General features: G+C 43.2%; 26 protein-coding genes, 1 long non-coding RNA gene and 7 pseudogenes across 39 annotated transcripts; 15 read left to right on the top strand and 19 right to left on the bottom strand.

The window, feature by feature from the left end:
- Positions 1-26,619: 26,619 nt before the first annotated feature.
- On the bottom strand, positions 26,620-28,828 carry LOC117186408 (G2/mitotic-specific cyclin-B-like). The gene has a single exon (XM_033387165.1). It carries the CDS (start codon positions 27,825-27,827, stop codon positions 26,796-26,798), a length of 1,032 nt encoding a protein of 343 aa, XP_033243056.1. The 5' UTR covers positions 27,828-28,828; the 3' UTR covers positions 26,620-26,795.
- A 3,608-nt stretch (positions 28,829-32,436) lies between these two features.
- On the top strand, positions 32,437-35,951 carry LOC108153376 (flightin). Its single transcript, XM_017283346.2, has 4 exons — positions 32,437-32,525; positions 34,711-34,986; positions 35,084-35,239; positions 35,700-35,951. Exons 2-4 carry the CDS (start codon positions 34,715-34,717, stop codon positions 35,833-35,835), a joined length of 564 nt encoding a protein of 187 aa, XP_017138835.1. The 5' UTR covers positions 32,437-32,525; positions 34,711-34,714; the 3' UTR covers positions 35,836-35,951.
- A 1,691-nt stretch (positions 35,952-37,642) lies between these two features.
- Positions 37,643-38,646, bottom strand: LOC108165270 (annotated as a pseudogene).
- A 1,455-nt stretch (positions 38,647-40,101) lies between these two features.
- On the top strand, positions 40,102-43,118 carry LOC108157023 (annotated as a pseudogene).
- Positions 43,119-114,255: 71,137 nt separating this feature from the next.
- Positions 114,256-120,676, top strand: LOC108153247 (protein commissureless 1). The gene is made up of 2 exons (XM_017283092.2): positions 114,256-115,133; positions 119,548-120,676. The coding sequence occupies exons 1-2, from the start codon at positions 114,614-114,616 to the stop codon at positions 120,207-120,209; spliced, it is 1,182 nt and encodes a 393-aa protein (XP_017138581.1). The 5' UTR covers positions 114,256-114,613; the 3' UTR covers positions 120,210-120,676.
- Positions 120,677-122,387: 1,711 nt separating this feature from the next.
- On the bottom strand, positions 122,388-124,761 carry LOC108153597. Its single transcript, XM_017283678.2, has 6 exons — positions 124,474-124,761; positions 124,272-124,416; positions 124,082-124,213; positions 123,868-124,023; positions 123,532-123,787; positions 122,388-123,463 (listed from the first exon to the last, which is right to left on the bottom strand). The coding sequence occupies exons 1-6, from the start codon at positions 124,596-124,598 to the stop codon at positions 122,844-122,846; spliced, it is 1,434 nt and encodes a 477-aa protein (XP_017139167.1). The 5' UTR covers positions 124,599-124,761; the 3' UTR covers positions 122,388-122,843.
- A 64-nt stretch (positions 124,762-124,825) lies between these two features.
- LOC108153598 lies at positions 124,826-126,570 on the bottom strand. Of its 3 annotated transcripts, XM_017283681.2 has the most exons (7): positions 126,324-126,570; positions 126,127-126,275; positions 125,917-126,061; positions 125,700-125,831; positions 125,490-125,645; positions 125,193-125,412; positions 124,826-125,139 (listed from the first exon to the last, which is right to left on the bottom strand). In XM_017283681.2, exons 2-7 carry the CDS (start codon positions 126,231-126,233, stop codon positions 125,024-125,026), a joined length of 876 nt encoding a protein of 291 aa, XP_017139170.1. In that variant the 5' UTR covers positions 126,234-126,275; positions 126,324-126,570; the 3' UTR covers positions 124,826-125,023. The 3 variants fall into 3 exon arrangements, with proteins under 3 accessions (XP_017139170.1, XP_017139169.1, XP_033243567.1); XM_017283680.2 differs by having other exon boundaries at positions 126,127-126,570; XM_033387676.1 differs by having other exon boundaries at positions 124,827-125,139; positions 126,138-126,564.
- A 12,588-nt stretch (positions 126,571-139,158) lies between these two features.
- On the top strand, positions 139,159-141,465 carry LOC108153336 (protein commissureless 2). The gene is made up of 2 exons (XM_017283272.2): positions 139,159-139,800; positions 140,557-141,465. The coding sequence occupies exons 1-2, from the start codon at positions 139,335-139,337 to the stop codon at positions 141,141-141,143; spliced, it is 1,053 nt and encodes a 350-aa protein (XP_017138761.1). The 5' UTR covers positions 139,159-139,334; the 3' UTR covers positions 141,144-141,465.
- Positions 141,466-145,957: 4,492 nt separating this feature from the next.
- On the top strand, positions 145,958-148,405 carry LOC108150819 (glycoprotein-N-acetylgalactosamine 3-beta-galactosyltransferase 1). The gene is made up of 4 exons (XM_033387525.1): positions 145,958-146,366; positions 147,732-147,837; positions 147,897-148,181; positions 148,243-148,405. Exons 1-4 carry the CDS (start codon positions 146,077-146,079, stop codon positions 148,381-148,383), a joined length of 822 nt encoding a protein of 273 aa, XP_033243416.1. The 5' UTR covers positions 145,958-146,076; the 3' UTR covers positions 148,384-148,405.
- Positions 148,406-149,654: 1,249 nt separating this feature from the next.
- On the top strand, positions 149,655-150,816 carry LOC108150758 (glycoprotein-N-acetylgalactosamine 3-beta-galactosyltransferase 1). Its single transcript, XM_017279052.2, has 4 exons — positions 149,655-150,070; positions 150,134-150,233; positions 150,285-150,581; positions 150,640-150,816. The coding sequence occupies exons 1-4, from the start codon at positions 149,655-149,657 to the stop codon at positions 150,793-150,795; spliced, it is 969 nt and encodes a 322-aa protein (XP_017134541.1). The 3' UTR covers positions 150,796-150,816.
- A 16,541-nt stretch (positions 150,817-167,357) lies between these two features.
- On the bottom strand, positions 167,358-167,904 carry LOC108150883. Its single transcript, XM_017279192.2, has 3 exons — positions 167,843-167,904; positions 167,572-167,778; positions 167,358-167,513 (listed from the first exon to the last, which is right to left on the bottom strand). The coding sequence occupies exons 1-3, from the start codon at positions 167,865-167,867 to the stop codon at positions 167,458-167,460; spliced, it is 288 nt and encodes a 95-aa protein (XP_017134681.1). The 5' UTR covers positions 167,868-167,904; the 3' UTR covers positions 167,358-167,457.
- Positions 167,905-168,080: 176 nt separating this feature from the next.
- Positions 168,081-168,743, top strand: LOC108150897. Its single transcript, XM_017279207.2, has 2 exons — positions 168,081-168,482; positions 168,549-168,743. Exons 1-2 carry the CDS (start codon positions 168,251-168,253, stop codon positions 168,611-168,613), a joined length of 297 nt encoding a protein of 98 aa, XP_017134696.1. The 5' UTR covers positions 168,081-168,250; the 3' UTR covers positions 168,614-168,743.
- A 2,528-nt stretch (positions 168,744-171,271) lies between these two features.
- On the bottom strand, positions 171,272-171,793 carry LOC108165271. The gene is made up of 3 exons (XM_017301306.2): positions 171,717-171,793; positions 171,447-171,653; positions 171,272-171,383 (listed from the first exon to the last, which is right to left on the bottom strand). Exons 1-3 carry the CDS (start codon positions 171,748-171,750, stop codon positions 171,316-171,318), a joined length of 309 nt encoding a protein of 102 aa, XP_017156795.1. The 5' UTR covers positions 171,751-171,793; the 3' UTR covers positions 171,272-171,315.
- Positions 171,794-172,123: 330 nt separating this feature from the next.
- On the top strand, positions 172,124-172,996 carry LOC108165272 (gamete and mating-type specific protein A). The gene is made up of 3 exons (XM_017301307.2): positions 172,124-172,168; positions 172,226-172,438; positions 172,523-172,996. Exons 1-3 carry the CDS (start codon positions 172,144-172,146, stop codon positions 172,894-172,896), a joined length of 612 nt encoding a protein of 203 aa, XP_017156796.1. The 5' UTR covers positions 172,124-172,143; the 3' UTR covers positions 172,897-172,996.
- A 2,025-nt stretch (positions 172,997-175,021) lies between these two features.
- Positions 175,022-186,226, top strand: LOC117186215. The gene is made up of 2 exons (XM_033386557.1): positions 175,022-175,689; positions 186,099-186,226. The coding sequence occupies exons 1-2, from the start codon at positions 175,224-175,226 to the stop codon at positions 186,209-186,211; spliced, it is 579 nt and encodes a 192-aa protein (XP_033242448.1). The 5' UTR covers positions 175,022-175,223; the 3' UTR covers positions 186,212-186,226.
- Positions 186,227-187,891: 1,665 nt separating this feature from the next.
- LOC108152183 lies at positions 187,892-205,317 on the top strand. Of its 3 annotated transcripts, none has more exons than XM_017281323.2 (3): positions 187,892-188,209; positions 189,174-190,113; positions 204,440-205,317. In XM_017281323.2, the coding sequence occupies exons 2-3, from the start codon at positions 189,570-189,572 to the stop codon at positions 205,159-205,161; spliced, it is 1,266 nt and encodes a 421-aa protein (XP_017136812.1). In that variant the 5' UTR covers positions 187,892-188,209; positions 189,174-189,569; the 3' UTR covers positions 205,162-205,317. The 3 variants fall into 3 exon arrangements, with proteins under 3 accessions (XP_017136812.1, XP_017136811.1, XP_017136814.1); XM_017281322.2 differs by having other exon boundaries at positions 189,112-190,113; XM_017281325.2 differs by lacking the exons at positions 187,892-188,209; positions 189,174-190,113 and adding an exon at positions 193,183-193,389.
- Positions 196,195-200,391, bottom strand: LOC108152182 (zinc finger and BTB domain-containing protein 49). The gene is made up of 3 exons (XM_017281321.2): positions 198,844-200,391; positions 197,986-198,775; positions 196,195-197,932 (listed from the first exon to the last, which is right to left on the bottom strand). The coding sequence occupies exons 1-3, from the start codon at positions 200,101-200,103 to the stop codon at positions 197,334-197,336; spliced, it is 2,649 nt and encodes an 882-aa protein (XP_017136810.1). The 5' UTR covers positions 200,104-200,391; the 3' UTR covers positions 196,195-197,333.
- Positions 205,318-205,519: 202 nt separating the features above from the next.
- LOC108150953 lies at positions 205,520-207,501 on the top strand. Its single transcript, XM_017279287.1, has 5 exons — positions 205,520-205,585; positions 205,648-206,398; positions 206,461-206,705; positions 206,774-206,942; positions 206,999-207,501. The coding sequence occupies exons 1-5, from the start codon at positions 205,520-205,522 to the stop codon at positions 207,499-207,501; spliced, it is 1,734 nt and encodes a 577-aa protein (XP_017134776.1).
- A 390-nt stretch (positions 207,502-207,891) lies between these two features.
- Positions 207,892-209,348, top strand: LOC108150879 (phosducin-like protein). Its single transcript, XM_017279189.2, has one exon. It carries the CDS (start codon positions 208,015-208,017, stop codon positions 208,843-208,845), a length of 831 nt encoding a protein of 276 aa, XP_017134678.1. The 5' UTR covers positions 207,892-208,014; the 3' UTR covers positions 208,846-209,348.
- A 489-nt stretch (positions 209,349-209,837) lies between these two features.
- On the bottom strand, positions 209,838-225,950 carry LOC108150872 (rho GTPase-activating protein 20). Of its 6 annotated transcripts, none has more exons than XM_017279175.2 (7): positions 224,766-225,947; positions 217,746-217,947; positions 217,489-217,672; positions 217,319-217,381; positions 215,980-216,854; positions 212,921-213,362; positions 209,838-211,386 (listed from the first exon to the last, which is right to left on the bottom strand). In XM_017279175.2, exons 1-7 carry the CDS (start codon positions 225,212-225,214, stop codon positions 210,929-210,931), a joined length of 2,673 nt encoding a protein of 890 aa, XP_017134664.1. In that variant the 5' UTR covers positions 225,215-225,947; the 3' UTR covers positions 209,838-210,928. The 6 variants fall into 6 exon arrangements, with proteins under 6 accessions (XP_017134664.1, XP_017134666.1, XP_017134665.1 ...); XM_033386439.1 differs by lacking the exon at positions 209,838-211,386 and having other exon boundaries at positions 211,827-213,362; positions 224,766-225,376; positions 225,797-225,950; XM_017279176.2 differs by lacking the exon at positions 212,921-213,362 and having other exon boundaries at positions 211,268-211,386; positions 224,766-225,943.
- Positions 225,951-227,008: 1,058 nt separating this feature from the next.
- LOC108150877 (ubiquitin-conjugating enzyme E2 R2) lies at positions 227,009-229,240 on the top strand. Its single transcript, XM_017279187.2, has 3 exons — positions 227,009-227,305; positions 227,733-228,297; positions 228,350-229,240. Exons 2-3 carry the CDS (start codon positions 227,761-227,763, stop codon positions 228,734-228,736), a joined length of 924 nt encoding a protein of 307 aa, XP_017134676.1. The 5' UTR covers positions 227,009-227,305; positions 227,733-227,760; the 3' UTR covers positions 228,737-229,240.
- On the bottom strand, positions 227,367-227,691 carry LOC117186180. Its single transcript, XR_004471302.1, has 2 exons — positions 227,557-227,691; positions 227,367-227,486 (listed from the first exon to the last, which is right to left on the bottom strand). It is a non-coding gene; the product is annotated as an uncharacterized LOC117186180 (long non-coding RNA).
- Positions 229,241-229,660: 420 nt separating the features above from the next.
- LOC108150876 (probable aminoacyl tRNA synthase complex-interacting multifunctional protein 2) lies at positions 229,661-231,275 on the bottom strand. 4 transcript variants are annotated; one of them, XM_017279183.2, is made up of 5 exons: positions 231,070-231,275; positions 230,832-230,954; positions 230,452-230,607; positions 230,158-230,386; positions 229,661-230,096 (listed from the first exon to the last, which is right to left on the bottom strand). In XM_017279183.2, the coding sequence occupies exons 1-5, from the start codon at positions 231,187-231,189 to the stop codon at positions 229,720-229,722; spliced, it is 1,005 nt and encodes a 334-aa protein (XP_017134672.2). In that variant the 5' UTR covers positions 231,190-231,275; the 3' UTR covers positions 229,661-229,719. The 4 variants fall into 4 exon arrangements, with proteins under 4 accessions (XP_017134672.2, XP_017134673.2, XP_017134675.1 ...); XM_017279184.2 differs by having other exon boundaries at positions 230,452-230,604; XM_017279186.2 differs by lacking the exon at positions 230,832-230,954 and having other exon boundaries at positions 230,452-230,604; positions 231,070-231,274.
- A 3-nt stretch (positions 231,276-231,278) lies between these two features.
- LOC108150873 (U3 small nucleolar RNA-associated protein 14 homolog C) lies at positions 231,279-233,802 on the bottom strand. The gene is made up of 2 exons (XM_017279180.2): positions 233,320-233,802; positions 231,279-233,267 (listed from the first exon to the last, which is right to left on the bottom strand). The coding sequence occupies exons 1-2, from the start codon at positions 233,722-233,724 to the stop codon at positions 231,375-231,377; spliced, it is 2,298 nt and encodes a 765-aa protein (XP_017134669.1). The 5' UTR covers positions 233,725-233,802; the 3' UTR covers positions 231,279-231,374.
- A 60-nt stretch (positions 233,803-233,862) lies between these two features.
- Positions 233,863-235,671, top strand: LOC108150875 (general transcription factor IIH subunit 4). The gene is made up of 2 exons (XM_017279182.2): positions 233,863-234,201; positions 234,268-235,671. The coding sequence occupies exons 1-2, from the start codon at positions 233,909-233,911 to the stop codon at positions 235,463-235,465; spliced, it is 1,491 nt and encodes a 496-aa protein (XP_017134671.1). The 5' UTR covers positions 233,863-233,908; the 3' UTR covers positions 235,466-235,671.
- Positions 235,497-237,710, bottom strand: LOC108150874 (probable Ufm1-specific protease 2). The gene is made up of 2 exons (XM_017279181.2): positions 237,572-237,710; positions 235,497-237,513 (listed from the first exon to the last, which is right to left on the bottom strand). Exons 1-2 carry the CDS (start codon positions 237,608-237,610, stop codon positions 235,726-235,728), a joined length of 1,827 nt encoding a protein of 608 aa, XP_017134670.1. The 5' UTR covers positions 237,611-237,710; the 3' UTR covers positions 235,497-235,725.
- Positions 237,711-237,849: 139 nt separating this feature from the next.
- Positions 237,850-247,291, bottom strand: LOC108150870 (microtubule-associated serine/threonine-protein kinase 3). Its single transcript, XM_017279173.2, has 10 exons — positions 247,155-247,291; positions 245,566-246,321; positions 244,947-245,494; positions 243,085-244,878; positions 242,625-243,021; positions 242,178-242,545; positions 240,912-242,105; positions 240,482-240,830; positions 239,428-240,390; positions 237,850-239,364 (listed from the first exon to the last, which is right to left on the bottom strand). The coding sequence occupies exons 2-10, from the start codon at positions 246,215-246,217 to the stop codon at positions 239,177-239,179; spliced, it is 6,453 nt and encodes a 2,150-aa protein (XP_017134662.1). The 5' UTR covers positions 246,218-246,321; positions 247,155-247,291; the 3' UTR covers positions 237,850-239,176.
- A 179-nt stretch (positions 247,292-247,470) lies between these two features.
- On the bottom strand, positions 247,471-248,730 carry LOC108151038 (DCN1-like protein). The gene is made up of 2 exons (XM_017279406.2): positions 248,625-248,730; positions 247,471-248,380 (listed from the first exon to the last, which is right to left on the bottom strand). Exons 1-2 carry the CDS (start codon positions 248,625-248,627, stop codon positions 247,535-247,537), a joined length of 849 nt encoding a protein of 282 aa, XP_017134895.1. The 5' UTR covers positions 248,628-248,730; the 3' UTR covers positions 247,471-247,534.
- A 339-nt stretch (positions 248,731-249,069) lies between these two features.
- LOC108151033 (T-cell immunomodulatory protein) lies at positions 249,070-251,326 on the top strand. Its single transcript, XM_017279393.2, has 2 exons — positions 249,070-249,357; positions 249,417-251,326. The coding sequence occupies exons 1-2, from the start codon at positions 249,135-249,137 to the stop codon at positions 251,015-251,017; spliced, it is 1,824 nt and encodes a 607-aa protein (XP_017134882.1). The 5' UTR covers positions 249,070-249,134; the 3' UTR covers positions 251,018-251,326.
- A 4-nt stretch (positions 251,327-251,330) lies between these two features.
- LOC117186241 lies at positions 251,331-255,068 on the bottom strand (annotated as a pseudogene).
- Positions 255,069-261,398: 6,330 nt separating this feature from the next.
- Positions 261,399-264,550, bottom strand: LOC117186393 (annotated as a pseudogene).
- Positions 264,551-267,715: 3,165 nt separating this feature from the next.
- Positions 267,716-269,925, bottom strand: LOC117186392 (annotated as a pseudogene).
- A 3,165-nt stretch (positions 269,926-273,090) lies between these two features.
- LOC117186385 lies at positions 273,091-275,299 on the bottom strand (annotated as a pseudogene).
- A 3,166-nt stretch (positions 275,300-278,465) lies between these two features.
- Positions 278,466-280,676, bottom strand: LOC117186391 (annotated as a pseudogene).
- Positions 280,677-282,503: the final 1,827 nt, after the last annotated feature.

The following is a 282,503-nucleotide window of genomic DNA, read 5'->3' as shown; positions in this document are numbered from 1 at the left end:
CGTACCCAAGATTCCAGTGGATTGCAGTGCAGTGTTTTAAATTTTACAACCCATATGTTCCGACATTCCCCCGAGGCCCAAGTACTCAATGGCCTGCATCCAAGATTTCGTTTCGCTATGGGCCAAAACTTCCATTAGCATCTGTTATGGATCCCATGGAGGGTTCTATTCATCCCTTTGACACCGAGCGGCCGGCCCATTGGATATGCCCTTTGAGCTTGTCCCGCAAATTCCATGAATATTGAACAATTAAGTGGAATTTGCTTTACTTTTTCCGCTGTTAATGCGGTTAAGCCGTACAACAAAAAATGATAAATGGCAAACGCAAAATGCAAAATGAAAAGCGGAAAATGAAAAATGAAAAATGCAATGCAGGCGCAGTCACATTGCGGTTTCGTGTGTCTAGACAATACAATAAATACAGTTAGCCATATATTTGTATTATGAAATGCGAAGAAGAGTGGGTGCCCACAGATACGGATGAACTCTCGTTTGATATTGTATTATGACTGTTGGAGTGGCCATGGATGAGTGGCCCCAATGGCTGGGTGAGTGGGTGAGTGGGGCCATGGTGGTGTGCTCATGTGACGGCGTGGCATTCCACGTGCTAATTTGCCCGGCACCCAGTCGATGGGCAAGCAGTACAGGACCCAAATAGGCTTTTGGGGGACATCGCCCGAGGCCCCTTGGCATGCAAATGAAGTAAGACGAGTCAAATTATGCAAGAGCTCACGGTGGGCCCTCCACCCCAACACCCAACACCCAACACCCAAAACCCAACCCCAACCTCATCCACTTGCCTGCGCCACTGGCCTTGCCGCAGTGCAATCCTATGCAGCTCCCTGCTTGCAACTTGCAGCTCCGTTAATGTTGTTGGCGTTGCGGTCGCGGTGGCGGCCGCGGCCGCGGCCACGGCGATGGCACTGGCAATGAGTATGACTATGACTGCTGCTGCTGCTGCTGCTGCTATGAGGATGGCTTCCAGTGAGTCGCGGCTCTCTTGCCTCATTGGCATTGCACAAAGCGAGCGGCGTTGGCTAAATTTGCATAAATTAACAATGTTTCCGAATGGCAGCCATTGGTGCAGCGCATTCTTGGCACCAGGGGATGGCATAAGGGGGAGGCCCGCACAATCCACACATGGCCAGTATACACTGTATCCACCGTGTCCACCGTGTGTGTGCGCGCTTGTGTGTCCCAGCCGTGGGCACTGTGCGCGTTTTATTGATTTGATGCTCCAATGCACTTATTATCTCCGAGGCAGCCACTGCCAGTTAATCCCCGGACGATGCCACGCCATTTTCCACACTGTCCCACAGAGTCGCAGACACATGAGCATTAGGGTGTGCCACATATCGTCGAAGTTGATCGATTGCGGCTCATTAGGGCTCCATTCACTCGGAGGATATTTGAGTGCGGTCTGCTCTGCACAATGGAGGATTACGAGTCTGTAAATCTGGGGCACAGAGCCATTAGAATGCTGTTGCTCTTTAAATTAAATTTTTCATTTTCATATAGTGTGGAATGCTTTTTCGAAAATGTTTTTCTTCATATTCCTCTTCATATTCTTCATATTCCTCGTGAGGGACGATCTAGTGAGCCACCTGAATGTGGGTGGTATTTTGCATTGTAAATTGCTCCAATGTGGGTCCGTGGCCATCTATGCATGCGGGTCCACAAAACGAAATCATCATAGAGTCAATTAATCGAATGGCCCTACCCAGCATTATTGATAAACAGTGAGATGATCGCTGTTATTGCTCAGAAAAAGTGAGCAATTTAAACTATTTACTATACGTAATAAGTCAACCCCTTACGACCTCCAAATATAAATACATGTGTACCGCAAATAGTTTTGGTCTTCAGTCCGTAAGCGTTCGTTCCTGGCGTTCTTTCTCGGAGAGGACGGCAGATCCTTTCCATCCCAGCAGAAGCATCTTGTATAATTCCATTGAATCTCCGGCTGAAATAATAAGCAAATTGTAGTAAGAACCCGTTAAAAAGAGACTTTGCTTGTCGTTAGTAATGCGTTTGATTGTTGATGGCATCTTTGTATTACACTTAGGAATTAGGAAAAACATCATCATTGGGCCATCATTAGGCTTCATCATGACCGCATGGACCACTTATAACAGCGGACACGGACATTAAGGGCAGTCAGTGATGGCCATCCATTGATGTATAAAAATTCTATTTGAGATATGGGAATCTGAGACCCCATTTTGTTGGTTGGATACTGTATTTATTTTCGTCTAAAGTGCAAATGGGATTTTTATATGTATACATACATATATATATATATGTACGAAGTTCCACTGCAAGACAGGCACATTTAGGCAGTATATGATATTGTTAGGGATTTCCTTTGCCCCCTACATGACCTACAATTAAATTCCCAGTGCTCTACGCACATATTTTTTTATGATTTTCACTTTATTTGTACTCGTTTCTGATGTAGTTGTGGTGGTGACTCTCGTTTCATTGTTGCTGCTGTTGTTTTAAATCCATTAGGACATGACAACCCCCTGGTTGAATTCAATTAAATTGTTTTCTCTTCGGGTTTACATTTCTTGGCAACTTTATAATTGTTTCATGTGTTTAAACCACTGCCAGGAACAACAACGGCAGAGCCTGGTCCACAGAAACGAGATGGGGAAGTTGGGCACCGAGGGACCAAGACTCGCAGGCGCAAAGCCAAGAAACAATGGCAGGAGGAGCACTGGAAGAGGCAGCGGCAGAGGCAGTGGCAGCGGCAGCGTCAGCATAAGAAATAACTGGCCAAGGTAAGAACATGGCAAACGAATGGAAGCGGCTAAAAGAGGGGGCGCAGAGCCAGAGCAGTGCAGAGAAGCAGAAAGAAACGAAGTTTGTAGTAGCCTCGAGAGATTCCGTCCCATTTCCACCCACGAACCGGTCCCTGGTTCTGGCATTCGTTTTGGTTTTGGTTTGCTGTTGTGTTTTTTGTCTTTTCTCTAAAATAATCAAAGAAAATGAGGGAAAGAACCAAATAAATAATAAGCCAAAAATAACAAAGGCAGGAGTTGTTAGTTTTTTTCGTCTACCTTTTTCCGAACATAATCATATGTATGTGGGAACATATGTTACACATACATAGGCACAGATCAAGATAGACAGAACGAGAGAGCCTGATCGAAAATAAGACGAAAATATATCAAAAGGGAATATTTATCGATGATGGCATACAGAATATTTTTTATTAATTATTTACATGTAAGTTTGTTCAAATTTTTGTGATAAAGATAATACGAGTAGATAAATATGTTAATCTATAGATAAAAGCACAAAACCTATACAAATAACTGGAACAAAGGCAATATCACATTCCCATATTTTTGTATTCAGGAACTTGGAAAAATGGTGCGGATCTTAAATGTATGTAAGACACAAAATAATATCTGGATATGTACATATTTAGGACATGATAAGAATTCGGCTCGGTTTACTGATACGTTAGCTTTTGTCACTTGTCGTTATTAGCTATAGTATGTTCATTTACATGGGGATCAAGAGAAGATCGGAATGTCTCCCTGAAATCCTAGAATCTCAGTTTTCCATTTACGAAGCCCTAGACGGGTAACAATTCGTCGAATCGACGAACACACATTTTTTCTCTCTCTATTTTTTTGTTCACACATTCGTATGGATCTAGATCGCTCTGCAGCTCCAGTCTCAAGGGAGTATTCTCTTGCTGTCTGCAGATGCATTTTTGGAGGCGATAGACGTAGGCAAGATGTGAAGAATCTTACCATCTGTGTAATTTGTAGGTTCGCTTCGATTGTTATACTTCAAGAGTTCAAAAAATCTTCTTCGCTACGAAACATTGTTTCACTGAAATAAGGATTCTAAAGTCACAAATTTATCGCTAAGTGATGGTGAAAATATGAAGTATACCATGAAGACATTTCTCCAGAAAATTATTCCAAAGCTAAGTATTGTTGTGCCCATGAAACAGACATTCGTTTTAGCACTGTCAAAAACAGCAGATCCGAGAGGAGGCAAAAAATGTCAAGTTTTGTGAAAAATCAAAAAATGTATGGATAGCACAAAACTAACGCTTACACAGGATATTCAAGGATTATTCAGAGTCAAAATGGTTAATTTTTTCTAACAGTTTAATATATCAGTTTAAAATATCATTCGAATATTTTGAAAATTTGACTTCAAAAAGAAGTTTTAAGTTATTTTTGTGAAGACGAACAACATTTCTGGCCACATTTTTGTTAATAAGAATAAAAGATTAACACTAGCGAGATATCTCTTTATTTTTAGTTTGTAATATTAAAAAACATCAACAATTATATAAAATGTTTTCGTCGCAGAAAATCTGCGTATAGTTTTCAAATTACGAGTATATAAGCTAAAAGTTTTTCTTTGTGTGTTCAGCGAATGTTCCCCTTGAGGGTTCCCTGCTAAGGCTAGTAATTGATAAGAACAAAACGGTATGTAACTCCCAAGCGAGTGGATACTTTGCAGAAACGATGTTACATTAATGAATAAGCCATTCACTCTGTGGAATTCGCTTTCCCAAACTTTCGAACGTTTTGTCTTGAAAATGAGTTTGTGGTATTCAACAGCCCCTCTTCACCCCCAACAATCATCTGGCCCCACTAATATTTATTTATTTTCGCATTTCCTTTCTTCTACTTTGGACAATCACAGTTTCTCCGCAGGTTCGCGAAATCACAGCAGCCAAAAAAATGGAAACAAGAAACGAAACCCTCAACAAAAAGGGGGAGACGTGCACACATACAGATGTATGTACATTTTTACATGTGGTGACGGTGACGGTGACGGTGACGTCGACATCACCGGCGGCTGACGGACCAGAAAATAAGCATTCACCTCAACCTACCCGAACCGAGCAGAGTATACCTCAGCAAACCTCACGCCCACGTCCACGCCCACGTCCACGCCCCCTGTGCGCCCGGTTCTGGCCTGTCCTGGGCTTCTCCGTGCTGTTCCGTTGATGCTGATGTTTCTGGCGTGCGGTAAATTGGTGGGGGGTGGGGGTTGGGGGTTGGGGGTGGCGGCAGGTAGTGCGCAAATGTTACAAATATTTGAAATATTTAAAATGGCTTGCACACATGTGAGAATGGAGAGGGTGAGTGGCCCTAAAAGTTTCTCACCGAGACCTTTTTGCATTATTAATGGCAATTTTCAATTAGCCTTTTGCTCTAAACGCAGCGCCCAACGAGTCTCAGTCAAAAGGAGCGAGGGCAGCTCAACAAGTTTGCCGATTGCGATGTGGCTAAAATGAGCCATGCCTAACCATTGCTAAATCCCAATCAATCTACTTTTGATTTCCGTCCTTGCAAGGTGCACACTTTCTGAGACTGTACTTCGAATCATCAGTTCAGTCCTCACTCTATTTCGAACTGATGAAATGTGCTGCACGGGTCGCAATATGCTATGGCAACCCACGTGACCGGCAATTTCGTGTTTTTGTTTCCCTTGGCGTACAAGTCAAAAGCTGAAAGTCAATTCCAGCCGCTCCCTCTACGCCTCGCCTGCACCTGTGGACATATTTTAAAGCTGAGTTTGCAATGTGAGGGATCCATGCCCACAACCAATTCTGCTCGTATTGCCAACTGCACGTCGAGCCGCTGCCGCTGCCTCTGCCTACGCCTACGCCTACCCTGAGCTTGGGGAGCACTTCAAGGAGCAGCTGGAATTCTGTATGACCCTTCTCGGGGCTCATACGAGTAAGAGCTCATGTGTGTAGCTGTGTGGACTACCTGTGTGTGTATGTATGTGTGTGTGTGGGTGGGAAAAGGTAAGCACTTCCGTTTCCGCTTTCATGTTGGGTGCGTATGCCCGAAAAATGAAATGAAAGATAAGCAAAATGCCGCTTCCCCAAAATCAGCTTCAGCTCTGCCGGGGTGCCGCTTCAAAGGGAAACTTTGTCCTTCCCCGCCAACGAACCGCCCCCGCCCACCGCCACACAGATATAAATTATTTAAAGATAACTTGACTGTGCAACATTCCTGTTCCGAGTACTGTTGCATTCATATTTACATACACAGAGAAGTACGAGTGTGAGCCGAAAGAATGATAACCGAAATTTGGACTCTAACAAAGCAAAAATCCAAGCAGACGAAAAGATATGATGAGGCGTGCGTGTGTCGGTCTGTCTGTCGGTCGGTCTGTCGGTCGGTCGGTCGGTCGGTCGGTGTCGTGGCGATGCAGTAGTAAAAAGAGACAAACACAAAAATGTCTTTGTTAGCTGTTTTGTGGTTTGTCTTTTATATACCCTTGCAATGGCCATTACTCTTTTGAACATCTAGTTCGCAGCCCATAGAAGGAGGCATTTCCGATCCGATATAGTATACATATTCTTAAACAGCCAATCAACAGCCGACTCTTTTACTACACAAACAACTCTCTCGATTGGATCTGACAGCAACAAGACTTTTAAAAGAAAAACTAAACATTTTTAGCTTATAAATGTCTATATCACATGGCTGATATATAGGAACGATCGACCTGCTAGGGTGAACAGATCTTCGCCAACAGCAATCAGCCTTCCCTTCTATTTTTTTGGGTGTGTATGCGAATGTGCTCTTCCTTTATACATATGTGGGACCCCCATTCTTCTGCCAGTCTGTCTGCTGTCCTGGCCCCCTGCTCCTGAGCCCGCTACCTTTTCCCAGCTGGTGGCCCTTGGACATTGACTGGGCCACGTTGTCGTCGTCATCATCTTGTCGTGGGTCTGTGGCTCCTGCGGCAAATTAAAATGAGTTGTTTACTTTGTGGAACATAAACAAATAAGCGCGACGTCCTGCACTGGAAGATGATGATGATGCTGATGGGGAAATAGATGTGGACAAAGACGGAGATGAGGACGAGACTGGTCCGGTTTAGTAGGACTCCCTTAAGTTGAGTCTATCGAAGCATTAAAAAGAAATCATTCATCAGAGCAGACAGAGATACAGACAGGGCAAGGAGCTGGCCTGGGAGCTGTGGCAAATTCAAATTTAAATGTCCAACAAAAGCCGGAAGAGGGCAGAGAGCTCTCCAAGACAGCTGAAGCAATCTCAAATGGAATCTGTCATATTTCCTCGGGACATCACTTAAACCGAAACAGAAGGTTCCTATAAGTCCTCTCCCCCCAATCAGTGGAATATTTTTATTAGAAAAACTTGTCTGCGCCGTCGGTACCGCTGATGATTAGCTATGATGTGATGTGATACAACGTAATCATATTATCCCGAAGAGGGATTCTTTTACAAGAGCAAGCAAGATTTGTGGCAACATCTGGACTGCATTTTTCATAACCTTCTGCATTCCACTGACACTCAAGTCGATGACTGGGTTCTAAGCAGTCGTAATTCGCAAGGACATCACCTCTACTCACCCCAAAAGTAGCTATTCTTTTCTTAAAGCGAAGCATAAAGAATATATTATACATTGACTTAATGCATATCGGAGGTGAATGATTCCAAGAAGATTAATCCAGGCAAGACCAATGAGGAAGGCAGCGATGGCAGAGCTTGTATGCTTAGGAGTTGTTTATCATAGACTTTATAGCTATACAATTTATTGTCCAAAACGCTATCGTTTTCTGTCTATTCCTTAAGCTGATTGAGATCCACCTCAGAAACATCTATACTGTCATATTCATTTCCCCAACCTGACCCAATAGTGCCACTAATTCAAGAGTTATTATTTCTATAAAAAAAAATATTATAAGGTGTGGCTAAACAATATTGATGAAACTAACCATATCACGGATATGCATTTTGTTGGTTCTATCTATGCTATTATGCATATAAAAGTAATCTTTTCAGATGTCTCTTGAAGACTGTACTTCTTTCATTTCTACACCAGAAACAATGTCGATGAGGAAATATTAAGTTTGTTCCAGACTCCACCAGGAGACTCAATCGTTTCCGCATCAAAAACATAACTTTGATTGCGATTAGGATTTAATTTTGTAGCTCATGACTTGCTCGTAAAAAGTTCACCTTCCGCACATTACCGTGGCTCCACTCCTTCTCCATTTCCATTTTGTCATTTTGCTCTCGCACCCAATCCATTGTGCGACGTTCCGCCTACCAAATAGCATGCCGCCACTTTGATTCGGCATTGAAATTGAAATCCGCTTATTTGATTCTCAAAAAAAAAATAATATAAAGCGTGCGACGGAGAGAGTTTGAGGGAGAAATGCGCTCGACAAGCAAGCAAAACAATATTTTCCTAATTTTCGCGCGCGCACGCGACCAAAGAAAAGACAAAACTAGGAGGAAAAAAAGCTGGGCAAAGCAGAGGAGAGCCAAAGAAAACTGTCAGCAACAGCAACAGCAGCAGACTCCCCGTGGTGTGGACACGAAATGGAAATGGGACATTCGCGGGATGCATTCAAGCACGGCTCTGATCTACCCTGCCACTACCACTGCCTTTGCCTTTGCCACTGCCACAGCCCCCGCTTCAGACTCCGATTTCGATTCCAACGACTGTATTTGGCCTTTGTTTGCCGTTGATTTCCGCTGCTTCCGATTTCTTTGTTGTATTTCCTTTGCGTTTATCCCTATTTCTTTTATTGCCCCAAAACGAAGAGGCAAAAGGTGATTTGATAAGACGGCGAAAGTGTGGGCTGAGATTGTGGGCTGGCGATTGAGCCACTCAGACTGAGTCACAAGTCACACCTCTCCATAAATTCCGCACTTTTCATACATTATTGCCAACTGCAAATTGAAAATAATTACGAATATTAAAAGAACGTTCTGGCTCTTTGATAACCGAAAGAATGTGGCTTTTATGGCAACAAATTAGAGTCAATATGAACTGAACAATACCCAATCACCCACAATCGATTGTTGGGCGCCGACAGGTGGTTCGGTTGGGGAAATATTTGAATCTATTTTTTTGTCCTAAAAATTTGTAAAATTGATTTATTTATTTAGTCCCATGCCATTGTGTTTGCGTTTATTTAATTGAATAAATTATTTCGACCAAATTAATGCTCAATCAACCAATCTCAAATCAAACAAAACCAAACCCAAAGCCAAAGCTAAAACTGAAACTGAAACCAAGCCGAAAATGGTCAAGAATTATTGGCCTCAGGCCTCAATACAGAACGCGCGATGGCGAGTGGAATTCTGGCCAGACTCCATTCCATGCATTGATTTTTATTTTATTTTTAATCAAAATTTATACCAAAGCGATAAAAATTCCAATTCGAGCCAAGAAGCACCGAAACAAATAATACTCTGAACAGTTCAATTGGAAGTTGGGTATCCAGCTTTCCGTCTTCCGATAGTTTTAATCAACCTGACATCAATGTGGATTATATCAGAACATCTACTCTCAGAGCTCTTCAGTCCTTGAGCTCTTTTGAAACACATTCGAAAGCATTTGAAGCGTATTTTGGGAAGCCTTTCAAAGTCATTCACGAATACAAGCAGGATGGATAGACGAATCTAATATTTGGTTAGGCCATTAAAATGGGATAGAAAACAATCCAACAAAAGAACTTAATCAAACGCATGCATATTCGATCAGAGTCCGAAGGGTGTGTACAGGTGCCAGGGAGTGGATAATGAATTTCAAACAGACAAGCGTATAGTATATATTTATCTTCTGGACATGTACAAAAAGTCTATGAAATTCAAAATTGGGTACAGAAAATGGAAGAATGGCTGGGATTCTGATTTGGTCGTGATTTAAAAAATAGAATAGCCCAAATACAATAGGCAATCTTAACAAACACAGTATATTTAAGAAAAGCTTATAATAACGTGAAAACTTTTACCTGATAAATTATGAGAAATTGGAGACAGAAGTAGATATATTTTATAAATGCTTTTTGAAAACGGATGGTTTTACTTTCGAGTTAAAAAAAAAACACGGCTACTTCTGACATATTTCTATCTCTTTTCCAGCTGCAAGCTGACTAAATTGGATTTGAGAATATTTATCGACCCACTGGAAATTTGAAAAATTTGAGTGAAATTGAAAACTGAAATGGAACCTTCTAACATTTTTTGAGGATTTTCACGCAGACCAAAAAAAGGAATGTAGAAAAGATTTGGTTTTAATCGCATGACACGGCCATGAACAGACGCCGGCTCCGAGTTTGGGTTTGGGTTTGGGTTTGAGGTCGGGTTTGGGTCCTGGTCCTGGTCTATGTCCGGCCCTGACACCATCAATATGTACAAATGGCCGTCTCTTTCTCTCTCTGTTGCCCTCCCTCACCATCAGTTGCTCTCGCACCGTCTCACTCTATTGGACTGTACAAACAATTGGCATGTTTTGGACTTTTTGCTGCTTGGCGACATGTTTGTTGTTAATTTGTCGGCATCGCCGTTGTCGTTGTTGCTGTTGCTGTTGCTCTCGCTACGAAAACCAGTATTATTGGAATCCAGTGCTTTAGGGATTTAAAACACACAAAAACTCGCACTCGTACAAGTAGAGAGCGTGCACATAAAAAGCATTTATTTATGCAAATTTTATTTTATTTGTTTTCAATATTTTGGTAACTTTGTCGCTGATATTTCCGCCATGCCAAATCAACAACAGAGGCAACAAAAGAAACAAAAGCCAGCATTTTGGCCAGGCTGACAGACCAGGTGCAAATGATTTTCGTTAAATCATATATGGGGGCAGTGCGTTTCATGTGTATATGCCTGAGTATCGGGAAACTGTAGCTGGCCGCCACTACTCCTACACATCTGTTACGTGGTTCCATGCAAATCAAAATATGGTTTACTTTTCTGAAAACTCAATCTCAATATAATTTTGAATAAAGAATTATTGAAAATAGCAAAAAGTGAAAAGAACTTCTTAAATTATTATATACTTTCTTAACTGTGTTAATCTAATGTTGCCTATACTTTTTATACCCACTGTAAATGGATCGGCATAATCACATACATATGCACATAGATTCGCCAATACATATGCGGGAATGTGTGTGAAAGTTCATGGCGTCGCATTATTTCGTATTTTAATAATTCAAATATCAATTTGTTGTTACATTAAATATTTAATTTGAACTAAAATGTGTTAAATTCTTTGGGGTATTATGAACATATAGCTGAACATTTCCATTGTCTGTATGCGTTTGTGTGTGTGTCAGACAGACAGACAGACAGAAAACGAGAGAGGGAGACCCAGTACGCACATGAACACATATGTCATACAATTTCTGGTTTGCTTAATTACAGCTTAAAAACTTTGATTAAAAAACAACATCAGCATCAACCCAAACTGAAAGCTGAAAGCAAAACCAAACCAAAACTAATTGCCATATAAGTGCAAGAAAATTTGTTGCAGAACAGAATTTTGGCAAAATGTAACCATCCTAATTGATACAAAGCAAGGACTTAATAATACCTTCATTTGCCAATCTACATCGATGTTGGCAAATATTTTCGCCCCAACAGCGTGTTTTAAATCAGTTTTGAAGGAAAATGTAAGCCTAATACTGTTCTTGTCGAGGAACTTAAGCTTATCTCCCGACGATGCGATGTGCACCTCTTTGCCTAATTGACCACTTGAAGGCAGCTCCTCTGGCCATTGAGCATGATTGTCAATGCTGGATGAGCTCCAAGAACGCAGAGTCCCTGACGTGCAGCAGGGTACTGGTCCACTCCAGTCCACTCCGCTCCGTCAGTTGCCTGGACTACCTAGTGCCTACCCAAAACGAAGGCAATCAAGTGTAAAATCATAGAATTTTTAATTGATTCCACCGAGCAACGCAGTCCAGTCCAGCCCCGGGACTAGGTTCAGGCCCAGGTTCAGCCGCAGGTTCAGGCTGGTGCTCCGGCTCACTTCTGTTCCCAGTTTTATTTTCTCCGTTTTTGCTGTGTCTATTTGCACCAGGGGACTTTTCTAATGCCTCGGCCGACGTCGCCATTGGAGCTGCGGGATTTTTTTTTTTTCATTTGCACTTTTTTCCGTTCTTTTGTTTAGATCCTGGGCAGCTTGTACTCTGGCGTCGGAGAAGCCGCTACCAGCATTCCTGACGCCACTTCCACTCCCATTTTCACCTCCATTTTCATTTCCATCCCCACCTGAAACCTCAATCGACTGAGCCTGCTGCTTGACGTGTCCTCGACATTGGCCATTGGCCATTGGCCGTTGCCCGAATTCGGAAGCGAGTCTTGTCATATGCGAGCCCAAGCTTCTTGGCCTCCTTCTCCTGCCGATTGAATTGTATGGCCTGCTGACTGATAGCAACTCCCTTGCTTTTGTTTTTTCAAATTTTTGTTGGTTTTGATTTACATCTTTCCTGCCAGGTCTGAGGAGTACACGCTCTGTGCCTCTCCCTGCCTGTCGATAGATGAGAGGCGCTTTGAACCAGTAAGGGAGAATAGCGAAATGGAAGAAAACTATCAGCTGCTTGCAATCCACGATAATATCACTATATAAATTTGTATTGCTTTAACAAAAATTAGATGTCTGTCTGGCAAAGTTGAGAGAACATCCACATAGCATGCAACGTTGATGCAGCGGCTTGGTTCACTTAAGGATCACTTAAAGCCCACTGAAAGGACGAAAGGAAAGCATGAAGGAGGAATGGAAGAAAGGAAGAAAGAGACAAAAATCACGAGAAATAAAGATGCCAGAGAGGCAATTGTGGAATTTAAATGGCCAAAGTAATAGACGTCTCTGACTTCTCGTGGCTGCTGACTCCATCTTCCGCTCTGTCCGGTCCGGCTCCGACTGGGACTACAGCAATAATTTGCAAATTTGCTCAAATAAATTCCATGCCGAGAGCCTAAAATATGTTGTTTCGCCAGAGTCAGGGAAATGTATGCAAAGCCTCCAGAACGAGTCCCACCTCCAGTCCGGACTCACTCTGCAGTCGGGGCTCAGTCTTGTCAATGATATGCAAAACATTTATTTTTCAGGACAGGACTAGGGCAGAACGACGCCCATGTAGTCATCCATCCACCGTCATTCACGCTGGAGATAAGCGCCAATTGTAGGCAATTGAAGGCACCACGCGGCATAAATAAATAATCGATTGGACACCGCCTTCGGATTCTTGGACTCCTGCTGGGGCTCTGGCTCTGGTTCGGGCTGGGGCTCTCGCTTTCTCTCTGATCAACGACGGGCGAGCTATTATTTTGCCATTTATTTGTCTGTGCGTCTGTCGGGTTTTCATGGTGACATCACTTGAAAGCAGTGCTGCCAGAATTACAGTTTAAAATAATCGCTATTCTAAAAAAATGTCTATAATCTATAAATAATGTCTGACTATGCCCAAATGAACCCAAGAAATTCAAATTTCTGGTGAAAAATATTCTGGGAAAAAATAAATGATATCAAATTAAAGTCATCTTAAAAACATCTTTAAAATAGTGTCAATTAAAGAATCGCATTGGATCCAGCGGTACTCGTATCCGCTCAGTAGCCAGCGATACTATAGTTCAAATGAGTTCGAATCGTTCTAAAAACATCTCTAAAATGAAGTCACATATTTAAGAATCGCTTTGAAACGGATTCCATTTCTGTTCCTTAATACAATTGGTTCAGTATTCAGCGGATACGATTTATGGTTGGTTGAATTAACTTTGAATTATATCTCTGAACAAAAAGTAAAAATTAAATAAATTGTTAAAATCGAATTAAAATCTTCTTATAAACGTTTGGAATAATATAAACTTGGAATAAGTGTGTGAGTTATGGGCTTATATATTTGACATACACTGATTACAGTATACTCTCGATATGTGCGCACACGACAATACTTATACAGCTTCTGAGAATCGAACGGAAGGGGGATGCACCTAGTATGCTCCCCCTACAATCAGTTGCGGAAAGCATCCGATCTAGACTAAGTATTTTGTTAAAAATGTTTCTTTTGGAAACGAATAAGGAATTTTGGACGTCAATAAAATATTCAGCCGGGCTCCGTTTTTATACATTCACAAAAGTTTTCCGATTTACTTTTGAATACACATAAATTGGTGCTCCCTTTTTCACATTCCGCAAGTTTTATTCGTTTTCAAAACGAAAACATTTTCGTTGACGAAATGAAAAGTAAACGGCTTTTTATACAACGAAACGAACCTTACTTGCAAAAGGAAAAAATATATGACTTATTGATGCATTAACATCAGGGCAACAACAATTTTCTTTTTGGTGCAAACAGCAATAATATGTGAAAACTGGAGAACCTTAAAACGAAAACGAAACGTTTTGGCTGAAAACGTAATCCGCAAAAGTAAATGAAAAACGGAGCCTGCCTAATTATTCCTTATTTCCTATACATGTTATATGTATGGATGTAACTATGTATAGTTCAAATGAGTTAATATAATTTTAATCAATAATTTAAGACAAACTATTCCAAGAAAGCAATACAAAAACGAGGGGGAACGTTGTGAGTTGCTGCGGACACCGCAACTCTACATTTATACCCGATACTTAGTCAGTATGGCTCTCCTCCGGCAGACGCCGCTAATATTGAACGACACAACAAAGAGTGCGTGCGAGAGAGACAGAAAATCAGTCCGAGCGTGACGTCGGCCACACAAATTGATTTCTTGCTTTTGGCTACAAAAATGATCCGATCTGATCCAGATTCCTCAACCGGATAGATATGGTCAGTTTCTATGATTGTGCGTCTTTAGTTTTCTCGAATCTGCAATATTGTGGATGCAACAGATTTTCGTTCTTTGTGGGGGCGAAAGAGGGTGGGGCGAAATTCTGAGATATACGTTTTATAGTGAGATCTAACAGAAGTGCCGATACCAAATTTGGCTACTCTAGCCTTAATAGTCTCTGAGATTTGTGGATGCCCCAGATTTTCGTCCTTTGCGGGGGCGGAAGGGGGTGTGGCGAAATTTTGACACGAAACGGTCAACGTCCGATATCACAGGAGTGTGGACACCAAATTTGGTTGCTCCGGCTCTTATAGGTTCTGAGATCCTTGAACTCATATTTTGCAATTTTCAAAACCGACCATGAAACCTGTGTGTTAGAGAGAGACAGAGCGAGAAAGAATGAAATTGTTTTCTTGATTCTGGCTATAATAATTATACGATCTGGTTCAGATTTTACACTCTATAACATATAGTCATCCTCTACGATTCTCTGTTTTCTCGTATCTTTGAAATTGTGGATGCCACAGATTTTCATCCTTTGTGGAGGCGGAAATCGGCGGGGCAAAGTTTTGAAATATACTTGTAACAGTGACATATCACAGAAGTCCGGATGTAAAATGTCGTTGCTCTAGCTCTTATAGTCTTTGAGCACTAGGCGCTGATAGGGACGGACAGACGGACAGACGGACGGACGGACAGACGGACAGACGGACAGACAGACAGGGCTCAATCGACTCGGCTATTGATGCTGATCCAGAATATATATACTTTATGGGGTCGGAAACGATTCCTTCTGGACGTTACACACATCCACTTTTACCACAAATCTAATATACCCCAATACTCATTTTGAGTATCGGGTATAAAAATTAATTAAATAATGCGTTTTTGTATATGCATACAAAATATACCTTGAGATTCCAGGATATTGCCAACAAACATCAAGATCTGGTGCCTCAACGAAAAAAAATCGATTAAAATCTATAAGCGATTGATTGAAATTATATCACATTTTTAAGAATAAACTTTTTATGTAAATTGCTGTATCTTTGACTGTTGCCGTTTGCATCAACGGTTGGCTGCCATTAAAGGGTTCTCGCCATACTGGGGACTTCGACAAGACTTTACGGATCTTTTCTGCTGGAAGCTCGGCGTGAAATAATGCTTATGGTGTTGCTTGGAAGATCTTCTCCACTTTGTGATGCCAAAGGAACTAGTTGTCATTGCTAGGGCATTATACCCCTATAAGAAAACCCGCGACGGGAGTCCTATTGGGATAACTAAGGGCTATATTGGCCTATGAGTGGCCCTGCTGAGGGCCGTCCGGGTTAACACAACCTAACCTATGGTATTGGTTCTGATTTTTTGCCTTTTTAGCATTGCGAACCTTTCCGGTCTCAGATAACTCTTCAAAAAGAAGCGTTTCGATGATACCTAATTCTGAGCTGATTAGATCTGTTCAAAAAAAAAATCTTTTTATGATTTCTTATGAATTCCTTTTATGAAATCGTTGCTATTGGTTAAGATCCTTAGCAATTAATAATTATTGGAGTAGCCTTGACACAGTCTCAAGAGCAGTTTCGAGAAATTGGAGGACAATCTTTAAAGCAGATCGTCTTTTCTTGCCATAGGATGTGTCGATATGAGTAGTTCTATCCGCCGGAAAAGCTTTTGTTGTGGGGCCTGGACAGCTTTGCCCGGGGTAAAATCTTCCGCCGATCCCACATCCGCTGCCAAGACTGCAGCCTGACGCTTCCCCCAAAAACTTTTGGCAAACTCAAATCCAGTGACAAAAAAGTGCAATGCAGTGGCTTGGAGACAGTTTTCATTGCCAGAGAGGAAGTAATTAAAACACAACTCAAAGGACATTTTAATTTAATCGCTTTGAGCTCGTCTCGCTGGCTGTCTCGTCGCCATCACAAACATGCGATGTCGCCGCAACGGACGACCGGGCCCGGCTCTAACGACGGCTCCAGCTCCAGCTCCAGCTACAGCACAAGCTACGGCCAAGTCGAGGCAAGTCAAGTCAAGCCAAAAAATTGTTGCTAGTTTTGTACTCCAAAAGAATCCGGCCACTGAGAATCGATGGGGGGCTTTGGTGTGGGAGTGGGAATGCGCTCGGGGATGGCATGGGCCTGCGTCTTTGAGTGGGGGTGCGCTGTTCCCTGCTCTCTTTTGGGCCAGAGGCGCATAAATCATAACGCTTTGGCGACCTCCTCCTAGGCATCCGCCCAGACTCCTCTATTCTCTATTTCATTCTATTCTCATTTGCCAAGAGTTTCTTCCTCCATTTTGGTAGAATTTTATTTATTCCGACAGTTTATGAATGTCAGTCGTGGGGCATCGGGCATGGGCCATGATGTGGTGCAGGGGTGCATTCATCGGTTGCACATTGCAGCACAGGGTACGCGGGGAGAGCGCGGAGGCGCCTGTAATTGTATTTGTTTGTATCTATGTGTACGAGTGGGTCAGGGCCCTTTGATTGGCACCAAGGGACGGTGGGACGCATCGAGACTGCCGAAGCGGCAGGGGCAGCACCCACATATTGGTCGCCGCCCCCGCTGCAGAGTCTGGCTGCCTTTGGCAGGGTCCTGGTCTTGGTGTGGGCTTCATCTCCTCAACTCTGCAGCTGCGACTCCATCGCCTTCTCCATCTCCATCTCCGGCTCCGGTTCGGGGCTCGGGTTCGTCTGGGCTCCGGGCTTGCTTTGCTGCCGCTTGTTATGCTAATTAGTTTTCGACGCTGACGTTTGCCAGAAACGCCGACGAGGACAACGCCAGCGCCCAGCGCCAACGATGTCTTTAATTGGTTCTCATGTTGCCGTTGTGCCAGTCCACGAGGTTGCTGCTGTTGTAGTTGCAGTTTCGAGCAGCTGCTGCCATTTGGCCGCTTCTATTTCCATTCCCTTCTTTCGGCCTCTGTCACTGTTGTTCTCACACACCATTCGGCAACACTTTGGGGCAGGCAATTAGGCTCCCTGCACCCTGCTCGGCTGAAGGGATTGGTTGGAAGGGTTCCAGTTCTCCTTTGAGGTTGTGTGCAGTCATCGATTACTCGATATCCTGAGAAACAGCTCTGGAAATACTGTGCTCGAATAACCTTAGAAGCATTCTCAGTGCTTTAGTCGAAATCCAATTGTATTTTACCTAATTTTTAAAGGGGGAAATGTAGAATTTTTGTCTTGCAAACTTTTATTCAACCTAACGTTTATCAAATTACTTTTTTTTGCATTTATACGATACGACTTTTCATCGTTCTAGTTCCATCTACTATATTGAAATAAAGTACCCATATAATTATTGTGTATCTTCGGGTATCTCCTTGAAGATGCTTTATAGGGAAAGCGATAGGTACTAGCCTTTGAACAACAGCTGTTACAAATTTAGGCACACACTCTCTCCACGTCTTTCCCGTTAGCCTCGTGGTTTTAACTAATTTCCAGCTTCTCTGCGATGTCACCTTCAAACTCTATTGCACATACACATGTCCATCATTATCACCATCATCCAGAGCAGCCTTGTTGGTGGCCCTAAATTGTGTTTTGTTGCACTAACCAAAGCTGTCAACATTTTCCAGTCAGTTGATGGAGTAGCCGGGTTAGAACAAACGTTATGATAATCACCGACAACGACAACGACAACGTCAGCGACGCATCGGGATCAGGAGATATTGGAGCAGTACCCAATTTCAGGCAGAGACAGGAACCGACACAGGGACTGGGGTTGGGGTTGGTGTTGGGGTTGAAGCCAGGACACGGATAGTGACAGGGACAGTCGACAGGTAATAAACAATTCCATTTACCGACAGCTGTCAGCAAATAATGAAAAATTGAATAAAACCAGAGGATAAACCAAGGCGAATCATTGCCTACACTACCATTGCCATTTTTATAACAAATTTAGCTATCCGATTTCTGTTATATATTTTATCCGATCATTTACAGCTTACTATCATTTAACAAGTTTGTTTATAGCTCCTATAACTACGCTCTCCAATTCTATCTATTAATTGAGTGAAAATTTATGTACAGTTACAAATTCACAGAACTCTCTAGGCGAAAGGGTATCATTGTACGCATATGCATAGCACAGTGCAAATTGGCTGAGGGCTTCCGGAGTGGCTTGGGTGGGTGCTCGGTGCTCGGTGCTCGGTGCTCGGTGCCTGGTGCTTGGGCGGTTGATAGGGTTGGGTCCTCACGTGGCTGGACACATGGAAGGGACCACAGCTGGTCGGACGCTGTCCGGCCACGAACTGTCAAAATATGTTTGGTTTTTCGAACCTTTCGGAGGTGATGGAGGGATTCATGGCTTGGGCCATGGCTATGGCTGGACACAATTCCAATGTGGCGATGCAATGATGAGCGAAAAATTGACATGCGTGTAATTAGTGACATGAGGACAGTGGACACGGGACAGGGCCAGGCCACGGCTATTAGCGTTTGATGAGCTTTATCCACACACACACACACACACAGACGCTTAATCGTATGCATATTCGCATCCATGTATTGTATATACATACATATATGTTGTACATACATATATCAATTATGCCGTTTATATCCAAATTTCCGGCGATGGCATCCCGTGACTCGGCAGATATCAATTTTCGGTGCGTCCTACAGAAGCGGACAAACAACAACGACTGGCAAAGCACCTCTTTCTGGGAAACAGATCATATTTGGCCTTAATTTTGTATAATTTCTTAAAAATAGGTTCGTTCCATTCCAAACCCCAGAAAGACATTAAACAGGGGCGTACAGTAGAATAAGCTTTCTTCTCTCCAAATCCCAGAAGTTGTTCCACAATGACCACCATTGTAGGGCATCAAATGAGGTGCTAAGAGGCAAGCAGATAGAGGAGGAGGTCGTGGTCTGTCCGGCCGGGGTCCCTCTCGTCAGCGTCACTTGTCACATTCACGTTGACTCTTTTGACACGTCGACAAATTGTCAACAACGTTGCCACTGAAGAAACCGAGGCCCCAACAAAAACTAAGAAAAATGATCCACAAATTCTGCCCGCACTGGAATGCACTGATGGCGTCCACTGATGGTGGGGCTGGCCAAAAGCCGGCTGTGATATGGTGGGCGCTGAGATGGAGGGAGCTCCTCTATTAGCAGGCCGCTGGCATTTTCACGCTTTAATTTTGTGTATGTGCCTCAGTGGATTGCTACCACACTTAACGGCAGCAGTGGCAGTGACACTGTCCGTGTTCGTGCTGCTTCGTCCTGTATCTGGTCCTGGTTTTCGTCCTCATCCTCATTCTCGCCCGGCATTGCCAACATTTATCAACGCCTCGCACAGCCACGGAGGAAATCCTCTCACCCGCTATAGCCAGGGCCATGGTCGTCGCCGCTCGCCGCTCGACACTCTAAACACTCCACTCTCCACTCTTCAGGCATTTAGCTGAAAAATGCAATTCAGCACGATTTGAATTTTAGATGCCAGGGCCATAGCTAGGACCAGGACCAGGACCAGGACCAGTACCAGCACCAAGGCCATAGAAGGTCCTGGGTGTGCGCGTCGAAGTGGCTTCAAACCTCTAGAGTTGCCACCATATGTTGCTCATCGTATGGGGATCTGCATCTGCTCGAAGAGATCGAACAGGAGAAAGCTTACTTATCCCCTGGCCATAGCTCGTCGCCTTAATCTTAGTTGGAGTTTGAAGAAAACTTTAATTGAAATCTCAATCACTTTTATCCGCTACAAGGAAGAAGAAACCATTTCCATACTCCTCTATTCCGTCGACTTTTCGTGCCCTTAGCCTAGGGGAAAAAGCTAAGAGTTCAGAGTAAAGAGCCATTGCCATAACTTATCTGCGGCGATTTTTGCCGGCACATCAATCAAAGTAAATATGCGAGTGCAAGCGGCGGCAATTTCCATTCGAATGTGTTTCGAGTGCCTTTTTGCAGTTATAAATCCTCGCACACAAGAAGCCCCATCCCGGGGAAGCCGAGGAGCACGCTCACGGATACGGACACACAAAATGCATTCCACTCACGGCAATGGGGAAAGTGTCAAGTTAATGCCAACAGAAACAGAGGCAAAAGGAGTAGACGTTCTGGGTGGCCGGCTGGCTGGCTGGCTGGCTGGCTGGCTGGCTGGCAGCCGGCATGTCCCGTCCTGTTCCGCGCCGTGCACCTAATGAATGCGTTGACAGCGTCATTTGCTCGGCAAAAAGGTGAAAGGAATAAAAAAAGAGCTATCGCAGTCACGTGTCGCAACCAGGCGATACCTGGTACTCGGGGCAGAAGACAAAAGCTTAAGAGCACACTCTTAGAGTTTTTGTGATGCGAATTTCTGCAAAAGACCAACCTTCAATACATCATCAAAACGATCTATATCTTTCTTGGTATTCTCTTATTTTAAACCTTTTCAAAATAATCTGTTGCCGTACACCACGAGCATGTTTTATTTGTTATACCACATATACTACTATATGGAGTAACTATTCATTCTTCCAAGAAGTATGGAGCATGACAACTTGTAGGTCGAAGAGTTTTTCAGTTTTTTACGAATCGAATACACCCTTAATTTCCACCTGATAGAGGGCACACAGAAACACTTGAAGAAGTGTCTGAACGATTTGGGAAATAATGCGATACACTCATAGAAGGTGCACCCTTAGTCGTGGCATGCCCGTGTCCTTGCCACTTGAGCCGCATTACAGTTTATTTCGATTGCTTTCGAGGCGGGGATCTGCCCTTTTTTGGGAGCTTTCGCTCAGTGTAGACCGAGTTTATAATGATGCCACTTGGCTGAGTGGATTCCGGGATGCCTGGTTTCTGTCCCAACTTCTAGTGGTGGTGGTGCTGCTGCTGTTGTCGTTTAGATGCTAAGACGATGCCAACATTTTGGACTCTGACTCTTTAGACAAGTCAACAGAAGTCGAGCTGACAATGATATGTGCCCCACGCAGCACACACACGGGGATGGATCAGAGCGAAGCGGAAATATTGTTGACAGTTGTGGCACATTATCATACGACGGTGGTCCTTCTCCATGTCGCCTCCCATTAGCCGTTGCGTGCTCGGCAATTGCTCGACATTTGTCACATCTCATGACACTCCATGACGCTGTCCCACTCCAAGTGCGAGAGCATTTCCGTTGCATCTCCTTGGGAACCTGCGGGACTTGCGGCAGACTTGACTTGATCATCAGAAATGGCAAAACTCTCTTTGTACTCAGCAAACGTTTTTTTGTTTTCATTCCAGGAACGCATCAGAAGTCGTTAATCTACTAATCCTTGTTAACGTGAGATCTAAGAAACCATCGTGTTAAGGCGAGGCTTTCTCGCGTCATTAGAGTTTTAATTAGCTTGAGAGCTAACGAGCTTTCAAACGAGCTTATGAGTTATCCACAAATATGTCGACGTCAATCATAGCTGGGACTTTTAAACTGTCTGGAAAGCATCTACAATTCATCTCATGCCGAGCTCTCAATTCTGAACATCCCAGTATTAGCCAGTGTATTATTATGAAATCTAAAGATTAAAGGGGACCCTTTTAAAAACAGATAGACCGAGACCAGCATACATATGCCTAGTATATGCCATTAAATCGATGTTGTGATAACATATCTGCACCCAATTCTGCTTACCTACTTCTAAACTTTGTAAACTAATTTCGCATTTGATTCCGATATTATAGAATTTCATTCTTAATAAGTTTTGTGAAACGTATGCCAATTTTACAGCAAATGTCAAGCTATCTTCGCCAGTTTTACGTCAAATCAGTTTTCTAAAATGTCAATTTCCGTCACCTAGTGGTCGTTTTTCAGTATTGGAAGAACTTTATTGAGCTTTGGCTCAAACTTTCCGATGAGCTTTCGGTAGATAAGCTTTTGGGAGATTAGCTTGCAGTCGAAATTTGAATGGAAGGGAAATTTTGAAATAGCGGTAAATATGTATCAATGTGCTCCTCGTGTAAAATACATATACATATATTTTACTTTACTTGTCTCCCGATCCCTTATCAACAGCGACTTTTGGAGCGGAGACAAGCGCTCTCTCGCAGAGAAAATGGCATACAACGCCAACAAGTACCTCCGCCAAAAATTAAATTTCGGGCGGCAACGATAACGATGACCCAAAACTATTTTATAAAATAGTGGTATATACATATATAAATATATATGTAGGAGGACTACTATCCGAAGGAAACCAGTAAAGTCGCCAAATGGCAGTAGGACTTTGAGGAATGGCAGTGCAGTGCGAGTGCTGCTGCTGATTGAAAGTCAAAGGGATTGATCGTATTCTTGACTATTGCAGTTCAAAGCGGATATAAAACTAACCTTGTGTGCATGGGATATATGAATCCGGTAATGCCTTGAGCCTTGGAGGTTGTATGGCAGTTGCTTATAGATTTATATCCGATATTCGGTAAATTTTCAATCCAAAAGAGAATCCATGAAGATATTTCTCAAGAATTTACGAGCTGAAGTTAATTTTTAATTGAATTTCAAAGTTGCTCATTTCAGTTTTTCCCATACAAAATGTTGTCCTGATCTAGGATGCTTTTGAATAAAATAGCCAAATTTGCAACCCTTTGTATTAAGAGTTTTTCATTTGCGGCGTTAAAAAAATTACTGTCCTATTCCAAGAGATATAATAAGCGTACACCGAACATTAGCCCGATATTCCATCTATAACGCAGCCTTCACCAAGAACCAGGGACCGAAAATAATAGTTATGAGCTAAAAAAATGTAAGCACAAAAAACCCTCAAGAAGAGTGGGAAAAATATACATATGTTTTTGTTTTACGGCAAATTCGAAAACTTTTATTTGCAATTTTGAATTTTAGAATTAATTTTAACTATAACGAGGGGGAACGTTGTGAGTTGCTGCGGACACCGCAACTCTACGGTTATACCCGATACTAAGTCAGTATGGCTCTCCTCCGGCAGACGCCGCTAATATTAAACGACACGACAAAGAGTGCGTGCGAGAGAGACAGAAAATCAGTCTGAGCGTGACGTCGGGCGCTGCGTAGCCACTGCAAATTGATTTGTTCCTATTGGCTATAAAAATGATCTGATCTGATCCAGATTCAGCAATCTGATAGATATGGTCATTATTATTGTGTATTGCGCCTTTTGTCATGTATTAAATAGAGAACGACGCGTCTGTGCTCATAAGTGGTTTATTCAGAACTGAAGAGATGACATGTGTACATATGTACTTACATACGAATAGGAGAGACGAGAGATAACAGAGGCTCTCGCTGTTCATGTACATTATGTTAATTAGCGTTGCCAGACAGATCATATTATGGTTACACTTCAAATTTCAACACTTTTGCTTAAGCATAATATTCTGTGATTACAATGTATTAATCAATTAATCCAAGCGATTTTACAAATCTATAATGCTTTTGCTTGCATAAACTTTTGGTTAATACATCGGCAACGTTTTTCTGTGTGGATACATATTCAAGTTTTATCTCTTTACTTTCTACTTTGTCTCTAACAAAATGATATTTTAAATCTATATGCTTTGTGCGTTTATGGTGAATAGGATTTTTCGCAATATGATGCGCACTGAGGTTGTCACCATAGATAGTCATTGGCCCTTGATTTGAGTATCCAATCTCTTGCAACAGACCTTGTAGATATACTGCTTCTCTTGCGGCTGTTGATAGCGCCACATACTCTGCTTCGGTGCTGCTCATGGCGACGACGCTCTGCTTGGCTGATGTCCACGAAAACGCACTACCAGCTAGGAAGAAAACGTATCCGGAATATGATTTTCGGTCCAGCTTGTCATTTGCCCAATCAGCATCGGCGAACCCTTTTACTGGCTCTCCAGACTTTTGGTAGATGGTGCTCATATTCATTGTGCCTCGTAAATAGCGCAACACATGCTTAGCTGCAGTTTCGTGCTCCACATGAGGGTCTTGGTTTCGCTGTGATAGTTTGCTCACAGCATGAAGAATGTCGGGCCGGCTCAAAACTGCTAAGTACATGAGCGAACCAATAAGTGATTGATAATATGTCTTATTTACCTTTACACATTCTTCATCTTTACAACCAACGTGAAAACCGGGGTCAAGTGGTGTTGCGACTGGACGGCAATCCTGCATACCGAAAGTATTCAAAACGCTTTCAATATACCTCTTGTTGATTTTTTTTAAAGCCCATGTTAACCAGCACCTCGTTCAATGTGTCATTCCAGACACGTCCAGACTGCTTCAGCCCATAGATAGCCTTTTGAAGTTTGAGTACCTTGTGGGGGTTCTGCTCATCTATAAAGCCTACGGGTTGCTTCATATAGACGACTTCTTGGAGTTTACCGTTGAGATACGCGTTAGAGATATCCACCTGATGCATGTGTAACTGCTTTTCTGCAGCAATCGCAAATAACATTCGGATTGTCTCATAACGTATCACTGGAGAATATGTCTCCCAGTAGTTAACGCCAAACTGCTGGCCACATCCTTGTGCCACAAGTCTCGACTTAAACCTTTCAATGTCACCGTTTTGGTTGCGTTTGATTCTGAAAACCCATTTTGAACCTATAGCGTTTTTTCCGGGCGGAAGATTGACAGGAGTCCATGTATTATTTGACACGAGTGCATCGAATTCCTTTCGCATAGATTTTTTCCATTCTTCTGCATCGTGGCTTTGCAACGCCTCTGCAACGGTCCGTGGAGTCTCAATGTCATCGGAGCAGCTAAGATTGTTGAGGAAATTGTACTGCTTCTTTGGTCTGCCAGGTTGACCAGTACGAATGATTTTTGGCCTTCCTGGGTCACGTATTTGTGGGATGTCTTCTTCATCTGAGCTGCGGCTCTGTTCTGGATCGCTTGCACTTACGAAGTACTCCTCCTCATCATCATCGCTGTTGTCAATGTTGCTAATCGTTTCGTCTTCGGGCTCAACAACAGTTTGTACCTGCACAGGTTCTTCGTTTGACTCAAAGCGTATGATGATTTTTGCAAGATCCTCAGTCTGATCTCTATTTTCGTAAATATCATTTACTTCCTTGACGAACTCACCCTCCACAATTTTGACGTCTCGGCGTTCCACTATCATTCGCTTTTCTTGGTCATATAAACGATATGCTTTTGCTGCAACGAATTTGCCTTTTTTGGTTTTTTCCAGTGCAAATGCGCGTGAACCAAATATTTTCAGATGGTTTACCGACGGCTTGCGCTTGTTCCAAGCCTCGAAGGGGGTGCATCCATTTAACGCTCTGGTCGGACATCTATTTCTCAAATATACTGCAGTTTGAACGGCTTCAGCCCACAAAAATTCTTTTAAATTTGCATGAATTAACATACTCCTAGCCATTTCAACGATTGTACGATTTGCGCGCTCAGCAACGCCGTTTTGCTGAGGTGTGTAAGGCACCGTTAGTTCTCTTTTTATTCCGCACGCATTTAAAAAATTTGTAAATTCATTGTTTATGTACTCAGTACCGTTATCGCTTCGCAAGGCTTTGATTGTTTTTTCGGTTTGGCACTCAACATAACTTTTATACATTTTAAATTTCTCAAAAACTTCATTTTTGGCGCGCATAAAATATACGTGAATTTTTCGCGAGTAATCGTCTATAAATGTAACAAAATAACGGTTTCCAGCCAGAGATTTAACATTCATAGGTCCGCATACGTCGGTATGGATCAATTCGAGAACACTTTTCGTAACACGTTCTGCCTTTTGTGGGAACGGCAATGCACATATTTTAGCCTTATTGCATGTGTCGCAATTTGTGTTTACGGATACGTTTTTAATTTTCATCCCGATTACACGTTCTTTCTCACAAAGATTCTTTAAATTTTGAAAATTTAAATGTCCGTAGCGGCTATGCCATTTTTTTGCAAGAGATATATCGGATATCAAATGCACTGCATCAGTGGTTTTTTCCACTCCATACACGTATAAATTGTTTTCTTGTACCGCTCGCAACATTATATGTCCATGTTTATTTCGCACTAAAGCTTCTGAATTTCCGAATGTAGTGAGTGACATTCCCGAACTCGGCTGCTTTGCTTACCGACAAAAAATTCATTTTTAAATCCGGCACATACAACACGTTTCGCAATTCTATATTTTGATGTTATAATATATTTGATCTTAAAGCATTGAACGAATGAACCAGTTCCAAAAAAAACTTAAACTCGAATACAAAATATAAAACAAGTAACAATCAATAACGTCAAAAATTTGAAATTAAAACTAAGAAAAAATCAAAATTTAAACATTTGGGGAGTCACAAAATTAGTTGTTTTGGCCCACAATGGAGTTAATCAGGGGGCCGCTCAGCTCGGGCCTGTTTGCGATCTCAAAGAACTGCAAGCCTTGGTGTTTTTTGTGGAGGGCCTGCAGCTCCGCCTGCGGTGCCTCGCGCGCCAACTTGGCGATCTGCCGCGTGATGGGCCGCAGGTGGGCGGCCGTGTAGCGGGAGTAGTGAGCCAGAGTCGGTGTCCAGAGCTGGTCGTTGAAGCCAGTGCCGGCGAGGTGGTTGCCATTGAGCAAGTGCAGCGACAGGAACAGAGCAGCAGCAGCAATCTCTGATGGCTTGCGACTGGCCAAATCGTAGTCAAGTGAAGCCAATTCCACAAAATACTTGGACATGATGTGGTGCTCACGTTGGGCCCCAGCGGCCTTCGTGAAGCGCCGCAGGAAATTAATCGGCAGCGGACGCGACAAATTGTAATCGATGGCCCGGAGGATCTGCAGCTCCATCGCGCGGATCTCACTGGCCGAGTAGGTTTCATCGGTGATGGAGACAAAGTGGTTAATGTTTTTCTGGACCGTCTCCTCGTATTTGGCGGCAATGATGAGGGCCGTCACGCCCACCAGCTGCAGGTTGTCGCGCTCCGTGTTCTGGACCGCCTGCAGATAGCGATCGATGATGGCCACGGTCAGCTGGAAGGTTTCGGCCTTAAACTGGAACCCCCAATGCATCTGGTTGATCGAGTCGATCAGAATGGCACGCATCTTGTGGTCGATTTCGCTATGGCCGGCCAGGTGGTTGTTGCGGATCGGCTGCTCGGCCTCCAGCTTGTACAGATGGTCGTGGATTTCGTTGGCATACTCCGAGACGAGCACGAGGCGCCCCCCGTCCTTGGCGTCGATGTCTTTGATGGCGGGCCGAATGATTGTCGATGGCTTCACGATGTCCCCGCAGTTCTGTAGAGCGCCCAGAAAAGCACGTTTCGGGGCTGCCTCATTCGAGGGCACTGTCGGTCTATCCAGCTGGACCTCGTCCATATTATTCGAGGCGTGATCGTCAGCCCCGCAATACATTTCGAATAGATTTTCCAAAAAAATTTACAATTAACACACACGAAACGACGCTTTGTTTACATTTGTAGCATTTTCCTCGAAACTCGCGATGCTCGTTGGATTTCTGGCCGTCTCGTTTGCTGTCTTTTCGACTGGCGCCGTAATTCTTCGAACGCGCACCGTTTCTTTGAGTCTGTGTGTGTGCGTACACTGCCTGTACAGCAAGCTCACGATCGTCTCTTTCGTCTTTACGTGCTCCTTCTTCAAGTATTTTTACTTTTACCGTTTCGAACGGCGGCAGACTGTCGCGTGTTTCTATCGCCACGACGAAATTTTCCCAACCGCTGGGCAAGCTCGACAACAACATTATTACTTTTAGCTCGTCTTGAATGTCGATATTTAGCTCGGCTAACTTTTCAGTAATTTCCACGAAAGAATTTACATATTGTACCACGTTATCACCGTTTTGCATATTTTGCCGCAAAAGTTTTTGGTATAACTGTACCTTTCGCACTGGTCCCACTGACACATGTACATCGCGTAATTTTTGCCACGCCTGCTTCGACGTTGTGCACGACTTTATGTGCATCAACTGCGTTGCTTTTACATTTAATATAATACATGCCAACGCCTTTTGATCAGCCTTGTCCCACTGTGCCAAGTGTTCCTGTGTTCCTGCTGCTTCCTCCTGTGGCCTTTCGGTATTACCACTTACATATGTCCACAAATCCGTTGTGATCAATACACTACGCATGGACATAGACCACACATCGTAATTGTCTTCCCCCAATTTTTCAATTTGCAGAGACACACTCATTTTGTTTTAATTGCTACACGCCACTTTCTAACTGGTGCACGATTTATTTGCAATTGCATCAAACAAAATATTAACTTCCAGTTCTACCACGGTTTTTTAATTGTCTTTAATACACGCCCGATCTTTCGGTGATCTGGGCCCATAACCTATTGTGTATTGCGCCTTTTGTCATGTATTAAATAGAGAACGACGCGTCTGTGCTCATAAGTGGTTTATTCAGAACTGAAGAGATGACATGTGTACATATGTACTTACATACGAATAGGAGAGACGAGAGATAACAGAGGCTCTCGCTGTTCATGTACATTATGTTAATTAGCGTTGCCAGACAGATGATATTATGGTTACACTTCAAATTTCAACAATTATCTATGATTCTGCGTTTTAAGTTTTCTCGAATGTGCAATATTGTGGATGCAACAGATTTTCGTCCTTTGTGTGGGCGGAAGGGGGTGGGGCGAAACTTTGAGATACACGTTTTATAGTAAGATCTAACAGGAGTGCGGATACCAAATTTGGTTACTCTAGCCTTAATAGTCTCTGAGATATTTGAATATCCCCAGATTTTCGTCCTTTGCGGGGGCGGAAGGGGGTGTGGCGAAATTTTGAAAGAAACTCGTCTCGGTCCGATATATTAGGAGTGTGGATACCAAATTTGGTTGCTCTAGCTTTTGTAGTCTCTGAGATCTAGGCGCTAATGTTTTACTCTAAGCAAAGCCGCCTATGCTACGTGTGTGTTAGAGAGAGACAGGGCGAGAAAAAATGAAATTGTTTTCTTGATGCTGGCTATAATAATAATACGATCCAATTCAGATTCCGCAGTCTTAAAGATATGGTCATTATCTACAATTCTACGTTTTTGGTTTTCTCATATCTTTAAAATTGTGGATGCCACAGATTTTCGTCCTTTGTGGGGGCGGAAGTGGGCGGGGCGAAGTTTTGAAATATTTTTGTAGCTGTGACATATCACAGAAGTCTGGATCCAAAACATCGTTGCTCTAGATCTTATGGTCTTTGAGCACTAGGCGCTGAAGGGGACGGACGGACGGACGGACGGACGGACGGACGGACGGACGGACGGACGGACGGACGGACAGACGGATGGACAGACGGACAGACAGACAGGGCTCAATCGACTCGGCTATTGATGCTGATCAAGAATATATATACTTTATGGGGTCGGAAACGATTCCTTCTGGACGTTACACACATCCACTTTTACCACAAATCTAATATACCCCAATACTCATTTTGAGTATCGGGTATAAAAACGCAAAAGAAATTGCAAAAGGCTCGCAAACGATTCGATTTGAACGACAAAATATCATATTTCTATCATATGCGGGTCCGAGGGCGCGCGTTTTGTCGTGTTAAGTGAGGGTTTGGGTTGATGTTACGTTCAGCAGTATTGAGAGTGCTTTGACGCCATGTTTGATTAGAGAGAGAAGAACGAACTTTGCTGTTGTACTGAGCAAAATAAGACCTGAAAAGAGGGTGCGTTGCGGGAGCGGACCACCTTATATATATTCATCGTGGTCGGGCTGGCTCATGATGAATCTATAAAACTCGTTAGCGACATGATGGTGTATGAACTGGCACTTCTACATATATACTGTATGGTAAGTGGTATTATCGTATATAATCGAGCCAGATCGAAAAAGAATTTGACAGAATTGCGAGGATATTGCTTTGCCAAAAATACGAAAATCGTGAAAATGTGGATATTTCTTTTTGGCTGCCAATTGGCTGGTGGGACTGTCCCGATCACGAAAATACATTACACGCCTAAATCGGCTGCTGTATAGGCAAGATATAGCGTACAGAATAAACTCAGTATTTTAATGATTTGCATAGCGAAAGTTGGGTGCGCCAGGCTGGGTTGATGAACTCGCATGCAGTGACTTGGTCACAGCTTGGCTGTCGCTATAAATGTTTAATTCAGTTTTGAACTGTTTGAAGGCCGTTCAAAGCTTCCCTGCTTCCTACTAATTCCGCCTGGACGACGTGGTAATGACCTGGGAGCCTGAAGTAGGGCCTTATGTTTAGCTGTGCGTCCTCCTCCGACCTTCCTGTCCAGCTTCGATCCATTTGTGAAGATGCTTAGGGCCGCAGCTGGGCCAGTGATCCCTCGAGCCAGTCGTCTCTGTGAAGGCGGTAATCCGTTTTTGTAGCGAGGAAAATTTTGTTCATTGAAATGGATGAGTGACCGATGTGCTGTGATGCACATTGGTCTGAGTGTCGCAGACGTGTTGCTGCCATTTCCGCCGGCTACTTTTTGGATACGTCAAGGCTCTGAAGGCATAGAATGGCATTAGCCACTTAATTTTAGGTGGTGCGGAGCAACTTTGGCGGAACAGTTCTTTAGTGATAGTCCATTTTAATAGGGCTGGCCGTGGCCTTCTTCACTTTGTCTTTGATGTCAGGTTCGAATTAAGCTTATTGTCAGTCACCCTTCCTAAGTAGCTAGCACTGTCGGGGTGGCATCTGTACTTATTTTAAAATAGCGCAAGCTCCGTTTTCGAGGGATCAACTCCCAGTCCATGTGATTCTGTCCATTTTGACAGTCGCGCGAGCTTTGCAGTCATTGAGTCACATAGGGTATATTCCCGAGAAGATAATGGCAACGTCGCATAGTGAGGCCTTCACCGAAATCGGGAGTCAAAAGTCACAGAATTTGATGAGCCCTTTGGATAGAATGACGCAACCTCTCGAGAAAAACGGATACTCTGTTGTAGTTTATACTGATTTTAGTAAAGCTTTCGACTAAGTAAATCAATATTTTTGTGTTTACAAACTATATCTTCTTGACTTTCCGACTAAACTACTTTTCTGGTATTAAGTTTAAACATATTTTTACCGAATTCAAATTCCTCTTAAGATTGATAAATGTTGTGTCTTGACTTTCCACTGGAAAAAAGCCTTAACTTTTCGACTATCTAATTGATAATTGTATAAAGTTAATGAGCTAATACTCAAAGTTAATAATAATTATTTATTTAAATTTAATCTCAACATGTTAGGCTAGTGGCGCTATTGTGTCAATCAAAATGACCCACCGGGTCAGAGTTTTTGCCACAGTTTGTTTTTACTTTACTTGATAGTATATGTTTATACATGTTACATATATGGCCCCCATTTTATTTTGTACTCATAAGATGTGACCAAATTGATATTATACGAACATATTCGTATCTACTCAAAATATTCTAAAGAGTATATCGACTGTAAAAATTTTTTTAAATATTTAGTAAAGTGGCTGCATAAAGCCGAAAAATAAAGGTGGGTTGACAATTGTCAGATTTGATACATCTCCTTTCTGTGAAAATTTAAGCGGGGGTTTCCAAAACCGAACCACGGCCACGGCGAACCTTTTGCCCTATATAATCTATATTTATTTTATCCTTTACTATACGTAAACGCAGAGATTGACATTGGAGCCGATGAGTTTCACATGGTCTCTCTCTATCTTTGCTATTGCTGTGCGCAAAAGGGACAGATTGATTTGTTTGCAAGTTCATTCTGGCTTAAATACTGATCCGACCTGATCAATATTCAGCAATGTCATAAATACTATTATTCTCTATGATTCTGCGTTTGGTTAGGTTTTTGTATTTCTGTCTTTGCCCTTTGTGGGTTCTGTGAGAGCTAGGCGTTAAACAAGACGGACACACGGATTTATTTTGTCTTGTTTCAATTGAGCTAAGTTCCGACGAAAAGACGGAGACTGAATAATATAGGTGTTAATAGTTTTGGCACCAGCTACAATTTGTGTGTGAGCAAGTCTATTTTTTCGCTTTACTTCGTATATTTAGATATTGGGGTCTCTTGTTGTCTTTGAACCAAACAGCAAGAGAATAATTTAGTCTTTTTCCTTTTAAATTAGTATAAACACTATAGTAAAGGTATTTTTACTAACTTCTTTTAAACAAAAATATCCTCGCCATTGTAGCCTGGTATCACCATCCATAGGCCCGATACAAATTAGTTTAGCGTTGATTTTTAATTATTTTCCGTCCTCTACTTTATAAATAAACAAGAAAGAAAGACTCGTTTTGACGATACAGTTTATTTTGGTGAACATTCATAAAATGAAACTAAAAATGTGTTCGTGTGGTTAGATTATCTGAAAGAAAAATATTTTCTCGTCATATGAGTATTTCAAACTCCAATCCTTGTCATGTTTTCAAACTATCTGCATATGGAACAAATTGGTTATTATTGACCCGTTAGCTCAGATATGGGTCTATCCAAAAGCTCCTTTCGTACGTACATCGTTGACATCTTGCGCCCCAAAAAAAGATGGGCCAAGCCCACAATAAATAATCGCCCCTTCAGTCACACCTGCACTACTAACATAATTTTGGTAGTGCCTTCACAATTTGCAAAAAATGCAAATTTGTTCATTTTCGATAGATTTGATTTGTTTTTTCTGACGCAAGCTGTCTCTCTTTGACATACATATTTTGAGTATGGTACACTTAGTTTTAAGGAACCTTGCGATCACTCCTCATATTTTTCAGCTTTCAGTTTGGATCAGTTTTAATAGGCCTCAATTTAAATATCATTCATTAAAATCAAAGAATAAACCCCAGAGCAGAGCTATATAACATTTTATAGCTAGACTATGTAGACACAGAGATTCGATGATGATATCTGGCTAAGGCCACAGTCAGTCACAGTAATTGTCTGTGTTTTCAGTCCACAGAGAGTCCACAGATTTTATTTGTTTCTGTGATCTCTCTCCGTATAGTTTGCAGCATCTTTTTTAATTTCACACTCAATTTTCTAGTTTATAACTGGATATTATTTTTGCACGCCGACAGCGAGTGGCAACTCCACTTATGCTATCTTACACAGAACTCAAACTCAGTTTGGAATCGGTTGGAATGCACGAGTATACATAAAGTGCCCGACTTAAGTACTGGAACAGTTTCAGTATACTGCTGTTTTAAAAGCCGTTCCATCTCAATTTTTAAAAGAAAAATATTAATTTTGTTCGATAAATTCATCAATTTTTTATAAGATTGTCTAATTTGTATAAGCGCAATTTAATTGCAAATATTTTGAACAATTTTGTAAGCGAAAAGCATCGTTTAACGGTTCAAAAGAGCTTCAATATTATATAGATAGAAACACAGAGACCGAACTAGCGCTTTAACAAATTTTTGTGTGGGTTTTCTTCAAAATATGTATTAAATAATACCCATCATTAACACCAACTCGAATTCACCTGCAATAGACTTACATCCTTCCATCTTCACTCCCCCATCACGATGTTTTTATGATACTCTAGTTTATAAAGAAAAAACACTCAAAACGGTTTGGCAATTATTCGAATGAGAGATATTAAATTTTCTTTCGTCCGATAAGAGTAAATGGTGTCTAAAGTCGTTTGATTTTCTCAGATAGTCCCTGATGATAGATATTCCTTCCAAAACTCTTCATTTGATTATTTAAGAGACAAGGGGTAACATATAGTAACATGCGATGTGTAGTTTGGAAAATGCAGGGCCGTCATATGCACAGTGCCCAGGAAAGTGCTGCTCTGCTGCCGTTCGCGTACACGTGTACACGTGGTTTGCATCAATAGAAAAACACTTTTTGATACGTTTTGCTTGCCGCTTACGCAAACAAACGCCAAAAAAACATGTGAATATATGCGTGCCCGACCTCTGGTGTATATGAATGTCAACGACGGAAGCGAGCGATTTTCTAATTTATCGGAAAAGGTATTTTTAAAATGTATGCCAACAAAATTGGACTTCAGACCTAGTGCCCTGGTACAAAAGGAGGTGAGGTAGTGAGGAGGTGAAATTTGTGTTTCTCTTGAAAGTTGCATCACTAGTCAGTGCGTCTTTTAGACACTATGAGACAAGGCAGGCGTGAACAAAAAGCAAAGTTGAATAGTTTGAATATAAGTATTTCAATAAAATACTAAAGGTAAAGGTTCACTTCGAGACTGAAGGCGAATATAATCGACTAGCAAATGTCATTAATTACAGCTTTTTTATATTGTCAGCCCCCATAATACATATATATTAACAAACCTTTCACTTATAAACCGCGTTTGCAACTAATTTTTTCCAGCAATATGGCAGACGAAGAAGATCCATGGGGAGACGACGCCGGTGGTGATACTGAGGAAGTAGCAGCAGTACCTACTCCAGCCGCTGAAACTCCGAAAGCACCTTCGAAAGCAGGGAGTGTGGTTTCCGATCATAAATCAGAGAGTGTTGGTGTAGCAGGGACCCCAGCGAAAGAAGCAAGCATTGCCGAGGGTGAAATAGAGTTTAAAGCCCCCCCACTTCCGCCAGAAGATGATGGTTACAGGAAACCAGTTCAGTTGTATCGACATTGGGTGAGGTAGGTTTCCTTGCATTCGTTATATTGTGGTATTAAGAAAAATTTGTACAGTAATTTATGGTTGTACTTGTAATTTTCGACGATTTTCTTTTTGCAGGCCAAAATTTCTACAATACAAATATATGTATAACTACAGAACCAATTATTATGATGATGTAATTGACTATATTGATAAAAAACAAGTTGGAGTGGCACGTGACATACCAAGACCACAGACTTGGGCGGAACGTGTTCTTCGTACACGAAATGTCAGGTAAGATTCTTTTGAAAAGTTGTGAATGCTTCTCGTAGGCTACTCCGGATCAATACAATAGAACTATACAAAATAATGGAAGCATAGCTTCGGAAGATAAAGATTCTGAATGATCGATAACTACTAAGTACGTAGTAGACTCATACTATTATAAACGAGATTTAGCCTGACTTGTCCTGTGGGAGCGGTGGTGGGAGATACGCGTAACGAGGAAGAAAACTACAAGTTTTTTATATTGGGGGCAAGCTTCTTCAAAAAGTATCATAATCTCTAAAAAATCCTAAAGTAAATAACCAATACGAGCAGGCAGACCTTAAATGCATGAGAAGACACACGTGCACCAAGTGCACCGAGAGAAATCGGTGCATGGTCTACCTATGTAACATAACTAGCTGTTAAATTATTTTTTCAAACTGTCTTTATTGTATAACAGCTAACGTTTTCAAATTTTTTATTTCAGTGGCAGTGGTATTGATTCATTTGAACCATCAGCGAAGAGGGACAAACAATTAACTCAAACATTGGCGGCCTCGATAAGAACCTACAATTACCATACCAAAGCTTATATGAACCAGAAGTATGGTAGTGTTCTTTAGTATGCGTACGCGTCGCCACTTGAGTATACATATAGAAATGTTATAGAAGATTAGTTCACCTCACATCAGACACAAATATTAGCTTCTAAAAAGCTATAATAATAGCTACTAGGCGTTTGTATACCTGCGCATGTTTATTACGCCTTCCACCCATACTGACCGACAGCTAACACTTTGAAGAAGAAAATATAAAGTTTTATATACTATTTTTTTGTATAGTGTAATTTCTGTTAATATATATTAGAGTACATATGTATAAGTATATCAATTTATATATAAATGTATATACATATATTAACAAAACTTACCTTATATTACATACTTAATATTTTTAAGACTACTTACATTATTTATAGATCGGTAAAAGAATCAATTTATATTTTAAAGCTTAAATAGAATACTGTGCAATAAATATATACATACAAAAAGCGACACACTAATTGGATATCCCAATTCATTATTATATGTACGTGAAACAGGTAACAAGATAATTACTTAATAGCCCAATTTCAATTCACTTTTTAATGTATTGATTTGTCATTCTGTGAAATGCTCACTCAGACTTGTGTAACGACATGTAAGAGGTTGCTATTGTCCTTCATTCGCTAGACAAATGTGGCTATAACCACGAATGTACCATTTCAGTTGTGGATTTTTATAGTCCGAGCAATACTGTGCTCAGAGTTTCTGTGAAGTGTATGCCCATTGTGCACATTATAGGAGCGTGTAACTATCACATAAAATGCATAGGCTTAAATGCAATTTAGGTATGGAAGGTATGGCACCATATGTTTTTCGCCCAACCTTGCCCTGATAAAATAGCTCAAGTTTTGCTCTTTAAATTGTTACCAAGAAAAGAAACCAATGACAATCCCCTCGGTCAGGTTTTCGTCCGAAATTGGTCAAGCTTTGCTCCTTAAATTGTTAAAAAAAAGACTAGCATTAAAGAGTAACCTTCGTCGAGAAGACGACGAACTTTCAACTTATATAACTTGAAAAATGTTTCAACAAGGAACGTTTTCCTTATTAGGATCGAAAGCGAAGCTCAACAAGATCTTCGCACAGTACCAGAATCTGCTACCACAGGTCATCTGCGTCCAGTTCTTCATCTCTTCGCTGCAGCTGTGCATGCTCGGCTACCTCGACCGAATCCTCTTAAGACGCAGTGCTTATGGTGCCTCGTTCATTGGCACAATCCTCATCCAGGCATACATCTACTTCTATTACGTGTATAACTTGAAGACGGAGAGCGCCCTTTCCGAATGGGCTATCTACGAGTGTCCCTGGCCCGAGATCCTGGGCCCCGGTGCCGACTCCTCCTCCATCTGTCGTTCCCTACTGATCAGCATGATGCGGGCATTTTACGGATTCCGCTTCACAAGTTACAGATAACTTCAATGTGGAGGCGTTATCATCGGTTAGCTTTGGCCTTTCCTCTTCTACAGAGTTCCGTTTAATAATGATCTGTTTAATAATTATACCCTGCAGATTGTCCGCATCGCTATGCCATATATACTATGCTCATAGTCCTAGAGCTTGCGATTAAGAACCGAATTTACATTTCTTAAAAAACATTACGGATCTCACACAGGTCGTAAAACACTAAGTAGATTAGATTAGTAGATTGCAGATGGGGCTGGAAGTCTCATGAAATGCACGAATGAAGAACGAATGGAGGATGGTGTCTCCGCTGGAATGGAAGGGGAGGAGGAAAGGGATGCATGTACTTCTGATGAGCCCATAGATCCTTTATCTCTCATTCGGAACTTGAATAAAAATGCTGAGATTGGTACCGATGATCGGTTGATTATTTGAAGCATCTGCCAGGAGCGGTGGCAAGAACGGAAGGTGGTGTTGATTTGTGGGCGCCCTCGGCACGGTATCCGTTCTCATCAGCAATGTAGGTTATGGTGTAGACCACTCAATCGGGTGCGGTGAAGGTACACGAGCCCTGGCTCAGCTGTGGCCACACAAAGAGCTCGAATTGCCCCTCAAAGTATGTCCTACCCGAATGGGGCTTTCACCCAAAAGTAGACTGCACCTGGGTTCCCGGATTCTTCAGGTAACCCGCTCCATTGCTCGCTTCATAGCTGTTGAGAATCAGAAGAGTGTTAGCATTTACCGGATATCTCTGATCGAATCCTTTCACTTGTACTAATACGATCCCTCCATATTGAGGTCAATGTTCTGCTCAGTATCAAAGCCTTTGTATTTATAAAGTTGTGGTCAAAAAAATAGTAACGCTACTATGGGCTTTACATAAGCTGATTTCCTTACCACAGACTATTAAGGCTAGAGTAACCAAATTTGGTATCCGCACTCCTGTTAGATCTTACTATAAAACGTGTATCTCAAAGTTTCGCCCACACAAAGGACGAAAATCTGTTGCATCCACAATATTGCACATTCGAGAAAACTAAAAACGCAGAATCATAGATAATGACCATATCTATCAAATTGCTGAATCTGGATCAGATCAGATCATTTTTATAGCCAAAAGCAAGAAATCAATTTGCAGTGGCTACGCAGCGCCCGACGTCACGCTCAGACTGATTTTCTGTCTCTCTCGCACGCACTCTTTGTCGTGTCGTTTAAGACTAGCGGCGTCTGCCGGAGGAGAGCCATACTGACTTAGTATAGGGTATAACTGTAGAGTTGCGGTGTCCGCAGCAACTCACAACGTTCCACCTCGTTTGCCTTAAAACAGTCACTTTTTCCCAGAATTCAGAACTTTATGATATTTTTTACTACCAGTATTAAACAATTTGTTTAGTTTATATAAGTTTGTGCAGTTTGGCACAACTCGTACATTTATTTTTATACCCGATACTCAAAATGAGTATTGGGGTATATTAGATTTGTGGTAAAATTGGATGTGTGTAACGTCCAGAAGGAATCGTTTCCGACCCCATAAAGTATATATATTCTTGATCAGCATCAATAGCCGAGTCGATTGAGCCCTGTCTGTCTGTCCGTCTGTCCGTCCGTCCGTCCGTCCGTCCGTCCGTCCCCTTCAGCGCCTAGTGCTCAAAGACCATAAGATCTAGAGCAACGATGTTTTGGATCCAGACTTCTGTGATATGTCACAGCTACAAAAATATTTCAAAACTTCGCCCCGCCCACTTCCGCCCCCACAAAGGACGAAAATCTGTGGCATCCACAATTTTAAAGATATGAGAAAACCAAAAACGTAGAATTGTAGATAATGACCATATCTTTAAGACTGCGGAATCTGAATTGGATCGTATTATTATTATAGCCAGCATCAAGAAAACAATTTCATTTTTTCTCGCCCTGTCTCTCTCTAACACACACGTAGCATAGGCGGCTTTGCTTAGAGTAAAACATTAGCGCCTAGATCTCAGAGACTACAAAAGCTAGAGCAACCAAATTTGGTATCCACACTCCTAATATATCGGACCGAGACGAGTTTCTTTCAAAATTTCGCCACACCCCCTTCCGCCCCCGCAAAGGACGAAAATCTGGGGATATTCAAAAATCTCAGAGACTATTAAGGCTAGAGTAACCAAATTTGGTATCCGCACTCCTGTTAGATCTTACTATAAAACGTGTATCTCAAAGTTTCGCCCCACCCCCTTCCGCCCACACAAAGGACGAAAATCTGTTGCATCCACAATATTGCACATTCGAGAAAACTAAAAACGCAGAATCATAGATAATTGTTGAAATTTGAAGTGTAACCATAATATGATCTGTCAACGCAACGCTAATTAACATAATGTACATGAACAGCGAGAGCCTCTGTTATCTCTCGTCTCTCCTATTCGTATGTAAGTACATATGTACACATGTCATCTCTTCAGTTCTGAATAAACCACTTATGAGCACAGACGCGTCGTTCTCTATTTAATACATGACAAAAGGCGCAATACACAATAGGTTATGGGCCCAGATCACCGAAAGATCGGGCGTGTATTAAAGACAATTAAAAAACCGTGGTAGAACTGGAAGTTAATATTTTGTTTGATGCAATTGCAAATAAATCGTGCACCAGTTAGAAAGTGGCGTGTAGCAATTAAAACAAAATGAGTGTGTCTCTGCAAATTGAAAAATTGGGGGAAGACAATTACGATGTGTGGTCTATGTCCATGCGTAGTGTATTGATCACAACGGATTTGTGGACATATGTAAGTGGTAAAACCGAAAGGCCACAGGAGGAAGCAGCAGGAACACAGGAACACTTGGCACAGTGGGACAAGGCTGATCAAAAGGCGTTGGCATGTATTATATTAAATGTAAAAGCAACGCAGTTGATAAAGTCGTACACAACGTCGAAGCAGGCGTGGCAAAAATTACGCGATGTACATGTGTCAGTGGGACCAGTGCGAAAGGTACAGTTATACCAAAAACTTTTGCGGCAAAATATGCAAAACGGTGATAACGTGGTACAATATGTAAATTCTTTCGTGGAAATTACTGAAAAGTTAGCCGAGCCCAGCGGTTGGGAAAATTTCGTCGTGGCGATAGAAACACGCGACAGTCTGCCGCCGTTCGAAACGGTAAAAGTAAAAATACTTGAAGAAGGATCACGTAAAGACGAAAGAGACGATCGTGAGCTTGCTGTACAGGCAGTGTACGCACACACACAGACTCAAAGAAACGGTGCGCGTTCGAAGAATTACGGCGCCAGTCGAAAAGACAGCAAACGAGACGGCCAGAAATCCAACGAGCATCGCGAGTTTCGAGGAAAATGCTACAAATGTAAACAAAGCGTCGTTTCGTGTGTGTTAATTGTAAATTTTTTTGGAAAATCTATTCGAAATGTATTGCGGGGCTGACGATCACGCCTCGAATAATATGGACGAGGTCCAGCTGGATAGACCGACAGTGCCCTCGAATGAGGCAGCCCCGAAACGTGCTTTTCTGGGCGCTCTACAGAACTGCGGGGACATCGTGAAGCCATCGACAATCATTCGGCCCGCCATCAAAGACATCGACGCCAAGGACGGGGGGCGCCTCGTGCTCGTCTCGGAGTATGCCAACGAAATCCACGACCATCTGTACAAGCTGGAGGCCGAGCAGCCGATCCGCAACAACCACCTGGCCGGCCATAGCGAAATCGACCACAAGATGCGTGCCATTCTGATCGACTCGATCAACCAGATGCATTGGGGGTTCCAGTTTAAGGCCGAAACCTTCCAGCTGACCGTGGCCATCATCGATCGCTATCTGCAGGCGGTCCAGAACACGGAGCGCGACAACCTGCAGCTGGTGGGCGTGACGGCCCTCATCATTGCCGCCAAATACGAGGAGACGGTCCAGAAAAACATTAACCACTTTGTCTCCATCACCGATGAAACCTACTCGGCCAGTGAGATCCGCGCGATGGAGCTGCAGATCCTCCGGGCCATCGATTACAATTTGTCGCGTCCGCTGCCGATTAATTTCCTGCGGCGCTTCACGAAGGCCGCTGGGGCCCAACGTGAGCACCACATCATGTCCAAGTATTTTGTGGAATTGGCTTCACTTGACTACGATTTGGCCAGTCGCAAGCCATCAGAGATTGCTGCTGCTGCTCTGTTCCTGTCGCTGCACTTGCTCAATGGCAACCACCGACTCTGGCTCACTACTCCCGCTACACGGCCGCCCACCTGCGGCCCATCACGCGGCAGATCGCCAAGTTGGCGCGCGAGGCACCGCAGGCGGAGCTGCAGGCCCTCCACAAAAAACACCAAGGCTTGCAGTTCTTTGAGATCGCAAACAGGCCCGAGCTGAGCGGCCCCCTGATTAACTCCATTGTGGGCCAAAACAACTAATTTTGTGACTCTCCAAATGTTTAAATTTTGATTTTTTCTTAGTTTTAATTTCAAATTTTTGACGTTATTGATTGTTACTTGTTTTATATTTTGTATTCGAGTTTAAGTTTTTTTGGAACTGGTTCATTCGTTCAATGCTTTAAGATCAAATATATTATAACATCAAAATATAGAATTGCGAAACGTGTTGTATGTGCCGGATTTAAAAATGAATTTTTTGTCGGTAAGCAAAGCAGCCGAGTTCGGGAATGTCACTACATTCGGAAATTCAGAAGCTTTAGTGCGAAATAAACATGGACATATAATGTTGCGAGCGGTACAAGAAAACAATTTATACGTGTATGGAGTGGAAAAAACCACTGATGCAGTGCATTTGATATCCGATATATCTCTTGCAAAAAAATGGCATAGCCGCTACGGGCATTTAAATTTTCAAAATTTAAAGAATCTTTGTGAGAAAGAACGTGTAATCGGGATGAAAATTAAAAACGTATCCGTAAACACAAATTGCGACACATGCAATAAGGCTAAAATATGTGCATTGCCGTTCCCACAAAAGGCAGAACGTGTTACGAAAAGTGTTCTCGAATTGATCCATACCGACGTATGCGGACCTATGAATGTTTAATCTTTGGCTGGAAATCGTTATTTTGTTACATTTATAGACGATTACTCGCGAAAAATTCACGTATATTTTATGCGCGCCAAAAATGAAGTTTTTGAGAAATTTAAAATGTATAAAAGTTATGTTGAGTGCCAAACCGAAAAAACAAACAGAGCCTTGCGAAGCGATAACGGTACTGAGTACATAAACAATGAATTTACAAATTTTTTAAATGCGTGCGGAATAAAAAGAGAACTAACGGTGCCTTACACACCTCAGCAAAACGGCGTTGCTGAGCGCGCAAATCGTACAATCGTTGAAATGGCTAGGAGTATGTTAATTCATGCAAATTTAAAAGAATTTTTGTGGGCTGAAGCCGTTCAAACTGCAGTATATTTGAGAAATAGATGTCCGACCAGAGCGTTAAATGGATGCACCCCCTTCGAGGCTTGGAACAAGCGCAAGCCGTCGGTAAACCATCTGAAAATATTTGGTTCACGCGCATTTGCACTGGAAAAAACCAAAAAAGGCAAATTCGTTGCAAAAGGAAAGGAGTACATTTTTGTTGGCTACTCTTTTGCAGCAAAAGCATATCGTTTATATGACCAAGAAAAGCGAATGATAGTGGAACGCCGAGACGTCAAAATTGTGGAGGGTGAGTTCGTCAAGGAAGTAAATGATATTTACGAAAATAGAGATCAGACTGAGGATCTTGCAAAAATCATCATACGCTTTGAGTCAAACGAAGAACCTGTGCAGGTACAAACTGTTGTTGAGCCCGAAGACGAAACGATTAGCAACATTGACAACAGCGATGATGATGAGGAGGAGTACTTCGTAAGTGCAAGCGATCCAGAACAGAGCCGCAGCTCAGATGAAGAAGACATCCCACAAATACGTGGCCCAGGAAGGCCAAAAATCATTCGTACTGGTCAACCTGGCAGACCAAAGAAGCAGTACAATGTCCTCAACAATCTTAGCTGCTCCGATGACATTGAGACTCCACGGACCGTTGCAGAGGCGTTGCAAAGCCACGATGCAGAAGAATGGAAAAAATCTATGCGAAAGGAATTCGATGCACTCGTGTCAAATAATACATGGACTCCTGTCAATCTTCCGCCCGGAAAAAAGGCTATAGGTTCAAAATGGGTTTTCAGAATCAAACGCAACCAAAACGGTGACATTGAAAGGTTTAAGTCGAGACTTGTGGCACAAGGATGTGGCCAGCAGTTTGGCGTTAACTACTGGGAACTACCGAATGTTATTTGCGATTGCTGCAGAAAAGCAGTTACACATGCATCAGGTGGATATCTCTAACGCGTATCTCAACGGTAAACTCCAAGAAGTCGTCTATATGAAGCAACCCGTAGGCTTTATAGATGAGCAGAACCCCCACAAGGTACTCAAACTTCAAAAGGCTATCTATGGGCTGAAGCAGTCTGGACGTGTCTGGAATGACACATTGAACGAGGTGCTGGTTAACATGGGCTTTAAAAAAAGTCAACACGAGCCATGTCTATACGTCAAACAGCATCAACAAGGCTTCAGTTATATAGCAGTTTACGTCGACGACCTGATAATCATCTGTCCAAAAGAGATGGACGTCAGCGCGATCAAGCAAAATATCGCATCCGTATTTGAGATGAAAGATGGAGGTCAGCTCAACTTTTTCCTAGGCATGGAAATTCATCGAGAAGGCAAACAAGGCGCCCTCAAGTTATGCCAGAAGAGGTATATTGAAAGCGTTTTGAATACTTTCGGTATGCAGGATTGCCGTCCAGTCGCAACACCACTTGACCCCGGTTTTCACGTTGGTTGTAAAGATGAAGAATGTGTAAAGGTAAATAAGTCATATTATCAATCACTTATTGGTTCGCTCATGTACTTAGCAGTTTTGAGCCGGCCCGACATTCTTCATGCTGTGAGCAAACTATCACAGCGAAACCAAGACCCTCATGTGGAGCACGAAACTGCAGCTAAGCATGTGTTGCGCTATTTACGAGGCACAATGAATATGAGCATCATCTACCAAAAGTCTGGAGAGCCAGTAAAAGGGTTTGCCGATGCTGATTGGGCAAATGACAAGCTGGACCGAAAATCATATTCCGGATACGTTTTCTTCCTAGCTGGTAGTGCGTTTTCGTGGACATCAGCCAAGCAGAGCGTCGTCGCCATGAGCAGCACCGAAGCAGAGTATGTGGCGCTATCAACAGCCGCTAGAGAAGCAGTATATCTACAAGGTCTGTTGCAAGAGATTGGATACTCAAATCAAGGGCCAATGACTATCTATGGTGACAACCTCAGTGCGCATCATATTGCGAAAAATCCTATTCACCATAAACGCACAAAGCATATAGATTTAAAATATCATTTTGTTAGAGACAAAGTAGAAAGTAAAGAGATAAAACTTGAATATGTATCCACACAGAAAAACGTTGCCGATGTATTAACCAAAAGTTTATGCAAGCAAAAGCATTATAGATTTGTAAAATCGCTTGGATTAATTGATTAATACATTGTAATCACAAAATATTATGCTTAAGCAAAAGTGTTGAAATTTGAAGTGTAACCATAATATGATCTGTCTGGCAACGCTAATTAACATAATGTACATGAACAGCGAGAGCCTCTGTTATCTCTCGTCTCTCCTATTCGTATGTAAGTACATATGTACACATGTCATCTCTTCAGTTCTGAATAAACCACTTATGAGCACAGACGCGTCGTTCTCTATTTAATACATGACAAAAGGCGCAATACACAATAATAATGACCATATCTATCAGATTGCTGAATTTGGATCAGATCAGATCATTTTTATAGCCAATAGGAACAAATCAATTTGCAGTGGCTACGCAGCGCCCGACGTCACGCTCAGACTGATTTTCTGTCTCTCTCGCACGCACTCTTTGTCGTGTCGTTTAATATTAGCGGCGTCTGCCGGAGGAGAGCCATACTGACTTAGTATCGGGTATAACCGTAGAGTTGCGGTGTCCGCAGCAACTCACAACGTTCCCCCTCGTTTTTTTTAGAGTCGTTTTTTATTTAAAATAAAATCAAAATAATTACTTTCTTTTGAACCCTTAGCAATATCCTTAAAGACTCGGAAATGATATCGGAAAAGTCTCGCAAGAAATAGTTTTTGCGAGAGTTTTTCGTACCCGTTCCCCATTTTGTTCCCCAACAAAATATATTTTTATACCCGATACTCAAAATGAGTATTGGGGTATATTAGATTTGTGGTAAAAGTGGATGTGTGTAACGTCCAGAAGGAATCGTTTCCGACCCCATAAAGTATACATATATATTCTTGATCAGCATCAATAGCCGAGTCGATTGAGCCCTGTCTGTCTGTCCGTCCGTCCGTCTGTCCGTCCGTCCGTCTGTCCGTCTGTCCGTCCCCTTCAGCGCCTAGTGCTCAAAGACTATAAGATCTAGAGCAACGATGTTTTGGATCCAGACTTCTGTGATATGTCACTACTACAAAAATATTTCAAAACTTCGCCCCACCCACTTCCGCCCCCACAAAGGACGAAAATCTGTGGCATCCACATTTTTAAAGATACGATAAAACCAAAAACGCAGAATCGTAGAAGATGACTATATCTTCTAGAGTGCAAAATCTGAACCAGATCGTATAATGATTATAGCCAGAATCAAGAAAGCAATTTCATTCTTTCTCGCTCTGTCTCTCTCTAACACACAGGTTTCATGGTCGGTTTTGCCAATTGCAAAATATGAGTTCAAGGATCTCAGAACCTATAAGAGCCAGAGCAACCAAATTTGGTATCCACACTCCTGTGATATTGGACCTTGACCGTTTCGTGTCCAAATTTCGCCACACCCCCTTCCGCCCCCGCAAAGGACGAAAATCTGAGGCATCCACAAATCTCAGAGACTATTAAGGCTAGAGTAACCAAATTTGGTATCCGCACTTCTGTTAGATCTCACTATAAAACGTATATCTCAGAATTTCGCCCCACCCCCTTCCGCCCCCACAAAGGACGAAAATCTGTTGCATCCACAATATTGCAGATTCGAGAAAACTAAAAACGCAGAATCTTAGATAATGACCATATCTATCAGATTGCTGAATCTGGATCAGATCGGATCATTTTTGTAGCCAAAAGCAAGAAATCAATTTTCAGTGGCTACGCAGCGCCCGACGTCACGCTCAGACTGATTTTCTGTCTCTCTCGCACGCACTCTTTGTCGTGTCGTTTAACATTAGCGGCGTCTGCCGGAGGAGAGCCATACTGACTTAGTATCGGGTATAACTGTAGAGTTGCGGTCTCCGCAGCAACTCACAACGTTCCCCCTCGTTGTTTCTTAATATGAACTGAATTTAATATGAATATAAAATATATATATATATATTATATATATGTATATCTGAAAATATTTTAAATGAGTTTATTGAATATGGAAATGTTTCATTGAACTACCAGTATTATTGGACCATTGAGGTTGATAAAAATAGACCATGTTTCCATTCGAGAATTTTTGCATTGTGGAAGGCCGTCTACATTAATATTTCAATTTATATTAGAAGATAAATGAGTAAAATTCGTAAAGAAATCAGCTAAAGTGTCTTTAATAGCGTAACAAAAATACTCGCCTGGCTCTACAATTCGTTTCAGGCCAGGAATTTTTTCTCTCAAAATAAAAAGCATGGCATTGCCTGCTATATTGCTGACATTATTAGCAGACAGCCACTTATACAACCGATTATTAAAGTCAGTTTGACTGGAATTTTCAACAAATGGAACAACCAAATGGTAAGAAAGAGAATTCTGAGATCTGGGATACCAGGCGAACAGAAATCAGCAGCTAGCAACTTTAGCAAATTCAGAAAATCTTGTTGCATACTTTTGGGGTTTAAAAAACGAAAAAGATATACAACAATTTTAAAAAACCAGCGACCTTCTGCCGATCTCTTTTCGCCTGGTATTACAAAATCTAACGAGGGGGAACGTTGTGAGTTGCTGCGGAGACCGCAACTCTACAGTTATACCCGATACTAAGTCAGTATGGCTCTCCTCCGGCAGACGCCGCTAATATTAAACGACACGACAAGGAGTGCGTGCGAGAGAGACAGAAAATCAGTCTTAGCGTGACGTCGGGGGCTGCGTAGCCAGTGCAAATTGATTTGTTCCTTTTGGCTATAAAAATGATCTGATCTGATCCAGATTCAGCAATCTGATAGATATGGTCATTATCTATGATTCTGCGTTTTTAATTTTCTCGAATGTGCAATATTGTGGATGCAACAGATTTTCGTTCTTTGTGTTGGCGGAAGGGGGTGGGGCGAAATTCTGAGATATACGTTTTATAGTGAGATCTAACAGAAGTGCGGATACCAAATTTGGTTACTCTAGCCTTAATAGTCTCTGAGATTTGTGGATGCCCCAGATTTTCGTCCTTTGCGGGGGCGGAAGGGGGTGTGGCGAAATTTGGACACGAAACGGTCAAGGTCCGATATCACAGGAGTGTGGATACCAAATTTGGTTGCTCTGGCTCTTATAGGTTCTGAGATCCTTGAACTCATATTTTGCAATTGGCAAAGCCGACCATGAAACCTGTGTGTTAGAGAGAGACAGAGCGAGAAAGAATGAAATTGTTTTCTTGATTCTGGCTATAATAATTATACGATCTGGTTGAGATTTCACACTCTAGAACATATAGTCATCCTCTACGATTCTGCGTTTTTGGTTTTATCGTATCTTTAAAAATGTGGATGCAACAGATTTTCGTCCTTTGTGGGGGCGGAAGTGGGCGGGGCGAAGTTTTGAAATATTTTTGTAGCAGTGACATATCACAGAAGTCTGGATCCAAAACATCGTTGCTCTAGATCTTATAGTCTTTGAGCACTAGGCGCTGAAGGGGACGGACGGACGGACGGACGGACGGACAGACGGACAGACAGACAGATTTCAATCGACTCGGCTATTGATGCTGATCAAGAATATATATGTATACTTTATGGGGTCGGAAACGATTCCTTCTGAACGTTACACACATCCACTTTTACCACAAATCTAATATACCCCAATACACATTTTGAGTATCGGGTATAAAAATCGATCACGGTTTGGAGCGCCACGAAACCGAAAAAGTTTGTTGTTCCTGTGATCGGAAGAACAGCCTTGATCAGAGGAAGTCCTTATCAAGGACAAATGAGTCCTATATATCCTGTTTTCTACGTTATTTGTAGAAAGATCTGTTCGTTCCATAGGTTCCTGTAACTGGAACAATATACTTCATCCTATGGTAAGCACTCAAACAACCCTAGCCAAATTTTTCTGATTCTTTGCAAGGATGATTTTTCAATAGTTTTATTCATCAAAACTTAACTTAGCAAAAATACTGCTGGGATACTGCTTCGTTTCCGACATGTTCAGTGTATGAACTGGTACATCTATATACTGTATGGTTAGTGATTACACGTAAGCGCAAGAATTGGTATCGTAGCCCAGTCCCCCCTCTGTCTTTAAGTATCGTTGTTCGCAAAAGAGAAGGCGCGAAGAGAGGCGATTATTCTCAATTATGAAAGCACTTGTCTTGTGAGATGGGGAAAGCATTATCATTTTACTTATCCTCTTTCCGGAGTCACCTTAACGGTATATACATATGTATGTACATATCTCTGCATAACGTTCAAAAAATTACATATTTCTGCGCGAAGTTTAGCGTTATATGTATGTATGTATGTACATACATACATATATCCGCGCTGAATTATGTCGTTTCACACCGTCATATATTCCCGCAGAGATACATATGTACATACATATGTCAGTTTTGAGACGCCATAACTGTTAATTTATCTGTTTCCATTCTTCCGCTACTGTTTTGCATTCTGCTACATTTTCTCTCTCTCTCTCTCTCTCTCTACTCACACCAACACCAGCCAGAGTGTGTTAGAGAGAGGGGGAGCATGAGTAAGCGCGTGGAAGGGCTGGCGTAGCCACTGCAACTTGATTTGTTGCTCTATTCAGACTATAATAATGATCCGATCTGAACTTGAGTCAAAAATCTGATAGATATGGTCGCGGCTCTTGCCGCGAATCACAATGTTCCCGCGGGTGGCAATTTTTGTTGTTAAATAGTTTTTCCACTTCACTGCCGCTGCAAAGGATCTCAGCCTTCATTCGTTGCAAGACGCTGTTTTTTTTATAATAATAAAAATATTACCAGTTTAGCGGCCAAATGTGGGCGTGTCATGTCTGGTGGTAGTGGCACTGCCTGAATCTTTCCCCCGCTTGCAAATTTTTCTCGACACGGTGCTACCTATCAGTCTACATAATTTTATCTAAATAATGAACTTATTTTCTATTTGACTGGCCTATTTTAAATACAGGCTTTATTGGGTTTTGCCTAAAAAAAACGTCTTAGCGAAAAAGGTCAAACAAAAAAAAGTAAGAGAGTAATCGTTTCTATTCCTCAATTTTGATATTCCGTTGAATAATGCTGGCTTAATAAAACCCTCAGGCCAGCCCACATAGTTTTCTCCCATTAATGAATCAATTTTCTAAAAATTGCTAAAAAAGTTCAACAAAAATGTTGAAAACCGTCAATGTTGCTCGTAGTTGAAGACTTTTTGCGGGACATGCTGCTCATTTTCTCGGCAAAACTGTTTCCGTTAATGTGCGATATATTTAAAACTGTGAAAAAGGGCACCCAACCACATGAAAAACTAAGTTTCTATGGATATATTTTATGTGGTGTATATCAAATACATATTAAAAGTCTTAACACCTGTCCGTCCTGGGTCCGTTAACTGACATGCATTCATTAGCTGAATAGCATGAGGTAGAAACGGGCACGGACAGCATGTTCGGATATGTCGTGTTAATATTCCCCAATAATTGCGGCATATTCACACATAGCGACACGTTGTGTCCAATTTTCAGCTATTGAAATGGCTCATATTGAATACCATCCAATGTGCAGTTTTCGCCGAAAAACATTCTGAACCTGCTCCAGCTTCTGAATATGAACATCACGTACATTTAAGGTATATAATTTAAAAGTATGGAATGAGACTCATTATTGCTACCGATTCTTACCCGATTCAAAAAGAGCGAAAAGGAGAGCCTTGAAAGATTTGAAGAGAGCAAAAAGATCCGAGTGGACCAATACGCTTTTTACACATTCGTCCCGCAATAGTATCGTATTTCGTCAGGGATGATATTGGTACTTCCATTTCAGTGGCGTCGACTTAAACATTTTTTGGCAACAAAAATGCGCTATAAATGGCGCCATTTATCGGGACGCTGAACCAAGTTGGTGGACGCCAGTGTTAATAATTGCAGATGTAGACATGATGCATTCAGTCGAATATTACATTTTCTTAGATTTTACATTGCCACGCCTCCATCGGGCAGTAATAGAACACAAGGAATGGCTCACTGGCGCCACCAGCGTAAGAAAAGCGCACTTCATGTCTGACGAAAGCTCGCCGCCATGAAACTGGTGTCACCGATAACAACCGATTCTGATTAGTCATTGGTGGCGTCCAGAAAATCGAGTCTGAAACTCCTCGCCACATATTCAAATTTTCAAAAATTCTCGTAATTGGGAGAGTTCTGCTAACCGATTGGCAGCCGAAAAAAGGAAATAATTCAAATACTGGGCTTATTCTGTACGCTAGAGCTCGGCTATATAGCAGCCGATCTGGCGTGGAATGTCTTTTCGTATTCGGCAGAGTCCTGCCATTCGATTGGCACCCTGAATTTAGCTCATATCGGGTTATTGTTAAAGCCAGAATGAATAACAGTAAAAAGTGTAATATTACAGGAGTCCGCGCACAAAATTTGGTTGCTCTAGTCTTTTAGTCTCTGAGAACTAATCGTCAAACAAGACGGGCGGACAGACTAAGGGAAATATCGACTCGGCTATTGATGCTGATCAAGAATATATATAAACCACATAACTAATATCTTACTAAGCTCTTCGAGTACCGGGTATAAAAACGCAGAATCGTAAAGAATGGCCATATCTACAAGCCTGTATTATCTACAATCTTCAGCAATGAATTAAGTTTTGATTTGATAATTTTTCATTTTCTACGTTGTTTAACAACGAGTCGGATCCTGACCAAATTTCTCCTTCCCGAGAATGTTGGCATGCGGAGAACTCCATGAGATTGAAAAATAGATAAATATTTGTATATAATACTAGGAGCCAAGCTCTTTGCATACTCGCTTTGCTCGTGTGCCAAACCCCGTCGCTCTGCTTAAGCAACAACAAAATACCCTCGATGGACCGCAATTTTTCAAGAATTAACGTGTCGGTCTTGTATCAATGAGATACATTTTATGTGTGAAAATACAATTTCGGGCAAGAGATGTATACTAGGCGGCAAACCCCCTGCGCACTTGATTCGCTGGTGGGACAACCCCCGGGCGACGAAACAAAAATTTGTTATATAATAGAGAGATGGTTCCGTGGCGATTCTTGGCACTAATGGAATTTAATTGAAGCCGGGACCATTTATAAAATTTGACAACTATTTGTTTTTCTGCTAGAAGGTGCCGATGGAATATTTTAAGATCTTTGCATCTAGTGATGTCGAAACCCACCGAAACGTTTTCGATGACAGCTCAGTTTTTGGGAGTGGAAATACATATATTTCTGGACTCGCAGCAGGGTTCGCACTTCAACTATCCATGGTCCGTCTTTGGCAGCCTGCTGTTTAACATATTAGCACCGAGCGATTAAGGGACGTCACACGCTGAGGCCAGCTGAAAGTGTCAACAGATTTTTTGGATGCTGCGTTCCCGGCCCTGTCGTAAATTCAGTCGGCTCGCCACATGAAATTCGTACTAAACTTGGCATTGTGTGCATTTATTCCATTCGGCATGCTTTTGAAAAGTATTTCTACATTTTTCTGAGCATTCTTTTCCGCTAAATGGGATTAATTTTCCATTTTTTTAATTGTAGACCGAACCTACTTCCGCTCCGCTCTGCTCCCTCTTCCTTTCACCTTAGCCGATTGCCTCTAGACTGTTTTCCATTGTTGGCATTGTTTTTCGAATCTCCGAATGATCGGAATATCGGGCTCCTGCTCAGGCTTTCCTGGCTAATCTCTTTGGCTCACATCTCGGCCAGCTGCTGCTGCTGCTGCTGCCTCAACGTTTGCCTTTTGTGGGTTGAGTTGATCATTTTGCTTTGTTGACCATACGCTGCCTCCTGTTCTTTGTTGGGCTGCAACTTCAATGCCGGGCCGACTCCGGCTTCTGTTCCTGCTCCTCGTGTCTTTTGTCCGGGAATTTGCTTAAATGCATCTTATCCTGTTAAAGTGTGCGCCTCTGCTTTCCATTTCCCTGGAAAATTGATCTGTTTTGCAAATTTCTCGTCTTTTCGTGTTCTCTTTCCTCGTCGAAATAATGCAAAATAATAGCGATTTCCGCAGCTTATAGGTAAATTTGAAACGTGAGTTCTGCTTTCAAGTCGACGACTATTGTCCTGTGTTTTGCATTTCTTTTTTTATTGTGGGGGCTACTATTGCGCTGCAAGCCGGCATTGCATCTACATATGTATGTATATCCTGCAAATAGGCTGCTTTTTGTTCGGTTATTAAATGCTACTTCATACCTCTAAACAACACCAACATAGCTTTCAAGCATTAAAACCATCCTACAAGTTCTGGTAAAAATATAAAATGGTTTTTATTGGATATTTTCGGACAATTTACTATTCCATTTGGACGTCTATACGCATGCTTTAGTACATGCAAGGCATTCATAACAATATATTATAAAGCATTCAAAGCGAACACCGGAAAACATGATTATTAATTAAAATTTTCAAATAAAAATCAAATTACAAAGAACATGAATATATTTTCCCCCAATCTGTTGATTGGGTCGAGGCTTCCTGGCTCCCGTCGGCTGGAGTTCAGGGGTGCGGTGCGGTGCGTTGCGACGACTTCTAGGAATTTCTGTGGCTGGAAAATACGTTCGGAAAACGCATAAATTATAATCCAACTAAATTATGCATAGTTCCCCTGTTCTCTTGTTGTCTTCTGATTTTGCTGCTTTTATTTCAAACGAAAGATGCACAGGACTGTCGGAGACCTGCAAGGCGTTCCCAACGAAATCAAGAGGAAACCAATTTGTTTTTTGGGGACACATCCACGGAATAATTATTATAGGCGCCGCACTAGACTGCATCGGGGAAATCATGGGTAATGGGGATACCATGAGATCCGACAACCACAAATCAACAGGTAAAAACCAATTTAATATGCGGAAAATTATGTCTGGCGCAAGCGGCTACGGGGCATAGTTTTCCCCGCTTTTCATATTATCTCCGACCCGGTGCGCGTGGCGTTATTTAAATATGAGGACGCCAAGTTGTGGAGTCTTCATTCGCGATTCATCTCAGTTACGCTTATCATTTGAATATTTTTTGTCTGCCTTCCGAAGAACAGGAAAGGAAAACTCCTCTCCCTGCATGGCGCTTCCACGGAACTATATATGTATCTCTAAGCCATGATTACGCCATGAAAAATATTAATTGGACAGGAGCTGCAGCAGGAGGAGCAGTATCAGGAGCAGCTGCCGGCGAATCTTATCATCCAATTAGTAACCACGAAGGGAAGGATCGAAGAGGACAAAGTACGACAAACTAACAATGCTCAAAACAGGAGAATAGAATACTTTTCTACCTTCCTTTCGACAGACGCTACTAGGGAAGCTGGCTGGGAGTAAGACATCAGCAACGGCAGCAGCGGCAGCTGCAAAACGGGGACACTGACAATGATGTCAAGTCGAGTTCAAAAGATGCTCGCGCGTCGACCATAAAACTAGCCGAAAATGACAACAAGATAAAACGAACGGGACCGCCCCTGGCGGAGCCATCGATGACCTCCGGGCAAGGGCCTCTAATTTGTGCAACTTGCCTACCTTTCATAGCCCAACGGGCAGTCCAGAATTCAGAAACATGGGGAACAAAAGAGCATTCCATTCCATCTATTTGCCATGACATTTGAGATTTTGCAGTCGATGATTTTCAATGCTGGACATTGTCTCGAAAATTCTAAGGATGTCTCCCATTCTCTCAGTTTCTATCTCTGGAAAAGAGCAACAGAAAAGGCACAGAATGGATTCGAAAATTTGCCTTAATCATGACACTTTGTTCTCCTTCTTTGTCCATCCTGTGTATTGCCAGAGATCTTTTTCTTTGCATTTCGATATAATCGTAGTGTATAAATTGCATCGTTCCAGAAGATGATGACTCTGTTGTTGATATTCTTTAGGGGAGTTGTCTTTTGATGTCTATAAAAAATTCAGCTGAAAAGGCTGACAGACTCCTGCTATAGCTTCCTATTCTAAAGCAATTCTTACTATAATGATAGCTAATATTAAAATAAGTATTCTTCCTAATCTGCAAAAGCAATTAAAATTAATGTTATTTAATTTGAAATCAATTCCCAGCTGTGTCTTTTCAATTTTCAAGCATTTCTTGCGCTCACTCGCTTAAGGAGCGATTATTTCATTTAGAGCTATTAATGCCGGCCCAGAATACTCCCCAGTTACCAGCATCCTTGTGTGTGCTGTGCTCCATGCGAATCCAGTTAGTGGATGCTTATTGATGTTTTGTTGTTTTGCTGTTGTCGAGCTGCTATGGTATTATTTCACTAGCGTTTCCGCTTTTAGCTTTGTTTACTTTTACGCTTTGGTCCCAAACAAAAGCCCCAAAGCCCCCATACCCTACCCTACCCCACCTACCCACCCCAACCGCAGGCCACCTCATGCCTTCAATAGACTGAACAAGCCGCACTATGTTTGGGTATTTGTATTTCTTGTTTTCCCATTTCTGTTCCTTTTTCTCGGGTTTGCTTTTAGCCTGACTCCTGCAAATCCCTTGACAATGCAATAAATTGCGCAAAAATTGGAAAAATAGAATTTTAGCCGCACCATTCCCAGCAGCAGCAACGGGGAAAATATCCTCTGGCTTTCACGCAATATATCCAGCTCTCTTCAGCTCTACGCCCCCTCGTGGCCCCACCCCACTCCACCGAAATCAAGTGCTAAGCTTCCCACAACGCAATCAATTGATTTCTATTGTTTTGTTAAAATGTCGTGTCGCATCCCACTCCCCCCCTCCACCCACCCAACTTCTCCTGGTTCTGGTCCCCAACTGCGTGAATTCCCCCCAATATTTCAGATCTATTTGAGCTTTCATTTGTTGCCCTTTGGGTTCGTTCTGTCTCTCTCTTTTTGTTCGTCCTGTGGCATTTTTATAAATTGCTTTGTTGTGGTCTTTATTGAAATTTTTGAGGTTACTTTTGTGATTGTTGCTTTTATTCCGATACAGAGAAGAGAGAACAGCCAGCACAAAAAAAGTTCTAAATAAAACTGTCCATTATTTTTGTTTTGTTTATGTGTTTATTCTACTTTTGGCGTCTGCTCTGCCGCAAATTTTGCATTTTACGAGTTTTTTTTTTCGATTTCCAGCTCTGTTCTCCTTGGTGCTGTGTTTTTTTTCCTGAAATATTCATAGGTTTCGTTTCGGGTTGTAAATGAAAACGTTATTCTAGGGATTTATAGAGCCGACGTTTTTGCTTGACGGCACTTTCAATTGTTTTATAATTTATAGTCTATGATATTCCGCTAAAATGATTTTTCCGAACATACCAGGAGGTGCATGGAGATTAATACCTTTGCAGAACCTAATTGAGCAAAAACCAACCAGGCGTTGTTCAAAGATTACGTATAAACACTGCTCGTCAATAAGTTTCCTTTCATTCAAAGTTGAATCAAAACTTTTTGTTTTAAAAGAATTTAAAAAAAAACTGATATGCAAAAACCTTGGTTATTTAATGATTCTTCAAGTATACATATTATTCGAAAAAGTGGAGAATTTTAGCACAGTTTGAACAGTTTCTTCGTCACTAGAATAGACGCGCTAAAACTAATTAATTTTTCTAAGGAAAAGTAACTTATATTAAAATTTAAATTTTAGATATTTCGAATCTTAGATTTATTAGAAAAAGAAAAAAAATAATTTCAGTAATGAGTACTACCTTGTACCTCCCTTGTGCGTATAAGCACTATCTATATCTTGTATCTATAGATACAAGCCATCTGAGTGGAGATAAGAATGTATCCACCAAAACAGCCTGCGCCCCAGAATTCTATCTGTATGGAAGCTGTAAGGAAACAATGTCTGGCCAAGTGATTCGGCCGTTATCCGCCATCCTTAGCGAGTGGCAAGAGCGGGGGAGAGAGCTCGCCACATAATATTCAATAAAACGCATATTTGGCAGTCATTTGGTCCGAGTTTTGGGCGCCTGTCACAAAATTCGCCACAGCGGCAAAGGAAAATGACGCCAAAGTTGCAAAAGAAAACACACCAACAGACAGATAGAGGGTGAGAGGAGACAGCATGGGAAAGCGAACACTATGGATGAGTCATATATTGTACACGTTCGTAATATAAACCATCTACACATCTGTTTCTATATAAACTTGTTCCTCAGCTTTAAAGCAGTGTGGCTAATACGAGTAGGCGAGTTTGTGTATTATACTATAGGCACCCGTTTATGAACATAGCTTAGATGAAGCCTGAATCCAAATTAGATAATCATAGCCTCTAGAGAAGGGTTTGGTTCTGTGTTTTGGAGGACACTCCTCCAATCAATAACTGTGCGGACTCTCTAGGGTATCAACAGGCTATACTCCACAGCACAGCTGAAAGCCTCTGTGCCATTATCTTTGCAATGATTTGGGACATTTTCGGCTGATTTAGCCCTATGTATATCCCTGTATCTCTCCCTTCTCCTATCCTTGGCACGCACTTCCGTTTCCGCATTCTTCTGGGGGTTTCCTGCTGGCACTTTTTTATTGTTATGCCTATGGCCCAAGAACTTTAGTTGGTTTTGCTCTTTCACTTCATTTCGGTCTTGACGCTCGTGAACTTTTACTCTTGTTTGCGGCTCGTTTGCATATGCCAAGTAGGGGAGTGATGTAGGCCTTAGCGATGGTTGGGTGGGCCGGTGGGGAGAGGGTGTGGTAATAGGGTGTAGTGGGTGGGTGTGGGTGTGGGTGTGGGTGTGGGTGGGGCATGGGAGAGATTTGTTGCGGAGTCAAATGTGCAAATTTGTTTTGCTAATGTTTATGCAAATACGCGAAAACACATCATGCTCCAGAAGAGAGGGGGCGAGGGGAACTGATTTTTCTCCTACTGCTGCTCCTGGCGCTGGCGCTTCTGTTTATGAAACTGTCGGGTAAGTAGACGGTCTCCCCGCCTCTTCCCCACTCTCTACACGTGGGACTCCAATCTACCACGCCCCGCCGCTCATTGTCGCCTCTTATGTAAATTTAATGCTAAAATGTTTATTTCAGTAAGATTTGCTTAGCTCTTCAAATACTTCGCTCTAATGTCTTGCCAGAGGAAGTTGGGAGTTGGGAGCTGGGAGCTGGGTGGGTGGCAGTGGCAGTGGCAGGGGCAGTGGCAGTCAGGGAGAGCTCCCGCGTTGGGGGGACGTCTTGGGTAGAGGAATGTGTCGGTTGCTGGAACATCCATATAATACTAAACGACGTATAATTGAAACATTATGTCAGATTATTGTTAGCACTGGAAGAGATTTACTTAGTTTGCTGTTTTTCCCCTCGTTCTTTTCTCGGTCGGTGCTTGGGATCGGCCCGTTAGGGCGGGGATAATTGAAGGACATAAACAATATTCCATTGGGGCTACCAAAGTTTTACCGAAGATAAGACATTCTAAGCACACTAAACGGAGCCAGCAGATAAAAAATAAGTAAATTATGAATGAGATAGTAATATGTGAATTTTTGGAGCTAGCTGACTTTTGGAATGTTCGAAAATATTGATCTGCGGACTTAATATATAAAAAAAATAAAAATACTTCGAATAAGGTCGTGCTGTATAAGTAGATGTGCATCCTCTGTCAAACCAATTTTAAATTAAAACTAATCGGAATCTGACCATCACTATACCTTCTATTCTGGCTGTTACATTTATTGTACTTATGGAAGTTATGTACGTATGTATATGTTAGGATAGACCGACAAATTACAAATACTACTCCAGCAGACAGACGTCTCATTTTCGAAAAAACATCAGGAAATGGTAACACTATGCTCTTTTGATTTCCTCTTACCTCACACACCAGAAATATTTAATTGAATTGTACCAAAAAAAGGAGAGCAAAATTGGAGTTAAAATTGGACAAAGAAACACTTTATTCTTTTCATGGCCTCGGAAAAGGACCGACAGTAGGAACAGTCGGCCAGCCAGGAAACCGGCCATTGTTTGTGAAAAAATGGAAGTTATATTCACTTAAAATGAATCAAGGGATGTTAAGGGAAGAAATAAAATGAATTTTCTAGACCCGCTTGCGAGAAAATGTTGTTGCGCTTCCGGCGCCCAGAACAATAAGAGGTTGAGGAAGAAGCTACTGGAGACAAATTCGTGCTGCAGCATCCTTGGTTTCCCTTCGACCTGCTCTCCGCCGCCAGCGACTTCACAAAGGACAGGACAGGACAGGATGCTGGAAGAAAAAACATTAAACAACCTATAAAATGCAATCGATCTAAACAGTATAAACCGGAAAAGAGAAATGTGGCATTGTATAATGGAAATGGATTTTTATATCTTTCCTCCTACTGGCAACTCGTACAAAGAAAATTGGACAGGAGCGAAAGCATTTGCAGTTGCACTTGGTATGATGAAGATGGGGAAAATGAAACAACTGTGATATTGATAAATGCGATATTAATGGCAGCACGTTAGGGGAACTTCAAAGTTTACCCCGAGCCAGTTCCATCTTCTTCCACGCCTTCGTCCTTTGCCTTTTTGCAACTTCAAAACAATGTGTTTCGGTTTTATGCGCGGTTGCAGACTTCATTCATCACACTTTGCAATGAATGAGAGTTATGGCAATGTATCTACACTGGCGTGCAATATTGAGGGTCAAAATTAATCTCAAAAATGAGACACACAATCTAAGAGCCAAATCACGGTCACAGTAACCTAGGTGCTGCCACCCGACTGTATCTAATGATCAGGAAAACATCAAATAATGAAGCCCAAGCCAAATCCTTAACTGTGGTTAACACCTACCCAAGCAAATCGAATTCGCCCATTAACCAGAAAACCAGAAACTTTGAAGCGGAAAAAGAACCCCGCCGCACAAAAAATGTGATTGTATTTGGATGTGATTTTGTTGGAGAGTTAAAAATGATATTGCTGTTTGATACTGGATGTTTTTAGTAATGCCATATATATATGTGTGTACGGTTTTAATTTCGAATTTTAGTCAAACCCATATCTACTTTGGGCTCTTGCTTGGTTCATATTCTAGATATTCTGTGTTCTGGATTACATATACCGATTTCAGGTCTCTTTATACACATATGTAATTCCTTTTAAAGCAGAGTATCACGGAGAAGCAACACAGCTAAAGAGAGATTCAGCCACAGCTAGCGGAGCACATCATTTCATACAACTTCCACTTCATATAATCTATTTAACCCAAATTTAAACGTGCCGTGCGTTCAGCTCAATGTTTAATCAGCTGTAAAGCAATTTTCGCAATGTTTTTTCTATAAACGAGAACAGTGGTCTCCTGGTCTAGTTGGGGGATAGGGATAGGGATAGGGATAGGGAGAGGGATAGGGATAGGGAAGGGACTGTTATTGGTATTGGATATAGGACCTTCGTGTGACTCCTTGGCAGCGTTCATTTTTTTTTTGTTTTTTCGTTATGCTCTCCTTCCAACAACTTTTTGCTTCATTTCAGTGACTCCTGTGTGTAGCTGATAAAACTTGGAAGATCCTAAAAAGAGCAGAAACGGAGAGGAGATGCGGGAGAGTATGGAGATGCCAAGGGTGTCGTTATGCTTGTCCTTGTTGCTGGTGCTCTGCCTGGCTGTAGATAAACACGACGAGCCCAATCGTCTGCGTAATTGTCCTGCCGCTGTGCGCAGTGCGTGGGTTTGATCCTGATCCGGGGCTGTGCTGCATTTTAAAATCCCTCCAGCTGCACCCAGACCAGTCATCCGCTTCTTTGTTTCGTTCCCTTTTGAATCCTCCCCCTCATTCAGCGATAAACTGCGACCGCAACATTTGTATATAAATTGGTTAAAGGCTAACCTTTTATCCCATTTTCTCCGGTATTTCTCCTCCGCCAAATGGCCTTGTTTTAATTGATTAATTGGTGCGAAAATTGTTTCCGTGCGGAATTTTCTGCTAGAAATGTTGGGGGTAGAGCAAGAAATGTCCTGTTTGTTAGCTCTCTCTGTGATTGACAGTGAAATATGGGTTGGAAGTTTGGCATACGATATGAATGAATATCTGGATATTGATATTATTGGTTTATTTCGGTTCAGATTGTCGCACTCTAAAAATTCACTACCAATTCTCAAATTAAAGTCCACTCTGTCCGCAGCCATCCTCTGCCATCGGCTATCCCCAATAAACACCAAATCCATACAAATCCTTGGCCAGCAGATAAAATATGCTAAAGCGACGGATGTTTAACCGAAAACTTCGCAGACTTCCTTGGCAAGCTTTAATTATCGAGTGGAAGAGGGGGCCAGATATCGATATCGGCCAGACATGGTCATGAATCATAATAGAATAGACCCTGGTCTCCCTCCTTCTCATTCTCCTTGTCTAAAAGTACTTAAACGTTGATTTTTTTTTGTCCGTATTTATAATTAAATTGAGCTGAAATTTTCGGACGGCAGAGAGGAAACCAAAAAAAAAAATAGAAACCAAAAAAGAACCAAACACGAATATGTGTATGTATGTATGTGTGTATGTGTGTAATGCCCTTCGTTTGGTTGTAAGGATTCACTTGCTTGACCGGAAATTTGAGTGGTGTCCCTGCCCACGCATCTTCCATGAAAGAGCCTTTCATATCCAGCGTAGTTTGCATGTTAAATGCACATATGGCCATTTGGGTTCGGCATGTTTAAGTTATGGGGGAGTCGGAGTCCTGGACAACTTTGTGGTCGAATTGTGTTGGCGTGCTTGGGGGTTTTGGGTTTCCTTCGGGTCGCTCTCCATTCACTCCGAAATCTTTCCGCCCCGCACATGCCCTGTTTATGAATTTGAGTACGTCATGAGCAGTTTTTTCTTTATATTTTTATGGCTGCTTTGGGATTTACTATTTACAGTCGGTTGTTCAACGTACATATACTATGCAGAACCGATGACAGAGTAAGTTCGGTTTATCTATTTGGACTCCGGAGTGACTAATTTTAAAAACATTTTTAACATGTTAACATGTCTAGTAATTGCAGGCTCCAACCTCGTAAATTTCGGATAGGGCATGCAAACTTCCCCACTAAGTACTTTTTGGACTCTTTTATAATAGCCAGAAACCCCAAAGCCATACGGTGAAGTTCTGTTTGTTAGTTTATCCATGTGGGTGTTGACTTTTTTAATGTTTCAATATGACTAAATGCCCTTCATCTGTGTGGATCGTGTGTATCGTGTGTATCGTGTGTATGCAGGGCTACCGAACCCAGTTCTGTTTATCGTTTGTACTCGAAGCTATTTTTTTTTTTTTGTATGTGTTCGAGCGGACTACGGCTGATATTTTTAGGAATATGGCAAACATGTGGATATTTGCGGGAGGCCGGCTCCAGACAGAGTATCATGTATCAGGGTCTCATGTGCGTCATGGTCGATATCCTTTTGGTTTTGTGTTACGCAAGCCGGAGGAAGGGGCAAGGAGCAAGGAGCAAGCAATCGGAGCCTCCTTAAGTACTTTGACAGCTACTCTCACTCGCCCTCGCACTCGCACTCTGCCTCTTAATCTGCAGCTCCTTCTGCGGTGGCTCATCACTAATGAGGCTATCAAATGGCCGCTTACTCAAGAACCTCTATCTCCGGCTTTGGCTCGGCTGTCTAATGTGTCACAATTTCCAGTACAACATTTCAAATTTGTATTTTTCCCACTTTGTTCCCCGCCACAATCCGAATGCCTGAAATTCTCATTCATATGTGCGAGAGACACACTTGTGGATTATGTTTTTAGAACAACTTTGTCGCTTAAATGGCAGCGTTTCATAATGCTTGCAGCACATTGGGAAAGGTGATGATACTTGAGGTAATAGTCGTAGCTGCCTAGTTTAGTCTGACGTCTGTTCTATCGACTAGTTCAGGGAACCCTCTGCGTTAAATTGTTCCCTTTAAAACCATCCAACAAATGGCCTTAGACATTAGGTAAACTGCAGTTGCCAACTGTTACGAAAACAAAGCAACCATTTAGCAAACCGAATAAATGGGGGTATAAGCCAAAAACAAAGTCAATGTCAATGTCAATGTGCAAAATTTTCGAACATTTCCAGCAATTAACGACTAATTTGATAGAGGGATTGCTGCTTGGGACCATACCCTTGACTCCTTGACGTTGCTGTGACGATGACAGGTTGGACAAATCCGCTTCAGCCTTTGGACAAACACCCAGGAAACGAGCCCAACAAGCAGAACTCCCCAATGGGCTTTGCACGAGCAGAAGCACATGTTCCAAAACGGTAATCGAAAAATAGGAAATCAGGTCAGGCCACGACAGGTCAGTTTGCGCTTAGATCGGGAGAGCAAAGAGCCTGAACGGGCCAATGTTGTTGTCCATCTGTAATCGTTGGAAAATTCGAACATATTTTACATAGCCCAAACGTAAACAAGTAGCAGGGGACTGCTGGGGGTTGCATTGTGTTATCCTGTCAGCAATTTGAGCGAGTGAGAAATGAGCATGGCACAGCAGGCAGAGAGCAGACAGACTGGAGCCGAGATACTCGTAGGAAGACAGAGTGAAAATGAAACACATCCAACAGAGCTTGTTGAGCGATAAAGCAATTAGAGGGAAAATGGGATTTTGAATTTGAAATGTTGCTGAAATGTTCCGTATTTCAGAATTCTAAACATTGAGCGACGGTGACGAAGACAGAGTTTGCTCTGTACACAATATGGATGGATATTTGAGCGTTGAACGTTCTTCGTTGAACGTTGTCTCGTCTCACTTTAATTCTCCAAGATGAAAAGTCCTTAACTGACCTACTTTACTCTGGATTTGGCTTTCAGCTGCTGTTCTGAATGCAATTTTTCTGTCAAGCAGCTGAGTTCTTCATCTTGTTCGAGGCTCTGGGCTGGGCTGGGCTTCTCCTTATCACATCTCGATGCACTTTTATGCATTTGGCACAAGTTGAAGTGTTGAGTCGCGTATATGGCACTCGTAGGAGTGTGCAGTCTGCACTGCAGAGTGTTGATATATGTGTGTTCTGCTATTTCCCTCTCTCTTGGAGATGCCGTTAAAGATGGAGCTGAATTTGCCTTCGCAAAAGGGGATCTGAAAAGTTTTCATATTTGCTCGCCTCGTCGAACTTTGAGCAGCCAATTCCGAATGTATAGATAAGAAGAAATGAGACACTTTTGACTTGACAGGACTCCGGCTGGGACTCCGACCTACTGCTGGGGCGGATGAGTAAAGCTCTAAAGAGCCAGCTCTCAGCTCTCGTGCGATTTTGTCGTATAGAATAATAAACCAGAAAGGGGAAGCAGAAGCAGAAGGAAGCAAAAGGAAAATATATAAATATATAAGATATATGTATAAGCAAATGGGGGAGAAATCCTTGCTGCAGATCAATCCGGCGAGAGGTCAAATATGCATGAGAAAACAGGATGTGTCCTAAGGTGCAGCTCTAAGAAAAGCTACGAGTATCGCCCAATCCCGTGACAGAATCGTACTATTTTCATCATCCCAATACAATACTTTGGAAGGACTCTCTAGTACGCTGCAGCAAAGGCCAAATTGTACTTGTATTAGCTCAGGGAAACTCCAAAGCCAAAGCGACTGCCATTGCCACCCAAAAACTACAGTTTTTATTTGGCCAGCAAGCAGTAGACCAACAAACAAGCCAGCAGACAAACCAACAGAGTTCCCTAATCTGGAGTAATCTAGGATGCTAAATTATTTGCACATATGCAAAGCTGGCGAAAAGTGCGAACAAAGGGATAGGGTCAGCGCATAGAGCGTCGGCAAGGGAGAGAGGAGAAGTGAAAGGATAGCTAAGGGTGTCGGGATGTGGTGCGGGGGTGGGTGTGGGCGATACGTGGTTCCGATTCCGAATCCCGACAATGACTCTGCAAATGTTGTCCAGTAAGGCAGCGTCCAAGCTGTGGAAGAGGACCAACAGCAACACCAACACCAACAACAACAACAACAACAAGGACAACTAATGTCCGCTGACATGCAAAAAAGGGTAAGTGAGTGACAGGACAAAGCGTATCGTGGATTGTGCCGAGCCCACTGGGGTTAACATTTCCTTCTTCCTTCTTCATTCTTCCATTTGGTCCCCTTCATCCCTTTTCCTTTGCTGCCGTGCGGACAAAATACCGACCGACTATTTTCGCCATCTCTTTTGCTCTTTTGCCTAGTCCTCCCCCTAACAGTTCAGTTCTCCTGTTAAATGCTATGACAATTGTTATAATTGTCAACTGTCAAATGGCATTAACCTTTTTTGCTGCTGTTGCTCTTTCCCTTTGCCGTTGCTGGTGCTGGTGCCAGTGCCACTGCCTTTGCCTGCACGCTCAATTGTCTGCGCGTAGGTGTGGACATTTCTGAATTGGAAAATGGCAAACAAGGCCCGTATAGGCTTTGGCCTAGAACCGTTGATTTTTGCTGGCAAATTAGATTAGACGAGGGAAAAAGTGACAAAGGCACTGAACAATGGTCTGTTACAGATAGGAGACGTGGAGTGAAAAAAGAGTAAGGTTGAATAAATTGAATGCTGACCAAAAAAAAAACAAGAGAGAAGAAACCCCCCCAATTGCTGGCTTTGCTTTGATTTCCATCTACCTAAAACTCCATTAGACACCCCGCCCCAGTCAGTGCCATCCATCTATCAACAGCAGACAGGAGGTGCCAGCTAGCACATCTCCTAAGCCTCCCATTCCGGTTCGCATCCCTTTACGTGGCCATCTTGTTTGCACTTCGTGCTTTTGCATTCAAATTGCGTTTATTCAAATAGAACCGGAGCCGCCGTACACATTTTCAATTATTTTATGCTGATTTGCAGGCATCGCAGATCCTTTGTGTAGCTGCTCTAGAAGAAGCTCTAAAAAACTTTCACAAAATTTAATTATGCAAAATTTCAGTCTCTCCATTGTACTATTGCCTTCGCTGGGATTCCACACATTTAGCTGTCATCCTCATAAAAATTCAAGACAGGGCAGGGCGTGCCCCTACGATGACACTTGAATGTCACATGTGAGCAAGGACGGACGCCCTCCCCACCGGCTGTATCTCTCTGTCTCGCACTCAGCCATGTCACAAAGTTTGACATTTAGTGGTTGGCGAAAACGAAAACTGTCACGATGCCTCTGCTAAACTTGACAATGATTGCTCGGTCGGGGCTTCGGCTCAGAAAAGTTTCGAGCTGTAACTACAGTTGCGGTGGGTTAGGCTACGAGTGCAATATGGGCGAACTTTTGAGCCCTCGAATGATGATCGAGCTAATCTCAGTTTTTCAAGCAATTCCAGTTATAATGATTTAATACAGAAAGGCGCATACGAGTATTTTGTATTGTATTATTACTAGTTTTAGTTCAAGAATAGTTTGTCAGGCCTTAACAAAATGATCAACCTACGTGCATATCCAGCAGTTGTGTTGCCTCTTGAATTGTAGATATTTATAATAATTTGCTTTACCTCATTTAATTGGAAAAATGGTCAAGAAATTATATTTTTAGAGCCTACTCTTGGCCGACACGACCTTTATTTCCCCTGCTTCTTTTGGGCTATAAAACCACACAATACACACATACATATGTATGAATACATATGTTATTGACGTACGCCTGGCAATATATTCGTGCTTCATACTTTATGCGACGGGCTCAGCACTTTACACACAGACAATGTCGAACCCATTTTTATAGAAAACTAGAATAGTACAAAAGCCTGTTCGGAGAATAATAGAAATTGGTTAACGAGAAACTGAGACCGTCCTATTCTTGAGATGGTTTTTCCTGAGGCTGCACCACGGCACGACGTCGCGATGCGTCGTCATTGAGTCTTTGTCTTTTCTTTGTTGGTCTTTGTTGTGCCCACGTTTCGAAGGGGGAAACTCCCTTTTGTTATATCACTGGGAAGGAAAAGTGGACGTGAGCTTAGCCACAGGTGAATGCGTGAGAATTTTTCCCAAATAAATTTATGTGTTTTGAAATGTGTACGGCCTTGGCATCCTTTGGTGCATTTAATGTGTGTCTTTTGTGGTCGGACAAAGCCAAAAAATATGTCAAGGGGCAAGGACAATACCAGGTAATTGTCTGGCCGCGTGTGTGTCGCCCTGGCGCCAGGACAAACCAAGCCTCTTGTAATTTATAACTTAAATGGAAATAAAGCTAGTTTTAAATATAGCCGACGCTTTCACCCACTTTTCCAGCAGACTGACTTCTCATGTATTTTTAAGCACACTTTTTCGATATGCCCAGAGTGCTACCTCAGCCACAGCCACAGCCACAGCAAGGAGCAGGAGCAGGAGCTCCAGTTCTGGAATCATAACAAAGCGAGTTTCTCTGCTGAATTCGTATACCCTGGAAGAGAGCATTATGGTTTTGGGCAAAGTTCAGTCTTGAAGTTATCTTATATGTTTTACGTACATACTCGTAGCTGCCGTTGGAACAAAAGAGCCAATTGTTTACAATTTTAGTTTCCTATACAAGCGTATTCGTATTCAGCTCAAAATCTGAGAACATCAATAGGTATGTTTATCATATAGATCTTCAGCTATCATATATCATCAATCTGTCTATCACCTTCATATAGATAGATCTTCAGGGTATTAAGTGTTTCGCACTCCGAAGCCCAGCCTTTCTTTCTGGCTGTTAGGTAACTCTATCAAATATTAATTTTTATATGCCTGCCAGCCCAGCAGGAAATTGCTGTGGTAGTAGGGGGCTTCTTGTTCTGAAAATTGAAATGTGGAAACTGCGCTTAATGCCCATATGAAAAATGGAGAAAGGAAATTGCATTTTCTTGTAGGAGTGGAGTAGGTCAGAGTCGAGCCAGGTCAGGCGAGGTTATTCTCAAATAGAAATGAGTGCATTCAACTCTGAGGGACTTTTCCAAAGAGCTGAAATGCGGAAATGTCACACTTCAACCATCAACCAGAGCAAATCCAAAAATAATTGATCAAGTGGCAAAGGTGCGGCCAGTCGAAGATAAGAAAATACTAAGCCCTTTGCAGAGTTACAGTAATTTAATTTTAATTCAATAATAATTACAATCGGTGGAAATGCAAATGATAACTTGAGTTTTATTCACAGAATTATTCTTGATGGTAAATGCCTGGCAATTGCCAGAGTAATTTGCACAACTTCATAATTTAAACATACAATCAGTAATTATGAAAGGTTTTGGTCCCCGTTTTCGTGCCAAGCTCCTGGCATACAAACGGCAATAGCTTTATGCAAATTGATAGCTGGCCGCCTCTTGGTGTCACCTCCAACCGACCGGACACGCCCCTTTTTACACCTTCGAACGGGTTGGTTGGGCGTGTTGGCACGCAAGTGTGCACTTAGTGCGGCCGGGACGGGCAGAAACACGCCTAAAACGGAGCATAGAACCAGCCAACCCGAGTCTACAGTCCAGTCCAGTCCCCAGTCCACGACTGAAATGGGCTTAACAATAAGTTAGCGCCATGTTGAAATCCTCTCTTTCTGACGTTTGATTGATATTCTTTGCCAGCAGCTGCGAAAGTGCAGCATTATGGGGGCATTCGTGCCAGCTATCAATGTTAATTTATAACTTCTAGCTTATTTAGCTGGAGCATTACCATACGACGCACCCTATCTGATAGCACCGAGCGATCTGGCGCGGTAAAATGGTATACTACATGGGGTACAACGTATGGGGCACAAGGAGAAAGATTTGTGGTAAAAAGGGACTTAAAGAATGGCACGGTTTCGCTTAATCGATCATTTAAGTATTTAGTTGGTAGGGATGTTAATTTTAGTTTTTATAATGAAGTTAAGTATCAATTTGTCATTTTTAAAATAGCTTTCAATTTGTATTATAATAATTAAAAAAATGGGGATTTCTAGTGTATTTTGAACCAAGAGGTGGAGGTGCTTATCGAAAATGGATATATATTTGGATCTACACTTCAATAAGAATTTGATTGAATCGTGACTTAACGAAGGTTTACCGATCACCCGATCGTCGATCAATTAGGCTTCAATAATTTTCGAAAGAGCACCTTAATTAAAAAATCAATGGCGCGAAATAATCGCATAGTAAGAAAATCCATTTGCCGGATTCTACAAACTTTGGCTGGAAACCAAGAAAGAAGCTTTGAAGAATGATGTAAGTTACGATCTTGCCAAATGCCTAGAAATTGGGAAGAGCCGCTTACTGCTAATGAAGCTGTTCTATCTGCAATATGTTAGGATCTTAGGATTCGCAGGGTTTTCAATAAAAATCATATTCAATAAGTGTATGGCAAAACTCGTTTGATAAATTCGGAAATTACTTTCCATTACTAAAAATTGGGGAGTTGGCAATCACCGAGGTAAACGGATATTTTCCAAAGCCAATGTTGATATTGTGCAATATTGGGCAAACTTGTATCTTGTATCAAGAGGCCCATATTGCACTGCAATACAGAATTGATTTAACGTTTTTTTTTTTTATGTATGTAATTCCCATTACACAATTAGAAAGATAATTGGTCAAATATTGGATCAATTATTTTGCACCTTTTTCACAAACGAAATGATCACAAATTTACTTTGCCCCTAACTACACTTTTTTTTATTCAAGTCTATTGAAATATGCATGAGCCCTAGGCAAAGGACAAGTAAAAGGACAAGAACCATGAGAGAACATTTTATGACAAAATTCCATTTGGACCGGCAGACCCAGTTAGTAATTGGGTGTTTGGGCTAATGGCTTTCGGCATAAGGGCCAGTCTTGGAATTTTTTGTACCGAATTTGTACATGCCAGGATGACTTACGAGTGGGAACGAGTGTGACGGAAAGGGGAGGTGGATGCCGAGACGTCGGCATCAAAAATTATGTCCTCTGGCTCGGCTCTAATGGACTCTGATACGGTGGTAAAAGGTGAAGCCTGTACCACAGGGCAAAGTGTATGCAAATCCGGCTTTGACCTAAATTAGCACGAAAATTTGTTAGATTAGGCGCTTTTCATTTCCTCTCCTGAAGCCGCCCTAAAAAACATACAACTAAAACATTTCCCCCCCACCAGTCCCATTTCGAATGGCAAAATGAGAGCCATAAAAATTGCATGTCCTCGCTGTCGTATGCATGTTGAGAGCATGTTCCTGGACATGAATGGGAAATGGAACGTACGAGCTGGGTGCTTTCCAGTGCAACTCTTAGTATACAACTTCCGTTTGGCGTGTAACGACGCTCGAAGAAATTCAAATTTCTGCACATATTCGTATTCTCCGTGGGGATATGAAATCGGAATTGTAGTCGCGTCAGCCAGTGCCAGCGCGCACGCATTCCATTCCATTAACGTTATCAATGTAAATCCCCGAAATGTGCTCGCTCTGGTTGGGTGTTTGAATTGCTATTCTTTTAGTCCTTTGTGGCTAAGCTCCGCCATATGTACATACTGGTACATGTACATATGTACGGAATGTGGCAGCGGCAGCCCTACCCAAAACACGTCTCCACCCAAAGCTAATGATTTTGAAAACTCAGTTGTACTCAGTCATAAGAAATGACTTTATGAAGGTGGTAGCCTATTCGGAGTTTGGGTCTTGGATAGTAGTATAGAACCCTTTTCAATTCCTCCTAAAATAAGATACAAATTATATAGAGTGATGATATGATGATATAATGGGCATTCTGAAATCAATTTCCCTACAATCTCATAATTAAGACATTAATAGAGCGCCCTTACAAAGTCCCCACACAGAGCCCACTCTCGACCCGATCAGGTTTTTATTACTCTATCACAATCGCATTCATTTGATTATCTCAATCAATTTCCAGCATGAAAACTGCTGAAGATTCCTTCTCTGTGTGCCTATTTACTGCGTCCATATCATTAATTACCAACAAAAAATGGAAATGTCATAATAAATCTTTATCAAAACAAACCGTCAAGGAAAAATGACAAATTATAAGCTGGGAGGCTCAGGGCACAATAAATCATCAAATCATTCGTTTGAGAGCGAGTGCGAGAACGAGAACGAGAGCGAGAGTCTGTCAGCAATTAGAAATCATTTAATTGTGGAAGCAATGCCATTAAAAGTCATCGTGTCTGGGTGAAATGGAGAGTTTACCAATAATCATAATACTCAAGTTTGATGCCCAGTTAAATTTACATGATTTTCCCATAAATTAATGAATAATGAAGGCAGTCCGTGTATATAGGGGTCGATTATTTATACTGTAGTTCGACTTCCATTGGGTCCTAAGACATTAAAGTGCTTTTGGATGGATTGTGGATTTTAGAAAGTGAGGAAAATCAATAGACAACAGTAGCTGCCAAATATCAGAATGTCATTTACTAGACACATCAGCAAACCTTTTTGTCTGATTTTCGACTGAGTCCTTTTTTAAGCTTCCTCCCTCTTTTTTTTTATTGCACATAAAGCCATATATCATTCGCTGTCTGTCAAATCGGACAAGCTAACAGACAGATCGGACCAACAAGGGAAAAAGAAGGGAAGGTAAATGCATCGGTACCCGTACCAGAATCACCAGTAGATCCATCCACCATCCCCCACCCCATTCAAAACTACCTCTCTATCACCTCCCTCCCAGCAAAAGTAATTTAACTCCACTTCAGAACTCCCAGGCAGTCACAGGAGGACTGCGACGTGGAGGCGGGCGCTCGGCTGCTGTCACTGATTTTCCGCTTCATATTTTTATATCAACGAATGCCTCCAGAGAGACAAAGACAGCGCCAACGCCAGCGCCAGCGCCAGCGCCAGCGCCAGCGCCAGCGCCAGATAGAGATGAAGGAGTGCGACGAAAAACTGTGTTTATTTTTATATGTACGTATAAAGTATATACTGCATACTGTATGTACATCTCAGATGGGGAGTTCAAGTCGTATATGTAAATTCCTAATGTTATTTTTGCTCTTCCTGAGAATCTTAATCTTACGCCTGTCTGGCTGTCGATGGGGAGAATTTTTACTTGACGCACAAATTTTTCAAAAAGTCGTTTAAAGGCTTCGTTTTGTCACAGCTCAAATTGAAGAAAATGTTATTTTTAAAATGACAGCCAAAGGCTTGAACATGCCGAACTTGAACCCAAAAGGTGGTTGATGGAGGGATTGATTATTTAGGCATTCTGGTGTTGGTGTTCCATGCCCGGAGGGGGAACCACGAGGGAAAGTGAATATTTGGCTCCGAATTTCTCACGCTCTCGCAGACTCTTTCATATGGGGTCCTATTTTCAGTGCAGACCATATATCATCACTATTTAAACTATAATCATTTTAGTGTAATGACTATTATTTGTTTATTTAGTTAGTTATGTTTCTAGGCACTAGGCGATTTTATTATAAAATTGGTCAGACCACAATTTCATTTCTTCTTCCCTCTGGTTTTAGTCTTAAATCTTTAATATTTGCTCATTTATAAAATAAATCAAAACTTTATATTGTTAAATACAAATAAAATAACGTAAAATCACCAAAGAATACTGCCTCGAATCTCGAAAAATTCAAACAAATTTTTTGTTTCTAAGAATAGTAATAAAAATTTAGTACAAGGCAGTTTCATATTTCAACTCGCAAAAAAGTATCAATCTGAAAGCTTGTTAGTTTTGTTAGCTTATGCATCTTTTCTTTGCGAGAAACCTCGAACTTTTGTGAGCTACGCTACTGAAACAGACCCAAGGTCTTTACTGTAAGATTCGTTTTAAGGCCCAAACTAAACCCGCGTTGGTACATATGTATACTCTCCAGCTTTTCTTGATTGGGTACAGTCAGTCTCAGTCCCAGTCTGCCAGAGAATTTTCCACGAGTTGCGAAACGAAGCTCAAGTTTTGTCAACTTGTCATTCAGTTAATCAATGACATTACGTATGCAGCCTCGTCAGTGGAGTTTTCTTTTTCCACTGTCTATGCAAATCGCAGGTCCCCTAGGCAATCTTGGAAATAGCATTTGATTTTGTGTCAGGGAAGACAGAAATTGTCGGAGCAATTTCGTTATCGGAAGATACTTCAATTATTGCCCATGGACCGCATAATTGACGGTCGAACACATGATTGCGATTGGACCAAAGCGGCCGAGGGTAGGAATTTCTTATTTCCTCGTCTCGTCAGTGGACAGCGGTCAGTTTTTATGAGCGGAGCTCTGTGCTATCTCGGCCTCATTGGGATGTGCGGGTCCGGGTTGACCATCATAAAAACTGACCATCACTTGGGTTTTGTCATTCAGTGCGGACAAGGGGTTGACGTACAGGAGGGGAGTGATTTTCCCTTGGGAATTAATGGCCATGTTTGGCTAAGGCTTCTCTTTAAACAGACAGACCAGACCCTCTCCTAATTTGTTTTCTATTTGGTACTAATTTCTTAATTTTGTGAAGTCCGTCTGTGTGTTTTCGTATATTTAAGGGTCGGTCCTCAGATCGATGCTGGTGTCCAATGATTAAATGGTATTGTGGAGTGTGTGCCTGAGTGTATGTCTGAGTGTGTGTGTGTGTGTAGGTCCCAAGTTCCTAATAAAACTTGCATTATGCTTTAACTGAAAGTGGTCTGAGTATTGAAAGAGATTGAATACTAATTTAGATTAGTTTTCCCAATTACTTAAACTGATACTCGTATGGTAGACCGGTAGCTGGATTAAAGCTGAACTTACTTTTTTTGGTATTATTTTGAGTGAAAACTTCAAGATGTGAGCCATTTTCCCACCAAAGCCATTCAATTTTCAGCCCAATATTCAATACGTGCTTCTTCCGCTTTCCGCCTTCCTCCCAATAGTGTTTAAAGCGTACCTTCCGCACTGAATAACTTTCAGTATCTTTACTTTTACTGTTGCAAAATCAGAGATGCAACATTTTTAATTAAAAGTCACAGACACATTCACACCAAAACCCATTACCACCCCCAGTCCCTCCCGGAACAGCACACATATGCTGAGTGTCAGTGTTTACCTGAAACGTGAGCCAATTATCGGAATGGAAATTGGGGATTTTACCGTGTGCCTTCGCCTTCGACAGGCTCCTTCTTCATTTTGAGCTCAAGAACATTCAAGTTGATAATCTGATTTCAAATCGCCAGCTCGCAACGTAATAATCATCAATAACTATCCAGCCAGCCAGCCAGCAGCCAGCCAGGCAGACAGACGGATAGACAGACAGCCAGAGAACGTCATTATATAAAAACAGGAAACGCAACTTGGCTGCAATTTCTATTCATAAGGCGACTAAGCCGCTTAGCTCCGTCTTACCCAGGCCGCAGCCGTACCCACAGAAATCCGGACAAATTGGCTGCACACGAATGCCAGAAGGAGGACAATACCAATCAAAACGTCAAAATCAAAGTCTCCAGACAATGAAACTAACGTGTGAAAGAATTACGACTTTGATTTCGGGAATATTTCATAATTCTCTTAATATCCATCAGTCGTGGAACTATTCAAAATGACTCAATTTTATTTTTCCAGCTTATTTCTTATTTTCTTTTGTTTGCTGGCTGTCAACAGCTACTGTGATGGATGCGGACTACCTAGCTGCGGCTCTGCCTTTTTGCTTTATCGGAAACTCTCGTTGCCTGCTTTTTGTATGGGATATTTCTTCGGCGGTTGTGGTAAATGAAGTTCTGTACAAAAAAACAAACTTCGATTTGATAGGAAAGCAGAAGGTAATTGCCTTATATGTTATTGCCAGTATTTCATTCATTTATCATGCTTAATGTTTGCATTGCAATTTACAAAAAACAACGGAGCAAGATTTCATTTGAGGGCATGGCGCGGCGAACAGCTTGGGTGGCAGTGGCATCGGACCAACAGCTATCAGCGGGCGGTCACTCTAATTTTTTACGTGACAGAAGCGTTAACAAAGGAACTACACGGAAAGATACCAAAGAGGGGCCGAGGAGGGGCTGCAATAAAACATCAACGAGAAGGCGCCAAAAAGTTGCAGTGCCAGACAAAAATCAAAGTGCCAGTGCCAGTGCCAGAGAAAAATTAAACTAAAATCACGGCTACCCAGCGATTGTGGACTTGTCTTGGTGTGTAATTGAATGGGCGTGGGTGGCTAGCAACGAAACGTGCAGATTGCTAGGATTCTAGATTGTAGGACATAGAGGGTCGCTACCAAGGTGGGACGAAAAGTAACAGAGGATTCGATAACAAACCATATAGCTAAACATAACAATAAATCCATTGAGAAACATGTTGTCTCAGGAAAGTTAGCCACTTGAAAATAGTTCTTACAACTTGAATGCTTCCATTTCTTCAGTATTCATTCAAGGTGAGCCCAAAATTTGGAATACTAATTAGATTATTAAATTGTAAAGCCCTAAGCAGAACTTTGATTTTTGCATCAACCTACCCTCGCTGAAGGAAATTCGCGTTTTTGCCAAATGTCCATCCTAGAACTACTATCCTCTTTTGCCTTTTTTTCGCTTCTCTTTTCCGCTCTGTCTGTCAGCCCATTTCCTGCCGCCAATAATTAAAGTAATTGCTACACTTTCCTCTGCAGAGGGGGAAGATCCACTCTGTACGTTTTCTTTTGCCAAAAAGGAAACTATTTTAAAAACGAAAAACTACTTTGGCTTTAATTGCAACCAGGACGAACTCTCTCCAGTCCTGTCCAATTGTCTTAATGTCTGACAACATTGGTGTTCTTACGTCTTGGAAGGGGTTGGATCCTGTGTGTAATGTTCGGGCTGGGTCCTGCTCCTGGTCCTGGTCCTGGTTCTGGCCCTGGCCTGTAGGGCTACAACGTGCTGCTGTTTCAATCCAACTCCGCTAAGCTACTTAAATTCTTCCCTCAAGAAGGTGGAAACTTCCTGGAGCTGGATGAGAGGTCGGAAACCGGGTCCCGGGCAATTTGAACTTAGCTCTGTGCGTGTTAATGATGGCTTTAGCTGCCATTTGTGGCCGGTTCTCCTTTGGCCTGGACCAGTGGCACGTAAAAATCAATGTCACAGCGATGTTTGCTGTTTGTTTTCGGTTAACATTCTTTGGTTCCGATCCCATTTCCCTTTCTGGAAGCAGGTCCTTCCCCCGACCAGTGTCTGTGTCTCTGTCTGCGTCTGTGGTTTTCCTGGCTGTGGATATGGCAGCCGCTGCAGTTTTCCTCTGCTATGCAGAAAAGTTTCGAGGAAAAACAAAAAAACTTTTTCACTTAAACTTCGCCGCAATGCAACAGAGGAGGGTTTCACCAGCTCCTGTACAGGGAGTCTAATGTAATGGGTATTATTACTTTTAAATTGTGTTGGCGACGCACCGAGGAAGTAGAAAGAGATTTCGTTATTGATACGCTCGGGAATTTCCTACGGAATTTTTTAATTGTAGCTGAAAAGTCGTGAAAACGTCTGTATAGAATATGTTTAATTGAAAGAATATGGAGTATGTGAAGCATCTGGTAATTATAGTAAACTTTGAAGAGGTATATAGATTCACCAATATCAATCAAGGCTTAAATTAATTCAGATGGAATTTGTGGAACCCTTTACCAGGACGATCTTTCAATGAAAATAGTTTTTGTTTATTAGAGACGTACGTAAGAGTATTTACCATTTGCTCCCCCCATTTTCTGTGCTTTATATATGATTATTCCCACGTCGATGTGGTATGGTCTGGGTCTTACCACCTACTACCACTACTACTCGGCTGAGGTGGGGGCAGCACTTAAAAATTATTTAAACATAAGTGGCTAATAATGCTGAACGTTTGCGTGCCAGTCAAATGCCAGACTGGGGCATTTCTGCCAGACCGGCTCTGTACGCAACTGAAAGCGGAAGAGCAGAGCCGAGCAGAACTCACCTCACCCGCAACCTTCGATGGATGTGTGGGAGCGTGCACCCCTATAATTAGTTCCCATAATTTTATTTAATATCACTGCGCTTTAGAGAGCTGTCTGTATGTCTGCCTGTCTGTCTGTCTGTCTGTCTGTCTGCCTGCCTGTCTCATGTTACCGTCACAATTCTAATTTGAAGTGTTTCATGCCTCAGTCCCAGTCCCAGTCCCAGAGCTCGGCCCGCATGAAAAGTTTGTTTTATCATTTTGAAAATTAAAACAAAATATTTACATTAGCAATAAGTTTAACCCTGTTAATGTACGAGTATGTTTCCCCTTGTAGCCAGTATTTTCCTTATTTTTTTTAAGCCAAATGTAACTGCTCAGCTCTCTGAGCTTCGCCAGTTTCAGTTTCCTACTGTCGTTGCTTCTGCAACGCATTTTATGACAGCTTGACGGACACTGAATTATGCACTGCAACGTCGCGTCTATGTTTTCGTTCTGAGCACCATAGCCTCCTTGTCTTGCCCGAAATGCAAATGCTAATATGCATTGGCGGCGCCCCGAAACTTAACGCAGGCGGTGGACCGTGGACAGGACTCGGAAATTATGCATAGTTCCGTACAATTTCAGGAAAGCGTTTCTCTGGCTGAGCTTGGACGTAATTGGTACTGTAATGTAAAATCTGGAATTACTGGAGATTCAACAAAAGTTGGTGTCCTTTAGAACTAGCTGTCCATTTATTTATCCCTTCAATCATTGGGGAGTTCTTCGGGACTTAATTAGCTAAAAGCCTGAGCCACTGCCACCTTTGTTGGTACCTGGCCCTGGCCAATATTATCTGACTTGATCTAGGCCATTTTGGGGCTGCCATTAAAATATAAATACACACACAGACAAGATTATATTAGCATATACATGTGTTACATATATAAACCAACTTTAAATTGTCATCTTTAAGGATATAAATATACTGGCAGCATGAACAGGGAGGCATACCCAATTAAGCAATTACATCCAAGCCGTTGGACTTGATCTGGAAATGCACAACAGAGTTTTGATTGCGTCATTTGGTCATCATCATCATCAGGAAGAACCGAGCCCTAGAACAAAGATGACAGGATGTACAATCAGCGAAACTAAAGCGACGTCGTCTAACAAATCACCAACCAAAAAAAAATAAAGAAAAAATACTAAAAACGAAGCAAAGAAGTTGCGTGTCTTAAATTCGCCATAAAAATGTCACACAAGTGAAGGAGGAAACGGTGGGGCCGAGGCCGAGGCCGAGGACGAGACTGACGGAGAGACATACAGACGGAGTGACAGGGCAGGACATGCGTGTCTTTTGTTTTTATGCGGCACGGCCCACGCGCTGCCAAGCCGCAGCCATTAATGGTGTACTGGGAACGCTTGAGGTTGGGTTCATTTGCTCTAAATCTTTTAAATCCCTTTATTTGGACTAAAAGCGTCGGAGCAGACGTGCCACGATAGGCCGCCACGGTGGAACACGTTGAAACTCCTGCCAGAACGAAGCTTTGTCTGTCTCGCTTGAATATAAGAGACGTTTATGTTTTCAGTAGGGACCCGCAACAGAACGGAGCGTTCCGTTTCTTCATTGAAGCTTTAATGTCTTATTCGCATGTGTCCGTGTCCTGCCGTGTCCTGATCCGGTGGTGCGGAGGGTACGCCAATTTTGTCCTTGCGTGCTGCTTTGGTGCGTGTAAATATTTTGTTTTACAGCTTCTAGGACTGCCTCCTCCGGCTAATAGACTTGCCCGTGGCTGTAGATGTCTCAATTTTCAAAACAGTCGGGTCCTCCCACATACTGGCTGCCGTAAACAGAATGAGAAACAGATACACAGGCCGAACGATTTTCGATTTTCAAATCAATGCAGACACCACACTCATGTAAGGCATTTTCCTATTTGCATTTCTATTCGAACGCTTTGAAATTAATCGGGTCAAAGGCAGGGCCAGAGACTGGTATGGTTCATAAAAGTGGGGCTTACAGCTTCGCAGCGTTTTTTGATTATTATTGATCGGCCAATTGGTTACTGGTTAATAAGTATGTTTGTTCTTTAGCTTTCTAGTCCGTGATCCCATAGCTACAGAATATTTCTAATTTCAATAAAGGAATTCCAACAGACTAATTTGTCAGCCAGAACCTGACCCAATCCATCCAACTCCTGTTGCTCTCCGTACTCCAGAGTGGAATGCCCATTACTCATTTGCCGGGATATTAGCTCGGGCGTGAATAACATATGCAGCTAACCCGACCCAACAGCATGCTAACCGAGCCATGTAGTACATCTGCGTCCTTGGCCGAAAATGTTGCAATTACAGTTTACAAATTCTCCGCACAATTCAGTGCACTCGGAACACCATCAATAAAATTATAACAGAAGACCAGATCATCGTACTGTGCAGCCACAAGGAAATTCTTTATGGTCGTACAAGTCATTTATTAAAAATTCTCAACGTAAGTCCCTCTTGTCTCTTAAATTAAAACAACATCATTTTGAGTGAATGTTGAGCTGCCCAAGGATGGCACAGCCCCTAGGAGTGCCGTATCACTGGACCGCATAACATATGCTACTCCGGCTGTGTCTACGTCTACCTAAATATTTCCTTTATTTTATTACACAAAAGAAAACCCCAAGTAGAACCTTGGCTGATGCGTGGAAAAATCAAGTAAATTTTCTTCTTCACTACGGAATAAAGGCGTGTTTCGCAGAACCCTGCCTCGACCACTCGAGCAGCGCTTTGTAAAACAATTTACCACCAAAGAAGCCGCAGACGCACGCATCCGTTGGAGTCAAAGGTGAATCTGAACCTCAGTTTTGGCTTAGGTCTCCCCACCGAAACCGCCGAAACCACCAAATTGATTAAATTTTACGCTTCATTTAAATTGAATTTATTACTCGAGCTACCTGGGGTTATGGGAGTACCTCTCAGATTCCCAGTTTCTCAGTTTCTCAGGTGGGCTCCATTAGGACCCTCTCCTCGGGCAGACCTCAAAATCATAATTAATAGACTTGAATATATTTTAAAAGAGGGGAACAAACAACAAAAATATACCAGAGCAAACTTCCAGCTAAGAGCTTTTCCCTCCTCTCCCACTCTAAGCCTTACAAATTTCCATGCTTATTTCAATTACCTTTCGGGGCGAACCTCCGGAATTTCTTTACACTTTATCATGGCCTGGCATACTTTTGGATTATGTCAGTGACAGAAGATATGTATGTGCTTCAATTTATTTGAAACTTTACTACGTTTTTCCTCCGTTCCTCCGTTCCTTGGGACTTTTATCTTCCTCTTTCCCTTTTTCCAGCCATCAACCCAGGCTGGCTTTTTTCATATTTCGTATTTTCTGCTGTTTTTACCAATATACTTTAGCCGCTTCGTTTGTTTCACGTTTTTACCTTAGTAAAAAGATTTTCCGGTGTTTTTGTTATGATTGTTATTGTTGTTGTCTGAACTTGGCGTTACACTGAAAAGAAAGGAAGGACCTTCCGTTTCGGACCTCAGTTTTTGTGTGGGCTAATAGATTCCCCGTGCGGGATAATTTAATATGGTTCTAGTCCTAATGACACCCACTCTCCCGACTGATCGAAGGAGCACTGCTCAAGGAATTTGTGCAGAACATCTACATGCATCAAGGGGCACCGTCAATCAATCAGTACTTTACAGAATTTGCGATGGGAACAAAGACAAAGTCATCAAGTCATGGAATGCGAAACATCAGCAATCAATTTCACCAATGAAATGGTAATGTAATCAAATTGCTCAGTGAAATAGGAGTCCTGTAAGTCAGTGGCGTGAATACACCCGATAATTAAGGCCTCGGACGAGTGAGTAATGCGAATCATGTACGAGTATATAGATATTTAGTATCTGCCTCAGTGTGTATAAGTGTACCACTTCAATTTCAAAATTGCCTTATTTTACCCACTTTTTTTAACCCCAAAAACATGTCATTCTTTGGCACATCAACTTTATTCTATGTGCGGTTTGGCCTAATAAAAAAATTAAATTAAATTACGAGTCCCAAAACCAATTTGAAACTTTATCTCTGCATCGGCAGCCGACAGAAGCACGAGTCGCACCAGACAAAATAAATTCTGTATTGCGTGTTCAAATGCCATTTGTTCTGTCTCCCTGCAACGCACCACGCCAGTCAGTCAGCCAGTCAGTCAGTCAGTCATTCAGTCAGTCGGACAGTCACAGTCGTTTCAGTCCCAGGACCCAGCTCTTAGGTCCCCATGTCAGTCGGCAAGTTAGTTAGGGACCCGTTTCATGCCGCTCTAACTAAATACATTTGACTACTTTTCCCTGTTTTTGTTTCTGTTTTTGTTTTTCCTTTTTCTGCCATTTTCACACACACGAACACCAGAAGAGCCTGCATTTTAGTAGCTGGCTCTCAAGTTTCCTCCCACCCAGAATAGAGCCTGCGGAGGTTGCCCACGCAGGTCTGGGAATCTGGAAACTCTCACTAGCTGAAGGACTGTACAGTACGTTCTGTGGCCTATTGTCTGATACGTGCCGCAGGATAATTGCCTGATACTGACCAAAGTGTGGGACCTTTGGTGTGGATTTAATTGGCCTTGCGGTGGTAGGGAAAGCTATGGTATTATCATACCATAAGGATATTTTCTGGCTGTTGAATTTTCGTATCTGCTGATAGTGCTTTTAAATGAAAAATGATCAGCGAAAGCCAGAACATTGCTGAATCTTTTTTAACCCCCATCAAACTATGTCCAATGGCTTAACTTTGAATCGTAAATTCTCCGTTACTTCGGCACCGTTATTGTGAATTGCTTAATGTCGTAAAAATCAATTTGTAGAGAAACACAATGGCCTTTTTTACGATTTTTCCAATTAAACAAATTACACAAATAGCTGTTTGGACTGTAAAATGCAAAGCAAAAATGATTATTTAAAACGGTTGGCAGGAAAGTGGCACGCGTAAGTCGGATTTGGATTCAATTAAGGCCCGCATGGCTCTGAATGGCCCTGAATGGCTCTGAATGGATGAGAATGGATGAGAATGGACGAGAATGGGACCCATCAACTTTAATTTACAATAAAATCTCCAATCGCTTGGCGGCGTTGATTTAAATAGTTTGAAAATATTAATCATGCTTTATTGTCGGCCTGCAACACAGATCGCCCACACCTCACCGCCTGTACCGACTGTCTCCGCGACGCTCTTGGTAGGCAACAAAACGCAACGAATTGCAACGAAATTAAATTAAATTACTTGATGCATTTTTCTTAACAATTTTCCCTATTTTTCGGTGACACAAACACTCTGCGCTCAATTTTTCAACTTTACAGCGCGACATGTCGGCGATCCCACCGGATTCTCAGACCTCAGGCCGACACGACCCAGCGGACTAGCGGACTAGTGGACCAGCGGACTCGGTCTGGTTGCCGTTGACCTGAACTAACCAGGAGAGGTGGCGACCATCGGCCAGCGATGGCCAGCGACCATTGACCACCGACCATCGACGGCGGCGACAATGCCGCAGGGCAGTTGAGTCTCGTTTGCTGGCCGTGTCAACCAAACTGTTATTAATGGCTTGTTTTTACTAAATTTATTGCTTGCTATTTATTAATTTATTGACTTTTAATGCAATTAGATAAGAGAAAAGTGCATTTCGGTGGCCATCTCAGTCGTTCATTGCTTCGTTCAGTTCATTTTCCTTGCTCTACTCGTATGACTTTCATGCGTAGTATGCACCGCTGCTGCACGATAAGAGAATTCTTTAAGCCGGGAATGGGAACCAGAGAAATGGTTCTTACTTACAGAGGATACCTAGGGCTTATTATTCCAACAAGCTCCTTGATTTTATCGTATACTTTTGTAAGCCAATAGACTGTTCCAAGCTGGTTTAATTTCTATATTTTCATTGATTTGTTTGCTTCTCAGCCAATCAGATGATATATGCGCCACTCTCTGTTTATTTGTGAAATGTGTGATTCGTTTCGTTCCGATTCAGTGTGTGTGTTTTTTTTTCCTGTTCTGCCTTGCCAATCAATAAAAATTTAAAAGCTGTTTCGACAACATGTGTTCCCTTGTCCCATTCCCCCCTCTTGCATGGCTGCCACACCTCTCTTTTTTTTGTTTTTTCCAAGTCGACCCCCACGACATATCTCAGCAATTACACAACATGCCATGCAACAGCAGCAAAAACAACAACAAACTTTTGCAAGACCAACTCCACAAAATCGGGTTCGGGAATGAATTGGGCTTGGGGATGGCGAGAGACCCATAACCACCCCCACCACCGCCCCAAATCGAACATTTTATGTCACATTTGTGTCGCACGCGGAACAGCCGGAAAATGCCAACGAAATAAGCTCCAAAAGCTATGGGACCAAAATATAAATAGCAGACAAAGTGAGATGCGACAAAACACCATAAAAGTTAGACAGTAATTTTGAAATAGACGGCAGCAGCATATGTGGTCGGAACGGAGGGGCGGTGGAAAGCTTTACGTTAAAAAAAAAAGATTCGAAAAATTCAAAAAATTCTTGGGCGTAATAGATAAAGATAAAGCGCAAAGGTTCGTGAGAGTGTCCGCAGGACTGAAAAGGTCAAATGGGGGCCGAAAAATATTTGTCAGGGAGGAGGACGGGGATGGGGATACAGTTTTTGCCCTATAAGCCATTTTAGTTCAGGATCATGCTCTATCGCAACGGTTGGTCTAATAGACATTCCTCTGCTGATTCTGCTTTTTCCAATTACCAATTTCGTGCTGCTCTTTGCTGACGATTCTGTGGTTTCAAATGCAACTGACAGCTGCGGTCACCCAATGGATTTGTGTACAGCGGTTTTTAGATACATATGTTTACATTCCTAAACAATGTTTTAAATGTAATTTCTGTTTTTGAGCATAGTCCCTTCCCTGTTCAAGTCATTGTAGAACAACGTCCAACAACGAATCAAAACAAATCTGTAATAATAGTTTAGATTTAATCACTTAAGTTTTGTTAGATAATAGTGATATTGGGAAGGACCACAATTTAATTTACAGCATCTGGGGCTGCTGCATGAAAACCACTAATACATTTTTTGAAAGTACCACAGCTGTTGATGTCTCTATAGCAGACATCTTTCAGTTCAGTTCAGTTCTTCATGTCATCTAATGCCACTTAGTCCGCTACTGTATTGGTCGATGCACCAATACGCACCTTTAAATGGCGGCCAGAAAAATGTGGGTACGACCGCTAATTATACTGCCGGCTGGGACTGGGAACAGAAATGGAAGTATAGCCGAAAAAACCCAAAAAGTTGATGCATCCCAGATGCAGCCGCACCGTTTTTTGACTTATTACCTTAATTTGTATGTTTCTCCCAGAGATCCCTTCTGGTCGGGACTCGTAATGAGCAAATTATAGGCCTATCCTACCCTTTTCTCCTGACTGATTAGACTCATTTAGAAAAAACATTTCTCTGACCGCATTTGGCTACGACCTGAAGACGGGATACTGGATACGAATCTAAGCCTGTGTAATATATTCGTATTCAAGCACATAAAGGAAATCCCTCTCTCGCATATGTGCATATGTATTATGATGCAGTTTTTAGTGTTGTTCCGACTGTGTTATATGAGAGACCATAGTACAAATCTGACTTGATTCGATGGATATCGTATCAAAGATAGATTCATACGCAATAATACTCAGATACGCTATGATGTTGAACAAACGGATTGGATCTTGGGGATTAGGAGTCTTTAATACCGGTGATTCAATGAAACAGGAACAGCTAAGTACTACGGTACATAAAAAGGTATTGAGATTATATTCCTCTCGATATTCTCGTACTCCTCTAAATACGAGTCGAGCACAGGAACATTTTACCTTGCTCGCTGATCATTTTATTGAATACTTAAATTTTATTGGATTTTATATGTTTATGCTGTGCCTTCATTTATAAACTCCATTCCGCAGACTTGCTTCATGTTTTGTACATGCGAGTGCACGGCTCTTCGGTATTTGAAACGTAAACTTGGAGAAGTATTGGCCCGCTGGTTTTTAATACAGACGTACATATGTATAAGGTGAGTTGTGATTTTTCTCATTTCGACAGAGCAATCAGGCATGAATCAATTTTAAATGTACGGAGAGAAGAGAGGCATTTTACGGCGTATCTTAAATGGGGTTTAATTTCCTTCCTCCACCTCGAGCAATTTATCATGGGAGAGCCCTCTTAACGAGCACGCCCCGAATACACTGACTATAAACAAACAATAAAAAAGGCGCATCAAAAACTAAAACTCAACACTTTCATTAAACACAGAGCACACAGAACACAGAATTGGGCAACAATAAAATATCTTATATGGCCATGAAAAGCTGTCATATCCAAGACATACCTCAAGATGGTGGAGGAGGAGGCAGATGGAGTCAAAAATAAACAAAAAACGGGAAGAAGAGTTTTCCGAGGCCTGTCATACCCTTTCAAATCGATCGCTCGATATGGTCGGATATGAGTCCCTTCTTTGCGGTGCAAACATCCGTTCAAAGTCGTAATACTCTCTGCAAAAGGGTAGGCGTCGGCATTACCCCCTGAATGCGACTTAAATGATTAAAACGTCCCAATACTGTCAAATGATGTCGACGAGGGCGACGAATGATGATAAAGAGCTGTGACTAGCGGCTCGTCTTCGATTCTCTCGAACTGGGGGAAGACGAGACCCCTCTAGTCTGGAAAAAAACTCAAATAATTAAACGCATGGGACAGACAGATTTCAATGGCAGCCCTTTTCTTTCCAGACCCGCTTCTCTGGCTGCTTCACTGGGCTATCGTGTTGCAGTCTCGGAGTTTCTCCATCTTTATATCAACGCCCCCCTTTCTTCCGGCCTCTGGTGATATTCATTGCCGCTTTGCGCTTGATTTATGAATCGACTTTACTGAAATTTGTGTACGAGATCTAAATACGGCCTTTAAGTTATCAACAACAGCAAGAACCACCGCTGGGGCGTCCATCTGCCGCCTGGCAGGGAACTTGCTCTCTCTTATTCGGCTCCCTGTAGCAATCCCTGAAATGGTTCAGGGCATCACATGCAAAACGCTGAGGGCTGGGTTCTGGGATATGCGAATTATTTACGTTACTGGAATATCTCTTATGTAGTCCCCTCTGTTCATGTTCTTCCTTTTGCAGGGGTGTGTCCGCAGGATCCTCAGCCGTAGATATCTGCTCTTCGGTAATGTTAGTTTTGGCCATGGGGTGGCTTAGGTTTAAGCTGAAAATTGTTCATAGCCGTATGGGATCTGCATTCATCAGCTTTTCAGTATTGCAGAAACTTAATGGGGCTCCTTAATCTTAAAGGCCTTACCTAAGATATACACTATTGTTTCTTTTCTTGCTTTCTTTTTGTCTTATTAAAAGACACTTGAGGCCCCTTAATATAGGGCTGTGCTTTGGTTTTGTTCGGCTTGGCTCGTTTTTATTTTTTATGGAAATTAAATCACCTGCGGCGTTCTGTTCTTGTGGCCTGCACTTGGTTTATTCAGTCCCTGTTGGGTTTTTTGGCATGTGTTTCATCTTCATCATATTTCGAGTGAAAGGAGGGTGGAACTAGTTGCTGCGGCAAACAAGGCGGAAATTTACTTAATGCTAATGCCAGCTAATGAAGCTGCTTCAGTGTCCAAATCGGAGTCCAATTCCGGATCCCGGTTGGGGTCTGCCTGCAAATTATAGCGGGCTTTTAGTTGGCTGCTAATTAGCAGAGCTCTACATCGTGTTCGCAGCCATTGTTTGGACTTTCCTGGGCCTGGTTATCACAATTAACCGGCGCTGACCTCTGCGCCAACGCCAGCATTGACCAAAACACAATTGAAAGTAGAGATGGAGGCGTGAGCCAGATTCCCCCACACAATAGCCACCCACCCACTGAGCCGCGCCACTTCCGTTGTTTTCTTTCGGTTCGCCCGGTGGCACGAGCACTTAAACCGGACAGGACCACACACACACACACACACACACACACACACACAAAAGACTTAACAACGTCGCCAGTGAGCTGCTGGACAGATGTCCGTAGGGTAATAGAAGAAGTCTCAAAAAAAGCCAAAAATCGTGTCTGGTCCGTGATACTTTTTTGTGAATACCGTAAAAACAGAGGTTAAGCTTTAGATAGTGGTTGAGAAAATCATTTCGTTAGAAAATAATATCTTTAGGGAATGTTGAGACTGCCCAGATAATAATACCTCATAGAACTGATCTAGATACTTAAATGGGAGAAGGCATCAATATTACTAGTCCCAACTTTATTTTCCGAATCTGGATAACCAATTACTATTTCAAATTTTTCTTCAAAATTGTTCATTGTTGAATTATTTTCCAATGTTTACACCCTCCGCCGCTTAAAATATCATATGTTTTGGCAGCGCCTCGAGGCACATTTATCAACAAGATGCAAGGCCTACCCTGCCTCGGATTTCATAACAGAAAACTATCGTCGAGTGCTGACAGCTCAGAAGCGACCTGCATCTAATTATATGCCACAGATGCCACTGCCCAAACCGTTGTTTGTTTACCCTCCTGCGACCAGTCAAGAAAAAAATATATATAAAGAAAATAGAAGGAAATATCCCAACGAATTATGTGCATGATTTACAATTTTGTAAGCGCTGGAACCTGCCAATGCCAGAGGCTGTGGTGTGGTCGTTCGATGTCTGATGTCGCTCTCTGTTTACACAGCCAACTGCAAGTGGCTGCCGTGTGCCACAAGAGTGTGTTGAGGTCGGTTCACTTAGAACGATTTGTGAGATTAACGTGTTCAAAAATAAATATTTACTGTAGTTCGTTTTTGCCGGAGCAATAGCAATTCACCTCTCAACAACTAGAAACAACTAAAAACAGGAAAGGAAAACCACACAGAGAGATGCAAAGTTTTCCATTTCTCGTCAGCATAGCCCCATCCTCTTGTTTTCTATTTTTGATGCACTTTTTTGAGGAGGTTTCGGTACTGGTACTGGTACCAGTTTCTGGTGCTCTGAACGCAGGTTGTTTGTTATTTTTGAGATGTGCATAAATTCACTTTGATAATGTGGTTTTTGCAAGACATTTTATACTCTTGAGAATGGTATTATAAAATAAGTCAGAAGAAACGCCTTCTAGTTTTTATCCATCACAACAAAACTTGGAACTTTGTCTTCGTCAGCGAATAGCTAGATTATTCGCCGGTATCGGCCGGACCGCGTTGAGTACAAGAAAGATGATTTGGGATTATAAAGTCTGAATGTGCGTTTTCAACATCGGATACCTCTATCATATTGCTGCCATAGTTATGGTATAGTTATGGTAAAATTGGTAATGCTCCTCGAACTGCAAGAGTGTATAAACTTCGGCGCGCCAAAGTGGCTTACTTACTGGTATGCTCTGTATACTCTGTATGGTTTTTTAGAGATTTGTTGAAGCTTATTGCCACACGAAATTTCCTTTTCGCTTCGAGGTTACTGGCAATGGTTTTCCTTTTTGTTTTTATGATAACCAAATCAAATTCAAAGATTTGCCCTAGCTAATACATGGACATCCCTGCAGAAATTGTTTTCGGATCCACGGATCTACCCTCGAAAAGGCTATTATGAAATTGGTCAGAAGTTTGTAACCCACAGAAGAAAGTAAAGTAGGAGGTGAAAGATATTGCTCGTCCACCTTCCAACAGGGTATATGCACATCGGTGCTCCGCAGTTAGATCCTTGCTGGTTCCATTAAAATATGTTTGAATCTGAATGAAGTTTCCGAGAATGGAATATTATATTTCCCATGTGAAAGCGGAAAACCGAAAACCAAAACAAACCAATAGCCTGGGAAATCAACCCTGTTTTCCATTCCCTATCAGAATAGATGACTAATTACGTCATGGCCAGTTAGTTGTATTTGGGTCAGAAGTGATACGAGGCGGGGAAGGATGCACAGTTAGGGGTGTGCTTGATAAGGTGCGTCCACATAGATGTGAAAATTAATATGCCCCACATTGAGGGAAAACATCGGACAGCCCGTGCCTAGTACATATTCGAGAGAATACTCGTACATGGGCTAAGTAGTCTCAAAGGGTTTAGGGGTTGCGGCGTAGGGAAAGAGACTCATGGTTGTTGTAATTGTTGATATTGACATTTACGAAGCGTAAATTGATATTTACATATGCTCGGACCGCTCCAGCCATTATTCGATTCGTCCATTTCCCCCTATCTATCCCAAAATGCATTGAAAATTGGAAAAAAAAAACATTCGGTCGTCCTTTGAGCTTTTTCGGCAAGCCCGTAGACGAATCAGGATAGATAGGGGATAGATTGTGTGGCAAAGGTTGAAAAACTCTCAATGCTCACGTTGTTTGCATTTATCTGGTGAGTTGTCATTCTGGGTGCCTGGCTGCCTGGCTGCCCCCCTGGTCCGTGCAGTTGTCCTCCGCAATGCAGCTGTTTCATGCCCATTTAACACCTTCAATCCGTTTTGGGTCTCGCTTGGATGGAAAAGATTGCAGCTAGAGATGGTGTCGTGATCATGACTTCGTGATTGATCCCAGTTAGACACTTTCAGGTGACAAACTGTAAGTTTCTTGGTCCGGGAGATCCGGCAACTGCAATATTTGATGGAATGTGACTGCGTCTTTTATTTACAATATTCTGTAACATTAGCAACAATTTTCTCACGACTTTTCCTTTCATTTTCTCATCTCTAACAGCAACGCAAAACAAAACAGACACACTTACATGTATGTACATATGTATGTGTGTACGTAGTACACATCGACATTTGGAAAAATATTATCATCTGGCATACTCTTTGTGTCAGCGTGGCTCGGCGTGTTTGCACGTCCTCCGCATACTCCCACACTCCTGCCATTCGACAATCATGGAAAGATTCATATACACATCGTATCTAACGAATGCAAAGCAAAGGGCAATTGGTTTATTTTCCAATACGGTAGCCGTTCAAATATACATAGCAAAGAGGGATAGGGAAGGCTGTGGAGCTGGGTGCTGGGGGCTGGGGGCTGGGGGGTGGTTCACAGATTCGTAATTTGTGTAAACATTTTCCATGCTCTTCAAATGGTTTTTTCGGCTGCCCTGGGTCCCGTGGCTCCTCCTTTTGAATTTTATGATAAACAGCAAGAGCCGAAAGAATCTGTACACTGACTTTAAAAGTTGTAAAGTTGCAATTTGAATTTGGTTCTTGTTTCTCTTTCTTGCCCAATTCGTTGCCTTCGAGGAATCCCGACTGCCTAAATTATGAAGCTATAAATATTTTGCGCGTTATGCTTTCAATTCATCAGAATTTTCCGCCTCAATCGAATCTGGGTCAAACTGAAATCCCTCAATTAAACAATCTCGTTTAAAGTTGCATTTCTTTTGTTTTCCCGCACAACAGACCGTGCGGGATGTTTTTTGAAAGTCTTTTGTTTATTTTTTTTTTATTTATGGAACATCTTTAGCAACAAGAAAGGTTTTCTCACAAATACTGGGCTTAATAGCAGGGCTTTACGATGTACTGTTGCCATCTTGGAGGACATTGTCTTGCCCATTAGTATGTTAGTCCTGGAGAACAGAACAGAACAAATTAGTTCCCTCGATACAAAAGTGCTGCAGGAGCTAGTCAGATACGAGTATCTTTTACCCCCGAGAGGGGTCGATCCGCGAGAGCTACTTTCCCATGCAAACTAACAGTTCGCGTTCCGGTATTGGATAGATCAGTTCAACCCTAATTGATGCTGTTCGAGTATGCCCCTGTTATCTTATAAAGTTACCCTTGTAATATTCCCTAATCAGTTGCCAGTCATGGAGAAGTATAAAACGGGCATATCCGTCACGCCTAATGAAAATTCAGGGTGCAGGCCTGGCGAGATACTAACCTTTAACCTGTGCCCCAGCCAGCGCAGGGCAGGGCAGGGCAGGCAGGTGTACGGGCAGGTAAGTCTAACTAGCCCAGCCGAATTTACAGTTCATTTAATACGAGTTATTATTCTTTTTTTAAGCGCTTGCTGTTCTATCCATTTGTGTTGGCAACAGCGGTGGCAACAGCGAAGCACGGTCCCTCCTGTTGTGGCCATACATCAAAATTTACAGAAATGTCAGCTGCAGTTACAACTAGTAACTATTTGCAGCGACGTGAAGGGCTCTCCTGGCTGTTTTCATACTTTCCTCTACTCTACTCTACTCTACTCTCCTCTCCTTTTTTATGTTTTTATAATTCGTGCTCATTCATCTTGCTCCGAGTTCACTGCTCGGACTGTGGACGGCGGACTGCGGACTGCGTCTGACATATTTGGTATTAACTGTTGAGACCAGCTAGAGTAACGCTCCGCTCCCTACAGATAATTATATTTGCGTCATATTTTTCTCATTAACGCTCCGACTCGTCCGACTTTCTATGTACATGCTTCCGACATGTCGTCTGGCCCTCCCCCATGCCCCATGCCCCTTCCCCCTCCCCTAACAGGCTGTGTCTGTGCCACGCCCTATCTGGTGCGGTGCCTGTATTTCAGAAGAGTGCACCACTCACCTCACCTATGGGTGCCCGGATCTGGTGCGGTGTGGCTGCTGTTGTTAATTGGCTTTGCTTGATTACTTCTCTTCTAAAAATGAAAAACTGTCAGCGTATTATTTACGACCCAAATTTTTTTCCGTTCCATTTTCTTAGGTTCGGTTTCATCGTTTTCGGTGGCCCAAGAGGAGTCTCTAACGGGGGCAGGAGCAGATGTCTTGTATCCGAGTTGAATTAGTTGAAGGTTCATTCATTAATGAAATATGGTTGTATTGCAGATGAAGTATCATAGAAGACAGATGATGAACAAAGGTTAATATTGACTTTCGCTTGGACAGATACAATATACCCATTCCCATTAAAAAATCAAAAACGTGCACTCCCCAATACGTCTTTTTCAATAACTAAAAATATGCTTCGGGAATAAATTCCATTTAACCTTAACATAGATGTAAACATGACATGTGAAATACCTTCGCAAGATCGAATTATCAAACTGACATTTGTCCCCCCCTTCCAGAGACATGGTTTGGCGTTTGGTGTTGCCGCCTTGTCTAGAACATGACCCGACCCAGAGCAGATCGGGGTCTAATAGGCGAACCGCAGCAGCGAACCGCAGCAAACTCGGTGGGTGTGAAGGCAATCACTTCCGTTCCACCGAGTCCCAATCTGATCGAACGAGCTGATAAAAGGCAAACGAAGTTGTGCGAGTATCTCGTATCTGACAGATACGCATCACTTGCGTTCACCTCCAGATTTGTTTGATGTCGGTCTGTCTCTGTGTGTTGATAGTTCTGCGAGCTATTAATTGATTGTGATAGATGCACGTCCCCCAACTCGTCTCCACTCCACTCCACTCCACTCTACTCCAAGCCAGTCCATTTCCATTTCTATTTCCATTCCATCACAATTCCTTGAATGGCCCTCGGGGCCTTTGGCCTTTCGCTTGATTGACAATTTTGTGTTGTCTCATCTGTTTAAATTATGAATAAAAAGGCCTACGCATCTGTGTGGCAGCATCTTTCAGGCAGACAACAAAATGAATGGTTGGACATTGAGCTGGCAGCAAAATGTAGCTAAAATGGTCCTGACAGAATGGAGTTGAATGTTGCTGTCGGAATATGCTCGAAAAAATGTTCCACATTATCGGAATCTATTATATCTATTAACATTCGAATCTTGATGATATTTACATTAATTAATTATAAATAAGTTATAATAAATTAGCAGTGTTTTTATATGGTGCATGGTAAGATTTCTACGAAACTCTCTGCAAAAATGTATACAATTTGATCGTTGAATTGTAGAGTTCTGGCTATTTCCCGTCCTTAATGCAATGGGGCACAATGAGCAACATTAAAGTTAACAAAAAGTGGAGGACATCTACTTCCAGCCCCTAGCCCTGTCCAAGTCGCTGTCCCTGTCCCAGCTCCATCTCCATCTCTTTCTTTTGACAGCCTGTCACTGACAGGGCACACACTCAGTGTTGGCATTGTTGTCGCCTTGGTCGTTGTTGTTGTTGTTGTCGTTGCCGTCGTCGTCGGTATGCCACATGTGCAGAAGGCACCGGAACAAAAAACAAACTATAAGATTTTATTGCTTTCTTGCATGTGAAGAAGTACGCAAGCTTGATGCGGGTACTCCAGGCTCCAGGTCCCAGAAAATGCCACCGATGTAGCGGTAGCTATAGAAGATGCAGCAGCACCACCACCACCACCAGTGGCAATGGCAGTGACAGGCAGAAACAAGCCCTGAGCATCAGGCGGGCAAGTAGCGCTTCCACTGCAAACAAGAGCGCTGCGCTGCAAGACCCTTAAAAATGAGCAATTACTTTGCAAAAATGTTGCAGCACTCACGTGAACTGACGTTCACATTTGGCTTAGCCAAAAAACAGATCCGATCCACAGTAGTCCTGTGGCGCACTTTGCAAAAGTCGTTTGTCTTGCAGTTAAAGTTTTCCGCTGAAGGGCTTACCTCAAATTGTGTGGCATACTCGTAATGCTCGTATTGTAAAGGAATGCATATCGCATATTCCGCCGAAGCAACTGAAGCAACTGAGGCAACTTCAGCAAATGGCTGTCACAATTGCTAATTGTCTGCCATTGTCTGCTTATTAATGCTAATTAATATTAATTGTCTGATTAGTAGTTTTCACTTAAGAGTGGCAGGCAGAAAAACTCGCATTTATTCTTGACAGGTATTCGGCGTTTCTACAGTAGTGACTGGCTTTAAAGTCCAGCCCAAAACTGTGCAGAGTAGGCCACTTTTATATGTTGTCGTTTACCTCAATCTTATCTGTGAAATAGCTCTTGCTTTTCGTATACATATGTATGTATGTATGTACCTTTATTTTCTCCGTTTTTTGTCGCCCCACATGGCATTACACACATACATACACACACACACAGACAGACCCACGTGAAATATGTCGACGTTTCCGAGGCTCCAGCTCCCAGCTCCCTGCTCCCTGCTTCCTGCTCCCTGCTCCATCTTCGCCCGTAACTCCATCTGGGCCTGACATGACGAGGAGATGATGTTGCCTTGCCGCTAGCTGTTGTTGATGTTGGTGGACTGTGGCAACGTTGACGTTTGAGCCAGTCGAAGAGTGTGCTGCCCATCGTGTCTGTGGCGGGTGTCAAATTTTGTTGCCACTGCTTCTGGCTTAGCACTTCTGCTTCTTCTGCTTCTTCGTGCTTCTGGGGATCCAACTTTTGCTGTTCATTTAATGGCTTCATTTTTGCTTTGACATTCTTCCATGTGCCATAGCTGGTTGTCTCTCATTCTACTCCTCTTTGTTTCATTTTTGGCCTGTCAGTCTGCTCTGTCAGGGCTGCCTCTTTTTATAGCCTGCTCTTTTTGGCCTTTTAAACTAATTGCATTGCCGCGTGCGTCAGGAGGTGGCAAAGTGCAATAACTATTTACATTATTGCCTCCATGGACACATGTGCATGCCACAGAGCACCACCATTCCCACGTTTGATGAACTACTGTGGGCAATGGGACAACTTAGAGAAATTAGATTGTGGTAGTAAAGTTATGGGGGTATTAGTATCACGTTTGATCAATCCTTTCCTTACGACTATGGGTTTCCATTTTCCATTGCCCATACTACACATACCACAGACATGAAGATCTATAACTGTTCAGTGGAAAGCGCGAAAAGTTTCCCAATCTTGTGGGGGGGAGCATTGAAATTCCATTGACCCAACGTCAATGAACCCCAAATTGCAGGGGCGTGACAGAAGCCACCCTGCACTCGTCTTCCGCACTCCCAAGAACCATTCAGATAAGGCGGCCACAGCACTTGGCTTGGCAATCAATTAATCATAATCCAGATAGAAAAACATGTAACAACCGCAAACAAGGAGTCGGAATGGTAAGCCGATCGATAACACAAAATACTCGTATCCAAGCAAGAAAACTCAGCTCCCCACTCCCACACCCACACCCCCCGAACTGAGAGTGTGAAAAACCATAACATGTGCTTATCACAATGCACACACACAGAGAGTGACAGAGAGCAAATACGAATACGTATGTACACATGTATACGTACATGTGCAGCTGAAAAGCATGACAAATGCAAGCAACCCCTCCTGGCGAACGGCCAACCCACCTCGTCAATACTGAAAGTGCCCCATTGCGGCACAAACGATAATTACATTGAGAGCCAAAGCCAGCACGCAGCTAATTCCGCGACTCCAGAGTCCGTAGTCCGGAGTCCGGACATATGTAGATTTGAAATTTTCTCATTGATCCTTTGGAACACGGATTAAATGCAGTCGGAGCGGGCATACTCGTGGCCGTAGCTGGACATTGATAAATTACCCCAAAAGAATAGGATTGGATTGAAAAATCTACAGAATTCTCAAGATCTGCGTGAGTTATCGCAACGAACAAAAATGATGTAGTAGTTTTGCAATTCGGCTCAAGCTTCAAGACTTCTACGTGGGAGATTTATCGCATGTGTCGCAGGTCTCACATGATGTGCAAGATTCTTTTCCATAATCTCTAATGGTCTGCTTGCTACGCAGGTTATGTGGAACCCTGGCTAGGACTCTTTTACTTGTAATAGAATTTTTCTTTCGCTTCCTAGCGATAAATGTGATAAATGAATGCGAATGCTGACTACGAGTATGTCTACATGTTGGCTGGTCTGGCTCTGGCCCTGGCTCTGGCTCTGGCTCCTTCCAGGGGACAAAGAAAGAGTCGAGATAAATGGATTATGCAGATGCATGGCCAAAGGATTTATGGATATAGTTTTTGTCTTGATAATAGCTGAGGCTAGAACGGATATAAATATTAGGTGAGGAATTAGAATGTCTGGCTATAATGTAAAAGAGTGCTATGAATGTGGTTTAATGAGAGTGCTCGGGTCTACATTCTCGATGAGCTCTATTCTTGTTCAATTTGCAACACATTTTAGCTCAAAACATATCGAAATAGTCCGATATTCATTCGAATTACGGCTTAAGTTCAATATCAACCAAAATGAAACTATTTATTTCGTTGGAAATGCCTCACTACACACTCAACACCAGACCCCCATTCCCCATTTATATCCATTTAATTTGATATCCCCCACAGAAATTTCTTTACAGACCGCTGCAGCGATGCTGAACACCGCTGAACGAGATTTTAATGCTGGTTAGCAAATAAACTAGTACCCCGACTTACGGCAAATAAAAATGGTGTACGAGTATTCCATTCCATTGCCTGCAATTTATTTTCCAGTGCAATTGCCAGTTCGGTCCGCTTATCGATGGGACTCGTCCAATAAATTCCAGCTGCAAGCAGTTGTCATAAATGTTTTGGTCTGTATTTATTTAAAAAGCGCCGCTTGTTGCTTGTCCTATTGTATTTGTTTGAATATTAAACTGCAAGCAAATGATAACAGCCGCAGCAGCAGTGGTTGGCAAATAATGCCGCTGATGTATCGCAGACAACAGCGAATTCCAGCGCTTAACCGGGAACCGAGTCTATGGGAATCATATAGGAAAATGTTTATAATGCCCGGCGCGTGCACGGAATTTTAAACCGAAATATAAACACAAGCGACGAGAAATACTCTTTTAGTGGGTGGGCATACAGGAGGAGGGATGAAAAAACGCCACTTTTAAAAGATTAACCGCGAGCACGAAACTTCGCATTGTTCCAAGTACATACAAACATACATATATACATATGTAAACATTTCCTTTTGTTTCTAGGCTTTTTGTTAAATTTTTGTTAAATACTTAAAAATGTTCAAGCCACCGAAAAAACAATAAAAAGGGCGCTCTTTCAGGTATATTTATAATGGGTATTTCCGCTGCATTTCTGTTTATTTTTTGATTCGTTAAACGGTAATAATCTGTGGCTCGTAATATGAGTATGGTAATTCTGAAACAATGGAGATGTCTGTGGTAAAAATTGTAATTAATATTTGTAGAGTATTAAAGAGCCGCCAAAGGTACCCTCATAAGTTTGGGCTTTTCATTAAACCGATTTAAAGGTTTTCCCAGTTAGAGTATTTTTCATTCAGTGAAGTGTAAGTCAGACTTGCAACATTATTTGTTCCCTTTTATTTACATAACCGAGCTGCACGCCGACAAATTGTTTGCTTTTGTTTTCTGTCAATATCCAAGGAGCTGCATTCATCTTCCACTTGTGCCGCCAAAATCCACTTGACTTTCCTTTCGGCTAGATACCTGAGAGTCAGACAGTGTCTTTCGCCCCACGGTTTCTAATTATAAACTGCTCTGTCAGCAGTGCGCACTGGAGTCGATCCGACCAGACCTCCTTTACGACCACACCGAAAAACCTTTACGAATTGGTGCAAGTTCATGAACTTGTGCGTTGAACTTCTTCACTTAGCCAAGCGGCAAACCAACTCAAACTTTACGATTGTTTTTTTTTTTCGTCAGTTCTTGGCGAGAGTGGAGACTAGAGGACTAGAGGGCCCGACCTAAGACACAAATTCGGTGCTGTTGATTGTTGTTAGCGTCTGTTTTCATTACACTGCAGTAGCCATCTGTTTCTGCCTTTGCAACTGCAGCAGACTTTTAATTCTGTGTGCATTTTTCGCTTCTCTTAAAGTCGAGTCGACGAGGTTCAGTTTCAGTTTCAGTTGACTTGGCCTAAGTCGGGGTCTGGGCCGGAGTCGGAGGCGGGGTCGGGGTCGGGGTCGAGGATGAGGTTGTGGTTCCGCTGCAGTGCCACGTAATGTAAAGGGGAAGTTGTAATTTAGTTGCTCCAAATGACTTTTCGGCACAACATTATCATTATATGCTTTTAATTGGTGTTTTTCTTGGCTGTCTGCTTGACTTCCACTTGAACCTCGTTTTTCCCACTCTGTTTCCCTCAATTCGGATCTGCCTATTATTTTCCTTTCTTCGTTGCTTTAATTTGTGTGAATTTCCACTTTACCTCATGCTATTACTATTTGATTTTCGTCTTCCGGAATTGTCTATCGGAAATGGTGGGTTATTGAACTTCAGATGAGACAGTGGAGATGTGTCAAAGACATATGAATCTAGTGATCAGAAATACACAGAAACTAGTATTAGTAGTGGGTCTAAGACAATTAAAGTAAAGATAAACTTTAAAAAAGGTTTAAGCTAAGAATTGGTTGGAATGTAACAATTTCTATTGTATATATATATTTGCCCATCAACATTGTAGCCTTGATTTTGTATTTAATGGCTTACATGCACGTGAATGGCTCCCACTGTCAACGTTTTGCTAGCCTCCAGCTTGTGACCGCACCACACTGTCCCACACTGTACCACAACCAGTTGGACACAACACACAGGGCGAGGGAGACCGACAACTGTCCGCAAGCACAAAACACATCAGCATCAACGAAAGCTGCAGAAAAACGTTGAAATTAATGAGAAAATTCTCAACTTGATATACAAAACCGCAAGATAACACAACGGGACAGGACGGCAAGGGATGGCACAGGACGCAGACTGAGCCAGGGCCAGGACCAGGACCAGGACCAGGACCAGGGCCAGGGCCAGGATATGCAAGAATGTAATCCAGAGCGAGGTGGAGGCAGCAAACGGAAGGATGGGAAATCCTTTTAGAGAAGATAAAAATTCCATTGCAGTTAACAGCATTAAAAACCCAGAAACAAACAGCGTGCTAAATAAAATGAGTAAAAAGATTTACAAAAAATACCTTAATAACAAGCACCGAATCTGCCATACCCTTGAAACTTCACCACAGATGAGCTTGAAAGCCACAATTTGTTTCTCTCAGCTCGAAATAATTCGACATCAGACAATCATTATTCTGATATTGACCCAATGAAAGGGTATGACAAGTAGAGAAATAATATAAAGGCAGGGATGCACATGCACCCGGACAGCAGTGGGAGATGGGCCCGATCTGGTCAGAGCCCCGTAATGATAGAAAGCAGACATTAGTAGAGTTTTCATTTCCTCAACGCCACCCACCCATCCACTGGGTGAACCGGCTTAGAAGGTATCCTTGGGCGGAGTCACAGTGGCAGTCGGGAATCACGTGGAACATATGCTGACAAGTGCATGCGACACGTGCCAGTGGTAGTGCCAGCGGCAGTGGCCAAAGGGGAGGCTGAAGTGGAGTAGAAGGGCAAACGTTTTTTGGACACGTGCGCCAACTTCTGTTTACAGCCATTTTCCGGAGGAGTGTTGGAGTGGCTGAGTCAAACGGATGCGCTTGTCAACTTAATTTTTGGCTTGGCATTGCCCATGTGGGCACCGTTCGATATCATGATAGTACTATCGTTAAGTGATATTATTTGAGACCATTTTGGGCAAATCCTTGGCTTTGAAACGAGATTAAAATGCCGTTTGGCCATCCATAGTTAGGGAGGAACTCAAGTCCTTGTTATCTATTTTGTATACCTGGATGAATTCGGGCTGAAAGTTGACCATTTAAAACTGACATGATTCCTAAATGAATTCTGAAATGGGAAAGTGAAAGCCAGAAAGCCAATGCATTTTCTATGAATATTACGCACCTCTTGTTCGCTTTCCCAAGGCCCGACTCTCATCTCTCCTTGGATCCCACTTCAGCTGCCAATTGCTCTCGCACTAATACACAACCAATTTAATTAAAGCCTCGTCTGGGGCTAGGTCTGGGGCTAGGTCTGGGTCTGGGGCTGGGTCTGGGGCTGGGTTTGGGGCTGGGTCTGGGGCTGGCCTGCCCCACAATCGGTCATAATTATGCAACAGCTTTTCTGTTTGAAGCGTTTATCGATTTATTGAAGTGTTAACCAGCGTGACGGCAAGTTGTTGATATGCCTCGATTATATATTTCCACCAGGCCCTCCCCCACTGCCCAGAAACACAGACGAATACACAGGCCGGGGCTCCCACCCAAGCCCTGCGTACTCGTATTTATTGATTGACATCATGTGGTTATTTTTTCGTTGGACCGCCCACTCCACCCTCTGTAGTTGTGGGGATGTGGTGGGGCAACGGCAGCGGCAGCGGCAGCAGCAGCGGCAGCAGCAACAGCAACAGCAACGCAACGCCCATTCCCGCTAATAATACGCTTCAACGCGCTTTGCATTGATTTTGCCTCGTTTGCATGTTATTTATCGCTGTATATCCCGCAGTTTTACTAAAAGTAAAACCAGCCCACCCACCCAATCGCTGGGAAATTAATTTGGTGAAATGCATTTTCACGAAAACTTCGACTTCATTTATGAATATTGGATAGTAATTATATGGTAAATCAGCTTTCGGCTGCAACAATTAACAATGTAAATTAATTAATATAATTCAGAAGACCGCCATAAGAGCTTTGTGGCAGTTTGCTGGTCAGGGCTAGGCTAGGGCTAGGGCTAGGCCCAAAGTGACTTTTCGCTCCGAAAAACCTCTTTCGAAAATTAAGTTAACAAAGAGAAAATTAATCTAAACGAAAAATGGCATTTCCCTTGACATTAATTTAGACAACAGAACCGGCACCGGCACCGGCACTGGCACTGGCACCCAGCCCTGTTTTTCCGAGAGACCATTAGGTCTGAGGCATTCTAAGCACTTGCAAAACAATTAAAATAATTTGCCACATACTCGCGCCGTCCCTCGACGCAATGCTGTTCCGAGCAGGGCCAAAACCACCACATCCCACAACGACAAAGTTCTCCACAAAAGAGACCAAATTGCCAGCACTAAACTTTCGTTTCCCACTGTACTCGCACTGTGCTTGAATGGAAAGGGAAATGGAAATGGAAATGGCAGAATTCGACAAATGTCCCACACACAATTGAAAGAAGCGCACTTTAATGTCACTTAAAGCGTCTTCAATTAATGTTAAAGAACCGTCAGGACCAGAGTCTTTGTCTTACTGGCATGCTATTGGATTGTTGGGGCTAGAATAAATATTATCAAATGTAATGGGTATCATTTTAGTGGTTATCTCTAGTCGTACTTTTGCTCCTTTGCCTTCATGCGTCCTGTGGCTGGTGCTGGCCTTAGTTCAGTGCTTCTCGCCTGGGCTATGTGTGAAATATGCCACTTTAATGATCCAACGTTGCGCACTGAGTGGTCCTCTATGCAAAGCATTTCTCCTCACTCCCGATTCCCACTCTCTCATCTAGTTGTTGAAGGTGCAGTGGCGTGGACTAAACTGAAACCCGCCCGCGGGCCGGCTGACTGCGGCAAGAGCTGGGGCAGCAACAGCACAAGGCGAGTGTTTTGGAACACAGCTTGATTCTGGCTTGGGGGTATGGGGATGTCTCGGCGGCCATCAATTGACATTTTGCATCTGACGAGAGCCAGTGCCAGTGCCAGAGGCAGACCCAGAGGCAGAGCCATGGCCAGAGCATGCACCTATGTATATATACCCCTTGCTACTCAACCCACAGCCAGCTGAGAGCAGTGCCTGGGCAAAAGGATAATGCTGGGGCAAAAAACACGTGTTTAACGCATAAGTGCGAACGTGACGCTAAACTCATTTAAAGGATTACATTCAGCACTGTGTTAGGTGTGTATGAGAGTGTGCATAATATGTGTGTGTTTGTGTGCTTCTCTTTGTATGTGTGTGTGTAAACAAGATTAAATTTAGTTGAAAGCTTTGCGACGACAACGACCAAAAAGGAAAGTAAACATGGTAAACACTTTGTATACCCTTGAAGGATGATCAAATGGAAGACGATGGCCTGATGATGTAACGGACAGAATGGAACATCTTCGATCCCATGTATTATTTGGCAAAGATATATGACGCAGTCGAATCTTTGATCTGTAGATCAAAGAGTTTCAGTTGGTTTCTTACAGGTCATCCTGTAGTCCATCAATCTTGCCACCATCAGCACCATGTAGCTTGCTGCTTTACACACCCGCTTTGGTAACGCCATGCCATAAGGGGTTAGAGTCTATTTATACACATATACACATACGTACGTACATATGTTGGATGTATTCCGAGTCTGTGTACTCGCAAAAAAAGTAGGTTAAAAGCACTTTTGGACTTCAGAGAGACCTGCCCGTGCCTGTCGGGTTTGGCGGTGAATCGTTTTAAGCCTCAAGTTGTTCGGCCTTTGTATTTGTTAATCCTTTCTGGGCGTTGTCTACTGTCCCTAAGACCCATTGAGTCGACTTTAAATTTAATTAATTCAAATCTAACGAGTTCCTATTGAACTCTGGCGGACATAATCGCCATCATCATCATCATCACGGTCTTGGCTTTGGCGTTGGCTTTGCGTCTCACTTTCCCTAGTAATATTTGTTTGTTTGCTTTTCTGATTGTTGTTTTGTAAGATTAAATATGAAATATTTATGGAACTATCTGTCCGTCAGAGTGCGACCTAAGCATTCGAGCTATTTTGTTAATGTTATCAGGTGTAGGAAAACACATAAATGCTGTTATACGAGTACAGGATATAGTGATGCGATATAATGACTTCTGGATGTTACATAGTTTCGTAGAGATAGTTTTAGAACAATGATAGATTAGTTTGCTGCATTTTAACATTTATGATCGTTTTCGTAATTACTAGCCACCACCCTGCGCAACCCCGAACTGAACACCTTCGATCTCTTATCTGATAGTTAATTAATGGACTCCCAAAACCAAAAGTTGTAATCTTTGTTCGACCAAGTCTAGGGCAACAGCAGCTAATGATATGAGCCGGGGACGACAACTGCAACTGGGGCTTATCTGAACTTAATTCAATTATGCTAATTCCCATTTAAAGCGATCAAGCTGGATGACAGTGTCAACGCCTTGGCCCTTCACTCTTTTGCCGTTAAAAGTCTCTCTCACAGGTGGCCAACTGAGCGTGAATAATGATTGGAGAGGGCGTGATAGATGAATGGAGACTCAGATAGCAAAGGAGAGCTGGAGGGGTATGACATGACTGTCCACGGGAAACAACGGACAGCTGAACAGCCGGACAGCCGGACCACCGGACCGCCGGACAGACATCCCCAACGGGTGTATGTCTAATTATGCAGCTCCGAATGCCCTCGCCAGGTTGTGCCGTCGCGACGTCGTCTTTTGTTCACTGTTTAGAGAATCAAGATAAAGTTTTAATTTCTGACCAGCTCGGCTCATAAAAAGTCCCCACGTGGGAAGTGGCCGGTCTCCAACTCTTCGGCGGCAACAGTTCAGCGTCAGTTTTGTACAATTTATTTAAATTTAAACAGATCCAGTAACTACGTTCGACTCCAACTGGCCGGAGGACCATAAAACTCGAATTTTATGAGCGCCGTTTTTACTGTTAAGTCGTGCTGTGGGTCTGTAGGTCTCCGCTGGATGTTGCTTATCCTATGAAAAGGGTTAATTTGCAAGCCCAGGCCCGAGCCAGACAGGAGCATGTGTTCGTTGTCCTGCGCTGGTCCTGCGGCTGAGTGAGTCCTTCGACCCTTTTTTATTCACTTAGTCTGACCATCTGATAATTAGAAATTTATTAGGCTTAATTATGTGTTGGGTGGAAGTACGCACTTTGAATATTTTTTCTCCGAGTGGCTTGATTAAATGCAGACACAGTCACAACCAAAAAAAAGGGTCCCTACATTGCCCACATTTTTGGTGTGTTTGTTTTTCCGCTTTAGGGTCATGGAGCTCTCTGTGTGCCAAAAGTTACCCAAAGTTTCCCCGTTGCGGTCGCCTTTTATGAGTCATAATAAAGATAATATTAATTTGATGCCTTTTTCAAAGGAACGAGAGGAATTTGCATTCGGACGTAATTAGGTAATGCGTAAGAAAAGTCGTTCCCTTTAGTGTTTCCTCAAAAAACGATACCTATAATAAATACTTCTGCTATATAAGTCCCCAGGAAGTCGGTATAACAATGAAGAGTCTTTCTTTGAAGAATTTACATACACATTTAAGCATATGCATGTATATTTCGAAAATGCACGTCAGAATATCAAGCTTACCAAAATATTTTAAAATACATTTCAGGAATCTCCCAAAAATGCTCTAATCCATTCATAAATATTTTCAAAAACATTTACACACACGTATAAACGCCCAATCTAAATGCCATAAAAACAAACCAGAGCATATGGGAGAAAGAGGAGGGCAGAAAACTTTCGCTTGGAAAAAACTTTATTGGGGCCCCCGCCTAATGGCCCCTGATTGATGATTCGATGATCGGTGAAACGGTTAAACTTTTAACTCGTTAAGAATCGAGAAGAGTCGTAAAAATATCAACCGAAATGTATTTGGCGGGGGCCGGAATACATATATCATGACCCATTCCATTTGGATGTGTTTAGATTCCAACGATAATGGGGCGATACAAAATCCTTTTAATTTGATTTTCCTAGACGATAAGTATTCGAAATTGGACCTATACGATTTCTATATGCTAAAACACAAGGGAAAATGCATCTGACCGAGATCTGGTCTGAGAAAAAGTGCACAGACGAGACATATGTTGACGTCGTCATCGGTACGTGACCAATGTACAATCCGTTGACTTATTTAAAGACGACGTAAGGGGTTTTTGTTTTTGCCAGGAAATCCTCTGAATTTAAATGAAGATAGACACTCCCAGACAGCCGCAGTTCAATCCGTGGCTAGGGCAACTTTTTGGCAGTTTCCGGAAATCAAATAAGGGATGCAGACAGAGATTGTCGTTGGACAGCGAGCTGCTAACGGGAGTCTGTCAGAAGACTGACAGGCTGGGTTTTGAGCTTGAAATTATTTGCACGACAGAATGCACTTCAGTCTTTGTAGCTCTGCAAGGAATCGCTGCAGGGCTGACACGTTTTAGATACATTTTTACAAGGGAATACCGCACAGATTTGTTCGCGAAATTTTGAAAATCGGAGTAGTTTTTTATAAAATTCGAATGGAAGTTTCCTTCAATAAAAGAAGAAAACCATGTAAAATTGTAGTACCTAACTTATGGCTTCTAAGTACTTTATTTCTTGTTTAATATAAATACATAAATTTACTCTGCCGTGATTTAATTGATACAAAGCGGCGGTTACTGTGCAGAGACCAAAGACCGGAGATCGGAGACCGGAGTATGTATTGCGGTCGGCTAACAGGAGATGGCATTTGCTGGCTTCTGTGGCTTACTCGTTTTTCTGGCATGTTAACACCTCCAACAAAGGAGCAGGCCAGACGTTTATTCTGTGTATGTCCTGCACTGTCTGGCTGTCTGTGCGATGCGTTCAGCCACAACATGTCATGCACCTGTCAATTTGGCCGTAATAAGATGCAAACCAGTTATGCGGTTATCCTCGGCCAAGGGATAACACACCAGCCGAACGTCAGAGCGAGCATGGGCATAAAGCATCAAGGATTTGGGCCATGCTACATAGCCTTAATTGGAGTTCTGCGAGTGTACACATATGTACATCTACATAAGTATTTTAAGTATGGCTTCTCAATGTAAATGATAACAGTTAATACTAATACCCTTTATGAGGGCATAATCTGTGTCCAAAGATGACTTTACTTCCAAGGACTGGTATTGTAATGTTCTTGTTAGTCCTGTCATCGGATAGTTTAGTTTTTGCATCATTTCTAAAAGAATTTAAGCTAAATTTAAGAGGAGAAGCCTCTTGCATCTTAAAGCCTTTTCAATAGTTTTTAGTGGTATAAAGATGTTCTGACGACAGTTTCCCTGCGCTTATATAAGAAGTAAGGTGGTACAGCTACTGAATGGCCAGATAAAGCCGAGGAATAGTTGGCATAAAATTCCAATTCCCCAAAAACCGTCGGTCAGAGCGAACCACGATCTCGTAATTGATCTCACCGCTGGACCCTGAACCTACCATTCCCCCCAGCAAAGCCTGCAAAAACTCAGAAACGGGAGAAGTTATCAATATATCTTCCACATTTTCTTCCTTACCAAATGTAAAAAAAAATGGTTATGCAATTTCGGCACTCTAGACCAACTATTTTTGGCTATTCCTCAACTATTCAAACCTCCGAAACAACGCTATCCTTAGTTCGGACACCACTAACTATTAGGCACCTCCAATGTCCCTCCATTGTCGCACAATTTCCCATAAGAAGCAGCAATACACTTCTGCTTTCCTTGAAAGCGGCATTTTTTCCACTTCAATAGGACAAACCAAGTACTGGGCTTACTAAGAGTCAGAAATGTCGCCCCGAACAGACGTTTCCGAAAATATTTTTGTGTGTTTTTCTGGGTCAGCTATTTCGACACCATAAAACCGTAAATAATAATTTTCCGTTTGCTGGGCTGACAATTTTTAATTAAAAGCATGAGCCAAATAAACAATAATTTGTATAAAAGCCACCTCTCTGGTTTTCTCACAAGATCTGAGGGCTTATCATAAGCATTTCTATGCTAATAACATCATTATCAACTGCTCCCCCTCTGGTGACCGAACCTATTCCGGCGTTCCGAAACGGCGTTCCGAAACGGCGTTGACAAAGACTCCTCGTCTTGGCTTTTAACGCCTTTTTGTGTCCTTGCCGCTGGGTGTTTGGCTGTTTGGCTGTTTGCCTGTTCCTCTTAGCCTTTTGGGTTTGTGCTTTTTGCGTGGCATGCCTAATGTACAAGCGTCTTATCCTTATTACCATCTCATCTTAATTTTTGCTTGCTCAGCCGGGACAGGAGCGGTCCTGCCGGTCCTGCCAGTCCTGGCATCAAATTTATACAAAGCCCCGAACAGAGTAAGTTGATCCCTTTTTGCTTTTGCTGTTGCTGTTGCTTTTGCTTTTGCTCCTGTTGATGTTTTAGTTGTACTTATTGTGGGTTTTTCATATTACCGGAAATTGTGGTCACAGGAAGTGGGATTATGTTTTCAAGTTTGTACCGGAACTTTGGTGCCTGTCGGCTAGCGGGTATTGCTGCCACGTGAAACCGGGTCACGGTTCCGCTATATTCGTTTTCGTTTTCGCAGTGGAGTACATTTTCTGTTGGTAATCCGCTGATCATTTGCTACACTTTTAACAGGCTAGTCTAATTTTAGCTATTTTAAATGTTAATTAATTTTTTACATAATTTAACTGTTGCGATCTGCTGAGAGTATATAGAAAAATCTGGCTATTAGAGGCTAGAGATTAACTCGTACTCTTGGGGTAATTGTATTCAAGTGTAACTCCTAATCTTACGAATCTTAGCTAATTGTGTTTCCGACTACACAAGTACAAGTTTAATTATAATAATTTGCATGCTGTTCTTTAAAAATTCCATTATTTTCCACCCCAAAGTCGAGCAGTCAGTTTGGGAATTCCTGTGCGTTTGGATAGCATAAATTTGATTGGCCTGCCCCGCCTTTTTGTAGGGGCCAGTTGCCAGTTGTCCCCAGCATCAGGCAGAGAGGAGGCTGGAAAAGCACTGGCCGACTTTGAGTACCAGAAGGTACAGAGTCGTCATTGGTATTGCCATTGCCGACAAACTTGGTCGTCGTCGTCGTCATTTGGTGCACTCGAAGTAATTAAGCGAATTATTTCAAAAGTCGCCAAGTTTTCTAATTATATAGAACCAATTCGCTTAATAGTATTCTCCGGAGCGAAAGTTCTTGCTCAATACGCATACATATTCGTTGATCAAGGCAAGGCTCTTCTATCTTTCCGCTTATCCTTTTCAACAGACGATTAACTTTAACAGCCTTTGGGTACAATTTAGTAGTTTCGATTTACAGTTTACTTGCCAGATGTTTGCACCAACATAAACTGCCATTATGCACATTAGTGCATAATATGGCCATGACAGTTTTTAGTTCAAAACTTAAACCTAATCGTAATCGTAATAGTGAATTATTTCCGTTATTAAATTTTGTATGCGAACAGGAAGGAGCCTTCGACTTTATCAGTCACACAATCTCCCTGCACACTCCTCCTGTACAAGTATGCAACACGCTATCTCTGTATCAAAAAGAAATAAACACGCGCCTTTGAAATCAGAAGTACACAGTTGCAAGTTTGCTGTGCCTGACCCAATTCTATTTCTTCTGACCCTTGTACGCCAGTAACTGAAACTATACGGGCGCATCCGTATGTCAACTAACCGGAGAGGAGGATACAGTCTGCCACAGCCACAGCCACCGCCTCTCAGCTCACCTCACCTCGCCCTACCTTGTTGGGTCTTAATGAAGCAACGCACGTAAACAATAAGCAAACTTTGAAGCGAAAATTTTGCGCAAATAACGTTGCCAGGACAGACGGAAAAAACCACGATGAGGGGGACGGGGAAGGGCGAGGGTGTGAGAAGGAGATAGACACGGATACGGATACGTGCGGCGTGAGGCAGGAACTGGCACGAAGGTCGTAGGTCCTTTTCAAGTGTTCATTCCCATCGCCCTCCCATTCGTCCCATCCCGACCATTCCGACCATTCCGATTCTGATGTGCTGCAAAAGTTTCGCTGCTGTAACAAGTTGTTGGGAATTAGTTGCGAAAAGTGTGGCGATGCCTTCGCTGCCTCCAGTGCCTTCGCTGCCAGCGCTGCTCAGCTCATTAATTTTAAGGCACAAAAGCGGAAGCGTGCACCCAGTTTCCGGATGCCGTCGGCCACAGCCGGAGACGTAGTCGGAGACGGAGACGGAGACAGCGGCACGGCCATGTCGCGGCTCTGGCTTTCTGAATTTGTTTATATTTTTCTGTTTCTGCTTCTGTTTCTGCTTCTACTTCTGTCTTTGTTGCCGCACTTGAATTATGGGGAATAAATTTGTTCTGAGGCTGTTTTTGCTTCGTTTTTTCCCCGTAATAAGCAGGCAGGGGGCAGCAAAAAACTTTTGAGGCTCGCAAAATATGCGAGAGTAGCACGCAACGGGGCATAGAGAAGGGGCATCAATGTGGGGCAACAGCTGATGCTGCCACTTTCAACAGCCCCAATGAATAGTAAATTAATGTAGGTCGAAATTGCCAGGAATGCTCATGAAATAGATTAATTACTCGTAGTTTCAACTGAAAACAGCCCCCCCACCGAAAGCTGAAGATGGTTCCTTCTGGCTGCAACAGTAGCAAAAAGCCATTGGGAAAAATACAAAAAATAACTGTCGTCGCAACAAGAATTGTATAAATTCGAATTAGCTCTAAGTATTTATAGTTTTCTTATAGTTAAGAACAAACGGACAGTGCTAGATCGGCCCGAATTTATTGATACTGTTGACTGAATAAAACTGTTAAACTGATCATTTGAAGTAATGAGAGAACAATGAAGGAGCTAATTTTTGACAAAAAGTAATGGTAACTTATGTAAACACTCGAAACCAGGGATTCCAAGGAGGGATTTTTCTCAAAACTTCTGCTTGAGTTATTCATGCAGGCATTTTCCATGGCACTGCCAAAAAAAAGGGGGAAAAAAACGAAGAAAAAAGCAGTGGTCATTTGTGTGGCGTCTACTCTCTGTCTGTGTGTATTTGCATAACCTAAAGCAGCATTGTCGTGAGCATATCTCAACTGCAAATCCTTTTAGGACTGCTTCGTGATAGCGTCCCGTCCCTTTGTTTAGTTGTACGAGCATGCAGGAATTATTGGTCCTGTGTATTTGTTGTTCTTGGCAAAATATGCAGCTCCCTAAAAAATGTGCACTGTTTGTTGTGTTTGCCTTGGTGTTTGTGTTTTCTGAACAGAGTCCTGTTGGCAGTCCTTTTCGTGGTCTAGCCATAGGCCATCCGTTGTCTGCAGCGAAGCCTGCATATGTTGTCAGCGCTAATCAAGCGCACATACTCGTACTCGTACCCGTACCCGTACTCTTACTCGTACTCGTATAATACTCACAACTCCAGTCAGCAATACTGCAAAAACAAGAGGAACCACAACTGCAGCAGGACTTATGCAATGTTATTTGTTTGCAAGGGCAGCGACGTCGGCGTCGACGTCGGCGACGGCTACGGCTTATGACTGAATTTTCTTTGCCATTGTTTGCATTCCTTTCGCTACCCGTATCCGTATCCGTATCCTTTGTCCCTGCCTTTTCCAGCTTACTAAAGTTTCTGGGCAATTTCACTGGCATTTACCATGCCTCATCCTCATCAACACAAAGATACTTTCTTCCCGCTGATTGATTTATATTAATCTTTGGCAATTATGCCAGAAGATGGTAATGTTTTCCATGCAGCTGGGATAGAATGGAATCGAACCAAGTTTCAATCATCGAAAAAGTGTTGCACATATTTTTTCGAAAGGGAATTTTTGGGAGTTTTATCACCAGTTGATCCCTGAAAAAATCTTTCCATCTTCGTTCTGTGCAAGCGAACTCTCGGCCAAAATTCATTCATTCAAGCCAAGTTGCAAGTCTGAGGCATCAACTAGTCAAAAGACGCATCTTTCATGCGGTTTTTCCCGTCTAAACTGCTAACTAAAGTAACATTTTATTATGTCACTATGTCACACTCCTTCCATGCACCAACATACAAAGATGCGCCGCACACAGATACACCAACACACACACGGCTGACATGTTGACATGTTAAAGAGCATGTAAGTGAAGTGTGATAGAAGCTGGGAGATACGAGATAAGATGAAAGCTGTTCGAGGGAGAAGTAGAAGTAGAAGCAGAAGGAGAACAGAAAACTACAGTCTCCCTTTGGATGCAGTCTATTTTCTTCGCTCCCCCTATCCCTGCCCCCATCTAGCCTGGCTTATGGTTTACTTTTAGTTAGTTAGTAAAACAGAACACAAGTTTTACATTTTTCTCAAGCCAGCTCACGCTCACGTCATTGAGGTGAGGTGAGGTGTCAGACGTTTTTATGATGGAGCTTTTAATGAATTTACTTTTATTTGGGTGTCGCACAGCATCTGCATATATGTGGCCGCCTCGTGTTAAGGATACAAATTTTGCGACGAGTATTTGAACAGTACAGGCTCTTGGCCATTGAAGTGGGCGGCCAAATATTAGTACGGGCTCGAAATGATGAACTAGAATCCACAGGCCTTTCTAGCTTCCAATCCCAATCTAAATTACTATCTTTGCGCCTCCCGCAAAAGCACTCAATTGGGGGCAGGTTATAACTTACGTTTAATCTCAAAATTAGTCGAAAACTAATTAACGATAAGCGACTCCACCTGGGGCTCTACCCAAAGTGCACTGCACTTCCTCGCAGAAGTTTACGCCGAGGCTCGGAAAAGTTCTTAATGCATTTAACTAGTGACTTTGGCCGAAAGTGCTTATTATCATTATCGGGCATCTATTGCAATTTCCTAAAGCAATTACAAGTCTGCCGAAACTAGTTGCTAGAAAACTACGTATGTTTTCTTAATGGTTTACAAAACCCCTACCACTCGGGGTGGAACACACCCACTCTTCATAATTCGACCTTTGAACAAGAAGACTAGAAGGCCCCCCTGCCCCCTGGCGAATGCTCATTTCCAGCAGGTGTGGGAGTCGAAGAAAGTGAGTGAAACTTGGCTCTTTTAAAGAGAAATTTCGCGATTGCGCATTAGCTCTCCGGCTGTACTCAAGGCGAAGAGCGAAGATGAGCTTAACCGGTTTTGAGTGCTTTATATTATACATATTAAGTAAATTAGATTTAAATCAAGGATCAGTGTATATTCTGGACCAAAATTATTTGGTCCATTAATAGGTTTAACAAATTAGCGTTTGCTTGTGAACTCAACTGATCCTGAATCCTGTTCCCAAAACTTCCTATGTGCTTATAGGAATATCTAGTGGAAATTTTGCTTGTATTTTTTCATAGTAAAACGAATGTCTCGTACTCGTGCTATCATATAGCCAGTAGAAGACCGATTCGATCACCCCTTATCTCTGTCTTATTTGATTTAAAAAAGGGGCTAAAATACATTTCATATCTTGTAAAAACTGTTTGCGAGTATATGATAGAATACATATTGAAGACCAATCAAATCGGTATTCAGTTATATTTTCTCTTACCTTAATTCTGCTTAAGTTTTCAGTAAGTAAGAAGCTAGCTTTCAAACCATCCCCCCACGAGCTATTCTTTTTGACATCCCCTACATATATCTATATATGCTATATGCTATACCTTTATAGCTGAGAGACTTATTTTCCCAGAAACAGGCAAAGTGATGCACAGACACAGGCACAGAGTGAGATCTAATCGGCTCAAGGGTATATTAGAAAACTGCTTAAGCGCCAGTCCTATATCTAATATCATTACCCTGCAATCCTACCCTCCAAACTATTAGGTTACGTTTTTTTCATTAAAAATCCACTGAGAATTACTATTCTTTAGAGAAAATATCTTTAAAAAACATCCAAAAGAAACAGAGAAGAACTATGGATAAACTTAAAGGAACGAATGCGTCAAACGTGACCGAGGTGAAGTTTTCCTACTCTTGCTCTTTGGCTTTGGGGGCAAGTTTTCATTCAGTCTTTTTTGTTCGTTTCTGTAGTTTTAAGTTTTGTGTCCATAACTGGGTCAGCAAGGGGGGGAAGGGAGAACCAGGAACATTTTGAAAACATAAAAGACCACAAATTCTGGATTTCTGGGTGCACGAAACGAGTGAGATTGAAAACTGAGTGAGTTTAGTGTTCAAGTCATTGTTTTGAGTGATTCGCAGAGAGAGACCTCACTGAGGGATGATTCAGAAGCAGGGCCGCAGAAATCGGGGTGGACGAATTTTAGCATTAGAAAAAACTCAAGCTATCAAAACAAAACGAGGGGGAACGTTGTGAGTTGCTGCGGACACCGCAACTCTATAGTTATACCCGATACTAAGTCAGTACGGCTCTCCTCCGGCAGACGCCGCTAATATTGAACGACACGACAAAGAGTGCGTGCGAGAGAGACAGAAAATCAGTCTGAGCGTGACGTCGGGCGCTGCGCGGCCACTGCAAATTGATTTCTTGCTTTTGGCTACAAAAATTATCCGATCTGATCCAGATTCAGCAATCTGATAGATATGGTCGTTATCTATGATTCTGCGTTATTAGTTTTCTCGAATGTGCAATATTGTGGATGCAACAGATTTTCGTCCTTTGTGGGGGCGGAAGGGGGTGGGGCGAAATTTCGAGATATACGTTTTATAGTGAGATCTAACAGGAGTGCGGATACTTAATTTGGTTACTCTAGCGTTAATAGTCTTTGAGATTTGTGAATATCCCCAGATTTTCGTCCTTTGCGGGGGCGGAAGGGGGTGTGGCGAAATTTTGAAAGAAACTCGTCTCGGTCCGATATATTAGGAATGTGGATACCAAATTTGGTTGCTCTAGCTTTTGTAGTCTCTGAGATCTAGGCGCTAATGTTTTACTCTAAGCAAAGCCGCCTATGCTACGTGTGTGTTAGAGAGAGACAGGGCGAGAAAAAATGAAATTGTTTTCTTGATGCTGGCTATAATAATAATACGATCCAATTCAGATTCCGCAGTCTTAAAGATATGGTCATTCTCTACAATTCTACGTTTTTGGTTTTCTCATATTTTTAAAATTGTGGATGCCACAGACTTTCGTCCTTTGTGGGGGCGGAAGTGGGCGGGGCGAAGTTTTGAAATATTTTTGTAGCAGTGACATATCACAGAAGTCTGGATCCAAAACATCGTTGCTCTAGCTCTTATAGTCTTTGAGCACTAGGCGCTGAAGGGGACGGACAGACGGACGGACGGACAGACGGACAGACGGACAGACGGACAGACAGACAGACAGACAGGGCCCAATCGACTCGGCTATTGATGCTGATCAAGAATATATATACTTTATGGGGTCGGAAACGATTCCTTCTGGACGTTACACACATCCACTTTTACCACAAATCTAATATACCCCAATACTCATTTTGAGTATCGGGTATAAACAGCTCCCAAAACGTGAACTAGTGGAGATATCTTCTTTAGAAAGAATGGATTCCTTATATGTATGTCTAGGTGAAAGGAACCCCAACAAGCTGATTTCACAGGATATATATATACATATATATACCAACGAAGCCAACATTCAGATTTTTGTATGCCGTTTTATTCACAGACAAGGCTTAAAGAATTTATCCAGTAAATTAATTGTTGTTTTAGAGGTGCATTATTTATATTCACCTACGTACTATATGGGGATTTCCATTCTGGCGTTACATATCATTTGTACAACAAAATGTTAAAAAAAAATAATAAAAACAAAAAGGTCAAAGTTTAAGAAACAATTTGTTGTACCATATTTGAATAAGAATTAGAATACGAATTTATTTTAGAATAAGACGTTACCAAACGAAACGTTACCAAAATCCGAAGTGGCTTTTGAGGTTGGGATACAAACGAAACAAATACAAATAACATACATATGAAATATTCAGTGTTCAGTTTCAAAGTTATTAAATGTAAAAAACCTTTCCTGTTTTGTTGTTATAAATCCGCGGCGGCATCTGACGTACTTAACTGGCGATACGTTACCAAATTCCGGGTTACAGAATGCACCGTTAGCCAATATCTGGAAAATTTTCGGGGATTTTTTTAGATAGTTCAATTTGTTAGAAAACCTTGGTGGAAAAACTGTTATCAATAACCATTTTTCTTATCGGAGATAATAGTAATGGAAAAAATGACTAAAAAATTTCAGTAAATACCGAAAAAGTTAACTTTTGCTTATTTTAATAGGTTTCCACTATAAAGTCAGTAAAATTAATTAATTAATTATTTCAATCAATTCAGAATATAATATCAGAACAATAGTATACGGAAATTTTTTTTTATGCCATTTAATGTTACTTAACTTATTTGCCATTACATGGCAGACACTATTTGTATTGTTCTTTAGCATTTTTCATTCAAATACGGTAGAAAAACAGTTTAGTTGAAAATTATAAATCATTAAAAAAATGGGATAAAATATAGACATAAATAACTAAACACAGATATCCCGGTACACAGATGCCTGTGTCCATCAGGCTCCCTGAGTTGTCCAAACCTATAAAATTATACCATGCCTTCACATCGGCCAATTTAACTCAAGGAGAGGCAGCTCAATCAAAAATCACTCAAAACCGGAAACTCAAACCGAACGCAGAAATGAGCTCTCTCGCTCTTGAGTGGTTTGCGGTGAGCGAACATGTCGCACGCTCCGAGTGGATTCGCTGCAAAATGCATCCCACTCATGCTACACCCCCGACATTAACATTAACATTCAACAGAGAGTCTTCGCATCTGGCGGACGGATGGTTGAGTGAGAAATGCGCTCTCTCTGTGTGTGCGAGTAAACGTCTCGCTACGTTCTCAAAACATAAATCTCACTCAAAACCGGAAAACTGGGAAAAATGTGAAAATGCATGAAAACACTGTGGACTGTGGATTCTTGGTCAATCCTTCTCGGGCCGCGGAAAAGGAAAGAACACGAAAACCGAACCGAGTGTCGACATTTTTTTTTGAATTCAGAAAAGTCCGTTGATATCACACAAAATATCCACGAGCGGTTGTTTCGTATCGAACAAAAAATCACTTAGTAATAAAAAATATTTTTTTTTAAATAATAAACCGCATTCGCGAATACCTCAAGGACCAGAACTCTGAAATATCCATGACTATATCAATATAAGCCAAAGAATTTTTTTACGTGCCGTGTCAACAGTGTACGTGTGCCTGACCCAAACCAAAGCGAAACGGAATCCCCAGCACACAGCACCCACCAGAGAAACCAAAATGATCAGCACAACGGATTACCCTCTAACAGAGACAGCCACAGCGGCAGCAACAAGCGACGAGCTGTACGCGGAGTTCATCTCCGCCCCGGCGAGCAGCATGAGTCCCGAGGCCATTGCGGATCACATGCAGCAGAACCGGATCACCTTCGAGATACCCAGCGCCCACGATCTGCGGCACATCGACGCCCTCAACTCGTTCAACGCCTTGCTTCAGCGGATCGGCAATGCCGCGGTCTCCTACGACGCCGCACCACCCTCCGGGTGGGCGCACGAAGGCAGCATCAGCACCGAGCAGCTCTCCAAGTCGGTGGTGCTGGACTTGGCCGACCTGCGTGATCGGGCCGAGGATAGCGGCGAGTCGGCAGGCTGGTGGGGCCAGATCTTCGGCGACGCCGATATGCATGTGATAATTAACTATCTGTGGATCGGCGTGGTCAGCTCCCTGGTAGTGCTATCCCTGGTCTTCATCCTGTTCAGCTGTTACTTCTACCGAAAGTTCCGCACATGGAAGAAATGCAGTAAGTTCCGAATTCCTACCCCACATTTTTCCACATTTTGCCCACATTTTGCACACATTTTGCCCACATTTTCCAGTGTGCCATCAATCTCACAGTCCACGCCCCCAGGGCCGTACCCCATACATTTGGCCTTTATGTCCAGACTTTAATCAAAATGTTTCGCAAAGCGTTATCTTCAGCCATTTATTCAGCTCGCTAAACAATATAAAACGCAGAAAATGGTCCCAGTCACAGGTCCAACCAGATAGCCTCCTCTGCTGGCCGATCCCTTCGTTCAGGTTCTTTCAGCCAGGGCCGACTGTTATGGCCGAAAACCTCATAAATTTGTTTGGGAGCCTTCGAAATTGTCAGCCGCTTGCATCGTCGTTTCTGTTGTAATTTTAGATACACAAGTTTATTATGCCACAAAATATATGTGGCGCATATTTATAATATTAAATTGACTCGCTTCTGCCAAAGGCTTTGGCCTCTTTATGAGTGCGATAATGTATGGGAAGGGGGGCTCAGACCCAGCCACAGACACAGCCATAGCCACAGCCACAGCGACCCCTAAAAGTTGATGCCCGAAATGTGTTGCTTTCTTGTCGTATGCATATAAAAGCGGAAAATTGAGCGTTGACATATGCATAAGCAATATTTTATTGGAAGGAAGAGGCAAGTGATAAAGAGGAATACTCATACATCATACACACACAGATATCGGGGTGATGATGTCTGTATGGTTAAAGGAGGGGCTGGAAATTGGAAGTCAAGCAAACCAAATCAAGAAATGGAATAACGAGAATGTGTCACTTTTCCCATACAAATACCGAAATCAATCACAAACTCTTATCGGTATGCAACTAAAGCCACTAAAGCTACTCGTAGATTACCGCAACTTAACCCATTTCTGTATAAATATAGCATACTATACATAGGTTAATATAGGTACAAATGAATACGTACATATCTTATCTGCTCGCAAAACCTGTTGTACCAGTCACCAGCCCCTTGTCGTTACACACAAACAGGGTTACGGTTACGGTTACCCGCTCAAAATCCCAAAAATAAATCATCTGTTTAGGCACTTTACACATCATTACTTAGACACACACGTACATATGTACATACCTACTAATATACGTACAAATAAACAGCAACATAACCAAACCTAACCGAACCGAACCGAACCGAGCTGCGAGGGAAAGGGGACGAAAGGGGGCGAAAGAACAACCTAAACAAGTTCCCAACTGAAGTGTCAAACTTTTTGCAGACCAATTTAGCCAAATGATTTATTTAGGCCAGGGAAAAAGTGAATAGCTAGGGTAACTTTGACTGTCTTCATTCCTAATTCTAGATGTGGCCCGGTTCCGCCTCCTGGTCCTGCTGGTCCTGTTGGTCCTGTTGGTCCTGTTGGTCCTGGACCTGGTCATGACTCTTGGGCTAAAAGGCCGTGGCACTAAAGCATGGCCAACTCACTGTCAAACTGTCAATTTTGTGCTAACGAGCCTTAAAAACTTTTCCTTGCGATTACGACACGCGACTGAGCAGGGGCCAGGGGCAGAGCCAGAGCCAGAGGTGCCATGGATGGGGTGGGGATACGTAAAATATCAATTTGAGCGATATGTGTTGGCTGCTTTTGGGCGCCCAATACCAATCCCAATCCGGCTAATTAGTTTCGTTAGTGTCATGGTGCTTTTTCCCTTTCCGTGGGCCACTGTCCTAGATACCACATATACATATACCATATACTTACTCGTACGAGGATTCCGGTACTTAGAACAGCCAAAGTAGATTCAGGGAGTACGTGTCATTTATAATTAAGCGACTGCGCCTAAGTTTGCTCCTCCTTTCCCTTCGCTTCCTTTCGCTTCCTTTCCTGTCCAACTTGTGTGCGCTTAATGCGCACTATGTTTCGTCTCACAGTGTTTACCTTATAAATAGTTAACGAGGCCTGAGCACAAGAGTGTCTGGCCCAGTTACGAGATGGCAGTCGGCCTGGCTTACACTTTATTTATTAAACTGTCACACACGGACGCAGTCCCAGGCATTGGCAAGCTTGGCTTTGCTTGTTATCAATTAGTGCAGGGCTCGCCTGAATTTATTAACAGAACCAGCACCAGCACCAGCAGGACCAGCAGGAGGACCAGAACAAGAATTTTATAAATGGCGAGTGCACAAGCATATGTATTTACCTCAAGCCTACGAGAGGGAAGCATCCACAAAATGTTCTCTTGTCCAGAACTTTCCTACATTTTTAATAGTTTCCCAGTTTGTTTTTGCTTCTGGCCGAAATCTAATTGAGTTTCATAATTAACTAAATATTTTTGAGGACGGACAGCGCTAGGTGGCAGCGACTCGCTGATTGAGCAAATCCTTATTGTGGAAAATCATTAAAGTGCTAAACTCCACCTCCACTCACTCACACACACACCAGTAGGAAAGTATAAATAAAACAGATCAGTGTTTCCATTTACCGCTCTCCAGCCACGCCGTCATATCCTTTCATCAGCTGCGGCTTATTGTGATGGATTTAAATTGTTGCATACATTTTGGGCCATCAAAAATGACAACAGAAACAGGAGCAGGACCAGGACCAGGATAAGGATGAGGTGCAAGTGCAAAGAGAGAACTGAAAACTACCAACACAGCCGAAAAACAAAAGGCAACAACAACACAGCACAACAACAAATGACGTGCTAATTTTTTCATTCCACGCCAAACACTGCAGCGCTTCGCTTCAGCTCGCTGTGGTTCGGTTCGGTTCGGCCTCTTCTCTCACCTTTCACTAGTATTTCACTTCATTTCTCTGGGTTTCTCTGGGCTTCTTTCTGGCCATCTGCAATGCTTAAAAAGGCACGAAAGGCGCTGGCTGGGCCGAGGGGGGTTAAACACTTGCATAAAATATGAAGCCTGCAGCATGTGGATGTGGATGTGAATGTGGATGTGTGTGCCACGCCTCTCGTCCAACCCGGCCCTGTCTGTCTATCAAGCGAAAAGGAGCAAAAAGAAGTAGCAGCAAACGTCAAAAAAAGGAGAGAGTCCCCATACGGCTGGTCCATGGGTCCCGGTCCTGGACAAAAAAGCACACACACTCGTACACAGTTTCAACAATAAATCAACAACTGCTGCCACTGCTACTGTTGCTACTGTTGCTACTGTAACTGCTGACTGGTACTTCTCCAGTACTGCTGCCTTTTAATATTGTAATGCGCAAATTTTTCAACAGGCTTAAGCCCCATGCCCATGCCGCACCATGCCACAGACCCTGCCCACCTTTTGAGTGGAGCAGCCGCGATGCGCTTTAATTGAAAAACATATTGGGGACGGGCCAAAAACAAAAAGGGAATTATAAAACATAAAGACGGTTTGGAGAGGCAGTAACTAAAAAATGGTCGAGTTTTAACAGGCCCGTGTTGAAATGAAATCAGAAAAAATGCGACTGGACCCCGACTGGGGGATCCGTCCATTTATTTATTGAATGCAGCTTAAATTGCATTTAATAATAGTGAGAAGCGTTTGCCCGTTTGCGAAGAGTTACACATGAAATGCAGGCAAACCTGCTCGTATAATTGTAATAAATTCATAAATGTTTAATCAAAGGCGTAACTTCAAATGGAATCGAGCACTTGCGATTACGACACGTACATACTCGTGTGTGTTTTAATTTTAATTTCAAACAACATTTTTGGAATGTTTCTGCTCGCCGTTTGGTTTTTTTTGGCTTTTTTGGTTTTTTGGCTCGTGTTGTTGTGGCTGCAAATGGGGAATTTCCCAAACTTAATTTAATTTTGCTTAATTTTGAAATGCAATATTTCAACGCACACGCACTCATGTGCAGCAGCCGTTCGGGATTATAAAAATTAAATGCTTTCTGCTGCATGCTTTCCGGGGCGAGCGCCGAGCTTTTATTTCATTGCAGTCAGTCGCTCTCTGTGTGGGTGTGGGTGTGTGTGTATTTTATTTCATTCCATTGTGCCACGCGCGCACTTCCGGCATATTATTGCGCAGTTTCTGTTGCCGTTGCCGTTGCCGCTGATGTTGTTGTTGTTGCTGTTGTTGTTTCTGTGGCTGTCAGTCTGTTCCGAAGGAACTTTGGCTGTCCTGGCATCCTCGCAGGCATTTCCGGTCAGCACAAACTTTTTTGTTTCCATTGCCTCCTTTCCTTTTTTTTCGTCCGTGTTTTTTTTCTCACTGGGTGTCCTTTCAAAGTGGAGTTGATGATCAAGCGCTTGCGCCTTTACGCTAAATTGAATTTAATGTCAGTCTTTCTATGAAAAGTGTCCTTTGACATGAACAAGCAGTGTAATGAGAGTGGAAGCCCCCAACCGTAACCCCAACCCCAACCCCAACCCCAACCCCTGCAAAAGAAACTTTCTTTCGACAAACTCAACTAACGAACGCCTCTTCTTGTGCTCTGTTCTGTCCATTGCAGATAAGGATATGCGTGCACAGATCCATGCCGCCAACGATTCCTATTCCTCGCACGGAGCAGGCTCTCCTGGTCACCTGGTCAGCTGCGATGCCAGCCGCCTGCTCCTCCAGCAGCCGCAGCAGCCATCAGCTGGGAACAACAATGAGGCGGCGTTCTACCAAATCGAATCCCCACCCTGCTATACAATTGCCACCGGGTTGCCCAGCTACGACGAGGCCCTGCATCACCAGCCTCGTCACTTTGCCTACGGCATGAAGTTTGTGTACCCCAGTCTGGCAGCTGTGCATCATCATCACCATCATCCACGCACCGCCCGCACACCCATTTGGGAGAAGGACGAGCTGCAGCAGCAGCAGCAGCAGCATCACCAACTGAATAAGCTGCAAAAGTGCAAACTGTCAGCAGCAGCAGCAGCAGCCGCGGAGGAGGACAAAGCCTGCATCTCCATCTCCGTCTCTGGCTCCGAATCGGCCACAGCCATGCCTGCCATTTGCATTAACATGCCGGATGAGCAGGTCCGGGAGGAGCAGGAGCAGCAGCAGGAGCAGGAGCATGCCGAGCCGGAGCAGAGGGATCTGGCTGTGGTGCCGGCACAAAGTTTACTGCCGGCGGCTGCTGCTGACGATGATTGCGCCACATTGGTTGTTGTTGTTGCCGCGTGATTGCCCAGACAGTAGGCAGAGGAAGTGGAAGTGGGAGTGGAAGTGGAAGTGAGAGGGGCGGAGAGGGGCGTCAACTGGGACCGTGGAGAGATCAGGGAAAGCAGCCCAATTGCTTAGTCACTTGTAAATAGTCGCGTCGTCTGCTGCTAATGTTGTTTCCAATGTAGAGACTTATAGCCTAATAACATAATTCTTAACCAAAATGCAATGTTTGCTACCTATACTCGTACTCGTATAGACACACTCTCCCAACAGCAACAGCCCCAGTTGCCCCTCAAACTGATTTGTTATATTTATATTCATATTTATATTATTGTATTATGCAAGACTGAGTATTTTTTTCTTTTTTTTTTTAATATAAGTATATTAATGTATTATGTATTTAAACTAGTTGTCTATCCATTAAGCCTGACTGTTAAGAGCGAAAAAATACAACACTCAAATGAAAACACTCCGTGCTAACTAAATTGCAATTATCTTCTTTTAATTTCCTTATGAGATTCGAGTATTCAGCTCTGGAATTGTCAGCTCTGAATGTTCCTTAAACATTCGTTGATCCGACACAAGCATTGTTCATCTGGCCTGCCTCCATCATCTTTTTTAATCCATGGGATACGTGGCCTGAGCAACTATCCGATGACATTCGGGTACGAGTATTTTTTGCTTTGTTTTCATATTATGTACGTGACCTGAACGTGGCTCGTCGGGATTAGGTCAGCAGGCATGAAGTGCAGCTGGGTGGAGTGCTGGAGGAGGAACGTGCAATGCTGAAAGGATTTCCCACTCAATGGAAATCGTCGAAACGGAATCGAATCAGAAGAGCTTAATTTAATAAGGGAAGCATACCTACTCGCATGTTGTTGCTTCCAATCTTGGAATTTCATAACATTTTTCACATATTTGATCTGCTTTTATCCTAGCAAAATTTCCACTTATAAGATTTCAGTGCAACCTACAGCTATATTCCATATTCCATATTTTAGTCACAACATTTTCAAATCGTTCAACGAAATGACACCTTTTAATCAAGCACTGAGGAACCAAAACAGAAACGATAACAGATAACAGAAAACAGAAAACAGAAAACAGAAAAAGATATAGATCCAATACATAGAGTAAATCCAATGCTATCTGAAAACTAATATAAATATTGTCTTCGATGAGAACGAAAGAAAAAATGTTTTTTTGTTTTTTTTTTTTGCCAGAAAATTACATATGTATGCAAATATAACAAGAAATATTCACAAACAAAATCGATTTATTTACAATTCCTGGGAAGGTGAGATTTTTGGGAGCACACCCTACACCCCATGACAATACTATATCCAATTGTAACACTTTTTCCAAGCTTTTGCGTCTCTAATGCTGCAATTTGTATTCGAGTGTACGAATTGGTTGATGAGTGCGACGGGCCTGAGTGCCAGAAATCAGACAGCTGGACTAACGGACCGAGAAACCGTGGATGGCACATTAAGCATTCCATAACCCTTCTCAGAAGCGACAGATGCATATTCAGATAGAAGGTAACACAGAGGCCGGGGAGTGGGTGGAACAAACACCAAACAGGGCCATAAATAATATTATCGTGCATCGTGTATCTGGTTCAGTTCAGGTCGCAGCCATGACTGACTGCAGCTCAAAAGTGGACACGGAGGGGCGATGGAAACGGGACTGGGGACCGAGGACTGAAGACTGAAGAGTGGCACTGGCATTGACATCAACACCAGCAGCAGAAGTTGCATGGCTCTGGCAGTCGTGGTCGTGCTTTGCTCTTTTGCCAAAATGCTGAAAAAAGCCAGTGTAAAGAGAAGAAAGCTGAGCTCAATAACAACGAAGTTTGTATATTCTATTTAATGCATTGATATGGGACCAATGGCTACACATCCTGGACCAAAGGTGAAAGTTGGCAAGACTTATTGAGTGTCCGTGACCCGATTAATACCTCAGATTTTAAAGATAATCCCAGCAGCAGGAACTAAAGAAGTATTAAGGTATTGCAGACTATGGTAGGCAGTCAACACCAACACTACAAATGCCCATTCCCATATATGTTATATATATATCGTATATCTTCCAAAGTTTTTGCCAAAGGAGCACCGTAGTTGCTTCGCTTTTATTGTGAATTCACGTGTATTAGGTGTAATTTGACAAACGTTTCTTTTTATATTGTATCTTGACTTGCTTTGGCTGAGGGCCATACATCTTGAGGGCATTCAAACGACCATGAGTACAATGTATGTATAGAGAGGAGGTAGACATCTTAAAAATCATAATTCATTCCATTCGAAACAGCGTTCAATAAACTTTTGTCATCTGTAGGTTTTTTAGGGCTTAAAGTTCCAACAGGAAGCTCTTTCACTTCTTCCATTTCGACATTTAAATGTGTACCAGAGTCTTCTTTACCCGATGTAAGAATTACCTCGTCTCTTTTCACACAACTAAGAAGAGTTGAGGGCCGTGAGCTCTTCCTGATTCCTCGTAATTTCCAAATATATGGTCACTTACAAGTCGCTCCTTGTTGAATCCAGATGTGCGATTTCTTGATGTTCCTTCGGCATTGTTAAATTTATTCAAATTTTTTTTTGTATTTTCAGCTATTTTTTAGGGCTGGAAGAATTCCAATGTAGGGATGCACTACAACGTGGGAAGACCAGAATCAGAATCTTCAAGTGCATCTTCCACGTTACTACTTCCTATAGCTTTTTTGTGAGAATTCCACTCGTCTCTATCATGATCGGAACCATCACCTTTTGGTAGATTTCGATAAGCTCCCCGTCCATAACTTGGTCTGTCCAGGTCTGTCCTCTCAAAGGACCTATCCTGTTGGGTATAGCCTCTGATATTTGGATGCCGCATGTCTTTGGGGTAGAGTCTCCTATCCCAATTGGGTGCGGGTCTTTCGGCCTTATCTCTGCTTCTGTCAGCATCTCCAACTCCACCTTTATTCGAGCTTTTGTCTCCATCTGCATGTCTTTCCCGACTTCTGTCGGCATCTCTTTCTCTATTTTCATCTTTAGGCAGATTCTTGACTCTTCCTCTATGTCTTGATTGCACAGTGACTCTGTCTGCATCGTGTGACGGCTTCCACCTATTTCCTCTAACTCTATCTCGATGCCCAGCCGTGCCGTCACTCTTATCTCTGGAACCGTCTGATCCTTTGGGCCGAGACCTTTCTCTGTCTCTGTCTCTATCTGGATCTGTCCAGTTTTGAGCGTTTGTCCAGACGTCAGGCGAATCCTCTTTATTGTTGTTTTCTGATTGGTTGGGAACAGCGAAATATTGTTCAGTAGGAGCTTCGCTCAAGAGAGAGATCAAAGCTTACCATTATCATAATTGTTGTCGTTTTCAAAAAGATCACTTAAGTCCCCGGCTTTTTCTGTTGCTGTAGCTTGCTTAGTCGAACTAGTGGCTATGTAATCATCTGATGTGATAGGCCTATAGTTGACTTGATAATAGAACGTCAGCCAGAAAATTATGAGAAAGTGATGGAATAGTATCAAAGATCCCAGAATAAAATCATTCAAACGCATTTCGGCAAAGCGGCTTCCATGGATGGTCTGGGCATGGTACATAACAAACTAGCAGACTCTTAATTAGTGGGGCACAGGAGCAACAGGCCAACAGGCCAACAGACCAACAGACCAACAGACCAACTTACCAATAGGATTGTGATGGTAATGGCCAGCTCCACAACCAGGAAGCTATACGGAAGTGTTTTTGATATTATTAGCTGGTACATAAGGAAAAAGACGGCGACAATAATAAAGATGAATGCTAATATAAATAGGACGGCTATGTCCAGAGTGAGGTCCATCTATTGGGATCGGCAGCAGTTGAGAATAGAATAGTCAGTAGCTATGGAGACCTCTTACTTTCTTTGGAAGAAATGCTCCTATTAACAGGAACAGCACAATCAGAAGAACGCACACAAAGAAGAAGGTCAGCACATCCGCCCACCAGGAGTGAGTGATCAGAGTAAACGTGGCGATGATCTGCAGCTCCACCTGCGAAGGAAGGAAGGGGGGAGCCCCAAAAATTTAACTAAATACCACAACCACTTACGATTATAAGTCCTAGAAGAATGTTCAGGCATCGAACAAAGCGAAGCTTCTCAAAGAATATGAAAATCAGAAAAATTAAAACGGACAGGACCAATGTCACGTAACCGACGTAATAAAGATCCTGGAGTTTCGAGCGCAAGTCATGTCTGTGGAAAGTTGTATGAGAGCGATCAATCAATCCAACCCTGATGACTTGCACTTACAAAATGCAAAAAACAATCCACTGGATAAGGGCCAATAAAAGCCAGACGCCCAGCAGGAGATATGTTTTTAGAGCAAACTTTCGTCGAGACTTCCGATATCTGCGTAGATCGTTTGAGGCATGCATAGCTATATATGGGGCAGGCTATGGGGCAGGAGTGTGTTCAGTCTGTTCCGGCGTCCGTGTGTCTAACAACGACTGCAAATTTGTCCAAAACCATCAATGGGTGCTAAGCAAACATATCAAATGTCAACTAAATGGGTATACTGATAACTATTCAATATAAGTACATAATCAAAGCCAACCTGATACTGACGAGGAACGAAGACCAAAAAAAAACCTTTAGAATGAATGGACATTTTTGTTTATTACCATTACATTCAGATAAGGAAACGGTCATTCGACAAACAACTATAAAGCTTCATTGAAAACATTGTAGATAAACATTTACTTGTGTGTACACATCCGTACAAATCGCCATCCTCTTCGTAGACTTCGGTACTCTTGGGAGATTTTTCGCCACCACGAGTATCTGTGATCGCATGGCCGTTCTATCGGGGAGTGCCAGTACCATTCCAGGGCTTAGCATCGCCCACGTCAGCTTCATTAACGTGTGCAAAGGCTTTGCTACTCACAGATAAGCCACTGGCATCGCCGCTTTCAGCTTCTACAATGAGTTCCGTTATTGATAAGATAATTAATGTTTAACCTCTGTATTACTTCCGTCTCCGTAGTGATGAGCAGCGTATTGCTTGGCACTCTCCGTGACCCGGGAGTAGTCTTCGGGCGTGAAGTAGGCATAGGTGATTTGCCAAAAAAAAGTCAAGGTGTAAACTGTCAGGAACTCGTGAAACAATATCAATGAGGCCAGGAGAGCGTCGCGGTCACTCATCTGGACAAAGCGATCGCCCTTGATGGTCTGGGCCTGGAGCATAACAAACTAAAAATTTGATTTCATTTGATTTGGTTTGATTTGATCAGAGCAAGGCGATCGTCTGGATTGGTGGGACAACTCACCACGAACACAACCACCGAGAGGCTCAGTTCAAAGATTATAAATGCGTACGGCAGCAACTTCGTTACATGGACATGCACTATTAGGAAATACACAGAGACAAGCAGTAAAATGAAGGTCACTATGAAAAGGTGGGCCACGCGCTCGGTCAGATCCATCTGTGACGGAAAGTCGATCAATTAGAGTGTCTAAGGTTCTCGATACCTGCTCACAGAGAATGGCAGGTTGCATCCAACGACCAGGAACAACGCGAAGCAGCCCAAGCAGATCAAGAAGTACGCAATTATTTCTGGCAGCCAGGTATGGGCTACCAGCACGAACATCGAAACAGTTTGCAGCTCCACCTAGGTATAGTTAGAGTACAGTTAATCGTATGACAGTGTTACAGTGTGACAGTACGCCAGTGGAGAGCCCTGTTCGATAACTCACGATGACAAAGGCCACAATATGGTTGACAATTTTGAAGTACCGCACTTGTCCGACCAGCAAGAACACGAGAAACAGTAAAATGGCCAGGACGAAGGCAACAAAGCAAATTATTTTACTGTTACGGAGTGTCTCACGAGCACTTTCTCTGAAAGCAAAATGTGGTCAATCACTAAAGCATTAGACAGAATTCGACAAACTAGAAAAACTAACACCAAACCAACCAGGGCCCACTGCACCATGGCTAGTAGCAGAAATATCAACAAAAATAGATATGTTCGGCGAGCAAACTTGATCCGCTGACGTTGGCCTACGTCCATTGCTGGCCACTGGGAGTCTTCCGTCACAGTGGCGAGCCCTAACTGAAAGCGAATTTAAGGCATGTGATCATGTAAAAACCATCAGCTTACGAAGAAAACAGCAATTTTACGAAAATTTGTATATTCGGAATTTCTGACCAAGGCTTGCCCTGATCAGAGTGTTGATCAGAGAATGTACACAAAAAAACCAAACCTCAAGATCTTGGCCTCATTCTGGGGATGAACGAACCAATCGCTGTATCGAATCGGCTTGTACATAGTTCTATTTATGCAATTAATAATATATGTATTAGAGAAGCAGCTGCGACTCCTAAACAGCCAGCTAAACAGGCTCACTAATGAGCCGACTGCAGTGCACAGCCAACTTTGATAGTTTGGGCTAAGAGGCAGAATGACAGACGGATAGGGAAAATACTGATTCGCAAATTGCTGAAACACGAAAATATAAAAAGAAACACAATTTGAATACTAAAATACAGTAACATACGTACATCGTCGTCGTCGTCGTGCGCACTTGGTGCGTATGAGCAAGAAGGAAAAAATCATTTAGCGACACCATCGGCATATCAAAATTGTATAGGCCAACAGTTTAGAAGCATGCGCCATTCACATCATCGTCATTTATGAACTCCCGAAAAGCGAAACCCGACTTGAGAATCAAGAATCAACTAACTGTCGCCGAGAACTCTGTGTCACTCCACTCCTATCTGACTAGCATGCAAAATTAATTACGGGCAAAAATTTATTTACGACGCTGACTTCGCATGGTCTTCCTTCCACGTGTCGACTCTGCTCTGCGGCAGCCATAAAAATTTTACGCTTTAGCCGAATTTAGCGGCAGCCCAGGAGGAGCCAGAAACCAGACTGCAGCTGAGATATGTACGAGTGTGTGTGTGTGTGTGTCCATGTGCCCTGTACATGTACATTCTCCCCTGCTTGCGCATCGCCCATTGCCCATAAAATCAAGGCGAAGGAAAACGCGGTGATGACGTTTTGCAGCCGCACTGCAGTGGATGTGTCGCTCGCTACTGCGGTCGCTGGTTGCTGGTTGCTGGTGCAGTAGATTTTACGAGCTTTTGCAACACTAACTCTGCCCACAGGAGAGGTTGGTGTCTGGAGGGAGGGTGTGCTGAAAATCACACCACTTAAGTACGCGTAATGAAATTCTAAGCAGCATTCGCCCTGTTTATGTTTTCAACCGTTTAAAGGATGCTTTTTCCCAAATCTCGAGCAGAGGTTACCAAATGCGAGACATATTTCCACATTCACATTCCCTTCTTTGTATTTAATGATAGCATATCAAATGCTAAAATAAGTTTTTGTTCAAGTCAACCAAGTCGTATTCTTAGACTCCAATTAAACAAATTTTAAAAAAACATAAAATTGGATTAAAAAATTGTCAGGACTACTTACGGAATAGCTGCATTTTCACCTAAATTGTTTATAATTTGCGCTTGCCAAAAATAAATAATAAAACCAAAAATAATTAAAGGCGGGGAAAAATTATCAAAGTAGGCGTGCAACAATTTTTATTTTCTAACACAGTTTTATCCCAGTTACCCGTCTCCTTTCCACCAAGTCTGACCAAGGCACCCTATGACATGATCGTTTGTGACCGAAAATTCAATGGTAAGGTCGTTGGAGTCATATTTAAATCATCGCCCCTAAACTGATCCTAAATAAGGCTATGAGCTTTTTGTTTTCTTTCACTACTCCCTTCCGTAGCAAGAAAAAAGAAGTGAGATCCGATTAGGGGAACCATTTGTGCCATGAAATAGCTCAATTTTCTATATATAATATAATCACACATGGATATAGATAAAGTCATATGTATAACTACCGATATCCGCGAATATCTTGCTGGAAAAAGACAATACCACAATATTTGTCATAGCTATTTCTGACCCATTTAATTATTGTATTAAGATTTTATTTGATTGTATTGTATTCCAGATAAGTTAAGCGAAAAATAACCAAGCCAACTTACCTGTTGATTTTCTAGATTAGCGACAAAAAAGCGCCTATCAAACTAGGTCGTTGTCCGATTAATCCCGTAGTAAAATTCAATCGAAAGCGGAATGGAAAGATACGGCCGTGGGCCGCAGCCCTTAATACCCTAAGTCAGGGTTTACTTTTATCAAAGACAAACAAATCCGACCCCCTCCTTGATTTTATTTAAACCAAGAAAGCAAAACAACGAATCTTACAGAGCACTTGTTTGAGTAAGATAAATGCAAATATCCCGCAGACTCTTAGGCTAACGCCGACTCATTAGCAGAAGCACACGCTAGAGATAAGGACCACACCGAGTCGGGCTGTGAAAAGACTGCTGATAAGTGCCCAATGGAACGAAGGGCGCAGATAAAACGCCTGGGGCAGAGTTCAAAGAGCGGACAAATCATATGTCGTCGCATCATCAAACAAAATGAGCAGAAAATTAGGAGGACCGACTACCAGGAACCTGATGTCGGAGTAGGTAATGGAAATGCTTTCATTTCTACTTCTACTACTACTTCCACTTTTCATTTGCTGCTTGCGTCATCGAATTCGTGGCCAGTGCGCTGGCTGATAAGCTGCCTTCGAGCCAAATAGATGAGCTGGTCGGTGACTGTGAGTCATCTCTGCTGCCGCAGCTTCGAACGTGACCTGGCACTCTAGTGACAGTCCCGCAATCGGACAAGAGACTGGCTCCTTCTGAGTCCAGCGCCTCTATCAATTTTACGACTTCCTCTTGGCTTCAGTCGGTGCCTTCTTGGAGGGGTATGGGAATGGGTATGGGTATGGGTATCTGTGGACCACCGGCTAGCTGCAATTAGTTTTATTTTCCAATTCGTAGATTTGTGGCTCGCATAAGTATCTTTATCTGAGTTAATTGATATTTATAGCTGAAACACGTTCTTCCACTTCGGTGTACGTTGCCTTCTTGGCTCTCAAGTGAAAATGTGAAAATACTCGTGGCCCTTGGTTTCATCTTCAGTTTATTGGCAACTGGAAATCATGGCCATTAGGTATGGCTTATATGTATATACTTTATAAGAGCATGTTGGAGAGATTTCTGGGGAAAGGTGACTCGATTGGGGAGGATGCCACACAATAACTGAAGATGTGTGGGGTCAACGATAGAGTCACGTTTTGGGTTTATACAGAAACAAGATAAGACTTTTAAAATAGCTGAGACTGAGAACTCTCTGGAAAGGTGAATTCTAAAAGAACCGCACGGTGAGTCATCAATCAGCCATCAGTTTCAATACAAAACTCAGCTACAGGAAGCCCAAAGGACCTTTACCATCGGCTTCCCCAGCCAGCTGTCTGCTTAACGAAGTTATGGGCTATCATATTCCCCTCATATGTAAAATACAAGCATACTTAAAACAACCATGAGGAAGCAGATTTGTTCAAAAAACACTCAAGATGCTTCATCAGAAACGTATCGAGAATCAACAATACTGGGCCGTTGATTTATGAATGAGCCTTTTAATGGCAGGACATTTATGTTATAGCATGACATCTCAAATGTTTGTTTCGGGGGCAGGAAGATAATAAATGAATTTGAAGTTTGTTCTTAAAAGTGAATTAGTTTTGCTTCAGTGTTGGCCTTGTTGAATGGGCCGTGAGTTAGAGGATTAGTTATCCAGAGGTGAGAAATTAAAAAAGGCTACCATTTTTGTTGATTCACTAGAACATTACATACTCAGATACCCACCCAACAGAGCCACAGGAACAGCAGCCACATCCACTTCCCAAATCCAGCTCCAAAAGGCCAGCAGCAGGCAGGATTCTGGGTAATCTCCAAGACGACTCTAACAAGACGGGCTCAGTGTGCGACTGCTCAGTTCTTGGAATAATTGAGAACCATAATTATGCTCACGCTTACTCTTGTTTCGACTCTGTGCATTGCAAAAACAAACAATGGATGGAAAAAAGGTTATGCCCAGGCAAAAGGCCAAGGATGTGGATGGATACAGAGGGGTGGGAGTGTGCAATAGATTAACAATAACGAGGTACGCAGCAGCACAAGAGTACCTAGAGAGAAGCAGAAGTGCTTTGTCCTTGGCAGAGAGACACTCGCACGTTGTCAATGTCGCTTGTCTGGTGCTGACAAATCACCACGACCATAGGATTTATCAATAGGCCAAGAACCTAAGAAGCAGGATGAGGTTTCGGTCCTTGCCCCTGATCGCTTGATTATTGAGCAGAACATGTCAATTTGCGGCCATAGATGCTGCTAGACACTTCCTTTTCCTTCTCGACAAAGTTGAACAAAAACTTCTAAATTCCAGCTGTGACTTTGTCTCAGGTCTCGGGTCTCGGTCTCAGTCGTTCCTCAGCCTTCCAGTCGATTCATATATTCATAAATTTCCGCACAAGTCCAACAAAATCCGCAAGGTTGATTATGCTGTCAGATAAATCAATTTGTCGCCAGGCAAATAAATATTTTTATTATTATACAAAAGTCCGGCTTAGGCTGAAAATGTTATGGCGTAATTTAGATTGATGACCCAAAGATATGGTCGCACACCGAGAACGACAAATTGAAAATGGCTTCAACGTAATTCAAAAAGAGAAAAGGTGGAATTTTATATTTTCGCAATCATTCGCCTTAGACTCTCAAGATGCCAGGCCATTTAAAGCCTTTAGGCTAATTTTATGACAAGTTCGTGACTGGAAACTATAGAGAGTCCCTATAGAGGGTTCCCAGGCCCGTCCCCTCTCCCAGGACCAACCTGTTTCCTGAATTCACAATTCACAACTCGCGACCTCCCACGTGTTGCTCTTGAAAATTTTGTGCAGCGAGGCCATATACAATTTTTACGTGCCCACGCGTCCCAGTCAACAATTTTACAACAAAACAAAAGAAAAGGCAATCCCAAAATAAAAAGAAAAATTCGTTTTGACTCTGTTTTTCCTTTCAGAAAATTACCTTTAAAGCGTCATAAAATGATTTTCGTGCAACGCAGCACTTGGATATTTTCGCGTCCCTCGTTTTATTGGCGTCGTTTACTCCCTTTAAACTGTGCCCATTCCGGACTCGTTGCTTCTCCCATGATGCTGGGGCCGGTGCCGGTGCTAATGGACTTGGAGCTCTTAGATAGCCCATCATCATCACATCCCCAGCATCAACATTTGGCATTTTTTGTTCTTTCCCTCTCACTGGGTCAGCGACAAAAAAAAAACCAAATTAGATTTGTCTTCTGATTTTCAGAGAAATTTTTGGGTCGGGGAAATATTGAAGGTACCATTTTTGGGAGCTGGATAAATTGTAATTGCACATCAACTTTTTACTGAGATTTAAAGCGGAAACGAATGCGTCAAGAGAAAGACGACAATTAGGCCATCACATAGCATCACTCAAGATGTGATTCATCATAATTATGAAATCGCATTTCCATCATCTTTATCTAGAACAATGACTCTCCACAAATAAGACTATCATTTAACTGAAGTCCAGAGCAGATTTCGTCACCAAATGATAAGCCCAATGCTGACGGAATTTTCTGAATCATACTAGAGATCTAATTTGTGGAAGTATCTATTTCTAAGAGGCCACCTCGCTTATACTCTAAATGGTTGAGCGCTACTTCCTGAGTAACCAAACAATTTGTGTGTTATACACCTATTTTATGTATCCTTAGGGCTCTCTCTCTCTCTATCGTGTAATCCACACCAAAATGTACTTAAGACTACACTCTCACTTGTATCCTTAAGATAAGAGGAATGCAAGATGGAAATTTGAGCAATCTGTTTACATAAAAGATCCCGGGCAACTATATCCCTCTTCCTTTTCTTTCTTATACAACATGATGCCAACGACGACTAAAAGGTATCTGGTATCTCACATATAAGTACATCTTTTCTGCCTTTGTTGTTGTACATTTGCGGTTTTTGCTTATTTTCGAGGAATTTGTTGAAAATCTCTTAGCCAAAGCATGTGTGTATTGTGGATTGTGGAATAACTCGCATGTTTTCCCACTTCAGCAGACGTTTCCTCTAGTAAAACAACAGCAAGATCCTTTCCTTCTCAAACCAATTTGCTGAGAAAATAAGAATTAAATGAACTGAAAAAACTAAGTCCCTCAGACTGTGGTGGAGGCGTGAAGTATCTCAAGTGTCTGACGAGAGAGCGACTGTCGAATCGTTTTCAACGCTTTTTAATACGAATTTACCAATAAAGTCGGGCCAGGTTTTCTATCTGCCTTTTTTTTTTGTTTAAGCCATCGTCAAACCTTACCATAAAGCGGCAGGATTGGGCCAATGGAGGTGTCGTCAGAGCGACAGTCTGAGCGGTAGACCAAATAAAAGTATGCATGGGATTAGTTAAGGGCTGAATTCCAAAGAAAAACATATATGTAACATGGACTATTATCAAATCGGCTTAAGTGTTTTTACTTAGAATCCCCATCCTAAAGTAAACTATTTAAAAAAAAAATAGAAACCTCCTGTCCAAAGCTGGTGTCTCGATTAATCCTGACCTTTATGATATTCAATTTTAAACAGAGACGCGATACTATGTCTAATAATTCGATCAGAATTTCGCAAGTACATATACATTACATGAAAATCGTAGGATAGCAACGCTCGATCTTCAAGGGTATTACAAGAGTCGAGACTCCCAAAGCTGGTCTTGCTTTCTAGATATTTTGAAATTACGGTGGCGTACGCGGATTGCTCTTAACCCGACTCAGAAACAGAGACAGAAACAGAGCCATTTCGGAGTCCCAGTTAATTTGTTTTATGTTTTTTTTTTCATGCCACGTAACTGGGTTACTGGTGTCAATCGGTCGCAAGTGTCGCCTCTACAACTGTTGCTCATTTCGCTGCTGTGGTAGTGTTCTGTAATTGTCAACTTAATTATGTCGCAATTTCTTTGAAGTTCTTTTTTGCCGTTTTCGAAAATGCAAAGTAGACAGCAGGTGGCAGAGACATGGTCAGGCCACATTGCTGTGCCTTTGTCCATTTGAAATTGCGCTTAATTCAATTTTTATGCCAGCTCGCAGCTCGCAGCTCGCAGTGCCCCTCCCACTCCTGACCCCGGGCTCTCCTACACTTGCTCTTTTAGTAGTAGATGCAGTGTCGTTGTCACTCGTTTAATTGGATTTGGACCCACTGCCTTTGGTATGGCTTTGTCTCTTGCTACAGTATCACCGTCCCCCGCCCGTTTCGAGCCGTGGCCTTGCTTCAGGCACTATTGTCGCGATTCGCGATTCGCTGTAGCTAAAAAGCTAAAGCGCATTACAAATTGGTTCTGTTAGTGGCCTAATTGAATTGCTGCAGAAGTGCAATACGTTCGCGCAAATCCATGCATACATTTCTATGAGAGACGATAGAAATATCTATCTATCTAAAAATAGATGATTTTATCGCGGGAAAACTTATTACAATTACACCTGTGCATTATTTTCTGGCTATCCAATCGAGTGCCTAACTTACATAGTTCCAGCTAATTCAGTGCCCTTCCAATGAGCCAGTAACTGATCTATCCCTATCCAAAGAGAAAGATCGATCGAGAGAGGGTGGAGAGAGTGACATTCAAGATTTTAAATCGCTAATCCCAACGAGTCTTAAACCAAATGCGTTGTAATGCCACTTTCGCCGGTCGGGGCCCTAGGCCCAACCCCAAAATACATGTCCCACGGGCCCACCTCCTCTCTTGTCAGACTTTTGTTTGCAACGTTGACGAGGCAAAGAGGCAAAGAGGAAAAGAAATGTCAACACGAAAAACCAACCCATGGCACCAACCAGTTTGAGCTCTGATTGACACAAAGCACAGCGGTAATAGGACTTTTTTCTTCTTTGTAGCACTCGAAAATTAATGCTCTTATCAGTGGAAATCGATCAGAGGTGGAAGGAGGCCCCAATGAATGCAGGTGATTGTTGGTTGCTTGTGTGGAAATAATTAACGTGTACGTAGACTTTCGATTTTGGGAGCCGCACAATGATAACCAAATCGAAATCTACGAGAAAGGGAAATAATATAAACGAAGAAATAAGGTTACATTACAATCCAAAACATGTGTAATGCCAATAATGAGAAGGGCTACACGTCCCAGACGTGGACGGAGCTCGAGACAGAGATAGTGCATTGATGAATTGCCACAACCAGATCAATTCCCTAAATACCTTGCACATCATATACCTACATATGTACATATAACACAACGTGCCTGATAAGAGTACTCCGATACGGAGATATCGAAGTTTCCCAACCCTTTAGGGGGGTATCGTGACTAATTTGTTTATTAACCGATGATTGACTTGAAAGCTCAAAAAACCAATTGGGGTCACTGGATTTTAGCCAGAATAAAAATCGAAGGAAATTTCGGCTGATGGCCGCGTGCACGATTAAGAAAATTGAGTTAATACCGCGTGGAGTGTCTGCCCCAGCCGTAGGCAGTCTCAAAGAATATTTCTTTCCGATTGTTTCAACAGTTTTTATGCTAATTTAAATAACTAATTTTAACACGTGGGAATCTTGAAGCGAAACTTGTTTTGCTCACTTAGGTTCAACGACTGGCAGTAAATTAGCGGGCATTGCTTGATCAATGATCATGATCAATCAGAATTCGTTTAATTTCAAAATTAATAGAACTGTGCCTAGCAGATACGACTAGTCTTGTTTTTTCAGATTCAGATCTACATATACTCGTATGTCGCTTTATGCCATTTAGTTTATTGCTTCACATGACTCTCCGTCTCTTGAATGTATATAGAAATCCCACCTGCGCTTGATGAGTGCATGTACATATGTACCTAGATACGTATCTGGCATTTAGAATGTATCTAGCGAATGCTATTATTGTTGCTCGACCATTTCTTTAGTTTCAATGCCAAATCAAGGGGCCAGCTCTATAATTAATATCAGATCTCGAGGGGGAACAACTTGTTGCTGTCAGCATAAGCTATCAATAAATCGTACCAGCTAATTAATATCGATCAGGCGATCTGGGTATATTAAATGCAAATTATCGGATTCCGCATTCTAGATGCGAGTATTCCACTAGACTAATTAAATGTCTTAATCCAGGGCATGCGATCACGAACTAAAAATGGGTCAACAATTGTATTTCACAAATCCATGCCCAGGTATCGTGTTACCTCGAGGTTTCCCATTACAAGGGGCATGGTACCAACTTTGAAGCCCCACAAAGCAGGTTAACTATGTTGTGAATGTCGAACAAATTTATGCTTGAGTGCTAATAATGTTCAATCAATTGTTGCATTGAAAACCTTTGGAGCGATAAACCAACAAAAAAAACCAAACTTTGACAGCCGCGGATGAGAAAAGGGTACGAAGACGACAACGTAGACGACAATAAAATAAAAAATAACATCATAAGTACCATATATATATTGGTAGGGGAGCCAGAGGCAGAGCCAGAGCCAGAGCCAGAGGCAGAGGCAGTCTACCAGGAAGCCGCCCGGCCAAGCGCAACGAACTTGACGCTAAAACGCGCCCAAGATAATCAGACAGAAAAACCATAAACAAATAAAGTAAAATCCAAGTAACGACAACATCGGAAGGTGGACAACTTTGGAGTGCGCTCCGAGAACCGAGCTCTTCGTGTGATTGTGGGATTGTGCGACTGTGTGTATCTGTGTATGGAGTGATGGGCATATAAACATTACAGCTGCGGTTCATTGACATTGAATTGGTGGGTCTGACAGTGGAGTGCAGTTGGGAGCCGTAGGATAACTGGAGGAAGGTTTAGCTTGGCTTAACTTGAGAGCCAAAGTTCTGGGCCCGCTTAAGTCTCGGTTTTGTCTAGCTCTATGCACAACTGCGTTTTTAATTGTGCATGGAATAAAAGGCGCACTCAACGATGCACTTAATGCCGGGTAGAGCGACGAGGACAGCCAGAGACAGGACAGACAGAGCTACTTTCCTTAACATAAGAATATGAAAGGGATAGCTTGCATACTGGCATCACGCGTAATTTCTACGAATTCACAAAAAACAATAGGACCAAAGACAATGCTCTTGCTTTGCAGCGGAGTCAGAGGCGAAGTCAGAGTCGAAGTCAGAGTGGAAGTCAGCGGAGAAGTCAGAGGCGAAGTCAGAGACGAAGTCGCTGGCAAAGTTGTGTAGGCCTACCCGGAACCTTGAGGGTTGCATGACCTATATCACAGATTAGAGGACTGCGAAGGCAGCACGACTCCAGCATGAAGAACCTCTTACTTTCCCATGGCATCGGCACGTCTCCGACTCCTGCGCTGTTTCGCTGCTGGTCTCAGTCTCGGTCCATTTGACAAATGTTTCACATCACTACCACTACCCCCCGACAACTGCAGCAATTACCTGGCCCTGCAGTCGTTCTTCCCCTGTTGCTTTTGACGATTCGCCCCTCAGCCCTTGGCTGCCTCACAGTTGGTTGTCAGTGCGCCTTGCTGAGCTTCAAAACTGAGAGAGAAGAAGGGAAAAGGAGCCCCGGCTGTGTGAGAGCAGAACAAGTGCTTCTTGTTGCCGTTGCCGTTGCCGTTGCCGTTTCTGTTGCCTGGCAGGATGTCATGAAGTTAAGGCCCACGGGTGGCTCTGGCATGCGATTCCATATGGATTCGAGGAATCGGATAGCGAGACTGATGATTCCGATACCCAAGATTCTGCTGCTGATTACTCAATTAGAGCAATGTGAGAAAGCCATTATCTGTTGTAATTACATGGAAATTGGTTGACAGTGTGAAAAAACGTAGTTCAAAAGGCTTCCAACACAATTAGGGGCTGAATTTAGAGCTGGCAGTGGACGTTTTATAGCTATGTTAAGTAAGAAAACCTACATCTGAGAGGGTATTTGGTGTTGGGGTTTCTCCTTGAGGTATATCCTCTATAATTACAATTCGATTGGAAATTTACTCCCATCAGCCGCTTAAAGTACCTACATATTTATGGATGTATGTGAATATATCACCAATATATCAAAGACACAGCTAATTTCGAACAGCTTCTAGCAAATGTCAGTCCCTACAATCAATAATGCACTTACGAAACGCTAAAACCTACTGGGGATGGGAATTAAAATACTATGCTCAAGATTAAATAAAATCCGATTAATTACGGTCAGAAGGTTGACATCGGCGAGCGAAACGAATGCCCGACTGGTGACTGGTGCGGTGGCATTATGCAAAGGAATCCGAGTCAGAGGTCGGTAAACTATAAAAATAGCTTTATCGGCATCAGAGGAATATCCATATTCAAAGGGAGGTTACAACAAATCAAAGATTAAAATATCCGATCTGACCGTGGACTCATTAATTTAACTTTTGATGATGTTGTTGATGCTGATGCTGATGCTGTACGGGAGCCCGCAGGGCGAAGAGCGAGAAAAATATAAGGAGCAAGCGGGCGGCAGTAGTCGGCATTGAAGGAACAAGCCGCATTGTGGCCAAATGCATCATTAGGGGTTTATATTAAAGACAGTCGGCCGGCCTACAATCCGTAAAGAAGGCGACACAAAGACAAACATACAATAATGAACAGGAAGATGTTTTTACGAATGCCTCGGAAGTGCCCTGCCCAGATTGACCCGGTACTAGAAGATACCCATTACCCGGGTCCCAGGGAACAATCGTTAATTAAATTGTAGCTGTTTCTCACGGGCCGTGAGCTGCATACCTGGAGTAAAATAGCATCGAAATTGCCAGTATTGGTATGGAATGGAATACTTCACCCATAGGGGTTAGCCGCAGTCGCCGAAGAAGACTGCAAATAGTTCAGTTTCCAATAAATAAACTGCGAGTACGTCATCATCAGTGAACAGTCTCAAAATGGAGCGAGACGAGAGCACCGCCAGGCATTTTCTAATCTCTTTTGAGTCCCTCCCTTTGTCTTTTGTCTCCGACAAGCCTCGAGCGGAGATTCCACTGCGGTTTTTGCCGATTCATTTCCTCGGGCAGATTAGCTGATCATGATAAGGAATGTTCTTTTTTAGGATCTTCTGTGAGCTCATGAAAGACTCAAACTCTGATGCAGCGAAAAGACAACCCTCAATAAATTGAAATTAAGATGATTTATTTTTTCAAACTACGTATTCCCCTATGATCTTATCTTAAATATCTTCACTGCGTGTTCTAATGTGGGCTAATCGCAGATACCCAGAGACCCATAGGTGGTGAGATCTTGGATCTAAGCAATCCCCATGCCAGCCATATCCGTAAGTCCCAACTTAAACTCTGATACGTACATTAATATGTATGATTGCAAAAAAGTGATCTACCAAACAAACAGGTGAGCTGATCATCGTGTCGCCCACAAATATGCTGCCAGAAATAAGATATCTGCACGTAACTGTAATTTAAAACCATGCCACGACGAAAGAAAGGAATAAAAGGGCAAAGAAGAACAAGAGAATCGGTTTGGCATGGCTGGGTCCGGCCCATGGGCCCCTCGGGCGGGGTACAACCAACAAAAACAGAGCCACAAAACCTACATTATCCTCCAACACTAATTTTTCTTCCCCCCGCCCCCCGACGAACAATACAAGAAGAACTGTAAAGGGAGATATGTCATTTGCCGGTCTGCAAGACGGAACGAAACGACGCCCAAAGAGAAATAAAGATCGATGCGATGCTTCAGCAGCCACAGTTCCACAGTTCTGCTCGGGCCTCTCTACCCGATCCCTGCCCTCTCCACTCTCTCTCGGGCAACATGTGCGCCGCCGCTTTGTAACGCCAATTATGGGACCATAATTCGAAGCCATTGTCTGTGTGCACAAAAGACTAACGCAGGCCGATTTCTCTCTCAGAGAGAAATGCGAAGATCGTTCTCCGCCAGCTCAGAGTGCCTCTTTCCCAGTGGTGCGTAAAGCCAGAGAGAGAGGCAGAGAGCGAGAGAGCGGAATGGAAATTGGAAGCCAACCGCTCTCAACTTCTCTCTTGACTGGAATTCCAGCGAGCGCTAGCTTGGCCGGCACTGCTGCTCTGTTTGAACGGCGCACGAATCAGTTTTTTTTTCGACGCAGCGCCTGCCGGACGTGAGCGTGCGGTTGAGCAAGATTCAGAACGATTATTCTCGTACCAACAGATACAGTGAAAGTGTGCCGAGCCGCCGGAGACACAAAACACTCTACCCTAGCGCCTTTTTGAATAATTCCTGTAGTATAAAAGTAGAACATGGAGGGCCTGCCACGCGCATTAAACTACGAACTGTCGCACGATTTACATTTCGATCACTACGCTGGTGAGGCAGCTCAGCAGATTCTGAACAGCGGCAAACACTCGTCCGCGGCCGAGGCCTCAACACCCACGATCACCACTCTGGACGCGCTGGCCAATAGTGACTTCCTGAAGCAGATTGGTGCTACGATTCTTAACTCCATCCAGCTGAAGCATCATCACCAGTTCAGCGAAGCTGCTGCCTCTCCGCGAAACGCCACTGAGGCGATCATGGACTTTGACTTGGCCAACCATGTGATCCTGGACGGAAGCAGTGTGGATCAGCTGCAGCAGCAGCTGGAGTACGACAAGTTCATGAACGAGGTGTGGATCGGTATCGTGTTCACACTGATCCTCATCTCGTTGGTCTTCTGCATCTGCTCGTGCTTCCTTTACCACCAGTTTCGGACCTGGAAACGCAACTGTAAGTATTCCTCAAGGAGATCATAGCTCCGTTGTGCAGTGCTGATACCGATTCATTCGAATCTTATCGACCCGAATTGTGTGATCTCTGATTAGCCATAGCCGGACAAAGTAAACAAAATTAGTAAACATTTATAATCGTATTTAGAGCCAAATGTGCTAAATGAAAGGCAGCAAAAAATGTTGCTAGTGCTGGGTATGTACCTATAAAATATTTAATGGACGAGACCGTATTACCCAAAATGGAACCTGACCTCAACGCTCATAAAAGAAATATTCCATTAGAATCCATCCCGATAGGGCAGACGGTTTTGTTTTGATTGTTTTTTAAGTGCTTCTAGGCCTGCGCACTTTATAGGTCAAGTCAAAGGTTTCGTGTACACTACGTACGTATCTATTTATAACATGTTTCTCATTGCAAAGCATGACGATTTTGTCAACTTACGGAATTTTGAACACTCTACAGACTTCCTCTTTAACGTTTCCATAATAGGTTTGTTTTTCTTTGCCATCGGTTTGGCCAAACCTTGAGAGATGTAAAGCCCAGAAAATAGCCAACAATAAAGTGCTTCAGTTTGCTAAAAAAAATTTCAACCACGAGCTCAATTTGAATTTGGTGTCAATGTTCTTAGTTCCAGACAGAATTCAGCAGAGCAATCAAATTATTTAGGAAACTAGGTCGAGGTATATAAAAGTACACACTTTCCCCTACCATTTCCATGCAACACTAATAACCCTTTGTTTCTTTCATTTCTAGATCGCAACAATGCGAATAATTCCACACAGTGCACAATTGTTGATATTGAGGCATTGAAGCTGCATCCGGATTCAGACGATCCTGTGCCGGAATATACCTTGGTATCGGGCTTACCCAGCTACGAAGCGGCTCTGGAGCTGTTGCACAAAGCACCCAAAACATCGTGCCTGATTGTCTATCCGAGCGTGTTTAACGTATTCAATAAGCACGAACGAGATAGCTCCGACTCAACAGTAACATCCGCAGCAGTAACAGCCCAACAAACAGCAAGAACAGAAAGCGGACCAGCTGCAAGTGTGGCAGCGCCACAGACACCTCCGTTATGTGAGGTAACAATGCCCCTGCTTCCACCCAGCAACACTCCAGCAGCAGCTCCAATGGAAGCATCAACAATAGCACCGGCAATAGGCACGCCCACGCCCACGCCCACGCCCACGCCTACGTATGAAACGATTAAGCCGAACTTTGTGATGATGCCCGTTGTGCCCAGCTATGCGGAGGTATTTGGCAGCTCCTGTCACACCATCGATGAAAAGAAGAAATCTAAGACAAAAGACAGCCAGTGTAAAGACGACTTGAAGCGATGAAAGCGGACGGATTGATACGAAATCGTTCTTATGGATATCAAATTAACTGAGCTCTGTGATATTTTCATTCATTCTATTGATATCGATGGGCCTCACCAACCACCTATGTCGGTACATAAGTTTTAACTAAGCGCTGTGATTATAAAAAGACGTTACTACAAAATCTACTTGCTACAAATATTAGCCAGTCAGATAATTTAGTGAAAATTGTGCTTAATGAGTTTTTTTTTCGTACTTAAAATCCGTATACACACATACATACATATATATGTATATATACTATATATATTGTTATTAGATTTAGGTAGGCCACAAATTAATTTTTTTTTTTATTATTATTATTAAAAAATACACAAATTATATACATATAACTATGAATTGTACATTTTTTTTTAAACTGAAATTAGTGGGTGGAATCTGAACGTTTGTTTGCATCTTCATATCTCAATGGACCCAACCGCTTGAACAGCCAGTAAGATATTATTATTTTTCCATCAATCAGTAGACGTTCAAATTGATTCATTGGTGCTTCAGAACTGATTTGATTGTCGCCAGAAGCAGATGGCACGAAAATCCTTCCCCTAATCGACAGAAAGGGGTTTCCTTGTTTTCCCATCGTTTCGGAGCTTTATAAATAGCTTCCAGATTCAGCTCGTAGACTCAAAACAAACGCCAGAGCAGAGGCAGCAGAAGCAGAACCAAGCAAAATAGATTGAGATAGTTGCTATAGATAGATAGATGGATAGACAGATAGAGACAGCTCGGGTTTGACATTGAGCTAAGGACGCGATAGCTGGCTCTGACTGCGACCGTGTTGATTTCTGCTCTGTCTGTCCCTGTACGGCATCTACTCGTACAATGGCAACTGGCAACTGCGACTGCGACTGCAATTGTTGTGCACAATGCATTTGTGCAATTGTAATTTCGTATTGATAAGCTAGTAAATCCAACTATAGGTATGCAAATCGCTTTTGATTTCTCCCCCTGCACAGACAATGGACATAATAAATGATCTCAAACACTGATTTTCTAGCATGGATGTTGTCGTTGTTTCGCCTGACTCTACGTGACTCTCGGTTCAGCCAGCCAGCAGCGAGAGTCAGTCAGTCAGGCAGTCAGTCCCCAGCAGGAAAACGTGGCCATGTCTGAAGGCAATATGGATTGTGGTAGGTCTTGTTTTAAGAAATCAATGAATCTCTCTAAAAACGAGCACAGATTTCCCGAACATGTCAAATATTCTTCCTCCACAGCCAGCCTGCCAGCCTGCCTGCATTTGTATGTATGCATTGCTTATCTAAACGCTTTACCTAAGTTATTCCTTCAATTCAGTTATCTTGGCGCACTGCAATTGACAATAATAAATAGAAGGAATTCTATGGAAATGGAAATGGAAATGGAAATGGAAATGTGGTTTCCATTGTATTGGATTTGTCTCTCTTTCGTGATGTGTAATTTTTCCTTCGTCACTATCATTACTATTATTATTATTATTGTATTTTTAGATTGCTGCTTGCACTAGCACTTGCACTTGCACTTACACTTGCACTTGCAGTTTCAGCTTCCGTGCTCAGCGAGGCAGTCCGTTCCTTTACTGCTATTATCTGTTGAATGGGTCAACAAATGCCCGGCAACCAACTAGAAAACCACATGAAATGTCAGTAGGTGCGAGCACGAATACAGTTTATTATGCGAGAGCAATAAAAATTATTTATCTCATGCCATCGACTGATCGCAGGTCGCCGATCAGGGGTGTGAAATGGGTGCAGACGGAGCCGGGGTTCTGGCTCCGTTCTGGGAAGAACCTCTTGCCGTGTCTAGCCGCAGGCCGCAAGCCGCAAGCCGCATTTGCATATCGGTGGGAACAGTCGCCGTATACGGCGCTTATGCAAAACAAATATTATTAATTACAAACTCAATTGCAATTTATGATGGTTTAAAGTTTATTTGACAGTTTATGACATATACTAACCCCTTGAGCCGCTCAACTAACTTACACTCACCTCCATTATCCATAAATATTCCATTATTACTACATTTGGCACCATACTTACCAACCTATAGCAAGATTTTATGGAGGAAGCGGGCTCTCCCCCACTATTTAAATGCCAACCAATACGCCTACCGATTTGAGCGGTCACAACAATGTGTGCAAATTGTTTCATTAAGCGACTCCGATCCATGAAAACATGCCAAAAATGTCCGACAGCGCGTGGCCGGCCACTGGCCAGCCGTCTGTCTGGTAATCCACTCACGTTCTAAACCTAATCGAAAGCTTCCTCAGACCGAAGTCAGCCGTGACTGTACTGGCTCTGTCAGCTAACAGGGCTCTGTTGTGGATTACTCAGCGCACCTGTGCTCATTCTGCAACTGCCTTGTGCCACTGAGCTTCAATATCGTTTTCAAGTTTGATGTGGCCTATTCTATGGCCCTTAACACATGTAGATCGGACAGCACATCACAATATTGTGCAACTTCAGCAACATAATTTGCTATTAATGCAAATTGGAGCCCATCCGAGAAAGCGCATTGCCGAGAGACAATTTATTAAAAACCCATTCATTAATAGAAGATGCATCCGTCGGGTGAAAGTTTGATGGTGCCACAGGGCACCGAAACCTCACCCCGACGCCATCTGAGACTAATGAAACTAACAATCTATGAATAAAATGCACATTAGCCCACGTTTACGGCTGAGCTTACCCCTTACAAAGCGGAAAGCTTACTTGGTGGAATGAATTTTCAATTAAGCGCCAAATTCATGCTGCGGATGGAGCTGATGCTGGAAGAGACTGCGACTTGACTACGTACGGCTCAAAAAGCGAGTTCAGACGACGCGCCGCCGATGCTTGAAAGTGAAACCGGTTGGTCAACAGCCACAGAAAGAGGCACAGACACGGCAACGGCAACGACAACGGCAACGACAGCGACAACGTCATACGCAACTTTTGACCTACTTTTCGATACAAAAAGGCACAACAAAAATAATCGCTTAAACTGAAAATTGGCAAGCCGGTCTTTCCAAACGATGCAAAAGCGGCCATCATATCTATAACTATATTGATAGGGCCTACGAGACTAGATGAATCGTAAAACTAATAAATATGGTATTTATTTAAACCCTGGTAGCCTCTCTTCAGTATACTCGTAAAAACAAATATCCGAACGATAGATAGATAGATATATTTTAATACTAACTACACTGCACATTGAACTCCAACTATTTTGTGAATCGGATGAGATGGAACAGCTCCAACTTGCCGATCGCCCCTCTCCGCGTCATTTTGGAGGCATTTTTAAATGTCAAGCCCAAAATTCTCCTGGAATCCAAATAGATTGAAAGTGTTTGCGCAATTCTAAAGACTAAAGATAAATATGTTTAGTCTTTAGAATTGCGCAAACACTTTCAACTGACAATGCGGTGTTTGCTTTTCTTTTATTCCCACTTCAAAATGAATTAAAGGTTAAAAATAAAAAATAAAAATATTAAACACCCAGATAAAGGAAAGCATTAAATGAAGAAATATCAGCAGCCGCCGCCGCCAACCAAAGATTTCGCAATCTGATGTGTTTGCCTTTGTAACACAGCAAGCGAGAATGCGGCGCTTTCGCAAATATTTGCTCAAAATATTTTACATACATACAGATGTACTCTCACTCGTATGCATGTGTGTAGGCACATGGTGAAGTGTAGAACAAGCTTTTCCAGCTCTCAATGAATCTTAGATAACGTTCCCCCAAAAGCTTTTTTTCGAAAATTATCTCTACCAAAGTTCTGCGAACCTGCCTTGCCTCATACACACACACACACACACACACACATTCATATGTATGTTTGGTATGTAGAGTGGACATACATATTTGTCAATCTGAATAATTGCAACAAAATCCAATGAAGTTGTCCCTATTTTACAACAACATTTAATTCTACTCCCAGAAATACAAGCTATTTTGTGGGTATTTTCCTTAATGCTTCACTTGACACACAAATAAAAGTGAAACCAACAGTTGGAGGACTGAAAAGTATGGCCATGCTGCAAGGTGGGAAAACCACGGAGCAGCAAACGAGTTAACTGCTCCTATCTTGGGCGCTGGCATCATATGAATATCAAAGTTCATCAGTTCATCAGCGAGGGCGGGGAGGCTGAATTTGAAATTGGAACTGGGAATGGGAACGGGAGTGGGTATTTTGTAGCGACTACAGATCCAGTTGGATATGCAGACAGATACAGACACACACATTTAAAGTTGGTTGATGCAGGTTTGTTTTCCTGATAAACTCATGGCATGAGATTCTCCTAGGAATCCCCAAATCCCTTAGCCTCTTAACAATCTGTTTCGTTTTCTTTTTACCATGATTGTCTCTTCTGCGTATTTGGCTGCGGTTTTATTATTTAATGGGCCAACAATTTCTCTTGTAATATAATGTTTGTTTGACTTTTTCGAGACTCTTCATGATTTCACAGAAATCCACTAAAATCCTAAGATGACGCGGTGAGAGGGATTTGAATCCTAAAATATTCCCATCTTAAGCATCTTTTCTGTCACTAATGGAAGAATAATATCGCCTAAGGCGATTTCTGCAGTGTATACAGAACGGAAAACTACCAAGTACTAGGTAGCATCTAAATACAAATATATATAGGTTTATTGGACTTCAAGAGTATAAAAACTTCGGGGCCCTGAAGTTCGCCTCCTACATGGTTTGACATTGTCTTTGAGTGTACATGAAAGTTTGATTAATTTGTTATCTACTTTTAAGAACGGATTGCTCCATGCTCGCATTTTCAGAACCATTTCAGTTAAGTTACTCACAATGGGTGCGCAAAGACGTGTCTACTATGCAGCCTACTCGGCATTGATTCTGCTGCTCCTGACCGTGCTTTCCTTCAATATCACTGGGCATCTCTGGGGTTCCAAAGGGAAACTCGCCCCTATGAGGATTTCCAAAGGTGTTGTAGATTCACTGTACGATGACATCAGAATACTCTGCATGATACCCTACAACTACAACCATCCCAGCACAGCAAAATATGTGAAGCGAACGTGGGGCAGACACTGCAATGTCCTGCTCTTCGTCAGTGGCGACATCGACGATGAACTGGAGCCCTATGTGCCAGGAATCAATGAAACAGACAATTGGACTTTGGTGCATCGGGGCTTGCTGCACGCCTTTGAGGCTTACAAAGACGAGGCCAACTGGTTCCTTAAAGTGGAAGACTCTAGGTAAGGATCTTCCCATCTTTCGCTTGATCATACTACAATTTGATTGAGTGCCAACGCACCCGATCCATTATAATTCTCCTTCTTCCTCTCCGGAATTAAAGCTGTTTATATACAAATTTAAATACGTATTTTCGTGCAATGAGCTATTATACTTTGACTTATTCGTTGATAAAGTTATCAGCCTTCACCAACGCTTACTTCCCCTTACATCGCCTTCAAGTTCCTACTTTGTGTTTGTTTTTTGTGGTTCTAATTTTCTTCAAGCAATCTTCATGGCTATGTGCACGAATGAGGCTGCATATTGGCTTCGATTAGATAGTAATAACTAATTACTTGACAAATTAAACTAGTCGATCAAATTGTATGTAAAGTTGCAGTAATATAAATTAAGATAAAAATGATTCCCACAGATATGATTATTTATATATGTATTTACAATATATTTTCCTTTGTTTACAAATGGCTGTATCATTTTCAAATCAAATGTAATCTTAAATGTTCCAATTTAAGACCCACGTTCACAGACCTTATCGAAAGTGCTTTGGGGAGCTGAGGAACAATGTGTGGGAGGTCAAATATGTCTGTTGAAGGGCTATCAATGAAATGAGAATTTCTTTTTTATTTATGCCGTCATATATAATTGAGAATTTATTAGCTGTGATGTCAGCATCAGCCATATAATATTACAACGTCAATTAAATTCGAATTGAGTGGCTTTTTTTAATCTTCGATGTGTTTTCATTTTCTTAATAATAGCCTTTGCGGATGCTCGCACTGGTCATTGACCCGCAACTAAGACTTAATTTTATAGGACCAGTCATCAAAGTTAAATGTTCTGCTGACTGACCCTCAAATCTGAGGAATTAAATTTGCTTATTGTCTGACGACGGCGCAAAGTTATACTTATTAACTTCTCTAACTATACTTTAAAGTCGAACGTCACCCACAGTGGACCACCTACAACATTCACAGTCCAATTTTGAGGCTGTTCTATGCGAATCTTAGCTCATCGGCGTTATTTCTGGTATCTTAGGCAGTTGCTTTGAATCGATTTTGATTGGTTGATCTTCCATATCTTATAATTAGCTTCTTGTTTCAAACCAGCCTTGGGTACGTCGCACGTTTGGGACACGTTTTCTTTAAATGTAAATTTGTTGCTGTTCGCTCCACGCTTATTTAAATCTATACGAACATACAAATATATTTACTTGTATATATGTAACTTTACTTGATTTTGTATGCACAACAGAGAAGAGATTGGTTTTATTGATATGCACAATTTCGCAAGGTGAATGGGGAATGAACATTTTTAGATCAGCACAAAAGAAATGTTCGCATGGCGAATAAAATATTTTCTACCCATAGCTTTGTGGTTCTGGAGAACCTGCGCTACATGATACACAGCAAGAAATTCGTACCAACTACGCCGATCTACTTTGGCCATGAACTGGAAAATGTGTACGCACACAAGGTGATTGAAATGCCTCTAAAATTTTGAATTTACTCTAGTTGTGTCTTGCGGCTTTAAAGCCCTTTGTCTTTAGCCGAAGTGGTTATGTGATTAGCCATGAGGCCCTAAGACGGTATGTGGACCTGGGCAGAGATCCAAAGGACGACCACTGCCAGCACTTGGAGGGCTTTACGGAGGAGCTGGAGCTGAGTCGGTGTCTAAGTCATGTGGGTGTGACCGTTGTCGACAGCCGTGATGAGGACGGAAACGAGACCTTCATGCCCGTTCCAATGAGTCACCATTTCTTGGAGGGCTACGATAACATAAGCTGGCTCAAGAACTTGACATACCATAAGGTGGACAAGGTGAGTGCATACATCCTCATATTTGAAGGATCTGTGCGATTAATACTTATCCTCTCCTCAGGCAACAGTCCCCTTGTCGAAGCGCGCCATAACTTTTCGTGTTGGATATCCACCTGAAATGTACGATTATTATTACTTTGTTTATCGATTGCAATTGTTCGGTCTTCCTATGCAAAGCTCCCCTGAGTCCTCTAATCAATAAAAGCGCGTCTTTGGCAGCTGGACTCCTAAGGTCTAATGGTTCAATTACACAGATACAGATACAAATCCAGCCACAGACACAGAGTGTATGGCATGTAAGTTTTCACATTTCTCACATTATGGCTTCATACACATACGTCGAGGGACAGGGACGGGGACGGGGACGGGGACAGGGACAGACGTGTTTATCAATGAATCTGTCGCTTGGGCCTGGAGTTCGAACTCTCAAATTGCCGTTTTGCCTGCCGCTGGCCTGTTTTGCTTTGAAAAGGACTTCCGTTTTTATTTTTATTTTTTTTTCTCGGCTTAGCTTCATTGTTGCATCACGTTTGATATAACAGAGTATCCAAAGAAAGAAAAAAAATGCAATTTTGCACATTTTCCAGTTTCCTGTCCCATTAGGACTCGGTCAACCTTACCCATGTGTAGGCATCTTTTGTTGCATCGCCTTCACCGTCACCTGTGAGACGGGTGGAGACGAGACAACTCCATAATCCGGTAACTTGAGCACGTAAAGTGAGACACTGATACCCAAAATAATGCCCGTACATAGTTTTTCCATAAGTTGTTGTTTCCCTAGTTCTCATAATACGGCTATACCTACATATTTTCGAGTCTTTTGTTTTGACAACAATCGATGGAGCCATGAATTCTTTCCCTGCCGGTATATACACATACATACATGTGTATTTATGTGACAGTTATTTGTGATAATTTGGTTGGGTAAGACAAAAATAGATGCGATATGTGTTTTATGCAAATCTGATAACGTGTTTAAATGGATTCAAAGCGTTTTCACACATATTTATACGATTTTTGCGATACATACATACATACATATGTACGAGTATGTGCTGAGGGGAAAGATTACCTTTGGACCTACATATGTATGTACGAGTATGTACATACGAGTATGTGTATAGCACAATTTAAAACTCAAATTTCTCAGCAGCATTTGTATTAGATGACCAAGACCTTTGAATTTACCCTTATCTATGAATCCTGGAATGCCGTTGAATGGCATTTGCTTTTTGCTATATTTGCTGCACTTACCCGTCCTCAATTTGAACTTTCAAAGAAAACGTAAATAGACACTGTCTTGCCAGACAACGATGGCTTCAGGTGACTTCCGTTTCTGATGAGTTAATAATTCTAATTGAAAACGGCAATTTCTCGGCAATATCTCGTACCGAAGACACCACTTAATATAATTAAATTGCAAATGGAACACCCGGACCACAGCCGAGCCACCCCACCCACATTCAGTTGAAAATGGTGCGACATTTCAGTACACGGCGGCTGTTCCTTGGGGGCAAGAACAATTGTGCCGTTTTGAATAGCTCGCTGCTTCTTGGAGTCATATTTTTTCTGCTCTTTCTGCTGTATCAGAGGGATGCAACCACCTCCACCTCGGATATTTTGGCGACACCGCCACCCCGTCCGCGTATCGTCTGTGTAATTGTCACTTTCGAGTACCGCCACGAGCATGCCGCCATCCACATCCAAAAGACCTGGGCCAGGCACTGCGATCACTATCTGTTCGTCAGTGACAATGTGCATGTGGCTCTGGAGCCGGCCGTGTTTCAGAATATTTGGGATAAATGGCAGCGGATACGGGCGCATCTGAAGTACACCTACAAGAAGCATTTCCACCAAGGAGACTGGTTCCTCTATGCCAACGATGATAAGTAGGAACCAGTGGGAGTGGCAGCCAGCTTCGGAAACATAATCACCTAAGTTTATTCTTCAAGTTTTGTGTTCGTGGAGAACCTTCGTCATATGCTGCAGTCCTACAGTCCCGAGGAGCTCATCTACTTTGGCTGCAAGTTGAGAAGCAGTCGAGAGGGTCTGGTGAGTGAGTACTAACCCATGATCATCCACTCTTAGCCTCTATCTGTTTAGGTATACATGTTCGATGGCTCTGGAATTGTGCTAAGTGCTGCCAGTCTTAAGCGATTCGTGCTCGAGGCATTAACCGATGAAAACCTGTGCAGCTCCCAGAATAGAGGCGGCGAGGCAGCCGAAGAACTGGGTCGTTGCCTGAGCAATGTCAATGTCGTAGCCGGCGACAGCCGAGACGAGTGGCATCGACATCGATTCCTGCCCTTCGAGACGAACATACACTTGGGTGGCCAGATGAACAGCTCCATTGAGCTCCACAGATACTTTCTGGAGCGTTCCTACTACCCGGTTACTGATGCAAGTTGCAAAAATTGGTTCTTTATTTATTTAGTGGATAACATTTTCAAATTAACAGATGAACTTACCTGTCTCATTGAGGTCGATATGCTTTCATTTAATGAGCATGCCCCTAGCATATCATTTGTACTATTTCACTCAAAATGTTCGGATCTTCGGAGCACCACAGGAATGGGACTCGGAAAATTGGGGGCTCGAGAATCAGAATTTGTAAAAATGATTGAATTAAAGAATGTAAAACTTTAAAAAGAAGTATTTATTTTCATTTCTGTCACATAAAAGTAATCCTAAAGTTAAATGTGAAATATCGAAGCTATTTAATAAGCTTTACACCAAAACTGTCTTTATCGAAACACGACACATATGTATGCACAAATTTCACTTGTTTATAGTCTCGTGACAAGCCAAATTTCGAGATCACAGCACGTATGATAAACGTTCGTCATATGTTCATAGGTTAAATGATCTATATACCCGATACTCAAGGAGTTTAGAAATAGATTTTACTCATACAAAAGTACATATTAAAAAAGGAAAATCGAATCAACTAGGTCATTACTGAATATAGGATATAGGATATACGAGATGCAACTAGCGGTTGCGATCCCTCCGTTTTTCTCTATGTTTCCCTATCACTTATGACAAGTCCAAGCAATATTGAGATAGATTCGCGGTCTGCTCCAGTATCAAATGCGGATTTTACGTAGGTGTTATTACGGATTCATAAGATCACACACTAGAATCGATAATTATATTGAATGCATTAGTCATCATGTTTAGCATTCATATAAGTTTTTCTTTAATTATCGCCGGCATGCCCTTCACTTTTTATTCAGATAGATGGACTTATGCTGGACTGGATACACATCTCTCCACTGTATTAGCAATGCTAAAACTAGCTAAATGGATCGTTTTGCATCTTTTGTGGAGCTTAAATATGTAGTCGCTCTTTGATAGATTCTTGATACTTTGGCCAAGATACTAGTAGAATTAAATTGCAGATTTTTGGTGTCGTTCACCCTGTACTTTTATTTGGGGACTTCAACCACAGCCCATTCCACCTGATCTCATCCCACACCTGCCACATACGTGGGCATTATGCATCCATCATTACTCATGCCATAAACAGAATCCACTTAATCTCCCAACGAAACATCCAAACATTTATTAAAGACAGCTCAAAGCGAGGGTTGTCGGACCCCTTCTGACTCTGGGCGAGCAGGCGCAAACTGCAACAAAAGGTTCAATTTATAGTTCAACACCCTTGGAGGATAAGGCCAACCCCCAATTCGTTGGGGGACGCACGGCAAGGACATTGGGTGGGTGGCGAAAATGTAATTCCTGCCGCCCCAAAATTTGGCAAAGACCTTGAAAAAAGCATAGCGTACGGTGGGGGAGCTGGAATAAGAATCGAGGTGAGTGATAGAACTTTAAGCTCAAACGCCCGGCCGTATGCAATGAATATTTACGAGTGGGTCCTTTGAGGATTACAATGGTCCGGATGGGCATGGAGCTGGGGCCATCCGCTTGTCGGGCTTTATGCAATTGCGCAAGAAAAAAAATCTAATTTATCCGCCTGCCACCCCTCGTTTTGTTTGACAATTGCCTGAAATTATGCCAATGCATTGGCATGAGGGGGATCTGACGGCACGTACTCCAGTACGCCAGTACGGCAGTACGGCAATACGCCAGCATCGGGCTTTAAGGGAATTCCCCCACAAAATCAGGCTGAAAAAATCGCTTTGCTTACGCCGTACGGGGCATATCAATGCACTGTTACGAGCGGCCCACCCTTTTGTCTGGCCAAGTCCCAGGATTTGGGGTGGCTTCATCTTCGTCCCGGTGGGTGGCGGTGGTGGGTGGTGGGTGGCTACTGGGTGGCTACTGGGTGGTGGTTGGTTTGGTTTGCCTTTGGTGGTCTCCAACCTCATCATAACACCACATGTTCTGAAATTCAGTGTCGACTCGTCGCGCCGTCTACTTCATGTAGATTTCTATCTATTCTATTGTCTGACTTTGCTGCGTGGTAAATTTCTACATTCATTTTATTTGATGAGGCGCAAAGTAGTGGAATTTATTGCGTACGGCATACAGTTTAAGTGGATTTTACGTAAATTAATGAGTTTGAGTTTGGGTTGGAGTTTGGGGCGGTCCTCCCGGGGATTTGACTCCAGCGCAAGCCTATAAAAAAAGTTCGACTTGCTTCGGCTTTTGAGATTTCAAGTCTCGATTAGGATCATGTGGGGATCATTAAAAAAAAATGGAGTAAAGCCTTATTAATTTGCTTAAATAATAATAAAGAATAAAACAGCAGTTTCTTGTCGCTATGCGAATTCCATACAAAATTTAGAGCAGAGCAGAGCAGCCATCAGTTGGACGTTCCTCTGTCTGTGATTCTGGTGCCGTAAAAGACGACACAGCCAACCGGCCACAATAAATTTCACTTATCAAAGTTTTCGCCCGACGCTGGACGAACAAAAAATCGAGCATAGAAACATCGCTCAGAAAAGAATCCACGGCAACGACTAACTTTATTGCACAGATACTTTACTTCGAGCAGAGACGTGCGAGGCAAAAACACACTAAGGGAAAATTAAATGTCTTTTGTCAACAGACGTTGCGGAAAGGAAAGAACAGAGCAGAATTGGGAAGCAGGGATTTGTAGACAACGGACAATGACGCACTTTTCGGCCAGAAGTTTGCCCACTCTGATATGCATTAAAAGCGAATTGGAGGGCGACGGCGATGGCGATGGCGATGGCGAGGGCGAACTCCAATGGAGCGCAGAGCAATCTCACTGTGCAAACTGGCATCATAATGGGCCACTTATCATGGCAATCACTCAGCAGTCAGCAGTGGGCCCAGGGCGGACTTGGCGGTCTTGGTGGACCCGGCGGGCTCGGAGTCTGCCACTGGGGGTTCGGCATACTCATGCACTGCATCTGCATCCTTATGGGTCTCTCACTGGGAGTGGCCACCCCATCTCGTGGCCCATTCTGGTTCCCCGTTTCCCGTTTCCCGTTCCTCGCTACTCGCTTTGCTTTACTACTTTTCGATACTCAATCGTCGTTTGCCTTTTAATACTTTGCGCAAACATATTAAATGGAAATTTCGTAAAAGACGGCAGTGGTGAAGACCCCAGTGGAACGACCAGCGTCCAACGACCACCGACCATCGACCATCGACCACTATCCATGCCAGAGCTGGATGGAAGAAATGGATGCTACCCCCCTAGCTGCCCGCAGGAGAGCCTGAAAGGAGTGAATTCGGGTTGGGAGGAGGCCATGCCATTCAAAGTGCCGACATTTTTTCGCAAGACGCAAACGCACTTTATATGACATTTGCAAAAAGGGGAAACAGACATTCACTCGGCCGCTCGCTTGACCTCTTCACTTGACCATATTTCGGTTCCCCATCTATTCTACCCATTTTTTGAAAAGGAAAATCCTTGCGTCAATATGCCCCAAAAAAAGTTAAAGTTAAAGACATTTTTTTCTCGTTTCGAGTGTTTTATAAACAAAACTTCTACTTCTCGCCCTCCCTTCTCTGCAGCTCGAACGAAAGGTTTGTGTATTTACTTTGGAAATAGCTGTGATTCTGGATAGTTCGTTTGCATTCTTTCACAGCATAAAAGAGAAGAATGCCAAAGGACAGAGGCAGAATGGAGCCGGAGTGTCATCTCTTAAGCACGTTGGAAGTTAAACGATTGTTGAATTAACAGATTAAAGTTAATTGCCCAGAGAATCGATTGAATTCTCATATCTTAAGTGATTAAAATATTTTCGTTGAGCGCACCAAAAATAATCGAAAAATATCAGAAGTATTTGAGAAAACATTAACGGAAGGCAAGCCTTTGAACGGATGTTGAACGTGTGCCAACTATAAGGATTGCTATGAGAATATACATACTTATATGATTTATTTGTGGGGTCGTATACTCGTACTTCTAGTATTGTGAAGAAAGGACAAAGAAATGCTTCCGTATATGCATATGTACATTTTTATCTGTCAGCATGAATCTAATTAACTCCAAACATTGCGCGATAGATGACCTTAATAAATGTCAACTAAATGAGCTGCATGTACGAGCATGTATGACAGGCCATGCGAGACGGACATCTCCCTAAACAGATGCTGACGACGCAGACGATGCATACTCGACGCTACTTAGTGGCGGTGGCGGTGGCGGTGGCGGTGCCAATGTCACATGTTCCACTCGTCGCTGAAAACAAATGAAAACTATTTTAAGCCGATTGTCTGCCGAGGACCAGGCAGGTGTGACTGTGACTGAGACTGAGACTGAGACGGCGTCTCCTTTGCCTCCTTCGTGGTGCATGCCTCCCGTCCTCTTCCTGGCTCCGTTTACCAAATTAGATGCATTTGAATTGATGTGCGTGCATAAATTACATCTCAAATCCGTACTCCAGCCGTCTCTGGTTTGGGTTGGCTTGGGCATGGTCTGGGGAGCTGTGGGGCCTGCGGGCAAGTTTAAATTAAATGTTTAACATTCAATCAGGGGCGGTGGCGCTGCGCCAGTCTGTGTCTGTATCTGTGTCTGTGTCTGCAGCTGAAATGCACTGGTAAACTTTTATATTTGTCAGTTGTGAGATACTCGTTGAACCTTTTAGATCCCTCCACCCGACCACCATCCACATCTCTTATAAACTTATAATCAAAGCAACTTCCTGCCTGACGCTTTCACACTTTGATTTCCGGCCCTTTTTGTGATAGTTTCTCTTCGTATGTATTTCAGCTTCGTTCGGATTGAGTTGAGCTCAACTGAAGGCCAAGAAAGTGGAAGTGGCTGGCCTCTGTGATCTCTCTTTCTATATGGAATATAGAATGGAATTCGTAGACGTAGAAGAGTTTGGGGAAGTTATGAAATCCTCAAAATGTATTTTTGTCCAACCAATTTTATGCACCACTACGTTCCAGAAGAGTTTCAGCGAATATCATAGCCGTGAACTGTCGCCCTTGGACGAGGGCTAACAGCCCTCAGCAGACGTACAAAAAATACAAATTAACTTTCAATAAAAGCTCCTCTTGCCTTGGCCCCAAAAAGGGTGTGATTTGGTGCCGTCCTGTTTGCTTTTTGCGTGAGGTTTTCGTTTTTGTGCAATGGAATTGGTAGGTGGTAGGTGGTAGGTGACGGTGACAAGCATAAGGGGAACATGATTCAAACATTCGCTTGGGATTAAATTCTATTTGAACTTTCTACAGCCTTTTTCTGTGCTGGCCAAAGGGGAAAACGTGGCAGAGAGTAAAAGCAATAGAACACATTTCAGACACACTTTCATTACACACATGGTCTGGAAAATATATTGCACCCCAGAGGCATTTGTCACAATCTGCAGCTGGAGTGGAGGAGCTCGAGTCGAAGTCAAAGTCGGCGATGGACTTCCCATGGAGGGGAGTGATTTTTTGCATTACCATTTTCGATACATCGCCCGCTCTGACAGGCGGAAGTTCACTAGGCGATTGGATTGGATTTTCTATTTTGGTACGAGTACTGCTCGTACCTTTGGCTATCTTCACATCTCAGAAGCGGCGCACTTACTTGATGCAACTCATTTCCTGGACGGCCATAAAAAACGCCCAATCACGCTTCTCCTGCTCCGCCTCACATAAATCAACATTGGCTGCAGTCCCAGCTTGCAACTTGCAACTTGCAACTTGCACTCTGAGGAATGTGGCTCAGAAGATTAATTAAGGTCAGCAGGCAGTTCAGGCTCAAAAGAGTTCCGCCTAAGACGGCCGAAGTGACCCGGTCAGGCACACACACACATCTCTGCCAAAGATCCGCTCTGACTTCAAGGCATCTTGATGCATGTCCAATGCAGTGTAATGAGCGGGGGGTGGCCCAACATATGTGGTCTCCCGTGCCCATTCCCGTTCCCGTTCCCCGAAAGAAATCTACTATGAAATCGGCTTCCGAAGTCATCAAACATCATCAATTTAATCAATGGTCAGCTCACTGGGGCGTCCCGCATGACGGCCAGTCGAGGCGAGTCGCTGTCCTGGCCTCCCAAATTGCGAAGTCAAACAGAATGAACTTTCTCTGGTGATCGGGTGGGGGGAGGGGATGGAGTCTTGGGGTGGTTCGAGACGCTTACAAGTAATTAAGGGTGGCAGTTTTAAGACAAATCCTTGGGGTAAGGTGTTGCCGGGAACTGTTCGATGGATTCGTATGGATTGGAAGTGTAATTGGGGGATTTTTGAGGGGATGTATGCGGATGCTTCTGTCGCAGTGAAGTACGTGATAAGGGCATTAATGATGGCTAAGCCGCCACCTCCGTACAACCAAATAAAACTTGATGAGTTTCAATTATTCTCCAGGCCCCGGTGGGGGGCTGATGAGAAGCCGAATTGGCCCAATGAATCCAGGCGGGTGAGAAGTCGAAATTTATTTTGGTCTTCTCTTCTTTGGAGATCTCTGATAAAGTCATCATCTGATTAAATAGTATTTGTGAACCGAATAAATGAGAAAATGAATGCAATTCGAATTTAAAGAAACCAATTGAAAATAATCTAAGGCAGTAGTAATAATGAGAAAAGTTCATTAGGATACAGTGGAAAAAGTGTACTAAGAAACTCCCAACTGTTCAAAAATGGAAAAATTTTACATTGTAAAAGTAAAAGCTTTACTTCTCCAGTCATCTAAATAAATGTCCCTGGCCACATGCAAGAAGGTACAAAGAAGATACAAATCCACAATGAAACCAATATAGAGATATGTACGTTCTCCTCCTCTAGAGACGCATAATAAAACCTACAACAGGCAACGATTCTCCTTCAAATGGTCAATGCTTAAGGAAGTATATCCAATCCAATGCACAGATCTACAGAAGTATTGTAAATATCCTAGCCCTGGAACATAGTATACCCAATATACACAGACGATCCCTGGCTACAACAGGATAGCCCCTGAAACGTTGACCTGATTTGTTAGTTTTCACCGTTCATCTGACGGCCAACAATAGGAACAAAAAGCCAAATTGGCTGCAAAAAAATTATATAAATAGTTTATTATATTATCTAAACAAAGTTCATTCAATATTTAAGTAGTTCTTCCGTTAATTTGTTAGAATTAAAGTGTGTGCTCTTGAAGATGGACATTTTCCAAACACAATGTGGTAAACCCTCAGCATCCTGCACGTAGCCAGTTCTAACTTTGGGACCACAGACATATCAAATGGCACCTGCTGTATTCCAGACAGGGTAAGAATTTGCTAACGATCTGGACGAGTGGCTGGAAGTACACAAAACAAATACACATCGAAACTAAAGCCGAAATTTTTAAAGGGCTTTCTGCAGCAAAGACATCATTAATTTTACACGTAATTATGGGAGCCAAGTGCTAAAATACCTAACCAGAACCCGCTGGGAAAAGAGGACGGAGGAGACCCAACCCAACCCAGCCCAGCCCAAGCCGAAACCGAAACAACCAAGCTGAAAAACACAAAACTGTAAATCAGTGCAATTAAATGCGAGTTTTCAACAACATTTACCGAAAATTTATGACAACAAACGAGACTAATTACGAGAGGAGACCGAGACCGCAGAGCACAAACTAAAATTGAAACAAACGGAAGGCTGATGATGATGATGAAGCCCAGGCCACGAAAGCGATGACAAAGGCGACAAAATTGGAAGAGACTCGTACTCGTACTCGTACTCGTCCTCGTACTACAAATTGAAGGCAATAAAATGCTTTATGCCATGGGGGCGACAATAAAACCCTAAAATAGAGCAAAACTTACATTAATCAAGGGTTTAACGAGCGGGGACTTACTAGTGGCACGGCACGGCAAAGTACCAGTTTTTAGTCTGAAAGAAGCTATCTGGCTGTTAAACAGGGGAACAGACGGACTTTATCGCCAGCCGAGCATCAATCATTGGGCCAGCAATACATCAAACCCAAAGTATCCCAGAGAGTTGAGGCACAGCCCACTTAACTAAACTGGCAGTTCAGCTGCTACAATTTAGTCGATTAACGTCAGATCAGCAGCAGACGATCCAGATCCAGTCCAGACTTTTGGCATCCCGGGCCCGTCGGATCAGCATGTTGCGATCGTTCTTGGCCCGGCAACCTGTCGTCATCAATTTTCTGTTTTTTTGGTTTTTTCGGAAGGCCAGGCCCGAAAAAGTGGCAGCTGCTTGTCTGGTCAGCAGCAACGGCAGAACGGCCAAAAGAAATGGGAAAAAATCACTAAGTGCCCCTGGCTGGCTCAGGTAGCCGGCAGACGGCGGCAGACGGCAGCAGGAGGCACGATGATCGCCAGGACAAAGGTAAGCTGAGATCGAGCAGGTGACTTCTTATCTGCGGCTCCGCCATCAGTTTGAATTATGAAATTACGCATCAATCAGAAAGTTAATACCCGCAAGATGTTGATTCTTTTATTCAATCCATTTCAGAGATTACCCTTATGTTACATTACGTGTATGTGTATGGGTATGTACCCTATATGTATATGTAATCAGATCCCTACACCCCCCAACACCAGACGAACAATCAAAAGGTACAATTAAAAATCGTTCATATGTCTGGTATCATTCTTTTAGAATCGATTGCCTTTCCTGGAATGGAATTTCAGGCTTGTTAGCCGAACAAGTTGGGGAAGAAGCGTACCTGGTCCTTCGACTGTGGACTGTGGCTGATCATTTAATATGCTGGAATTAATGGTCAGTATCATGGTTCCATCTGTTCTCAAACAGCTCTCCATACGATTTTTCTGACCACGGCGGAACGCGTGTCTGCATTTAATTTAATAATATGATGTCTTGTAGCAGTGGTTAGGATGCGCTAAATGCCCCCTTCTTCTGAGCAAGAGTCCGGAGTCCAGGTCAGAGCCTGGCATCTGTTGGAAGTGCGTAACACAATGCTCCAGCCGATAGACAAAAGGACCCTGATCCTTAGCCCTAATGGGCTTGCTGAGATGATGGGAGGCTCGCAGTTGTATGCTAACGAGGGCGTGCCTTGAAAGGTATTTTATGTAGTTGGCCGGAATTCAAAGAAATTTCCGATATTTAAAAACTTTAAGTGTTTTAAATATCTTTAGAGGAATGTTGAATCCATTCACTCAATAAATATGAGATTAAACATCGTAGATATATCAACTTTTAATTGACAACTTTGAGCTATGCATCGAACCATTCAAATGCAAATCCCCAATCTAATTCTGTTTGGACAAAATATTCACGCCTCGCTACAGTTTTTTGGGGTACACAACATCCAACATAGGAAGCGCAAATCCTTTCCATGGTGTCACCTGCTATCGTTCAGAATAATTCAATAATGAAAATTTGCCCAAAAGCCACTTGTAAATATTAAAAACAACCACAGGACTGACAGGACAGTCATGCTCTTCAATAAATCGGAAGCAAAACATTTTCCCATTACATAGAGCGAGGCAAAAAATTTTCATTTCAGAAAGATTCATGTTGTAAAGCCGAATAATTTCGGTTTATGGGGGTTGCTATTGTTAGATCTGAGCCAAATGTTGAGAGGCTGTCTCTGACAAAACAGTTACAAACAATTTGCAACACTCGTGTGTGACTCAGAGGGGCAAACAACCCTCAAGCAGTGCACTTGCCACTGTCGTCGGCCTGTGCCGGCCTGGTGATTGGGGGAGCCATTGCAATCAAAATGAAATCATTTTTGTGCGATATCCAACCGCCTTCCGACTGCTGCGACCCTTCAAGCCATCCTCTGCTCTGATATATGAGATGTAATTAAAGTCCAGACCACGAAATCAGTTTTGGCTTAGTGCAATAGTTTTGTGGTGGAGTGGAGTGGAGTGGAGTGGAGTGTGCTCTGTTTGAGATGGAGATGGAGAAAGAGGTGGTTTGTGGGGCGTATCGCTTGATTGCAAATTGGTCCTTCCATGGGCTGTTGGTGACGTGTCTTTGATTATGCCGCAAGTCGCCGACTTCGTTGGCGTTGGCGCTGGCGTTGGCGCTGACGCTGGCGTTGCCATCGTATCCCTGGTCTAGGACGGGATTGTCGTGGTCCTTGTTCTGGCCTGTTGTTTGTTTTTAATATAAATGCAAATTTCACCAACGACATTCTCCATGCGTGCATGGGAGAGACTGTTCCAGAGATCTGTCATAATTAATAATTTGAAGCTTTGACTATGGCAATGCGTGCTCTGTCTGTCTCGTCCTGCCCAGTTGCAGGTCGCATATTAAACAGGACATGGGGCACACACAACTATGCCGACTGCCTCCCAGACGTTTTAATGCAATCTAAAGTTTTTGACAGTCCCGCACTTAACTTATCTGTAAGCCGGGCCAAAAGGATTAGAGACACGGCTCTAGAGCTCCGTGTCCTGTCCACAGACTACTGCGACCAGTAGTGCGACCAGGTCCTGTGCCCGGCATGTGTGAGGGTTTAATTTATGGCTTGCAATTAGCAGTTGGCAAATGTGTAATTTTCATGGATCCAAAGGCTCTCCAGTGTTGATATATAATAATAGGTCATGCTTCCACAGGATACTCGGGCTAATCGCGATCCGACCAAGTGCCTACCAAGTGGCGAGCGCTTTCAAGTTTAAACCGGCTTCATGGAGTTCTCTTTCAACTTTTAAGCCGACTATTGGGCTTCTGACTTTACTCAGCTTGTGGTTTCCAAAAAACAGAAACATCAAGGGATGTCCAGGAGAGAAAAAGCAGCTTGAAGCTCAACTCACGAAAATTAAGTTACGTCTAAAGCTAAAATATAGTCTCGTCATCCATTAATTACAAAAAATTGAACATATCGGCAGAGAACAAAAGATCCAATATTCAGATTCCGAGTCCTTGACAATGCTCTGCGCAGTAATGCGGGCTTGCTCTGGGCCTGGCCCAGAAATTTGCTCAAAATAAGCTGAAAGGCAAGTTCAAATCATTTCAATGCTGTCCAATATTTGGATGACCACAACTGACAGAAGAAACCACACCTAAACTGACCAAGAAATTGGCGTGCAGCCCGGAAAATCCCAAAGAAGAAAAAACAGAATTGTATTTCAAATATTTTTCGGGGAAAAACGCAGGCATTTAAATTATACAATATTTACAGCGTTCGCATGAACGCACGCTCCAAAATACATATGTACGTATGTAGATGATTTTTAAGCAAAAGAAAACCAAAATCCTATAAATACACAAACATAGAAACCACAAATTCCATTGAAATCATAGAAGAAATGTTTAGGAGAACACGCCCCGAAAACTTTGGAGGGACGCCGTTTAACTGCCAAACGCCCAGCCATCAGCCAGTGGAGGGCGTGGCCGGGCAACCAGACCTTTGAAGAATACAAAGTGAGGCGAAAGTAACAAAGGACAATGCAGCACAGCAACACATGCGAAAGGGATAATAATTCACCGGCCGACCAAAGGCAATGGGAACAATGGACACATTATTCGGGATGAACTACAAGATAGAATGAGATACATGAGAGCGGACCTGACCGAAGCGGGTCCGCGTCGGATCGATGGAACATACAATAGTTCTAAGGACACGCGCACAGCTGGAGATGTCCTTTGGCCGGCGTGTGTTTCGTGTGGGGTGCGGCGAGAAATCGACATTTGGTGAGGACTCTCCAATGCCCGCTCCCACAGTCTCGGAGGGATATGTACTTCTATGTAATCACATAAATCCCAGTGGCCAGGACCTGGCCTGTGCAACACCTTTTGCTATCACGGAAAACTCTTGTCCGTATCCAGACCCAGACCCAGACCCAGTCCCAGACCGACTGCCAGTTTACGGAGTTACCTGCATTGTCTTCTGCTTGTTGTCTGGGCGATGGCGGTGCTCGATTGGCTCTCATCTTATCAAAATCGTATATTAATTGTTTTCAAGTTCGTGGCATGTCAACAACGCACGTCGCACGGTTCACTGAGGTCAATTTTCGCTCGATTTATCTGTCTAGCCAGCAACAGTTTATGGATTTTGTTGTTTTACTGCTTGCACAGAGAGTTCAGAAATAACTTATGAATCATTTAAAAATGGTCTGTCGGGAAATCGAGTTTGAAGCGAATTTTGATAGGATTATGGGATTAACGCATTAATTGGATTGTAAAATCTTTAGCCATTCAAGTCTCAATATCCCCATTTATTAAGTAAAGAGATAACACTCTCTGTAAATATGTACATATTATTACTGTAGTAAGCCAAACCAATGCCTGGTCGTCCTTCTCCACCGTGACTTCTATGCGGCCGTGTTGTGGTCACATTCCGGGCCATGTGCAGCAGCTGTTGCAGACATTCTGGCAGGGTACACACTTCCCATCCCCCCAATAAGCCACCACAAATTCCACCCGCGAAACAACCAACTGAACTCTAATCATTTTTGAGAAAAAACAAACTTCCCTGCCACATTCCTCATACCCATGTATAGGATGGCATCTATAATGTTCCTTTACAGAAATAACAATGAAAGATTTACAGAATTCGTTACGAAATTTCACGCCACCGTCTGTCTGTGACGAAATTTTCCATAGACGGAGAGCCGCCGACAAGTGCAGCATTCAGATGAGTCAGCCTCAGCCTCAGCCCCAGCCTCAGCTTCAGCCCCCTTTCGATGGCAAGGGCAAGGGCAATGGCAAGGTGGAAAAGGTTGCAATATGAAACCCAAAAAAAAGAAACATTCCCACCCCGCAGGCAGAGCTGCCACTTTTAATCAGCATGAAAAGACCCCCCCTCGTCCCAGAGACCGGGTGTTCAGCTATTTAAGGGGTACCCAGGAGAAATCCCGAAATTAAAATTCATCCAAAATGAAAATTTCTATACTGCGTAAGTTTCTTTTTTGTTGGACCAAAAATAAATTAGTGCATGAATTCCAAAGCAATTTTGATGTTGACATTGAGTAATGTTGGTTCCGTTCAACGAAGCGTTTGCCTCGGATTCGGATTCGGTTTCGGATTCGAGACAAAGTCCGCCTCTAGCAGGGGTTCTCGGCGAGCTTCCTTTAGTGGGTGGTTGTTTGGGCCGGCATTTTCATATCATTTTCGAATATTACATGCGGATTAGCATTTCCTCATTGGGATTGCAACAAAACGTGCGCCCATTATTGGGCCGGCTTGGATGGCTTGGCTGGGCCCTTTTCTGTCGCAGGAGAAGCTGCCAAATGGGGTGGCTCGATGCACTGCACGGTGGGGTGGTTTTGGTCGTGGGGCGCGGGCTTTCGATTACCCTCAGACGGAATTTTACGAGCACTGCCTTCGACGGGGTTTTCTTCAAGAATTTAACTTAATCAAAAATTATATTAAAGATGAGTAGTTTTCAAACATTTTGCACATTCGGAATAAAGGGAAGAACAAAACTGCCCAAGAAATGAGTTCCTTAACTTTTTTCTAGTTTAGATTTTTCTAGTCAAAATTCTGTATCGAATGCAATAACTTTTTGTTAAGATCCGTTTTTAGATTTAATATTATAATTATTGTTATATTTTGAACTTCAGCCATCCTTTCATTGTTCCACGATCTATTCAATTGTGTTTTTTCATATTTTACGAGCTGCTCTATGACTAAGGTCTGTGTAAACATGTCTCCGCCTCCCCAAACCACTCTCTGACAAAAGTAGAAAGCTGACAAATTGCATAGCCCGTCGTATTACCAGTTTATCTATTTTTCCACAATTTCGGGAGTTTTTTCAACTATATGTCAAGCCTCTTTCTAAATAAAAACTTAGCATCTTTACTAGTCAATTGCCACATCGAGTGGCTTGAACTTAGCTTAGGACACATTACAGAAAACTGGGAGACAAACCCTCAATCGGGCTAAAAATCGAAATTGTATTAACTAAAAACTTAAAATGGGAAAGCAACTAGCTGATTACTGGCGATAGATAAATATTAAGGGGTTTCCCCTCGACAACATCCCATCCTCGTTTGCTCCATAACAGCTTCCTCTTAGTAATTGAATCCCTGCCAAAGGGCACAACTGTTCCCCACTACAACATCAAACTGGTAATGAAATTTTGACTTCGAGTGCCATATATATACATACATATATGCACATGCATGTATGTTTGGGTGTTTCAACAGGGGAACCACAGACCCAGTAAAACTTCTGCTTCAACTCCACTCAACTTTGTATTGTTGTTGCTGTTTTGGCACGTGTCACTGGCATCGTGGCCAGGAAATGATTGAAATAGATTTTTACTTTTAGTTTAGTTGGGAGTTTGGTTCCCTTCTTTCCTGGTGGCTTGTTTTATCATATCATTTTATGTTCAATCAATAATTATCCAGGAAGGAAGCTGCCAGCGGCGTGACGAAGTTTATATACCCTTTAAGCTAAAAACCAACAAGCTGGTAGTCCATGACATCATCTATTTGTCTGAGTATACTAAGTAACTTATTAAGTTACTAAGTAAGTTACAAGCATATAATTACCCAAAGGTTGATTGGGGTCATACTCTTTAGAAACGTAGACATTTTTTTTACACTAACTTATTTTTAACCCCATCGTTCCTAAAAAAGCTTGGCCATTTTATTAATAATACATATTATTCAATATAAACAAAACAATGCTTACAATTAAAAGAGATCGGCTTCTTTAAGAGCTTTTTTGTTTGGGCATAAAATCGACTTATGTGCTCGCGAGGTATCATGCGGCGCTCCGTCTCCATCTAATCCATTTGGTGCAGACTCGTCTTTTCCAATATTTTTTTAGCAGAGCTCATCGATTTTCAACGGGATTAAGATCTGGGCTTTAAGTAATGCACTGCATCAAGTGAAAACTCTGATTATTGAGCCGATTTTTTGCGATTTTGGCCGTGTGCTTCGGGTTTGCTGGAAAGCGATCTCCGAAATATGAAGATAATATTCTTTCTTCACTATCCCATCGATTTTAACTAATGAACCAACGTTTTATACCTTCGGCCTGACAGTGGCAGTTAACCAGAAAAAAAAACGTTGCTGCGCGTCTTAAATTTATCAAGGAGCACAAGAACTAGAAAACTATGGAAGATTGGAAGAAGGTGATTTGGCACCGCCAAATGAAAAGCATTAGATCAAGGATACAACCAGGCATGGAAGAGGAACCCTGATGGAATGTATGTATTACTACAGCAGTAAAGTTTCATTTGATAATTGTCTATGGAATTTTTTTATTTTTACAGGCGTAATTTTATTGGATTATTTTGGACAATTTTTTAAAAGAAAAATGGTACAAAATAAGCAGAATAAAGGTGTTGAAACACTTAATTTTAATGAGCTCTGTTTTCATAAAGTACAGTGCCGCTGAATAAGTGCAAAAATTTAAGGCGTGTAGCCTTCAATTTAGAAAAGCACACATGACATGCAACAAGGAGTGGCACACTATCGTTACAAAATTTTCAACCTGGAGGGACTAGACGGCTATAAGAAATACTATCATGGCCCACGAAAGCAAGAAACCACAGCTACACGAGTGGCATAATTGTGTGGGGAGCATTACTGAGAGGTGTTTTTTTTTCCACTTCAATCACTTCAAATTCTTGGCTCTCCGAATAAGGCGTTTGACAGTAACACCACATTCTCACCTGCAAAACGTTATGAATTATACGGATGAGTGGCCTGACCACCGGTGTTGTCCTTCAATATTTGTACCATATTTTGCATCATTTCAAATAAAATCATCTTTGTACTTTCCTTTTAGAATCGTCTGATGTTACTCCATTTTTTCGCCTATTGAGAATATAACTCATATAATCTCGCAACCCATTTCGACCCATTTCAATTCAAATATGAAAATATAGGCGTTGCAAAGTGGGGTCTCAGCCGAAAGGAGGTGGCAAAAGTCTATTCGCTTTGGTGCACGTTGGATAATTTGAATACTATATAATTACGCATCTGTTAGACAATTTTCCGAGATTTAATTTTTTCTGAGAGCAGCAATTTACTCAATTTTTATACATCTTAAAGATCGAATAAAAAGTCAGGTATGGTTCTTGTTTTAGTCTCTATTTTTTGGTTTTAGTTGTTTTCAACATTTTTCAATGCGGAAAAAATTGGCTTGTTGGAAAAACTACAAAATGAAATTTGATTTTTCAAACTATCAACTTTTTTGGGTGTTTTTTAACTTTAATTTGACTTACAAAAATACCCCCAGCGCAACAGGGCCGCCTAGACTCTAGAGCGATGTGTTGCAACCTCGCACAAAAAACAAACAAAATAGCGCTGCCTCAGGTATAAGAAAAATATAGAACAAAAATGATGGACCAACATTTTGAATAAAAAACAAATTTTTGTTTTGTTTTCGTTTTCTTGTATGAAAAATCCAATACGGACAATGCTAGAAAACTGAAAAGGCCGAAGACCCTACTGTGTGTCGATAATTTGTTGTTCCACAAATTAAATCATTGCCGTTTAACCTATTCAGTTGAGCTAAAATAGGTGCGAAGATGAGGAACAATTTCTCATTAATAAGTGTCCTAGAGAACGCAAACTTTCTTGTTTCATAAACAATTAAGCAGTCTATCAAATACAAACTATTTCATCAAAATCGGTAAGTTGGTTGAAAGGATATAGCAGCTTACTTTTTAAAATTGCTGAAACTATTCAGTTGAGCGGCACTGAAAATATATTTGATCAGCATCAATAGCCAATTCGATATACATATGTATATGTCCCTCAGAGACTGTAAAAGATAGAGCCATACAATTTTGTATTCAAAATCCTGTGTGATGCTGTTACAAGTGTATTCACCATGGAGTATGATTTCTAAAAGTTTTATTAAGAAAAGAATTTAAGACTATTCCCCTGACATGCATATAGCACGCTTACAGAAAGAATTGAAACATCTACAATGGGTGTATTAGTGCTTATTACTTGGATTTATTTGAGTTCGACGCTGATGGAAATATTTTAGGAAATATTTATTCCGTTTTTACATACTTTCATTACCCTAGCGCACCCTAGAGGACTCCAGCCACATTTTTGCAGGTAAGATTGTCGCAACGTACCATAGTCACTGAAATAGGATACAATCTCAAGAAGAATGTTACATATAAACACAATTTAGTACTTACGAAGGCAGGAGGCATGAACTAGCTGACAGCGTGTTATACGTCTCCAGGTGCGATCGATGCGAGCGCAATGTTGGTTGTAGATGTCCACGGTATCGTCCCTGGGGCCCACCTCACGTTCATGGCGCCTGCACTCGGCCACTAGGCCATCGCAGAATGCGCGGGCTTGGGCATGGACCTGAGTCAGGCACAGGCACAGGCAGCAGACAGCTGAAGGAATATGCACACTTTCTTAGTAAAATTCTTTAATTCACATGCAGAAGGATCGGCTTACCCAGCAACAGAATAAGTTTCGACATTGGATTTGCTTTGAGAAGGCACTTGAAACTACACTGATGGCATTTCAATGCATCCTGGGTATTTATACCCTACAAATACGTAATGGAAACAGTAAGGAAACAGCTGAAATGGTCTAGTTACTGCTACAGCTGTGGCAGTTATGGCACTTTTTTTTTTTTGCTTTTTGTCGAGAATTATGTCATTCTGGTACAATAGCTTCAATTAGCAAATATATCTGTTTCTTTATCCGACTTAATAAAAGTTTCTATAAGCCCACACACACAGATGCCGCACGCCATGGTGTAAGACCCCACCGATCGCTTCCAGATTAGCAGCGCCTTATAAAAGGCTCGCCACAGCTTTCCGTTCTATCAGTAGCAATCCCGATCCGATCTATCGAAAGATGCAGCTCCTTAGCGTTCTCTCCGTTCTCACGATCCTCTGGTGTGTGGCCGTACACGCTCAGCAGCCTGACTGCCGGGTCCTAAGGGAGAGCTGCGAGTCCTGTGTGAGGCGACTGAACAATCCCTCCAATAATGTGGAGTTCATGAACGACGGGTGCCGTGAGAGGCTACGTCGCACCTACCACTGGAGGAATCAGACCCGTTGCGATCTGCAGGTGATTGCTTGTGCGGGTGAGTAAAATATAGATACAGATATATGTGGCCATACATATTTAATTATATGACTTGATACCCCAGCTCATAGAAGAAAGCTGGATTGTGCGGTCATTGCTGAACTCGCTGGCATGCGCAGGCGTACCTAGAAGTACCTACCTTCCGGTCGGATGATACCCCACAAACCATGCAGAGATATTAGAGTGAATAAAACATGCATATTATTAAAAATATTTTCGACTTTCGTAGAGCTAATCTTACTTGCCAAAACAGAAATATATTTTTGCACGAGTACGAGTTGGGTTTGTAATTTTCTTAGCCCTTCAGCCAAAGCAGCTCAAGGGTTTTTCCAGGAATCAATGATCAATCTACTAGATATTCAGGAAAACGATACAGGTGGACACAAACCCAACAAAACAATAAGTCAGTCATGCACATCCTTTCTACAGGCCTGTCATTTCTATCATAATAATAATAATCAAGGATAATTTTTCAAAGGAAATTATTACAACCAGAGACTTCCCTAAGACAGTGTATGTTAGACTGGGTCAAAGAATAAAAGTATTCATTGCAACTAATGCCCACTATTCGGGCTTATGGCGACCCGGCTCTACAGGTCTTGGCCCGGCAAGATAAGTGCTATAACTACTGCCACAACACTCTTATTCAGATATACTTACTAACAACCAGGAGTCTGCTGAGTTCCAGTAAGCAATCTGTACAAAATTCGGATTAAACAGCTACATATGTACATGTATTCATACTCGTATTCATACCGAATTAGCTGGTTAAAAGGAATTTGTGCGAAACATGTTGAATAAATAATACAAAGCATTGCATTTCAATTTGCTTTCAATACGGGCATAAGCTGTGTGAACGAATGTGTTCGAGTGAAGTGATTTTTAAATACTTGTAGCGGTTTAAGCTTTTATCCTTACCAGCCACTCTACTCGGCTGCCCCCAACCCAAACCCAGGCCCCAACCCCGACCCAAACCCGAGACCCACTTCAGTTCACGTCATGAACATGATTATGGACTTTATGAATGTGTAGCAAAGCGAATGGGATTGGAAAGTGTTTGCCTAAACTCTACAAAGTGTAGATACGCTTTTAGAGAATGTACTCTAAGAAAGAATGAATTCAAATAATTTGAATTTCGCATAAGGTACAAGGTAGTACAAATGATATGCAACGTTGTAACGATGCAAGTGTAGTGTGTATATCCATCGGTCTTAGAGAAAAGTTGTCATACTATTTACGGCCAGCTGGTGTTAACTGCTTACATAATATATGAAAATTGAAAATCTCTTTGAGTTGCACTTGAAAAATGCTTGGACCATGCTGACCATGATGATGAACTTTGTAAAACTCTTGACCACATTTGCCGCACCCGTTCCAGCAACCTCACACCACTGCTGTAGACCCCAGTCCTTCCTTTCAACTGCTTTCCACTTTGGAAATGTCCGGCCAGCTGACGTCCCAAAGATTCCACAGACCATGGCGAACAGAGGGAAATGGGAACGTGGAAGAAGCTTGGAATGGGTTTGAAATTGGAGCTGTAGACAGAGGGGCCAGGGAATGCATTGCACTTGGCTTTAGCGCCACTTGTAAGTGTACTTTTTATTTGAGCCAACAAAGTATGTTCACACATACATACATATGTATGAATATACACATGTATATACAGATGTACAGATATAACCATGCCCTTTGTCAAGTGCTTCAAGCGCTCGGATTTTGGCGTTCACACTTGGACTTTTACTCCGGCTGACTTTTACTCGTGTCGCCGACAGCTAAGCGGTGATAATCGCTTTTCGCTTTTGAATTGAATTTGAGCACGTAAGACTTCCACGCAGATCCAAAAATACAAAAAATGGAAAGGAGTGGAGCTTCAAGAACTTGGACCTTGGCCATCAGAGAAAGGGCGTTTTCTTGGCTTCCATTGTCTCCGGCTTTGCTTTTTACTATATTTGTTGCGACCTTACACTCACTCCTGCCACCACTGTATATTTTACTGCTTCCTGTGCCTTCCGATTTCAACCTCAAAGCTTAGGTTTTTATATTGAAATACGTCCCGTTCTTATATATTTTAAGACAGATATAATCGTCCTATTTTGATTACTTTTTGCTGATATATACAAAATTTTATAAATATTACATATTGCATTTTTCAAAATTTTGTTGAACTATTTTCAGAAGCAATAAAGCATTTTGAACAAAGATATATGATATGGAGGGTTATTTTCTGGGTAAGAAAAAGATGTCCGTGCGGAAAGGTCGGAAAGGTCGGAAAGGTCGGAAAGGTCCGAAATCAAACCATGGCTCTTGTCCAAATTCAACCAAGCCTCCGGAGGGGACTGTCTGTAAGCTGCAATAGCTTTGAAACCACGGTTAAGTGAGGGAGAAGAGGCCATGCGGAAGAACAAAGGATATTTAACAGGTCCAAGTGATCTGGGGGGGAGGCTCGGGCCCTCTACCCCGCTACCGCCATAACCTAACCTAACGTAAGGTGTATCCAAATATGTAGCTCCGAGAGCAGCGTTGGGCAGCATTTTACATTTGGAAACATCGGAAACGCATCCTTCTGAGTGTTACACATATCCACATCTAATATATCCCAAAACTCTAAGAGTACTGGGGATAAGAACAACTCTGATTTTAACCATTTTCCCCCTTTCCGCTTTTGTGTTTGGCTACCGAGGAATAGTTCCAGTGGTGCTTCCTTCTTTGAGCTGCAATAATCTAGCAAAAACCAGTATACCCTCTATGAAACGTGTAAAATCCGCATTTTTTCAATGATCTCTTGTAGATTTTATTTTCAATTATCATCATTATCGATTGGCAATGCTGCCTCAGTTCCTGACACGTCGCATTCTGGCAAGTTCAGCTATATCGTCGCAGTTCATCCGGCGATCGGATCCTATAGACAATGGTAATACCGCTTAGGATAGCCCTTAATGTACAAAATATTAAGTCGACTTACCCAGGCAATTCAATCTGGTAAGCTCGCATCGGTTTATATCGCGCCAAACCCAGGTATTGCGAGTCTTCCTCCTGCACTCCCTGTTCAACGTGGGGAGATTACGGTTGCGATCACCCGCATTTTCCGGGCGATTCACGCAGCTATCGCACGCCCGTTTCAGTTGCTCGCAGTCATCCCTCTGACCAGCTATCAGAGTTAAGCAGACGACTGTAAACGACAGGAATAGCTAGGGATAATCCCAACAAATGGTAGAGTAGTTATACGACTCACCAACAAATACAGCCAAAACTATGGGGATATTCATTCTCTCCGTCTATTTTTCGCCGATGGAAATTGCTATGTAGTTCTGATAACTACTGAAGACCCAGTCATGTCCGGGCTTTTTATATACATATGTACCTACCGACCAGAAACAATATATCTCTCCAAAACAATGAATAAAACTGATGAAATGCGAGTACAAAGAGAAAAAAAGGCGAAAACCCTCAAAGGAAATATTTGACAATAAGAGTTGATTGTCTTTTAGCCATTTGAATGCACTGATGTTCCGTATTTCCTGATACTCGCAATAATGGAATCTTCCCCATACAGAGAAAACAGTTGTTTCCCAAAATATATGTACCGCTCCTTATAAAAGCCCAAGCACCCGCACTGTTCCATCACAGAACTTCAGTAAGTTTTCAGTGACAACACCAAAATGTGGAAAATCGCTTTGCTATTGGGTGAGAGCATAGGACCTCGCAGCTGCAACATAAAATTCTGACATTATTGAGTTCCAGCTATCGGTTGCATCTGTGTGGCTAGCCAGGCCACGACGAGGGCCCCGAGAGGCTCCGACGTTTGCCGGCGCCTGAACGATCGGTGTCTGCGCAATCAGGACCGCCTGGGAACTACCAACGATGTTACGCAGATCTATAATAGCAATTGTCGCAGGAGTCAGGCCAACTGGCGCGATATCTCCCGATGCGATTTGGCTAGAGCCACCTGTCAATGTAAGCCCGCGAAGGATAGTCCGGCGTACACCAAAAATGGTGTAACCGATTGTTAATTCATCAATCGATTTATTATGTTTGCAGTGACTATAGTGCGATGCGGGACACTCTCCTGTGACAATGTGAGAAGAGCCCTTCAGTCCGGCCCAACCCGACGTCCAACTCGGCACACGCCACCCACTCCACGTACCCCACCTACGCCACGTACCCCAACTCCACGGACCCCCCGCCCCACACGAACTCCGCGCCCTACGCGAACTCCGCCCACACCGCGAACCCCAACTCCCCGCACTCCTCGCCCCACACGTACTCCCCGCCCTACGCGAACTCCGCCCACACCGCGAACCCCAACTCCCCGAACTCCTCGCCCCACGCGAACTCCTCGCCCAACGCCTACACCCCGCACGCCACGCCCACGGACCACTCTGCGACCCACTTCCACAGTGGCATCTGAATAAAATAATCACGGACAATCACGGACACGGATACCTCTGAAGACTAACCCATTTTTAAATCCTTTCAATGAAAAACAATAAACACTTCAATGCTCTCTACTACTACTACTACTACTACCACTACTACTTTAATATAAGTTCTTCCAGGACCCCCACATATCCTCAGTTAAGGGTTAACAAGGGGTTCTTGAAGGGGTATTCGTGTGTTCTTAGGAAGCGTGCCAAAAATTGTTTTAGTGGGCGTGCAGCGTATAACTTCGCTATTTATTAAAAGTGCCACTTAAGCCAGGGGATGGGAAACGTTTGAGCCGAGACACACGTGTCTGGTAGTAGGACAATGGCAAAAAGTGAAAACAAACTTCATCTGCGAATTCATCCTAAAAGTATGCACTCAAAAGAGCGTTCGTATGACTCGGCTATAGATTCTAATCATGTACTACATATAAGTACATATGTGCTTCCCTCTGGCTAAATACATTTCGTGCAGATCCACCAGTAAACCTCTGTACTCTTTGAGAAGAGTAAGAGTGTTCGCAATCTGGTATCGTATATCTTAAATCTACAAAACAAGTATTTATCCAAACATTTCTAGAGTTTCCTGTCTTTGTGAATCCTTTAAAGCCATCTGAGTCTATACGCTACTCATTCCTGATCATTAAGTTTACCTTTCTCGTTGATCTTTTGTGTATGCATCCAATACGAATCTTTGTTTAGCGGGTCTGAACAGTTCGGGTGTCACGTAGTTTACACGAAAAAGAGCAGTCTAGCAGTCACCACAAAATGATTGCAATTACTATTAACACATACTTGTAGAACTCAAATTTATGTTTAATATTATCAAATTTTCTCTCGAGACTGCACAAGGCACAGGTTAAGTCTTCTTTTGCATCCAAATAGTAATAATGTTTTTTGATATGATTTTCATCGTGATATGGTAGTTGTTTGGTTAGTAATCCTTTAGCTATTTTAGCGGATTTTGTGATTGTGATTGTATTACTGATGATTGGGCATTTTTGTTCGGCATTTGAATCAGGATATCGAGGATGCTCTTGAAGATTTCCATCACCTTCTAACCATATTTTATTTGGTTTGCTGAATCCCTGATTCGAGTCCCATTAATATCTATTGGTATAACATAAACCCATTTAAAAGAAAACTCTACTGTCACATGAGTTGCTTAAGCCTGTTAATTATATATATGGATTTTTTTCGATAAATGGCAACAAATTTACAATAAGGCAAAGAGGACTTTTAATACGATTTCAAACCATTCTTTAATTGCCCATTCCTTTGGAAAATATAAATAAAAAATATTGGTTATATGTTTACCAAATCATTGAAGGTTGATGATCTATATATTAACATAGAAAAGAGGTACATGTGCGGTCTAGCGCATACCACAGCCCAGAGCGGAGCCGAACATTTTTCCAAAAGCCCCGGACAACAGCAAACGCAGTGAACAGACACTGGCCATAATAATAATAATAGTACCTAGAACGGGTGATAAAAATAAACCTTTCAGATGACGTTGTATTGTAAATATAATACAAATTTAGCAGAATTTAGTCATAAATGTGATAATTATACAGGCCCCTCATAACTGTACGGATAGCTGGCCCTAAAAGCTGCAGCTCTGACGATCACCGCGAACCGCTCTCGCCAAAGCCGTTTTGGTTTCCCCCCACAGTCGTGGCAACTCTCGCAATTAAACAAAAGTCAGTCAAAAATTAATAAAAAGAAAACCTGAAAACAGGCCCAGCTGGATAGACTCGCACGCAGGCGTTAACACATATACCATATTGTTTAAACAAGAGATGAGATTCTGTCTCTGACTCTGTCTCTGTCGCTGACGCTGGCGCTGCCGCCTGTCTATCCGTCTATCCGTATATCCGTCTGTTTGTCTCTCCATCTATCTGCTTAAATACACAACGTGATAACGAAGATTGCAGGCATAAAGCCGGCAGAGACAAAATTTGGAGACCACTGCCGTCTGTTGTTGCTGCTCTTGTGGTGTTCCCAGGGCATTTTCACACACCGACAAATAAGCCAATCCACATCGAGAAGGAAGAACAAAATACGTATATAAATATATGAAAATGTAGAGGATGTCGTTTTTCTCTGTTGCCCATTTGCCGAGTTGCCCAGTTGCCCAGTTGCTGGCGGGTAACCTAAGAAACAGTCACGTTTCGCGAGGCAGTTGCTCGTTTCGCTATATTTCGTGTAGCAAAATACGTTTTTATTATAATAAATTGGCATATTGATTCGCTGGCTGCCTATGTGAGTGAGTGATTGACTGACTGACTGACTGATTGAGTTACTAAGCTGCAATCATGTCGAACTTCACAGTAGTTCGTCTGACCAAAGTTCAGCCCTATCTGCTCACGGTGGGCAGCAGTTATGCGGCCCTGGCCAATGTGGACGGTTTCTATGCCAAGGCCCTGGACCCCAGCGGGAGCTATGACAATCGCACGGCAGACAGCAGGCTGGCGCTGTTTGAGGAAGAGAACTCCAGCTATCGATCCACCTCGACCATTGTGCTAATGGTTTCCGCCTGGACACTACTGATTTTGGGCTTTGTCTTCTGCTGCTGTGCCGAGTGCTGTGGCGTCAGCGTCTGGAGGGGCAAGAAGCGTTCTACCATTGAGGCACTCAATGGCGCAGAGCGCGGAGGAGACGGTGGAGGTGGTGCTGGTGCTGGTCCTGGTTCTAGACCTGCTTCTGGTAGAGGTGGAGGTGGAGCTGCAGCCAGCACTGGTGGTAGTGGGAGTGGGAGTGGCCACCATCAGCTGAGCGCAGGTGAGTTTAAAGCTTTTGTAGTGGGGAATAAAGAATACTTTTAGGCTTCCATGGGGAAATATGTACAATATAAACTGTGGAGGGGGAAAACAGTAGCCTACCCTACCCTACCCTGGACCTCACGCAACTGGAGTCATATTTCACAAAATATCAAAAAATCGCAACAATAAACGAGGATCAGTGGTATACGGAATACGAAATACGCTTTCTTGTAGATCTGTCATAAAAAAAGTTACAAAATTCCATGTAGCTGTTTATATATCGTATAATACTTGTATTTATTTCTATAAAACTACAAATATTGATTTCTCAAACTAGCTATTTGCATCCACTATATGTCTGTATGTGTGTCATGCTACAATATACATACACATATAAATAAAACCTTAACTGGCATGCAATTCAGAAGGAATTCTTAGCCCAAAATGTGTATAAAAAGCACATTTGAATACAGTTAACGCTAACTGGCACTGAAATTGCTGAACTGCTTTTCGAGCGGCACGAAGGAGCCACAAACTCTGTTTGTACTCATATTTGCCTGTTTGTGGGATTTCTCTGTGGACCAGACAGCGACAGCCTCCCTCATCGATATCATAAAATATTTAGCTATTTCTCGTGTTTCGTTTCGTTTCGTTTCGGCAAATTTGGCATGCGTTTTGTCTGAAAATTGGCTTTTGGCCAAGTAAGCTAAAAGTGCAGTTCACGTTTCATATACATACATACGTACATACATATGTGTGGATGTATGTACATATGGTGCGTATTCACTGCATCACGTCCCTGAAAGACCACATATTTCTACTACAGTATCGGTTCATATGCCGCGCACAATGCTGCTTCTATTTGCATCATAGACAATAAGCATAGTCTCAAAGATAGGAATATTGCCTTTCATTAAACAGATATTGTTGTGCGCCGAGCACCAGGCCAGAGCCCCAACACACATACACAACTGGCAATAGGTCATTTCGATTCGAGGTCAAATATTTTGCAAATTTGTTTGGGATTAAAGTTTTCCTGGGATTGGTCTCAGGGCTCCGTGTTTTATTCTCAGAGCCACTGGAATGGTTGAACCACTGGTTCAACTTTATTTGGGCTATGATTAGGTAGCTTATTATGTTTAGGCAAATGACATAATAACAAGCATAATTAAATTTAGATATAATACCATTATTGACATCGTTTCAATGGATAAATATTATTTAAACAAAACAGGGCACCAAATGTTCCATAAATGCCACCAAATGTACATCCAGAGAAAGACAAAGGGGGCAGGAGTCGGGTCTGAGGACCGGGTACCATACACAAAGCACCATATGGTCGAAATATAAGCAATTGGTATGTACAACTGTGCCAGCTCTGCCTCTTGTCTGCTCAAACCGAGAGTTGAGAAAGAAAAATGCTCCTATGTATTTCTGAACTCCTCGTGCAGCTGAAGTTGGCTCTAGAAACTGAGGAAAACTGCAGCATTTTTGTATATAACTTGCTCAGAAGTATGTTTGAGTGAAAAGACACAAAAAACGAATAAAACAATAAGTTTAATAAGAAAATTCTGACTCTACGCAAGTTTTATGACCCTCAACTTTAAGTTATTCGTTGCTGCAGGGTAGTGGGAAAGGGGTTAATACTACTAACGAATTTATTGGGCCGCCACTATAAGCGGTATTGAAAGAACACCAGGGAACGAGTTCGAAACGGAAGCGTGGAATATTAAATGTGATACCAAACTTTTCTTAAAATATTGATAAATAGGCATCTGCATTCTGACGTTGCGTTTCATTCGTACGAAAGAATGTTTCAAAAAGTTATAAAAAAGTCACATTTTTAAACATAACTTGTTCTATTTATAGAGTTATTGGTAGCTCTATATTCACAATAGTTCACTGACAATAATCGAGCTTACGATTTTGAAGATATGAGCCAAAATGTGACCCGATGTTACGTTACCAAAAACAGAATTGGTTTTTGAGGCTGGTGTAAAAAATGGCCAAGCTCTGCGAATAGGGTAGGACTATCTGTAAAAGATTTTTAGTGCATATACAAGAAATATTCAGTGTTAAATTTCAGAGTTGTTAAATATAAAATCCTTTCTTGTTTTTTTTTTGTTTTGCTTTAAGTCCGCGGAGCCATCTAACGTACGTTACCGAATTTCGAGGAAATAAAAGATTACAAATATACCGTTAACCAAAGTTCGGCCAATTTTCTGGAATTTTTAAAGAATCTTCTTTCTTATAGGAAATAATAGAACGTTAACGTTAAAGAAAACATGAGTATAAAAATACCAACAAATATTTTAATAGGTTTTCCCAAAAAAGTCATAAATTTACATGTCATTGGTTTTATTAAACTTTCAATGAATTCTGAAAATAGTATTTTTTTAGATGAACTGACTTTTTTAAAGTTTTAAGTACCTGTTATAACCTATTGTGAGAACTGTTTGATAAATTTCTCCTAGTTCATCCACCAATACTCATGAAAGTTAAAAGAGCAGAACAGTAATACCACCCATTAAACACCCAACCAAGTTGAAAGTTCAATGATTTTGGGACTAACGTAACAACTATCTGAATTCATTACTTCTTTAAATAGAAAAGATCTTCAAAACATGGTGTGTCATACACAAGTTACGAATAAAAAGTGTTTTTCTTTTTCACCTCTAAAAAAACCTAGTGGTATCTGCTGAGATGCAGATAAGCAGGCACTACTCTATAATAAATTATATTTGCTCTACTCAAAGTAAAAAATCACAACAGAATTGCTGAGCTCAAGAAGATCAAAATCGGATCATAAAGCTGTCATAAGGACATGTGCAGGTCTATCGAAAGCGTGTTCCCCAAAGATAGTCTTTCTGCTTGTTTTATATTATTTATTCGTTTTAAAACCCGTAATGATTTTCTTCGGTTTTGTTTGCTGTTTACGCGCTTCATTGCTTCCTCTGCTCCTCTACTCCTCCACTCCTCTTCTCATCTTTGATACTTCTTGCATATAATTTTTTACGGCTTCTCATCAGTTGAAGGCTCTGCTTATGTAGACTTTCATGGCACTTTGATTGCTCATTTGGCATTTATTTGATGATGCCAGAACTCTCGGGTCTTTAAATTATTCATTGTGCGTGTGCTTGCTACCTCCAGTCCCCTACTCTCCCAGCATCTCAGCGATGAGCTCTGCGAGTTCTTTAAACATTCATGTCCCTCCTCTGGCTATCGAGACGAACAAAAAAGAGGAAGCAAAGGACAACGCGCTGAAAACATCATTGGCCGACGGCGACCAGCTAAATGTGCGTAATTTTTACCGACAGCGAATAGAGAATGGATAATGTCGCTCCACCGAAACAGCAGGCATCTACGGGGTGACAGATAGCCGGGGGTCACAGGGCCTACGTGAGTTCCCAACTTAAACTTGGTCAGGGACGCTGGCATGCCATTGAATTTGTGCCATGTTTTAGCTACCGATGAGGCGTGGGAAGGCTTTTGGGATGGACCCAACTCGATTTTCCCTTTCACAAGTTCTGAGAGACAGCAAGATGTAAATAAAGCTACAAGAATTATATAACTGAATATTTAATGAGTATGTACTCCTTGGTGTACATAGTAGCTCATGGAAGATTTCCAGGTCCATAGGCAATTTTCGATTCACATTTCACGCGCTTGGGTTCACTCTAACCTCCATGCTCCCTATCTCCCTATGGTCTTTCATCTTTCAGTAGTCTACTCTCTTGTCTAATGCCTTGACATTTCATCCAATTTGTATTTATTGTGTAGAATTTTTCTACACAAATTTACATTTTTTATTAAGACTGCCCATTCCCACGGCCCTGTTCAGGCAGTGTGTAATGCCCTCCGCCCTCTTTCACACGTATTTTTATTGATTGCGTCCGAGGCATTAAAAGATGTCGATACTCGATGAGCTCGATTGAGTTTCAGTTGAAATGTATTCGTTCAATGGTAGGGGCTTGAACGTAAAGTAGATGATTCTGCATTTCAAATTGTCAATTTGTAATTTGATTAAGTTAAATTTAATTGGTTTTTGTTGTTTAATTATGAAATAAGTGCGAATTCCTTCGGTTTTTGCGCTGGTCTGTTGAATGTACATTGATTAATGATGTTAGTATGTCTGCATGTAGTGTATATCGAATAAACGAAATATGTCATATAAAGTGGTCAATAAATAAATATTGAGTGCATATTGAAATTTCATAGGATAGGTTAATGGATTAATTAATTACATATATGTATATTTACCGGGGAATTCAATAAAAGCAAATAAGTCAAAGTACTCATTTGTGGCGCATTAGAACATTCAAGCGTTGAGATCAAATTTACATGACCCCGCCGTAGCCGTGTGTCCTTGGTTCATCCACTTAGCACCACTGCCGCACAAATACCCATAATTAAAGAAGGTCTTTACGGGTATAACCTTTAATTAAGATTCTCGAAACTTTTCAATATTAAGCTCTATTGTGTGCAGTGGCGCCGCAGTGCCAACTACCCTTTCCCCTTTCATCAATCGGTTTCCCATCAAGCTGGTCTGGTTGCCGCACATGCTCTCGTGTAAAGTCGTTGAAATTTTCCATAACGAAATTAACGCCATTCCCGTAAGTCGCTTCGGTGCAGCCGGGAAATATGAAACGTAAATTTTTGCCCCGAACCAATAAAAATAATTGCGGCAAAAAGCACCACATGTGAGCAGGCGGATGCAAGAGGGTGAGTGCAGAGGTCCTGACTCCACCGGCAATTCTGCTTTTATTGCCTGATGATCCGCACACGAGCTCCCCTGCTGTCCCCATCTCTTTGGCTCCGTCACTGTCTGCAGTCTGCAGCTCTGCCTCTCTGCCTCTCTGCCTCTCTGCCTCTCTGCCGCTCTGCGTACTGTTATTGAAGTTCACGGTGGCACCTCCTCTCGCCTTTAAGTGCTCCTCGGGCTTTTTGCTGTTCTGGTTGTTGTTGCAACTTCCGCTCCCGCTCTGTTTATATTTTTCCCTTTGTGTGCCTGTGTCACCGCTTCCTTTGCACTTGCATTTATACTTATTTTCATTTCCGTTGCGCTTATCACATTATTGCAAGCTCATTGCCGGCTTCTCATTGAACGCACATTCACACACGGAGGAGGGTGTAGTCGGAGGGTGCAGTCGGGGGGGGGGGGGGGGGGGGGGGGGTAGTCGGAGGGTGCTATCAGTCAACTCGAGTGGGTTGCTCCTTTGCGGAGGTGCGTGCTTTAAGGACCCTGATGCCAGACAGCGAATATATTATTCACAGGCTGCAAAATAAAGAATTAAGGATTAAAGTCGTCCCTTAAGATATCGGTAAAATAATGATAATTCAAAAATTCTGCCCAAGATGGAAAAAGTTCAAATTTTTAAAATTCCTCAGAGGGATAACTGAAGGAATCACATTTGAATAATCGCATTGAATGAGGGAAAACCAAACAAAGCAAAACGTTCAATCGATTTGCAGACAGGATCCAGGGGTAGCAACCCCTTGTCAATGTCTTATTCCCCATCCTCGACAGGAAACACCCGGATACAACACGAAAAATATCAAATCTTGAGATTTTAAACAGTTCGGTAACCTCTTTCACCATATGTAGGTCTCTCTACCTTTCTCTCCTGCCCCTTACTCCAAACGCCTTTACCGATTTTTGCATACATACCACGAGTATGTATGTATGTATGTACATTAATAAATAATTTGGGACGTGTGAATGATTTTTATTTAAATCGTCGCTAAAAAAAAGAAAAGAGAAGCCTGGCGAGAAACAGTAGCAGGATCGGACTAACCGGATTCCGTGGCGTATCCTTTCCTTGCCCCAGTGTGCATGTATCTGCGTGTGTGTGTGTGTGTGTGTGTGCGTTGTCTGCGGAACGTTTGTCTACTTTTGCAGCTCATGTAATATTCATGATTATTTGAAATTTGCGCTTCGTTATCCTTTATCCCGTTTTATGTTCGGTGGAGGCAGACGACAATCATATGTTAGCGCGTTCAGCGCGGCTCCTCCATCTTCACGCCGTGCACAGATACCACTGCAAACGATTTTGTTCGTGTATGTGTGCACATGAGGCTGGTATAAACAGCAAGAGTTCCTGCATATCAACACAGCGTTATCGGGTTTTCATGCGGCCACACACAAACAGAGGCCAGGACACGCCGGGGAATTCCTTCAATGGCATTGGCAGCAACTCAACCCAGCTTCGGTCCGTCAATATCCCTTGGCAAACTGTTGCATTTCTGCCCTGCTCAGGCTCCCGGCCTTCTTCTTTCATGGCTGTGCTCTGTCCTGTCGGTGTGCGAGTTTCCGTTTTCATGCTTATCAGCTTTCGTCCTCCGTTATTGTTGCTATTCCCCTGGCGCTCTTTTTCCCTCAACTTTATGTGCAGTGCGACCGAAACCAAGACCAATGCGCCACACCTCCACCTGAAAGTCAATAGCTTTTGTTGGAACTTAGCTGATGCTTCTGCTTCTCTTTGTGACACTGGCACTGGGATGGCACTAGCACTGGCAAGGCACTGACACTGGCAAGGCACTGGCACTGGCACTGGCACTGCCTGACTGCATTGCGATAACAGACAACGCCAACTTCCCTTCGAACTCCAGGTGAAGCGAAGTTTCTTGACAAACTAGGAAAGAATTATGATTGATTGTTGCTCCAGAGGACTCACAGCGGAGGAAACTTCAGAAAATTTGGCTATTGGCAGGGGTTGTGCCAAAGTACCTTAACAGACAGAAGGAAACGAATTTTATTCCTATATTCCTCGCTTTGAGTAGAAGAATTGATATCAAAGAAGTTATGCCAAGCTTTACGCTTGAAATTAGATGAATGGGACGAACAAAAATGAGCTTTAATTTTTCAAAAGAAAACCTAAAACTATACAGAAAAACAAAAGGGAAAGATTACCAAAGATGCACTCTCTTTGTTGATGTGGGCCTGTGGAGCCGATCCGCCGACTACACTGTGATTTTCTGAAAGAAAAAAACCTCATTGGAATAGCTCTCAGCTTTCGAGTCTAAAAGCTTTATGCCTACAATGTTTATGATCTGCTGCCAGAACTTCGTCGTTGGGTTTGATCGTGCAAAAAGCTCACCTTGCTTGCAATAACAAAGTGCAGTACAAAAACGAATTAGGTTCCGTTATTATTTCATAAAAGCTCTCGCACCTCGTAATGCTGAACGAAATCATTGATCTTAAATTAGTGGTCGCATCAAATTGATTGGTTTTGCTTGCGTTTAAAGTGAGTTTATTGTGTTAATCAGGTATGCACAAATTTAAACTTCTCGCAAAATGCCACTACAGGAAATCGTTACCAAAATGAGCAGAAGATATTTTACAATCCAAACTTTTTTAAAAGATCCAAAAAGTAACGGGAAAACACCTCGCCCGGGGCACACTCCATTACTGCAAGAACACGATAAGCGGCGTATAAAAGCTTGGCCGTTAAAGAAAACCAGAGCTCCGTACAAATTTGTCACGAACTGGCTCCTCCCTGTACCAAAGCGTCGAGTGCAAACAATTTTGAGGGCTGATCAGAACGTTTCCCACGAAAAAGGATAGTAAAATTTCAGCTACTTCCCTGACATAAAGTGGGGCGAATGTCACTTTACTGAAACTCAACCGTTTTGGGACTCAGAGTGGAAAAAATAACATCTTCACTGATGACTGAAAAATAGGGATATTAGGGCCCCAAAATAGGCGTCAGAAAATATTTTCAACCATTAGACGAAGTTCTTATTGATTTTGGGGGAAAATATTATGGCGATTCGTGGACATTTCAACAGGACAATGCTCTGCTCCATGTCTCCAACTACTGAAGGTTTTGAAGTGGCCAGCAAAAATTCCAGAAAAGTTTACATGCACAAACGACAATTAGATATATACTTTATACATATATATTATATACTATTACTCTTTCATCCTAGTCCCAACACTGCCTTGTTTCCTACTTTCATTGACATCTCGGTTCAATCCCTATATGAACTAGGCCTCATTCTAGTGAAAATGGTTAAAAAGGATAATATGGGGCCCACTACAATGTCTACGCTAAGACGGTTTTGTTGGTAACAATGACAAATAAATATTTTAATGTATTCAATTCCGAGCGGAAACGATTTTAAATGCCTCATTACGCTCTCAGCCAGTTGCAGTTGCAGTTGAGTTCCAGTTCCCAGTTTCTTTAACTAATAAAAATCGAAATAGATTTTCCGGGAGTGTGGGCTCAACAACAGCTCGTAAATTACATGCTCATTTTTCAGACATTTTATGAACAGACCACGAATGGGTCAGATCTGACCTAACCTGGCTACTGTGAAATGGCCGAGCTCATTAGACACGGGGTCTTGTCATTTGTACTTATTGGCTGAATGGCTGCGACGGAAGTTGTCGGCGAGGCGCAGCATGAAGCATGAAGTGTGTTTTGTTGGTGACAAATTAAGGAAAATTAGGGGAAAACCGTTTGCATAACTCCATGAGGAACTGAAGTTGCTCTTATGGACGGATGACAGCCTTCTTTACCGTTTTCGTTCTCAGAGCCGTACAAAGGAACAGCCCAGAGGAAAACGAATCAATAGGAAGGAAGAAGCGCAAACGATTGGATCCTTATCGAGCCATGTGTCGTCCTTGTACCTGTCCGAGGTGCAAGCCACAAGGGAAAGAGGAAAAAGACTCGGGAATCTCCGTCAGCCTAAGCGAATCCGCTTACCAAGACAAAACAAAAACAACAAAAAACAATGACATGTTTCTCCTCTTTCGCAGCCAGATGAATGGGTAGATAAAAGGGAAAGATGCCGCGGCCGGAAAAGAGCATTTAACGCGATTTGATGGTTTACAAATTGCTTGGAAGGAACCGGGGAAACGAGATAGAATCTTTGTCAAGGGAGTATCGAACAACTGACGGCATTTCCTTGTTAAGGGGATGAGGCTCAGGCTGCAACTCATTGTGTTTGGATAAAAGATTGCTACGAAGGGCTCGGAGGTGAATTCAATCAAATTGTATCCAACATTATTGAAAATTACGCGGATCAAAACGGTTTCCGGTAGAAGGCATTTTCAAAGATTAAAGTTATGTTTCGGTTATAACCAGCTGTAATTTATACTTTAGCTAAGAAGTTTCAGTAAAGGGTCTATAACTTCATTTTGCCAATGATTATAATTATCTTTAATATTTCATAGACAGCCCACATTTCAGCAGCACCACAGCAGAAGGTGCAACGTGCAAAGACCTCAAGTAGCAAGCGCAGGCTTGGTCAAAATTCTATAATTAAAAGCGCTACAGGCTCCGGATATGCCGCCACACCGTTCGCACTTCCTTTGTTTGCTTACCTGTCAGAGCCACGCCGCGGCCACAAAGTATATTCAACCGGCTGGGAATGCTCGCCTCAGTGCTGACATAGGAAATGCCCCTGAGGTTGCAGCAGGCACATTGAACCAGCCAGAGATAACTGATGGCTGCTGATTTTAATCAGCATGACTATGATATTTTAATCGGCAATCCATCCGCATGAGATCATACGAGATTCCTGAGCAGATAGATTTATACGCCTTATATCGTTCTGTTTTTCATCAGACAGTCTGGCGTTCACTTACCTACCATTAAATCTTAAACGATCAAGCTGAAACAAGGGCCGTACCATGATTACAGCTAAACTCAAAACTAACCGATATTCACAAATAATATTCGTCACATTTTCATATAATTGTTGTATACCCAGTGCTCGTAGAGTTTAGGGCTAAATATTAGTTTTGTGGTGAACCCAGAAGGAAGCGTTTCAGACCCCATAAACAGCATCAAAATCCTAGTCGATATAGCCATGTCTATCCGTCCGTCCCTACGTCCGTCTGCCCTGCGAAAATCTGTGGTATCCACAATTTTGAAGAAACGAGAAAACCGAAAACGCAGAATCATAGGGGAATAGGGGGAATAGGGGAGTGCTGCATATGTATCAAAACGGATCACTATTATAGCCAGAAGAAATGAAATTCAATATATGCAAGTTTATTTCAGATAGGATGTTTTCCTACAAAAACGCACAATCATGAAAAATTACCATATCTACCAGATTGCCGAATCTGATTCATATTTGATCAGCGTTTAAGTCAGAAGAAACATATTTAATTTCAGTGGCTACGCTACCCCCATTCAAGCGCTGACTCTTTCTCTCTCCCACTCTTCCTCGTGCAATGTACGCCCTCTGGTGCAGAAGAGCGGCTGTTGCTGGCTAAAAAAGAAAGAGGGAGAGTGAGACAGATGTAAACAAAATATAATGAACGATGAAAACGATCAAATATTCTATAATTCTGATCAAATAGGTCATTAGGGGAAAAGATGGTAAACGGAGTGAAAGAATTAACGTTAGAACATAACTACTTTTCGGTCGTGGTTGCTCTCTTTATCGCTTAGCTTTTTCCATCTCTTATGACAGGTGAGGGCAAAATTGAGAGATTCCCCCTAGCGATAATAAGAGACAAAGAGAGAGAGAGACAGCATGCGGAAGTCATCGCGATGCATCGGCTTGGATACCAATTCTGGCGTTGACGTATAATTACGTATAAAATATTGTACAAGTTACATAAATCATAAAAGTAACATATAAACTGACTGAGTGCCGGGTATAAAAGTCGCCACTTACAACACTCCCGCTCGTTTTTTCCTGTAAATATATGATAAGTTAGTCTATTTTTTGGTAAACAATTTCAGCAAAAACCAGTTAAGCCACATGACCCTAAACACTCAGATACCCATTACGTAGTTTCTATATACGTATCTATTAAATAGACAAAACAGAATTTATCGAGTAGAAATCGAAGGACAGGAGTCTCCCCACCCAAAATCGAAAGGCCAGACGGACATGGCTTTATCGAATCGGCTATTGATGCTGATCAGGAAACGCTTCCTTCTGGCTGGTACATACTGGTAGTATTTACTATTTGAATACCGAGAATAAAGGACTGATTCATGTAGAACGTAAATAATAATCTGACTGTCTATCAGCTGCCAAGATGATTAGAGAGACGTTTGAGATAAGAAAACAGCCCGATAAACACGGTAATCGGAGACGTAAAAGAAAACATGAGATAAATCATCCAGCGGTGGAGTGCTGGAGTGCTGGAATGCTGGAATGCACACGGAACTGACCTGGAAATCTAAATAAATACATTAGGAATTCTAGGCTATGGAAATGGCTTTCAGGTGTGTGCTAATATATCATTTAGTTGGCATTAAAACAAACATAAATATTCTCTTGCACGCTAATTTAATCAATTATTAATTTTGATTACTATTCGGTATTGTACATGTATATTTATACCAAAAGAAAAGTGATGCGCGCAATAATTAAATGATTTTTTCAATTATCTCAATCACATCGGTACTCAGTCCGCTCGGAATGCGGTGTAATTGGTGCTTATATCACGCACGAATATATTTTAGTAAATTCGAAATTCAGTTGGGCGGTACAGGAACTTGCATTGAAACAAATCAATTGGAATTAGTTTAAAACATTTTAAACTTGGCTGCCACAAAAAGCCCTGCAATGTTGTCTAAATTTGTTACAATCAAAATCGGACAAAGAATACTTACAGCTCGGCAAAATAGTTTCAATGCATAAAATTATATACAAATTATATTCAATAGAAGTGGAATATACATGAGGATTAGAAAAGCTGGCGGGGAAAGCAGAATAAGTACATCAAATGCAAATACTCGTTTGCTACTGCCAGTTTTATGTTTTATTAATGTATTAGAATTGTGAGAAATTATGGCTTAATATAAAGAGGCAAATGTACATACATACACATATAGTATATAAAAGCCGGTTGGTCTGCCCACAAAATATATCAAAAGATTACATTTATATATGTATGTACGTAATTAGAATATCAATTATTAGAATTAACTACAGGAAGCTGTACCATGCAATATACATATGTATAAACCAAGGTAATACATTTTTATATGATATGAATCTAGATCTTACTAAACCAATATCTGAAATGTGTAGAAGAAGGGAAAATGATTATGGTGGTCCCCAAACATCATGCTGTTTCAGCCGTTTTGGTTTCTTGGAGACTTCTTTTCAGACCCTGCTAGCGGCAATCCGTTAGTTACTGGCGCAGTCATTCATTCGGCATTCGGATTTTTGCGCTGCTTCTAGATAGGCACGGAACACGCCGCCACAGTCGCAGTTGTTGCATACGTCGACGCAGTGGCAGTCGCAGTCGGCTGACGTCGGTTGGCTTGATGAACTGGTTGGTTTTAACTTGGCTATAACTGAGAATCCCAAGAAGAGCGTTTTAATTGCTGTAAAAAAGCGCGCGAGTTCACTTGATTGAGCGACTGATTGAGGGAAAAGCGATTATAAATTCTCTGCAAGTTGTTCGATCGGCCGTGTCTGTCAACGAAAACAAAATTTGTCAGAAAAAAACCAGACCAAAAGACATTCCCATATAAAGTTCAATTGATTAAAGACAGAATACTGAAAAGTGTGAAAAAACTGTGCAAATATACGACTACAAATATTAACAAAATATTTAGGTATAGTAAGCTTACTGGAAATGTAATACTCATTGTTCTGGCTTTGTCTTTAGCTCTGTTTTAGGAAAAAGATCTGGTTAAGGGAAAGTACAAGTCTACAATGCTGTTCAATCATTGATCAATTTGATCACTGATCAGCGGATCAAATAGTTCAAAGACTCATAATGTTCTGGTTGTGAGTGAAAGGGTGTCGTCTTACAAGTACATACACATACGAGTATGTATTTAAACTCACTTGCCCATTGGCAACAGTATCATCTGAGTCCGGCCTGGTTTTCTAGCCTAAGCCTCCAGTTTTCTGAGTCAGCATCCACTTGTTTTGTGTGCATTGAAAACTTGATATTTTCCACTTGATTTATTCAATAATTGCACACCCTTCTCCGCCTGGTTCGCTTTCTATACCCATACATATACATATAATTATAAATACATAAGTGCCCTGATATCTAGTCTGGGCTGAATAACAATGGACCTTCCCTTTGTTGCAATGAATGTTTTATGAATTGCGTAAACAATTGGCCTAATTGACTGCTGTTTAAATATAACACAGGCGATTGTGAATGGAATTGGAATATATCAGGGGGCCACCACTACAGGACACTTCGGGATCCCTTTTTGAATCAATAATGTGTCCAAATTCACCTTCGAGCCCCAGTCTCAGCTCATCTCTCATTCATAAAGAGCTGCACTCGAAGACCAGACAAGACAGATCGCACGTGCGCTCCCCTGGCTTTTGTGAACCTTAGGTGCCATCGCGAATTAGCGAGGCAAATACACGACGATATTGCTGCCCAGAGTGGCAGAGATTAAGTGAAACAGAGCAAAGCGCAGAGGCATGACAAATGTTTTCCCTCATTTCCACTTGGCAAATCAATAAAACGAATCCACATACATGTACACAGGTGCATGTGTACTTGTAGGTAGATATAAATATACGAAGGAGATGCATACGCTTTTTGCCCAGATTTAAAGCCAGCGATCAATATTTGAACAACAAATCAGCAGCAATAACAGCCACGGAGTGGGGCTGCGAGCAACAGCAACGATATCTGGGAGCCAACTTTTAATACAGAAGCCGTGCGCGTTGGTCGGGGATGCGTAAGACGAATTAACACCGGCGCGTTAACACAATTAGTGGCAGAGTGAAAAATGACATAAAGCTAGTGGAAGCAGATCAAATAAAGCAAAATCCATATGCCAACCGGGAGTAGCCACCAAAAAATCGGCCCAGAAAATTTGCAACACTACACTCGTGGAGTGTTTTCAGTCATGAAATGAAGCTCCAAGATCGCGGCTGAGAAACGAAAGAATCGCGGAACGCAAGCTATCTAATTCAGACCCAATCCGAAGGCTCTCCGACATGGCTGATCTACTGAAAGCTCTCAACTTCACGGGCACGCTGCTGGCGGGCCTCGAGGACAGCAGTCATGAGTCTGCATCGATTGGAGCCGCCACCACCACCACACTGCCTGAGGGTACCAATGCCACAAGTGCCTTAAATGTGACAGCGACCAGCAGCGGGGAGAAACTGGATCTGGGCGGCTTTGATCTGCCCGGCAACTACTCCATTCTCATCAATAAGCTCGAACAGCTGGCTCTGGGCCTGGACTCGGCTTTGGGCAACTTCACCATCGACCGCCAGGAGGTCGAGATCAATCTGAGTGGCGGCGCCACCGATGTGACCGACGATTTGCTTTTCAGCGATGTGCTGCCCGCTGCGCGGGCCCCGCCGCCGCATATTGCCCACGGATCGAGGATATATACCGGTGACGATGGCCAGGACTTTGCCCACGTCGTCAGCGATATCTGGATTGGTGTTATTCTGACTCTTCTCATCGTATTCGTGATCTTCTTCATCTGTGCGTGCTTTGTGTACCACAAGTTCCAGCAGTGGAAGAATTCATGTAAGTCGGCGTACAGGAGGCCCATCCTCAATCAATCACACGTGGTTCCTCTCACAAAGAGATGAACAAATTCATTAAATAATCTACATACATATGTACATTAGCGTTTCCTGCGAGTTGCAAGACGAGTCTGGAGTCTGAATCAGACGTGGGCTACAAGTGGAAACCCATTCAGATGGGTGACTAAAGGCTAGACTTGGAGCTCCGTGAGAGGGGGAGGAACAGAGAACAAAAACACAATAATAGCAAGCGATAAAATCAAATAAACAAAAGTGCCAAAGTACCAGAAGCAAAGCAAAGTCTGCCAGAAAAGAAGGTTTCAAAAACAAATAAAAATAGAAAATAAATATAAAAATAGAATAGAACGGAGACGGAGACGGAAACGGTGAAGGAGCGGTGTCGGTGGGGGTAGCGGAGAAGGGGGAATGACTCACATAGGGGAAATTGAAATTTGCAGCTTGTATTTATTTAGCACAATCCAGAATCATGTCTTGTGACTTGGAAACAAAGGCACACGCTTGAGTATTAAATGGCCAAGAATATTCAGGGGTCGGCCAGCACATGTATATCTCTAGTCGGCTATTTGTTTGGCTAAACAATTCGCAAAATAATAATAATTAGAAGCCACAAAGCAGAAGCTGCTACGGAATGCCAGACAACTAAAGATTTATCATATTCTGTCCAGCCTTCAATTTAATATAAATTATAAGGCAATTAGTCCAATAAATTTCCAACTACAATGATTAAACATTCAGACTAGGACCGACACAACGATAAAATCATAGATAGAGAGAGAGAGAGAGAGAGGGAGGGAGAGAGAGAGAGAGGAACTAAGTCAAGACACTGCCATTTGGCCCGGGAAGAACCCCTTCGCCCACTGTCATTGTGTTTGCCTTTGGCCACTTTCAAAAACAAACATAACGCTTTCAGTTAATTAAAGTTGCAGTCAAGTGGTCCATTTCGAGGGGGAATCGAGCATTGCTTTTGCTGCTGCTGCTGCTGCTGCTGTTGCCAACATCTCGAGCTCCTCTCCTCTCCTCTCCACTCCACTCCACTGGCTGGCTCGCCTCTCAATTACAAGGCAAATGTGTGTTAATTAATTAAAATTTTCTTGTCTTGCACTGCCCGACTGACAAGCTGTCAATTGTGTGCGTACGTACTTATATGAACATCCCAAAGTGCTGCTGCTCGAGGTTGACTCCTCTATTTTATTTCCCTTCAGATTCACACAAAATCCTTATTACCTTGCCACATCCTTGCAGATACGAGTATGCAACTATTTAGAAAATGTTGCCACGGAGTAGTTCAATCATTTGTCTCTTCGTCTGTGTTCGTCTATTGCATTTTATTATCCCTCTTGATAGTTTTTTGCACTAGCCACTAGTTTCCATATCTAAGTCCAATTTTGATCTTTGGCCCATTCACAATATGGTTTTTTTAATACTTTTTCCACCTTTTTTTTGTTGTATTTACCCAGTGCCGAAACACGTTTCTTGCCGAGTTGTTCAAACAATCTATATTTAATTATAGAATACACAAAACAAGTGATGTTGCCGTTGATGGGTGGCTCTGAAGGAGACTTCAGCTCGACCAAATAACAATATATTATGTCGTAAATTACGCTTATTAAAATTTTCAACGTGGAGTTTTCGGGGTGAGTGGTTGCCAGAAAAGACAATGGGAAATCCTTATCCAGTCAGACGTCACTCATGTACGGCCAGACAACAGTGCGTATGAGCGACGGGTCGCGACATGTCAGCCGTTCATTTTGGTTCACGGCTGTTTAATTTCCGTTTAATGATTTGCTTATCTTGCCATCGTTATTGTTGTCCACCGCCACTCGGCCTGTTGTTATTTTTGATGCTTTTTCATCCCAGATCTTTGTGTGCGGCATCACCACTTATTGTTTCCAGCCGACGCCTTTTTCTGGTCGGCTAGACCCAATGGAAATCCTACTTTACTTTAACCTACCTACCTCAAAATCGGTTCAGATTTGAGTTTGGGGTCTATTTTGTCACGGGTTGAAATGGAGAATCTCAGGAGAATCACTTTCTCATCGACACCTTCCCGACACCTGAGCAATGTCTGTTTGATTCAATGAAAACTTTTTGTTACCATTCTAATCAAGTTGGGTATACCGGGAATTACGCTTTGCAAACCGTTAATTAAATATATCCGTGCAAAATTAATTAAATTTGTAAAAGTAATTAACGATTCATCGAGTTTATTAAAGTGCAAATTGCATTGGCAATGGCAATGGCGACGGCGATGATGCATATTCAGGCACAGGCCCAGGCCCAGGCACAGGCACAGGGCCAATGCCCACTTTAGTTCGTCTTGAACTGGATTCCGACTTTCACTTCAGCCTCCCCTACACCGTGATGGAGTCGCATTAAGCTGCTTTATATAATGCATGGGAGGGAGTGACGTCAACGGAGAACGGTTTGCACAGCAGACAACAAAGCCGTAAGCTGCTTATTTTTGGATGTATAGGATCAAGGCTTATACGGAGGGGATGTACTGCTGTTTCTATGTATGCAAATGCTATTTGTTGTTTTCAATTTGTGTCTTGAATTGAATCGAAGCGCGAAATTCGCATAAATATGCTAACTGAAATGTGCCCAAAAATGTTGCGCAAATTAGCATCAGCCACTAAAATGGCAGTCAACATTTGTATTAGTAATGCACCTAATAAGCTTAGCGCAAATAAGTTGCAAATGTGTTCGAGTAGACTTCCAGATACTCTGCCTCTACTCTACTCTATGCGCCATAAAACTGAATCGGAAATTGCACCACTGTATCAGATGTACATAGATTGCAGAAAAGAGATGATGGTGAAAAGAGAGCCTTGCAAAACATCACATCTTCGTTAGCCCTACAAATCGACTTGATTGCTCGGTTTATAAGGCACGAAACGAAACGAAACGATTTTGGTTCATTTCAATGGCGCTAATTGCTTAATTGAAACTGTTTTTGCATCGGCAAGCAGCAGTGGCTGTGATTGTAAAGCAGCAGATCTCTCCTATCCCACACGCCCCATCGCTCGCTATTTTCTCTCTCTCTCTCTGCTTCTCTCGGTGCGGCGGCATATCGAAATGTTAATTAGTGTTTGTTTGCTAAAAGCCAAAAAGCCAGCACAAAAATTAGCTTGAACCCTCACCGCTTTCGCGTCATACGTGTCGGATACGTGATGTTCATTTTGATATATGTACATTGTGCACATACATTGTACATATTACATACATTCATGCATTCGGGACTTCAATATTCGGCCAGGTAATCAGATTTTTCAGCCTCACACACACTACGACACAGCGAGAGCACACAGTGCACATACATTCGCACTTTAATGGCAAATATTTATCTTTGGCTCTTTTGGACTTTATCATAATTTTGCAGCATATTTCAATAATTGAAGCGCGCTATATTTTTAATTAGTTAAATGCGCGTTTAATTAGCTTTATAAATTATGCACACTCAGCGGTTAGTTGCACTCACTCTATCCCTCTCACTCTCTCTCTCTCTCTCGCTCTCTCTCTCTCTTCCTCTCTTTGCATCTGTATCTCTATCCTCACTCTATATCTGTCACTCTTAATGTCGCTCTTTCTCTTCTGCTCAGTCCCGCAGTATCCGGACATTAAACATTTCTACCATTTTGCATTTTTTTCGACAGAGTCGTGTTTACGATGCTCTGATTCATTTACGTTTGTTTGGTTGGTTTTTTAGCTTTCATTTCAATTTTTTCGTATTTTCTACTCTTCGGAGTCGACTGGAAATGAACTCGAATGTATTTTAAGCTTTATTTTTGGTTTTTGTGACACGAACGATTGCATGATTAATGGATAAATAATTTGAATGTGAGCTGTCAACAGGACTTACAAATAATGTTTAATAGATATATATTGTGGAAGAGAGCGAGAATCCTAGCTGTTTTTTATTTTTAAAAATCAAAAAATACTGGTCACTGACGATTTACACATTTCGAATATAATAAACCTAAACTTAATCGTAAAAAATCGTCATAAATCTTTAAAGCAACGAAACGGACGAAACGAACGTTGGCAATTCAAAAACTTCAAATGTCAAAAGACGCGCGCGCTTTCGGGTTGTACAACGTGACATTGCGGCTCTCCCGCTGTGCAAACACAATCGCAGGCAGATAGGAGACGGCAAACCGGCTCAAACAAAGAGCTGAGACCAGCACAAACAAAGCAACCAGAATCAAGAGAGACGCCACAGCAGCAGAACTAACAGCACTAACAGAGACTAGAATTTAGAACGGGAGAGAAAGAAGGCGAAAACACGTTCCACTGACGCCGCTGCCGACGCTGCCGCCGCCGCCGCCTCTCAGTTGCATGTTAACGAGACCACAGCCGAGCAAGAAAAAGAAAGAGAAAAAGAAGTCAATGTCTGACTCGGTGACTGAGACTGAAACTAAAACGAAATTCAATTAAAAGCCAACAACATAAAAGTGTAAAAACGCTGACGAGCCAGCCTCAAAAACACAGGCGACGCAGACTTGTGCGATCATCGCACAAACACATGCGTCCGCGTCGCTGGCTGAGTGTACAGCGGGGCGTATACTCATTTTTCCATGCTGAGCTATCTAGAGCCGCCAGCCCGAATAATGTGTATGCGTGATGGAGTTTACAGCCGACACAAAGGTATACTCTCTTCGCTCAAATGTACGCAACAGAGAAGCAGAAAGGCGGAGAAGCTTCAGCTTTCTTTAGGTGCACTTGTTCTTGATCTTGACTCTCTGCTCTGATCTCTGATCAGATATAGCGATGTATAAAAAACCCATTCGTTCGAGCGTTATATATATACAATCGAATAATGATGATATTGGCTTTGATTTATAACATTTGTCAATATCTGTGACAATATCACGGGTATCTTGTAGTCCGAAACTCAACTATCGTTTTACCATGGTTTTCTTTCTTTCGCTTGCTATCGCCCACTTTTTATTCTTTCTACACAAGAACGGCTGCAACAAAAGTCGCCACACACTTAATTTGCATATTTTTACACAGCCACAACTCCGCGCTCGTGTGTGTATGAGGTGTCACGTTGATTTTTGGAAATATGTATGTGCTCGTACACACGAACCAACCAACCAACCAGCCAACAGAACCGTCTAAAGCAGACGGTACCACTCTTCGTATGAGTACTATTGTATTGAAAGCGCATGCTGCATGGAAAAGTCTGATGGTTTTTGTTCTGCTTGGGCTTCCGTTTGCATTTTTCTTCCCTCCATTCTCTCTGTTATTCGCTTGTTTAAAGATAACAAAACAGAATAAATTGTCATTGCAGCGCTTAGATGATAAGCAAGTCCCACGGCCAAAATAGAAAAAGGCAATGTTAGCAAGGAAATTGGTTTTTTCAGCTTCAAATTCCAAGTAGAATGAAAATGTCAACGATACAAAAATATGCAAATGAAGGATACGAAATGGAATAGATATAGCTGTAAATATATAGAAACAAATATTGGCTTGGCACGAAATCCGTGCCGTTTTTGTCAAAAGGTGAAGTGTTTCTCAATTTCTGCTCTGCTTTTAATAGACAATTTAAATCGCTAAATATCGATATAGCAGTAAATACTCCTTGCTATATGTCGATATTTCGATCAACAGTTCTTCCTGAATCGCTCTCTCAGTCTCTCTCTCTCTCCCTCTATCTCTCTTTATCACCCCTTCTTGTTTATTATCTCTCTCTCTCTCTTGAATCCAACCCCGTTGGCACTATGAAATGGACCGCATAGAACCCCATTACAAATGACAAACTGTCGTCCTGAATTTACTCTCTAGATGCTATCAGTCCACCCCAGTCCTCTCGAGCAATATCTGAAAGTGCTGTAAAATTGACAAAGGGCTGGTACTGCAGCCCTGTAGCCTGAAACAGCAGCTGCTGTGGCAGCGTCCTCTCGTTTTCCCCCAAAACTAAAGGCCGTCGAGGCAGCCACATATAGACACACACACACACACACACACACACACACCCCATTCAGGTAATTGCGAATTTGGGGGTTGAAGTAAAAAAGCGCAACAATTTGCAAATGACATATAATTCAGGTCGATAAAGTAAATTATAAAAATATCGTATATTCAGGGAACTCTCTTAGTTACTAAAGAATGAGAAGTTCTATAGTAGATTCTATAAAGTAAGTGGACAAAATAAATGTCTTCAAATTAAATTTAAAAAAAAAAACCGTTCAAGCAAAACCTTTTCGACTCTTTGTTCATCGTCTTTTTCACTTAACTTATAATTCGAGAAATTAAGTAAATATCGTGAGATAAATGCATGTAAAATAAATACAGTAAATATTCTTCTGAGATAGATCTGAGGGTTGTTCGGGGAAACGAACGTTCTCCCGAATCGATTTTGGTGGCTTATATTTACGAATAATATGATTACATTTAAATTGTATTTGTTTTGGAATATGAGTATATTTAGTTGTTAAGTGCGCATATTTCAATTGAATGTTCAATGACTTGTGTAGCCAATTTTAGTATGCAATTCAAAAAATTCCATTCTGTTTGTTCGATTGACAAATCGAGTGATAGCTATGGGGTACTGTTCGCATTTGCTTACACATCTAGTATTCAGTGAATAGAGTAACACGATAAGATTGAACGAAATGGTAACTTCTTCAGTATAGACTCTTCGTTGAGACAGTAGTGCCTGCGAAGGATTTTCGTGATATTTCAGTTATTTACAGTCAAAGTTCGTCAAAGCTACTCTAATTTCCTTGAGAGTTTGCGAACATTTTTCATGATTTGTTTGCTTATAAGATAATCTATTGATATTTTAAATTTTACGTTTGTTCACAAAAGTTGCTCCGTCTATGTAAATATAGTTGTATTTATGTATAAAAAATATACTCTGCAGTCTCTTGCTTGTTTTTCATATCAAATATCATTATTCTTTTTAAAAGTAGTCTTTTCTTGTTCTCGAGGATTATATGTTACTTCACAACGTCGAATATGTGCTTTTTGGGCTTCTCTTCCTTCAAACCACAAAATTATAATAATTCAATTTTCACTTCACGTTAATAGTTATGAATAAATGGTATAAAAAGAATACTTAATCCCTGCTGCAAATTGCATTGCAAATCCAAAAAATACACATTGCGAGGTGTACGCTACGCTAGGGAAACTTATCCGCAACTTCCAAGTACAGTGGCATCTTAAAGTAATGAGTAAGAGTAGCTGATCCTGATCTTAAGTCTTTAGGTTATTCATCTCCGCCTTCTGGCCAACGACGGTAAAGTAACTCGTAATCTTTCGATTGGTCTTGGACTTGCCATCGACCGGAGAGCCGCTGGACAAAGCATTCTCTTTCTCCGGCGTGATCTCATCGTCTTCCACATTAGCTGCGGCCTCCACTTGCATGGAGACTGTGACTGACACCTGAGCGGGAGGGACACAGCCAGCCCCGGCATCGGCTGGAAATTTAGACATGTCCAATTCGTTCTTCCCTGTGGAAGACTCTTCGGGTATGTCCGGCAAGGACCTTAGGCTGCGCTTCAGATCATTCAGTAGCTTTTCCTGGGCAGCGATCTTTTTCTGCAACTTCTCACGCCGCGGACGGCGCAGATTAGCTTTGTCTTTGGGTTCTGTTCGTTTCTCTGTCTTAGATTCTGCTTCTTTCTCAGGGATGGATTCGTTTCCCTCCTCCGGCTTGGCCTCTTTTCCTTGTCCCGTCTTTGTCCGTTCTGGCTTCTGCGAGCCTTTGCCATGCTCGCGCTCTTGATGACGCTGAAGATTCACACGTGAGGAGTAGCCACGCTGACAAGACTCGCAGTTAAAGGGTTTTTCGCCTATAAAACCATATTCAGTTCCGAGTGAATGTCTAATATTATAGTCTACTCACCTGTATGCCTGCGCATGTGCACTCGCATGTCAATCTTCCTTGCGAACCGTTTGTCGCAGAGCTCACACTGTACCGGCTTGTCGCCTAAATGAGTACGTCGGTGAACCACAAGATTCTGACGAGCTCGGAAGGCCTTGCCGCACAGATCACAAGCATAGGGCTTTTCTCCGGTGTGAATTCTCACATGGATGGCCAAGTCGGAGCTTCGCACAAAGCCTTTGTCACATTTGTCGCACTTGTACCGCCTGTCGTTCTTATGATGACGCATATGCAGTGATAGATCTTGTTTGGTGGCCAAGGGCATAGAACAGATCTCGCATTGGTAGGCCTTCTCAGTACGATGACGCAGCTTATGCTCTGCGAGACGCATCTTCAACCGAAAAGCTCTTCCGCAATGATTGCAAATGAAGGGTTTCTCGCCCGTGTGGATTCGCAGATGATCTTGCATGCGTGAGAAGCGCTGAAAGGTCTTGCCGCAAAAGTTACAAGTGTGTATGGGTCTACCAGTGCTCTGAGACTCCTCTATTGACTCCCGTTTAATCGACGCCAGGCTCTCGTCGCTCGAGCTGTTATGCGGCGAAACTGTGGCAGAGGAGCCCTCAGACTCCTCTTCGTTTTCGTCTTCGTCTTCCTCATCCTTCACATCCATCACATAGTCGACAAAGTTTCGAGTCTTGCGCATGCGTCGCTCGCTTGGCTCCGTCTCTTTTTTGATCTCTTTCTCTGTCTCCGAGGGCGACGGTGATAATTGTTTGCAAGCACGCTTCCGCTTGGGTGGGTTAGTGGGCTCCTGGGTGAAAAACGAGAAACAAGAAGAATAAGAATTCCAATTGCCTGTATCCCTAGATTCAAACTCACCTCTGGACGCTGCAGCGGATCTGGCACTGCTTGGTCTGGCTTCTCCTGATTCTTTTTTTCTGGTTTCTCCACGTTTTCTGGCGTTTCGTGCTCTCTTTCCTTTTGTTGAGTCTTTACCTCCTGATCCTTACATTTTTTGACCCGCTTGGCCACATCTGGCAGCTTAATAATCATCTTGTTGACCTTGGGAGCGCAGTTCGGCTTGCCCCTCTCGGCTGCCATTTTGGCTACCATGGCGTTTATTATATCGAGATCATCTTTATCGGTGCACGAGCCAGTCCCCGACGGTTCCTTGCCATCCTGTTCGGGCGGTGGGGTGTCCGGTGCTGGGATGGGCAACTGAAGCTGCTGACTGGACTTGCTCATGGCTATAGCAGCAGGTATGGTCACCATAGCTGTGGGTGGCACCTCAGTGGGCTCCTCCTTAGGCACGATCAACTTGAAGAAGCCATGCTGCTCGCTCAGATGATGCTGAAAGTGTTTCACATCCACAAACTGGGAGTTGCAGGCCAGGCAAAGCTGCAACAGGGATTCCCCTTGTATGAGCAGCTGGGCACAAGGCTTCAAACAGCCTACATTCAAGGTGGACAGAGTGAGAGGAGGCGTTGACTCTATTCCACTAGGGGAAACTTTGCTTCTGCCACGCTTGCGCTTGACCTGATGGCAGTCCTGCTCTGAGTGCTCCTTCTGGAAGTGCCGGGAGAGAGACAGTCCGTCGCCGTAGTGGTTGCAGCAGCGCGTACAACTGTAGAAGAAGCGATACGACTTCTCATCTGCCAAAACCTGAGCGGCGACCAGGGATGATGCTGTGGAGGCCTGGGGGCTGCTCGATGTTTTCTGTTTTTTTTTGTTGCCAGTTCCAGGAGGACGTCCACGAGGTTTTCGGGACGCTGCTTTGTCATTCGTTTGATGCTGCTGCTGATGCTGCTGCTTCTGCTGATTACCGTTACTGACCTGCGACTTTGTTGGTGTTGCTGCTGTCTCTGCTGCCGCTGCCGCTGCCGCAGCCGCTGCTTTCATATCAACCAAGCGTATGCGCTGGGCCTCCAATTCGGCCTCGTCTTCGCTGTCAATTTGCAGAACGACATCGTCGGGATCATCAAGCAAATCGTCATCTTCCTCCAACTCGGACTCTTCCGAGTCTTCGTTGTCACCCAACGCTGCCGCCGCAGTCGACGACGCAGCCACCGCGACGGAGTCTCCATTTGTTTTTTTTGCTGTTTTCAGCACTGACGGCATCGGCACCGGAACATTGGCCATTTTTAACAACTTAAACACTCACTACCCAGTTTGTATTTGTTTCAGCTTGCTTTTCTTTTAAAAATTAAGTGGAGTGTAGAGTACAAATTAACAACAAAAACTGCGGCGCAGCATTGCGAGCCAAATAAATCCACCGACGCCGCTGGCAGCAGATTTTTTTCAATGTTGCTCTTGCGCTCTCTCTCACTGTCTCTCTGTATTCGTTCTCTTTTGTTCTTTGAGCGCGCTTTGTATTAATACATACCTACCCTTGGCGTTGTGTGCAGAAAAGTATGGCTGTGTGTGTGTGTGTTGGTGTGCGTCCGCTTGATCGCTGTTCTCTTTGCAACCCTGTTCACTTTGAGGTGGAAAAACATAGAGCAAATCATCGATAGTAATCTAAAAGCGATGTCTTTAAACATCGATGTTTCTCCACCTCTACTTTACTTTACTTGAATATTGGTGCAAAGACGGTTGAAATTTAAAAACCAAATTCAAAGTCAATATAAAGCGCAGCTGGCGCCCACTAATGCCGTTTTGATGGATACTTCGATTTTGACCCACGTTTTTTTTTGTTTTCTGACAAAAACAACTATTTGTTCATGCTTCTCACGCGCTCAATTGGCACGTTTTTTAGCTGCCTTTTGCTGCCAATGCATTTTCTTATTATTTCGCCCTCTTTTGGCACTACTTTCGTGGCTATGTACGAGTATACATATGTATGTACATGTACATACATATGTACTTATGTATGCTATGCTATTGTTGGCGCACATTTTCGTTACGGCGGCAACATGTGCAAAAGTCAATTTGAAAATTGCGGCATGGCATCTGCTCCACACCGCCCATAGGCAGGGCAAAGTGGTACTTTGTGGTTATACGTTGCTTTTTGTTGGAACGCCTAGTACCTATGAACAGCCAGCGGCGACGCGGACGCGGATGCGGATCCGGCCACGACCCACAACAGATCCCACTAGGAAGGGAAGTTGTTTATACTGTTTTTAATAACATTCAACACTTTGGTGGCAAGGCACCATGTGTGCTATGCATTTTATAAATGACTTCTTTGTTTTTTTGATTTGTTAACGCACGCTGTTTGCATTTAATGTATTAGTTGAACTTTGAGCAAGTTCAACGTTCAACGGAAGGGACTGTAAATAGATCACGAAAAAGTGTTCTCAGCTGCGATTAAAGTTACTATATTTTACTATACTACTATGCATATAATTTAATTTCAAAGGAAATGTGATATTCGTGAGATTCCATCGTTGTCCAGCTCTGCCATTGTCACCAGATACGCTTTTTGTGAGGGTGGCACGGGAAAGGAAATGAAATATTTGCAAACAAATAGACACACTTATTACTTCTTAGGTCCGGGCTGGTCTGGTCTGGTTTTGTTGTTGGGTTGGTTGTTGGATGTGGGATGTGGGATGTTGGATGTTGGATGCTTCTGGCGCGTGTTTCGTTTACTTGTGCGGAAGATGTCTTCATGTCGGGGTTTTTCCTTTTTATTGTTGTTTTGCCTTTAACTGACATGCCCCAATTTTTCTTCATTTCGGTTTTCGTGTGCGCAGGAAGGCCAAGGCCCAGACGCAGATAGAGCCCCCAGTCCTGTTGATATGGATGGGTTGTCTTGCTAATAATTTAACAGTTACTCGTAGTTTTAATACGCTGCAGTTGTAGATGATGGCAGATTCGTTGAAGTCTGACGGCTCCTTCGCATTGTTACTGTGTTAACGGTGGGGCAAGATCTTAGGCATATCCTGGCCAACATAATTTTTCTTGCCTACAGCTAAAACAAAAAACATTACAATTTTGACATGCGTTTAGGTCGGAAAGAGGCTAACAACAAATGTTTTTCCGTCCCTTTTGCTTCAAACGGGTACGGGGCTTTCGCAAAAACCTAAAAACAGAAAATGTACTTGCATGTTCGCTCGAGCAAGAGTTTAATCAGTTAAACAAAGAGCAGGCAAGCAGGCGGGCAGGGGATCAGGTGAGCAGGTGAGCGGGAGAGCAGGTGGAGTATGCACAGCCACAGCACAGGAAAAAGTGCCAGACAGACCCATAAGTTACCAAAGTAACCCCAAACCCCTTGACATGGACCGGACCCGAGTCCAATGGGAGGCATAGGTAGCATTTAACGCCTGTCTTGACGATTCCCCTGGCAATGTCTTCCAGCCACAACTTCAAATATAAAGTTGCTGGGCCTGGGAGAAGCACCCTTCTCGCCCAGCCGCCCAGCAGCCCAGCAGCCCAGGCCAGGCAAATGTATGTACGTACCAGTCACAATAATGTTTCAAGGCCGCTTTGCCCCCAGCGTAGACATTGAGGAGAAATTTAAACGGCAATTTGGTGCCGTGTTTACCAACCCCAAGGACAACGAACGACGATAGCTCCCAGCATCCAAAAATGTGGGCTGAAGTTTTTGTTCCCCCCTTTCTCCTCTCTTTTTTTTTGTTTGGTGCGGGGATAAACTGCTTACGTGCCTCGAAAGCCATAGAACCAGGCTCCCGCCTCGCATCCATCCAGCCAAAAAAAGAGCGTTTGGTTGCTCCTGTTTTTTTTTGTTGTTTTTGTTGTTTTTTTTTTTTTGTCTGCTGGCAGGCTTGTCACCATTACCATCGGCCTGGCCTAGGCACGTCACTTTTCGTTGCCTGAGCTCTTCCCTCTTTTGGTTGGTGGTGGCGGCGGTGGCGGCGGGGGGAGCACAAATCCACAAAACGCACAACGTGCTCCCGTCGCATCGCATCGCTCTGTCTGCCCCTCTCTACATGCCCCACCAGCACACTAAGACGGTAGCCCCAACATAAAGTGTGTTTAACTTTTTGTTGTTTTGCTGTTTTGTTGTTATGGCGAACGCCCAAATATCTCTGGCCCGTCTTGGCTTATGCTCCTCATGTTGTGGCCGTGTGGTGTGGCGTGGCGTGGCGTCCTCACGACCTTTAGTATATTGACTAGTGAAAAATTTGGTGTCCATTTTGTTTTTGGCTTATGGCTTGCGGCGAATGTTTTATGCACGACGCACTTACACTTCCACTTTGCGCCTTGTTTATTTTCTTTAGCGCTTCCCCATCTTCCCCCGCTTCCCCCGCTTTCCCCTCTTATACGATGCACTTCATTTTATTGTTGTGCCAAGCTCCGCTTGGGGAATCGAATGCGAAGTGTGTCCATGTCCCTGGGCTCACGAATATGAGCTGGCAGTTCATCAAGTCAAGTAGTTAGCGGCCCAACAGCCGCAGGGCCTGTCCAACGCGTTTTTCGTTTGCGTCAACTTAAAGAACTTCAATTTTTCCCGAAAAGTTTTTACTTAAATTCGTTTTCATCGCCAATTCTTATGGCTCTGGAAACACACCAATGCTTATCATGTCAATGGAGATGGTAATCAGTATTCAGTACTCTCCCACAATCCTGAAACAGCCCCAGAGATTCTGGTCGTTGTACATCAGATTTAAATCGACTCCCTGCACTCGGCTTAAGCTCGATGTAAGCTGGCCCATAATTATCTCAAGTCAATTGAAAATTACAAAAAAGCTTAAATGTTGAGCTGTTGTCGCAGGGGAGAAGCTTCCGAACTACTCTGCCCGCCATATGGCAAACGATGTCCCACCCCATCCCCAACCCCAACCCGGACCTGACATCAAATGTGATTTCATTTTCGTTCCGTCCGCCTCCTTGTGCATCATCAATTTAATTTCGTTAGCTGGCAGAGTGTTGCTCAAAAAGTGAACGTCCGTGGGTTCATTCATGTGGGTGTGAAAATGCCTGCCCGCTCTGGGAGGACTACAAGGGACCCGCAGGCAGGCTTTAAGCCCCCCCCCGCCACCCACCTCACAGAAAAAGGGTGTGAAACGAAACGTGTGCCATTTCCACCGTTTGTTCAAGCCATCCAGCATGCGGCTTATCTTCAAAATCTTGTACTATGCCACCGGAAAGGATTGCCGCATCAACAGTTGCCTCCACTCCATCACTGCAGCCGACCCGACTGGGATTGCTGGATGCTGACTCACCTTCTTTAACTCCCATCCGGCAAAAGGTACACTTTTACCACCTTTAAGGGTTGGGTTGCACTCGGTCGGTCACATGGTCGAGGTGAAGCTTTTAAAGAAACAAGCACTTCGTATGTACATTTCCTATAGATCAGCAACCCCCAGCAATCCCCAAATAGTATTGGTTATCTAACTATGTATGTATCTGAGGGATGACTGACCATAAGCTTGGGAGTTTTTAGAAAATTGATTTGATACGTATGATTGTTCACTTTTGCATTAAAGAGAGACAATCCAAAGAACTTGGGAGATGTAAAAAGTATACGAGCGTGTGTTTATGTTTATTTTATTTTTCGATTTGTACATTTCAGACCGTGCCAATCACAGCGACCCCACAATCGAAATCTGCCGCCGCTGTCCGCCGGACTACGAGGCAGAATCGTTACCCTCCTACACCATAGTCTCCGGCCTTCCCACCTACGACGATGCCTTGGAGGAGTTCCGGAAGGCAGGCATCCTACTCACTCCGTCTGTAGTGCCCATCATCAAGATATTCGAGTGCAACGACAATGGCGGCGGCAAGGAGCAGGCCGTGGGATACAGCCTGGTGGAGACGAACGCCAACGGCGATGGCAGTGTCGACAACATTTCGCTCAACTCGGCCACCTGCAACTGCGGCAATGCCTCGCCCACCTCCACGCTGCCCAGCTACAGTGCTGCCACAGCGGCCGCCATGGCCTTGGCGGCAGCTGCTGTTCCTCAGGTCATCGAACTGTCACCAGACCACCTGGCCTCGCTCTCCCAGAAGCGCCTCTCGCTGCAGATCTCATTCAATAATTCGGTTAGACGGCAATCGACGCGCTCAGGTGCCGCCTTGCGGAACAATTTGCTGCGTTCCCGGGCCGTGGGCAACACGGCGGGAGTGGGTCCCATCGAAACCACTGTTACCGTGGCATCTGGACACGGGCGTGAGGCCGGGCCCCAAATATTGCCCGCTCTGCATCGCTCCTCCTCCACTCTGTCGCTCTCGAATGAGCGCCAGCTGCTGGATCATCGCTTGCGGCATTTGCATCATCGCGGCTCGTTGTACTGAGTGTGGCGTCTGAACATTTGTCAATTATTTTTTTTGTTTTTTTTTTTCTTATTCCCTACTCAAATGTACTCGTTGCACGTATCCACTGTTCTTAGACCTAAGCCATAGAAACAATAAAAGAAATGCCCTTTTTTTATGAAGGTATTTGAAAAACGATCGCTGTTGTTGTCCACCATTGATGGATAGGACATGATCAGCATGAATATCCTTGTTCAATTGCAAGCAAATTTATTGGAAGTGTAATTGTAAGCCAATCAATAACGGACCAGACCGAGTTGTCTTGGCAACAATACACTTTATTTATGGAAGCCAGCTTTTCCTTTTTTGCCACCGTTTCAAAGTTTGTTTATTGGCAAAGATGAGCGGTACAACACGCACGGGTCTCGTTCCGACGCCCAAGAGACATGTGAAATTCTTCAAAAGGGTAAGAGAACTCAGCAAATTCAGAGATAATACCAGTAGTTCTGCAGCAGCTATTGTTAACAGCGTAAGAATTATCATGCTGATGATTCGCGGATGCTCAGATTTGAGGCCATTCCGATGCCACTTTCGCTGCGACCCTTCGGCGGACTGTTCAATCCCTTTGCCAAGGGCTGCTCCGTGCTGTGCAACCATCCAGCGCCATCCGGTGTGAAGGATGTCATAAATCAATTGAAAACATCTCTGGCCATCGAAGGAAAAAATCCCCAGTGTGGCAAGGAAAAGCCAGGGAAAGTGGCTGATGAAGACCAGCTAGAGCCGCACGAAACGGACAACATCCCCGAAGATCTATTCCGGCGCTATGCTGAGACGGATTCCCGTCCAATGACGCCAACTCCAACGGTGACCAGTATCCACACAAGGACCAGTGCTGGCTCCTTTTACCGTCGTTGCATCACTCCCGAATGGGGCAAGCACGAGAACATCAAGAGAAAGAAAATCATATTGGATCTCAGGCGATCGCACTCCCAGGAGACGCTGTACTGGAAGCCCAGCTCGGAGCTCACCCAGAGCGGCTTGGAGGAGGATAAAAAGCCCAGAAGCGCCGGGGCCAATGCCCATGAGGACAAGAGGCCCAGGCGACAGCAGTCCAACGAGCAGCGACCCAAGTCATCTCTGGCCACTGCCAACCTAGCACCAGGAGTGGATCCCATCGGTGGGCTGGAGGGCGAGCCCAAGACCTGCATCAATGAGCACGAATTGAGCGACGAGGATGTGCGCAGGGGCAAAAAGCGCAAAAAGTTAAAGCCAACTCAGGGTATGTGCATCCAGTCGGGGAATCCATAGTGTGTGTTATTTTCAGAGCGTACTTCCCTTTAGCCACCACCACCTTTCACTTGAGCGAGGATCCGGAGACACAAGTAGCCGCCCTGGGACCAGACTCACTCAATCCCAGCACTAGACCCAGTCTGATTCCCAATTCGGTGAGTCTGCTGCCAAAGGATAAGCGAGAGAGTGAACGGGAGCCGATCCTCCTGAAGGGAAGTTTCCTCACAGACGAGGCCTTTCAGGCCCTGAAAACCGATTTGGATGTCGATTTGATAGAGAATACTTTTGGCCGATATGTATGTACATACAATACTTGTTGTGCTACCTATGCAGGTCCATATATACACGTTTATTTTGTCTATAGCTCAATCGTGCTCTAAGAGAAGCCATCAAGTATATGCCCCCCAAGCACAAGATTGTTCAAAAGGCCGCTGAGGATAATCACTCCGCCGAAAGTACGTCTAAGATGCCACGCAAGTTCTCCAAATCGGCCACAAGGTTCGATGTGCCCATGGATCTCTCCGTGATAAACGGTCGGTTAGAGATAAACCCTTTGAACCCAACTCCATCTAACTTGAGTCCTCCCCAGCCATGACCCCATGGGATTACTTGAGCAAATACGTGTGGGTCTCCCAGCAGCGTAAGCAGCTCTACAAGCGCGTCTTTCTTAAATATTTGAGCCGTTGCGAAGAGCCGGAGAGCGACCTGCCCGCCATGGGCATTGATGACATGGCTCTGACGGAATATAGGTACAATGAGCGCACACTACTCTGGCAGAGCTTGCCTCAAGCTCTCGAGGATGTTCTAGAGTTTCACGGAACCGAGAAAAATGTTCGTAATACTCTCAATATGCTGGGGTATGGGCATGACCAGAAAGGAACCGTTGAGTTGGACTTTCGTGCCTGGTGCGGCATTGTGTCGTTTGCTGAACGATTGGCGCTGGCCGATGATTCAGGATCGGATGATTCATGCGACGAATTGGAAAAAGCGGATTTCAACAGTATGGAACAGATAATGCACCAATTCAATGTGCCAGACAAATTGGCTAAAATCTTTAGTGTAATTCGCAAAACGCATAAAATAAAATATTAAATTTAACGGTAGGAAATTGCAATTCGCTTGGTATCGATGTACCACAGTATCGATGAATGTATCGATGAATGAACTAATAATAGCGTACGTTAATGGGGGTGAACTGGTTCATGGAACGAGTTTTGTTAATCGATACATGCAATGTTTTTAAATATCAAAAAAAATTTAATTAAAATTAAATTAGCTTTGATGGGAGATGTAGCGTTCGACTCTCTTTTGGTCGCGACACGTCCAAAGTCAGCCCAGCAGCGCATTTAAATGTATTCGAGTAAGCCGGTTCCAGCCGAACGCCTAGGCACCCTGGGAGATGCCGCAGAAAATTCTGTGGGTACGTTTTCCTTGTATGAACTGATACATCTATACACTGTATGGTTAGTGCAATCACCTTAAAGCGTTCTAAACATAAATCGATATCGGTTCATTTGCACCATCTGGTTCAGGAAATATAACAAAATATATGTTTTATCATCCCTATAAGTTCTCTAATTCAATTAAAATCACAAACATTACGCCATGGCCACTTTGGAGGATAAATTATTAGGAGAGAAGCTGGAGTACTATTGCAGCAGCAGCGAGGGCGAAGACAATGACCACGATGGTGATGATGAGAAAGATGCAGGCAGGAAAGGAGCCGCAGGAGGCCTGACTATTAACACGGATCCGGATGCAGCTCCTGCGGGGGGCTTTCGTCAACAAGGATCCACCAATACCGGACCCAAGGGTGTTGTCAAGGATTGGCAGCGTTTCAAGCAACTGGAAGCCGAGCGTCGCGATGAAACGGAGCGTCAACGTCTGGCCCTGGCCAAAAAACTGAGCATGACTACGGCCACAACCGCTGAAGATGAGGAGCGCAAGCGTCAGGAGGAATTGGACGACGAACTGTCGGAGCTGATGAGCGAAGACTTCTTGCAACAGTACCAGAAGCAACGAATGGCCGAAATGCTCCGTCAAACGGGACACAATCAACAGTTCGGAAAGGTGCAGCAACTGAGCACCCACGGGGAGTTTCTGGCCTGCGTGGAGCAGGAGAACAAGCACACGACAATCATCATACACATCTATGAGAAAAGCCTGGCGGCCTGCAGTACGCTTAACAAGTGCCTTGAAAGCTTGGCCAGCGATTATCCGTCCATTAAGTTTGCCAAAATATGTAGCTCTGTGGCCGGAATGAGCAGGGACTTCCGTACAAAAGGACTTCCCGCCCTGTTGGTGTACAAAGCCCAGGCGGTAGTTGGAAACTTTGTGCGCTTAACCGACGATCTGAGCGACGACTTTTTTGCCTCCGACGTCGAAAGTTTTCTCATCGAACACGGAATCATAGTGGATAGGGCTCTATACAGCTAAGAGATCTAACCAAATCAAAATAACCAAATATGTGTTCTTAAGGATAGCATTTAGGAGAGAACTTAAGCAAGACGCGCCCGCAAGTTGTATGCAATTTAAATGTTTATTTTTCCCATTCAATAATTAGTTACATTATATGTATGATTCTTTTCTCTTTCTTTTTTGTGTACGGGATATTAGGTGCAACTTTCACGAAATCAAAATAGAAAGAAGAAAAAAATATATATAAAAAATATTTGAGAAATCTATTCGAATCTTTTCAGATTGAAATTTTATGGAGCAGATCCTGTACACTTACGTAGCATATATGTATGTATATCTGTATCCCTCCTATCATTAACAATACAATTTATATAATACATATTTAATTATATTTAGTGGCTAATGAATGTACTTCACTCCGATTCGTACTCTGTAAGATTTATACATCCATATACACATAGATTGTATATTTTATAGCTTATAGCCTACCATACACAGCAATAAAAATGATGTGGATATCATAGGTTGTTTTTTTTTAGCCTAATCAACAAATTGGTGTTTTTTGGATTTCTCATTCCTTTGTTTTCGGCAATGTTTAGCGCTCTAAGTTTATATTGTACATATGTATAAATATAATGGAACGTTTCATACTATGTATGAAGAGGCCAAAGAAATTATTTTTTAATTTTCCGCTTCTTTAACCAACAATAAGTCTACGTAAATTCAAATCAACACACACATAGTGGCCAAACACAGCGAGGAAAATGTTACATCTCATCTCTCTTTTTAACATTATAAAGAATTTTTCATTGTGTTTGAAAAGTTCTTCAAGCTAGAGAGAGGGCAAGTGGAATTTTTTGATGTGAGCAGTCCAGGGGGACTTGCCATGAACCGCATACTTGGTTTTGATCTAAAACTACTACTAGTCGTAGAGGATTCGCTGAGTTCTATACAGCATGGAATTATCTTGGTTGTTGTTTTTGTTGTTGTTCTTGTGGTTGTGGTTGTTGTATCTATTTGATTGTTCCGCGGTGGAGCAGTGCCATCAAATCGTATAATACTTATGTACATAAATAAATGTATTGCATGTCTCTTTGACACACAGACACCTACATATGTATGTATATTGTGTATATATGTATGTTTGTACACATAGCAATATATAAACGATGACAAAATTCAAATATTGGCATTACACATTGTTCTCGTTAAGCAGTTACAAGTATAATTTGAAAACGCTTATTCAGATTTAAATGCTAACATATGTTGTTATAATCCTTTCAAGAATTATTATAGAGGTAAAATATATATTCGATTTGTTTGCTCTGCTTTTCTCACTTATTCGTATCAAAAATGTATGTAAATCTGTTATGTGGCTTTTGATTGAGTTTTGAGGAGCTTCATTCAATTGATTTAATTCGATTTGAAGAGCTTAGACATTATAATATTGGAATTATATTCAGTTAGGAGAGCCAGTCACGAAATCGACTGGCTCGATTGTTCAGATGATATATGTATGTATCTATACGAGTAGTTTAGACATGCTTCTTGCGTCGTTGTTTCGGTTTGCGATCAGGTGTAAAGTATTCGTTTGACAATGATTAAGTTTCAGTGAGTTTCCTTTTGGTAACAACAGAATATCAGAATCGAATCAATCAATTTACAAACAAAATGAACGTTCACTAAAATTTGGCAATTTTTTGCAATGTATTGTTAGTTTCAGTTATAGTAGATATTGGTTTTGCTTCCAGTTTTGTTGGTTTGTTTAACTAAAGAAAATCAGCCTTTTCTTGCATACACAATAAATATATATAATTATCATTATCTAATATATGAGATGTATGCATGTACATATGTGCTTAAGTTGGAAGTATACATACGCACAGATGCATACATACATACATATATAAAAAAAATTTGTATTTTCTAATGTAAAGTTTCAATTTAAAATCGTTAGACCTAAACCTAGTTGTAGCTGTTGAGGGGATGAGGTGTCGGTATCGGTATCGGTGTCGGTGTCGTTGTCCTAATCCTCCCCCTGATTCTTATCTTGTTGCTAGTCCTGTTCCTATTCCTGTGCCTGTTCCTATTCCTGTTCCTGTTACAGCCGGGGCGGTTTGAAGCTCAGTGTAGTGCTGCACTCGACACCCAGCTGGTGCTCCAGTGTGTCCATCCTGACGCCGTTTCCATCACTGCCGCCACACTCTGCTATGGAATTCCGCACCGACGACGGCTGCTCGGCGGCCGGCAAAAGGCCCACCATCAGAAGCGGCCTGTTCAGTGCCTGATTTACGCTGGCTGATGTCCCTATTCCCGGTCCAGATCCGGCGGTCAACTGATCACTGCCCAGGCTATTGCTACTGTTGCTCTGACTATTGCCGCCGATCTGCTTCTCCTTGTTCCGTCGCAGCGAGGATCGGTACTGGCGTGGCACATTAATGAGCAGGCGCCGTGTGGGATTGTGCTGGCCGCCGAGACTGGAGTTGACGTTGCTGGCATGGGGACGACGGGAGGCATACTGTATGGACTCGGCGCTGTTACTCAAACGGATGTTGCCAACTGATCGAGTTAGAGCAGGGACAGAGAAGAGAGGAAAATAATATTTATTGATCAGTATCGTTTGATTCAGCGACAGGAAATAAAAGATTGTTGCTTGTTCTTGTGGCGGTTGCAATGCAAGTTGCCGTCGTAATGATTGATTTGATTGTTGCTGCCGTGATTGCTGGTTGGTTATGTTTGGGGCGATCCGAAAACAACACAGAAACGAAGACTCATTTGAACAAAAATCCGAGAACAAGCGAAGAGACACAAAACTTGGTTAGTACACAAAACAAATTTTTAAAAACCACAATAATTACAATATATTGGTGTACATATGTATGTGTGTGTTTATAAAGTGTGCCACATATAAAACAACACAAAAAGCTTTCAAAGTTTCTGCTTTTGGTATACACAGTATAAATAAATACATTAATTTATTAATAAAAAAAGCAAACACACAAAAAGCAAAAAATAATGGAAGTGATCGCTACATACACAGACAAGGAAACTCCTTAAAACATTACACAATGTTTAAACAGAATAATAAATTAAACAACTAAATTAAAACCAATTTTTAAATAGTAAATTACAAAATTAAGTAATACGGTTGCAAGTAAGTGTTATTCAATACTCGAAAATTGCTTGCAACGGGGAAATCGGTTAACATGTACGGGAAATCGGTTTATGTAAAGAGAAGCCCAGGATATGATTTATTTTCTCCGACTTGTTGGCTTCCATTCGAATAAACGTTCAACTCCACATGGATTGCATGTCCGTGGCATTTTTTTAATTCCTCCGAAGTAACACACAACAAATATAAATAAATTAATTTTCGATTTCTGGATCGTTTAAATGTATGTATGTATGTATGAATGTATGTATATATGAATGTACATATAGCATTAGTATGGTCATAAGCAAAAGTCATTATCTTCGAATGGATTCAAATGGATGCAATTGGTAGCCACAAAACACAAGACATTCCATTTTTGTTTCTCTCCTTATCCTCTTCTTTTTTAAAACAAAAAATCTAAAACATTGAAAATGACAGTGGCAAAGTTGTTGTTGTTACTGCTCGTGTTGTTGCCGTTGCTGCTGCTGTTGTTGTTGCTGAGCCGACTGACATTACGCCGGGAAAGGGGCATTGTGGTGGAGGACTGCTCCTCAAAGGATTGATACAGTGAGGAGCTGTTGCTGACCAGTCGCTGCCGCTGCTGCTGCCGCTGTCGCTGACGATGAAGCTGTCGTGGCATAGACATGGGCGTGGAGTGGCGCAACAGCAGCAGCGACTGGCGCGGCTCCTTGTGCTGCTGCAGCTCATGGGCCTGCAGTGTGTGGAGCCGGCCCCCATCCAACGAATCGCAGTCGCTGTCCTCCTCAGCCAGAACAACAACCGCAGCAGCGGTGGCAGGTCGGTTGGTGGTGCTGCTGGTCAAGCATTGTGTCGAGTAGTAGCATGAATGGTTGAGCGGTTCGTGTAGAGAGAAGGCGTGTCTGGGCACCGCCAGGTGGTCGCTGCTGTTAGTGTTGGTGAGTCCAGCGTTATAACTACCCGAATTGACATCAAGCAGCAGGCGACGGGGCTGCTGCTGTTGTGGATGCAGATGCAGATGCGAGTGCGGATGCTGCTGGGGGGGCCTTAGAAGGCCTTTGGAATGTATATGTTGTTGCTGCTGCTGCTGCTGCTGCTCCCTCTGATGGCCGTAGCTATCTTCGGTGTCCATCATGTCGCCCCAGAGCTGCTCCTGTGGGGATTCATGCTCCTGCTGCTGCCTGCGATAGAAGTGATAGAGCAGCGCCGCCTGGTTCCGGTCCCCGTCCGCATGGGCCTGGCGCATGTCCCGGGTGCTGCCGCCACCCAAGTAACCAGCGGCGGCGGCAAGGCAGCAGTCGCTGCACGTGTCCGCCGGCATCTGCAGTGAGACGACCGCATCCCGAGGCCCCAGGAACCACTCGGAGCGGGTGCGCATTCGGGCGGTTTGGCGTTCATGGACCTAACATTTCAGTTTTTCGGTTCGGTTTTGCACACATTTTTTCGATTCGGTTTTCATTTGTGGTTGTTGTTGTTGTGTTGTTGTTGTACAGTTGTTGTTGTTATAGTTGTGGGGGAAGACGTGGGGGGGATTCAAAATGATCACATTAGAGTTATTGGCAATTAAAAATGTTCTTTTCTAACTATCGGAATTCATTTTTTCACTTAACTATAAATTACTTTAAATACAAAACAAAAAAAAAAAACCAAAAAGTTTAAGAAAAAACCAAAAATGTATTAAGAAACGAAAAGACATTAACAATATTTTAAATTTAAATTATGCAATGTATGTATTTATGTAAATAAAATATAGCAGAATCAGCGCAGTGGAAATAAGTGCAGGATTGTCAATATATGTACGTATGTACATACGTATTTTTGTAAAACAGGGAAGGAAAAAAAACCATACATATAGAAGCACTAGGGGTATTTTTGCAATCATAGAAATGCTGAACACATTCACAGTGAATACCCCTAACGTGCTAATGATTTAACCAGACATTTTTAAGAAGAAAAGCGCTTGGATTGCATTGGATCTCAGGGTGAAAAAATGATATTGTTTAAGCGCAAGCAACACTAAGTAAATAGATTCGGGGAAAAGTTGGATAATTACAAGTTGGATCGTGTTTTGTAGATGCTGCATGACATTGGTTATTCGAAAACTTAAATTAATTTGGTTAAATATTAAACTATTTATGTATATGGGTGTCGCGGGGTGCCTCAAACAGATCAAAACCATGTTAGAGACGCCACAAATAGCAGTCAACTAGATCTACATAGGCAGGAAAACAAAATCCAAAACTAAATACGTGCAGCGTAACATAATAATAATACAAATACAAAAATAATAATAGGTAGTTAAGGTAACAAAAACATTTGGAGTCAACTTAAGGTTTAAGGTAAGAACAAAACATTTACAAACTAATTAGGTGGTTAAGTGGTTGCTTGTGATACGAACAAACTTCTTGTTTAACACTAGAAAATCAATATCTAAGACGTCTAATGTACAATTTATGAGCTACTGCTGTGGATACATATTTGTGTAAGGTGTATTAATTATATCTGATTATATTTGACCCAGACAGGAGGCTTTTACTTGGTCCTTTTAAGTTTAGTACGATTAAAATAGATCCCAACTAATACTTTTGGAGTGCTCATGTTAAGGATGGAAATGTAATATGTAACAGACACTAACATAGATCGCTCGCCGTCGGAAAGACATTCAAATGTTCCCTAGATAGCAGAGTCCCGCCAATGTATGTTCTTGTATGCATTCCCTATATCCCTCGAACCCTTCAAACATTATATGTATATACAACAGAACAGTTCTGTACAGTAATCGGTAATTCACTTGAGAGCAAACTTACAGCCAATAATTGTCTTAGCCCAACGGTCGCCTTGAACAAACTCATTTTTGTATCTTGCAGGTTTTAGGTTTTAGCACTCGTTTTTTATTTAGTGAAAATATGTCTTTGGGCATAGGTAAAGTGGGTTTATAAAATGGTATTGTATTTCATGTTTCGGTTGAGATAGTTACACATTTTTGTTTAGTTTTGTAAGTAATTCTCGTTTTTAAGAAAAACTGAATTGAAAAATCAAATATTATAAATGAGAAAACGGAAAAACTGATAATCGGGTAATCGGGTAGTCGGAAACTTCAGATACGTTTATAATTAATTAATTGTGTTTACAGAGTTTCGGTTTTTTTTTTTTTTTTTGTGGAAAATTAATGTTGCGTTGCTTGTTGCATGGTATTTTTGTTGTACCGTTCTCAGAAGCTTTAAGTGCGTTTCATATGGCTTACAATAATGAATATGTAAGTTAGGTTTTGTGGTGTGGTTTTATTTGTTTGTTTGTTTGTTTGCTTGTTGTTGTTGTTGTGTGAGTATTGTAGTTATTGTTGTTGCTTTGGCAGGCGGAAAACGTGTGATCTAGGTTATGATAATAACAATACCAGAACTAGAGACATGGAAAATATTCAACATTTGTGACCAATTTGCAAAGTGATTGAGTTAGAAGAGCGAAATACTTAGTCAAAAAACGTGTTTATATAGTATTAGGAAATGCCTTTCGGTGCATTTCCAATTCGCAAAATGCAAACGAAATAGAAATAGAAAAAAAAATAAACTTAAACAAAATAATGAACATACAAGAGTTTGATGTAGTAAGGAGAGATGTATACATACATATAAAAAAGGTATAAAAGTGTTTGCAACAAAATCAAGTAGTAAAGAATTCCATTAGGAGATTTAAATAAAAATTTCAAATGAAACACAAGGGTGGCAAAAGAAAAAACAGAAACAAAAGAAGAAAAACTAAAGGAAAAATGAAAAAAGTAAAAACTAAAAATAAAAATCAAAGTCTTTCAACTAAACTATTGATTATTCTCGATTATAGTATTCTTGATTAATATTCTTCCTGCAAAAGGAAAACAAAACTTGATATTCGAGCAGAAATTTCGTAACGTTAGGGGTCTATGATCTAGGAAGGTTTTTGTTTTGTTTAATATTACGGTCATATCGGATCGACGGGGGATCTTAAACGGAAATCCTTGATCCCAGCAAGAACTCGTCCCTCACCTGTGGCAGATACGAGAGGCTCTTGGTGCTCTCCGCATAGCGGTTGACGGCCCTCAGCTCCTCCATGGTCATGCCGTTGTTTCCCCCGTCGCCTGCGGTGCCCGAGGCCGCTCCTGCATTGGAGCCGACTGGCCCGGCTGAGTTCGAGCTACAGGAGCTGCTGTGGCGTATGCCGCGATTGCAGCGGCTGCAGGTGCGCTGCTTTGGCTTGGGCGGCGTTGGATTGCCCCCGGCAATGGTAGGGGCTTCGGGCACAGTGCGTCGCTCGCCGCTGCCGTCGAGGCTCTTGGTTCCAGTGCGGAGGCGTCTTTGGTGGTGGCTGCTGCTGCTGCTACTGGGCACCGGCTTCTTCTTGTTCTGGCGATAGCGACGTTTCACAACGGTCATCTCGTCCTCATCCTCATCATCGTCGTCCTCATCGTCCTGCAGCTGATGATGGTAGTTTTTTGTGGCCTGACGATGCTTCTGGCGATAGATGGCCCGCAGCTGGGGCGGCGCCTGCTGTTTCATTGGAGGAGCACTTTCAATGCAGCTCAGTTCCAGTTCGGCGGGAAAGTCCGGATGAGCCCCGTCCAATTCATCGTTGTCCTCATCATCGTCGGCATAGTCATCGTAGTCGTAGTCTGTGGCATTTCCGTTGGCATTCCCATTCCCATTGCCGTTGCCGTTGCCGTTGCCGTTGCCCTGGCGCTTGGCTGGCAGTGGGGACGAGGTCATGGCAAAGATTCCGGGTCCCTCCAACGAGACGGAGAGACGGGCGCAGCTCTCGATGAACGAGTGCTCTGGCGAGACGCCCAGCGAGAGGACGCTGTTCTCCAAAGCCGAACTGGAGCTGGTCAGCAGAGCGGGTGTCGAGCGGGATTCCTCCTGGGCCACTAAATGGTCAGCATTTCAAGTTGTTAGCAAATGGATTGATGATTGATCTTTTTCTTGTTTTTATCTTCGTTTTGGAATGAGGAACTAACTAATATACGTACACGTATACGTATACGTATACGTATGCATGCAGTAAGCGTAACAGATGGGGGTGCGGGATGTGGGATGTGATTAAACCCAAAGGCTCTCGGTACACCTCTACGTTGAGCTTATCCACCAATACAGAGGAAGGGGTGGAGTGGGTGGAGTGGAGTGGAGTTAAAGCGGACAGTGTGTATATATATGTAGTGTGGGTGTGTGTGTGTGTGTGTGTGTGTAGACATTCGGGGGAAACGGGGAAAGAAGAGTAGTATTCCAGAAGCAAAGCAAAGGTAAAATCTATCTATTATCTATCTATATCTATGTATATACGTATATATAAATATATTTGTGTGTGTGCGTGTATCAATCAGGTGGTACTCACGTAAGCCCCAACGCTCGCACTGGCACTGCAGCCAGGTCTTCTCCGCCTCCAGAGAGTGTTGAACTGTTGGGGAATGCGACAAGACAAGAACATTATAACAAGGGTTCAATGTGACTAAACTGATTGGGGCAGAGCGATTTCCTAGTCTCTGCCCTTGTGGCAACACTCACGTGCGTATTTCTGTTGGGCCAGCTTGCCACGGGGCGGTGGGGGGTACTGAAAGCTGCATATCCACTCGTCCTGCACCTTTAGAATGCGACCCGTGACGCGGGCATAATATTCATAGTTCTCTCGGCCAAATATATCGTGTGTGGCAAACTTATCTATTATATTCTGCATGATCTTAGTGGCAACCTGAAGCGTAACACGAGAAGGAGGGAGTTATATGTATATAGAATTTGGTTAATCTTAGAGCGGTTCCTCTCACCTTGAACTTGAGGACATCCTCCATGCGGGCGGTCTTGCCGTCGCTGACGCAGGACTGAAAGAAGCTGGGGGCGACCGAGACGCCCAGGGCCTCGCTGGTCATCCCGGTGGATGCATGGGCCGCATTGCTTGCTATCACTCGGAATGTGCCGAACAGTAATACCAAGAGATGCTGTGTGTATTTCGGCAGGGAACTGAAGAGTCTGGAGGAACGAAAGAGTGCAAGAATGTTTAAATGTGCATACATATATTTTAAATATTTACTAGATAGCGGTTATCATAGGCTGAGCTGTCGTTAGCCGTTGTTGTTAGTCATGTTTTTTTTTTATTATTTTATTTTCATTACAAAAGGGGTCTGATTCATCCTTTTGGTTACAGTGAGTACTATTCAACTACCTATCATAATCATCATCCTCATCGCCACGATTATAATCGTCGTAGCCGAAGAAAGTCTAGTCTGTGCTGCCCCTCAGAGCCGATGTCTGGTCGCACATTGTTCACACTTTCATTTCGACGTGCCTTTTGATTTTTCGAAACAAATGGTTAGCTATTCAGCTGTGGCAATATCTCAAGCTCCGGACCCGAAGAAAAACTGGTTGCGACTGGCAACCTCCTAGGCGTCCGTCCACATTACACAACCTCGTGGATGTAGCCGCACCGAATCAGAGCCCCAGCCAGCGCCAAGCCAAGCAAAACGAACCATCCAACGAAAAGGATAGAAAAAAAATTGAAAATAAAAAAGCATCCCCAACCCAATCAATTAATGCTTTAAAAGCAACTGTGCACACCCCCCCTCTCTCCACACTCTCCGCCGAGAGCTGGCTCTTAAAAAGTGAAAACTACTCGTATGGGAGATCCAGCAGCAAATGGAGAACTGCGAGAGAAAGACAAATGGAAATGGTGATGGTGATGGAGGTGGAGGTGGAGATGGAAAGGGGTGTTGAGCCGTTTGACAATGGGCTTTATACCATTGTCTGTACTTATGCTATACCGAGCTTTGGCTATTGTCTGGCCCTATTTACAGATTTTCGATTAAGACTAATGAGAGAGAAGGTCCTCTGAGAGACGACACATTAATACGGTTATTGGGGAAACGGATGATAGTTGGACACTCTTCAAGAATGTGTATCATTACATTACCTCGCTTCGGAGGCCTTCGGGGAACGGAGGGATTCTGATATTCGATTACGAGATTATTTAATAATATTTAATGCTTTGATATAGATAGATAATATAGCAGATATAGCAAATATTTCATTTTAGACACAATTTGTTATCAAATTTATCGACAGATCGTTTCGGATATCGGGTGTGGTAAGTCTGTTCTGTGGGGAACTATTTAGTATTCTATATTTATTGGTCGTTGAAGGTCTAGGGAGCGCCAAAGTTTCCTTATCGACTGTAGTGTTTAAGAAGATGTGAACAGCCCTATCAATGCCGTCTTGAAACCGTTGAACCCTTGAAAGCAAACAAGAAAGTTATCCCAAAAATGGGGAATTCATATCTTATCGATTTTATCTTCACTATTCAATGTTGCGGCTGCTTCCTCCGCAACAAAAACAACCGTCTATATAGATTTTTGTAGTTGTGTAAATAGGTATTTATTTTTTTCCCCCCAAATGGTAAAAAGTCAACTACCGAAAGCGAAACATGTGTTTTCGTCTGTTGATACTTAATTATGGGAGAGATAAGAATTATTATCTCTAAGCCAAACCGAACGGAACCGAACCGTACCGCACCGTAGAGAGCCGGGTGGTTTCCGAGCCTTACAGAATGAATCTTTTTGGCTGGAAAATAATGAGTAATTGTAGTTTAATGTTTACTTTATCGTTTGATTGTTTGCTTTCTGATTTCGATGGACTGATGGACACGCTTTAGATTGAATGGCGGCGCCGTAGCGGTCCCTGGACTATCTTACAAAATCGTGTTACGCATGCGCATAGCTTTTGGTCGACTAATTAACATAATCAATAAACCAAATGAAAATATACGCAAGCAAATAGGAATAAAACACCAGCCGGGCCGGCATATGTCCAGGCATATGTATATTTCCACGAATTGATGCTAAATACATGGTTTCCCATCTGTAGTGTCTTTTGTTAATATATTTTCCTTGCCTAGCTTCTGGGTATCTATCGTTCACTGACCGACAAAATCGTCATTTTTTAGATGAATCATTTTTTTGTATTATTCACGTTGTTTATTTGCCTTGGTCTGTGGTCGTTATTTTTTTTTTCATTCATAAAAAATAAATATGTATGTATGTATGTAGACGAGTATGTCCGAGCATTTCTTATACAGATTTTTTGTTTGTTTTTTGCCGCATTTGATTTGCCTCTGTAACTGTATTTTATCACAATTTCATATGAGCCATACATACATACACGCACACACATACATATCATCGTAGAAATGCATGTGTATGGGTAAGTTTTTGTCTCAGTTTGTTACGTATGAGAGAAGTCTCGGATACGGAGATACGGATTTCGATGATGATGCTGATGCTGCTGCTGCTGCTGCTCTGCCGTGCTCTGCCCTACAGAGAAACCAGTTCCTCGATATTCCCACCAAACAGCAAGCCGCACTCTACTCTTGTGACACTTTCGAGAGGAGAACTCCAAGTGGAGTTGGGTTTGGGTTTGGGTTGGGTCTGGCGGTCCGCGTAAGTGATAAGTGGAAATGTCATACAAAAGATAATTGAGTTTCCACGCGCTCAAAGCATACAGAAATTGAAATTTTACAGAAAAGCTGTGCATTGTATTTTACATGGAATTCAAGCGAACGATAAGTTTATAAATAAAATGCATATTATATAAATTGTTCGCAAGGCGGGTAGACCAAGTAATACTTTAACTGTTTAAGAACTATGTACAGACATATGTATGTACCAATGAAGTAAATGCATTAAATGGCTACTAAATGGATAAATGGATTCATGCTTGCTTCCGTCATCAGATATCACATATGTGTGTGTGTGTGTGTGTGTGTGTGTACATAAATAAATAAGAGAGGAATGTTTTGCAAGGCACAAAGTTCAAATGCACTTTTTAGCTAACAGATTTTAACAAAAATGTGCGTCAATGATAGAACAGAACAGCTTTGGCCTACTAAGCGCAGCCCTGTCCGGGACCGGGACCGGGCCCGGGCCGGGGACGGTGGTCAGTCTCACAATTAAGCTCATACATGTGTACATATTTACATACTTATGTATGTATGCATGTACATCTCCTCCTTATGTTCCTCTGCCTGATTCACCCTTTTTCTCTCTCTCTCTCTCTCTCTCTCGCGCGCGCACTGTGTGTCTCTTGCTGCAAGACCAGCATCAATATTCAGTGCGGCAAATCCAATCTGCATCTTCTGTTCGGTTCCACGCCCAAGTCGGAATCGGAATTGTATCCGAAGTGGAGCTGCCTTTGTGCGAAAACATAACCGCAGCAAAAGCAAGTTTTTTTATGGTGCTGAGTGCTGATGTTGTCGGCGCAAAATAAAAGAAAAGACAATACGTCATATAATGATGAACCCAGCAACAAAACCAGAAGCGTCATCAGAAGTCCAATAGCGGGAGGAGCTACAAAAGCAGCTTCTGGTCTGGCCGCAGTATTTGATGCCCTTGCAAATCGATCACTTCTATGGAGGCGCTTGCTGAGTATCTTCAGATAGTCCAGTCCAAAAGCCTGACGTTGCCTCGACGCTTTTAAACTCGGTATTGTTTGAACGATATTTGTATGTACAACATATGTATTCTGCACTCCGTCCATTCTAACCTATTGACCAATATTCCAGCTGTATGCACATAAGTACATGTGCGTATGTGTTCTAAGTGTAGATATCACCATATGCGATGACGACTTTGACCCAACTATACGAAACCAACGCAAACGCAAACACAAACGCCAACGCCAACGCCAACGCCAATGCCCTGATTACACTCGACAAACACATATGTACATATTTGTCGCGCCTTAACAATTAATAATAATAATAACAATGCAAGGAATGATGTTTTAGGTGGGGCATTTCGACGTGCAGCTTCTGATTTTGGTCAATTCTTTTGGGATTATGTAGAAACCGATGGACCGATATTGTGTACAGCCATACGGACAGGACAAGCTTATATTTATTAAGTGGGCTTTTGATGATGATCAAGAACATAGGGATGGGCATATTAACTTTGACCATATTGACTTCTGAATCTACAAATAAGTAACTGCCACGGGAACCGCGTATAAAATTCGGTTGAAAGTTCAGGGCATGGGCGGGCCTGTTAAAGTGGTGGCATTTGTTATTTTTTGAAATTTTCAGTCTATTTCCAGGGAAAAAAGAATGGAAAGAAGATTGGCACAGACGTAAAAAAAGAGCAATAGTCGTAACAGAAATGAGAATAATAATAATAATAATAATCAGGAAGCAAAAATCAGTCGGCGGGAGAAAGAGGAGGGCGGCGTGAGGCCCTTTCAGACTTCGGATGATGACTTATAGGCAAGAACATTGTCTGCCTGTTGTTAATTCCATGTGGGACAATGCGTCGTTGTCTTTTCTGGATGCGGACGGGGCCGCTGCAGTTTTTCCATTTGTTTGTCTAGACCCTGGAGTCTAGACCAACAAAAGCGGGCAAATTCTCTTCCCTCTGTGTGTGTGTGTGTCTCTCTTTCTCTCTTACTCTGACGTACGCGTATTTTGCACTTATCAGTATTCGCAGCAGTGTCTCTCAAGCAGACAATTATGTATAAAGCATACGAGTATTAAGCATTAGCTATGGCCAGAGACGAAGCAGGAGAAAGTGCGTAATTGTTAGGAAGAGAGAAAGAGAGTGAGCTGGCATATGGCATATGGCAATGCCATAAACAGCTGACAACCGTTTTTTCATTGATTGCGGTTACAAACATGCAACCCGCTCTTCTCATTCCAGATTCCAGGGTGTAAGTGGAACCCACAACAATCAAAGAGACTCCTTAAAAAGCTTGAAAAAGCTTTTTCCAGTTAGTCAACAAGTTGCGAACACCAGGACTAAACATTTGAAAAGAGCGAGTGAGAGAGAGAGAGAGAGAGTGGAGACCACTTTGCTCTGCTGTGAACTTGCTCTCACAAATTAACGATGCTGCAGCGTTCCGTTCCCTTGGCTTTGTGTGCTTGAGGGTGTGTGTGTAATTTACACAAGACTAAAATAATACACAATTCATTTATAATTTTGGTCAATTGCAAAAACGTGCAACAATGACGTCGACGCGCTGCAATAATCGTAGCAACAACAAATCCAACGATGTGCCAACTGATTGAATTGAGCGTCTACTCTGTGGGTGCACCAGGGGGTTGTCGGTTGTGTGTAAGAGGCGGGCGGGCGGGCGGTTAGGCAGGCACCCGAGAGACCGAGACCTGTTGTTGGTTGTAGTCTAGCTATCTCCCTCTCTCTCTATCCCTCTCTCTGTCTCTACTTTTGCGTTCAATTGATAAAGTTTCAAACGCGTGTCTATTTATAACAGTGTATTTGATGCTTTTTTAACTTTCAGATGGGCGCTATTTTCGCGCATTTTGGTTAATTCGATTGCGGTTGCTCAATGCTTTGTTGGTGTTGGTGCTAGTTTTAGTGTTGTTGCTGTTGCTGGTCGCCGCGGCTTGCGCCTGCCCCAAAAAGCAAATAAACAGAAGAACAGCAATAGCTGGTGAGCGGGCAGCAACAATTACAAAGTTGAAAAGTTTAGACGCAAACGCACATGCACACGAACACGCACACAGGTAAATAGGTTGCAAAACGTACACTTCACGCCAGCTCCGCTCCGCTCCCTCTGCTGGGGCCACGGTGATGTGAAAATAATTTGGCGGTCGATATCCACGCATGTAGAAGTTTTAAAATTTATGTTTTATTGCTGACGTTATTTGTTTACACGCACATCTAGCATTTAATGTAACCGATGGACTCTGCTGACGCAGTAGCATCTATCTTCGTCCCGCCCAATGTTTAACAAATTGCCCAGATACACACATGCCAGATGAAGCCAAACACAGACTAAAACAAATCAAGTCCTACTACTAAAGGGTAGGGCAGTCCAAGAGTCCCTTTTCGCGTGTAATTAAAAAGTTGAGGGGAAACTCAGCGATCGATCTCTTCCTCTCTTTCCGTACCTAATCGCTTTCGACACTCGAGTATCTTATGGGCCAGCAAACAGAGCTGGGAGCTCGGAGTGCCTTACCTTTTATTGCTATTTCTTGAGAAAATCTTCCCGGCAGCTCAAACAGCTGCCATTCACTTAGCACCCGTAACTCTGCCTCTTACTTGCAGCCAGAAAACAGAAACAATGGCAGATTGCAACAGCCACAGCCACAACAACAGCCAGAGCAACAATTTTCGTATGGCATTAATTGAGCGTGCGTGCGGTGTTTGCCCACGCTTTATGCTCCAATTCAGTTGGTTAGAAATCGATTGCAGCAACAACAAAAACAAACAAAAGCCAACAAAGCCTCTCAAGTGAAGATGAAAGCTTAACCCCTACAATGTTATAAGTTAATACAATACTTCCTATCATTAATTGTATTCGAAACAAAATACAAATATTAAAGCTGGTAAACTGTGAACAGTTGTTCCACGAAATAAACCACTTTCGGGAGTACAATTACTATTTGCGCACATGCATATGTACTAAATCCATCAAACATGCTGCCATAAGAAATGGAAACCAAACCCCTTGAAGCACATATGTACATAGATATGTATTTACATACATACATACGAGTATGTACAAGAGTTAAGCAATCATTTGGTGCCGTGCCAACTGTTAACTGTTAACATTCAAGTGAAAATTGGTGAAAATACACACAAATGTCTCAGCAAGTGCCAAACAACAAAAACAAAAACAACGACAACAACAACAACAGAAGCTAATGGAGGCAAGCTTTCCAGTGAATTAACTCCCCCTGGAGATTCTCAGAGCTGCAGCCAAATCTAGATCCGGTTCAGCAAGTTTATCGCAAGCTAGTTACACTACCAATACAATCACGTTTATGCATGTGTCTGTGCATCACTCACCTGTGTAAACGCTCCGTCTGCTCGGCTTCGTTCTGCAACTCGTTGATGGCAAAGAGCTCCATCTCTCCGTTGCGGCCAAAGATACCATTTGGTATCTTGCGCAGAAACTTCTTTAAAACACTGGCAATGGTGAACACCGAATAGTTGTCGACATTGACCAGCCGACCCGCCTGGAGGAAGTGGATGAGCTTCTTCATGGCCCCCTGGTGGCCGGGAGCCCGGAATACGTCGCGACGGTTGGGCGACTCTTTGTTGAGCTTCAATATGAGCACGAGAAGCGGGGCTGGAATGTTGTTGTTGTGTTTACAAACCTCCTCCAGGGATACTCCGAATTTCACCTTCTCCAGGCGATAGGGATAAGCGGGCGCAGTCGCCGGGTGGCCGCAGGAGGTGACCACGTTGCCAAGATCGGCGGCGCGTCGGTGAACGCGTTCAGCCCAGCTGGACATTGTTCGTCGTGTTTAGGTACGACTGTGGGGTTTTCCCTGTATGCGTGTGTGTGTGTGTGCGTGTATGCGTGCGAGTTTTTCACAAGAAAAATGTGGTTTTCTCTTCACACAGCTTTGTTGAGATTTTATGGTTTTATGCTAGCCAAAAACATGTTCACTTAGCTGGAATGATAGTTGTTGTTGCTTTTTAATTTTGACTCTCGGTCTCTCCCGCACTCTCGCTGGCTCACTCTGGCAGCGGCTCTCGCAAAAATGCTTATACAGGAATTAATCAACAAAACGCAGCTTCGTTTGCCTCTGCTGCTGTTATTATTGTTGTTGCAGGTATTGCTGCTCCTTGGGCGTTGTTTGAGTTTTATTTTGTTTTATGAAAATTTATGGTACGATATCTTAAGAGGTGTGCAGCACACAAACAAACACAAATGAATTTGGGTTGCTTTGATTAGAGACTTGATCCCTTTTTTTCACGCTTGCCACTCCTTTATGCATTTTTTTTGCTGCTTCTCTTTAGACTGCGTTTCGGGTTTTTTCGTAGGCCAACGCCTCAGAACTTGGATAAGTGGTAAAAAAAAAAACACTTACATTTTCTATTATATCACTGAGCTCATTATTAACAATTGTTGTTAGTTTTAAATTAAATTTATAGCATTTATTCCTCACACGACTTTCTCGCACCCATTTACACCTTGCCCCTTGCGCCGTTTTTGTGTGCGTCGTCAACGAATGTACAAAAAAACGTCAAGCGCGTGACGTTCGGGATTTTGCGAGAGAGCTCATTTTTGCGTTCGATATAAAAACGATATATATCGACAGATGTTCGACGCGCAGTGGGCCATAGCCGAATAGAGGTGGCAAAAGTCATTTTTGACTGCATTTTTGAATATACGCATCGAATAGAGAATTTTTGGAAACTTCAAGAATGTCGGAAGTTTTGAGTGTACGAGCGTTCAAAGTTGTCTATTTTTCAGTGACTATTAATATACTCCATATTCATACACATATATAAGTAGGAATAGGAAGTAAACTATCCTTCCAAAAGCCCCACTGTGCGACGGTGCGTTCAAGGTGGGTCACTATCACTCGGTCGATTGCTTTGAAATCCCAGAGAAAACGATAATAGATACCTACTATCGACTCAATGGAAGGTTTTGGCTATCGATGTTTGAGCCCATCGATAGTATGAATACTATAACTGCGAAGAAATTAACAATTTAACGAATAGCAAGTGAAATATTTCATTCATTATGGGCTTATATTATAAACCTTACTAGAAAATAAACAATATAAGACATATTTTCATTGGTTCCACTAGAGCCAAAATTTGTTGATTAATTGAACAATTTTTGTGCGTCAAAAACTTCTCTATTTCTCCTTCTGATCTCCTATCTAGAAATACGAAATGCATCAAGGCATTATATAAAATATGTATACAATATGAATATTATATTTTCCCGCGCGATACTATCGATGGTGGGCGGAAACACTGATAGCCTATTCACACTGATCACCTTCCCGCTATCCATTTCTGGGAAGGTCCGTAATGTTATGAAAACAATCCATGCAATATATCTCATATCGTGTGTTTTACACTAACACATGGAAATGCTCTGATGGGCTGGCCAGCTCATGATGAGCTGGACCTAGAGCCGAAGACCTGGAACCCAATCTAGCAAATTCGTTTGAAATATATTCGCTGTATAAACTGATACATTTATATTCTGTATGATTAGTAGCTGAGTTTTCAACCATCGATAATTTCGATAGCGCTATCGATATTTTTCTCAACCAACCCTATTCCACATATGGAAAGATACGGTTGAAATAAAAATATATCAAGTATTCGTAAATTTTCATGTCGTTATCCATAATTCGTTGGTGCATTAATTTTGGAGCAGTAGCACATTTGTTCATCAGATTGCAGGGCGATAGGAAATAAGCAAACTCTCGCCTTTTACGCCTGGTCCAATTTTGTGTAAATGCAGCCCTGGCCAGATAATGCCACCCTGGGTTTTGTTTTGCAAAGTGGAATTGTTGCAAGTCAAATAACAATAACAATTTAACACGCATATACAAACGACTTTGTGTATATAAGTAAGTACATAAAGGTAGCCACTTTTAATATTTGCAAGTAGTTTTTCCCCCAATTTGTTGCTTTCATTGTTTTGTTGTCTAAGGCGAAAGGTACCATTTTCAGCTAAATTTGTGTTCTGCATAAGCTGTCGTCGCCCTAATTGATTTCGAACCGAGTTATAGCATAATTTTGAAGTTTTATCTATAAAGCAACAACAACGGTATTAGTGAAACACTCATCTCTTATGTTTAAACATTTGTGACGTGCTCACCTTGAATTCGTTGTCATCGTCCCAGAGAGCAGCAGATATTGACCCTGCTCACTAAAATATATGTATATACATATGTATATATGTACAGGCGTTGATCTACATATATTTCTGGAAATTTTAATGTACTACTGACCACTGTATGCATACGCGTTAATAATGACGTTTTTTCTCAATAGCGCGCGGCGATAATTGCTAGGCGAACAAATGACCACCGCTGCCTCCACATCGCAACATGCCTCGTCGACGATGATGGCCGGCTCTGGGTCCTCCTCCTCCAAAACAACGACGCCCAGCAGCTCGGCGGTGCGCGCCTTGGCCATGGAGTACAAGTCATTGCAGGAGGAGCCGGTCGAAGGATTTCGCGTAAAGCTAATCAACGACGATAATCTATTTGAATGGGAGGTCGCCATATTCGGACCACCGGATACACTCTACCAGGGCGGCTATTTTAAGGCCCACATGAAGTTTCCACACGACTATCCATACTCGCCACCAACAATACGCTTTCTCACCAAAGTGTGGCATCCAAATGTCTACGAGAATGGCGATCTATGCATATCTATACTGCATCCGCCGGTTGATGATCCGCAGAGCGGTGAGCTGCCATGCGAGCGCTGGAATCCCACACAGAATGTAAGGACCATTCTCCTGTCGGTAATATCACTTCTCAACGAGCCCAACACATTCTCACCGGCCAATGTGGATGCATCGGTTATGTACCGCCGATGGCGGGACTCGCAGGTTAGTAAAGCACGATTCGCACACTGAATCGATAATATTCAATTATTTACAGGGCAAGGACCATGATTATCCAAACATCATACGCAAACAGGCCTTGGCCGCCAATGCTGAGGCCAAGCGAGAGGGCATTGTTGTGCCGATGACCCTTGAGGAGTATTGCCTCCAGCCAGCACGGAAGCCCACAGCAGATTCTGCCTTGGATGCAAACTTCTATGATGATGACTTTGATTTAGAGACCGAGGATGATTTACCCACAGATGATGATGATTTCGATGAGGACGAGGACGAAGATGAGGGCGAGGGCGAGGGCGAGGATGATGACAGTGCATCGGCATCGATTAGCAAAAATAATGGGAACGCTAAGAGCAAGAACAATGGACTGGCAGTCGCAGATGATGCAGAGTCTGCCGATGACAGCGGCAAGGGCGAGACCACATAATGCAGCCATGCACCGATAGATCGCATCATTTCTTCCTCCCACTCCTGCCCTAGGCGACGAGCCACAGCCTCTTCATTTCTCCAACATTATTACTATGATTAACGCTAATTATAGAAGTTTAAAAACTAACAAAAAAAAAGTAGAAATCAAGCAGAAAATGAAAAAAAATGATTTACATTACATAGTTTAAACGGAATAACTTGGATTCGCCTGGATTTTATATTTTTTGGAGGGTTCGGCAGACAAGAATAATGGCCCCACAATAATTTTTGCTACTCAATTCGGAAGGATATCGGTCTGATCAATGACATACTAAACCTAAGATTTGTATAAGCTATTAGTCTAACGGGCCAACTCAATTTCCCGCCATTAATAGAGTTCAGAGGCCTTTCCATTTTTTTTTTTCTATAAATGTGTTAACAAAACCACAGCAAACAGAACATTTACATAACTCAGCCAAAAACTGATTATGATTAAACAAGAAACTATACTGTGTACTACATATACAGATATGCATACGTGCGCCTGGTATGAATTAATATTTATGCGATTTGATGCACATACAAGTATGTACGTATTTTGTGAAATACTACCTTCATTTTCATGAGCAAACTGCAACAACTGTCGTGGTCGTGGAGACGAACATCCTACATTCAATACAGAGAGCGTCAAGCTAAATCACAAATATACATACATGTACACATAGAAGGCAACATATATTGAACAATCAAAGGATTTCATAAAAGCAAGCAAAAATGCAATGTAGAAGTTAAGCCATTTGTAAGTGGAAAATTTGCAAAAAGTAAATTACATATTTAACAAGAGCGGCAACAAGAGCAAAATATAAACGAAAACCACATTGTGTAAACAAAAACCGAATTGCAACAAAGATAAATAAGCCAAATAAAATATCTAAAAAGAAAATTAGATCGTGTTTGAGAGCCCCGAGAATGGTTGTTTATTCGCTTTGTCGATTTGATAATTTATATTTGTGTGACCAGCTTAGCCCGTTTCCGCCATGCCAGAAGCGCCGGCGTCAGATCCTTGTCGGTAATGGCTGGAATACGTATCAGCGAGCTATAGACACCGATATCAGCTACAGACATCTGGGAGCCACCGAAATATTGCTGCTGCTGCAGACGCTTGTCCAGTAGCCTCACCATGGCTACTTGAGCTTTGTGGGTGCTGCAGCGCAAGAGCTGATAGCAAATGTCGAGGACGAGATCGATCTCATTGCAGAGCGGAGAGCCCTCGTAGCGATATTCGACGGGTCCCACACGGCCCAAATACCGAATTACATTCACTTCGCCATAAATGGGCACATACATGGTGGGTGAGCTGATCATCTCCGTGTGCTCGCCTGTCGAAAGACACCCCCAAGATAAGTATAGTCAGTGCGTGTCCATGATCAATTCGCTTACAGTTTTTCCAAATGAGAGTTACATTGATATTGGGCAGAGCATTATTCACTGGAATCTTGGCCAGCTTTGCCTCAAATTCACGAGCTGCCGGTCCAATGTCCGCCATGGTCGAATGTGTGAAGGTCTTCACATTCACCGTGTACAGATCCCTCCAAGCATTCTTCAATGCCAACAGTGCGTAGGGTATGAAGTTGGGATGACCATTGATTACAATGTCTTTGAGTGGCACCTGCGTGGGGTATTTATGTTGGGTGTATTCGGTTTTATTCTGGCCAATCTTAAGCTGCCACCAACCTCTTTTAGTCCACCGTTCTGGTAGGCGGTTGTGTGCTGCACCGTCTTGCCGCAAACGCCTAGATCAGCTCGAATTTTTCCCAACTGCGCCTTGAGCGCTTCGAGTTGCTGGAGAACTTTCTCTTGGCGCATTGCTATCGATGCCGTATCGTCCTGCTGCAACGGAGACACAGAAGATAGATAACATCATTATTTGGGAGTCGAGGTCGACGTTGAGACCAGACACTTTGTCAAGCTAATGACAGCATGTGGACCACAAGAAAACAGCAAGCAACACAAAACGCAGTGGCACCACATTCATTGGTTTTTTTTGTTTTCGGTTAGTTGGTAGTCATTATAAATAGAATATCGGATTTATTAGTTGTAGTTGTTGTTTTAACCTTTAGCAGATGTTGTATTTGTCGGCCTAAAATGTCCAAATCAAGAACACATGTGACTGAATTTCTTGAATTGATGCTGCTGCTGAACTCCGATGCGCTCTGGAAAAGCCTGAGTTGACCCTTCTGATAAACACATTGGGAAATGGAAGGGATGGCGTTGTTGACTTTCTTTCGTAAACCATTTGAATATAAATCTTTGAAAGTGTTCTTGCCAAATTTTGATTGGCAATTGACTTACGCAGCCGCCTGATGATGTGGAAGTAGCAGGGTCAGCCGACAGGCTAACGTTCTTGAGGTCGTACATGCAGGTGGGCAGCTTAATATCGAATTGCGGCAATAATGTTTTCAATTCGTACATTTCACTATCAAAATCGAACAAACAGAAAACTAAAAATTTGGGAAATGTGCTTGCTTCTAGAGATGGGAAAAAACACAGTCCGCAATTCATAACATCGATAGTTCGCTTCGCATGCGATATCTTTATTGCTACAGTCGATAGCATAATATTTATTATTACGGCTTCTATTTATTTTAAATTGAATTCTAAGCTTTCTGGGCCTTGGGTGGCACCTTCGGGAGCCGCTTTATTCTCTTATCAACAATATGCCTAAGACGCCTATCAGGCTTCACCAGTTCACTCTCATCCATTGGCTCAATCACCTGGCCCTTACGTGTGATGACTGCAGGACGTGTCAGCATTCGGAAGGCCGTCTCTGGAACAAAGTTCCTGCCAATGGGCGCCCGAATGCTGGCCTCGTAGTCGGCCAGAGATCTGAAGGGGAATGGTACGCTGGACACCATGTGCTGCCGTGCCTGCTTGGTACTTGTCTCGTTAATGAAGAGATTGTCCTTGTTGTCATCGCGCCGCTTTTCTGGAGCAGCCAGTTTGAGCAAGAGTCGTTTATTGCGTCTTTCCATGAACTCGTGAGATATCCCAGCACCAGCCCAGGAGCCCCATCCTGGCATAGCCAGCTGGAGCTCGGTGTTTTTTAGTTCAGAGTCCTTGGTCTTGTCCCTATTGAAGTCGGCTATAATGTCATCGTCTTCGAAGGCCTGACTAATGGTCAACTGATGCTCCGCCGCAGCATCTTCCTCATCGTATTCAGCCTCATCGTCGTTCACTAATGCATCATTGATTGCACCTGAACTACGCTTCTTCTGCGTCCACACTAAAGTTGCTACATTAGCGAGGTCAATGGTGTCCACAGCTGAATCCACTTTAGCTTCCGGAGCACTCTCCAGAATGGCGGCGTCCACTTGTTGCTGAGGCTCATCATCATTGTTTAAAGGCTCATCAATTTCAACACGTTGTTTTGTCTTTTTAATGGCCAAATCCTTGAGGTTTTTCAAGCTATCCTTCTTCTTTTTCACCTTCTTGCTTTTGGCAGGAGCTGCTTTAAGTCGATCAGTTCGCTGCTGCAGACTCGCTAGTCTTTTGGTCAGCTTTGCCCTCATTTTCTCTTCGTGTGCTTCAAATATATCGTCAATTTTGCTCTCGCCTCTTACATTGGTCTCAGGATCGACTTCCTCTACTTCCCAACCGTTCTGAAAAGAAACTTTTGGCTTTTTGACCTTTTTCTTCGATGGTTTCTGTTTGGGTTCCGATTTTAATTCCTCTTCTACGTCAGAGTCCTCCGCAGGCTTCACATCTTCTAAATCATTACGATGTTCCTCCAACAACTTCGTATTCTGATTGCGCTCTGTCCAATATTTGCGCCAATTGGGATCCTCACTAGCTGCCTTTTGTGTAGGAGCTTTTCCGGCCACTTTTTGCTTTGTCCACGGGTTAAAGGGATCATAATCTTTCTCCTCCTCTTCGTGAGCAGCTGGCTTAATATTCAGTTCGGTTTCGCTATCCGATTCTTGTTGTTTCTGCGTCAGCTGTCGACTGACGGCCAGCTGCTCGGCGAGATCCTTACGCACATCCTTGTCGTATTTAGCTCGCACTTGCAAGTTCTTGGCCCATGTGCCGGTGTTCTTGTGCCTCAAGCTGGCACGCTCCTGGACGCGAATCTTTTCTATGGCATTCAGCTTTTCCAGCGCCGCTTCCGGATTGGTCTTTTGCAGGAGCTCGAACTCCTTCATCTGCTCGAGCATCTTTTGACGCTTTTGCAGTTTGTGAAATTTCTTGGACTTGATTTTGTTCTGCATGCGCGCCTTCGCTGACTTCTGGGACTCGCGCATCTTCAGATAGGCCAATTCCTTGCGACGGGCAAAAAGCTCGTCGCGAGTGAGCTTCTTCTGTAGAAGATCTCGCTCCTGTTGGGCCAAGACCTTCTCATCCGAAGTGTCCCCAATTTGTGCTTTGCGAAGCTCGTGGAGTTTCTGCTTGCTGGCTTCCAGCTCCTTAGCCAAATCAGACTGAATGCTCGTCTTCAGTGGCTTGGCATGGGCCGCTGTGTTGACATAAATTGTTTCCGAGGGTATCGGAAAGATCTGAAATTGTTCGTTTTATGTCTTGGCCATTTCATCATAGATCGCATGTTACCTGGGTCTCTGCCGAGCGCTGTTGGGCCACCACAGCATCCCATCGACCGAGCTTCTTAGTGACTCCCTCATAGCCAATGGTGCGCCTAATGCGATCCGCTGCTGGCTTTTCCAGCGGCTTCTCCAACACTTTCTTGGTGCTCTGAATATTCTTGAGCTTCTTGCCCGTTTGAGCGTGCTTGGAGGAGGTACGCAGTATCTGCACCAGATCATTCAGCCCAACGGCCCTGGGTTTGTGCTCCGACGCCGCTGCTCTCACGCTTTTCACCAGCTGAAACTCATCCTGACGCGTCTGGCGCTCGTCTCGTGTGGATTTCTGTATGTGCTGGACACTTCCCAAGCTGCCAATGGCCGTAAGAAGCTTCTTGTGAGCCTTTGGATTGTAGGTCTCCTCATCGTCACTCATATTTTTAGCTAAACTAAATTAACGCACAAAAAAATTATAGTACCACGAGGTATTTAAATCAACAGCTGACTTACTATCGATGAATGTCCACACAACCAAGCTATCGCTACGGAAACACTATCGTTTCGGAGAAATTATCGTTTCGGAGAAACCGGGCTATCGATGCGATTATGAATTAATTTGTATGGCCATGGCCGACACAAAATCTGGGAGATATGCCAGTGCCGGCAGCAGCAATAGTGTTGCGCCCCTTGTGCAGGGGCCGGCGAATCTGGAGTGCAAGGACTTCCAGGAGTATCTTCGCACTCGCCAGACTGCCGAGACGCTGGAGAAACTATACAATTATCCTCCGATTTGCCTAGCCGTGTTCCGGGAGCTGCCCGAACTAGCCAGACAGTTCATTATACGAATTTTATTCGTGGATCAGCCGGTGCCACAGGCTGTGGTCACCTCCTGGGGGGCCCAGCGATTTGCCAAGTGAGTTGGAGAAGCCGCGGCGATAAGCCTGCCAATCGACGCTTTAGTAATTCAATTCACTTGCAGGGAGCAAACCGAGGCCACCAGCTGCCTCTCGGATCTAAATGTTTGGCGTGTGACGGCCATACCAGGCGGCCTGTCTGCATGGGAGCTGTCACCCACATTCAAGAGAAGCGTTCGCCAGGTTCTTTTGGGCGGCGGCAAGCCGTGGCCGATGACCAATACACTGGAGAAAGACTCGAAGCCACGTGACATAGCCTTCTTGGACTCCTATGCCATGTCCCGCTGGCGCTGTGTGCTTCATTACATGGTGGGAACGGGAAACCGTAATGGCACCGATGCAGAAGCGATCAGTCCGGATGCTGTGAGGATTCTACTCCATGCAAATCTCATGAAGCGCGACGAACGAGACGGAATTACAATCACCCGCCAAGGGTTTCAGTTCCTGCTGCTGGACACACGTGCACAGGTCTGGCATTTCATGCTCCAGTATTTGGATACATGCGAAGAGCGGGGAGTATCTCTTCCGGAGTGTCTTTCCATGCTGTTCCAGCTCAGTTTCTCCACCCTCGGTCGAGACTACAGCTCAGAGGGCATGAACAGCCAGATGTTGTCCTTCCTGCAGCATTTGCGCGAGTTTGGTTTGGTTTTCCAGCGGAAACGCAAGGAGGGCCGGTTTTATCCCACACGTCTTGCCCTAAACGTGACCAGCAAGGAAGCGGCTACCACAATGACAGTGTCAGACGAGGAGGCCATGCAGGACAGTGGCTATATTGTGGTAGAGACAAACTATCGCATCTATGCCTACACGGATTCTCCTCTGCAAGTGGCGGTCCTGGGCCTGTTTACCGAGTTGCTCTATCGCTTTCCCAACTTGGTCGTGGGCGTGCTCACCCGCGACTCTGTGCGTCAGGCATTACGCGGCGGCATCACCGCAGAACAGATTGTCTCCTATCTGCAGCAGTACGCCCACCCCAACATGAAGCTAGTGGAGACGGCCATCCAATCAAAGTCCTGCCTGCCGCCCACCGTTGTGGATCAAATCAAGCTCTGGGAGATGGAGCGCAACCGGTTCACATACACGGAGGGAGTGGTCTACAATCAGTTTCTCTCCCAAAACGATTTCGTCACTCTGCGCGACTATGCGCAGTCGATCCATGTCTTGGTTTGGCAAAATGAGCGCACTCGCACCATGGTGGTGCAGAAGCATGGTCACGACGATGTCAAGCGCTATTGGAAGAAGTATTCGAAGGGTGGCGGTTAGCCGCTCGCAGTACCAGTTTTCAGTAACATAATTTCTAGGGTACGGGGTTTAATATAATTCAATAAGAGGGAGAGATAAAAGCGATACCGATCTAAGATACGATATATGTACGTACAATGGTTTACATGTATAAGAGAAGAACGCAGCGGCGGCTGTTGTACACACACTCATATTAAAATTAAAACAACACATGAAACCACATAAATTTTTGACGTAAAATCATCCTTAAATGCAAATATAAAAGCTTCGATCCCTGGAGCTCAGTACAAAATCGGTCTCTGGGGCATGCAGAGGTTGTAGTAGCTGCCTTTACTCCAAAAGTCCATGCTCTTCCAGCCGCACCAGCCCTTGATTTGGATAGTTGCCAGTTCATCGGCTCCCGTGTAGTGGGGATCGAGAATTAGGAACTTCACTTCGCCTGATTGTACGCAATAGTCGACTCCAATGATGGTGTGGGCAAGGACACCGCCGCCAATCATTACCGGTGTGCCTTGGGTCTGGAAGTGCATGGCCAGTTCGGATGCGATTGTGGGGAGTTCCGCTCCAGAGGATACATGCAGAATTTTGGAGTCCACTTTAAGAAATCCCTGCAGGCACATGCTGATCTCTGTTGAGCCAATCCACTGGGAGGAACCTACGAAGGAAGACGGCTTGTCGTTTATTTTGTGCAGGTACTTCTGTACCTCCAAATGAGTTGGAATGGGTGCATTCGTATAGCCCTGTAGCACGAACCACGAGCAGATGGTCTGCAGAGATCGATAGGCACAGCCCCAGCCCTTATCCTGCACCTGCTGTTGCAGATAGTGATAGTAATGATAGTTGCCGTTGACTAGGTACTCCTTTCCATCGGTGACAGCACTGGGCCTGACACCCACATGGGTGTTTAGGAGTGGAGTCCATGGAGCATCATCGACCTCACCCTGAAAGTGGCACTGGTTTGCTCTTCTGAAGTACGGACGTGTAACAGGCAAAGAAAACTGACGATGGAGTCGCTTGCGTCTCTCCTGCATGATCGGCTCATCGTCGCCCAGCCCCTCCAGATAGGCGCAGCTCAAAAAGTGTCCAAAACCCTGCGGATAGAAGTGATGGCTACGAGGAACCGCAAGACTTCCACCCTCCGACTCTGCCAAATGTTCGTTCAGGCTTTGCTCGAACAGTCTGAGAGCGCGGCAAATGCTCTCGATGAGCACATCGTACAGTCGTTGCAGCTTGGTGTTCTTGCAGAGCATAGCCATGGCCTCTATCTCCAGTGGGATCTGAGCTCTGGTCTGCTCTTCTGTGGTAACGGCAATACTAAGAGCAGGATGTGGCGGAGAGTCTCGAGCTAGGAGGTCACGAGTTCGAATACGCATCACGTCAATGTTGATTAGGTCGTATTCACATCCAGTGGCCCCAAAGTGTTTGGCCAGCTGGGTCTGAGCCGCTGTCTTGGACTTTTTTTTATCGGCGACCACATTCTCCTTGCCACTGGGGATGGGAATGGCTTGAACAAGATCGTTTATTCGGGATTCACCTCTAAGTTTATTGTCCATGGGTCCGCAGCTGTGGATGTAAATGTTTGTGTGTGGCACCTTGAACACCAGGTTGCCGTCAGCTACACGCTTTCGCAATACATGCATCTCCTTTGCCACACACTCAGGCGTGGCAGCTGTTTGCAAGTAAAAACCACATTGCAAACGCGTAAAGCAAAAGTCATTGTAGAGCTGTTCACTGTCCATGACATCGTAGGGGACCTCCTCCAACTTGCCGTGCACAAAGAAGGAGGCACGCATGCCCACCAAGGTGCCCAGCTCGCATTTTAGCAATATGGGATTGTCTGTTATGTCCACCGATTTGATGACCTCATTCAGATGCGCTTCGGCATCCGTGCAGTCGCCGAACTTCACCAACCCGCAGAGATCCAGTTCGGCTGGGAATCTGTGCTGGATTTGCTCATAGTTTAGCTGCCCAACATTTGAGAGGTTGAAGCTAAGCAGAAGTAGTGTGCCGTCACCATAGAATACTCCGTATAAACAACCACTGCTCTGTTGCTTGACGCGTTCCAGCCGCTGCAACACACGCACAAGTTTAACAATCAGGCATCTCTTAAGTTTTCGAACCTCTTACCTTGAGTAGGAAGGCAGAAATTTTTAGTTTGGGCAGCATACTATATTTTTAATTTATTGACAATTGAAGACTTAAAATGAAAATGTTGCAGTTGTACAGCTGGCAACTTGCGAATCGATAACAGCCACCGATAACTATCGATGAAGCTAAAGTAACTAACAAACACAACGAAAACAAAAACAAAAAGCTATTTGTTTGTTTCAAGAATTTTAATGACCTAAATCAAATGACAACTATTCGCCTGTTAAGGAAAACCAACTATTAAGGAAAAACGAATCTTTCTTTCACACACATAACATTTATTTATATTGAATTAGGCATAGTGTATAGATTCGCAAAAGTTTTTATAAATATTACCTGCGTAAGCAGACCTCATCCTCTTTCCATGCACTTCGCTCGAACTGACTGTTGTTTTCGTTTTTGTTTGTTCATTATCATCCAAATATGGTTAGGTCTATCAATGTTACACATCTATTTACAATACATAATTGCGTGGTGACTCTTTGATTTGCGTTAATCGCAACATCCTATTGTGGTTCTCTCGTTTCATTTTCGTTTACAATATTCAGAGTTTTAAAGCAGTTTTGCTTTCCTTATTTCGACTCCTTCCTTCGGTTACGTACGACATACGACTACACTCTACTAGTTTTCCAAATTTTCTAATTAATTGCTTTGCTAAAATTGTTTTGCGAACAAAAACAGGCTTACTTCGAAAAAATGTTAAAACGCAATCCTCGTTATACATACAGTGGGGAGCAAAACTGAGTACAAGCTCATAATCACAGACTTTCGACGCCCATAGCAGCCCAACAAATAAAGCCACGCAAACAAACTTTTTTCCCTACGTAAATACTTGAATTCTTAACAAACAAACAATACAAGAACGAATACAAACTTCTAAATAATGAAAAATAAAAAACCAAAAAAGCTCGCATGTACTCACTTTTGCATTTTTTATAAAAATTAAAGAAAAACATAATATCAAAATTTTGTGCATAGACCCTCTCAAAGCGCCGAACTTAATCCGATTGAAAACATATGGTCAATCGTGAAACGACGGCTTGGGCAGTCCGAATCAGCGCCATCTCACCTAGGCGATCTCTGGGGACGTGTAGATGCGGAATGCAATCGTATTCCAAAAGATATTTTTGGGAATTTGATAGAGAGCTTTCCAAACCGTATTAAAAAAGTAATATCTAATATGGGTCTATGCACAAAATGTTAATATTATGATTTTCTTTCGATTTTATAAAAAGTGCAAAAGTGAGTAGGTGTGAGTTGTTTTGGTTTTTTATTTTTCATTCTTAGGAAAATTCTTATTCGTTCTTGTAATTATTGTTTATTTGTTTAGAGTACAAGTATTTATATGGGGAACAATTGTGTGTTGCTATGGGCGGCAAAAGTCAGTGATTATGAGTATGTACTCACTTTTGCTCCTAACTGTATGTTGAATTCCTGCGGCTGCTCCTTCCCTGCCACTGCCACTGCCAATGCCACTGCCAATGCTGCGTTCCACTCACTAGTTGGGCCGACAATTAAGACAAACATTTAAACACTAAATTTAAAACATAAGCATCCGCACCCACATCCACCGTTTCTCTGGCGCTACTTCCTTTGCTTGGCGGTGGAAGTGGCTGCAGTTGTGGGAGCTTCGGTTGCTGTCTCAGCCGTTGGCTCCTTGCGTGGTGCTGTTGATATGGTCAGACTGGGGCTGGCCGGCTTTGTCGTTGTCATCGAAGTTTTACAGCCACTGCTCATGGGCTTGGTTTTGGCAGAATCTAGTACAGATTTAACTGAAACAAAAGCAGTTTTGATGCCAACAGGTCCGCATCATTGATAGTGGAAAAAGCTCTTACCCAACTCAACCTTCTTGGGCTTTCCTACAGTCTCCCGCTCCTGCTTGTTGCCCTTTATCTTCTCCGGCTTCTCCAGGGTCTGTGTGGGTGACGATGACTCCCCCTCAGTGTACTCCTCTATGGCGGGCATAAATCCCTCGGACGCACTACTGCTGTCCTGGGTGCTGGTGGGTGAATCCTTCTCCTCGGCAATTCGGGGCAGCAACTCGCAGCTGGCCAACGTAACGACGGCGGACGAGCTTGGATCAGCGCCTGCCACTGCTGGGGCACCAGCACCAGTCCCTGCCACGGACTGTCTTTGTGATTCCTCCGATGAGGGAACCAGCTGTTGCGGCGCTGTTCCATTGCCTCCTGTTCCGACTACTCCTCCGCCAGGTGCAGCACCATTGCCCCCAGTGGGTGCTGATGTTGATCTCCAAGTGGTGGTCACCACCCGCTGATGACTTGGTTGTTTGATGGGCGGCGAGCAGCAGAGAGGCGAAATCTTTGTTTCGGCACTGCGGGGGTGCAGTCGGTCGGGCGACAAGGCGCGACGCAGCAGAGGAGAACTCGGTTCGGCCGACTTGGTCCTAGCAAAGCCGCCCTTCTTGGTGTTGGCATTCACCGCCGTCTGCAAGGTGGGCAGCGTGCTCCCCGGACTGTACGATTGCGTGGTATTGGAGGCCCCCGGCTGATGACCGACCAACGGAAAGGCCAGCGGAGACGGGGACCGCGTAGGCGACGACGGCAAAGGCGAGGGTGATGGTGTGCGTGCCAGTGGGGAAAGCGGAATGTGACCAACAGATTTCCTACGATTTGGCAGCGAATTGTTGCTCGAGGTGTGCAAGGTCTTCAGTCCGCCGGAGGGATTGCTGGTGCTGTTTCCACCTGCAATCACGGCGGTGGCGGCATGAAGCTTGTGCTTAAGACCATGTAGAGTAGATGGACGTTGATACAGCTGCGGAACGACGCCGGTGGGAGAAACTAGAAACACACAAACAAATTGGAGCATATTTCTTCTGGAGCATGTTTGTGTCTTATTGTTTATAATTTTCCTTGGGAAAATCCCACTCACCAGGGACATTTCCCACAGAGGTGGGGCTACTGCCGACAGCAGCACCCACATGTGGGAGCAGCACCACCTGCGCAGGGGGCTGGGCCAAGGGCAATTGCACGCAGTGAGCTGATGGTATAGCCGGGGCAGCGGCAGCGACAGCGACAGATGCAGATCCACCATTAGCACTGTTCGAGCCCCCATTGCCACTGGTGGCTGTGGGCGTGTTGGGCGACGAGGATGATGGTGAAGTGGACTGTGACGAGGAGTTTGCTGCCGACTGGCAGCAGCTGCTGCCGTGATACGAAGAGTCTAGTGGCGACAGGTTCCTGGCCGATGGAGTGGTGGGTGAGCTGGTGCCAGCGGAAAACTGTCGGGAGAAGGTAGAAGGGAAGGGAGAAACATAGGTTGGATTAGCGGATACTTGATGGTTCTGTTGATGATGACTCACATGACTCACCTGCTGCATCTCCGCGTTCGCACGTTTGCTGCTTATCCGGCGGAACAGCGAGGTTTTTCGCTTCTTATCGTGCTCCCGTTTGGTTTGCTTCTTCTGACGATTCAAGCCCTTCTTGGCCAGCTTGCTCTGCATTATATCACGCTTGCGGCCGCCGCTCTGTATGCTGGTGTGCTCCAGCGGTGTGGCCCTCAAGGTGACGTGCTCGCCTCCGCTGAGGAGCAGCTGCAGCACCTGCGTGTGAAACAGGCCCTGCACGGGCTCGCCATTTACATGGGTGATGAGATCTGCCGGCCGTAGGCCAGCCTCAAAGGCCGGACTGCCCTCGTCCACGGCCATGACGAGATGATGCATCGTATAGAAGTCCGTGTCGCCATAATAGACGCGTATTGTGTGAACAGTGAAGCCAAAACCTCGAGGGCCGCGTCGAATAATGATCGGAGGCTTCAGGTTGGTCACCAGCGGCGACAGCTCTCGACACGGGGACGTATCCCTGGAGCTGGCCGTGCTGGAGCCATTGCCTCCTCCACCTGGTGACTGAATTCCACACAGCTGTGCGGCCAATTGACTATTGTCCAGGGACGTCATCAGAGACAGACCCAAGGCCGAGGCGGACTTGACAATCGATCTCGAGCGATGGTGCTTCATGCTGCCACTGCTGGTGCCGTCCATGGACTTGGGCTGGTGCTGCAAGGCCAGCGGCGATTGCTCTCTTGGCAAAATCATGTTCTCAGTCGACGAGCTGCCCGCTGAGATTGTCTCATCCTCAATGGAAATGGAGAAGCGCGGCAGAATATCCCGCGCGCAGACACCTTTTCGCTTGCGATTGATCTGCGGCGAGAAGTCGTCGCTGTCCGTCTGCGAGCTCTCCGGGGTGCTGCGGGAGAAGCTGCCCACCGTTGTCGCTGCGGGTGCGGCTGCGGCTGTGACTGTCGCTCCTGCTGCCGCCTGGCTTTGAGTCTGAGTAGCTGGCGGAGGAGTGGCCGGGGTACTAATGATGGTTGTGTTGGTGTTTGGTGGCATGCTGTGCCGTTGGTGCAGCCGCTGCGTGACAGCCGGTGTCGGCTGCTGCAGATAGTGCTTGAGCATCCGCAGCTCAGCATCGTTGCCAATGGTGACGTTGTGCAACAGTTCGGGCAAATAGTCCGCATCTGGGGTAGACGGCACCTTCAGGCAGCTGGAGGAGAGCTGAAACGAAGCGAAAGAAATGCGATTGCTGGAATTCGGAACGCCTTGGATATTTCTCCCTAAAAAGCTCACATCCAGTTTACGCAGTTGTGGTGTATTCAAGAACTTGTTGACAGCTCCCTCGTTTGATGCTGCTCCTGCCCCCGTTCCCGTTCTGAGTTTTGGCAAGGCACCTGTCGAGGTGCTGGCCGCTGCCGCTGGCATTGGCATTGGCATTGCCTGGGCACGGGACGGCAGGCAAGTCAGGGTGGGTGGTGGTGGTGGTGTGGCCTTCGCCTCATCAGCTGCAGTTGTTGATGTGGATGTCGCGTGACGGGACCAGCTGTAATGCTGTTTTCTGTATTGCGGCGTATACGAGTTGAAGCTGCCGAAGACGGGAGTGTCGTCCGTGTCATCTGTGTCCTCCCCAGCCAGATCATGGTTATAGCGATCCATGCGAGCTGTTTGAAGAGAAAGATTATCATTAGCGATCCCTTAGCGATCAGATTAGTTAAGCCCTAAATTATCAGCGAAATATACTATCAAAATAGCTGGTATCATCCTCATGCGAGAGCTGAGGAACAAACTCGGCTTTTTGGCGCAGCAACGAATTCCAGTCCATGCCCAGGAAATACACATGCTCCTTCATCTCCATGGCGCCCGTTTGGGTGCCCAAACGGTCGCGCGGGTTCTGCTGCAGCAATTGCGTTATGATGTCCTTCGCCTCCGACTGCACCGGCCAGTCCTCGCTGTCCGGCCACTCTATGTCGTCGTTGACAGTATGGGCAAACAGTTCCTCGGCCGTCTCGCCAAAGAAGGGCACACAGCCGATGAGAAACTCGTAGAGGATGATTCCCATGGACCACCAGTCGACGGGCTTGCCATAGCCCTGTCTCAATATAACCTCCGGGGCAATGTACTCGGGTGTGCCGTACACCTGAAACAAAGAGCGGATGGATCGGTATTTTGAAGCTCTCTTTTTGGGGGCTACCCTGCTCACCTGCTTATCGGAAAACTGCCGCGTCTCCGAGTCAATATAGCCCTCGTACAAGTTGGTTGCCAGCGACATGAGGCCCATCTTAGAGAGGCCGAAATCGGTCAGCTTGATGTGGCCCAGGGCTGTGATCAGCAAGTTGTCCGGCTTCAGGTCGCGATGGACAATGCCATAGCTGTGCAGATACTCCACGGCTAATACTGTTTCGGCAAAGTAGAACCGAGCCATGTCCGCCGGCAGCGGTCCAATGTTCTTCAGAAGGGTGCCGCAGTCGCCGCCCTCCACGTACTCCATGACCAGGCACAGGTGTTTCTTCGTTTCGAACGAACAATACATGCTGACCACAAAGGGGTTGTCGGCAAACGACAGTATGTCCCGCTCGGCGAACACCTGCTCCACCTGGTTGCGCAAAATGAGATTATTTTTGTTGATTTTCTTCATGGCGAAGCGTTGACGGGTCGTCTTGTGCTTCACCAAGTAGACGGCTCCGTAGGCACCATTTGAGATCAGCTTGGCAATGTCAAAGTCATTTTCGTGTGGCAATAGCTGTGTACCTGCGCCAGTGCCAGTGCCAGATCCCGATCCCGCACCTTCTCCCGCCTCGTTCAGCTGACTAACCGCCAAGGCGAAGCTGGGAGCAGGCTGTGCGTCACACGCAGCCACTGGCGTTTGTGGCGGCTGCTGTGGCGTACTAGTTCCACTGGGGTGGACGGGATAGTCCAGAGCGACGGCATCGAGGGCCAGGCTGCTCAACTGCTTGGCGGCACTGGTGAGAGGCGAGTTGAGTAGCAGAGATCCGCCCTGCTGCAGTGGGTCCGCATCCACTGTGACCTGCTCCGAGCACATCTGCTGTGTTTCCCGCAATTCCTGCTGCAGCTCGGCAATGGGATCCCGATTCAGGCCCAGTTTGTGTATGATATACTGCGGTATATCCGCCTTAATAACAGGCATGGCCTTGGCATGACCCTCGGCCGCCTCCAGCAGTTCGTAGAACTCTTGGGGATCGAACTCCAGGCACTCGAGCAGGCGGGCCGGGCGCGAGATGATTAGTAATAGTTTTTTGATCACGCCACTCAGCTCGGCGGCTGCTTCCGGAGACTTCTCCTTGGTCTCAACCAGCAATCGCTCCAGATTTTCACTCAGCTCGTAGAAATATTGCGAGGTAATCAGCTTCGCCTCCGATTTGTGCAGGCAATCGCGGGCCATTTCCAGCACCTGATGGTGCACAAACCGCACTATGGGCTGGGAGTCCCGAAAGCTGCTGCAAGCAGCACTTTTGTTCTCATTTATAAAGTGCTTCAGACGCTCCTCCATCTGCTGGGTGGCCTTGGGAAAGCGCTCCTTGTACAGAGTATTCATCACCGCAATCTCACTGTCCACAATGGGCGAGCGCGAGGGACTGGATAGCGATCGAGAGCGTGGACGAAAATGGGGCGACAACCGTCCAGGGGCGACGCCGCCTTGGCCTGCCGTGGAATTCGAGGCAGAGCAAGTGCTATTATCTTTATCCTCACCCTTTCCGCTACAGGCGAGGCTCAAATCAGCACAGCAATTCATGCAACCTGCAACCGTAAGCTTCTGGGGCTGCAACTGAGATGTCTTGGGCTGTTTGTGCAGCTGCGGCTGCTGTGGCTGCTTCTGGGCAGCGGCTAGCAACAAAACACAATGCCTGGGACAGTGCTGCTTGAGATGCTCGGCACAGCAGGCGCCGGCGGCAACAGCGGCAGCATCAGCATCCTGGACGCACGGCGGAATGTTGTGCGGCAATTGGTTGAGTGCCTCCTGACTCGAGCACTGGGACTGCAACAGAGCGTATGATCAGATACAAATTCATTCAAATTCATTCGTTCTTTTCTCATCAACTTTACCGATAAATTAGAGCTGCCTGGTGTGGTGCCATAGCCGGAGGAGGGCAGCGATGCCACAGACCAGCGACGTCCGTCCACCACTCCGCGGCACGAGGCGATCCGCTTGATCGGAGCAAATGCAAATGGCATGGGCGAATTGAGGCGCGGACTGTCCACGGGACTGGCCGAGTACGGAGAGTGCGCACGCGAGCCGCCGGCCGAGGCCACAGCAGAGGCATTCGTAACCAGGCTGAGACGGTGATGGGCGACACCACTGGAGGAGGAGCCCCCAGTGCCAGTGGAGCCCGACCCCGCCCCGCCGCCCGCCGACCCACGCATCACCACACCATGGAGATGATGGTGATGATGCTTGGCCAGACCAATGCCCGCACAGCTGCCCGACCGCGAGATGTTGTGGCCAGGCGAGGGCGAGGGAACCGCCGAATGGCTTTTGGCCTGAGCCATAGACGGACCAGCACCAGCCAGCTCAAGACGGAAATAGTTGCCAGTGAGACAGGGAGCCGATTTTCCCAGCGATGAGTGCCGCATGCGTAGCAAGTTGGATGCTTCTGCAAAGTGAAACAAACAAAATTTCTCGTAGGAGTGGGTGGGCAGTGGGCGTAAGCATTGCCGCTCTTACCGCTGCTGACGGCGCGCAAGGAGTTGGTGTGTTGCTGATAGGATATCTTGCGGAGCAGAGCCGTATAGCCACGTGAGTGCAATGAGCTGGAACTGCCCGATAGTCCGCCGGACGAGCTCTTGGTTAGGTTCAGGTTTCTCAAAATCGAGGAGCTATTCGTGCTATCGTTTCCAGTCGACAGCTTGGCTGGCGATGTGGGAAGCATCTCCAGGCCGCTGCACGACTTTACGCTGCTATTGCAGGAAGGGGCGGCTGCTAAATCAGCTGCTGCGGCTGCGGCCTGATCTGAATCGTCAAAGATGAGAACCCGGGCCGAGTAACTCGACTGGGGACGTATTCGTGAAAGATTGGCTGTGCTCAGTTGACGCTTGGCCACAGGACTACCACTCATGGTGGAGGCCGTTGACCCGCTGCTATCAACGGACAGGGATATGGCCAGGGCGTCGCTGGCATCTATTTCGCTGGCCATACTCCGATTGATGAACTCCTTCTCTTGCTCGTCGCCCTTCTGCGGCGTTGAGGTGGATATTTTACTGCCGGTGGCTGCGGCTTCTGTTGCGGTTGCTGGGGACGATGTTGTTGTGGCTGCCGCACCTTCCGCTGAACGGGGTCCCACTCCCGACAACGACGAAGACGTGTCCTGGCGACTCATGGTCTTGATTTATACCTTTTGATGTTAGCGGTCTTGCCTTTAGTTCTCCTTGTTGGTGGTGTAGTTGCTGTTGCTATTGCTGTTGGCTGGCATGTCGTCGGCGGCTGTAATGTAAATAAATTAATTAGCACACGGCTGGCAAAGGTTTTCCAAGTTTTAGTTCCCTTCCGGGTACATATAGGAACCACCATATCTCGTCTGGTTGAATTTCCACATTACACAAAGAAAAATAACAAGGGGAATTGGGGTAAAATTTTGAACAAACGAATACATATGTACATATGTATGTGTGTACGCTTATGTAAATAAAGAAAGCATGTGCCGCTCTTCTTCGGTTATCCTATGACAAATTGCGGATCCATACACTAAATATTGTGGATGTCAAGCACTTGTCCGTCCTGTTGGGCTCATTTACGGATGCAGGGCGGGGATTAGGCTAAAGGAACGTATCTTGTGATGTTCTGCACGGACGGCGACGTCGCTGAGTTGTCGTAGTCCGATTTCTGCGGTTATCAGCGCCCAAGTTTGTTTTTGTTTAATTTTGGTATGTTTAGTAGCATTTATTTACACACCATAAATTCACACATACACACATGTCTGGTCGTGCTCTTGCGTGTGTTCGTGTCTATATTTGTTTAAATTTCGCCCACTTGAGGCGAGACGAGCGAGTTATTCACATGATAATTGGGTTCGCAATCGCGCTGACTATTTGCTTAAATTTGATTATACAGAGCCCAGTCGCCACTATCCAAGGGCAAGGGATTTCTGGATCAAAAGTTTTTGAAGGCAAAAACCACTCCTTCCCTTTATGGCCGCCCACACACAGTCACAGCGATTACGGTGGTTAGGAGCAGGGCAGGGGAGGCCGAGAATCAAATCAATGTCTCTTCGCCATTCGAACACTTGAACATTTGGGAGACTTAGCTTATGACCTTACATTTTGTACACACTATTGTTGCTGTTGAACAAACCACTTTCGTGGGCCAAGCAGGCCCTAAAATGAATATTAATAATTTTAACAGCGAAAAATCGTTGTAACAATAATCAGCAAAACGGTCACACTCATAGTGATGATAGCAGAGTCGGACAAGGCAGCAGCGCCATCGATAGGGCTGTAATCGATACATTGAATGATGTATCATTTGAACCGTGAGAAATGAAACTTCATCGAATGCATTTGCTAAGTTTTGTTTATTTTTACGTTTTTTTTAGAGAAAATGTAAATGTACCCGCCTTGCTTAATATCTTCATTATTTAGAATAATCAGAGTAAAAGCAAATCTATTATTAATGAGAATATAGCAGCTCTAACAATTCGTTAGCCATAATTCATGTTTGTACTATGCGAGGTCGGGTAAGCGCTAGATATGTTCCTTTGGGACGTTGACTGCTGCTGGCACCCTGACGATGGCTCTTCCTTCAGATGATTGTTTTCCTGGCACCATTCAACGAAGTCGTCGATAAGTACAGGCCAGGCACCTTCCGAGTCGTAATTACTCATCCGATCATCGATGTTGGTGGCAAAATCGAGGAGCAAATTCCAGGTGTCTCGCGATATGGCTCGCTTGTGTTTCTCCTCGAGGAACTTGCACCAAATGTCCAAGAACTTGAAGCGTCCGCTCAGAACTATGCACCAGTATGCAATTGCCATATCCAGATCGATGCTCTTCTGTCCCGGATCCTTGGCATAGTTAAAGGTGAAGTGATAAAAATCCTTGAATTTCCCAGCATCATTCAGTTCCAGCTCCAGCAATGGCAACTTCGACTTGAGTTTCTCAATGCTATCGATGCCCAGGTCGCACATGCCATTTGTAAATTCATCCCGTGAGAATTCGCACTGTACCTCGGCGTGAAATTTCCACGCAATGATCAGGACCAGCTTTGAGTCGGGTTTCAGGTCTAGGTCTTCTAGGAATCGTATCACGCCCTGAGAACTAATCTTTAGCGGATCACTCGGATCGCGGTATCGCATAAATAACTGCTCGATGCGTTTCCGATCCAGCTCGCGGTAATAATACTCGGGATTCTGAAAGTAGTTGTCACTGGCCAGATCCATTTTCCAGTCATTCTGTTGCAGACAAAAAATTGCAGTCTGTTCCCCCGTCTGTGTCAGCGAAATAAACTTCTTCACCTTGTCGCGATGCTGGCTCGACTTCAGTTTGTTCTGCGGATAAACGAATCAATCGAATAGTTATAAATAAATATTTGTTATAATAGATAGACGGACAATGATGATGCCCAGGCGAATTGCATAAATACAACAACAAAAGTGCGTAAGCTGGCGCTGCTTACTAAGGGTAAGAAGATGCTTCAGCGTCGCACTTACAAGGCCACCAATTTCCCACACGGGCCTATGCATCGCCAAGGCAATTTCATTGCACTTTTAAAATAAATTCATTGCTACTCACCATTGCTGTTTGAATAATTATTATCTGTTTATTCAACTAAGTTTTTTCTGCGTTTGCGTTGTTAGTGGCCTAGAGTAGTGTTGTCGAAAAATCGATAGCGCTATCAGTTTCATCGATGTTTGGAAAATGAGCAGTGCTGCCAACTCTGTAGAAGTAAAAAACAGCTTTAAAAACACAACATATATACACTTTTCATTATTTTGTCTAATTCGACCTGCCACCCGAGTCCTTAAATGACGGACCTCCAGCCCAAAACTTCGTATCGTATCGATATACATCAAAAGCATAGATTGGTAATTTTTTGCGTATAAGTTTTACAAAGAAAAAATAGAAAAACCTAGCTGAATATATCTATATTTGAAATAGCCAGAATTCCTGTTATAGCTATCTGCAAATTAGACACCATCGATAGTATAACCCATCATAATTTGTGATCGCATATCGATAGTGAAAATAGTGTTGTGTAGATTAACATATCTGACTCAATATTGATTTTACAATAACAAAAGAATGCTACAGAGATATAAGGTTCTTAAAATGTTTGATTTTGGAATCATCCTGCTTGGGCTCCTGCTCAGCCTAGACTGCATTGCTCATGGCAGCGATATCACGGACAAGGTCTTCGGGAATATCAAAGAGGGCATTGTCGCAGCCTTTGGAGACTTCAACTCGGACGAGCTGACGGACATATTTGTCATTAGTGATAACATGAAAACGCTGCAGATACTCTATGGTATTTACATACATTTGGAAAAGCCCTCCCCTATATTTTTTAATTCTCCCCTGGCGTAGGTCACGACACGGAGCCCTTACTCATCCCTGGACCGTATTGCACCTACCCTGGCAAGACGATTGTCAGTGCTGTTCCGGGTGACTTCGATGGTGATGCTCTGATGGATGTGTTGGTGAATCTCAAGAGCGACGAGAAGGAAAGCTATGACGTGTACATCAATTGGGGCAACACGACAGAGATAATCTGCTCCAAGCAGCCTCTCTTCAAAAGCATTGGCGAAGTGATGGCTCTTGACTTTAATCGGGACATGATCCTCGACTTATATGGTCTCGATAGTGTTGGGGATCGCACATTCTGGATATTTAACAGCAGCCGAACGCATCCCGAGGTGATCCATCAGGCCGTGCCAACTGGAAGTGCCGGAAATAGTCTGGCCATTCCAAATGCTAATGCCTATTTAGATTTGAATGAAGACTTCCTGGCCGATCTATTTCTGCAGACACAGGACTCCTATGAGATCTGGTACGGCATCAATGAACGAGATATGAAGGAGAACTTTAGCTACCAATACTCCATAAAGTTCCAACCTATTGGCGATAGTGACTACCATATTGGCCAGGCCGTCTTCATGGACTTTGAGCTGAAAGGAGTGCAAAATATTGTGATTCCATTTTGTATTCTTGCGAACTGCCTTAAATCCTCAATTATGGTCCACGATGGCAATGACTTTCGAAATCTCCATGTAAACTTTAGGGATCCCCAGGGCATCACGTGGGCGTTGGTGCCGCCTGTTCCGGGTGATGTTTACTTGAGGACCATTACGGCCAGAAGCGGGGACTTTAATTTGGATGGCTATCCCGATCTCCTCCTCACCTTGCAGCCGTTAAACGTAGCTAAGCCGGTGATGCAAACGTTCCTGCTGGAGAATGTTCCCTGCACCACATGCGAGAAGTCGTCGAAGCGGACATTTGAGGTGCGCTGGAACGCCCTGTCACCCATGGGAAACAACACAGTGGCTGGAGCCTTCTATGATTTCTATCAGGACGGAGTGCTCGATGTGATTCTCATCCAGAAGAATCGGAACGGCAGCTACAGTCCGCTTGCATTCCGCAATACCCTTGACTACGATGCCAACTTTGTCAAGGTTATTGTTCTGACGGGACTGGATAACAAACAGAATTCAGAGCGTCGCACCCCTCTGGGCAGGAAGAAGCGTACATATGGAACGAATCTCCCTGGACCGCGCATCACCTACAGCACAACCACTCAAGATGGCGACCAGCAGTGTGGTAGCAGTGTGCAATTGCCTCAGGCATCCTATTTTGCCCTCCAACTACCTTACACCTGCTTTGGCCTTGGACGAACACCCAACTTTGTAGATCAGCTGGCCGTAGGCCTAGGGAGCAAGTGGCGCAATTGGACACAGTTGATTCCGAACTCGCAGATCATTGTGGTGCCCAAGCCGCTGAATGAGCCATCGCACTGGAAGGCTCAGCTGTTTGTGACCCCCAGTAAATTGATCTTGATGAGTGTTGTGGCCCTGGGGGGCACTTGCCTGGTCATTATCCTTATCATATTGGTGCTGTACATCAAAGAGAAGCGAGAGGATAAACAGGAGCGCTTGCAAGAGTCCCACAGATTCCATTTCGACGCCATGTAACGCGATAAACTAACTTTAAACTAAGAAATCTTTACGTGTCAGCCTAGACAGTTGATTAATTTTATTATTATTATTTAAATTGTGTAATATGCCCAATATAAGGACTTCTCTACATTTTTGCATTGGGAGCTACATAAATAAGTCATTAGTTGTCTTTAGTAATTGAAAAAAAACAACAATATTCTGTTGGAGCCACTTAAGACGTCATTCACATCGAAGCTCCTAATGAAAGCAGTAGAGTGTGCCCTTTACATATGATATATACGATTATGGTTCAAGAAATGTGATAAAATAAAAAATTAATAAAGAATAATGATGTTTGAATTAAATTCTTATTGGCAAAAGGGTAACTGTAACCGTATTTACTGTTCTGCCTACACGAAATACATGGGGTTCGTTTTCAGGAACTCTGGAACAATCAACCGCTTTGCGTATTCCTCCTTTGGAGTGCGGAACTTGGTGCAGCTGTAAGAGAAGCAGTCAAGATATGTACCGTCAGAACGAATATACGTAACAATAATAACATTAATATCGCACCCAGTGAGATAGACACGTCCACGTGCCGCAGCCAAATGTGCCAAATATGCCGGAGCCGGATAAGACACTGCGCGGTTGCAACGGGGAAACATGTGACAAAGATTGTATGTTAATTGCTGCAGTAAGTCTATATCCAAGTTGCTCTTATTCTCAATCACATTGTAACGCGTCGGCTTGGCCGTCCCCTGAATCGACTGATGGCTGACCATGAAGAACTGCATCTCATTGGGATGGACAATGGTGCGATCGACGACCGTTCCCGGATCTACATTGTTAAACTTGTTGTATTGCGATGGAGTTCCGTTCGGAAAGAAGCGTGTATGATGCCGCTTAACTACGATGACGCAGCAAATCTTGGGATTAATGCGCATCTGATAGGAGACGAAGGGAGATTAGCGATCGAAAATGATGAGGCTTCGGGAGGCAAGACTTCAACTTACCTCGCTGCAGGCCGCAGAAATTCCCCTCAACTCTTCATTCTTGATCTTGGGAAACTGACCATCGCTCACGCCATCACGATAATAGACAATGTGCTCGGGATAGGATTTCCGGAACTGATGATAGACACGCAAGTGCTCAAGAGTTATCGACTCCATGTCCTCTATCTCCTCCAAGGTCGAGCGTTGCAAGCGATATTGCATGTTATATGAAGCCCCGAATGGATCATGGGAGGCGGCAACACCCACCACACTGGGGATCTCACGCTGATCTGGCGATGGATGAGTTACATCAGCACCCAAGAACATCGCATTCTTTAGCAGACAGCGGGGGTCATCCTTCAGCTTATGATTGATGCCGTTAAGCTTGGAATTGACCTTAAGCATAATGTTGCCAATACACTGCAGGTTACATTTACGCAGGACTGTGTTCTCCTTGATGCATTGTGTGAGAATTCCATGCTCCAGCTCAGTCTTTTGCTTCACGACATCATAAACGGACCCGGAATTTGGTATAATAACGAACACCAAATCAAATTTATTTTTTTTGAAATCAAGGAAATGAGAATCCAGTTCACGCCCATCCCTGTAATTCCGTATCTCGGCTTTGTTATTCAGGCACACATTGACGGTGCCACTCAGCTCAATTATCTGCAAAGAAAATTAGTCAGGATCTGAGTGAAATTCTGCTTCCAGCCGTGCACAACTTACCATGCCCTGAAAATCGACCACACTCATGTAGTGAATCTTACCGTAGAGTATAGCCCATTTATGTGTCTTTGGCTTGGGGTCATAGAATTGCATGCGATCCATGCGCCACGAACCGTTCCTCACTGAAGCCAAATTGTTATTCTTATACTCAACCTGAGGCGCATTGAGGGTGCGTGTATTCACCACAATGAAGTCGTTTTCCAAGCGAATGCCAAAGTGGCTGATGGTCGGATCTAAGTTGTGTTTGAAATATTCGAGCAAGTGGATGATCTTGGCCTTCCTCTCGTTGGTGGAAGTGGCAGCATACTTAATCATGGCCGCCACCTGATTAGCTCCATCCTTGCGCTGCAATGCGATGTAAAGAAATCAAATCAGGAAATTATTTGCAGTGAAAGGAACTTGTTGAACTCACATTCAGGGCCTGCCCATCCTCAATGCGACATAGTTCGATAGGCAAATAAATGTTTTTCAACGGCGGCCCAACATGCAAGCAGAGCAGGTTCGGATACTTTAAATTATATTTCCGAGACCGGAAGTACTCTGCAACGGTCGTTTGCTTCCCATCCAGCTCAAATTTCTGACTGCTAGCGGGAAACTTGGAAAGCCCGTTGACTCTGAAGACGCGAGGGGCACTGGCAAAACAGGCAGGCGGATCGTATACTATATTCATGCCCTTTAGGAATGATTCGATATCGTAACGCCTGTAGTCAAGATTTGTGCTTTTCTCAATTTTCTGGCGCTGATACTGCTCTAAATATTCAATGATCGTCATGGCCTTCGGAAAGGACTTGTGCGATATGTCCACATTAACAAACGGACGATCGCCAAGCACGAATGCTTGATAGAGTCCAACTAGAGCTTCGTAGCCGTCGTTCAGATCAAAGGCTTGACCGGGCTCTGACCTTTTGAAGAACGAGCGACCGGCGCGTATGGCGGTGTTATGACAGGGGGCCGCCAACACAACCTCCAGACACTGCAAGGCTCTCATGGGCTTGTCATATATCTTATTCTTCATATAGCTGCAAAAATGGAAAAATGGGAAATTGCATTATGCCGATTCTCTGCCGACACATTTGGTTCAATATAACGGTTTACTCACTTTCTCAGCGAGTTCAGATCGACCTCCAGGTCCTCTGTCTCCTTGAGTTCCAGAGTATAAGTCAGAGTACGGCCGTGGCGATCTAATATCTGGACGGCAAGAAAGCAATATTCACTTCAAAGGATCCTCAAGCTCGGCGAAATACACAACAGCACTTACTTTCACTTCTTGGCCCTGGGAGCTGCATTTTAGCTTCACAGCTGAGTAGGCCGATGCACGTCCATCAAATGCGGCAATCGCACCGCCCAAGTGTTCAACTCTGTACTGATCAAAAGCCTGACGATAGAACTTCTTAGGACGCTCTGGCGTGACACATCGTAGTGGTAGGCCACAGCTGGCATTTTGTCCAAGTTAACGTCGAGGTAATTGACAGATACTTGACCTGGTTTTCCCAAAGTTCCACGCTTCATGGTGCCTGCTGGGAGAGGCGGCAGAGCCGCGCCACCCTGCTTTTGGGGTGGTCCTCTCTGTTGTCCGCCTCCTTGCTGCTGCGGTCCTCTCTCTTGTCCGCCTCCTTGCTTCTGCGGTCCTCTCTGTTGACTGCCTCCTGGCTGCCGCGGTCCTTTTTGTTGTCCGCCCCAGCCTTGCCCGGCCTGAGAGCGCTGCTGGTGACTGTCCTGTGTTCGCCATCCTCCCTGCTGTAGTTGGGACCCAGAAGCGGCGGAGCTTGTGGATGGAGTGGGAGTGGCTGGGGGTCTAGCGGGTTGAGTGGGTCTGTTCTGAGCACCCGGTGCACCAGCAGCTGCTCATAATTTTAGTGGAAAACAAGAAAAATATTAAAATCTAGTGTTTTCCACTAAACAAAGGAGTGAAATCTTTCGTGCACATGTCAGCCCACACCAAATTGATTTCATCAGAGGCTCGGCGAATTTCGTGATTCCCCCGTATGTATGTACATATGTATTTACAATGCTTATCGGAGGAATGGACGTTACATATTATATATACATATGTATGTACATACAACATATACATACAGAAGATGCTAGCAGATTTTGTTGTAGTACATTTGTAGTGCATTTCACTTACCTTGTTGTTGTTGTGGCTGTGCTGCAGGGGGCACAGGCTTCTCAGCCTCCTTATATTCTAAGATTTTAATGAAATACGATGGAGTAAGTAACATTACCTAAATAATGCAATTTTTTAGTATTCTTACTATTTTTCTTTCCCATGTCTGAGACTTTCTGATGCGTGAAAAAGCAACTAACTGATTGCAACTGATTGCGTATTGCTGCACTATAATGCAGTTAAACAGGTTCTGTTCGTTCGGGTTTCAAGTCACACCGAAAATCAACGAAATTAATCCCAATTAATTATTCGTGCAGTGCTACCAAAAAACAAATTTTCATAACGAATTTATCAAAAATTATAAACAATATTGAACAATGTACGCAGTGAAGGATTTATCGATACAACAGATTTTACATTCTAACTAGTGTTGTGTTGCTCATGAGTGAGTGAACAAAAAAGTGTTGTTCACTTAAGTGAGCAACTGAACATGTTCCTTCCAAGCTGTTCTTTTTTGTTCACTTGTTCTTTTTTGCTCACTTGTTCTTTGTTGGTCACTTGTTCTCTACTCACTTTTTGCGCAATTTTGCTCCTCAAAGGGCATTTTGCGTTCTGACAGTTGTTGCTCATATTTGCTTTTACTTCACACTTTTTGTATTACCGGCAAAACTGTTTATTCTTTTGAAAACTCAGTATGACGCTCAATTCAAAGTATATTCGATACTTCGAAAGTATAGTGAAATAGTAAAAACTGAGCAATCTAAGTGAGCAATGAGCAACTGAGCAATCAGGTGAACAAGTGAGCAATATGAGTGAGTTGACTCACTTACTAAAAAAGAACAAGTGAACATGTTCCCCAAAATGAGCAATGTTTACCCAACACTAATTCTAATATATATTCTACACATTTGCTACATAATGGAAGGAAAAAGAGGAAGTGGACAACAGGCAACACGGTCCAGAAAATGCAACGCATGCAAGTGAATTTCACTCCATTTGCCCAATGTACCTTGCCGATTTTGTCTTCACAGTATGTTGTCCTCACACGCGAGGTGAGTTCATACGAATCTTGAAATTTGTCTTGGCAGTTTTTTTCCTGTTGTCCATACCTCTTTCTATAGCCCATTACGACTCATGTTTTCGTTCGATTATGAGCGTCTGACCTCAGAAATATACCGAAATTTAAAATATACCGTAAAAATATACCAATAATACAATTTTGTTTATTTATAAACGAGGGGAAACGTTGTGAGCCGTGGCTAGGGCCGGGGCTATACATATATACCCGACACTTAGTCAGTGTGGTTCCCCTCTCTTGTAGTCTCTAAGATCTAGGCGCTCATCGGGACGGACAGACAAACATGGCTCAATCGACTCGTCTATTGGCTGATCATCAAATATATATTTGTATACCTTATGGGGTCGGAAACGGTTTCTTCTGGGAGTAATAATATATAATTTTGAAGCATGAATTTAAGGAACAGAACCACAAACATCGGGACACGAGATTTTTATAATATGCTAGGGAGCAAGCCCCCTGCGCACACTGTAGTGGCCAGTGAAGCAAACCCAGATTAAATTCCCTAATAATTTCCCAGATATAAAGCAGATTCAAATCACGCGCCAACTTGATTAGTTCGAACACCAAGGCTTTAAAAACAGCTACTTCGAATATGGAGCTTTAATTGCTCGAATGTTCTTTTTCGTCTCTCGAGACCGAATTCCATGGAAGGGTCCCGTTAAAGCTCGTCTATGCCGCTTAAGCCGACAGCGACGGTGAACACGCGGATCAATTCCATTTTTCTCCCAAAACACTTCGGTTGTGCCTGTGCCAATAGTGGCAAACTCTAGTGGAAGTTCACGTGTCCCTGTATTACATAATACATACCAAATTACATAACTGCAAGTCGGCGGAGAATCGACTAAAAAGCAAGATCAAGCTATATTGTGTGGTGAAAGTGCAAAGTGCTACGTAGAGAAAAAGAAGGTGATTATAGAGGAAAGCAGGTTTGGTACATTCACTGAATTCCGAATCTATTACAGAATCTCTTGGTCACTGGAGGTCTGCCGTGCTTTGGCGCTCTCACGCCTAACCCCCCCACGCAACCTCCAGTGTCTTATTTTTGGCCGCTTCGAATTACCAGCGTTTCCGTTGTACGGACGATCTGTATCGACCTTTGCCCTATAAGCGTATCTTGCGAGATGCAACTCAACATCCTTGATGCGGAATCGACAACGCCTAGGAATTAAAGTGGAAATTTATGTCAGCTAAAATTGTGCAGAAGATGTGAATACAAGATCAGGAATCGGAATTTAGGGTGACCTGGGTCGTGGACAACATGTGATCATCGATTCGTGAGTACGAACATACCCGCGAAATAGCAGGGTATAGCAGCGGTGCAGCGTAATGAAAGGGAGAGCGTGATAGCTCACACGCCAAGAGCGAGCTTTCGTTCGAAGAGAATTCGGACATATGCGTGCGTATGCACACACATAAACGTGCATTAATTTGATCATCGACATTCTCTTTGCTTTGTCTTGTTCTTTTCTTTTGCTTGCATTCTTGTGTTTGCACTTCAATTAAATTTGACTTTAAATGAAAAATCATATAAACATATACAGTTATATTAAGGAATATCTTTCCTATAGAATTAATTTCTTTATCATATGTCTTAAGTCCTTTCCTAATCCACTCAATGTTAAGCCTTGATTCACTCTGGCAATGTCGGCCAAAATATCATTCTTTAATTCTTTACTATTTTTATATAATTAATATTGTTCCACAGCTACCGAAGCAGTTCATTGGGCCCAACGAGCTCGTCAAGGAAAGTGTTTGAATTTGGTAATGATCATTAATTTCGTATTGAATGGAAATGTTGACCTTCGTGAGTAAAAAGGCTCAGTTTTGCTATGAATTGTATTTTATATTCTTAAGTTAATGAACGTTTTGTTATATATGAATCTTTTGAATCTTGATTAATAGAACTATTTTGAATTAACATGAATTTGGAATAAATAACAACCATTCTGTCTAAGTACATAATGCCAATGATGCATCGAGTGTAATAATGCAGCGGTAGTTACGTTAGGGGCCATGCCAACATCGTTCCACGCATTGCCGAAGAAAGGGAGGGTATAGAGGAACTAGTGATCTCCTACACCTAGGATCACTAAATTAAATACGTGACTACCGGATTCCTTCTTGCCATCTAGGCCGACCGGGGATTGATTACATTTGTTTTTTTTTGTTTTGATCAAAGTAGATTCTGTGTCAGTGCACTTAAATTTTTATAATATGGCGAGAACAAGGAAGTATAGGGATAGGAAAGACCCCGACCCCATCCGGCGAGCTGAGCCCAGAGCGCAGTATAGTGCACTAACCCCGATTCCCTTTCCTGCTGAGGCTGCATTGCCAACAAGATTTAACCAGCCCGTAGCCGTAACATTATAAAATGGCGCCCAACGTGGGGCCGAAGACGAAACGACGTGTTATAATCGGAAAAGTGTAGAAAAGATACGATTATTTCCAGATGAGGATAATTCCGAACGGTTGGAGTAACCTTCGTGCTTCACGGTTAAGCTCTGTTAATACATCCATTAGCCTGTTAATTAGAAAATTCGGTATATCGTGTAGACGTGTAGTCAGCTTTTGGAATGGAGATTTCAATTCGACTGAGTAGGGATTGGTCTACCAAGAAATGACGGCGTGAACTGTATAGATGTCTGAAGAAAATATTTTAGTAGAATAAAGATGTTAGTGCCGTGTATCTGAGCTGTGGAATTTGCGATTGCAATTCAGGATTTTGTATTGATCGACCCAACCAGACGCACGACCACTTTCAACTTTATAGGAACATGACTTGTTCGGTACTTGGAATGGCGGGTCTTAGAGAAACTTTGAGTTCCCGACGAGTACCAAACATAGTCTAATAGGAACCTTTAATATCCATTTAATTCAATAATCATAGAGGCAGAAGAGAGGAGTTACACATCGATGTAGAATTGGCATTTGTGGAAAAGACAGAAAATATTTTGCTGATTGAAAAAAAAACGAGGGGGAACGTTGTGAGTTGCTGCGGACAACGCAACTCTACGGTTATACCCGATACTAAGTCAGTATGGCTCTCCTCCGGCAGACGCCGCTAATATTAAACGACACGACAAAGAGTGCGTGCGAGAGAGACAGAAAATCAGTCTGAGCGTGACGTCGGGCGCTGCGTAGCCACTGCAAATTGATTTGTTCCTATTGGCTATAAAAATGATCTGATCTGATCCAGATTCAGCAATCTGATAGATATGGTCATTATTATTGTGTATTGCGCCTTTTGTCAAATATTAAATAGAGAACGACGCGTCTGTGCTCATAAGTGGTTTATTCAGAACTGAAGAGATGACATGTGTACATATGTACTTACATACGAATAGGAGAGACGAGAGATAACAGAGGCTCTCGCTGTTCATGTACATTATGTTAATTAGCGTTGCCAGACAGATCATATTATGGTTACACTTCAAATTTCAACACTTTTGCTTAAGCATAATATTTTGTGATTACAATGTATTAATCAATTAATCCAAGCGATTTTACAAATCTATAATGCTTTTGCTTACATAAACTTTTGGTTAATACATCGGCAACGTTTTTCTGTGTGGATACATATTCAAGTTTTATCTCTTTACTTTCTACTTTGTCTCTAACAAAATGATATTTTAAATCTATATGCTTTGTGCGTTTATGGTGAATAGGATTTTTCGCAATATGATGCGCACTGAGGTTGTCACCATAGATAGTCATTGGCCCTTGATTTGAGTATCCAATCTCTTGCAACAGACCTTGTAGATATACTGCTTCTCTAGCGGCTGTTGATAGCGCCACATACTCTGCTTAGGTGCTGCTCATGGCGACGACGCTCTGCTTGGCTGATGTCCACGAAAACGCACTACCAGCTAGGAAGAAAACGTATCCGGAATATGATTTTCGGTCCAGCTTGTCATTTGCCCAATCAGCATCGGCGAACCCTTTTACTGGCTCTCCAGAATTTTGGTAGATGATGCTCATATTCATTGTGCCTCGTAAATAGCGCAACACATGCTTAGCTGCAGTTTCGTGCTCCACATGAGGGTCTTGGTTTCGCTGTGATAGTTTGCTCACAGCATGAAGAATGTCGGGCCGGCTCAAAACTGCTAAGTACATGAGCGAACCAATAAGTGATTGATAATATGTCTTATTTACCTTTACACATTCTTCATCTTTACAACCAACGTGAAAACCGGGGTCAAGTGGTGTTGCGACTGGACGGCAATCCTGCATACCGAAAGTATTCAAAACGCTTTCAATATACCTCTTCTGGCTTAACTTGAGGGCGCCTTGTTTGCCTTCTCGATGAATTTTCATGCCTAGGAAAAAGTTGAGCTGACCTCCATCTTTCATCTCAAATACGGATGCGATATTTTGCTTGATCGCGCTGACGTCCATCTCTTTTGGACAGATGATTATCAGGTCGTCGACGTAAACTGCTATATAACTGAAGCCTTGTTGATGCTGTTTGACGTATAGACATGGCTCGTGTTGACTTTTTTTAAAGCCCATGTTAACCAGCACCTCGTTCAATGTGTCATTCCAGACACGTCCAGACTGCTTCAGCCCATAGATAGCCTTTTGAAGTTTGAGTACCTTGTGGGGGTTCTGCTCATCTATAAGGCCTACGGGTTGCTTCATATAGACGACTTCTTGGAGTTTACCGTTGAGATACGCGTTAGAGATATCCACCTGATGCATGTGTAACTGCTTTTCTGCAGCAATCGCAAATAACATTCGGATTGTCTCATAACGTATCACTGGAGAATATGTCTCCCAGTAGTTAACGCCAAACTGCTGGCCATATCCTTGTGCCACAAGTCTCGACTTAAACCTTTCAATGTCACCGTTTTGGTTGCGTTTGATTCTGAAAACCCATTTTGAACCTATAGCCTTTTTTCCGGGCGGAAGATTGACAGGAGTCCATGTATTATTTGACACGAGTGCATCGAATTCCTTTCGCATAGATTTTTTCCATTCTTCTGCATCGTGGCTTTGCAACGCCTCTGCAACGGTCCGTGGAGTCTCAATGTCATCGGAGCAGCTAAGATTGTTGAGGACATTGTACTGCTTCTTTGGTCTGCCAGGTTGACCAGTACGAATGATTTTTGGCCTTCCTGGGCCACGTATTTGTGGGATGTCTTCTTCATCTGAGCTGCGGCTCTGTTCTGGATCGCTTGCACTTACGAAGTACTCCTCCTCATCATCATCGCTGTTGTCAATGTTGCTAATCGTTTCGTCTTCGGGCTCAACAACAGTTTGTACCTGCACAGGTTCTTCGTTTGACTCAAAGCGTATGATGATTTTTGCAAGATCCTCAGTCTGATCTCTATTTTCGTAAATATCATTTACTTCCTTGACGAACTCACCCTCCACAATTTTGACGTCTCGGCGTTCCACTATCATTCGCTTTTCTTGGTCATATAAACGATATGCTTTTGCTGCAAAAGAGTAGCCAACAAAAATGTACTCCTTTCCTTTTGCAACGAATTTGCCTTTTTTGGTTTTTTCCAGTGCAAATGCGCGTGAACCAAATATTTTCAGATGGTTTACCGACGGCTTGCGCTTGTTCCAAGCCTCGAAGGGGGTGCATCCATTTAACGCTCTGGTCGGACATCTATTTCTCAAATATACTGCAGTTTGAACGGCTTCAGCCCACAAAAATTCTTTTAAATTTGCATGAATTAACATACTCCTAGCCATTTCAACGATTGTACGATTTGCGCGCTCAGCAACGCCGTTTTGCTGAGGTGTGTAAGGCACCGTTAGTTCTCTTTTTATTCCGCACGCATTTAAAAAATTTGTAAATTCATTGTTTATGTACTCAGTACCGTTATCGCTTCGCAAGGCTTTGATTGTTTTTTCGGTTTGGCACTCAACATAACTTTTATACATTTTAAATTTCTCAAAAACTTCATTTTTGGCGCGCATAAAATATACGTGAATTTTTCGCGAGTAATCGTCTATAAATGTAACAAAATAACGATTTCCAGCCAGAGATTAAACATTCATAGGTCCGCATACGTCGGTATGGATCAATTCGAGAACACTTTTCGTAACACGTTCTGCCTTTTGTGGGAACGGCAATGCACATATTTTAGCCTTATTGCATGTGTCGCAATTTGTGTTTACGGATACGTTTTTAATTTTCATCCCGATTACACGTTCTTTCTCACAAAGATTCTTTAAATTTTGAAAATTTAAATGCCCGTAGCGGCTATGCCATTTTTTTGCAAGAGATATATCGGATATCAAATGCACTGCATCAGTGGTTTTTTCCACTCCATACACGTATAAATTGTTTTCTTGTACCGCTCGCAACATTATATGTCCATGTTTATTTCGCACTAAAGCTTCTGAATTTCCGAATGTAGTGACATTCCCGAACTCGGCTGCTTTGCTTACCGACAAAAAATGCATTTTTAAATCCGGCACATACAACACGTTTCGCAATTCTATATTTTGATGTTATAATATATTTGATCTTAAAGCATTGAACGAATGAACCAGTTCCAAAAAAGCTTAAACTCGAATACAAAATATAAAACAAGTAACAATCAATAACGTCAAAAATTTGAAATTAAAACTAAGAAAAAATCAAAATTTAAACATTTGGGGAGTCACAAAATTAGTTGTTTTGGCCCACAATGGAGTTAATCAGGGGGCCGCTCAGCTCGGGCCTGTTTTGCGATCTCAAAGAACTGCAAGCCTTGGTGTTTTTTGTGGAGGGCCTGCAGCTCCGCCTGCGGTGCCTCGCGCGCCAACTTGGCGATCTGCCGCGTGATGGGCCGCAGGTGGGCGGCCGTGTAGCGGGAGTAGTGAGCCAGAGTCGGTGTCCAGAGCTGGTCGTTGAAGCCAGTGCCGGCGAGGTGGTTGCCATTGAGCAAGTGCAGCGACAGGAACAGAGCAGCAGCAGCAATCTCTGATGGCTTGCGACTGGCCAAATCGTAGTCAAGTGAAGCCAATTCCACAAAATACTTGGACATGATGTGGTGCTCACGTTGGGCCCCAGCGGCCTTCGTGAAGCGCCGCAGGAAATTAATCGGCAGCGGACGCGACAAATTGTAATCGATGGCCCGGAGGATCTGCAGCTCCATCGCGCGGATCTCACTGGCCGAGTAGGTTTCATCGATGATGGAGACAAAGTGGTTAATGTTTTTCTGGACCGTCTCCTCGTATTTGGCGGCAATGATGAGGGCCGTCACGCCCACCAGCTGCAGGTTGTCGCGCTCCGTGTTCTGGACCGCCTGCAGATAGCGATCGATGATGGCCACGGTCAGCTGGAAGGTTTCGGCCTTAAACTGGAACCCCCAATGCATCTGGTTGATCGAGTCGATCAGAATGGCACGCATCTTGTGGTCGATTTCGCTATGGCCGGCCAGGTGGTTGTTGCGGATCGGCTGCTCGGCCTCCAGCTTGTACAGATGGTCGTAGATTTCGTTGGCATACTCCGAGACGAGCACGAGGCGCCCCCCGTCCTTGGCGTCGATGTCTTTGATGGCGGGCCGAATGATTGTCGATGGCTTCACGATGTCCCCGCAGTTCTGTAGAGCGCCCAGAAAAGCACGTTTCGGGGCTGCCTCATTCGAGGGCACTGTCGGTCTATCCAGCTGGACCTCGTCCATATTATTCGAGGCGTGATCGTCAGCCCCGCAATACATTTCGAATAGATTTTCCAAAAAAATTTACAATTAACACACACGAAACGACGCTTTGTTTACATTTGTAGCATTTTCCTCGAAACTCGCGATGCTCGTTGGATTTCTGGCCGTTTCGTTTGCTGTCTTTTCGACTGGCGCCGTAATTCTTCGAACGCGCACCGTTTCTTTGAGTCTGTGTGTGTGCGTACACTGCCTGTACAGCAAGCTCACGATCGTCTCTTTCGTCTTTACGTGCTCCTTCTTCAAGTATTTTTACTTTTACCGTTTCGAACGGCGGCAGACTGTCGCGTGTTTCTATCGCCACGACGAAATTTTCCCAACCGCTGGGCAAGCTCGACAACAACATTATTACTTTTAGCTCGTCTTGAATGTCGATATTTAGCTCGGCTAACTTTTCAGTAATTTCCACGAAAGAATTTACATATTGTACCACGTTATCACCGTTTTGCATATTTTGCCGCAAAAGTTTTTGGTATAACTGTACCTTTCGCACTGGTCCCACTGACACATGTACATCGCGTAATTTTTGCCACGCCTGCTTCGACGTTGTGCACGACTTTATGTGCATCAACTGCGTTGCTTTTACATTTAATATAATACATGCCAACGCCTTTTGATCAGCCTTGTCCCACTGTGCCAAGTGTTCCTGTGTTCCTGCTGCTTCCTCCTGTGGCCTTTCGGTTTTACCACTTACATATGTCCACAAATCCGTTGTGATCAATACACTACGCATGGACATAGACCACACATCGTAATTGTCTTCCCCCAATTTTTCAATTTGCAGAGACACACTCATTTTGTTTTAATTGCTACACGCCACTTTCTAACTGGTGCACGATTTATTTGCAATTGCATCAAACAAAATATTAACTTCCAGTTCTACCACGGTTTTTTAATTGTCTTTAATACACGCCCGATCTTTCGGTGATCTGGGCCCATAACCTATTGTGTATTGCGCCTTTTGTCATGTATTAAATAGAGAACGACGCGTCTGTGATCATAAGTGGTTTATTCAGAACTGAAGAGATGACATGTGTACATATGTACTTACATACGAATAGGAGAGACGAGAGATAACAGAGGCTCTCGCTGTTCATGTACATTATGTTAATTAGCGTTGCCAGACAGATCATATTATGGTTACACTTCAAATTTCAACACTTTTGCTTAAGCATAATATTTTGTGATTACAATGTATTAATCAATTAATCCAAGCGATTTTACAAATCTATAATGCTTTTGCTTACATAAACTTTTGGTTAATACATCGGCAACGTTTTTCTGTGTGGATACATATTCAAGTTCTATCTCTTTACTTTCTACTTTGTCTCTAACAAAATGATATTTTAAATCTATATGCTTTGTGCGTTTATGGTGAATAGGATTTTTCGCAATATGATGCGCACTGAGGTTGTCACCATAGATAGTCATTGGCCCTTGATTTGAGTATCCAATCTCTTGCAACAGACCTTGTAGATATACTGCTTCTCTAGCGGCTGTTGATAGCGCCACATACTCTGCTTCGGTGCTGCTCATGGCGACGACGCTCTGCTTGGCTGATGTCCACGAAAACGCACTACCAGCTAGGAAGAAAACGTATCCGGAATATGATTTTCGGTCCAGCTTGTCATTTGCCCAATCAGCATCGGCGAACCCTTTTACTGGCTCTCCAGACTTTTGGTAGATGATGCTCATATTCATTGTGCCTCGTAAATAGCGCAACACATGCTTAGCTGCAGTTTCGTGCTCCACATGAGGGTCTTGGTTTCGCTGTGATAGTTTGCTCACAGCATGAAGAATGTCGGGCCGGCTCAAAACTGCTAAGTACATGAGCGAACCAATAAGTGATTGATAATATGTCTTATTTACCTTTACACATTCTTCATCTTTACAACCAACGTGAAAACCGGGGTCAAGTGGTGTTGCGACTGGACGGCAATCCTGCATACCGAAAGTATTCAAAACGCTTTCAATATACCTCTTCTGGCTTAACTTGAGGGCGCCTTGTTTGCCTTCTCGATGAATTTTCATGCCTAGGAAAAAGTTGAGCTGACCTCCATCTTTCATCTCAAATACGGATGCGATATTTTGCTTGATCGCGCTGACGTCCATCTCTTTTGGACAGATGATTATCAGGTCGTCGACGTAAACTGCTATATAACTGAAGCCTTGTTGATGCTGTTTGACGTATAGACATGGCTCGTGTTGACTTTTTTTAAAGCCCATGTTAACCAGCACCTCGTTCAATGTGTCATTCCAGACACGTCCAGACTGCTTCAGCCCATAGATAGCCTTTTGAAGTTTGAGTACCTTGTGGGGGTTCTGCTCATCTATAAAGCCTACGGGTTGCTTCATATAGACGACTTCTTGGAGTTTACCGTTGAGATACGCGTTAGAGATATCCACCTGATGCATGTGTAACTGCTTTTCTGCAGCAATCGCAAATAACATTCGGATTGTCTCATAACGTATCACTGGAGAATATGTCTCCCAGTAGTTAACGCCAAACTGCTGGCCATATCCTTGTGCCACAAGTCTCGACTTAAACCTTTCAATGTCACCGTTTTGGTTGCGTTTGATTCTGAAAACCCATTTTGAACCTATAGCCTTTTTTCCGGGCGGAAGATTGACAGGAGTCCATGTATTATTTGACACGAGTGCATCGAATTCCTTTCGCATAGATTTTTTCCATTCTTCTGCATCGTGGCTTTGCAACGCCTCTGCAACGGTCCGTGGAGTCTCAATGTCATCGGAGCAGCTAAGATTGTTGAGGACATTGTACTGCTTCTTTGGTCTGCCAGGTAGACCAGTACGAATGATTTTTGGCCTTCCTGGGCCACGTATTTGTGGGATGTCTTCTTCATCTGAGCTGCGGCTCTGTTCTGGATCGCTTGCACTTACGAAGTACTCCTCCTCATCATCATCGCTGTTGTCAATGTTGCTAATCGTTTCGTCTTCGGGCTCAACAACAGTTTGTACCTGCACAGGTTCTTCGTTTGACTCAAAGCGTATGATGATTTTTGCAAGATCCTCAGTCTGATCTCTATTTTCGTAAATATCATTTACTTCCTTGACGAACTCACCCTCCACAATTTTGACGTCTCGGCGTTCCACTATCATTCGCTTTTCTTGGTCATATAAACGATATGCTTTTGCTGCAAAAGAGTAGCCAACAAAAATGTACTCCTTTCCTTTTGCAACGAATTTGCCTTTTTTGGTTTTTTCCAGTGCAAATGCGCGTGAACCAAATATTTTCAGATGGTTTACCGACGGCTTGCGCTTGTTCCAAGCCTCGAAGGGGGTGCATCCATTTAACGCTCTGGTCGGACATCTATTTCTCAAATATACTGCAGTTTGAACGGCTTCAGCCCACAAAAATTCTTTTAAATTTGCATGAATTAACATACTCCTAGCCATTTCAACGATTGTACGATTTGCGCGCTCAGCAACGCCGTTTTGCTGAGGTGTGTAAGGCACCGTTAGTTCTCTTTTTATTCCGCACGCATTTAAAAAATTTGTAAATTCATTGTTTATGTACTCAGTACCGTTATCGCTTCGCAAGGCTTTGATTGTTTTTTCGGTTTGGCACTCAACATAACTTTTATACATTTTAAATTTCTCAAAAACTTCATTTTTGGCGCGCATAAAATATACGTGAATTTTTCGCGAGTAATCGTCTATAAATGTAACAAAATAACGATTTCCAGCCAGAGATTAAACATTCATAGGTCCGCATACGTCGGTATGGATCAATTCGAGAACACTTTTCGTAACACGTTCTGCCTTTTGTGGGAACGGCAATGCACATATTTTAGCCTTATTGCATGTGTCGCAATTTGTGTTTACGGATACGTTTTTAATTTTCATCCCGATTACACGTTCTTTCTCACAAAGATTCTTTAAATTTTGAAAATTTAAATGCCCGTAGCGGCTATGCCATTTTTTTGCAAGAGATATATCGGATATCAAATGCACTGCATCAGTGGTTTTTTCCACTCCATACACGTATAAATTGTTTTCTTGTACCGCTCGCAACATTATATGTCCATGTTTATTTCGCACTAAAGCTTCTGAATTTCCGAATGTAGTGACATTCCCGAACTCGGCTGCTTTGCTTACCGACAAAAAATGCATTTTTAAATCCGGCACATACAACACGTTTCGCAATTCTATATTTTGATGTTATAATATATTTGATCTTAAAGCATTGAACGAATGAACCAGTTCCAAAAAAACTTAAACTCGAATACAAAATATAAAACAAGTAACAATCAATAACGTCAAAAATTTGAAATTAAAACTAAGAAAAAATCAAAATTTAAACATTTGGGGAGTCACAAAATTAGTTGTTTTGGCCCACAATGGAGTTAATCAGGGGGCCGCTCAGCTCGGGCCTGTTTTGCGATCTCAAAGAACTGCAAGCCTTGGTGTTTTTTGTGGAGGGCCTGCAGCTCCGCCTGCGGTGCCTCGCGCGCCAACTTGGCGATCTGCCGCGTGATGGGCCGCAGGTGGGCGGCCGTGTAGCGGGAGTAGTGAGCCAGAGTCGGTGTCCAGAGCTGGTCGTTGAAGCCAGTGCCGGCGAGGTGGTTGCCATTGAGCAAGTGCAGCGACAGGAACAGAGCAGCAGCAGCAATCTCTGATGGCTTGCGACTGGCCAAATCGTAGTCAAGTGAAGCCAATTCCACAAAATACTTGGACATGATGTGGTGCTCACGTTGGGCCCCAGCGGCCTTCGTGAAGCGCCGCAGGAAATTAATCGGCAGCGGACGCGACAAATTGTAATCGATGGCCCGGAGGATCTGCAGCTCCATCGCGCGGATCTCACTGGCCGAGTAGGTTTCATCGATGATGGAGACAAAGTGGTTAATGTTTTTCTGGACCGTCTCCTCGTATTTGGCGGCAATGATGAGGGCCGTCACGCCCACCAGCTGCAGGTTGTCGCGCTCCGTGTTCTGGACCGCCTGCAGATAGCGATCGATGATGGCCACGGTCAGCTGGAAGGTTTCGGCCTTAAACTGGAACCCCCAATGCATCTGGTTGATCGAGTCGATCAGAATGGCACGCATCTTGTGGTCGATTTCGCTATGGCCGGCCAGGTGGTTGTTGCGGATCGGCTGCTCGGCCTCCAGCTTGTACAGATGGTCGTAGATTTCGTTGGCATACTCCGAGACGAGCACGAGGCGCCCCCCGTCCTTGGCGTCGATGTCTTTGATGGCGGGCCGAATGATTGTCGATGGCTTCACGATGTCCCCGCAGTTCTGTAGAGCGCCCAGAAAAGCACGTTTCGGGGCTGCCTCATTCGAGGGCACTGTCGGTCTATCCAGCTGGACCTCGTCCATATTATTCGAGGCGTGATCGTCAGCCCCGCAATACATTTCGAATAGATTTTCCAAAAAAATTTACAATTAACACACACGAAACGACGCTTTGTTTACATTTGTAGCATTTTCCTCGAAACTCGCGATGCTCGTTGGATTTCTGGCCGTCTCGTTTGCTGTCTTTTCGACTGGCGCCGTAATTCTTCGAACGCGCACCGTTTCTTTGAGTCTGTGTGTGTGCGTACACTGCCTGTACAGCAAGCTCACGATCGTCTCTTTCGTCTTTACGTGCTCCTTCTTCAAGTATTTTTACTTTTACCGTTTCGAACGGCGGCAGACTGTCGCGTGTTTCTATCGCCACGACGAAATTTTCCCAACCGCTGGGCAAGCTCGACAACAACATTATTACTTTTAGCTCGTCTTGAATGTCGATATTTAGCTCGGCTAACTTTTCAGTAATTTCCACGAAAGAATTTACATATTGTACCACGTTATCACCGTTTTGCATATTTTGCCGCAAAAGTTTTTGGTATAACTGTACCTTTCGCACTGGTCCCACTGACACATGTACATCGCGTAATTTTTGCCACGCCTGCTTCGACGTTGTGCACGACTTTATGTGCATCAACTGCGTTGCTTTTACATTTAATATAATACATGCCAACGCCTTTTGATCAGCCTTGTCCCACTGTGCCAAGTGTTCCTGTGTTCCTGCTGCTTCCTCCTGTGGCCTTTCGGTTTTACCACTTACATATGTCCACAAATCCGTTGTGATCAATACACTACGCATGGACATAGACCACACATCGTAATTGTCTTCCCCCAATTTTTCAATTTGCAGAGACACACTCATTTTGTTTTAATTGCTACACGCCACTTTCTAACTGGTGCACGATTTATTTGCAATTGCATCAAACAAAATATTAACTTCCAGTTCTACCACGGTTTTTTAATTGTCTTTAATACACGCCCGATCTTTCGGTGATCTGGGCCCATAACCTATTGTGTATTGCGCCTTTTGTCATGTATTAAATAGAGAACGACGCGTCTGTGATCATAAGTGGTTTATTCAGAACTGAAGAGATGACATGTGTACATATGTACTTACATACGAATAGGAGAGACGAGAGATAACAGAGGCTCTCGCTGTTCATGTACATTATGTTAATTAGCGTTGCCAGACAGATCATATTATGGTTACACTTCAAATTTCAACACTTTTGCTTAAGCATAATATTTTGTGATTACAATGTATTAATCAATTAATCCAAGCGATTTTACAAATCTATAATGCTTTTGCTTACATAAACTTTTGGTTAATACATCGGCAACGTTTTTCTGTGTGGATACATATTCAAGTTTTATCTCTTTACTTTCTACTTTGTCTCTAACAAAATGATATTTTAAATCTATATGCTTTGTGCGTTTATGGTGAATAGGATTTTTCGCAATATGATGCGCACTGAGGTTGTCACCATAGATAGTCATTGGCCCTTGATTTGAGTATCCAATCTCTTGCAACAGACCTTGTAGATATACTGCTTCTCTAGCGGCTGTTGATAGCGCCACATACTCTGCTTCGGTGCTGCTCATGGCGACGACGCTCTGCTTGGCTGATGTCCACGAAAACGCACTACCAGCTAGGAAGAAAACGTATCCGGAATATGATTTTCGGTCCAGCTTGTCATTTGCCCAATCAGCATCGGCGAACCCTTTTACTGGCTCTCCAGACTTTTGGTAGATGATGCTCATATTCATTGTGCCTCGTAAATAGCGCAACACATGCTTAGCTGCAGTTTCGTGCTCCACATGAGGGTCTTGGTTTCGCTGTGATAGTTTGCTCACAGCATGAAGAATGTCGGGCCGGCTCAAAACTGCTAAGTACATGAGCGAACCAATAAGTGATTGATAATATGTCTTATTTACCTTTACACATTCTTCATCTTTACAACCAACGTGAAAACCGGGGTCAAGTGGTGTTGCGACTGGACGGCAATCCTGCATACCGAAAGTATTCAAAACGCTTTCAATATACCTCTTCTGGCTTAACTTGAGGGCGCCTTGTTTGCCTTCTCGATGAATTTTCATGCCTAGGAAAAAGTTGAGCTGACCTCCATCTTTCATCTCAAATACGGATGCGATATTTTGCTTGATCGCGCTGACGTCCATCTCTTTTGGACAGATGATTATCAGGTCGTCGACGTAAACTGCTATATAACTGAAGCCTTGTTGATGCTGTTTGACGTATAGACATGGCTCGTGTTGACTTTTTTTAAAGCCCATGTTAACCAGCACCTCGTTCAATGTGTCATTCCAGACACGTCCAGACTGCTTCAGCCCATAGATAGCCTTTTGAAGTTTGAGTACCTTGTGGGGGTTCTGCTCATCTATAAAGCCTACGGGTTGCTTCATATAGACGACTTCTTGGAGTTTACCGTTGAGATACGCGTTAGAGATATCCACCTGATGCATGTGTAACTGCTTTTCTGCAGCAATCGCAAATAACATTCGGATTGTCTCATAACGTATCACTGGAGAATATGTCTCCCAGTAGTTAACGCCAAACTGCTGGCCATATCCTTGTGCCACAAGTCTCGACTTAAACCTTTCAATGTCACCGTTTTGGTTGCGTTTGATTCTGAAAACCCATTTTGAACCTATAGCCTTTTTTCCGGGCGGAAGATTGACAGGAGTCCATGTATTATTTGACACGAGTGCATCGAATTCCTTTCGCATAGATTTTTTCCATTCTTCTGCATCGTGGCTTTGCAACGCCTCTGCAACGGTCCGTGGAGTCTCAATGTCATCGGAGCAGCTAAGATTGTTGAGGACATTGTACTGCTTCTTTGGTCTGCCAGGTTGACCAGTACGAATGATTTTTGGCCTTCCTGGGCCACGTATTTGTGGGATGTCTTCTTCATCTGAGCTGCGGCTCTGTTCTGGATCGCTTGCACTTACGAAGTACTCCTCCTCATCATCATCGCTGTTGTCAATGTTGCTAATCGTTTCGTCTTCGGGCTCAACAACAGTTTGTACCTGCACAGGTTCTTCGTTTGACTCAAAGCGTATGATGATTTTTGCAAGATCCTCAGTCTGATCTCTATTTTCGTAAATATCATTTACTTCCTTGACGAACTCACCCTCCACAATTTTGACGTCTCGGCGTTCCACTATCATTCGCTTTTCTTGGTCATATAAACGATATGCTTTTGCTGCAAAAGAGTAGCCAACAAAAATGTACTCCTTTCCTTTTGCAACGAATTTGCCTTTTTTGGTTTTTTCCAGTGCAAATGCGCGTGAACCAAATATTTTCAGATGGTTTACCGACGGCTTGCGCTTGTTCCAAGCCTCGAAGGGGGTGCATCCATTTAACGCTCTGGTCGGACATCTATTTCTCAAATATACTGCAGTTTGAACGGCTTCAGCCCACAAAAATTCTTTTAAATTTGCATGAATTAACATACTCCTAGCCATTTCAACGATTGTACGATTTGCGCGCTCAGCAACGCCGTTTTGCTGAGGTGTGTAAGGCACCGTTAGTTCTCTTTTTATTCCGCACGCATTTAAAAAATTTGTAAATTCATTGTTTATGTACTCAGTACCGTTATCGCTTCGCAAGGCTTTGATTGTTTTTTCGGTTTGGCACTCAACATAACTTTTATACATTTTAAATTTCTCAAAAACTTCATTTTTGGCGCGCATAAAATATACGTGAATTTTTCGCGAGTAATCGTCTATAAATGTAACAAAATAACGATTTCCAGCCAGAGATTAAACATTCATAGGTCCGCATACGTCGGTATGGATCAATTCGAGAACACTTTTCGTAACACGTTCTGCCTTTTGTGGGAACGGCAATGCACATATTTTAGCCTTATTGCATGTGTCGCAATTTGTGTTTACGGATACGTTTTTAATTTTCATCCCGATTACACGTTCTTTCTCACAAAGATTCTTTAAATTTTGAAAATTTAAATGCCCGTAGCGGCTATGCCATTTTTTTGCAAGAGATATATCGGATATCAAATGCACTGCATCAGTGGTTTTTTCCACTCCATACACGTATAAATTGTTTTCTTGTACCGCTCGCAACATTATATGTCCATGTTTATTTCGCACTAAAGCTTCTGAATTTCCGAATGTAGTGACATTCCCGAACTCGGCTGCTTTGCTTACCGACAAAAAATGCATTTTTAAATCCGGCACATACAACACGTTTCGCAATTCTATATTTTGATGTTATAATATATTTGATCTTAAAGCATTGAACGAATGAACCAGTTCCAAAAAAGCTTAAACTCGAATACAAAATATAAAACAAGTAACAATCAATAACGTCAAAAATTTGAAATTAAAACTAAGAAAAAATCAAAATTTAAACATTTGGGGAGTCACAAAATTAGTTGTTTTGGCCCACAATGGAGTTAATCAGGGGGCCGCTCAGCTCGGGCCTGTTTTGCGATCTCAAAGAACTGCAAGCCTTGGTGTTTTTTGTGGAGGGCCTGCAGCTCCGCCTGCGGTGCCTCGCGCGCCAACTTGGCGATCTGCCGCGTGATGGGCCGCAGGTGGGCGGCCGTGTAGCGGGAGTAGTGAGCCAGAGTCGGTGTCCAGAGCTGGTCGTTGAAGCCAGTGCCGGCGAGGTGGTTGCCATTGAGCAAGTGCAGCGACAGGAACAGAGCAGCAGCAGCAATCTCTGATGGCTTGCGACTGGCCAAATCGTAGTCAAGTGAAGCCAATTCCACAAAATACTTGGACATGATGTGGTGCTCACGTTGGGCCCCAGCGGCCTTCGTGAAGCGCCGCAGGAAATTAATCGGCAGCGGACGCGACAAATTGTAATCGATGGCCCGGAGGATCTGCAGCTCCATCGCGCGGATCTCACTGGCCGAGTAGGTTTCATCGGTGATGGAGACAAAGTGGTTAATGTTTTTCTGGACCGTCTCCTCGTATTTGGCGGCAATGATGAGGGCCGTCACGCCCACCAGCTGCAGGTTGTCGCGCTCCGTGTTCTGGACCGCCTGCAGATAGCGATCGATGATGGCCACGGTCAGCTGGAAGGTTTCGGCCTTAAACTGGAACCCCCAATGCATCTGGTTGATCGAGTCGATCAGAATGGCACGCATCTTGTGGTCGATTTCGCTATGGCCGGCCAGGTGGTTGTTGCGGATCGGCTGCTCGGCCTCCAGCTTGTACAGATGGTCGTAGATTTCGTTGGCATACTCCGAGACGAGCACGAGGCGCCCCCCGTCCTTGGCGTCGATGTCTTTGATGGCGGGCCGAATGATTGTCGATGGCTTCACGATGTCCCCGCAGTTCTGTAGAGCGCCCAGAAAAGCACGTTTCGGGGCTGCCTCATTCGAGGGCACTGTCGGTCTATCCAGCTGGACCTCGTCCATATTATTCGAGGCGTGATCGTCAGCCCCGCAATACATTTCGAATAGATTTTCCAAAAAAATTTACAATTAACACACACGAAACGACGCTTTGTTTACATTTGTAGCATTTTCCTCGAAACTCGCGATGCTCGTTGGATTTCTGGCCGTCTCGTTTGCTGTCTTTTCGACTGGCGCCGTAATTCTTCGAACGCGCACCGTTTCTTTGAGTCTGTGTGTGTGCGTACACTGCCTGTACAGCAAGCTCACGATCGTCTCTTTCGTCTTTACGTGCTCCTTCTTCAAGTATTTTTACTTTTACCGTTTCGAACGGCGGCAGACTGTCGCGTGTTTCTATCGCCACGACGAAATTTTCCCAACCGCTGGGCAAGCTCGACAACAACATTATTACTTTTAGCTCGTCTTGAATGTCGATATTTAGCTCGGCTAACTTTTCAGTAATTTCCACGAAAGAATTTACATATTGTACCACGTTATCACCGTTTTGCATATTTTGCCGCAAAAGTTTTTGGTATAACTGTACCTTTCGCACTGGTCCCACTGACACATGTACATCGCGTAATTTTTGCCACGCCTGCTTCGACGTTGTGCACGACTTTATGTGCATCAACTGCGTTGCTTTTACATTTAATATAATACATGCCAACGCCTTTTGATCAGCCTTGTCCCACTGTGCCAAGTGTTCCTGTGTTCCTGCTGCTTCCTCCTGTGGCCTTTCGGTTTTACCACTTACATATGTCCACAAATCCGTTGTGATCAATACACTACGCATGGACATAGACCACACATCGTAATTGTCTTCCCCCAATTTTTCAATTTGCAGAGACACACTCATTTTGTTTTAATTGCTACACGCCACTTTCTAACTGGTGCACGATTTATTTGCAATTGCATCAAACAAAATATTAACTTCCAGTTCTACCACGGTTTTTTAATTGTCTTTAATACACGCCCGATCTTTCGGTGATCTGGGCCCATAACCTATTGTGTATTGCGCCTTTTGTCATGTATTAAATAGAGAACGACGCGTCTGTGATCATAAGTGGTTTATTCAGAACTGAAGAGATGACATGTGTACATATGTACTTACATACGAATAGGAGAGACGAGAGATAACAGAGGCTCTCGCTGTTCATGTACATTATGTTAATTAGCGTTGCCAGACAGATCATATTATGGTTACACTTCAAATTTCAACACTTTTGCTTAAGCATAATATTTTGTGATTACAATGTATTAATCAATTAATCCAAGCGATTTTACAAATCTATAATGCTTTTGCTTACATAAACTTTTGGTTAATACATCGGCAACGTTTTTCTGTGTGGATACATATTCAAGTTTTATCTCTTTACTTTCTACTTTGTCTCTAACAAAATGATATTTTAAATCTATATGCTTTGTGCGTTTATGGTGAATAGGATTTTTCGCAATATGATGCGCACTGAGGTTGTCACCATAGATAGTCATTGGCCCTTGATTTGAGTATCCAATCTCTTGCAACAGACCTTGTAGATATACTGCTTCTCTAGCGGCTGTTGATAGCGCCACATACTCTGCTTCGGTGCTGCTCATGGCGACGACGCTCTGCTTGGCTGATGTCCACGAAAACGCACTACCAGCTAGGAAGAAAACGTATCCGGAATATGATTTTCGGTCCAGCTTGTCATTTGCCCAATCAGCATCGGCGAACCCTTTTACTGGCTCTCCAGACTTTTGGTAGATGATGCTCATATTCATTGTGCCTCGTAAATAGCGCAACACATGCTTAGCTGCAGTTTCGTGCTCCACATGAGGGTCTTGGTTTCGCTGTGATAGTTTGCTCACAGCATGAAGAATGTCGGGCCGGCTCAAAACTGCTAAGTACATGAGCGAACCAATAAGTGATTGATAATATGTCTTATTTACTTTTACACATTCTTCATCTTTACAACCAACGTGAAAACCGGGGTCAAGTGGTGTTGCGACTGGACGGCAATCCTGCATACCGAAAGTATTCAAAACGCTTTCAATATACCTCTTCTGGCTTAACTTGAGGGCGCCTTGTTTGCCTTCTCGATGAATTTTCATGCCTAGGAAAAAGTTGAGCTGACCTCCATCTTTCATCTCAAATACGGATGCGATATTTTGCTTGATCGCGCTGACGTCCATCTCTTTTGGACAGATGATTATCAGGTCGTCGACGTAAACTGCTATATAACTGAAGCCTTGTTGATGCTGTTTGACGTATAGACATGGCTCGTGTTGACTTTTTTTAAAGCCCATGTTAACCAGCACCTCGTTCAATGTGTCATTCCAGACACGTCCAGACTGCTTCAGCCCATAGATAGCCTTTTGAAGTTTGAGTACCTTGTGGGGGTTCTGCTCATCTATAAAGCCTACGGGTTGCTTCATATAGACGACTTCTTGGAGTTTACCGTTGAGATACGCGTTAGAGATATCCACCTGATGCATGTGTAACTGCTTTTCTGCAGCAATCGCAAATAACATTCGGATTGTCTCATAACGTATCACTGGAGAATATGTCTCCCAGTAGTTAACGCCAAACTGCTGGCCATATCCTTGTGCCACAAGTCTCGACTTAAACCTTTCAATGTCACCGTTTTGGTTGCGTTTGATTCTGAAAACCCATTTTGAACCTATAGCCTTTTTTCCGGGCGGAAGATTGACAGGAGTCCATGTATTATTTGACACGAGTGCATCGAATTCCTTTCGCATAGATTTTTTCCATTCTTCTGCATCGTGGCTTTGCAACGCCTCTGCAACGGTCCGTGGAGTCTCAATGTCATCGGAGCAGCTAAGATTGTTGAGGACATTGTACTGCTTCTTTGGTCTGCCAGGTTGACCAGTACGAATGATTTTTGGCCTTCCTGGGCCACGTATTTGTGGGATGTCTTCTTCATCTGAGCTGCGGCTCTGTTCTGGATCGCTTGCACTTACGAAGTACTCCTCCTCATCATCATCGCTGTTGTCAATGTTGCTAATCGTTTCGTCTTCGGGCTCAACAACAGTTTGTACCTGCACAGGTTCTTCGTTTGACTCAAAGCGTATGATGATTTTTGCAAGATCCTTAGTCTGATCTCTATTTTCGTAAATATCATTTACTTCCTTGACGAACTCACCCTCCACAATTTTGACGTCTCGGCGTTCCACTATCATTCGCTTTTCTTGGTCATATAAACGATATGCTTTTGCTGCAAAAGAGTAGCCAACAAAAATGTACTCCTTTCCTTTTGCAACGAATTTGCCTTTTTTGGTTTTTTCCAGTGCAAATGCGCGTGAACCAAATATTTTCAGATGGTTTACCGACGGCTTGCGCTTGTTCCAAGCCTCGAAGGGGGTGCATCCATTTAACGCTCTGGTCGGACATCTATTTCTCAAATATACTGCAGTTTGAACGGCTTCAGCCCACAAAAATTCTTTTAAATTTGCATGAATTAACATACTCCTAGCCATTTCAACGATTGTACGATTTGCGCGCTCAGCAACGCCGTTTTGCTGAGGTGTGTAAGGCACCGTTAGTTCTCTTTTTATTCCGCACGCATTTAAAAAATTTGTAAATTCATTTTTTATGTACTCAGTACCGTTATCGCTTCGCAAGGCTTTGATTGTTTTTTCGGTTTGGCACTCAACATAACTTTTATACATTTTAAATTTCTCAAAAACTTCATTTTTGGCGCGCATAAAATATACGTGAATTTTTCGCGAGTAATCGTCTATAAATGTAACAAAATAACGATTTCCAGCCAGAGATTAAACATTCATAGGTCCGCATACGTCGGTATGGATCAATTCGAGAACACTTTTCGTAACACGTTCTGCCTTTTGTGGGAACGGCAATGCACATATTTTAGCCTTATTGCATGTGTCGCAATTTGTGTTTACGGATACGTTTTTAATTTTCATCCCGATTACACGTTCTTTCTCACAAAGATTCTTTAAATTTTGAAAATTTAAATGCCCGTAGCGGCTATGCCATTTTTTTGCAAGAGATATATCGGATATCAAATGCACTGCATCAGTGGTTTTTTCCACTCCATACACGTATAAATTGTTTTCTTGTACCGCTCGCAACATTATATGTCCATGTTTATTTCGCACTAAAGCTTCTGAATTTCCGAATGTAGTGACATTCCCGAACTCGGCTGCTTTGCTTACCGACAAAAAATGCATTTTTAAATCCGGCACATACAACACGTTTCGCAATTCTATATTTTGATGTTATAATATATTTGATCTTAAAGCATTGAACGAATGAACCAGTTCCAAAAAAGCTTAAACTCGAATACAAAATATAAAACAAGTAACAATCAATAACGTCAAAAATTTGAAATTAAAACTAAGAAAAAATCAAAATTTAAACATTTGGGGAGTCACAAAATTAGTTGTTTTGGCCCACAATGGAGTTAATCAGGGGGCCGCTCAGCTCGGGCCTGTTTTGCGATCTCAAAGAACTGCAAGCCTTGGTGTTTTTTGTGGAGGGCCTGCAGCTCCGCCTGCGGTGCCTCGCGCGCCAACTTGGCGATCTGCCGCGTGATGGGCCGCAGGTGGGCGGCCGTGTAGCGGGAGTAGTGAGCCAGAGTCGGTGTCCAGAGCTGGTCGTTGAAGCCAGTGCCGGCGAGGTGGTTGCCATTGAGCAAGTGCAGCGACAGGAACAGAGCAGCAGCAGCAATCTCTGATGGCTTGCGACTGGCCAAATCGTAGTCAAGTGAAGCCAATTCCACAAAATACTTGGACATGATGTGGTGCTCACGTTGGGCCCCAGCGGCCTTCGTGAAGCGCCGCAGGAAATTAATCGGCAGCGGACGCGACAAATTGTAATCGATGGCCCGGAGGATCTGCAGCTCCATCGCGCGGATCTCACTGGCCGAGTAGGTTTCATCGATGATGGAGACAAAGTGGTTAATGTTTTTCTGGACCGTCTCCTCGTATTTGGCGGCAATGATGAGGGCCGTCACGCCCACCAGCTGCAGGTTGTCGCGCTCCGTGTTCTGGACCGCCTGCAGATAGCGATCGATGATGGCCACGGTCAGCTGGAAGGTTTCGGCCTTAAACTGGAACCCCCAATGCATCTGGTTGATCGAGTCGATCAGAATGGCACGCATCTTGTGGTCGATTTCGCTATGGCCGGCCAGGTGGTTGTTGCGGATCGGCTGCTCGGCCTCCAGCTTGTACAGATGGTCGTAGATTTCGTTGGCATACTCCGAGACGAGCACGAGGCGCCCCCCGTCCTTGGCGTCGATGTCTTTGATGGCGGGCCGAATGATTGTCGATGGCTTCACGATGTCCCCGCAGTTCTGTAGAGCGCCCAGAAAAGCACGTTTCGGGGCTGCCTCATTCGAGGGCACTGTCGGTCTATCCAGCTGGACCTCGTCCATATTATTCGAGGCGTGATCGTCAGCCCCGCAATACATTTCGAATAGATTTTCCAAAAAAATTTACAATTAACACACACGAAACGACGCTTTGTTTACATTTGTAGCATTTTCCTCGAAACTCGCGATGCTCGTTGGATTTCTGGCCGTCTCGTTTGCTGTCTTTTCGACTGGCGCCGTAATTCTTCGAACGCGCACCGTTTCTTTGAGTCTGTGTGTGTGCGTACACTGCCTGTACAGCAAGCTCACGATCGTCTCTTTCGTCTTTACGTGCTCCTTCTTCAAGTATTTTTACTTTTACCGTTTCGAACGGCGGCAGACTGTCGCGTGTTTCTATCGCCACGACGAAATTTTCCCAACCGCTGGGCAAGCTCGACAACAACATTATTACTTTTAGCTCGTCTTGAATGTCGATATTTAGCTCGGCTAACTTTTCAGTAATTTCCACGAAAGAATTTACATATTGTACCACGTTATCACCGTTTTGCATATTTTGCCGCAAAAGTTTTTGGTATAACTGTACCTTTCGCACTGGTCCCACTGACACATGTACATCGCGTAATTTTTGCCACGCCTGCTTCGACGTTGTGCACGACTTTATGTGCATCAACTGCGTTGCTTTTACATTTAATATAATACATGCCAACGCCTTTTGATCAGCCTTGTCCCACTGTGCCAAGTGTTCCTGTGTTCCTGCTGCTTCCTCCTGTGGCCTTTCGGTTTTACCACTTACATATGTCCACAAATCCGTTGTGATCAATACACTACGCATGGACATAGACCACACATCGTAATTGTCTTCCCCCAATTTTTCAATTTGCAGAGACACACTCATTTTGTTTTAATTGCTACACGCCACTTTCTAACTGGTGCACGATTTATTTGCAATTGCATCAAACAAAATATTAACTTCCAGTTCTACCACGGTTTTTTAATTGTCTTTAATACACGCCCGATCTTTCGGTGATCTGGGCCCATAACCTATTGTGTATTGCGCCTTTTGTCATGTATTAAATAGAGAACGACGCGTCTGTGCTCATAAGTGGTTTATTCAGAACTGAAGAGATGACATGTGTACATATGTACTTACATACGAATAGGAGAGACGAGAGATAACAGAGGCTCTCGCTGTTCATGTACATTATGTTAATTAGCGTTGCCAGACAGATCATATTATGGTTACACTTCAAATTTCAACACTTTTGCTTAAGCATAATATTTTGTGATTACAATGTATTAATCAATTAATCCAAGCGATTTTACAAATCTATAATGCTTTTGCTTACATAAACTTTTGGTTAATACATCGGCAACGTTTTTCTGTGTGGATACATATTCAAGTTTTATCTCTTTACTTTCTACTTTGTCTCTAACAAAATGATATTTTAAATCTATATGCTTTGTGCGTTTATGGTGAATAGGATTTTTCGCAATATGATGCGCACTGAGGTTGTCACCATAGATAGTCATTGGCCCTTGATTTGAGTATCCAATCTCTTTCAACAGACCTTGTAGATATACTGCTTCTCTAGCGGCTGTTGATAGCGCCACATACTCTGCTTCGGTGCTGCTCATGGCGACGACGCTCTGCTTGGCTGATGTCCACGAAAACGCACTACCAGCTAGGAAGAACACGTATCCGGAATATGATTTTCGGTCCAGCTTGTCATTTGCCCAATCAGCATCGGCGAACCCTTTTACTGGCTCTCCAGACTTTTGGTAGATGATGCTCATATTCATTGTGCCTCGTAAATAGCGCAACACATGCTTAGCTGCAGTTTCGTGCTCCACATGAGGGTCTTGGTTTCGCTGTGATAGTTTGCTCACAGCATGAAGAATGTCGGGCCGGCTCAAAACTGCTAAGTACATGAGCGAACCAATAAGTGATTGATAATATGTCTTATTTACCTTTACACATTCTTCATCTTTACAACCAACGTGAAAACCGGGGTCAAGTGGTGTTGCGACTGGACGGCAATCCTGCATACCGAAAGTATTCAAAACGCTTTCAATATACCTCTTCTGGCTTAACTTGAGGGCGCCTTGTTTGCCTTCTCGATGAATTTTCATGCCTAGGAAAAAGTTGAGCTGACCTCCATCTTTCATCTCAAATACGGATGCGATATTTTGCTTGATCGCGCTGACGTCCATCTCTTTTGGACAGATGATTATCAGGTCGTCGACGTAAACTGCTATATAACTGAAGCCTTGTTGATGCTGTTTGACGTATAGACATGGCTCGTGTTGACTTTTTTTAAAGCCCATGTTAACCAGCACCTCGTTCAATGTGTCATTCCAGACACGTCCAGACTGCTTCAGCCCATAGATAGCCTTTTGAAGTTTGAGTACCTTGTGGGGGTTCTGCTCATCTATAAAGCCTACGGGTTGCTTCATATAGACGACTTCTTGGAGTTTACCGTTGAGATACGCGTTAGAGATATCCACCTGATGCATGTGTAACTGCTTTTCTGCAGCAATCGCAAATAACATTCGGATTGTCTCATAACGTATCACTGGAGAATATGTCTCCCAGTAGTTAACGCCAAACTGCTGGCCATATCCTTGTGCCACAAGTCTCGACTTAAACCTTTCAATGTCACCGTTTTGGTTGCGTTTGATTCTGAAAACCCATTTTGAACCTATAGCCTTTTTTCCGGGCGGAAGATTGACAGGAGTCCATGTATTATTTGACACGAGTGCATCGAATTCCTTTCGCATAGATTTTTTCCATTCTTCTGCATCGTGGCTTTGCAACGCCTCTGCAACGGTCCGTGGAGTCTCAATGTCATCGGAGCAGCTAAGATTGTTGAGGACATTGTACTGCTTCTTTGGTCTGCCAGGTTGACCAGTACGAATGATTTTTGGCCTT

The sequence above is a fragment of the Drosophila miranda genome, chromosome XR (assembly GCF_003369915.1).
Source record: "Drosophila miranda strain MSH22 chromosome XR, D.miranda_PacBio2.1, whole genome shotgun sequence".
NCBI lineage: Eukaryota > Metazoa > Arthropoda > Insecta > Diptera > Drosophilidae > Drosophila > Drosophila miranda.
The sequence above is the reverse complement of the archived record's forward strand: the minus strand, read 5'-3'. Positions and strand labels throughout refer to the sequence as shown.

Coding starts and splice junctions, on each gene's coding strand:
- LOC108165271 (XM_017301306.2), bottom strand. CDS start 171,750: ATGAATATCCCCATAGTTTTGGCTGTATTTGTTG. Junction 171,654..171,716: donor AGTTTTGGCTGTATTTGTTG/GTGAGTCGTATA, acceptor TGTCGTTTACAG/TCGTCTGCTTAACTCTGATA. Junction 171,384..171,446: donor TACCAGATTGAATTGCCTGG/GTAAGTCGACTT, acceptor CATTGTCTATAG/GATCCGATCGCCGGATGAAC.
- LOC108150877 (XM_017279187.2), top strand. CDS start 227,761: ATGACCACCGCTGCCTCCACATCGCAACATGCCTCGTCGACGATGATG. Junction 228,298..228,349: donor GCCGATGGCGGGACTCGCAG/GTTAGTAAAGCA, acceptor AATTATTTACAG/GGCAAGGACCATGATTATCC.
- LOC108153247 (XM_017283092.2), top strand. CDS start 114,614: ATGATCAGCACAACGGATTACCCTCTAACAGAGACAGCCACAGCGGCA. Junction 115,134..119,547: donor CCGCACATGGAAGAAATGCA/GTAAGTTCCGAA, acceptor TGTCCATTGCAG/ATAAGGATATGCGTGCACAG.
- LOC117186215 (XM_033386557.1), top strand. CDS start 175,224: ATGTCGAACTTCACAGTAGTTCGTCTGACCAAAGTTCAGCCCTATCTG. Junction 175,690..186,098: donor CCACCATCAGCTGAGCGCAG/GTGAGTTTAAAG, acceptor CTCTTATGACAG/GTGAGGGCAAAATTGAGAGA.
- LOC108150874 (XM_017279181.2), bottom strand. CDS start 237,610: ATGCTGCCCAAACTAAAAATTTCTGCCTTCCTACTCAAG. Junction 237,514..237,571: donor TTTCTGCCTTCCTACTCAAG/GTAAGAGGTTCG, acceptor CGTGTGTTGCAG/CGGCTGGAACGCGTCAAGCA.
- LOC108165272 (XM_017301307.2), top strand. CDS start 172,144: ATGTGGAAAATCGCTTTGCTATTGG. Junction 172,169..172,225: donor GAAAATCGCTTTGCTATTGG/GTGAGAGCATAG, acceptor ATTGAGTTCCAG/CTATCGGTTGCATCTGTGTG. Junction 172,439..172,522: donor GGCTAGAGCCACCTGTCAAT/GTAAGCCCGCGA, acceptor TTATGTTTGCAG/TGACTATAGTGCGATGCGGG.
- LOC108150819 (XM_033387525.1), top strand. CDS start 146,077: ATGAGGATTTCCAAAGGTGTTGTAGATTCACTGTACGATGACATCAGA. Junction 146,367..147,731: donor CTTAAAGTGGAAGACTCTAG/GTAAGGATCTTC, acceptor TTCTACCCATAG/CTTTGTGGTTCTGGAGAACC. Junction 147,838..147,896: donor AAAATGTGTACGCACACAAG/GTGATTGAAATG, acceptor GCGGCTTTAAAG/CCCTTTGTCTTTAGCCGAAG.
- LOC108150883 (XM_017279192.2), bottom strand. CDS start 167,867: ATGTCGAAACTTATTCTGTTGCTGG. Junction 167,779..167,842: donor GAAACTTATTCTGTTGCTGG/GTAAGCCGATCC, acceptor ATATTCCTTCAG/CTGTCTGCTGCCTGTGCCTG. Junction 167,514..167,571: donor AGTTCATGCCTCCTGCCTTC/GTAAGTACTAAA, acceptor ATCCTATTTCAG/TGACTATGGTACGTTGCGAC.
- LOC108150873 (XM_017279180.2), bottom strand. CDS start 233,724: ATGAGTGACGATGAGGAGACCTACAATCCAAAGGCTCACAAGAAGCTT. Junction 233,268..233,319: donor AGCGCTCGGCAGAGACCCAG/GTAACATGCGAT, acceptor GAACAATTTCAG/ATCTTTCCGATACCCTCGGA.
- LOC108153597 (XM_017283678.2), bottom strand. CDS start 124,598: ATGCATGCCTCAAACGATCTACGCAGATATCGGAAGTCTCGACGAAAG. Junction 124,214..124,271: donor TTCTTCTAGGACTTATAATC/GTAAGTGGTTGT, acceptor CTTCCTTCGCAG/GTGGAGCTGCAGATCATCGC. Junction 123,788..123,867: donor TTACCATCACAATCCTATTG/GTAAGTTGGTCT, acceptor AGAGTCTGCTAG/TTTGTTATGTACCATGCCCA.
- LOC108150870 (XM_017279173.2), bottom strand. CDS start 246,217: ATGAGTCGCCAGGACACGTCTTCGTCGTTGTCGGGAGTGGGACCCCGT. Junction 244,879..244,946: donor CAGGCAGCTCTAATTTATCG/GTAAAGTTGATG, acceptor GCTCTGTTGCAG/TCCCAGTGCTCGAGTCAGGA. Junction 240,831..240,911: donor AGATGCAGCAGGTGAGTCAT/GTGAGTCATCAT, acceptor TTCTCCCGACAG/TTTTCCGCTGGCACCAGCTC.
- LOC108150875 (XM_017279182.2), top strand. CDS start 233,909: ATGGCCATGGCCGACACAAAATCTGGGAGATATGCCAGTGCCGGCAGC. Junction 234,202..234,267: donor GGGGCCCAGCGATTTGCCAA/GTGAGTTGGAGA, acceptor ATTCACTTGCAG/GGAGCAAACCGAGGCCACCA.
- LOC117186408 (XM_033387165.1), bottom strand. CDS start 27,827: ATGTATTGCGGGGCTGACGATCACGCCTCGAATAATATGGACGAGGTC.
- LOC108150872 (XM_033386438.1), bottom strand. CDS start 225,214: ATGTCCAGCTGGGCTGAACGCGTTCACCGACGCGCCGCCGATCTTGGC. Junction 217,673..217,745: donor AGGATGTCCTCAAGTTCAAG/GTGAGAGGAACC, acceptor GTTACGCTTCAG/GTTGCCACTAAGATCATGCA. Junction 216,855..217,318: donor GTGCGAGCGTTGGGGCTTAC/GTGAGTACCACC, acceptor CTGACCATTTAG/TGGCCCAGGAGGAATCCCGC.
- LOC108153598 (XM_017283680.2), bottom strand. CDS start 126,233: ATGGACGTAGGCCAACGTCAGCGGATCAAGTTTGCTCGCCGAACATAT. Junction 126,062..126,126: donor TGGGCCCTGGTTGGTTTGGT/GTTAGTTTTTCT, acceptor TTTTGCTTTCAG/AGAAAGTGCTCGTGAGACAC. Junction 125,413..125,489: donor TCTCGGTGGTTGTGTTCGTG/GTGAGTTGTCCC, acceptor TCAAATTTTTAG/TTTGTTATGCTCCAGGCCCA.
- LOC108153376 (XM_017283346.2), top strand. CDS start 34,715: ATGGCAGACGAAGAAGATCCATGGGGAGACGACGCCGGTGGTGATACT. Junction 34,987..35,083: donor TTGTATCGACATTGGGTGAG/GTAGGTTTCCTT, acceptor TTCTTTTTGCAG/GCCAAAATTTCTACAATACA. Junction 35,240..35,699: donor CTTCGTACACGAAATGTCAG/GTAAGATTCTTT, acceptor TTTTTATTTCAG/TGGCAGTGGTATTGATTCAT.
- LOC108152183 (XM_017281323.2), top strand. CDS start 189,570: ATGGCTGATCTACTGAAAGCTCTCAACTTCACGGGCACGCTGCTGGCG. Junction 190,114..204,439: donor CCAGCAGTGGAAGAATTCAT/GTAAGTCGGCGT, acceptor TGTACATTTCAG/ACCGTGCCAATCACAGCGAC.
- LOC108150876 (XM_017279183.2), bottom strand. CDS start 231,189: ATGTACGAATTGAAAACATTATTGCCGCAATTCGATATTAAGCTGCCC. Junction 230,955..231,069: donor CCACATCATCAGGCGGCTGC/GTAAGTCAATTG, acceptor TGTGTTTATCAG/AAGGGTCAACTCAGGCTTTT. Junction 230,097..230,157: donor AACTCTCATTTGGAAAAACT/GTAAGCGAATTG, acceptor GTCTTTCGACAG/GCGAGCACACGGAGATGATC.
- LOC108150953 (XM_017279287.1), top strand. CDS start 205,520: ATGAGCGGTACAACACGCACGGGTCTCGTTCCGACGCCCAAGAGACAT. Junction 206,706..206,773: donor AGAATACTTTTGGCCGATAT/GTATGTACATAC, acceptor TTTTGTCTATAG/CTCAATCGTGCTCTAAGAGA. Junction 206,943..206,998: donor GGATCTCTCCGTGATAAACG/GTCGGTTAGAGA, acceptor AGTCCTCCCCAG/CCATGACCCCATGGGATTAC.
- LOC108153336 (XM_017283272.2), top strand. CDS start 139,335: ATGGAGGGCCTGCCACGCGCATTAAACTACGAACTGTCGCACGATTTA. Junction 139,801..140,556: donor TCGGACCTGGAAACGCAACT/GTAAGTATTCCT, acceptor TTTCATTTCTAG/ATCGCAACAATGCGAATAAT.
- LOC108150758 (XM_017279052.2), top strand. CDS start 149,655: ATGGTGCGACATTTCAGTACACGGCGGCTGTTCCTTGGGGGCAAGAAC. Junction 150,234..150,284: donor GAAGCAGTCGAGAGGGTCTG/GTGAGTGAGTAC, acceptor CTATCTGTTTAG/GTATACATGTTCGATGGCTC. Junction 150,582..150,639: donor CCTACTACCCGGTTACTGAT/GCAAGTTGCAAA, acceptor TCAAATTAACAG/ATGAACTTACCTGTCTCATT.
- LOC108150879 (XM_017279189.2), top strand. CDS start 208,015: ATGGCCACTTTGGAGGATAAATTATTAGGAGAGAAGCTGGAGTACTAT.
- LOC108150897 (XM_017279207.2), top strand. CDS start 168,251: ATGCAGCTCCTTAGCGTTCTCTCCGTTCTCACGATCCTCTGGTGTGTG. Junction 168,483..168,548: donor GCAGGTGATTGCTTGTGCGG/GTGAGTAAAATA, acceptor TTGATACCCCAG/CTCATAGAAGAAAGCTGGAT.
- LOC108151033 (XM_017279393.2), top strand. CDS start 249,135: ATGCTACAGAGATATAAGGTTCTTAAAATGTTTGATTTTGGAATCATC. Junction 249,358..249,416: donor AACGCTGCAGATACTCTATG/GTATTTACATAC, acceptor CCCCTGGCGTAG/GTCACGACACGGAGCCCTTA.
- LOC108152182 (XM_017281321.2), bottom strand. CDS start 200,103: ATGGCCAATGTTCCGGTGCCGATGCCGTCAGTGCTGAAAACAGCAAAA. Junction 198,776..198,843: donor ATCCGCTGCAGCGTCCAGAG/GTGAGTTTGAAT, acceptor TTTTTCACCCAG/GAGCCCACTAACCCACCCAA. Junction 197,933..197,985: donor GCACATGCGCAGGCATACAG/GTGAGTAGACTA, acceptor ATGGTTTTATAG/GCGAAAAACCCTTTAACTGC.